Source organism: Coturnix japonica, chromosome 1 (assembly GCF_001577835.2).
Source record: "Coturnix japonica isolate 7356 chromosome 1, Coturnix japonica 2.1, whole genome shotgun sequence".
Lineage (NCBI taxonomy): Eukaryota > Metazoa > Chordata > Aves > Galliformes > Phasianidae > Coturnix > Coturnix japonica.
In genome coordinates, this window is record NC_029516.1 from 49,656,231 (window position 1) to 49,907,089 (window position 250,859).

Genomic DNA, 250,859 nt, shown 5'->3' on the forward strand with positions numbered 1-250,859 from the left:
AATACAGGAAAATTAACTTCATACTATTACTGTTTTATTCACGCAGTGGCTAGTTGTCTATAAATTGGTCAAACAACACAGGCTTGACTGTGTGGGCTATTGAACTTTCCTTTCCTTTGAAACACAGTGTCATAAAGTCATCCAAGTTGGAAGGGACCTATAAGGATCAAGTCCAACTCCTGGCTCCACCAATACAGTTACGTGGCATTTTTCACAGCATTTTCATGCTGTTTGGCAGCTTAGTAGAAACCTTAACAGTGCAAGTAGGAACCATTTTATTTTTTAAAACAGTGAAATGCATCCAGAGAAAACATTGCTTCTATCATATGCAGGCACAGCTTCAGCAAGAGTAGTAGAATTGTAGTTACTTACAGGACAAGGAAGACTTGCTGGATCTGCAGGAATCCAGCTATGCTATGCATTCCTTGTCTGTGGAACATTTAATGCTCAATTCTATGAATATTTAAAATAAAATAAAGTTCTTGCTCAGTTTTTATGGCAGGATTCCCAGAAAAAAAAAATATTTATTATCTGAGACTCACTCTTCACAACTGTGATCCACAAAGATAATGCCAACTTTCTCAAAAGTAGTTTCTAGCTTATTGTATGGAATTTGAGAGAATTCTGATTATATGTACGAGTAAGGCAGCTGAACATGACAATTCTTTCTACTGCTTAAAACAGTCAAATAATTCCGTTTTTGCACCAAATATATGCTCTGTTCTGTTACTCTGGATACACTAAATGTTAAACATGGTTTTAAGGGGTTGTCTAGATGACAGGAAATCTGTATCAGTAGACTGTGAAAGCCTCACTAGAAACCACATGAGTTTCTAGCCTGAGATTAATTTAAGGCTGAAATGGGGGTTAAAAATAAATAAAAGAAAAATTAATTCAAGTTTTGTGTATAAATGTTGCAGAGAGAAAAGAAATAGGAGCTTCCTGTGCTGGTGAGTGGCAAAACAAGAAAAGTTGCTGCTGTACAAAATTTGAGTTGAAACTTGTTGTGCAATTAACATAGTTAAGGAATAACAAGTACAAAGCCTCAATTTATTTTTTTAATCACTTTTAGTGTTTCAAACTGGATGAACTGTAAAGTACTCCTGAGGAATGTGAGTCTGAACTATGACCAAATGTTTCTTCATTATGAAAAGCCCCATCAAGTCTGATTTTCAACTACAGAAAGCCTGTTCAGAGCTAGTTTAGCCAATTACCGAACCCCAGGGTATGATTTTCTAAAGAAAATAAATTCTGGAAGATTGAGCAGCTTCCCAAGCAGCTCAGTACGTGTGTGTACTCAGTGTACTGTGGAACACAGCCTTCCACAGTGGTCTTGCCAATTCTTCATTATGACTTTAAAGACACTCTAAAAACAGAGTAACTTCTGCTTTACAGAAATCATGTTCATCTGGATTCAGTTTATCAGCTGCTCTGTACATACAAACACATTTTGCTTTGTAAGTGTGCTGCTGAACAAACAAGTTTGACTTAGGAATAATATTTGTATATCACATTATGATACACACCGCTCCTTTTTGTGCCCCTTGCTGACATATTTCACAAGAAAAGGAAGGAATGGAAATCAATTGGGTTGGGGGGAAGACCATGCTGAAAATCTTTCTATGGATAGTAGCATTTTTATTTTTTTTCAAAGTTAAATTTTGGCTTTAAGAACCAGGAAGCAGAACTAGAAGAAATCAAGAGAAGAAAACCCAATGTCTAAAATGTGCACCAAATCCACTTCAAAAAAATCAACACTGATATCATCAGAGCTAGGATTCTTCCCTGGATTAACAAGAAATGTTGATAATTTGCAAGCTACTATTGCTCATTCTGAGACAGGACAATGTAGTCATTTTCCAGGTGAGAAAAGAAGTCCTTGCGAATTAGCTATGTCTGTTTATTCTGATCCCTGAAATTCCACATTGTCAATTTACTAAGCCAGTTCTAAAAGCCCTGGTGTTTGAGTTAATCAACTGTGATCACAGGAAAGAAGCAGATGGTTTGCAGATACCATCCCTGCATGTGATTTTACATGTCCTTCTCCCTGTCTTTTCCCTTCCCTCTCTTCATCACTACAAAATCTAAAGTAGGTCTTGAACCCTACCACCCTGCTATTCTTTGTACTGTGATTCTACTGTCAATAGACACCTTCTCCAGTGATTTTTCCTTTTTGTCACTCCACATTTTAATAGTTCGTGGAGTAAAGCCATGGTAAATGGAGATATAGGCTCAGTTGTTTTGGCATTGTGTTTTGGAGACCAAGGTGTGCCAACTAATTAAGGTCCTAGTGTATTCTGCATTAATTGTTGTGTTGTCTATGCTGTGGGGGTGTAAGGAGTAGAGCCGTAAGTCATTACAAATTGCTTATCTTGGAATACAAGGTATTTTGCCATGAGGCTGCATGTCAGCTGCTAAATGCCAGGTGTACAGTATTGTAGTTGGAGAGGATTTTGGATCACAATCCAAGATCTGGAATCTCTTGAACTTTGGCAGTGCTTGAATCCAGTTCTAAACTCTGCAGTATGGGAGTGTTTTTCATGCCAGTGTTTACAGTAGAAGTTCTCTACACTCTGCAGTGGGTGTACCCTAAGAAGAGTATGGGGCCTTGTAATGGAACTCCAGGCATTGCTATCACACTTCTTTTGCAGAAAAGGATAAAAGCAGCAGTGAGGAATGGATACTCATAAGTACTAGGCAAGACTTTTTCAACTGTACATTCTACTGCAACAAGATCTGTGCAGATTATAAATTCAATGGAAGAGTTGCTTTTGACTTCTCCACTGTGGTTCATAAGCTACCCATATGATGACCAACTTCATTTTTTCTTCTTTGTTTTCTTGAGAAGAGCAGAATATATTTCAGTCTTTTATCCACCTCCACTCTTTAATGTTAAATATTGCTGAGGTTTAAGTCTGACCTGAATAGCAGTTGTGCTCATACTTCTGCCATGGTATCTGCTTTTGGTTTGCTGTTCATAGCCATTCTGGGGGCAGTTTCATTTTCCTTGGGATATTTTTTGGCACTCGGAATTATTTATTTTCATTATCTTCATGAAAGTCAGATCTGAGGGTGTTAGTGGATGTGAGCCAGCAGTGTGCATAGGTGGCCAAGCTGGCCAATGGCATCCTGGATTGTTCCATGAAGCAGGAGCAGGGAAGTGATCATTCCCATGTACTCAGTACCGGTGAGGCTGCACTTCGAGGGCTGAGTTCAGTTTTGGGCCCCTCACTACAAGACAGACGGTGAGGCCCTGAGGCATGTCCAGAGAAGGGCAGCAGAGCTGTGAGGGGTCTGGAGCACAAGTGTGATGGGGAGCGGCTGAGGGAACTGGGGTTGTTCAGTCTGGAGAAGAGAAGATCAGGGGAGACCTTATCTCTCTCTAAAAAAACTTGAAAGGAGATTGTGGTGAGGTAGGGGTCAGCCCAGGCCACAGTATTAGGACAAGAGGTAATGGCTTCAAGCTTCACCAGGAGAGGATCAGGTTGGATATTAGGTATCATTTCTTCTCTGAAAGAGTGGTGCTGCAGTGGCCCACACTGCACTTGGGAGGTGGTGGAGTCACCGTCTCTGGTGGTGTTCAAGAACTGTGTGGATGTGGTTAGTGGGCACGGTGGGGGTGGGCTGATGGTAGGACAAGATGATCTTAATGTGTCTTCCAGCCTTAATGATTCTAAGATTGTACCTGTAACAAGAAGTTGTTACTGCTTGAGAACGATACGGACCCCTTCCCGCCCCGCAGGCCTCGTCACGGCGCTGCCCCCGGCTGCTTCCCACTGCTTCCCGGTCAGAGGCGGCAGGTGCGGGTCTGTCCCTCTGCCGCCATGCCGCACCCCGGGCGGGGCCGCGCCGCCGCGGCGGGGCCGCAGGATCTGGCCGGGCGCCATCGGCGCGGGTTGCGTCAGACGAGGCGATCCGCCGGGTCGGTGCGCCGCTCGCCCGACCGCGGTCCGCAAGATGTTGCGGGCAGCCCCGCGCCTGTTGCGGACCTTCTGCACGAGCTCCGCGGTGAGCGGGGCGCTGCGCCGGGCCGAGCCGAGCCGAGGCGGGCGGGCGGGCGGGGGTCGGGGTTGATGCGCGTCCTCACTGCTGGGTGGGATTGTAAGGCGCGTGCGGGCGCTGGGAGGGCGAGAGGTTTCAGGAGGCACCGGAGCAGCATCCTGCCCGGCTCGCAGCCATCAAATGGGCGCCGCAGGGATGCGGCTGGAAGGAGCCGGTTGGACCCGGGCCCGGCCTGAAGGGGGCCTGTGGATGCCGCCTCCCCCCGGGTGTGGAGCTGCCCCCGAGCCCGTGTGGCTCTACCTCACGGCCTAAGCGCCTCCGCGGCCCCTGCCTCAGGTTTTTACAGTTCCGAGCGCTTGTTCCGAGCTGTTCTCTTTTTCCTCACCCAAATATAGACCGTACAAGTGCCCTGAAGTGCTCTGCCCGGTCCACGTTGTCCAGATGCTTGTGTCTGGCAAGCCGAGGCTTGGAGAGGGCTTCTGCGTTCCCGAAGAGCGCTGTGTGTTTTGTGCTTGCACAGTTTAGTACAAGGAAGTCATCCTAAGGGCTGTGTGTGGGAAGATCAGAATATAGGGATTGAACACAAAATGCAGTCTGCGGGGCCAACAGATAGGAATTAATAACTGCCTGTGAGCCCCCAGATGTGTAATGGGAGGGAGGGAGGGAGGCCCTACACACTGGTTCTATTCGGAGGCACTGGAATTCAGCACATGTAGATCCTCAGCAGAAATCTGATGCAGCACTGCTTTTCAAAGGAGGCGCAGTTTGAAATTTATCTATGAATAGATGCAGCATATTGAAATATTTACCAGCTTTACTACATTCTTGTAGAGAAAAAAAATAAAGTATTGCAGTGTTTTTGGTAGCTTTACTGTCAGAGAAGCAGTTATTAAACATTCACCTTCAATAGATTTGATTAGAAATTGATAACTCACTACATGTAAGATCTGTGTATATGCCCACGTATGAGAGGCAGCAACAGAGAATGACTTTGAACTATGAAATAAATATTCTTCTCAGCAAAAGTTTTGTAGCATTAGAAAGTAAAGTAGAATGTGTAACTCTTGGGCTTGACTCCCTTTCTAAGAAGAACAGTTTGACTGAGTAGTCACTAGTGTTTGTTTGTCTGCTTCTCTCTGCAGTGTTGAACTCAAAAACAACATAATTATAGTAGAATGAGCAGCAGCTTATCTTTTGGGAACACTGTCATATTAACCTCATTATCCTGTGATTACTGAACTAACAAGAGAAAGACCAGACCTCTCCAAACTGCCTGTGCTCCATTGTTTCCCAGAAGTAAGAATTGGGCATCCTTGCAGAAATAAAGCAAGAAATGCACTGTGGTTATACATGATATACATGACCATTAATTTTCCCATGATGAGAAAAGTGTCTGTTCATGAATATCATGTACCCACAGTGAGCCAGGCAAACAAAATGCAATGTAACTCCTAACATTCCTGACAGAAACAGTAATAAAAGTTTGTACTTTGGGTGTGCTCCTGTACCCATCCATCACTATTCAATCACATCGTTTTGGTGTTCTTTAAAGACCTCCTTTCTACAGCTTTATGGTGAATGGTACTGATGGTATCATGCCCCAAAGATGCCATTTCCATAAGAAAGAAAACACCAAACCTTTTTATTTCTGTGTAATTTTGTGTAACTTTCCATTTTGATTGGGTGTTTCGTTCATACTAAATTCTTTGAAAAGGATTTCACGAACTCAGGTAAAAATGCTTGAGGAGAGCTTCCAAATTAAGATAGGAGCTGGTCGTTAGATTTTCTGCAGTGAATCAATTGTCATTTTTCAAATAAGATGAAAAACAAAGGACTGAATTTGTGGTCTGAACTTGCGAGGCCTTCTACGTATGGGATTTTTTCCACCCAACCCAACAGACTTGTGAGTTTGGGTCCTGCCTTCTGCTGATGACAGAGCACGTGTTAAGTTGAGACAAGCCAACTGCCACGTCTAAGACAGATGCTAATAACAGTCACACAATGCACACGTACCATTTGTTGGAGAATTAACTGAAGAATCACCAATTGCAAAACCCATCCTGCAATTGAATCCAGTCTCCAGCTGAGTAACTCTGAATGCACATGGGACAGCAGAGTTGATTTCTTGCCAGGCTGATCTTTTTACGCAGTGCCATTAATAAATGGAACTTTCTGAGCCCATCTACAATCTTAGCTCCTCAGTCCTTCATAGAACATAGTCCTCTCTTTATCATCATTTGTTGACTTGTGAATTAAGCAAGTATAACTTAACATAGGGAAAAGATGTTGATTTACAGCAACTCGTGATTTGGAACTGGAACTGGTACACAATTCCATGTAATACGATATTCAGATTTCTTCACAGGGAAACATGAACTAATTTAAGGAATATACTATATGTAACATTTCGTGCATACATGGAGAGAAAGTAACTCTTAAAGTGATGGTAAATTTGGACTGTAAATTTCAAGAAGATTGCCAAGTATCAAAAAAGTAATACAGTACAGCACAGAGTACTTTAAAAATATTTTAGAACGGAGGTTGGATAAATCTGTAAAAGCAATTGCATTACATGATCATTTGTGATGGCAAAGGACTAGATTTTAACTAAGCAGAGCACTTCCAGTCTTGTGTTCTTACTGAGAGGTGTTAACAGACAACAAGAGTAGAAGTAACTCATATCTGGACTATCTTTGATATTTCTTCATTGTACTGGTTGGGTTCCTGCTGTTAATTGGCTCTGTATGGAGATCAGAGAATTTCCTACCATGCCCAACATTGAGTGAGCCAGCACATTTATCTTTCCCCATATATTTCCCCTGGTATACTTAAAATAATTAAACAATTAGGAAAATCTGATGACTGATTTTGATAAGGCAGCAGTGTTTCTGCTGTAAAAGTAAAAATGTTGGTCATAAAACATTGGTTATACAATCCACTTTCATCCACTGGGCCTTGCTAGATAAAGACTGCAAGGTTAGCTTGTCCTCTTTGTAATTCGAACAGGGACTTGTCTTTACTAATGTCACTGAGATAATGGATGTATTTGAGGCATTACTAGCAGCAGGCAGCACTGGTTAGAAACACTAGTATGTTTCTAAGTTTGGCCATGCAGCTTTGTTCTGATGGAAAAAATTGCCTTTGGACAAATAGTTATTGCCTACTGCTTCATTTAAAAATGGTATGCATAAAATAACAAGTTTGCTTCAATGTTCCTGCAGTGGAACCTTCTATTTTGTAGTGCCCTTTCTCTGAGGCCATCTGCAGAACTAAAACAGCTTGAAAACAGCAAGATTCATCCATAGTATTTCAAATGTGAAATGAGTTGTGATGAAATGGACTGTGGTTTTGAGTAATGTGTTTCTCAGGACATTTGTCATATGATCTGATGGATCATATGGACAGTCCAAACCATTTAGTATCCAGTCAATAACACACTTTGTCAAGGTATCCTCATGTCCCAGCCTCCATAAGAAAGGGATGAGAGGAAGGAGAAGAAAAGCATGTAAGTGTCAACGAACAGCACAATGACCAGTGGTTGAAATATTCAGACAGTGCATTGATTCCTATCTGTCCTTCTGAGCTTGAGGCATCAAATGAGTCATTCAGAAAAAAAAATGTCAGTCAAAGTCCATTTGGGAAAGATGAAAGTTAGGGTGAAGGTGAGGATTGGATTTATATTCCACCTTTCAGTCAGGCATCCTGAGGAGTCCGAGTCTTTAATGGTCTGAGTCTTTAGTGGTCTGAGTCTAGGAGCAGTTTCTGTCCAGTTCAGCTTTGGGGAAAGCAAACTTCTTTATTTATTCTATGTGAACCTTTCCTTCCTAGCCATGTCTTTTTGTCTTTTAAAGGTTGAAAAATACAAAGGAAGTGCTTGCAGGGGCAGTCCCATCCTCTACTCATTCTCGCACCTTGCTGGACCTGCACTGGGGCTCATGGTGGTGCAATGAACTAGATCTTTGAGTAGATCTAGTTAAGAATTAGCTGTGTTTTGTCAGGTCAGTGTCCACCTATCTCAGTACCCTCAGGAACACCTGTGCAGGAAGAAAGCAAGGAGGAACATGTGAGGAGGATTGTGGGATTGTGGATGTGGCACTGAGGGACAAAGCTTAGTGATACGACTCAGGTTGATGTTGGATCTGGAAGGTGTTTTCCATCCCAGATGATTCTGTGGATCTACGAGATGTTGGGTTATGTCAAAGAGCATCACAGTGTACATGTAATGTTCACAGTAAAATTCAATTAGCTTTGGAACAGTTTCAAAGTTGAAGTAGATTCACTGAATCTGGGCCACTTCTCTCTGTCTTTTCTGTTCACACAAATACTACATCCTGCCCAGAAAACATATGCTGTGCTCCAGCTGGCATGTATTCCTGTAAGGGAACAAGGGGAAATTAGAGTGTCCTCAAGGCTGATATTCTGCAGAAGACTGCTCTTTAGATTTTGAGGAGTCTAAAGGAGTTAGTACATTTCTCAGGGTCTGAGAGCTTAAATAGAGCAGCAGTAGGTGATTTTATAATATCATAGTAGTGTTGTTATTCTCACTCACCTAAAAATCAAAAGTTGGGGCAGCTGTTGGCATCTGCTCAGTCAGAAGAAGCTTAAAAGCTTTTATCCACTGAATTTAGAAACAAATACAGAAGGCTGGGAAAGTCCAGCGAGGGCACTGCGTATTTAGAAATGTTCCCTTGTAGGAGGATCTAATGAATGATCACTACCTTTAACTTGGTAGGAATAATGTGAGCTTGTCTTCCTTGTGTATCTGTGCTAACCACAAATTATATGCCACCATTTAATTATAGGGGTTTAGAGGGCATGCTCCAGGCACCAACATTATGCCAAGAGAAAATGTTTTATGTACTCATTTCAAAAATATTGTTTCATTTTGTATCATACCTTATGGAGTAAGATAATGATAAATTGTAGCAATCAGTGAGTCTGTCTAATGAAAATTATGGGAAACCAATATACATAAATGCAGTATCTGATGATACTTTTTGCTCAGTGTGGTCTCACGGAACTACACATTGCCTATCGCTTACCTAAAAAACTGATTGCTTTTCCTTCAAACGAAGAAAGATTATTCCACTTTGAATCAAAAATAATGCTGAAAGAGCAAAAAAGAAACGTAAGCAACAACATAAATACTTTATATCCTATAACATGGTTTGTTTTAATTCTTTTGTTCAGGCTTACCAGCATAAGCTAAAGCTAGCCCTTATAGGTCAAAGCATTTTTGGACAAGAGGTTTATAACAAGCTGAGGAAAGAGGGCCATAAAGTTGTGGGAGTTTTCACAGTGCCTGACAAGAATGGACAAGCTGATCCTTTGGGTAAGTGAACTTAATCTAGATGCTGACATTACAAGCATACATAACAAACTTGCCTTGCTGTGAGATGTCTGTATGGGAGTGACTTGCCTATATTGCCTTTGATACACTGGGTTCAGCACAAGAACTACGCTTAAATGAAAACACAAGTCCCAGAGCTGGTTTAACCTTGTTAATTAGTGAGTATTTAAAAATTGTCTCTAGCTATGCAGGGCCATGTGCTATGATATTTTCTTTTCATATAAACTAAACTGAGTACCTTATTTGAATGTCTACCTAGAGGTTCCAATCTGAACTAGATCTGTATCTTAACAATAATCAAAATATGTAAAGCAGGTTTGAGGAACAGTCCGATAGTCTTGGTCCTGACTTAACAAGATGTGTTAGCAAATAGCTGTTGAGCCTGCACTCAAACGCAAATATCTGTCTCATGTTCCATGGTGCTGTCTGGGACACTCAAGGCTTGGAGCCAAGACTATTTATTCTTGGACTTACGCCCTTTCTGGCAAGCTCATATGCAGCAGTATGCCTGCAGAGCCTATTTCTCTTCCAGTTGGACTAAGGAAAACTCACTGGAAAGGGTAGAAGAGGCTTTGCTCTTCCTTTTTGCATTGCCAAGATTTTGCAAACTTTCTAAGCAGTTGCTTTAGAGGTATTCAGAATTGAACTCATACAGAGGAAAACAGCATGGTGCAGAAGCTACTTTGAAGTCATTACCTGAAGTATAACTTTCTCTTTTCAGTGCCACAGCAATGGTGAGTTAATAGGATTAACAAGTGCCAAAAAAGAACTTGCCTTTATGGATTAACAGAAATTAAAACTACGTTCCATGAGCTGCCTTGAATGTGTCCTCTTTTGTGTTCGAGTCCTGACATGTTTTTTATAGAATGAGGGAAAAATCAAAGGTAGATTTTTCTTACGTTGCCTGTGGCACTCCCAATGGCTCTCAAGTTGGTTGCATTCTGTAACCTCACTGAAAGAATTAATCATACACTGGAAGAATTATAGGAGATGTCTATTAGTTTAGAAAAAGACAATGTGTCTGTCCAGCTCTGGAAGCATACCATAATGGTTGCATTATACATTGGTTGCATTATACAAACTGTTATTATACAGTTTTTATACTAGCAGATGTAACTCAACAAATCTTTGTCTGATTTCCATCATGACCATTTTAATTGAGCTGTAGAATGTTTGTTGTTTTCCTAAGACTTCATTGTTTTTTTGCTTTCTGATGATCTAAACAACTTCAGTCACAAGGGAAAATTTCTAATGTTTCTGTATATCTTCAGTCAGCTATGCTTTTTATTTCTGAAAGCAATTCCAGTACATGCTAGCTTCCAGTGCACTGGATGGAATGATACTTCATTAAGTATTTACTTAAGACCTATGTTAATAGGCTAATGATGTTTCAGGTTAAACTCAAAATCCAATTTCAGAAATGAAAAAGAGGACGGAAATCCAAAAAGTGTTTAGAAATAGGAGTTAAATTAAGTAAATTTTCTGTATTCCCTTTTCTTCCTATTACAGATCCAGCTCAACAGCTATAGAGTTTGACTCTACCATCTTTTCTGTGATGGGTTGTTAAGCAGATGTACAGTGGAATTTATCAAACATCTGAAGATTATGTCTGCAATAATGCAGCTGCTTTTTCTCACCCTTGAGCCAAATTCTTGGTGTAGCTGTGTGTCTCACAAATAAATGGGAGCATATCCAGAAAGCATCAGTAAACAGAATATTGAAGAAATGACTGAAGGCTGCTAGCATTTGTAATTATTTGAGTCACATGTTAAATTGCTGCTGACATGAGTGCATAATTGTAATCTCATACAAATGTGAGAGGTAAAACTAAGCTCTGCTAAACCAGTTGCAAGCAAATGTAATGTCCAGACAAGAAATTAAGTGCTATTATTTAATATTCAGTGGCATTCTTCATTCTTACTACCCAAGCCACGAGAGTGAAATTAAAGTTGAGAATGACCCAAACTATAGGAATGAGAATCCATGACATAATTAATCACATTTATCCAAGTATAAAGTTTTATTTAAACAGCATACAGAACAGTACAAAAGGCTATCTGTAATACGTTTAGTGATCTGGGCTGTTGTACAAAACTTCTTTTAGTTTGAATTTTTAACACAGAATGTGAATTAAAGAAAAGTATATTTTTGTTCCTCAGCACTGGCAGCAGAGAAGGACGGCACTCCTGTTTTTAAATTTCCCAGATGGAGAGCTAAAGGCAAGCCAATCCAGGAAGTAATTGCAGCCTACAAGTCAGTTGGAGCAGAGTTAAATGTCCTTCCGTTCTGTACACAGTTCATCCCAATGGATGTCATTGACTGCCCAAAACATGGCTCAATTATTTACCATCCATCCATCCTACCACGCCACCGAGGAGCTTCTGCAATCAACTGGTAAGCTTTTGCCTGTTGTTCAACAAAACTACAGATTCATCCTGCTAGGACATTGGGCCAGATTCATTATTTATGTAAACACTGACACAGTTCTGTTGCCTTGCAACTGCTCTGAAACAATTTCTCTGAAGCAGCTGAATATTTGGATCATGAACTGCTCTTCATACCAGAGACTCCACGTTATTTCCATCATGAGTGCAGCTGTTATTTGTGGAAGACCAGTGATGTGGTCTGTGCATTTGTGTAGTACTCACATAGGTAAATTAGCAGTATGTAGTCTCCATAGGCAGGATGGTACTCTTGCAGCTATCCCCCCTCAAACAATAGGTAAGTGTAACAACAGGGCTTCATGCAGAGTCTAAGATTTCACAGAAGGGAAAGAAAGACATGAAAGAATCCATAAGAAGAAGAACTTCTATCATCCAGTGCAATGCACGAGACTAGATTCAGAATGTTACCATGAAAGAGCTTAACTGCAGTAACGACCACAGTGGACTCTGATGTAGCATTCCTATGTCAAAAGACATGTCTTTATCATTAAGTTTAAATTCAAAGAGAAATTGTCTAAATATATTTTAAAAAATTAAAAAGAATCTTGCAGGCATTATGATGATTACCTAAAAATGTAATGCTGTAAAGTCAAAGCAAAAGCATATTTTGTTCTTTGAATAACAACCCACAGTGAGAAAAAAGATAAGCTGAAGTACTTGAAAAGAATACTTGAAGAGAGTGTAAAGGAGACCACTAGAGATGCCAGGAAAACCTTCAGAAAGTGGCATTTCTGTCCAAATAAGTAAAATCAGGAAGAGCACAAATTTTGGCAAAATAGATGTAAAAGATATAAAGGGCCAACTTTTAAGGCACAAAATTAAATAACAACCATTTTCTTGAGTGTGTTAAAGGTGGGAGGTATGTAGCGTGATATAGGTTTTTGATATAAAAAGGTGCTAAGCAAAAAGAATGGCAAAGCAGGAGGCTTATATTGGTATTCCAGGTGAAGGAGCTTAAGGTGTTACTTCAATACATAAGTGAATAAATTAAGAATCAGAAAACATGAGGTAAAATTTGGAGTTAGAAAAACATAAGGTAATGATATGTAAGGGGGAAAAAGCTGACTGTATGTAAGCAGTAAAATCTAAGTTGTTGTTCGGAAAAGAGACCACGGGAAGGATCTTGGAGCATGAAAGAAGTAGAAATGCCTCAGAAAAATCTTGGTATAGACCAACTTCCACATGATGGTGCAGAAGTCTAGGAGTCTTCAGAGTGGAAAACAGATCACTGGGAAGGAAATACACCAGTTGTGTAAAAAGCCATGAAAGACATGGGGAGGTGAATAAGGAGTGATTGCTTGTTCTTTCTTAATTGAAGTGAGGAGGCAGCCGACAAAGAGATCAGATAGCCCTGTTTTGTATATTCATTCTGTAAGCATCTGCCCTTTTCAGATAAAGGCTGTTGTCCCAAGAGTTTTAAACTATGCATTTCACCTTTACTGATGGCTCATGTGTTTCAGCCTTGAGTCCCTTGCTGTCATTAAGGTTTCTTCCATCTGTTGTGGCCGTAGCCCTTGAGCTGTAGTAGACCCTTCTCCCACACAAACACCACGACTGAGAAAACCAGTGGGATGATGCATGTCTAAGAGGCATTTGTTACAGGCAAAGATCCTGAACCTCTGAGGGTTCTTTCACTCCTTCCTTCACAACCTCTTTCACCTACTGCTACTCTGTTACCAGCAGCCATCTGCAAAGGGAGCTTTGAGGTGGTGCGCAGAGGAAAGAGTTCTCAGGAGTTCTCATCCTGTTGTCTACTCAGCATCAGAGATGTTTTTCCACAGTACTTTCTTCTCTGCCGGAGCAATACCAAGGACATGCTGCATTAGGGTGATAGTTCTGTATTTACAGCTAATGTAAAACAGATGAGATGCTGTTTCAGTTTCTGGAGGATCTGTTATCTGCAAGCTTTCGCTTTTATTTGAACTGCTGACTCCCCCAGCTGTCTTCAGAGTTTGCCCCTCTTTCTGCAGAAATGCATGCTTTTAATAATGTAGTTTTCAGTGTTCATATAGTGAGTTTTCAAATATATAAACCAGATTTCAGATGATCTTCTCACAGCATGGACTGCCAAAGGAATAATTATGTATGCCGTATGTTTTACAAAAATGGTATTGATGTTTGCACACTGACACTTCTGGCTGCTCCCTTAAGCACTTGTATTTGATTTTCCATCATTCTGAGGCACCTGCATCTCCAAGGAAGAAGTGGAAAATCTGTGTGGCTGGAGTTCCCTTCACACTCAGGAACAGATCTTGAGCTGATGTAAATCAGTATAGGTCTGCTGTATAACTAGTATGTGCATGTTCATGCAGACCTGCTGAGAATCTGACTGGACATAAATTCCCCCAGTGTCTTTTCCTTAAGCAGTTGTGTATTAGTACTTTGCTAAATGTCCATCATTTTCCACTGTCAGTTTGGCGCTTTCACCTGTGGGACAACTGTGCTTCCCTTGCTGACCTACAGATAAGCTGTGAAGCTTAGCTAATTACAATAAACAATTCGGAATTATTTAGACTATTCACATGGTTTCATCTTTCAAACACACACAGCTACTGCACACTTTCTGCTCTATATGTTTAAGCCACAGATGATACATTTTAAATAGCACAATGACTGTGATGAGCACTGAAGTCTTTCTTATGTCTCTCTGTGAAAGTACACGTAGTATCAAAGTTCTGGGTGCTTGACTATGAAATAAGCAATGAAACTGGTGATAAAGACAGTTAGGATCTTCTATCTGCATGAAGTAAATGAACGTGTAACACATGGATGGATATCCCTGGCTGCTTTCACGTTTTCTCTATTTACTGTAAGGCTTCTTTTACCTCCAGGACTTTAATTCAAGGAGATAAGAAAGCAGGATTTACAATTTTTTGGGCTGATGATGGTTTGGACACTGGACCGATACTTCTTCAGCGAGAATGCGATGTTGGCCAAAATGATACTGTGGATGATCTGTATAACCGGTTTCTCTTCCCGGAAGGAGTAAAGGCTATGGTATGTTTGCCTGTACTAAATAGCAACATTTTATAAGAAAAGAATAACATCTGCTGGAGTTTGAAAAGAAAAAAAAAAAAAAGAAAAAGGCAGTACTGGCAAGATGCATGCATTTGGGAAGAGAGGTTGTGGTGTTCAGATGAATTTTAAACTTCAGATGAACTCTGTTGCTTTACAACAGCTGAGAAGGTGGCTGACAGGTTGCTGACAGTGGGCAGAGCATATCCTGTTTCTGCAGAAGGCAAGAGGTCAGGTTTGTCTTGAGTGTTCTCAAGAGAGAAAGAGAGAAATATAAATACATATATATTTGCAGAAAGAAAAGGGAAAGAGTTGAATGCAAACATACAGAACCATGTTCTAAACACTGGTCCTGCTTAATTCAGGCAGCTGCTGTATGCATGGTGACTGGGTACTCCCATCATATTCTGAGGCTATTTCTTTTGTCAAAGGAGTTTCTCAAGAATATATGCACGTTAACCAGTGCCACATTGGTCTCCTAGATTTTGGAAAACCTGGGTTTTGAAAATAAGCCATTTCCTCTTGTGGAAGAAAGTCTTCTGTCAGCCACAAACATGACTGAAGACAGAAGGAGAGCCAAGCTAATGTTAAATCTGTTGCTTTTTACTTAGGTGGAAGCTGTACATCTAATTGCTGATGGTAAGGCGCCTCGTATACCTCAGCCGAAAGAAGGGGCAACATACGAAGGGATCCAGAAAAAGGAAAATGCAGAGGTAGTGTTAAATAACACTGTGATACGTGCCAGTCACTAGAAAAAGCTGTTCTAATTCAGATTGCAATAGCAGTGACTTAAAATGAATGTGGGTTTTAACTCAGTTGTTTCCTCATATTTCTGTGACAAATCCATGAAGACTCAGGTTAAGTTTAGATTGCCAGCCAGCAGTTACATATATTTAGAAACTTGATGATCTACTTGGGATCATCTGCACATAGCTAGATGGCAGTTGTGCCTTCTGTGGGTACTTAGGTTACCATACTTTGAAATACAACACTGAATGGAGATAACTGTCCTGGCTTGTTTACCAAGAGTCTGTGCTGTTTTCTTTACCAGAACTAGGTTGGATGTTAGGAAATGGAAACATACACTATTTACATTTATACTGTGCTTATTAGATTTGTTAATCATAATATTATTTATGAATGAATACCTGGTAGTGAGAGTTATGTTATCAGTATATTAGTATGAGAAGGATAATCTGTGGACAGATAAAGACCGCACAGAACACAGAAGTGTTAAGATCATCCCGTATGATAGGAGGTGCATCCCATTTGATAGGTATTTGATATTTAGCCATGTAGGGATCACTGATCTTCCTATATTACATCAGACCATTTCTGTGTTCTTAACAGCTGAAAGAAAGCGAGGGAAAAATTTGTAAACTGGTAAGCATTAATAACTTGATTTGTAACTAAAGAGAGAAGAATTAGCTGATATGTCTTGATTTCCTAGATCTCCTGGGATCAACCTGCAGCAGCTTTGCACAACTGGATCCGAGGGCATGATAAAGTACCTGGAGCATGGGCAAAAATAGATGACCAGGTATGCTCTGTAAATTCCCATTTCTGACTGTTTTCTCTTATGAAAGCTGAAAGTCTCTGCATTACTGCAATTACACTGGAGGAGCTCTCATTTGGTGGCTGTATAAAGATACTTTTTCAAAATTGTAGTTTAATTAAAAGACAAGAACAATATCTAAAAAAACCATGATATGAAGCAGTAAATAACATGGGTAGAACCACAGTCACTTTGGGAAGCAGATATACGTTACAGTGTAATGAAGCCCATATTGAAAGGGCACCATCACCATGTAACAGCAAAATGAAACACTGTGAGTAACAAAAATAGCAAAGGGAGAGATTTTTAAAAGAAATTTGGGTCTGGGAGTACAAAAATCACTTTCAGAAATAAATACGTCTAATTTTTTCCCTGAACAGCTGTTTCCTTTTGATGTTTTAAGACCATTACACATTTGATCCACATTTTACTTGCATAAAATATTTAAAAAATCACATTTCCTGCCTCTGACATCCTAATTTTTTTTACTTAAAAATTAGCCAGCTGTGGGTAGGTTGCTCCAAAAGCCTGGTTCTGTGCTGATGTGCAGGGACTGGTGATGCTTTGAGAGCCTTGAAAGAGCTGAAGAGCCCAAGTGAGAGGCAATGTTCAGCAGTGCCAGCCTGGAGGCAGATCAGGACTCCACCACTTACAGTCAGGCTTCTGCTGGTCTCTCATTTTGTACATGTACCATCGAACTTTGCTTCCTTTTTTGCACTGGTCTAGTCATGCACAATGTTAAAGCTACGCAGCTTTGCAGGTTTAGGCAGCTTGCAAAGTTTTAGGTGTCCTGGGTTATAAAGATACAGATATGATATTGTAACATGGTTTGCATGTGCAGTTACTTATATTTTATTACTTTGTATTGTATTAATGTTTCCAAACAATTTCAATTATTAGGTTTTTAAAGCATGACTAGAATCTATGTACTTTTGATTCCATTTATTTTTAGGTGGTTACTTTTTATGGCTCATCGTTACTTGATGCTTCAGTGCCTGCCGGACAAGAGCTGGCAATAAGAGGTGCTTCAAGACCTGGACTTGTAACCAAGAATGGTCTAGTCATTTTTGGTAATGATGGGAAGATGGTAAGTGCTCCATCTGAAAAACATGAGTATGGATGGAATAGATCAGCAAGAAGTGCAGGTAGTGTGGAATTGTATGCTGCAAATGGTAGCTGGTTTGTTTGATATTTACTGGTTCACTGCCACCCTGTAGGGAAGATATTCATGTTTTGCTTCATGCTCAATACATATTTATTTTCAGTAGTGATTAAAATGTGTTAGTATAGAGGGTAATCTGAAAGATGAGTAGGAATGCCCTGTTTTATATAATATATATCATATCAGCTTTCCTGCAATTTATACTGATGCATAAAAGCTCATATCCCCTCTATTTTCAGGTACTAGTGAGAAATCTGCAGTTTCAGGATGGAAAAATGATCCCTGCTTCTAAATACTTCTCTGCTGATGAAACAACTACCCTGGAACTTACAGAAGAGGAGAAAAAGATGGCAGAAGATATTAAGGTAACTCCATAAACTGCTTTAGCTGGATATTAGTACAGATTAAAACATTACTTCATTCTCACTATAGGCATATCTTTTATTTAACCATGCAGATTGTCTTTGAAGAAATATTTTATGAATCTTTTGTTAGTAAAATGAATTTGAATGGATTTAAGAATTTACTAGAGTATGCTAAAGATTACACATATCCCTATCAAATTTTATTTCATATGCATGTGATACAAAAACAATGATCACAAAGTCAGTTATGGTAATGTATATGAATGATGAAGATGGGAGCGAGGCTACAGTGAGGAGAAACTAAAAGGTCTTTATCTCACAACAATGAGGTTATCTCACACTAGCGAGTCAGCTGAAAACAGCCTTGAACTGTGGTGTCATTCACTTGGATGCTGTCAGAGTGGTTATTGTGGACAAGATCCAGGGATTCTTTAAACAGCAGTCTGAAGGAGAAAAGCAGTGATTTTCTCCCTAAGCCTTTGTTGCCTTAGTGATTAGTAAGCTGCTGGCAGGTTGTTTCAATAGTTTTGTTCTGCCCTTATGTCCAGGGACCAGTGCTAATTTGAGAACCCAGAAAGGGCACGGGGAGCTAGGTGGTAGAGGGACGCAGCAATAGGGCAGCTGGAGCAAAAGATTGCCAAGGTGAGAGAGGCGCCTTGCTGCTCTCTTCTATAATCTGCCCCTCTGTAATGTGTGTCATTTGCTTAACTGAAAGCCATATTGGTCATAATTTAGGCTTTGTGCCAGAGCAACCCAGTCATAGGTGTCTTCCCTTCTGCTAACTCTGCTATAGTCAGTAACTTTTGGCACAAGCCGGGAGGCTTGATGTGCTCATGTTTTAAGCTGCTGCTCCAAGATTACCTTGAACTTGCTTGCCAGCAACTGAAGTACTGCCTGGAGCTATTGACTGACTGAGACAATAGCTAAAAGAAATATAAACTCTTTAGTTCAAGACATGAACTGCTAACTCTGGAACCTAATTATACTTAATAAATATATCACTCTGCCAGTTATTTCAGCTTGCATGCTAGCAGAGATGTCCATTGAATGCATGTAGGTTAAACTACATCTCAACTTTGCCCAGGTGCCAGAAATTCCATCCATCCTGTCCCAACGTTCTCCAGGCTGCTCCCACCTCTGCTGACAGCATATTCCATAATGCAGTGAGAAGTTATTGTTAATATTGTTAATATTGTTTGTAAAGACCTTAAAAATGGGCCTGTACATTTTTAGCATTGTGCCATTTAGGTTCCTTGCCTGATGAGGTGAAATTATCGTGGATGAAATAATCTTTTTTAGTATAGTTATGCTGGAGATTTTATTGGGTAACTTGAGGCCTGCATTTCCAGATCCTCTTAAGATAGTTTTCTGTTTTAGGATCATCTGAAATAATGCATTTATAGTCATGGATATCTTAGAAAATATTGTTTGATAAATACTTCTTTCAATTAGAGGATAGTTCATTATTGCTTCCACAATTTTTATATATTATTAGGCTATCTGGAAAGGAATTTTGAGCAATGTTCCTGTAATAGAAGATTCTACAGACTTCTTCAAATCTGGAGCATCCTCTATGCATGTTGTCAGGTAAAAACTATTCAAAAGAAGGAAATAATGATACAAAAGTTAATGGAAACAGTGTTGTCACAGTGCTTTTAAGTCAGGGTAGATAGTAGGGGTTCTGTTCCCAAAACTGGAAGTTACTGATCTTTCTATTCAAGTGAAGTTCCCCTTAACATCAGGAACAGCAGCCTCACAGGGAAGCATATTGGTGCCTGTACCTGTCTGCATGCAGTGACAGGTATCTCAAGGGGGCTGATTCAGAAGCTGAGCAAAGGACTCCCCAGAGGGAGGGAGGAGCCATTCACAGGAGTAGTTCAACCTGTGCATATAACTGCACAGAGTTTAATGGGTCACCTCAGTTTACTTCTTTTTGCAAGTCAGATATCGTAGGCCATAATATAAAATTAGCATATCATTTTTTTGTTTGTTTCTTTAATTAATGTATTATTGTCCTTCTTAAATACCAGTCCCATAGAGCTCTAAACTGCCTTTGTGTATGGGTGAGGGTCATCTTATATGCAGTTTTGTCAATCAATATATGCTACCTATCATTTATTTACAAATGTTTATCAGAAAGTATTCTCAGAGAAACAGATACACGTATATTCGAATGCATACAAACTGGTGCCCAGTTTTGACCTCTTTCCACCTTCTAATGGTTTGTTTATCCAAATAATTCTTCCATTTGTAATTTAACTTGCTCTTTCCTTAAAATCCTCAGAATGCTAGAAGAGATCAAACAGAAATACAGTGGGCTTCAGCTTCAGAATGAAGATGTGTATATGGCCACTAAATTTGCAGACTTTATTCAAATGGCTGTCAGAAAACTCAGAGGAGAGGATGGAGAAGAAGAGTTGGTTGTCGATTATGTAAGACCTTTCATTTTCCCTTCTTTGGTTATTCTATTTTTGTCGTTTTTTTTTTTTTTTCTTGTTGTTGTTTTTTTTGAGGGGAGAAGGGGTGGAAATAGACACTGGATTGCTTGATGCAATGGGAAAAGCAAATGTTTGGTCATGCAAACTCTCCTCTGTAACTTCTATTTGTGAAGTTTTATATATGTGTTTTATATAAGTTTTATATTGACATTTTGGATTGGAAGTACATATGTAATGTCATTTACAGTGTTCTAGTGTTCTAGAAACTGCGAGATCAAGTATAGAGTAGCTTGCACATGAACGGATATTCCTACTGGTCCTTCACTATCCTACCAGAATTTCTCAATCAGAGTAATTCCAAGCCTTCTGTCCTGAGGCAAAATGTGCCCCATTCACTCCTAAGGAAAGGGAAGATCGTGTGTTTTGTGAAGTCATTAAGCAAGTGAGAATTTCTTGAATTTAAAAGTTACACATCTGTTTCAGTTCCACTGGGACTGGCCTTAACCAGGGTTTAGTATTTGTTTGACCATAGAGATCCAACAATAAAAAATACAGAAATCAGCTTAACTGTCTCGGAGTGTGGGCAGTGGTGTTGATGGAGAATGTTACTTCCATTTAATTTTGCCTTTCTGGTCGTTCCTAACAGTCATATATACATCCTAAAATTTGGCTCAGTGTTGCCTATAAACATATGCATATGTATACATATCAAAACCCTGATAAGCTACATTAAAACCTTAATTGTTAAAAAGGTAAATTAAGTTCTTATTTATTTTGCTCTTAGGTTTCAAAAAATGTGAACAACATGACTGTGAATATGCCGTACCAGTGTTTTATTAATGGTCAGTTTGTTGATGCTGATGATGGAAAAACATACGATACCATAAATCCAACAGATGAATCAGTAAGTAATTTTTAAATACAATCACAGAGTGACAGAATTGCAGAGGCTGGAAGGGACCTCTGGAGATCATCTATTCTCAATTTCAGTGTATCTCAATTACTTTACCTACAAAAAAAATCTAAAGCACCAAATGTCACCATGTTCAAAACCATACATTAAGCAACCTCTCTAAATAATTTTAAATTTAAATTTGGTTCTCAATTTATATGTTCTACATTTTTTGCATTTCAGTTAAGTTGTTCATTAAAAATAACCTAATTCCACTTCAGCTAGTGTGTTAATCTCCATACAGATGAATGTTTTACCCTGTTCTCATTCCTGCTTATCTTTGCAAACAAATGTTGAGTTGCTAAAAAGGTACTTTTTGTTACAATATTGTATGTATTTTCTGTCAGTCATTAACTTCAGCTTTTACTTTACTACCAATCTGTCTCAGGGCAAATGTGACTTTAAAATATCCCATTAAATTCCCAGTTTGAAAAATGAACTTTGAACAGGAAAATACTGTTTCACTTTTTCCTCTCAAAAGTATTACATCTTGATTGAGCATCTCAGAATTATTAATAGAAGTCATTCTGATGCCCATATATGCCTTTTATTTCTGGAGTAACTGAATTCTGCTAAAATCAGTAGCACAGATTTCACTGTCATCAGAAGCCAGAATGTGGCACTTCTCTGTACCTCGTTCTGGAGTGGAATAAAAGTCATAGCAATTCTGTTTTAGGGTTTACATTATATGTTTGTACAGAAGACAATCATAAAATACTACATACATGTCGTGGTAACAGAAACTCAGCTTCTAAGAAATTAAATGTTCAGGACTCGTTTTACCACATTTGGATATTAGATAATAATAATAAGACCTTCAACATCTATAATACCATGCTGATCTTACATATAGAAAGGTGTCTTCCAGCGGGATGAAATCCCTTGCTGTGAAGAAAGATGTAGGAATCAGAGTTCCTACATTGTCTTCCAAGTTCTGCCTCCATCAGCTGTGTATCAACTTCTTGCAGCATGTCTCACCCATGACAGCTGATTGGCTCGATTATATTATTTATTATACTATTATATCAATTCTTTGCTTATACCCAGTTAAGAGTAACACTCTGCATCCAGCCGTTCTGTCTGAGTTAAGGCATTTCTACCTGGTGACAGGTAATTGCCAGTGTATCTTCTGCTTCCTTGGCTGACGTTGACAGAGCAGTGGCAGCAGCAAAAGAGGCATTTGAAGATGGTGAATGGGGAAGAATGAATGCAAGGGAAAGAGGGCGACTCATGTACAAGTATGTAAAGGGCAGTTTGCATGGGTTTTGTTTTGTTTTTAAATCATATTGTTTAGCTCCTCTGAAGAATTGTTGCATATTTTCTGAATATGTTGGATATTTGTACTCCCACTGTCAGAGTCCACCTTAATTCAAACAAGGGTCCTTTTTCCTCTGGGCTATGTTCAGACTAGGCCTTCTGAGTGCCAAACAGGAGAATTTTGTACTGTTGAAACCCCTAGCTCAGCTGCTTTGTCTTAAGGAGTCATTTATAGAAGATATTAGGCATGCACTAAGTGAAACTTTCTCCTTTGTGCTTGACATGCCGTATTTATCCTTTTGCACACTAATGCTGGTGCCTTAGCCATTAACTGCTGCATGCAGTTAGAACAGGTATTGAAGAACATTTTTCCACATCTCTGCAAATTGTTTAAATGAGCAGAATTGACGTAGTGGAAAAAATAATTTACAAACCCAGTTTTAAATACTCTTTATGAAATCTAAAATGCACCTAATTAAACTCTTAAAATCACATGAGAGCATTGATTATACATTTGAGTAACAAAACACAGACAGAAGCTTAAGGAAAACCTTGTCTCATAGTCTCATAGTCTCGTGCGGGTTGAAAGGGACCCTAGAGATCATCGAGTCCAACCCCCGGGATTCGTGCCTCCTGTGTAGCAGGGTGGCACTTCTACAACTTGCGCCACAGGGGATAAGTCTGTATGTATGTACATTTTTACAGATGTATGACTTAAGATCTTGTAAAAATCCATTCGTGCAAACATACCTTTCTGCTGAGCAGGGGACAGCGAAGAGACACTCCTATGGCTACTATTAACAGTTTTTATCACAAACACTTTGACAGTCTTATGCCTCACTGTTGTGCTTCAGAGCTAACTGACAGAGAACTTGAGGCCTAGAAAGACACTAGCCCAGATTTTTTAATGTGCTAAGGCATATAATATTCATTTTGCATTATGTTAGGATCTATATATTTGAACATCAGAGTGCCTTTGAAGTATCCAGCACTGTGTCAGCTGCCCATGCTATTTTAGTTACAGGTCTTTGCCAAATAAAATGCAGTTTTACATGCTTAGTGGTTAGAGGCCACTTCTCTTTGATGTGCATTTGTAATGGTTTGATTACAGGCTTGCAGACCTAATGGAAGAACATCAAGAAGAATTAGCAACTATAGAGTCTATCGATTCAGGAGCTGTCTACACTTTAGCTTTGAAGACCCATATTGGAATGTCTGTACAAACTTTCAGATACTTTGCTGGATGGTGTGACAAAATTCAGGCAAGTGAAAGTGTAAAGAAAGCGATCGATGGTAATGCTTCTCTACACATTTTTTTTTTTTTTCCTTTTGCTGACATGGTGTCCAAGAAATCAAAAAATAAAGTAAAATTAGAATTTTACCTAAAGTGAGCCTTCCAGACCATACAAAAAGCACAGGCTACTGCCAGTTTGAGAATATGGATCTGACTCCAAATATCTAAGAAGTTAGTTGAGATGTCATTGGGTGGTAACTTAATCAGTTCTTGAACATTCATGGAGCAGAATCACTGTGTTACAGTCATGCTGCTAAGTGCGAAGACTCATGCTGTATGTTATGTCCTGATCAATGCCGGTGTGCCTGTTTGGTACCACAGCAAGTGGCACAAGTTCAGCATTTCCTGAAGTACCTTTAAGGTGCGCAACCAAGAATACCATTCAGCTTTCTTTCCATCATTTCCATCATTTTGCTATCTATGCTTCTCTGTTACTCAGATGAAAATCAGGAGTTGGTTACTTGACTCTTAGCAGGAAATGTTATAGTAGAAACATCTCCCTCTTTCCATGATGCATAAATTGCACAAATGCTTCTGATTTTCAAGACTGTTCCGTGGCTTTCTAAAACATTCTTAAATGGAAGTTGTTTTTGTTAAAAAGGTGAATGGTTAAGTGGTACCAGTATTAATCTGTCTTCTTTTTTTTTCAGGGTGCTACAATTCCAATTAACCAGGCCCGGCCAAACCATAATCTAACATTCACCAAGAAAGAGCCAATAGGGTAATTATATATTTCTTCTTAGTGACAGCCTGAGCATATAGAAAAATCATTCTAAAGCTGCAGTCAAAAATATAATTTTTCCCTGTTTTTTTGTTGTTGTTGTTTTTTTTCCCCCAATCTTAAGTGTCTGTGCAATTGTTATCCCTTGGAATTACCCTCTGATGATGCTTGCATGGAAGAGTGCAGCATGCTTGGCTGCAGGCAACACGCTGGTTCTCAAGACAGCTCAGGTAAAAACTAAAAGGAATGTTCAGATGGCTCAGGCTCCCCAGTATTTGTTCAGACAGAATAGTTCATGCATCTAGCAGATTTCATCCATAGCTTAACCTGTCATATATTTTAAAGTGGAGGTATAATTATATAAATTACTGTGATTATACCAGGTACTGACTATCTTAAATTCTGCTTTAATGGTACTCTCATTTTCAAGAACAATTTCTACAAGAAAATGCCATTATTAATTTGTCAGTACTGTGAGGAAGATGATGGATATTGCATCAAAGTGAAGAACTACTGAGTGTAAGAGTTACAACCATGCATTTCATTAAAATAGGGGACCTAACCTAAGTGTTTCTACTTAGGTCACACCTCTGACTGCCTTGAAGTTTGCAGAACTCTCAGCTAAAGCTGGATTTCCTAAGGGTGTTATAAATATACTGCCTGGTTCAGGTAAAAATTTTAACAAATCACTTTTCTATGAAGAGCAGGTCATATTAAAGCTGGTATACTAGCACTGCACCTTTGAAAACCTGTTACATAAGTTCATTTATCTTCGTAGGTAGTAGTCATGCATCTATGTCATACAGTAACGTCACACATTTCCTGAACAGAATTGGACATTTCTGTTTGTCACCTGACTCTGCCTAGTGGTAAGAGCTGTCAGCCCACACCTTTTCCAAGCTCACACAAACAGCATGAAAACTCTGAAAAAGAGAATGTATTACAGAGAAACAAGTTGTACTTGCCTATAAGACTTCATTTTTTTTTTTTCTCCTAATCTTATAATCACTTGGAAGTATTTAAATGTAACTGTGAGACTTAGAGCAAGCTGATAAGATGCTTCTTGGTCACTATAAATTAGCTGTGGTTCACACCACATAGCCTTAGGTCATCATTTTCATCTTTCCCCTGGAAAAGTAAAATGGTAAAGTAACTGTATGAAGCAGACCCTGTTAAAATTATATTATTGCACCTAAGGTGGAAAATTAGGAAAGAAATTCTTAAGAGAGGTGGGAGAATTTGGACTCATCAGTGTGATTTAAGTTAACTAATATGAGATTTTTCATAGTCCTACAAATAAAGCTGTAAATATCAACAAGAATCTAATATTTTACTTGATTGATGTAGCTCTTTCTGTGTATAGTGCTGTTACTGGGATAGTAAAAATCATGTATGTACTGTCCAGTGAAGGTGTTTTCCTCATCCCAGGTGGCTTAGTGGGACAGCACTTATCTAAACATCCAGATGTTCGCAAAGTTGGCTTCACTGGTTCTACCCCAACTGGTAAAGAGATCATGAAGAGGTACTTTTAGCATAAGATTCATGAATAAATACTTCTTAATCCAGTTCTTGAGCACCTTATTAGCAATATTTTTCGTGTAGTCATAGTAGAAAAACATACCTATGTATGCTTGTTTACATTTATCTCAAATTCTGCTAAGTCACTATTGAGAAGCAGAGGTTTATACTGTACATTTTCACTAGATATGGTTGAAAAGAAATGATGCAATTAGCTGTTTAAAAGGTTTTTTCTACTTTTTTCTTTTTCCAGTGCAGCCACTAATCTGAAGAAAGTTTCTCTTGAACTTGGCGGTAAATCACCATTGATCATATTCAATGACTGTGAACTTGACAAAGCTGTAAAAATGGTAACTAGTTCAAAGTAAAATATATTCTAAGCCTTGCTGATACATGCTCACAGTATTGCAGTGCTCTTCCTGAATTGTCAAAAACTGCAGCAGGGAGCCCTTGCATGAAGATTCCTTAAATCTGTTTTAAAAAGATTCATTTTCTATAGGGTATTTCTTTCTGTCAGCATAATTAAGTTATTAATGAAGCACCATAAAGATATGGATTTGTACTACAAGGATACATTAGAAAATACAACAAGGAAGAATTTTCATCAGCCAAGTTAAAATATTAAAAGTGATTTCAGTCAAAATCTATTAGCCAAGAAAAAAAAGCTTCAAAAAGAAAAGCCTGAAAATGAGCTAAAATACACAATGTACTCCCTGTTATCGCATAGTGCTTATTAATTTACCATCAATCACCTTTTTGACTAGCCATAATGTGCTTAAAGTACATGAGTAAAGTGTGCAAATGAGAATTTTAGTAGATTTAAGTTTATTTCTTGCTCAGGTGTTCAAAATGATAACAGACACGGTTTGCTTACTAAGAAGCAAACAAGGGTCTCTCACACTGTGCTTACAGGAAGTGCTAATTCCATTAATTCTCTGAACCAACAAAAGCAGAAAGAAATTATTATAAGCTTCCTACATTTTTTGTTGGCAGGACAAGAGTCTGACTGTCTGCACTCATGTATGGAAAGTGAAAGCTGGAACTTTGCAGTCTGCAAATGAAAGAGAATGAACAAAAGGATGCCTATAAAAATATAAATACGAATGTTTTCTTATTTCCCTGATCAGGGCATGGGAGCAGTATATTTCAACAAAGGAGAAAATTGCATTGCAGCTGGAAGGCTGTTTGTGGAGGAGTCAATACATGATGAATTTGTTAGAAAAGTGGTAAGATAGTTGAAGACTAAAGTTTAAGCAGATGTATTAATATGTCACAAAGCTCTAGATTTGTGCATTTCTTGTTGTTTTTGGTATTGCTTACCGTAGGCTCTGCTACTTCTTGTGAATGTCTTACAGTGTCAAAAGAAAGGCACTGAAGGCAAATATTCTCATCAATAATGCACAGATCAGTGACACTGAAGTAGATGCTGCGTCTTCGGTGATAACTTCATGTTTCACTAGGAAAGTAAGATGAAAACAATGACTTGAACTACAGTTACTGTGACTGAAGATTGCTATGAAATTTTGCATAAGGTGTACTGGAAGAGTAGCTGGTGATAAAAATGCAATAGTTACCCCAGTGAGCCATTGAACAATTCATTTATCTAGCTTAGCCCAGGAGATTACTGTGGTTACTCATTTACTCCTGGTAAAAGCTAACATTTTACTTGCTTTCATAATAGCATAAGAGAATTATTACATGCAAACAGCATCAAAAACTTTCAGAAGTAACTGGAACTTAGCAAACAAGACCACATAAACAGCCTCATTTTAGAAGGGGAATGGCATTCACCTTCTAAGGTTGCATCCCTCTTTTGAACAAAGCTTTGCAACACTAATAACAATGTTCACTGGTCATTTTAACAACTACTTGTTGTTTAACTTTGTTTTGGTTGGGTAACCTGTAGGTGGAAGAAATAAAAAAGATGAAAATTGGTGACCCACTTGATAGATCAACAGATCATGGCCCACAGAATCACAAAGCCCATCTGGAAAAGCTGCTGAAGTATTGTGAAACTGGAGTAAAAGAAGGAGCCACTTTAGTGTATGGAGGAAGACAAGTATGTAGACCAGGTAAGATACTGGTCAAAGGTGTTAGAAGTTCTTATGCTTTAAATAAAAGCCTGTGTGGTTGTTTTAGCTGCTTAATAGAAAGCAGCAAGATCATGGAAAGAATAGAAGGTAAGCCCAAGGAAACACTTGAGGACAGAGTATTTGACTCTCATATTTAATGTGCAAATGAAGTATAATATATGAAAATGCATCAGGATTCCCATCTGTAGCAGTATCTTTCAATCATTTACTTGTATTGCTTATGAGGCATGGAGGCCTTTTTTGCAATATCCTTGAATTGTCAAGAGCTTTAAGTGTAATCATCCATTTTGATGAACAGAATACTTAAGCTGTCTGGAAAGAGTCTGAATTAAATATTGTTATCAAAAGCCTGTTTTGTTATATAAAGATTACATATATCAAGTTTAACAGGAAGGAGTAAAAGCAACATTTTGTCATGGACATCTGTCCTTTATTAGTAATAGGGAAGAAACATTTGCATCAAAATTTTAAAACATATGACTGCATCCCCAAAGAAAATGCAAGTGGAGATTTGTAGCTGTGAGAAGTCAGTGTAACAAAAATAGGAAGAAATAGGTGATCGTACAAAACATTGGAAGCTGACTTTACCCACTCACATTAAAATATACTCACTCATACATGATATTTAACACTGCGACATTTCTTGATTGGCAGTAATGTGAACTAGTTTATAAATGGGTCTTTTGTACCACCTAGAAAGGAACAGTAGCTATGAGGTGAGCTATTCTCTCAGATAAACCTCGATAAATCTTAGGCAAAGTTGCTGCCCCTTGCATGTTTTTTTCTTGTTTTCGGAAGATAAAAATATTTATGTCTGTCTTCTTGTCAGGTAACAAGAAAATTAGTGGTCTCTGACATTATGCAACTCTGCCTTCCTTCCTTCTAGAATGTAGGGTATGCCCCTGAGGAGTGGCCTGGCCTTTTGGCGTGGAGGCCTTGTGCTGGGGACATGACCCACGTTACTGCTCTCATCAAGAAACACCATTCTTTTAACCTTCCTTCTGCTGTTATACACATGCATCACAATTACTTCATATTAATCTTGCTATTTTCTCCTTCAGGCCTCAGTGTATCTATGACCTCAAGCACAGATAGCCTGGATAACACAAACCACAAAACATTTTGTCTTTGCTTAAATGCTGCTTTATCCTCTGTTTAGGTTTCTTCATGGAACCCACTGTATTCACAGATGTTGAAGACCATATGTATATTGCCCAGGAAGAATCCTTTGGTCCTGTGATGGTGATTTCAAAGTTTAAAAATGGGTACGGTCTCCTCATTTTTACCCTGTCTGATGAAATATGTTGGATAGTTCCTTTAATCTTCTAAGATCTAACTGAAACTCTAGGCCCTCTTCCTGCTAAGTTCAGAGCTTCTCTAGTATGAGTGTCCTTCTCCATGTCAGTATAGAATAAAGACTGTTACAAGTGTGCAAGGGGGTAGAAGAGAACCTCAAGCAAGCATCATTCCTTAAATAAAACATGATTTTCAATGAAAGATTTGTACTCAAGTTGATAAAAACAGAGGTTTGATCATATTGTTAAAGTTGTATTTTCTCCAGTGGTCAAAAAAGATCTCATACTTTTGTGCATTGTCTAAGACTGGCTCATTACTCCTGTAAATGAAAATCCCTCTGTATATTTTCTGGACAGCCAGTTTTAATAGCTTTTATTTTACATCACAGCAATTATTTTACAAACAGATAATATAAAAGCCTTATGTAGAAATTTCATACAGCTGTTTGGAGTGGGAACTGACTGCACAGATACTGCTTTACATCTACGAATTATGTATGGAGATATGGGACTGTATTAAGTTTTTGAAGTTTTAACATATGGATTTTTTAAAATGATTTGAGTTGGATGGAAATAGCAATTTGAACACTGCTTGAAAAGATGTGTCACAATGGAGAACTGAGCTTCAGTATTTAATCTCCGTCAACTGACAGACTTCAGCAAACTGATTCATAACATGCTGCCAAGCTCTGCTTTACAAGTCATTTTGTATTCGTCTGATCCTCCAGTTGTTCATTGTAGTTGAGTGAAGTCAGTGTGCATAATGCAACTTTCTTTTGACATTTCCTAGCATAGATCTTAAACACTGAGATGCAAACACATGCTTTACAAGCTTGAAGCAAGTGTATTATTTTCCATAGATGAGACAGATCGACACAGAGAGTAGTCCTTAATAAACTGCATTTTTGTAACAGCTGAGAGAAAAGAAGGAGCATGGGAAAAGATATTTAGACCAAACTGAGGGTCAAAGCTTGCTAGCATTTGCTTATTTTACCTCCTAGCAATTAAATCAATATTTTCTGCTGTAGGGATATTGATGGAGTCCTGCAACGGGCAAACACCACAGAATATGGATTGGCTTCAGGAGTTTTCACAAAGGATATAAGCAAAGCTCTCTATATCAGTGAAAAGCTGGAAGCTGGAACAGTTTTTATTAATACATACAACAAAACTGATGTAGCAGCACCATTTGGTGGATTTAAACAGTCTGGCTTTGGAAAAGATTTAGGTGAGTTGTTCTTTCTTTTCTCAACTGACAGTCCAAATCAATGAAAAAATAACATTACCCAAGAACTGCAGATGCATTTCCTGCATCTCCCACATTCCTCCACCTACAGTGATCTAATTCCTTTCCTGTCCTTGCAATTCCTGCCTCATTCATATATGAAATTACAGGACTGGGCAGATCAAGCCTCATAGCCTCATGGTAAAGAAATGAACATATAGATATATGTGTATGTGTGTGTGTGTATATATATATATATACTCATTTAACGGTAACATAACAGATTTTTGTCTGTGGAATTCCAAGCAAATATCAGCCTTTTTTTCCCCTCATCAAAATTATTATTAATAATAGGGATATATATATATATATATCCCTATTATATATAAAAATAAATAATAGGGAAATATATATATATATTTACATATATAAATATATATATATATATATTTCCCTATTATTAATGTAATATATAATATTATATATATTAATATTATATATATATATATATATATAAAATTTACAGTTTATTTTACCTGGAAACTCAACATAGGCAACCCAATTCTTAAATTCAGCTCTGAGCTCCCAAGGTGCCACCTAGAAGTTGCTGCTGCTTCAGTACTCCCCCCAAGTGGCGGCTTATTGAAATTCAGCTGCAGTTTCTTTCCATACTAGTTGGGTTTGGACTCTTCTTGTTAAACCAGTCCTGTAAATCTTCAGAGGATAAATCTGTTTGTTTCTTATCATGTCTCAAGGACTCAAATGTTCTCTAAAACGTTATGATTTTTTTTTTTTAATGATACGGTTACCTTCTCTGATAGCTTTCTCTCCTTTAGCTGCTATTCTAACTGGTTAATATTGTGCTAATACAGGTGAAGAAGCTCTTCATGAATATCTTAGAACAAAGGCTGTCACTGTGGAATATTAACAGCCTCCCTTGGAAAGTAAACTCTTGGCAGTTTCAATTCTAAAGGTTCCATGAAGCACTTAATACCGTGCCTGGGATGTGCCATCTGCAGTGCTCCAACTAAAGAACAAACACACTCATTCCATAGGTAATTTCTTTAAATCAGGTCCACGTTTTAGTCTCACTGAAAGACAAAAGCATTTGGGAATTAGCCTGACACGGCATCAATGATCCAGCAACTGTAGCAGTGCTTAGCACAAGATAAAAATAATTTAATAGTTTGGCTTATTTTTAAAAAATACAACTGAATATAAACTTCTCACATGCCTATTTCTTTGTGTGACCATATTTGCACCAACATTTTGAACTTAGTTCTTAGGTTTCTTCTAAAATTGAAGGAAAATATGAATATTATTTTTGCTATAAACTGGTTCAAATTTTACAGTAGCAACTTAACATTCTGCTCCGGTGATTCGTCAGCAGTACAGAAAACCTTTGTGCCATAAGTACATCAATGCAAGGAAGTGCACTTACTTTGATCTTTGTATAGTACATACAGAGTTCAACATCCGTGTTAACTATGCATACCAAGCTAAAGTTACTGAAAATATTTTCTATCTCTTTGTTGAAATGGAACGTGTGCTCAGCCTGCAATCCAAAAAGTGGCTACATTAAAAGATTAAAATGACTTTGTGCAGATTGACTGTTATCACTGGTTTACATGGCACGACTATTACATTTCATATTTCTTTTTTAAATCTATGGGAAAATCTCTTGTAAAATGACTGAGTTAAGACTTTGGCTTTCAAACTTCCTTCAGTTTGAAGTTTTCCATACAGATCAAGACCTTATCCAACAAACAGACTGTACTTAAGGCTGCTTGCTCCTCCTACACTGTACCTCCACCTCATGCCTAATCTGATCTCTGGGCTGCCATTACAAACCACAGTCCCCCCACCTCCTGATTCTCATTCTTCCTCTTTCTTAAAATATTCTGTGACTTCATCAGCTGATTCTAATCAACTGTACCCCTCTTCCATTTATAAGAAAGTAAAAGAAAAAAATCCTTTTAATTTATTACCACAAACACTACTGAAATAGGTCTTAAAAAGAAAACTTTAGAATTACGTACTGGGTTTGAAGCAAGTTGTGTAAGTAACTGCAGGTTTCAAGTCATTGTTTTTTAATATTCGAGCAAATAGAAACCAGAAAATATTAATTAATAACATAGAAAGGGCAGAAATGTGATAAAGCAGATGAGAAGCACAGCTTAGCGTAACTGTAACACCACAGAGGTGGGCTTGACCCAAGTACCAGGGGTATTTACACAAACTCTGCAGATAGGAGCTAGCTCAGGGAACAGCAGCAACCTAACTGTAACTCAGTGCAAGCCAAGAAGCATTCGTAACCCTTTGTTGAACTCTTTCAAGTCATGGCTTATTAACATGTTATCCTTATCCCATGCTACCTCATCTTGAAACGGCCTCAGCTGCTGCTTTGGTATTCAGCAGTTACTATCATGAGTGCAACATACACACAAGGTCTGATGTACTTTAAGGTAACGTTTAATATTAAAGACATTGTACATTAACACTTTCCAAGACATAATAAAAAACAGATTTTTCCTTGTCACTTCTTTCCTGCTCTCGATGCAAAACTTTATTCTAAGCAAACTACAAAAATCCTTCCTCAGCAAAGCAAGAGAACAAGAACTTTCCTACTGAGCTGTGCAGTACGGCCTTTTGGCTCAAGTGTCCCAACTTGTAGCTGCGTTCTTAGTCTGACTTCACAAGGAAGCTTGGAATTTCCATGTTGTTTGATGGATAAGACATTACTTAATTCTTCAGAGACGTGGCCTGCTTCAGAGCCACGAGTGGATCTTGAATTCTCCACCATGTAAACAGAAGCATTTCACGGGATCCTGGGGAATCGCACATGGAGAAACAAGGCCATTTAAGGGCTACGTCTTTAAAGTAAGAAAATGTGGTTTGCTTGATATATATTTTTAAGTGTAATAAAAATGGATTCACTCATTCACTTTGCTGTCCAAAATTTCTATTTTGCCCTTTTCTCCCTTTGGTTTGGGAAACTTAATGTTGTCTATTGTCACTTCATCAGTTTTACAGTCATCTTCAGACTCTGAGTCATCTTCTGAGGTTAGATTCTCTTCGTCTGTATCAGAATCACTCAGTTCAATAACAGCCACATTCTGGAATAAAAGGTCTTAATTAACAAACAGTATGTTTCAGTACTGCTTCCATCATTTGAGTAAAACATAAAGCAAACAAATCAATCATCAACTCTACTACCACATGAAAACCACAGTTAGACTTTTGGGTTCTAACATGATTAAGGCAAATATCATAAACAGATTGCCAAATATTTAAATTGTAATTATATAATCCAAAGCAAATACAAGGGCTTTTTTATAGCCATATGAAAAATCTTTTGAAAATCCAACCCATTCCACATCAGTACGTTACAACACATGATTTTTAGGATTCATTTTGTTTTCTGACAACTTACTGCATGTAGGCTGAGTACAATCTAAAAGAAAAGGGAATTGTTTTAAACTGAGACAGGGAGGTTTTGGTTAGATATAAGGAAAAACTTTTTCACACAGAGGGTGGTGGCACACTGGAACAGGTTGCCAAAGGAGGCTGTAGATGCCCCATCCCTGGAGGCATTCAAGGCCAGGCTGGATGTGGCTCTGGGCAGCCTGGTCTGGTGGTTGGTGACTGCACATAGCAGGGGGCTGAAACTGGATGATCACTGTGGTCCTTTTCAACCCAGGCCATTCTATGATTCTATGATCTAATCAACATGCAGGCAGTTGCTCTGAGAGCTTGCAGACCAAACTGCCTGGCTGCCCCATTTCTTGTGGGTTTGCAGACCAGAAGACACTTGTCTGAAACATGCATATAACACATTACTTTCATACTGAAATTCTCCTCCATGAGCATGTGGTCTTATAATATCTGCTAAAAGCAGAATGAAAACATTGATGTGACTATAAATATTAGCTGTAAAAGATCGTAACACAACATTTCTCAACTCAAAGCCTATTATTATATTAAAGCCTTCAGTTATGCCTAACTAGGAATAACATCCAGTTTTGAAATCAAATCTCCTACATTTGAAACTGAATTAGCCCCAGACGGTTTTACTGCTTACCATTTCTATAACTTTCTCTGTGGCACTGTTGAGATTTTCAATATCAAACTGATGTGCTGGTGCTGTTACCATTTTCCTTTTTAGCTCGTCATTTGCATGTGCCATCTGCGGTAAAAAGCTCTGTACTCTGTCCAGAACTGAAATGAAAATAATTACCATCTGCATATGTATATATATACATATACATACATACATATATATATATATATATATATATACACACACACATACATACACACACACACACACCTATGTCGTCACCACTGTTCCAGTAACAACATGATACCTACCATTACTCCTTGGCACTCTAACTGTCTGTAAAGTCGTAGCCTTCTTGCTGCTGGGTTTTGAACTAATCCGTAGCGTTTCTTCCAGCCCTAGAAACAAACAGGTATTTACACGTTTACCACCACATATTCCACATGTTAACTCTGAGGTTTTCCTCCTGCTGCTCCTTCTCCACCCTTCTATGTCAAACCTAAACCTTGCTTCACGACCACACCTTATTCCCGTCGCTTCTTTTTGGCACTGCGTACGCTCGTGTGCAAAACACTTTTCAAGGACATTAAGTCTATCATACACTTTACACGCGGCCCCAGAATGATTCCTCTTCACTCAGCGCAGCCCAAAAGGTGACACATGGTCTACACGGAGCGATGGACAGACCGAAGTAACGTATGGAAAGGCTGCACGAACCAGAGTACCGGTGGGCAGGCAGCCCCCTCAGGCTGCGCTACAGGCCGGCTCCCCTCCCGAAGCCGGTGGCGGCCATCCCGCATTTCTCGCACCCGGGGAACCCCCTCACCTCCGCGGCGCCCCGCGTCCAGCAGCTCCCGCGACGCGACCGGTCCCGCTGCCTGCCCGACCCCCGCCATGCGCCCCGCCGGCCGGAAGTGAGGAGGGTCGCACGCTCGCCCCGCTCCGCCCACCGCGGCGCAGCGCCCCCTGCAGGGCGGGAGGACCGATTCATCAGCCAGATCCGGCGGGCGCCGACTGTCGGCGGCCGAGTGCGGCGGGCGGGTTCCCTCTGCTCGCCCTCAGCTCCGCGGGGCGCCACGTCTCATCCACGGTAGCGACGTGCCGCAGCACACTGTCCCCTTCGGCCTCGCGCTGGCAAACACACGCGTGGTGTTCTGTCCGTTCCCGTATGAGCACTCGTGGGTCCCACCTGCCGACGTTCGCACGCCAGCGAACGCTGGAGGAGATGAGCCCGCTCCTCTTTGTTCCCCCCGCACGAGGAGCGGCCGCCCCCTCGCGCTCCCCTCAGCGCCTCTCAGCGGCGCGGGGCGGCGGCTGCCGTTCGGCTCTCTCCCGCCCGCCGCCGGGTCGGGTCGGGTCGGGTCGGGTCGGCCGGTGGCGGCGGCGCATTACGGCCACATCATCGCGGGGGCCGCTCGCCCTCTCTCTCTCTCTCTCCCCCCCCCCCCCCCCTCTCCCCGGCCACTTCCGCGCCTGCTCAGTGTCGGCAGCGCTCACCTCGCGCCGGAGCTGTCACCGCCGCCGGGTGGCCCCTCCCGCCCGCCGCGATGGAGCAGGACCGCGGGCCGCCGCCGGCATCGCCCTCGCCCAGGTGAGGGGGCGGCGGGGGGCGCCGTGAGGGGAGGGCGGGCGGGCGGGCGGGCGTGGGCGGCGGGCGAGCCGCAGCCTCGGGCCGAGGGAGGCGGGGGGCCGGGAAACTTTCCTCGCCGGCGGCAGAGAGGCGCGCCCGGCCCGCTGCCATCCGCGCAGCTCCGGGCGGGCTCCTGCCTCCTCAGCGCCCTGCCGTTCTGCGTGTGCCCGTCTCTGCTCCCGTCTTTACCCTCGTGGGATACGCCAGAGCGTGCCGCCGTGAAAGCGTGAAACCTTTACCCGATGGAGACCGAGTGGCAGCTGTGACCGCTTTCTTTAATTCCGGTAAAATATTGCCGTGCCCTCACCCTGTGCTGTCCAGGGTGCAGCCGTCGGAATCCTTTGCTTCCGTTTGATCCCAGGTTACGGAGCACGGAACATCAGCCAGGCTCTGGGAAGCACCGCGTATAAAATTATGTTATTGTTTAGTCGGTAATGTGAAAAATAGAGGGAGATGCATCTATCTCTTTTATTTAGAGCCCCACCAGCTGCTAATAGGCATCCTAACAGTTGTGGGTTGGGCACGGTGGGTGCCAGAGGTCTTTTCCAACCCCTACAATTCTGTGTGGTTCTATTTGTGGCTATAAGTGAGATCCTCCCTTGCTGAAGGTAAGAGACGGGACTAGATGGGCTGACCTGTTTTGGCACTGTTCCCTGCATATATTGCCTTAGTGAAGTTCTGAGCCTGGAGCCATAATGCTACAGTATGCCGGATAGGTGTTTCAGAAAGAAGAAAAGATGTGTGTCATTTTCTTTTCAAATACTTCAGGATATTATCCTCCAAAAACAATGTGAGGTCTGTATTCTAGTGCCAGAGTTAATAAGCAGTTCATCCCCCCCTTGTAATCAAGATCCCAGACAGTACAGTTAGGACTCATCCTGTTAGGTACCCGCTGGTTACATAATCTAGAGGAGAGCGTTACCTCTTCTATTTCAGACTGGGTGTGATTTGGCAGGTGGTTTTTGTGCTGGCATTCCATTTGGGTGATGTAGCAACGTGACCACGTTTCACAGCCTGCTGCTTCATTTCTGCCTCTGTTTGGGTTGGTTTTTTTTTTTATTTTTTATTTTTTTTTGCTTTAAATTGAATTGCTTTAGAAGGTCAGGGGCAAACCAAGTCTTTTTTTTTCTGACAGCTGCTTTTCCCTTCCTCGGGGCCAAAATCAAAAGCTGACATGTTCAGGAAGTGAAATGCAGCAGTCTAAAACTTGTCTGAAAATTGAGCCTGAGGCTGGCTGCGCTTTCAGTGTCTTAGTTAAATTCACAAAGGCATTTGGAGGTTGTTTCATCTGTTTCTTTTCCTCACACTATTTTCTCCTTTGTTTCTTTCGCTGTTGACTTAGCCTGCAACTGCCACAAAATAAAAGCTGTATTAAGAAGTCTACTGCATAATGTGTAAAAATGGCATGTACTGCCCATAGTGCTGCTGTGCACGGGACATTTATTGTTTTTCAGCATGTTTAATAACTGTTATAAATAACCATAGCGCAGTGCACTATCCTTGATTCTGGATTCTACAAAAGGGTTAATGATAAAACAGCCTGTTTGCTTACTCCATATATTCAGGTGATCTGATGTAGTTTTCACTTTCTACTTAAGTGTTCACTAGGATACAGCAGTGTCAATGACAGTCATCGTTGTCATAAGGATGTCTGCTTGGCACTGGGAACTTGCATGTACACAGGACATAGCAGTGGAAAAGAGGCTGTGCAAAATGCCTTCCAAACTTCAGAATCTGAGAATTCTTGAGATTGGAAGGGATCTCTGGGCATTGCCTTGTCACCCATGGGCAGGACTTCAAATATTCTGCTACTGAACTACATGAGATTCCTATTGGGATATTCCTCTCTCCTGTCAGGTTCCTCCAAATAGTAGCGCAGCCATGCCATATGACCTGCTTCATGATGTCTGTCTATAGGCATGGCAGTGACCATTACATGGTAATTATCCTTGTGATTCTAGTTCTAAAAGGAACAGATGAAAATGGCCTGTAAAGGGAAATCATGCTAGATGTTCAATAGCTACGAAAGCTGGTTTAGAAAACTTTGAAACACAAGGTCAGCATCTCCTCCATGATCATTAAATATGATGATTTAAATACAATATTCAGAACAGCAGGGTCTCTCCTTATTTAATAATGCCATTTACAAGTGTGTCTAAAATTAGTAAATTCTAACCTCATTTAAATGAATAGCAAAATTCCTGTTGCTGTACATGCCATTGGGTTTTTGTCTGTTCTGAAGAAGGGTGTGTTACAAACTAGTAAGAAAATGAGCAAAGCTGGAGTCTTAAATTATCTCTACAAGTAATTATTAATTGGAAAGACCAATTTTACTGTGTGAAAAACAGTAGAAACAGTAAAAACAGCACATGCAGGCTGTCATCCAAAGAAAGGCTCTTTCTAAGGGTAGCGCTGTTTGTTATGGTAACGTATTGTGTTGAGGGACATGGTTTAGTGGGAGTTATTGGTAATAGGTGAACGGTTGGACTGGATGATCTTTTAGGTCTTTTCCAACCTTGGTGATTCTATGATTCTATATTAAAGCTCAGTGAAAGCTCAACTTTCCTGACTATCCCTTTCTGAGGCTTGTTCATATTCTGAGAGGTGTTTCTCGGTCATGTTTAACCAGTGGTGTTTCATTGTAGATCACCCAGCAGTGCAGGATAGAGAGCATTATTGCTTCAAAAGATTACCTGTAATAGCTGTTGCAGCTTTGAGGAAAAAGGAATTTTGACTACGGTGTGATTAGAAATGGATCCTGCTAAAGCTCAGGATTACTTGGCTGGGTGTTTTCTTTTGCTTTTGTTTGCCAAACTCAGAAAGAAATCAGAAAATTAATTTTCCCAACCTTAGACTTCAGTAAATATTTGTTTTAGCCCGTCATAATGCTGACTCTATTCACAATCTGTTGTTCACTGTTCTTCCTCCTTCTGCTTTCTTTGACTGTATTTAGAAAAGCATGGCTATTGTTTACATGCTTTAAATTAATCCTTATCTGTCCAATGGCTGTGCATCCAAACTTTGAGCCATGATGTCCAGTTCCTTAATCCTTCCAATGGTGGATATGCTTTAAATATACATGGGGACATATGGAAGAAGCACCTCCTGCCTACGTTCTTGAGAACTGAATCAAGACTGTGACTGAAACAATGTTTAAAAGATGAAGCATGTTCCTTCTGCTCCTTCCTAAACAATTATACTTTCCTTCATCTTCCTCAGACAAAACAAGAGCAATCAAATCAATCAAAGCTGAAGGATGGAAAACTGATACTGGTCCAGCTCATTATTTTGCTCATAGGGAGAAAGACAAGGTCTTCTTTCATTTCACATATAACATGCCAGGTGTGATACTTTTGAGGCAATCTTATGGCTTCTCAAAGAATCTTTATCTCTTGGTTTCTGGGTGATTTTTTTCCCCTCATACTTCTCCTTTCTCTGCAACCTAATTATGTTGCAGGAAACCAGACTCACTTATCTCCTGTTTTGGGCTGGTTTTTGAGATTTTTGCCTCCTTTATTTCACATGAGTTATTCTAGTAGCACTTGCTTCTTTACCTGGCTATATCTTTTATAGACAATGCAATAAAATTGCAATAGTTCATGTCAATGATAAAGCTTCACAGGGATTTCTGACCCTCAAGATCATATTGTCCCATTGATGGTTTGCTGCTTTTTGTAGCTGCAAGCAAAAAAGTAAAACTACAGCAGTATTAACATCCAGAACTCAGAATGAAATTACTACATCAGATGACATTTGGAAGAGTGGGTTTTTAGAAATGAATAGTTGAATTCAGAGGGCTGTACAGTTATCCTCTAGCGATGTAATTACTTTTCACTGCAGGTTTATGTACTGTAGTATATTGTTCAGCTTATATTCTCAAGTTCTCCTTTTTTAGCATTTACCATTAGCTCACATTTTGTCATTCCTGACAGTTTGGTAGGAAAAATATAAATGACTGTCATCTAAACTGCTTTAGTACTTTTTTGTTTCAACTGTTGGCCCCCAGTCTCTGTCTGTGTAGCTTTTACAGTGGACTGAATCATTTTTCTGTCTCTTTTTCACACTTACAGTTGCCATTTCTATTTGTTAACACTTCATTGTATTAAATGAAACCGCTGTATCCCCAAGAAGTGCAAACTTAAAGGAGAAAAACCCATATGGTGTAAAGATATGGATAATTAACCCAAATACTTTTAGTCGGAGTTCCTGAGCAATGAATAATTTCCGTGAATCACCAGCTAGCTCTCCAGTGATGTGAGTGGAGAAACAACAGTGACAGCCAAACTCTGCCTTCCTAAAGCTATTGGGAAAATTTCTCTGTATTTCCCTGGGGATGAAATAGAGTCCTTCATTTATGAGCACTCCTAAAAAACAAACAAACAAAAAATCACCACCCCTAAAATACCTCTAATGAGACTGCTGTGGTATAAGCATCTTTTACTACGAACACTTTGCATCTTAGTTTTGTACACCTTTCTTGAATTATTTAATAAAGTTTCTCTTATCTTGATGCTTCTTGTGATCAACTGAAACTCACCTGTCGGAAGTGATCTGAATTTTCCCTTTGCACGTAGCATAGCTACTGTACCACTTTCCATCCTCATAAATCAATTGGCCACCTTCAGCATCCAAGGCCATGGGCTTCCTGCTGCAGTCTTAATTTTCTGCAGTTTCCATGAGATGCTCTTCTCCTGTACTCCTCTTAATCCTTAATTCTACAATAAATGCACCGTTATCTTTTCTTTTACTCAGCTAAAACCTTTGTTCCGGGCAGAAACAAAATTGTTCCCTGTTGTTGCCTTTCTGTAGCACATAACCCAGCACCATTTTGGCTTGTGGTTAGAGCTTCTCTGGGAGAGAACAGAGGTTGTTTTGTTACTCATAATGATGTGTGTGGAAACTAGAATTGAGGCTTAGGAGTTTTTATATGCTTATAATAAAAAGTTCAGCATAGCACAATTTACTACTGGGTAGCAAAGTTATTTCAGGAACCTTGTTTTCTTTGTTGGTCATGTGGAAAAAAAATTTTTTCTCTTGCAAAACTTTTCTTTCTAAATCAAACAATAAACTCCTTTGTTGCTTTTAAAATATTCTTTTCTTGGTCAGAGCTGCCTTGGATAAAGCAATTGGTAGGGGGAAAAGTCTTCATGGTGAGTATGAGTCTTCACGCAGAAAAGCAAACCAAGTGGTTCTGTAAGCAGCAGATCTGAAGTTGACTCGCTGTGGCCGTATGTGGGTGAGTTATCCTTATGTTTGAAGACGCCTTACAGCAAGGGCACAAATGTAAATCACTGGTAAGGCTGATAGCTTTGAACTCTGTATTCCCTGTAAAATTTAGTAGGATTGAAAAATGTTAGATTATTTAAAAACATTGAAATGGAGGGAGTATAGGAATCATAACATAAACATTAATGTATAAGCCCCATCTTCATAGGGAAGGAGATGAAAAATCCTCCTACCTTAAATTTTGTTTCCTGCAGTCTGTAAAAACAGAAGGTTTTTTAGCTTTACATGTTGGAGGGCCTGCAAGGCTGCCATCCTGGTGGGGGTCTGTTACAGACTGCCTAATCAGGATGAAGAGATGGATGAGGTGTTGAACAAGCAGCTGGCAAAAGTTGCGCAGTCAGCAGCCTTGTGCTCATGGGGACTTCAACTTCCCTGATGTATACTGGAAATATAATATAATGCAAATGAAGCAGTCTAGGAATTTTCTAGTCTTCAGGAGGGTGACATCCTGACTGGTAAAAGAGCCTGTGATAGGAGGTGCCCTGCTAGACCTGCTGCTCAAAGAGTAGGGCTGGTGGGAGGTGTGAAGGTCAGGAGCTGTCTTGGGCTGAGTGACTGCAAAATGGCAAAGTTCTCTATTCTTAGTGAAGTCAACAAGAGGGTCAGCAAAACTTCTACCTTGGACATCCGGACAACAGACTTGGATCTGTTCAGGACACTGGTAGGGAAGATCACTTGGGATTCAGTCCTGAAGGGTAAAGGGGTCTTGGAAGGCTGGACATGCTAAAGGCTAGGGGCAGAGTCGCTGGAAGACTGTGTGGAAGAAATGGACCTGAGGGTGTTGGTTGAACTTGACTGAACGTGAGCCAGAATTGCCCAGGTGGCCAAGAAGGCATCCTGGCTTGTATCAGAAATAGGGTAGCCAGAAGGAGCAAGGATGTAATTGTCCCCCTGTACCCAGCTCTGGTGAGGCCATGCCTTGAGTGCTGAGGAGACCTTATCACTCTGTATGATGACTGGAAACGAGGCTGTGGTAGGGTGGGAGTCTGCCTCTTCTCCCATGTTACTAGCAATAGGATGGGAGGGAATGGCCTTGAGTTGCACCAGGCTCAGGTTGGATGTTAGGAACAATTTCTTCTCCAAAAGGGTGGTCAGGTGTTGGAGATGGAGGGAGAAAAGCAAACGACCACACCTGTCATTGACATATGATCAGCTAATCTCATTTATTGCTTGGCTGCGTGTACATTTATAATACAGATAATTAGCTCATACATAGTGCAAAAGCGGAGCTCATCATTGGTTCCCAATTACATACCATCCCCAAGTATCTTTGCAACTTGTTGTTATCGTCCTGATAGTTGCTCCCTTGCTGAGTTCACAAAACCATGGCTAGTTTCTCACCATCACAGGGCATCCTGCTGTTCTTGCTGTCCTTGCACGTGGTATGGCTGCTTGTTTAGCTGCACTGTGTTTACGACACTTCTCAGCTAACCAGCTGTAAATAACACTCTCTACAGTCAGGCAGTGGAACAAGGTGCCAAGGGAGGTGGTGTAGTCACTGTCCCTGGTGGGGAGATATTGGTGGTAGGTAGACAGTTGGACGAGATGATCTTGGAGTTCTTTTTCAACCTGGGAGATTCTGTGACTCTATAGATATATAGTATATTGAGCTTGTGGAATTGTCATTCGGCATCATCTTGGTGTAGTCTGCCCAGATCATGCCAATGGTTTGCATGTCTTCATGGCATCCAGTAATAAAAACAGATCAACAAAACTTCAAGTCAAATAATGTTGTACTTTCAGTAAATTACCATAGCTATTATCACAACATGAAAACTAAAGAAGAGGAAGGTAAAGTGGCTACTAGTGGAGGAAATGTCAAATGACTTGAGACTACCAATATATCATTGTTTAATGTTTGACCGTAACAGCAGTTGGAAAGTAGAAGTAATAGCACAATCACGTTAAACATAAAATATATAATTGTATTTGTGTGACTTGCAGAAAGCAAAACAAAGTGACAGTGGCTGGTGTTAATATTGATCAAATAATTACAGCTTAGTGGCTACTAGACATCAGAAATATTTACATCCTATTCCATATGAAAAATTGAATGAAAATCAGATGTTTAATATCTTATTTCTCTTAACTCAATTTTCTCCCTTAATTTTAATGAAATGTAATGCGCCATATTTATGAGTATAGTACTGTGGATATGTTTTTAAAGCAGACTAATATAAACTATTTTACTGTAACTGGTCTGAATTTCGTTTCTGTCTTCTTTCCTTGATCTTGTATTATTTTAAAAGTCCAGATTTATTACATACGTAGTATTTAATATTATATTTAACTTCATTTATATGTTTGCTTCTGAGCAAGTTCAGTAATATTTTAAATTAGCATGCTTTCAAACTACATGCCTGTATTGGTTTGTCATCTTTTTACAGGGTTAGGAGGCATGGACTATCAGTACATAAAAACAGAACCACCCAGAATATCACTGCAGGCTTAGCACATCAGATAGTGTTTTGAAAGGTGTTTTTTCCCTATTTTTCCCATTTTTTTTTTTCTTTTTTTCTGTGCTCCATGCCAATAACAGAATGTGAGGAACAGTAGCAGCTACAGTGTATCATGTGGGTTCTGTTGTACCACTCCAATGCATTTCCCATGAAGTTTTCTCTGTGGACATGCTGCTATCAAGGCTGCATGAAGTCTGGGGCTACACAGCACTTGCCTAATGGTTTTGACTTCTTGGACTTTAAGAAGACAAAAATTGAATCCTCACCAAGTCAATTGTGGTCCACATTACTTTCTGTTCCTGCCGCTGGACAGTACACTGGTTTGTGAAGCTTTCTCACCCACTAACTTTCCCCTTTTCTCCTCATAATTTCTTTTCCAGTTTGACAGTGGAAGGCTGGGGGAGATTGGCTAGTTCACAGATACTTGTTTTGAAAAAGTACTGTGAGACCTTAACATTTAAACTATTATTCTGTGTCTTCTGTAGAGAGCTGAAATATTTTAAAGATTTAATTTATACTTTTTTTTTTTTTTTCTTTTTTGATCCAGATTTGGGTATGGAATTGTTGAAGATGCGAGATCCATGAAAAAAACTTTTTGCATTCAAGAAAGCGTCATTTAATGTTACCTGTTTTAGAATTATCTAGAGTGGCACTTGATAACTCATCTACAAGATTTCTTCACTGACATCTGAAGAACAAAGTGCTTTTCCAGCCTGTACTTCTGTAGCACTATGACTAACTGTAAAGGCAGATCTACCATCACCAAAACAAACAGCAGAGTTCATGACAGAGAAGGTTTTGTGGACTGGACCATTAGTCTTAGTTCAGTTCAATCCGATAAATTTTTGAATCTGCTTTTGAGTATGGTTCCTGTTGTTTACCAAATAAACCAGGATGAAAGACACAAAAAAGTGAATGGTGTTTGGCAAGATGGATTACAACCAGCAGGACATAATTATAATGTTAAATCTGACCAGCATGCGGAGTATCATCACTTCTCAGAACAAACCTTTCATGGTAGTAATGGACACAGCCCTTCTAGCTGTAGCCCTAAATATGATGATTTTTCCAGTTATAATTACTGTGATGGAATGGACACCTCAGAAACAGATGCAATGTTGCAGGAAGACAGCCTGTCTAGTGACAGTAATGAAGATATTATTGTGGAAGGGAGTAGAAAGCAACCCAAGGAATCTAGTAGTATTATGGCACTGCAGATTCTCGTACCTTTTTTGCTAGCAGGATTTGGAACTGTTTCAGCCGGCATGGTTTTGGATATAGTACAGGTTCGTATTTGCTTTGGGAACAGTATTTTTAACAGGTAATCTGTGAGCTTTATGATTTAACGCATGGTATTGTAGATGCTTACAATAATGAGAAATAATAAAGTGTGTGAATGATTATGCTATTATGAACTGCTTTGCTCCCCAGATTATCTTAAACACCTCAAATATTTTGTTTGGATTTATTCAAGACTTGGTAAATATTGGTAAGTATTCACAGCCACAGTGAACTGGTGAAAAAAAGCTGTTACTTCTGCTTTAACTGAAGATAGAAATATAATAATGAGTATGAATCAGGTCAAAATTCTAGTCAGTAATAAATGTTCCTTTTGTGCTTCAGCTCTCTGCAATTTCTGACATAAAGTATAGATTTGATTAAAGATAATGGTATGAAACCATTCCTGAAGTTCATATGCTACATTAAATTCTTATGCAGTGATTTAGAGCATTTTTAGGTATTCAGGTGTGACTTTTTTATGCAGTGTTAAGTATACTGAACACTTGGAATTACAAGCATTATTGGTGTGAACAAGGCCGGAAAATCACTTTCACCTTGAAATATGATTGTGGTAAGTCCATAGAAGCAGCCTATCTGCTTGTGATTATAGTTATTCAGGGTTAAGATAAAATACAACTTTCTTTGAATTTTAAGAGTTACATACATAACCTTTTTAAAACCTGTTTTGGAGTATTGTATCACTAAGATCCTACTGACACAGAACTTCTGTAGGACCGGTTTTGTAGCTTAACACAGCTGTAGCATTAAAATGAAGTTAAAAGCTAAAGTTGCCTACCAAGTATTTCTTTGTGCAGTGACATTTGAAGAAAATTCTTGAGAAAATAACAGCTAAGGAAGGTTTATTTGATTAGCTGTTACTTTCTTGCTTTCTCTTTGCTTTTTGGAGGCTATATTTACTTTTATTTCCTACCTACTTTTATTTTCTCCCCAAAGTTGAAATTTGTTGTGAGCAAAAAGCTAATAGATTCTGTCTTCAGAAAGAAAAGTAATAATAAATTACTTTTTTTATTTATGGGAATAAAATTATTCAAACAGATTAAATATCCATGCTACTCAAACTGAAAAGGCAGTAGGAAAATTCATCTGCTTCTATTTTGTTTTGTTTTATTCTGTCTTGGGGTTTTCTTTATCTATACTTAAAAAAGTTCTCTTGAAGGCGGAGTAGGAGGTGGGCATTTTTTTTTAACTTTTTATTAGCCCTGAAATGGCAGTTGAACTAAATTCCCTTCCAACAGGAGTTACTCTGCTCTATTCTATTTTTTGTTACTCAAAAACTTGAGAGAGAAAATAAAGCTTGGTCTTAAATCAGTTGCAATGGAAAGACACTTCATGCGTCAAGAAAAAGGAAAATTGTAATTGGCAAGCAAACTTTACTGCCTCCTTACGCTGTTTTGCATCAGCCTTGTACTTTGCTTGTGCCAATCTTTTTCGGATGCTTTGTTCATACATTGTTAATACATGATTTATGTCACGATACAGCTTCATGATCAGCCAAAAGAGGCAGTTGTGCCTACTGCCTCTGTTGGCTTCCAACTCAATGTTTCCCAATGCCTTTCATCTCTGAAAGGGACAGAAGTGTTCTTTGGTTGTTTTTTTTTTAAGTTGTTCTTTGATCTGGATTGAGATAATACTCTATTATGATTATTTTTTTCCTTCTGTATTACTTCCAATCTTCATTGGTTTCCCAACCCAGCAGTGTGCATGAGAGAGAGAGGGCACCCTAAGCTAAGCATGAAACTATAATGTTTGTAAAGCAGGGAAGCATGAAAGAATATGTTGTGAAAACATAAATTTAAGGAAGACGAAGAATTCAAAGCTTTTTTCTTAAAAACCATTTCATAGCTACTCTTTTTCAGTAGTTAATACACAGCTAACTTCATACTTCTCCAATCTTGTTTACATTTGAAAACTGAATCCTTTTTTTAATTAAAATCATATTTACCAACTGCAAATCCCTGACTACAAAGATGATTTATTTACAAGATATATTAAAGTTTTGTTAGGTTAGCTGAAGTTTATGTAATTACAGATTAAATACATGGATTGACAGGCATATAAAGTAGCACAGCTTTTTGATGCTGAAAAGTCAGCACAGAAAAAATATTGGAGAGTTTGTCTTGGTTTGCTTTATAAAGCCTGGGTTTTGTAAGCTTAAGTTCTAGCATCCTGCTAGGATGACTTTGATATAGTAGGAATAGTGCAATTTAAGTGTCCATAATTAACATGCAAACAGAATTTACATGCATGAAACAGATTAAACTGTTTACTCAGAGAGAGTAAAATAAATACTGACAAAACAGGAAGAGTAATTTTATAATGACCTATAATTAATCTCTATTTTAAATATGCAGAGAAAGTGCAGTAGTGGAGACATTAATTTAGGAGATTTTGTATCTCTTGCATTTGGTATTCTAGTCTTTCAAGTTGTGGTGTGCAGGCGCACTTCTATATGAACTAGATAGATAACTCTTGCCTTAAAGGCTTTTGGGTTTGATCTTAAAAGGTTGATTTTTTTTAGAGACTTAAATTATGAGTTACAGATTTTTTTGCACTACTTTTAAGATTGTCTAAAGGGAATTTTTCAATGGATTTTTTTTTTTCTCGCTGTATCCTTTGAATAGCACTGGGATGTATTCAAGAATGTTACTGAAGTTTTTATCTTGGTTCCTGCTCTTCTTGGTCTCAAAGGAAATTTGGAAATGACCTTGGCATCCAGGCTGTCAACTGCAGTAAGTAACTTTCTCTTCTGATAGATGTTCTAAATTCCTGAAAACAAATCTTGGGAGCACTTGTGTTTTATGTTTATGGCTTCATCTGGCTTTTGCGGGAGCTGTTTAATCTGTTATTAAATTGAGTGTTCAAAAGGCGAGCCTCTTCCAGGTACCACACATCAAAATTTTACTTCTCTGGTCTCTTCTAAGCCATCATTCAGAACAGTATATCAGATTATTGAGATTTACGTGTGTATTCTGTAGGGCTGTCTAATGCCTCTGACCTTGGTGGAGTTTCAATATCCTAACACGCACATTTTGCATATTTTGAACATGTTTTTCCATGTACCTTTTTTTTTGTACCTTCATTTTTTTTAGCCCAAACAAGCCAGACTGCTTTAACATATGTATTTTTCTGTGTGTGGGAGTAGCTATTGTGAAGTGTTGTAATTATGTGGCTAAACTATTTCTTGTGCCTGAATTGTATATTTCTGTAAGACACCACCTTTGCAGTACTTCTCCTTTGTGAGATAGGCTTTCCATTTTCCATCAAGGTCACCTTCTCTCTGTCTCTTCCTGCTTGCATGAATCTTTGTAGAAAATGCTTGGTCAAAGGTGTGTATAACTCCAGATGAGACCTCAACATAGCATTGTAAAATAACACCTCCCTATTTCTCTGTATAGTTGCTCTTGAAATTTTCTTGCTTATATCTATGTATTCTCCTAGTAATGTCAAGCTGGGACCGCATAGTTACTTTGCAATCAATTACTGTGTCCTTGTATTTCTTCTTTTGTGTTATTTCCAGTTGTCACTCCCATCTTCTGGCAGAAACATTGTCTATAAGTGCATGACCTTGCACTTGTACTCTTGAATATCATCACTTTTGTTATTATCCTCAAGGTCATCCAGTTTCTGTATAATATTAAAATACTTCGTATTGACAAGGTCTCCCACCATTCTGTCATTAATAAATTTCATTGTCACGTTATATTGAATTACTGCCCAAATGTAGACTGTGATGGACATAACCATAGCAATCCAGTGAAGGTTTCCTTGTATTATGCCTATTCTAGAAGCTGATGAATTTTACCCCATACACCTTCTTTTATAGATAAGAATTGATGTTTTGTTGTAGTCTTTGCTATTCAGTCTTGTTTTCTCTTTGATTTTAATGCTTACTTTTCAGTGTATTCTTACAGTTTCTGAAAAATAATTTGTTTAAACCTTACTGCCTTTATTGTCACATATTAATACATTTATCTTCTACTTTACTCTTTGTTGTGTTGCCCTTTTGCTAAATTTGCTCCTGGCTGCTATACCTCATGGCCTCAGAATTGATAATGTTTATATTGCATAGTGAAAAATGTATCCAGGAAAGTCCATTATCTACCTGTGACTTACAGAAAACTTACAAAGAGATTCAGAGTCAGTTCCACCATTTCTTGTTCAGTTAATGGGATCTTTAATTCTTTGTCTAAGTTACAACCCATGACCTTTGTCAGATGATGATTCCAACACCTATTCTCCAGGCCATTCAGTGCAAGATTTCCCCACCATCATCAGTGCCATTTCTGATCATCATAGCTCTCATCAGACATTTGGAAAAAGGTCACACAGACCCTTTTCCTGTACTGGGAAATCTAACCCCAGTTCATATCATGTATCAGCCATTACTGATCTAACAGGAATTGAGCCTCCTTACATAGGGAAAATTGACACTGGAGTTGAACCATGCAAAACCACACAGGAGTTTAAATTCATGGACAGTTGCATTGGTTTCTCTGCCTTCCCCAGTTTTTGAGAAGAGGTGCAATATTGTACTGTATCATTCCTTCTGAAAAGTTTAATCAAACAGCTTGTTACTGGACCTGCAATTTACATGCCAGTTCTCTCAGGTTATTCTGACTTTTGTACTTTTCACATTGATTGGCACTGACTCTCTTCTGCCGTCCCATCTTTGCTCCCATTATCCTAAGTGAAAACCAAAGGAATATATTAATACTGGGCATATCTAAGCAGTTATTATCAGGCAGTTGTATGATTACTCTTCTCTCTGAAGAGTACTGAAGCCAGCTTCCCACCAGGTAGACCCTAAACACAACCATGTGCCCCTGCGAATAACTTCACTTTGGAGACAGAATTTCTTGCATGATTTCAGTGTTGGAGATAAGTCTTACTCAGCTACCTAATAACTGCAGATGAATTTGTATGTGTCTATGCTTCTGGGGTTGTAAACTATTTTCTCTTACCAGTAGTACCTCTGGTTTCAAGTTTTACCTGATCGCCTACATTCATCTTCTTGCTCAAATTTCTGCTTTAGCTGTTTGTTACTGATCATTCTGGTTTGGAATCAGTCATTTCACTGTCTCAAGACTGTGGTTTCAATCATCCAGGGCATAGCTTGCACTTGTCTTTGGTGTTAATGTGGATGTAAACAGTCTTCTCTTACTCCTTGCAAAGCATATGAGGTATACTTAGGTCAACTGCCTGCTCAAGCATAATTATTTACAGACTACTTACAGGTAGGGGGAAAAAGAACTACACTTTCTGGTAGCAGCTCACTATTGGATTGGATTCGTTTTTTGTAAGATCACTGTTTTAACAGTTTTTTTTTGGATACTTTTAAAATGCTTCTTCAAAGAAAAAAGAAAGTGAAGCTCTCAATTGCTTGTCATTTAATTCATTTAGTGTATATATTTAAGAATAGTACAGAGGTGAATCCTAGAATCCTAGAAACATAGAATTGCATGGGTTGGAAGGGACCTTAAGGATCATGAAGCTCCAAGCCCCCTACCATAGGCAGGGCAACCAGCCTCCGTATCTTATACTAGACCAGGCTGCCCAGAGCCCCATCCAACCTGGCCTAGAACACCTCCAGGGATGGGGCATCCACAGCCTCTCTGGGCAGCCTGTGTCAGCACCTCAGCACTCTCTCTGTAAAGAACTTCTCCTTGATATCCAACCTAAATCTTCCCTCCCTCAGCTTAAAACCATTTCCTTTTGTCCTGCTGTTATCTACCCTTGTAAAGAATCATAGAATGGCCTGGGCTGAAAAGGACCATAATGATCACCTAGTTTCAATCCCCCTGCTATGTGCAGGGTCACCAACCACCAGACCAAGCTGCCCAGAGCCACATCCAGCCTGGGATAGGAGAGTTGACTCCTGTTTGTAGGCTCCCTTGAGCTACTGGAAGGCTACACTGAGGTCACCCTGCAGCCTTCTCTTCTCCAGGTTGAACAAGCTCATCTCCCTCAGCCTGTCTTTGCTGAAGAGGGGGAGGTGCTCCAGCCCTCTGACCATCTTTGTGGCCCTCCTCTGGACCCTCTCCAGCAGCTCCCTGTCTTTCTTGTAATGGGGGCCCCAGACAGTACTCCAGATGGGTCCTCGCAAGGGCAGAGTAGAGAGGGACAGTCACCTCTCTGTGGAGCTTTAACTGTATTTTGAACACCATAATGACAGTGCAGATGGAACGAAATGGAAAAGAAGTAAAACCAATCAGAAATTATCAAAAGAGGAAAAAAATATGCATTAAGATTTATAGAGAAATATAAAGTACTTTAAAAATTAGTTAAATGAAAACTTAGAACTCAGAAGGCAATGAGATGTGGTTTATCATCTTCTCTAATCACTTCCAATGTCTCTATACAAGTAGTTCTATTGCAGTCAATTAATACACTTATATAAGAACGTTTGTGCCCATAGACTGTATTCCTGTGCAGTTTTTGATTGGCTTATAGAATTTAAAGGCTGCAGCAACAAGCTTAGCTTATGGTGACTGAACAGTGAGAACTTTCCCTTTCAGCCACTGATCTAATCACTGGTGGTGCCTGGACATTCCTGGAGCACAAGGCAGCTAGTGTACCTTGTACAATAAGCTAATGTTAAACAAGTTAGCATGTAAAGCTGCACTGAGCTTAGCTACTTTAGGATAGATGGTTTAAATATAATTTTAATGCAACAGGAATGTTTAACTTGAAAAAGCACAATGCAGTTATAACTGATTTCAAAATGTCTCTTATTGCAATGAGAGTTGAACTATTTGTGGGTTTCTGCCTTGTTAATGAATTTTCAAAGTAATATAATTTTAAACCCAAACGTCTGAAATTCTCTTATATTTTGACAGGTAAATATTGGAAAAATGGATTCTCCCATTGAGAAGTGGAACTTAATAATTGGCAATTTGGCCTTAAAACAGGTAAATGTGATCGATTTTTTATTAACTTTCATAAGTGAATGAAGTTATTTAAAAAACTCATCACAAATGTGGACAGGTAGGAGACAGACAATGTTAACAGGAAGCAAATGCTACTATATTGTCTTATACTTAACATGCAGTGCTTTTTGTGACTGATCTTTTATAGTGCTGCGTAGTTCTCTAAAGCAATAGTAGCTTGTATTTATCACAAGAAAAGGTAAAGTATTCTTTGGGCCTGTAGCAAGGATACTTCCTTTTAATTTTTTTGAAAGAACAGTTCTAAGGAATTTGACCTCTGAAATATTTTCCATACTTTATTTTCATTGGATTCGTTGTTTAAAGAAGTATGTGATGGAGCTTTTGGGTAGCAAGCAATATTAAGTGGTAAACTTAAGTAGTTTGTTCATTTGAGGAAAGCAGTGTTTGTTCTCCCAAGAACTATTTCTTAATCTTAAGGACTGTTTCATTTTCTGTGTTTACAAAGCAGCATACTCAAGAATAAGTGAAAAGTTTATGCTGTGACTTCATTGTTTTAAGAGGCTTAGGGAGCTCTTGAAGCATTTCACCTTTTGCTCCTTGTAATTCCTCAGCTCTTTTCCCTAATCTGACTTCTGTTATTCTTCAGTCTGTGAAATGTGGTTAAACCTTTCCTGTTAGCATGGGATTTTTCTTCTTGATCAACCGGAGTCATCATTGTCTTCACAAAGTAGATGAGTGGGGCATGCTCCATTTACAGCTTGCAAATAAATGTGGAGGAAAGAATAACAGACAATGATTCTGCAGTCTTAAGACTATCATTTATTTTAGGAGTCACTCGTCACTAAAAAACAATGGTTTTCCTTCTTTTACTTTTCCAGGTTCAGGCAACAGTAGTTGGTTTTCTGGCAGCAGTGGCAGCAGTTATACTGGGCTGGATTCCAGAAGGCAAATACAGCTTCAGTCATTCAATCCTTCTGTGTTCTAGCAGTGTAGCAACTGCATTCATAGCTTCTCTTTTACAAGGTAAAAGAAGTATATATGTTACTTTTTATAGCTTTTTAATTCTTTGTGCATGCTGAGTGCATATTATGCTGCTGTTCATTAAAAAATTAGGTCCAATAGGGTCTAAAGCATCTGAAACGCAGTTGCAGTTTCCACATAAGCGTGAATGTTACAAACATCTGTCAAGATTTGATTTTCTGACCTCCTCAGCATGTCTAAAACAAAATATGTCTGTTAGATTTTACCTGGTAGGGTATGCATGAGACAGGCGCTTTGGAAATCAGACAGGAACATTTCAGTCCTGTTGAGAATTTCTGGGGATGTGATTCTGGAGGCAGCTTCTCTGGATGTAAGCTCCTAATTTAGCCTGCAGTAAGTCGGTCAAGTGGGAGGGACAAAAGCAAAGACGTAATCACTGGGTTTCCAGTTACCATTATCTTGAAATTTCCTAAGTGATTACAACAGTAGATACCATCACTGTACTTTCTTCTTTCTTATCTAGGAATAATAATGGTTGGAGTTATTGTTGGATCAAAGAAGACTGGTATTAATCCTGACAATGTTGCCACTCCTATAGCAGCAAGCTTTGGAGATCTTATTACTCTAGCCATTCTAGCATGGATAAGTCAGGGTCTTTATTCTTGCCTTGGTGAGTATGTTCCTAGGTTTATGTATCCCTAGAAGCCTCTTTCGTGTGGGGCTGGTGGGGGATAAGGCAGGGAGGGAGAATCCAGGTTTCTTGCATTCCCACACACTGTCAATTATTTGCTTCCCAGAGCCGTGTTGAATTGTCCATTTGCATTGAAGGTGTTGAACTGCCTCGATCATTATGATGCAAATTTGTGCACTTTGTAATTAGTGCGCATTGTACGTATTGCATAACGTTACGACTCCTGCTAACGCGTTGCTACGTAGTTACATAGCCAGGGGAAAGGAATTTCTCGCGGAGGAGCGCGTCCTTCGGGCCGTGCTCCCCGTTCCAGCAGCGGGCGGAGCTGCCGCTAGGGAGCGCTCCAGGCCCGCCCTTGGCGCCTGCTGGGGCCGTCTCGCTCGTCATTTGTGTTCGTGGCTTAAAATAAATGAAGATCAATAAGAGCTTGGTTGGGAACCTTTTATTTTCTCTCCTTCCTCCTTCTTTATTTATTCAGGCTCACAGGCTCAACTTAATTGTTGAGTGTTTTTAGGAGTTATATTTCTCTAGTAGATGTCACGATTTCCATAGTGGAGCCACCAGAACAGACTGAGCAGGATTACATCTGCCACGTGAGCTGAACGTTACAAGGGTATCAAAAGTGGAGATAAATGAGCCCTCTTAGGGCTCGTTAGGGGAGTCAGTTATTCCGTTTCCCTTTCTCCAGCTACTGTAGAATCATTTGTTATTTCTCTGTGGATTGAATACGACTGGGATGTATCTGGAGGTTACTGTCTCCTAAGATTTTGTAGTAAGCTGTTCTACCAGTAGAGTGTCCCATAGCTAAAGGAAAGTCCTACGTGCAGTTTCTGAGAGTTACAATGAGCTGAGTAGTTCCTCTGGTCTTGCTGGGAGCTGTATTCTAGCATGGCTTTTCTTTTCAGAGAGAGGCTTATGATACAGCATTGTAACACTTGGTAGCTTTTATAATCAGGTCTATGTCTATCTCCATTCAAAGGCATCAGGTATAAATTTTTCACTGTATTCTTCTCCATGATAAAATTGATACTTTTGTTCATATTAAAATATATAGAAACACTAAAATGAAGCCAGAAAAAAAAACTCCTCTCACCTGTTGACTCAGAGGAGATTTAAGCTATTGCTGAGTAGTCTTGACAGCCCTCTCTTAATGTGAACTTTAATGTTTTTATGTTGGTAAAAATTTTGTCATAAAACTACAATGGACTACTACTGATGAGCGGGTGAGAGACTTTCAAAAACCAGTGAATAATTAGGATAAGACTCAACACTGCATCTCTGTTCTGCTGCTAAGTGGTTTTTGTTTCCTTGATTGACAACAGAGGGGTCCTACCTTAGAACTATTTTCTCATTCTGACCTTTCAATCAGTTATTGTGGCTCTGGTGTATGGGAATGCCTCAGCTTGGGTACATGTGAGGGGAACAGACATAAAGGGAGAGGAAAGAGGAGAAAAGACTGAGGAAAAGGCACTACAAAGGAAGGAGATGATATATTGTAAAACAGCTAGAAAAGGAATGGAAAATTACTTCTTGTTTGGGCTTTGTCTCTTTCTCATTCTGATAGCTTTCTACTTTAGCTTACACAGTGATAGGAATCTTAGTCTCTTGTGCCAGCTCTGCTGCAGAGGTTGTTACCAGTCAATGCAGAAGGATAGTAACATCTAAAAATACTGCAGTGATTCTCCCTGGAGTAATTTTAGTTGTCCTCCCTCCCTCCCTCCCTCCCTCCCTCCCTCCTTCCCTCCACCATGATAACATCAAAGTAGTAATTGCTTGAATTTGCAAGCTTTGTAATAAGCCATAATGCTTGGGTGGGAATGTTTATATATATACACTAGGTGTTTTTCTTTGTTGAAGAGTTTATGTGTTCTATGTGAATTACTTCAGCCCGTTAACTTAAAATATATTTTACAGTATATTTGTCCAAATTCTGTCAATTTAGACGAAATGTGTTTAATATTAAATACACTGTCACATTTCTCATAAAAGTAATATATGAAAAAGGGAGGTGTTTTTATGAGCAATGTATATATTGGCCTTGAAGATAAATTTTCCACACTGTTGAATTAGGAAGTTCTGGATCACTGTGATGGCTTCTGAGCGGAGGGGACTCTAAGGCTGAACTAAGCTGAAAAATGTATTAATCTTTCCGTGGAGACAGCTCTCTGCATTATTAGTTCTGTTTTATGATGGTACTCAGTTAATGGTATTTGTGTTTGTGTTTCTATGAAATATGATGCAGTTCTGACGGATGGGTGCAGGCAGTGGAATTATGGCTGTGAATTTCCAGTCTTGCAGACAGGTTATAAAGCAACTGAACTACCGATAAGAATGTTTCAATATTACACCTTGTGCTTGCATCATTTTAGATGTGCTGTGCTGGGGAAGATTAGCGTATTATCTGTGCTTTGGCAAGAAGGAGGTTTACACATGAATCTGTATATAATACAAAGTACATTTTCAATATGTTCAGTTCCTTTTTTTGTGTTGTTCTTTCAGTATATGTGTAATAAAATAATGTTTTATATCCCACATCTTTATTGCATTTTTATCATAAAGCATCATACAAAAACGTTCTTCAAAGGTTCCTACTTTGCACAGATAGTTTAGTCCTCGGTGGGATGGATGAAAGTGATCACATATGGCAGATGTTATATCAACCATTTGATGCAGCAGGGGAATGCACAGTGAAAACAGTAGAGATAAAGACTATTAAAATTTCTCAGCTGCTTGATGTAGAATACAACTTGCATTGTGCCTGGAGAGCAAAGCACTTATTTCTCTGTATTATTTTTCAGAAACATATTACTATGTATCTCCTTTGGTTGGTGCCTTTTTTTTGGCTCTGACTCCTATGGGGATTGTCATAGCTGCCAAACACCCAGCTACTAGAACTGTTCTCCATTCAGGATGGGAGCCTGTTATAACTGCCATGGTTATAAGCAGGTAAGTCTATTTGTTGTGGTTTGCCTTGTTGGCTCGCCTCTGTGTCTCCACAAATCCTATTTAGCACCTGATTTTGCTTAAAAGCAACATGTAAGGAGCATCTAGAATATGGGGCTGGAATCATTTTTAATCTTCCAAATTCACACAATGAAGTCCTGGTTTGGAATGAATGGAGAAGGCAGCAATACCCTGCAGAAATGGCTGAGCAGAAGTGTGTCGTATCAATGAAGAAAATGGTGAACTATTCATCTCCTTCAGCTTCTTATCAAAACTGTGATTTAGTCAAATGAAAGCTAGGAATCTTAAAAGATGAGCAGTTGCATGAAATTCTGTTGTCTCTGTTATACAGTCAGTCAATTGTAACATTTAAGTCAGTAGCCATAGCGAGTAAATAAGGTTAAGTAAATAAGGTTAATCAGATAAACTGAGAACTGCAACTTGCAGATATTACAAGGATGAGATTACTAAAGTAGTTAGAAATAATAACTGATGTGTCTGTTTGCCTTTTTCTAAATATTGTCTTTCAGTATTGGTGGCCTTATTCTGGACACAACTGTATCTGACCCAAACTTGGTTGGAATTGTTGTTTATACCCCGGTAATCAATGGTAAGACTATGGCAGGATTGTATAATACAAGACATCAATCGACACACCTTCGTTTGATAAAAGTCTGTTACAGTAAATGTTTGTTATGCAAATTAGGATCTGCTGTATTGCATGTTTTGATTTTGATGTCAACAACTGTTAATTTGAACCCCCAAGGAGAGCGTCTTGATCCTATTTACAACTACTAAAGCATGATAGAGAATGTGAGAAATAGGAAACATTTTGGTGTTGTCACTTTTTTTCCTTGCTGACTGCAAATTCATTTTTACTCTTCAGTTTTTGTGCTCCCTTGCCTGTGTCTGTCTTTTATATTCATTTTAACTTAGAACTATTTGCATCTACTTTTATTATCGTTCCATTTTGATTTCCAGATATCTGAAGAGCAGGGCAACTATGTCAATCTTCAGCTTTTAGTGCTTTACACCTGCAAGTTTTCTCATAATAGTCTTCCTTGGTTACTCCCTAGATAAATTCCATATAGAAGAGGATCCTGTCTTCTTGTTAGTCAGGTGCACTCAAAGCTCTTACCAGTGGTCCCGCTTTCTTAGATGATATCCATCAATTACAAATGCAAACAACTGTCTAGAAATTGTTTTTTAGTGGTTTCCATCAGACTTATATCTGTGCTCCAGTACAGTACTGGAGTTCTGGATTTCCTCCACAGATTTGCTTGTTCTACAGTGAGTGCATAGAGATCCCAAGGATTCAGACCTTTCTTAAGGCCTCATGCTCCTACCAGATGTTGCAGTGATGATATTCTTTTACCTTACAGCAGTTATGGACTGCTGTTGTAAGCAGAAACTGCATGCTCTTCAAGGTTGGCTTCTTTCACATAAATTGGCTGTGAAATCTGAGTTGCCTGAGTGTTTATATTTTACCTTTTTACAGTTTTTGGCTAATGATTAGACTTAAGTAAATCACTTTAACTGCTAGGAGTGACGGCTTACTATAAACATATCTCTAGAGAAAATGTTAAATGTCCCATTTTATTTCTTATTTTCTTTCATAAGTTAATAAATAGAATCAAGGCAACAGTACATGCATTCTTTTGAACTGTCTTGAGAGAAAATGAACTAGCCATGTGCTATACATTGCTCTGGATGATTAGCTGTCAGGTCAAAAGATTCTTGAATTAGGCAGGTGGAAAGAGGGAAAGCTGGGGCTATTGCAGTAGGTTTGTAGCTGTGTCAGTCCCACAGAGATTCTCTGCTGATTGCTGTGATTATTGTACCACCCCTATTCTATGTGCTGAATTTTTATAGATGTCTGAGTTTCAAGGCTGCTCAGCCTTTGACGTTTGCCCTCCTGGACTGCTGCACAGTGCCTGGGAATGTTGTTTTCCAAGCCACAAGAGGTACCTTGTCCCGTGGCTCATTTGGGTTTTTCACACTTGTTACACATAAAGCTGTCTTTTCCCAGATCTCAAGGTTTAAACGTCTTCAGTAACTAGTAATTTCTGGGCCATCAGCTAGTTGTTTATCCTCTTGTGTCCATATATTTGAGGTTCTTTGCTGTTATCCCAGCCTGTAACAAGAGAAACCTAACCCTACAGTTAAAAAAACACATCTGTTGACACTCATTTACTAACCTAAAAGGTGTGCTAGGCCACTTAATAGATGGCCTTTAAAATATTAATGTTGCTGAAAGCTTTCTCTACAAGTGCTTTCCTGTCCTTGGAATTCTTGTTGTAAGCATAAGCAGTGAAAGTTGCCGAAGGGTTTCCCTCTCAAAATGCTTTTGAGGTGCATTTTTCCTTCTCCTTCTTTAGACATTGTCACTCTTATCACACAAGGAAACCTGAAGAAAAAAATTTAACCCATTGGGATTATGGCAGCCAAAATGTGAGGACAATACAAATCTACTGGTGACCTCAAATTGTCACTGGTATTTTCAGTGCCAGTCGTTGGGTATCTTGAAATACTGGACAGTATGCCCTGCACTGCAGGTGTTAGACTTCTTGCATGTGCCATTAAATGACTTTTAACCTGGTCCTGTCCAAGTGGTTTGCATATGCTTAGATGTGGGACAAGTCACTTCTGTCACATATGGTTTGGAATCATGTATCTTTTGGTTTAAGAAATATTAGTCTGGAATTTGAACAAACTCAAAGGCTCCTACTCTTGTTAACAATAACTACAATTTTTTTGCCAAGAATATTAAAGAGTTCTTAAGCAGACAGACATTTTATAGTGAGCTTTACTGCTGCTGGGCAGAAGTATTTTACAACCATTTTTCCATTTTTCCCTTGTTAAACACATTTCTTGAGATGAATAATTATTTTTAATTCTATAGTTGGCTGGGTTAAATTGTAACTCTGCCTTCTAAAAATAAATAGATCATTTTGTGGTTTTAGCCATCACAAAACTTGCAGTCTATTTTAGTTTTAGATGTATGTTTGATGTACTGAAGTTATGAAGAAAATAACTATACCCAGCATGGCTGTGCTTCAGCTTAGATACCGAAAGTCGATCTTCACGTTTTCCAATGGATGAGAAGGTTAAAATTTGCAAATCTTCTCACAGCATCACAGTATGTCAAATTTGGCTGAGCAACTGCAGTTTGCAAGTAACTGAGTTCCTTTTGTGCAGGAAAAAGATAGTACTTTAAACAATTACATGCTTCAGAATAATCAGAAGAAATGAATTAAGGTGCAGTTACTAGATAAAGCCACTTCCCTTCTCATATCCCTTCTATGCTTGGACAAAACATTGTGAGAGTTTCTGCATAATGACAAACAATAGATCTCACCCCATTTTTATGCATTTTGTAGAGTGGAGGTTCTGCAAATTAATTCTGAATATGCCTGAAAATCAGAACCATTTTGTAGGCTCCAAATAGAAAAACTTGCATTTACATATGGATTGAAACAAGTCTCTTTAAGGGTAACACCAAGTGGTTATAATATTTCTGCACTTCGGCTGTGTATATTATAAGAGTATTTGATATGGGGAGGAAATAAATGTAGATCAAGGAATATCAAAAACATGTATGAGAAAATTTTACACAAAACTTACTGAGTGTCAGCATGGAGATGAAAGTTGAGCTTATGCAATATATTCCCCAAATTATACCTTTTTTCAATTGTATAATTAGTAGGAAAATGAAATTACTTTCAGGCTTTTCAGAGATCTTTTCCTGTAAGTTATGAGAATGTGGAAAGAAAACATACAGAAATCACTCCTCCTCAAAAAATAATATGTATTTTTTTAGTAACTTTATGTATTTTGCTCTGTTATCGGATGGTTGTACTCTCAGCTTTCATACAACAAAGAAATACTTTGACTAGACACCAGTCATTGTCTTAGTTGAGTTTCTGAAATATCCTCTGCAAATTACAAAGATATTAGTCTACCTTTATGGTATTAGAGCAAATTGTCTGGGTAGCACATTAGCTTTTCTTTATCTTGAATTGGAAAGCATGTAGGAGTATTACAACACACCTATACTGAATGAGAACTTAATAGTTCAGTTTTTATTTTGCTATGAAAAAGGAGAAGGATTTTGATTCTGCATATTTAATTCTGATTCATTACTGGGTGACAGTTCTACTGCTTTTTAGTTGCCAGTCTGTACAAGCAAATCTTCATAATCTCTACTGTTATAGATGTGAGTTCTTTCTTTTAAGTATTTTTACATTTACATATAATACTTAACTATTAAGTATTATACATTTTTTACAAGATTTCAGTAATGATTACTTTCCACATCACAATTAGCTCCAGAATATTTTCATTTTTTGACAGTCAAGGAACGCTTTTAAAATTATGCCTAGGAAATAAATTATGTATGAGCTGAATCAAACACATACCATTCAGTTTTAAAATGGGATGGTTTGCATGGATAAGGTTGTCTTTTAGGCTTCTCTTAAAGATGGGCCTACGAGTCCCCAGTACTCACCAGTGCTAAGGGGAAACATCACTTCCACCTGGTGATGATGCTGTTCCTAGAGCAGGCCAGAATACTGTTGTCTGCCTTTGCCATGAAGGAGTATTGCTGGGTCAAGGTCAGCTTTTTGTCCTCCATTACCCCCCCCTACCATCAGCCTGGTGTATTACGTAGAGCATTAGATGATCTCAGATTAGGATGCATCAGCAACATTCATCCTGCTTCCTTTTACTTATCTTTTTTTTTTTACCTGTAGAATGCTAATGTGAGTCAAGATAGATGGGTCTTCTTTGATATACTCTTTAAGAGGCATTGATTTCAATGTGGGTTTCAGAATAACACAGGTACTCCTATTAGACAGGCCTTTTTCCACATAATGATTAGTAGAATCATGTCTGGAGGCATAATCACAAATACATGATGTGGTTTTGGCTCTACTTTAAATATGGTTTTGTGTGCTTGTTATACAAAAAAGAACCGTGAAAAAAAAATTCAGAAGTGTTTACTCTTGCTTAGCCCTTGACCAACTCAATAAAATGATGAGGTCTTCAATTTTCTTTTAATGTTGTAAGTCAGCATGACATCCTTCACACTCTGGCAGACAATGTGTTTTCATACGGGCAGAGTAAAGTAGCAGCTTGCATTCAAGCTAAACACGCCGGCTATCCTGAATGCAGGTGAAGGATTTTACTTTGGAAAGCAATTATTTTCCTCTGTGATATAGCTCTCAAGGGAATGAAGAGAAGCTAAGGAAGCTGGTCATGAATTACGTGCTATGATGATTACAGTACTATTTTCCAGAAAACAAATTTTCTCAATTAAATATTCATGGAAACAGTCTATATGTACGTCTGAAAAGATTTTCATCATGTGAGCAGTTACTGTGTATGTTACATGCATTCAGAAGATGCTCAGAAGCCATCAATTGTGTGTGTTGACATTTTGTCAACCTACACAGTTTTATCTGTTTTTGTGCTTCTTGTAGGGATCTTATTAATCTGGTATTGCTGAGATAATTTCACATGCATAGTAACTGCTGCAAGAGGAAAAAAAAAACACCTGAATATCTCTGTATATAGGGAAGTGATTCATTTATGCAAGCACAGCTTTATTCAAGTCATTATTTGATCAGCAGAATAATGAAACCTTATTCCGTGTTGATTTATACTCTGTGTTTTTAGAGCACCTTTCTACCCACGGTGTTCTGTGGCCTCATGTCCTTGCAATACCTATGTCTCACAACACTCTCTCAGTTCTCCCTTTGCTTTTGACATCATCTTCTGTGTCGCTTAACTATTAGCTGAACAAGAGGCATCACGCCTCACTCCAAGCTGTGTGCTGACTGGGCAGCTGGCACGCCTATACTGAGAAATGTACAGCTCATATTACTACCTGGACTCACTGAGGACATGGATTTGAGTCTTTATTTACCTAGGATTAGCCATGGTTTCATTTTGGTTAGCCTTTGTACTTGGAGACAGTTGTTATCTTTAAGAAGTCCTTTGTCAAATGTGGCTGAAATTGGCCCAAAGGTTCACAAATAGTTAGGAGGAAGAATGGTTGGACAGAATTAAAGGATGGTATGACTGCTGCTGACCATCATCATATATTGTTAGTGGCTTGAGACTGAGCAGGGCATATGGATTCTAGAAGCTTTTTATACTGCACTTGCATAAAGCACATAAAGTTATTTGAGAGCTGTCAGTGGTGTATCCTGTGAGGTTCTCTGAGTTTAAAAATATCTACGTCTCTGTTGCTTAGCCAGATATATTACCATTTCAAATGGTTGAATTTCCATTTTCCTTGATTGTTTTCTTTTAGTTTCTTCTTCTATTAATGAGGTAAAGATGTCCAGATAATCCATCACATTTCTGTTTGTCTGAGTTTGTTACAGCAGATAATTATCAGTCACAAGAGGAAATTGCCTATATCCTAGGAAATACTTCAAGCCAGTTTTTGTGCCAACGTCTTATATGGTTTCATTGCTACAAGCCTCAAAACATACCTTGGAAGATATCTCTGCCTTCTTTTATCTTTTATTTCTTCTTATAATGCTTTAAAAGATGAGAATAGCAGGAGAAGAGTAACTAATTGAATATACCAGTTGTTGCAGCGCTAGCTGGCCTACAATTACCTAGATAGCTTTTATCACCTCTTTTAAAAGCAGAAACTGTTTCTTATTTTCTCATCATATGGCATCATCCTGAGCTTTGTAGCTTTATTTAAATGCAGTTTTACATGACAGTTTTTTTGTAGTTTAGTCACAGAAATTATCTGATCCCCATCCAAATGTAGTGCATTGATCCTTCATTTAACTTCTGTCTTCCTTTCCTCAACTTATCCTCATTAGTCAGAAGTATCACAATAATTGTTCTTATTCAAAAGATAGACTTTGGGCTCTACTTAGATCATTTTTTATCTTGTTCAAATCCCTTTATAGTTTATGTGCATCCTTTATTTTACCTCTGTTTCTGTAGTTTGCTGAAAAAAAAGATATCTGTTATTGTAATTTACATAGCAAAAACTGAATCAACATTTTCATAGTTCACAATTTTTCCCTATACCTCCTGGCTGGGAAGAGGAAGGTAGGTTTGATAAACTGTCCTTTCTGCAAACTCCATGACTTCTTCCTAATTCCTTACTTCCTGATTTTTATTGGAAACCCTTTGTTAAGACATTTACTCCTTTGTTAGATTCTACTAAAAATCGTCTTAAAGATGTGGTGAGGCAGAAAATTGTCTTTATGTTCTTAGTATCAGGTCTTTGTCCTAAACACATTATGGTCCCCAAAGAGATTTGGCAGATAGGTTCTTCTGGTGATGACAGACACATGTTCTGTGACCAAAGCCCCAAGCATCAGATATACAAATTAGTTCAACTACAATAACAGAGTCCTTTCTCCTGCTTAACCAGAGACAAGACATGCATGACTTCCACCTAATTATATCTTCTCAGATCTAAAAAGCTTCCGGGGGGGGCGAAGGGAGGGGGGGGAAGGCATATTTTGCAGATATTACTTACTAATAGAAAAAAAAAATTTACCAGTTGGTCTGTTTTGTATTTCCAGTTGGTCTGTTTTGCATTTCAGGTATTGGTGGTAATCTAGTAGCTATTCAAGCTAGCAGAATTTCTACCTACCTCCATTTGCATAGTATTCCTGGAGAGCTGCCAGAAGAAGCCAAGGGTTGCTATTATCCATGCAGAACCTATTACGGTACAGGTATGTATTAGTCACTTCATTGTTAAAACTTGTGTCTTATATTTCCTATTTTCCTCCCTGTATGACTATAACCCCAGTGAGAGACTCCAATGCAATTCAAAGGCAGCAAAGGTCTGGCTAGTTTCCATTGCCTGCACCTATTTACACATAGGAACCACAAGAAACAGCTTGCGGGAGGGGATGCATAGAGAGTATCAGGGAGAAAAGCGCAACTCTGGCTGGAATCAAAGACAGGGACCAATCAGGCAGGACACTGATGATACCCACTTAGAAGAAGTTTCCTTGTTTCCTTTCTAGCCGTTGTTTTTTAACTCCAGAATTCAAATCAGTCTTCAGATCAAACTTTTTATATCATTAATATCCTAGTCCCTGTTTTCCATTCCACATTTGCCATTTTCTTTCTACATGCTTTCTTCAGAGCTTATTTTTGTCTCTGTGCTTCCCCCTTTCCTAATAATCTACTAACTGTAGAGAAACTTGACATTTAATTGCACGTATTACACTGCCATATTTATGAAATGCATTGGGACAGATGTGAAAATAGTGTGGAATTTTTAGACGTATGAGGTACATTTGAAGATGGCTTGAATATGGTATCCAAAACATCCTCTTTCCTAGGAGGGCTCTAGTTTTTTTTTGGAGCACCAAAAAAAAACTAGACAATATTACTTAGGTACAGAACACAAATAGATGAAATGCACCGATTGAAAGCACACAGCTTGCACCTTCTGTTTTATGCATGCTATTCCACAATAGCAAATGCTATAGGCCAAAACTTCTTCCAACATTAAAATCAATAAGAATGTGGTATAGAAATTGAAAAGCTTAACTAAATTTCGTTTATTTATTTATTTATTTATTTATTATTGTTATTATTTTAATTGTAGGAGTAAACAACAAATCAGCCCAAGTTCTGCTTCTTCTGGTGATTCCTGGTCATCTAATTTTCTTGTACACTATCCATTTAATGAAAAGTGGCCATACTTCCCTAACTCCAATCTTCATAGCAGTATATTTGTTTGCAGCTCTGCTACAGGTAAGAAAAAATACAATTTGAAAATGCTCACATAGGTAAAATTAAGTTCTTGAAGAAAACCATATATTATCTGAATGCTGAAATCCCATGAATAAGTGAAAAAGATGTGTTATTACAGGCTTTCAGCACAGTTATGAAGCAACTACTTATCTCCACATGCATATAGCTTGTAGACATGTATCCGTATTGTAAGTGCTTTTCAGAAGATACTTGACTACATTACTTTCCAGTCATCCATTTTGCAGTCTTCTGCATGCTTCTTGGCACCTCTGCATCTAAAACCCCCATCATTTTAATCAACTAGAGGCGAAATGGAGAGATGGAAAAGTAGTATTTATGAATAAAGAATACATTAAGAAAACTCTCAAAGAAATTTCCCACAGTGGTTTCTCAAAATGGTTCAGGATCCTGTTTTAGTTAATGCAGTTAAAAAGGTAATAGGAATGTTATCACTTGGTGAATTTTTAATTAAAGTTAGTGTAACAGGGATCAGTGATCAATGTACGAGAAATTGTAATTGCATCAGTTGTCAAACACTGTTACATTATTTTGTGGGCTACTGCCCACAGTGAGTTGTCCACACCTTAGCAGTAGCAGTTTCTGAAAGATGCCTTCTGAAATATTAATGTCGTAAAATGAAACAATTTGTCCTAGAAGTTCGTAGTATAAAATGAAATGTTTTTACTAAATCCTCAGCCGTTTTTAAGCTAAAACTTGGCTAAATTAACTGGAATGTTTCATTTTACTATAAAAAAGCAACAAGATGCTCACATTACACAATCAAAATATGGTGGAAATATCCGTATGTTCAACATATATATAGTGCTTCTAAAATGTTACCAATGTAGTTTTAAAATACTAACAGCATTATTGCCAAAAAGTCCTTGAGAAAGTCATGATTTTGATGTTCCAAATTGTCTGTCTATTTATTGCTATTCCAATAACTATAGGTCATGAAGTCTGCTATGATTTTAATTTTATATGAGAATTTTATACTCTTTCTGTAGAGCATTACTTCAAAAGTTGCACATTTTGCATGTAAGAATGTCATAGTAAAAATTACAGAACTATTACTTCTCATTTTCTTCTCTGCCATTCCTAGTTTCCAGCCTTACTGCTTGCTTTACACTGCGTTCTCCCAAGGAAGAAATGCCATTCTTTGTCAGGGATATGAAGTCCTTATAAGCTTAATGAAAACAGTTTTGGGGTGAAAGAGTCCCTGTCAGTGCCTTTACTGTAGACTGAAGTGTGATTTCAGCCAATAATAGATTTCAAATGGGAGTCAAGCTCAAGACAAATCCATATGAAATCCCTATAGTCCTCCTGTACTCAGATCTACAGCCACAATACATTCAGGGCTACAAACCTTTTCTTCTGAAGCAAAGATAGAGTAAGGTGAAAGAAATGGGGAAGTTCCAAGTTGAGGCATTAGGGCAGGGCTTTCAGATCACATGGTTGTTCAGGACTGGTACTGGAACAAATACACGTGCAAAGTTCATTTTTGTAAATTAAGGCCTGATCAGAGCATTCCGTTTTAGAGTCACGTATTTCCTTTGAACTCTACAAGGCCACATCTAATTTTCTTAATTTTTCATGTAGAAAAGCAGACATACAGCTTCATTTTTTCCCCCCCCTATTGCTTTAATAGATTATTTTCCCTTCTTTCCCTTCAGTCTTTAGCTACGGCAGGCTATTTGAGATTTGAAACCAAGTAATGGTATTGCACACTATAAATCCTTACGGGTTGTGACAGATTTACAATTTGGAACCCCATGTTTTTTGACACCTTCTGAAAATATTTAGCTAGATTCTTTTCTCTATTTTCATTATTGTAACATTTTTCTAGTAGTGGTTATTGTGGTTCTGCATACCAGCCATTACAGCAGGTTTAACATTTTCACAGAGAGCATTCTTGCATTAACCCTTACATTTGAAACTATTTACCTCTCAGCCTGATGGAGTTGTATGACTGTACATGACCCAGTTCTCAAGGAAAAGGAATATTTGTACTCAGACTTGACACATTTCAAAGTGGACTAAAATAGATTTTTAATCAACTTCAAGATCTGTGTTTTGTTTCTGGTGTTTAAAACGGAGACAAAGAGGGTTGGGAAATGGCAAGAGTAGAAGTAAAGCATTACAGAAAGCTGGAGTAAATTACAGAACATTTAATGTAAATATAAAAGTAATGATGAAAGCTTTTATCTGTTGCTCAGTTTATGTTATTCCACATTGTCTGCAGTAAATTTGTAATGCAAGCATGAATTCTTTGTGGCATTTTAACAAGAGTTTTTCAGGTTGCCTGCAAACTTTGGAATTCTTCCCAAAATGATAAAACTGAATTTATTTGCACTGCTCTATGAAGATTTACAGCAGCAATATTTAGCACTGTCTTCACACTGTTCCCACCTGTACCCAGGTGCTCTGTCCCCTGAATGTCATGTAAATGAAATATTTATGGTAAATAAGTTATTATTATGACATGCAATTAGCAGCAGTATGATTTAGTTATTATTGACCCCAAATAGACTTCGTACTAAAACAAAGGACAGATTCACTGGATATGCAGTTATTTCTAAAAAACTTTAGGGTAGGATATTTTAAATAGTATGAGTAGCCAGGATTATGATCTGCAGCTTCTCTATCTGATTCTGTCCAAACAAAACAGTTCAGGGTTTCTAGATATAAGGAAGCAAAGAAACTGTTTTAGTTTGTTTTTATTTAATTTCCTAACTTGAACAGCACAATTATTTATTTTTATTTTCCCTGTAAGAAATACATATTCTTGAAGTGTTATTGAAATAGATTTATAATTTGGTTCCATTGAAATCCAAGGCAAAAATTTCTTTAATTTCAGTGAGACTTGAGCTTCGTAAGCCGGGGGACAAGTGCACACGTGTATTTGTATTAATCTCATTTGAAATTCTGTGTTTGAGATTTTCATGTTTGGGTCTGGTATGTATTTATGAGTGGCAGCACCAGGAAAAAGAAACAGAAGTATTTTGAGGTAGATTGCCTATGTACAGAATATCCATAGGCACATAGGATTGATTCTTCATGTAATGCAGCATACAATATCTGGGCACGACACTGTGCACTAATGAAACTGGTATATTAATTTTAAATGAGGGTTAAAGTCAGTGAGTGGTGTCTATTTAAGAGGAATACTATTTTCCTGAAAGCTTTACAAAAATACAGCAGTATGCTGCATGAAATTACAATCTGGCTTGGACCAACAAAGATATATTAATTAAGAAAACTGTCCTCCTCCTCTATCTTGCAAGGCCTCAAGTATTTTTTTAATTGCATGAAGCTCTGCACTAAGCAGAATTTCAACTTCTGTCTTGTCAACCTGCAGCAGAATGAGAGCAGCTCTGGAGCTGCCATCAGCCCTGGCACGCTGCTCTGAGCACTGAAAGGCAGCCTCTGTTCTTAATGTTCTCACTGAGCCAGTAAAACGCCCTCTGAGGAATTTTAACACCTCCTAACCAAATCTGAGCACACGGCTACATTAAATACTTGGGGAATAAACAAACAATAGGAGGTTCCCTGAGCTATTACCAAGCAAATTAGTAATTCTAAAATGTGGTTGTCCTTATGCAATAAAGATCAGGTGTCTGTGCCTGAGAAGCAACTTCCACAGTGCCTTAAGAGGTTTTTGGGCAATAGAAAACCAAGAATTCAGCAATGCACATGATGACTTACTGTTCACATTAGAAATGTTTTGGACTTCTTGGTGGCCTGAGGGTTCTTATTTTAGTGCAAGCCTCTTCAATGCATAAAAAAAAAAAAACATGGGGTATTATAATGCTTTAATGTGATGGAAAGTACAGCAATAATAGTGGGGTGGCACAATTCTAGGCTGCAGCAAATGAGAACAAGCCCAAATGCAGCAGCCGTGGACACAGAAACATAGAGGGGGGAAAAAAACAACCAACTAACCAAATGATAAAATATGCTTCCCTTTGGAAGGCCTCCAGAAGTCAGGAACCTCCAGCAAGATACTCTTACCTCCCCTACGAACACCTAAATGTGGTCTGGGAAGGAGTGGATCCTGGCTTTGCATGCACCTGAGATCCCCTGGGTTGGCCCTACCTTCCCACAAGGTGCTCAATCACTGGTTCAGACTACAGAGTATACTGTTCATTATACATAAATAAGGAAGATTGTGTTTATAGAGAAAATGTTGCATTTTAAAAATTACTTTTTCTGATACGAAAGGTTACCTCCAAAGTGTAGAGGATATAACTTCTAGGGATACTTAATGATTCAAGGCAGTATGGAAACTGAAGCCCAAACCTGGACAGTTCTGCCCTTTCAAAGCTTTTTCACTGCAGTGTGAGAAACAGACTTGTCAGATTCATTAGGATCTGAATTTGGACATCACTATCTCTATCACTTCCAGGGGGGTTGCTGCCTGTGGTAGAAGGCTCCTACAAAGTCATCAGCAGGGATATTTCATTTTTGCATCTGTGAGGTTGTGTAGGTAGGATAACACACTGAGTTTTGCTATGGCTACTGTAGGCTGAGCATACCTGAAGGCTTAATGGTCTGGGTTGTACTCCTAATTCAGACTGGCAAACGGCCTGAAGTTAGGACTGCCTTGATCACAGGTTGTCTGACAGATCTACTGAGAAAGCAAGAAGATTGTCTGTGGAATTTGGATTTAAACTGGGAAATAATAATTGAAAAAATAAAAGGTAATTCACAAACAAGTACACTGATACAATTATATTGTTTTAGAAGCACCTTCAGCTAAAATGGTACAGTCTTTATTTACTTAAATGAGACATTAGTCTTACATAAATGCACGTGTCTTAATTGGCTGCATTGGGAATTTCCAAATTTCATTAGCCAAAGTCCTAAATCAGCTTGAAAACTGATTTAAGTTAAATTGGTGAGACTTTTTTGTATAGATGTGCCAAAACTCCTTGCTATATCTGTTTATGTGCTTGGATAGAGTCCAGAAGGACAGAAGGCTAGAGAAGTGCGTTTGTTATTGATGAGTGTTGTTGGAGAAGCAAGATGTTGTGTAACGAGTGGGCTGGATCTTCTGAAAGGTATCTATATTTGCTACCAAAGAAATTAAATCAGTGGTTCCAAACCACAAGATAACTAAAATACCAATAGCAAGAGAGAACTGTGGGGTTTTTTACAGCCAGCCACTGAAGGAAGTGATTGCTTTTTTGGAGAAGATAGATACTGAGTTGTTTCCATGGACATGTTGCCTATGTAGATCCTGCTCAGCCTACAGAATTTTGGCTGTAGTCAATGGAGATTCAGCAAGTAAGTTCAATGTAGATCCACTGAATGCTTAAAAGTTACTCTTAATTTTGAATTAAGGTATCCAAAGCTGTTTAAAATCTGAGAAATGTGTGATTCCATCGTTAACTTGGTGAAGGGTCAAAACCACTAAAAACCTAATCCATAACTCAGATGAGAATGATGTCAATCAGAACACATTTAAAGATCCTTAACTGGAAGTTTACTGTGATAATATATTTCCTACAGGATTTTATATGTTTGTTTGTTTGTTTGTTTTAATTACTTTTCCATACTGATGTCATCTTTGTTTTTTCCCTCAAGAACAGCTGGCTTTCAACTTGAGCTATGAAGGCTTGTTCATAGAATGAGAGCAGAGTAGAAGTAAACTGTGCTTATACTACCATGCTACATGTGTGAATTCGCTGAAATGAGTATAAGTCACTGACAAATCCCAGCAAATGAGAAGTGCTGTGCCACTGAACTCTCTTAACATGTCTGTTATGGAACTTTCCACCCGTGCCTAAGAAACCTTTCCTTTTTATTAGTCTTTGCTCTCCTTTACGCTTCTCCTTTTATTTTACCTGTTAGATCTTTGCAAGTGACTTTTCTTATCGCTTGAAACAAAACAATTGTGTCTTACTTTCAAAAAAAGTCATCAAACTCACAGTAGAGCTTTTGCTTCTTTTTTGTCAAAAATTTGACAAAATTTGTCAATTGATGGCTTTGATTTCCACCTCTTGACACTGTTTGGAAGCAAAATCTCATTAAAGATTTAAATTACATTGACCGACCTCTATCTTTCAACAAAACTACTGTGACTGTATATTTCTGACTGACTACCTACAATTTCCAAAAGCAGACCTGTATAATTCCTAAATGTTAGTGAGCTTCTAGGTGTGCAGATGCTCAATAATAGCATTATTCCTTCCTCAAAATAAAGGCTGGTAGACTGCAGTCTCATAACTTACCCTGTAAGTGCTGTGTCCCAGTCACCGTCATCTACTATGGCAGTTATCAGTTAACACAATGCCATCTTGTAAATTTTTTCCTGTTGCAGAAGACATGTTTGTTGTAACTTGTGTTGTGTGTTACATACCCATAAGCTGATATGCCAAAGGAAATTATATGGGAAAGTTCACAAAAGATAATGTCCAAACTACCTGTTTTTCAGAACAGTCGAGGTCAGGTGTTGTAGGGTCAAAAAGTATAGAGGCAAATGATGAGTTTTCATGTTACTTTCAAAACACAAAAATATACACTGCCATTTAAGTTGGACTGTGTGTGTAATGTCTTAATGATTGTGAAATATGAGTTACTTTTTCAGTGAATGCTCTCATCTTCTAATAGAACACACGATAGCAGAGCTGTTGTAGCTGTGGGGCACTACAGAATATTGCACGCATCCTGTAGGCAATGTTACTATGCAGTATCTTTTATAAACAGACCTCTTTTTGTCTGTGTTAGAAGAAGGAGCTGACTCAAAGAATCTGATAATCTTCCAAAGAAAACATCTGTTTTAAATATATTTGTTTGGATTCCAGTCAGCACACCTAGGACTTGCATAATTAGCTTAGACTACAGAGTTTTTCAGAAGATATGTTTAGATAAATAAGCCATGCATTTTTCATTAAGCAAATATTCTTCCTTCTCCTTCCCCCCCCGGGGACCCCCCCCCCCCCCCCTTTTCTTTTTTTTTGTACTTAGAAATTCGGGTTTGTGTTTTAAAACATACTTCTGCAAAGCAAGGATGGAATATTAAAACTTATTTAAAAGGATTTTTTTCTCTTTTTTGACATTTTTTTACTGTATTTTGTATTAGAGAGAATATCTGGCAAGTATCATTTCAGTATTTCATTAAACAAGTGCACATACATATAAACATGTTTTCAGTTCCAAGAATTGATCATTTATGGAATAAAATGTGAACCTTCTACCTTAAACTATTTTTGTTACTTCTGTATGTATGTTGTAAGACTCTTTGAAATGAATATGGTAATAACTTTTTTAGTTTAACCTTCCTAAAGATCTGATAAACTAAAATAGATAAAAAAGTCTATCTCAGTTTAAGCAGCTCTTTAGAAGACACAAGAAACGGAAGCTCAGTTAGTGGTCTTTTCTCCATTCATCTTTTGCCATGTTGCACCACATGATTCCACATAACCAGAATCTCTTACCATACAGCTGTCTAACATTAAAAGAATTCTTTTATAAGACTGGATTAATAATTATGCATACCTTTGATATCAAAATCAAACCTCTAGAATGTTCAGACATTCATGGTTGGGAATGAATTTTTGTGACAAATTCAGCCTGAAGTGACAGTTTCAGAATATATATTGCACGTGTGCCTCATACAGAAGGGCTGCACGTGACATTGGTATTTCACACATGAAAGTAGTGTCTAAATATTCTGGGTGTTTCAAATAGTCCAGATGGAGTTGTTCTTAATTTGACCCCATATTCTTTATACCATGTCTTATTTCATCTGTGGTTTAGATTTGTGGAAACAAGAGCAATGCCTGTGTTGAGTGCTCTCATCTGGTTAACACCAGTTGGTTGTGTGTGATCTTAAAAGCCCACTTACGTCCTCACTGTACACAGAGTGGTGTCATGTGTAGGAAGTGCAATTGCACTTTGGTTGGTGTTCTTATGATTGTCAGAGATTCTCAAGCATGGACTGGATGAAGAATGCTGTTAACGACGCATTGTGTTCTGGCTCTGTCCCCACTGTTAGGTAGTTTCAACCTAAAATTATTTCACATTAATTGTTTCTATTTTTCAAAAGGATTAATGTACAATATTTCTGAATTCTGGAATGTTGTTGTCTGTTGGCTCTTTTACAGTGTAATTAAAGTGAGAATAATACAGATTTTGGTTGTTGTTCCATAGGTGTTTACTCTGTTATGGATTGCTGACTGGATGGTGCACCACTTCTGGAAAAAGGGAAAGGATCCTGACAGTTTTTCTATCCCTTATCTTACCGCACTGGGAGATCTGCTTGGAACTGCCTTATTAGCCGTAGGTTTTCATTTTCTGTGGCTCATAGGTGACAGAGATGGTGATGTTGGAGACTAATTATTTCAATGGATGCAATGACTTCTCCTGAAGTACCGAGATAAGCAATCATTCCACTTGATGGTCCTCAAAATGGTTGTTTCATTTGGTCTAAGTAAATCAAGTTGACACAGATACAAAACAGCCTTAGTCATTTTGGTTTGGATTGGTAAAGAAGTGATGGATCTAGGAGGAGATCTGAGACCATTAGACTGAAAACAAGGTGGATGGCTGCTAGTTGAAAACATCTGAGTAGACACAGCGAAGGACACATTAATCCTTTACCGAATCCTTTATTTTTAAAAGATATGGTCTTTTAAAAGAACTGTTTCTTATCTGTTAGTGCAAACCAGAACAATCTCTTAATTTCTCACTCAGTGGTGATAAAGAAAAGGGTAAAAAATAGTCAGTGGCTTACCTTGTTTTTCTTCCCTAATACAAAGTGGGTGTGTGTTCTCATCTTCCCACAGAAGTAGGTAGGAGACGAGATGAGTTCTCTTTCATAGACCTGGTTACATGGTACATTCTTATCTTGCAAGTTCAATGCTGTTACTCTGACCACTGCAGACTTGATATCAATAATAACTGTTAGAGTGATTTGTATCCTGGTTGTTAAAATGTTTTGTCACAAGCTTCACGTATACTAATAGAATTATCATCATTTATGAAATCAGACACTTAAAAAGTGTCTGCAGGACTGAGCCCTTTTTCTTTCTGCTAAAAAAAAAAGCAACCTGATTATTTTACAGTTGTAATTTAGTAGAAGAGTGTAGCGAAGAGAGACAACCTGAGACTGACCTCATCAATAATAACGGACTGATTATTAAAATTCCTTGTGCTGGAAAGTGTCTTTTCATTTGGCAACTGAAAAAGATGTTGAAGTAACTAAAATTAACAGTGTTGTGATGGCCAGTGTCCTGACTCAAAGAAAGTATTTCATGGTGTTGATTCAAACACGAACACTTATCCCTGACTAAAACTTGAGGTATAAAAGATTATGTTGCTATTTTAGGCACTAAGGAAGTTACATAAACTTTTGAAATTCCAGAGCTGTCTACGTCATCCACTTCCAAGCAGAAACCTCCATCCTTGCTAACAGGATTTCTGCTTTCATGCTCTAGAAGTAATCTTGTTCATAAGGAATGACTGCTTCTGAATGATTTATCTTATTTTTATACCACAGTAATTCAAATAACACATTGATCATGAAGACTCTGGTTACCACTTAGAAAAAAAAACAAAAAACCACCAATTGCTCTGGTTTATAATCTACTGGAAATTCTCACGGTGTGTGTTTTTTAAAGGCTACTGCATACATCATAAATACATAATTATATAACTCAGATTTTAAATGTTATGATCAAAAGTTTTTAATTTTGAGAATTAAATTAGACAACTAAATCCACATATCAGTGTAAATCGTAAATCTGTAAACATTAGTTCTGCAATTTATGGATATAAATTGTCCCTTTTAATTTGATGGACCTACTCAGATGAATTAATTAAATGCATAAGCGGTAATGGGGCTTCTATAGATGTTGGTCACCTTAAATTCTGTGGAAATTGGAAGTGTAACTCTGAAAATTAAACCAGCTATTCAGTGCCTAGACATGGATTTAGATGCCTGACTTAGCACTCTCATTTTAAAATGTTTATTAGAGCTTTTTCTTAGAGCTATATGATGTAGCTGTTTGAATGAATCATATGTATCATGTCTTCTATTATGTGAAAGACAAAATCTTTCTAACTTCAAGTTCTCCGACTTCTCTTAGTTCCTATTAATGTTATTTAAATTAGTTGTATGTAGCACTGTAGGACATACTCCCATTAAATTGCTTAAAATGGTCTAGATGGTACTTTTTTTTTACATAGATGCACAATTTTTCATTCTGATAGAACTGCCACCTGAATTAACCAAATAGGTATTTCAAATGCTTTTCTCATTAGAATTACTGGACTTTAAAGCCCTTTTAAAACAAATTGCAAGGTTCTTTTGTATTAAAATTTCTTGAGGTACTTGTGATGTGTGCTTATATGATGCACGAGGGCACTGTGATGTTTGACCGTGGCTGGATCCTTACTGTGTTCAATATTTTCATGGTAAATCAGCAGCAGCTGGTGTTACAGCCTGCTGACAAATGGATGAGTGATCGGACTGCAGAATTGGGCAAGAAATGTCAAATGGGACAAATTCAGTGGAATCTGAAAGGCAGAAATACACATCTTGAACGGCAAGGAATAAATAATATGTGATGTGGAAAGGTTTCGATTCCAATGTGGAAGAGACATCTAAAAAACACGCAGTTTCGCTTGCCCTTCTGCACAATATTATAAAGGAGAAAAACCCTTATGACCAAGTTTTGGAGGGTAGATTACCCCATTGCACAAAGATAACCTGAGAGAACTTCTTGTACCATTTCCTCTCTTCTGATGAGAAGGCCAGCCAGAAACTCCAGTTGCTTTGCCTTTGAGCTATCTGTTACCTGATGCTGAGTAATAGCTGGAGTGCTCCTATGGAGTGGCCATTCCCACTGTCTACTCTTCTTTCTTCTGCTTCAGCAATATCCATATGGCAAACAGAAAGTAAGGGCAAGTTCTCTGAAACAGGCATTGCTTAGCATTTTGAAGCATTTTGTGACCATCTCAGTGGTTCTATGAGTGTGCTTGACAGGGGAAAAATTCATTTAATAGAATCACGAGGTTGGAAGGGACCTACAAGATCATCTAGTCCAACAATCCTCCCATTACCGTAGCTACAGAAAACCACTAAACCGTATCTTGCAGCACCTCATCCATTTCTTAAGCTGCAGCTTTTTAGAGTAGCCAGGATAGTTTCACAGCCTTATGCTGTTGAACGCAGGGGAGGGTGTTTCTTCTAACTTATTTAGATCAACATTTAGAGTTTTTTGACATCGCTGTGCATCTTCCATTAATCTAAGAGGTTTAAATTTGTGATCTCCTCTTTCACTCCAGTGTTTAATGCATTAATTTCTCTGGGGCATTTAGAATGTTGATGATGAAAAACTGTTGAGCAGCAAATTAAATGCAATTCTTTTTACCATTTGCCAGCTAAATCAGACTTTTCTTATACAAAGATCAACATAGCATGAGGATTAAGGCCTTATAAATGCCATCTAGTTTGAAGAATAGGGCTTCAAAATACGGCCTGTGATCTTTTTAATGTATTTGCTATTTGACTTCAGTTCTGAGTATCATGCAAGCAATGCAGAATATACACATTAGGAAGCACTGGTGAAATAGAGTGTTTGAAATTCATTATTATAGTGACATTGCTATTGTAAAGTGGGTAGTCTCTTCAGAGAAGCAGGTGATGGCAATAGAATATGCTAATTCAATTATGAACTGCTATGAGAAGAGCACAGTGATGTTCAAAAGCACTACCAAAGATACCAGAAGTCTCCAGTAGGATTTTTCTTTTCTTTTTGGCTAGGCTGCTCTGTGATACAATATATTGTTTTAACTGTGATCTGTAATCCTTTCCTAACCAAGTCAGTCTGCTCCTCTGTCATCTTTTGGATCATCATCTTCCCATCTGTACTCTACATCAGCTTTCAATAGGAGAAATGGCTAGTAGAGGTGTGTTTTATCATTAAAGCATCATTCTCATATTCATAACAGAAAGGGTTTGTCTTGAATTCAATGAATATTTGATCATGTCATGCAAGACACTCTAGAAAATCCTGTATTAACAGATCACAAGTAATAAGTGATTAAAGCTGAGAACAAAAATGTTTAATAAATATGCAAAATTACCATATTTTCTGTGGGTACCCAAGAGCAGTAGTGCATCTCTTAGTCATTCAGCATTACCAGGCTTAGAGGACAGTGAGTTTCTCCAGTGGAAATAAAGCTGTACCCCCATTCTGGATGGGCTTTACTTTCTCTGCAGTTAAAAGTGTAATTTGATTTCAGCCCTGCTAGTTGTTAACATAATATGCAGGAGAGTTCATCTTATGCTCTATTTACACTTCTGTTTCTCAGCTCTAACCATACTTGTTTCTTCCTTCATTTAGCCAGCCTGTTAATGTGATTGAACATTCTTCTAATTTCTCTTTTGAGGGTTTGTTCTCTCCACAGAGCTTTATAAAAGTCTTGAGAGGCCCAGGTAGTGCTTTCCTTCAAAAATTTTAAATCTTTTTACTAGCGAAGGAGGTTACTGAATGAATTGTTTGGTAGACATCTTTGGGAATGATTGACTTCTTAGTAGTGCCTTGAAGTTTAATATCTACAAGTTCTCTGATCTACATTACGAGTTTTACTGTGACCAAGGATTAAGAAAGATTTGTCTGCTTACTCATGTTTTCTGATGTCTCCTGGTTTTGATTAATGAAGTTGTTGCCGTGTTCTGGCTGAAGTAGAACCGCATTCTAGTCATACTGACATTCTAAATGGTTTTCCAAAAATCATGATCAATAACACTTGCACAAAGTCAATTTATAGTTGGAAAGCAATCAGCCAGTAGGCTGCTTTCCTGAGAATCCTGTGGCTGCCCTTACATCATGCATAGCCGTGTTTTCCAATTTCAGTTTGAAGCAAGTGTTCGTCCCTGTGTTGGCACTACTAGGTTTTTTTTCTCTCTCTTGGAGTATCCCAAGTTCTGGAGTAATGTTGAATGTTTCATTTCAATCGTTCTGAGTACTGAGCCAATTTTTACTCAGTAAGGTTTTACTAAGCGAAAATATAGACCTGTCCTATTAATTCTAGTTCTAGAGGGACGGATGGTAGCTTTCGCTTAGAAATCTGTCTCTGGGATTTGTTGATTTTCCAAAATAGAAGTTAGCTCTTTGGAGCTGACCACATTAGTGATCTGAGGACAATTCAGGTATCAAGATTATCTGAATTCATGTACAAAAAGGGTAGATGATTTGGAGATGCAAGTCAACTGTATTTATCTAATGTTTGAAGAACAGCTGACCACTCTTCCCTCTGTTCCCTATTTGAAATCTCAACTACTTAGACTCTTAATGCTTTGAAATTGCTTTTTTGCACTAAGTGTTGTGGAATCTGTGATCCTCGTCTGGAGCAGAAGACACTGAGGCCTTTGAAAGCGAACAAACAAAACCCTGCCAAAAAGCCCTGCATGCCACTTATACAAAATGAATGATTTAAAATGCTGTGAATTCGGATACTGAAAGACACTCATCGCTAGGTTTAATTCCCAGCTGGCCTTTGCTCATAGTTGAAAGCTGATTAAATTTTTGAAGACTTTTTATAAATCACTGTAAGACAACCATGCCCCAAAACATGAAACCTGGCTCATCTAGATTCCATGTCTGGTTATGTACTATGTGCATGAGACTGAAATGATCAGTGGCTGTGTTAGCCTCTTAGGGAGAACTAACTTCCTTGCTTTGCTTTGCTTAGAGCAAAGCCTGATTGTAGAATCTTGGCATGAAACTGAATATGGCACTAGGTAGGACTGGCACTATACTCAGTATGCAATACTTCACCTCTGTTAGCCCCATGGCTGGAAGAGCAGCCACCCAGACAACCACTGTGGTCATGGGATGGTTTTATACTGGTTGCAAGGTAAGACTTTCTGTGAAAAATCAGGCAGGAAAAAAAGCCTGCAGAACAGTTTGTCCAACCATTCGCTCTGCCCCATGCAGGGCATCTCAACCATCTGCTTCCTTTCTGCTTTACCTGGCTGGAAAGGGGCAGTCTGCATATTGTGCTGCACTCCTCAGTTCTTCCTGGAAACGCAGGAAGATGCAGAAATGTCCGTTGGCTCAGAGGAAGTCCAGGTCCACTGGTACAAAGAATTTTAAACATTTATTAAGGCGTGTAAATATTTTAAAGTCCTTCTGATGAGATTATTGCATTACATAAATGTTTAATAGATACAGAATCTGCACTTAAGGCCCTGATTAATGCAAACACACCTCTGGAATGTGTATAGCTTTCAGAACAGCACAGAGAGAGACAAGCCTGAATGTCTGCAGCACTCCTTGCCATAAAACGAAGTAAGGTCCTGTTCCCCTAAGAAGTCTCTCACAACATGCATTCATTTGTCAAACATCGTTAAGCGCTCACCTTTACGACTGGTAGTTCTCACTCAGCAGCATTGCAGCCTTTTTGTGGCAGATGACCAAACTAAGGTGTTCAGCACTCCATTAAACAGGACCCAGCAGTATGCCCTGGCAGTCCAAAGGGCCAAATCCGTGGGGTGTCCCAGGCCCAGCACTGTCACCAGGCAGGGCCAAGGGTTGTCCTGCAGTGCTCTGTCCTGTGTGGCCTCACCTGAGCACTGGGTGCAGGTTTGGAGATACAATATATGGACATAAAACTATAACTGAGTGTCTGAAGAAGGGCTCCAACAGTGGTGAAGGGTTTGGAGGGAAGACACGTGAAGAGCAGCTGAGGGCCCTGGTTTGCTCACCCAGAGCAGAGGAGCTGATGGAGGCCTGATGGCGGCTGCAGCTCCTGACCGGGAGCAGAGGGGCAGCGCTGAGCTCTGCTGTGTGACAGCGACAGGGCCCGAGGGAACGGCATGGAGCTGTGCCAGGGAAGGGGCAGCTGGGGGTCAGGGACAGGGGCTGCACCACAGGGCGGTGGGCATGGAACAGAAGCACACAGTGTCTTAAACCTGAAAGCAGGAGATCATTTCAGAAGTGCTGACCTGAGGCTTTTCCACCTGACATCTTTACGCTCGTGAAAAATGAAGCTGGAATCCCAACACTGCAAACAAAGCATGCAACTCTGCGCTGAGAAACTTTGAGGGAGCCCGCGTGCCATAATTTCCCAGCATGGCAGTGCTCATTCATGTTCTGTATGGGTTATTTGTAGCTTTATATCCACCTCCTGCCAAAGGCTGGCTGGACAGCCCAAGCCACGCTGCCATAAGCCAAGCAGCATTGCTCGCTTTGCTGTAATTGGAATGCTTTCCTTTCATTTAATTCTAAATATCTCAATGAAACTCCCAGGACTTCCATATTACTGAAGGAAATACTTTTAATAAATCCCATATAGCTCCAAACCCAGGAAGGAGGGGAGTGAGACAGGGACACCCACAGCTAGATAAGGGTGCTCAGAGCCCCTCCAGCCTGACCTTGGATGTATCATGGAATGAAATTGTCTCTGTTCATCCCCATGAGAAAGCCTCCATGCTCAGCCCTGACACTGTGCTGGGCCCAGCAGTGCCGTGAGGGGAGCACTGCATCACTTCAGTAGGGAAAATAAAGTTGGTTCTTCTCTTTCTTTCATGAAAAAAGGTTGAGGGAACTGGGCTTGTTTAGCTTGGAAGAGAGAAGGGGAGACCTCATTGTGGCATTCCAGTACTTCAAGGGAGCATGTAAACGGGGGGGGGGGGGGGGGGGGGGGGGGGGGGGGGGAAGGGGCAAAGGCTGTTTATGTGAGTGGGTAGTGATGGGACAAGGGGGAATTGTTTTAAACTGAGACAGGGAGGTTTTGGTTAGATATAAGGAGGAAGTTTTTCACACAGAGGGTGGTGATGCACTGGAACAGGTTGCCTACGGAGGCTGTGGATGCCCCATCCCTGGAGGATTCAAGGCCAGGCTGGATGTGGCTCTGGGCAGCCTGGTCTGGTGGTTGGTGACCCTGCACACAGCAGGGGGGTTGAAACTATGTGACCATTGTTGTCCTTTTCAGCTCAGGCCATTCTATGATTCCATGATTCTTTTAACAACCCTTTTCCTAAAAGCTGATCAGGGAGGTGGCTGTGGGATCTGCTGTCCTTTGGGCAGAATGAAACTAGACTGTCATTTTTCAGAAATTTCAAGCTTTGGCAAAACTGTAAAATGCAACCTGAAAGGTGAGCTATTTCGGTGTGCCACCAGGAGCTTCGTGTGCCATTCTGTGCAGTGCATCCAGAGAGAACAGCCCTACACAACACCCTGGGAAGCAGATGCTCCCGTTTCCATTCTGCCACTTGATTATTTTTTTTTCTCTTTTCCTCGTTTTCCAGAGTTTCGTTTTAGAATTGCAGTAGAATTAAAGGAAATGCTTTTTCATCCATGTGAAATGTTGGGAAGTGATGGCAGAGCTCTTGCGCACGCAGCAGCCAGTACAACTGCAGGGGCTGAACAGGACCTGGCTGTCCCCTTGCATCTCTCTGGGCTACATGACCACCCCCTCTGCCAGCTCCGCTGTCCTGGGTCAGCAGTGGGCATCCATTCCTGTGATGTGGGTATTGCAGAGGCTGTGGATGGTGGCAGCTTCCTTAGCCCTGTGTACTGATGGAATAGGGTTGGGTTGCTCTGAAGCATGTGTGATCACTGCCAAATTACTGGGGGAGGCAGAGCAGTCAGCACAGTGGCTGAGCCAGTCTGAGCCTTTGCTTAGTTTGAGACCTCCTTAATGACCTCCATTGGAACAAAACCACAGTCGAAACAAATAAGCAGTGTTTGGCAGCGTGAAGGTGGTTGTACTTGGAAAGGCTGTGTGCTCAAGAAGCCAGGCTCCACTTCTGCTTGTTATTTAGGGCGTGTGGGAAGCTTTAGTGGTGGAAATGGGCTTGGTCTCCAAAGATGGACGATGCCCAATGTGTGCCATGGCACCTACTGAGCAGATTTCCTATTTTCAGTTTAACACTCTGCCCCATTGTGAATAACAAAGCTCATGGTGCACCCTGTGAAGTGCAGAGCCTGCAGGTCTGTTTGCCATGGGTTGGCCTATACCCAGAATACAGCCAGTTTTAGGGCTGTCCTAATTCAAGGGGTATGCTGAATGGCTGGAGAGGATCTAGCAATGGGCTGTGATGTTTGGAGGCATAAGGCATATAACCTACAAGGGGATAGGTGGGTATCTGGCCTGGCTTAGTTTAGTGGTAGTATGGTGAACTGGGAACCTAATGGCAGCCTACTTGCTGGGGACTTCTACTACTGATAGAGAGCTGATGCAAATTGAGGGCTGAGTCTCAGAGTGACTTGGAAAACATCTCTGCTGGGCAAGACAGTACAGCACTACAACAGGGCACCCATGAGCCCTCTGTCCTTGAAAGCACCTTGACTAGTCAGACCCAGCCTAGTTTTGGTGACCTCGAGCAGCAGGCCCAGGTGAACACCAAGGGCTCTTCCAACAACACAGCCCCACAGTGAGCAGCTATTTCCTTAATGTAGGCTTTTCCTCAGTACGTAATGGTTCTGATTTCCTCACACAAGTTTGCGTTCAAGACTGCAATGCTGCAGTCTTAAATCAACAGCCCTCATCTTTGTCGGCCAGGAACTTGTGGAGGAGGGGATGCCAGTGGCTGACATCAGCTTTCCTGCTCCAAAGCAGTAGACAATTTTAAGTCTTCTGCTGGTCCTACCACAATAATCCTTCGTGAGAAAGTAAAGGCTTGTGGACAAACTCCCAGCCCTGAGAGCACGAGTCAGAAATAAAGCACACAGAGAGGAATTTTCTTTCTTCAATTTAATTGAAGTTACTTAGAAAAATAATCAGGCTTGAATGGCTTTTTAAGGAAAGATTCATGAGCAGTTCACACTTGTGTTGGCAATGTATAATTTAGCTTTTTTTTCTTTATTAACAGTATATTTAGGTATGAGGAGATACTTTTCTACAACAAGCCTTCTACTGCATACAAATAGGTAAAAAAAAAAAAAAATCCAACCCCACATCGATGTTAAATTATTCGTACACATTGTATTGTGCATGCATGTAAGAAAATAACACTCTCTGTAACAAGAGTAATAGTAAGGACAGTCCCTTTTTGTACCTGAAAAGTGCAGCAGACTACAGTGAAACCCTAAGACATCTGGGGTTAATTTCTAAAAGCACTTCAGCTTGTGAATTAGTTCACTTGTCTTATGCAGCGTGTGGTTCAGGCAGTTTGCAAGTTTCTGTGACAATTAAGAGGCTGAAGGATGGGAGAAGTCAGGCTTGGGGGAGATCCATGTCCTGGAGCCACCGCTGTGTTTGGATGGGCTGAACTCAGGTGGACTCCAGGTTAAGGTGTTTGGGGTGAGCGGTGCCAGGGAAGGGGCTGTGGGATGGCTGCTCCTTGGCCCAGGCTCTGAGGGAGCTGGTGGCAGAGGTGGGACTGTCCCTGCTGGTTCCTCTCTTTGTTTACCACTGCTTGACTGCAACTGATCACAGAATCATGGAATTGTTAAGGTTGGAAAAGGCCTCTAAGATCACCTAATCCAATCGCCAACCCTCACTGTGCCCACTGACCACATCCCTCAGTGCCACATCCACACAGTTCTGGAACACCTCCAGGGATGATGACTGCACCACCTCCCTGGGCAGTACCTCCTTCCAAAACAGCATCTCCCTAGCTGGTCCCTAGGACCTCCTGCATACATCTGTGGTTTGCATTTTGTCTGCTCATCTCCTGGGACCAGCTGTGGACACAGCAAAACTGAGCTCCAGAAGGAGGTGGCACTCAGGATCAGACCCTCTGCTCCTCCAGCTGGGAGACCCAGTGAACATAGGGGTTGAAAACAGCCCAGTGCCAGGCTATTCTCTGTAGGAGGTGGCCTCTATCTCACAGTGACAAGGAGGTATAGCCCCGAGCTTCCTCCTACATGGGGACAGGGGAAAAGAGACTAGTTTTGGCTCAGTCAGAATAGCACACCCAGTAGTCTGAAAAAGAAACCTACCCAAGCTAAATTTGTTAACATCTGTGGTCCTCCTTTGACCTGCTGAGGGCTTTGTGTTCAGCAGGCTGGATGCAGTCATACCCAGAGTGCCAGCTCTTCATCTAAATAGGAATCTCCAACCAAATCAGAGCACCCCAGAGCAGATCTACTGTGTTACAGTGACAGACTGTAGCAGTTTGGGACTGGGGGTTTCAAAAAGCATGAAGTTTTTCAGTACCTCCTGGGCACACAGAGGCCATTTCAGGGCCCGTAACCCAGCTTTGTGGGGTGACCAATGCTGGCACCAACAGTGGCAGCCTGGAGCCTTGGAGCTCCTGAACAGGCCTCTTCACCTGCAGATTTCAGAGTGGCCAGATGGTGTTGTTTTCTCCGTGTCTCCAAAGTGGTGAATGCCGAAGAGAATATTTAAGAACAGATAAAAATGTAGTGCAGAGAGCAAAGCAAGTATGATAAGAAGGGGAACAGCACCTCCTCCTTATAACACGTGTACTTTCTAAAGTAACTTTTTTCTTAAACGAAAAGATTTAGATCATATTCTGTTGAAATGGAGTAGATGGCAATTAAGAAAATAGTTCTTTCATTCATCACTGAGATGTACTCAGCGACTTGGTTTTGCAAAAGCAGACAGCCCTGTGTCACTTCTTCAGCTACGTGGTGTCCTGAGGGCTGTGTAACTCAGCAGCCACCATCAGCTGCTGCACACTGCACCTGCCAGGCTCTGGCTCCAGCTGAGTTTACCTAAATCTGCTCTTCTTTTTGGGAGTGTTGGGTCTGATTAAAGAAGACAGACATGCAGACAGAGCAAAGCCCCACTGTAACAACCAACCTTAGAGCAGATTTTAGCTGCGCACAAATGTCTCGACTAAAGCCTGTGCCAGTCACTTCTCTTTTGTTCCCTGAACAAAACCCCCTGCCAACAAAGCCTTGCAAAATCAAACCTGTCCCTTGCCTTTTGGAGAGCTGTAGTTTGCCTGGTGATGTGGACAAGGGCTGCAGCCCTGAGGACTAGCAGCGTGATGCTGGCCTATGTCACTGGAAGAAAGCCTCTGCTTTCTGTCCCAAACAAATGTTGTGTCCAAATCAGATCCCAACCCTGCTCCTACTGCCCTCAGGGCTGCACATCTTATTGGCATTGCATTAAAGCAAGCAAAACAACCACCACAGAGATGTTCGCCTTAGATAAGAAGGTCATGTTCTAACACTAGACCTGATTTAGATGAAATATTGATCAACAGGAGACTAGAAACATTCTTGTCAATGCATCCCTGTCACATTCAGTGACAACTGAAAAAAAGATTCCCCTTTTCCCCATAGGAAAAAGCCATGAAACCAGCATGTCGGAAGCTTGGAGACCTCTTTTATTGCCCTGCATGCTTAGAGATCAACACAAAGATAACCTTCTGGTTTTTAAAATAACGTGCACACATCCCTTCCAGCAACATATCGTGGCTGGTGGTTCCTGAGCACGTTATTCAATTCTAGTTGCCCATCTCAAGATCAAGGAGGAGGCACAACTTCTAGAGGCTGGAGCTCCCCAAATCCCCCATCTTGGATATGAATTAAGTGAAGGGCACCAGTTGCTCTGGCATTCAGATATCCTCACGGTCACATTCAAAGTGCCGATTTTTCAGATGGAGCTATCTGCCAAATCTGCATTCATTTGAGTGGGCAGCCTTCAAACTATGAGACAATGGGACTCATCGTGTTCTTGATAAACCATTAAGTCCAGATTTTTTTTTTTTTTAACAAAAAGCTCATGGTTTCTCTTCCTAAGGACTACATTCACATTTTGTGTAATCAGAGGTTTAGAGATCAGTTTAGAGATCATGTATATATGAAAATTGGTTTTATTTTCCCCTTTCAGACTAGAAAGACAGCTTTGTAGTATGTTTAAGTGCAGTATCACTTTCTAAAGTAATTATTTCCATCATTATTCTCAAGGTGTGTGGTATTAAGAACCACTCCTGTATTTACGTGCATGAAAGGCTAAAGGAAGAATATTATTATCCAGAGAAAAGCTCAACCGAAGACAGAACAAAAACAAATTCCTTTTGTCCAAATGTTATCTCACCTCTGTTGCTACAGGAAAACCTCCCAAGAGACATTTTAAATAAGTATAAATAATATTAATTAGGATTTGAGGAACGCAAGATCAATGAAAGTCACCGGAACACAATTAATGCTTTTTTCAACAGCGAGGCAGTATTATTCATTTCTATGGCTGGATGGTCACAATCCCGTTACCCTGCAAAGAGAGCTGTCCTTTCTTACAGTTGATTTAAATAAATTTGACTGTGCTGCTCGCAGCATCATTCAAAAAAAAAAAAAAAAAAATATTAATTTACAAAATAACCCACTCTCCATATTTATTATGACAAATAAAAATCTTAAATAAAACAGGCTTTCTCTACCCTCTCTCCCCCCAACCTGTCCCTCATTCCAATTTCAGGTAGCTTGGCACTGAGTAATTGAACATTAAAAAATCAAGTTTGTAGACTTCATACAGCTGCGTTTGGTGCTCCGAGCTGATGTTCTGGAAGAACTCTGTGGTCATTTCATCAGTAGTTCTCGTTGACTTTGCATAGGTGGGGAACTTCAGGTAGTTGCTGACTCCTGCAAGCTGAAGAATGTAATTCGAATCCTCTTCGAGTGTTTCGTATTTTCCTATGAGGTCATAGTGAATGTGGCAAGGATGGCAGAGGGAGTACACGGTCTGCCAGTGCTCGTTGAAGGGCTCTTCTCTTTGGGTGTGTGGGTCAATGAGATAGGCCACAAACTCTTCGAACTTCACATCGTCTCCTTTACGCAGAGCTTCCTGGGTCGCATTCTTCCTCTGGCGCCTCACAATTTTGGTGCCGTAGCGCTTGTGGAAGGAAGTATTGTACTTCTGGGTGAACTTGTTCCTGTAGGCTGACACCAGTCTCTCAAAAGGCTCACGAACAAAGAGAAACTTCATGTAGTTTTTCAAGCGGTGGTTGATCTCTGGGATGCTGTACTGGTTGAGGGTCTTCAGGTTTGAGGACACGTGGGCTTCGTTGGCTGGGATTTCCATTGGATCACTGTATTTGCCTCTTCCCGTCAAAACCATCATGACTCTCTTCCAGTTTGTGCAGGCCACTTTAGGGACGTAGCAATAGATCATTTCATGATCTTCATCCACCACCAGGTGTTTGAGATCATTGGGTGTCAGCACACGGCGCTTCCTGCTCAATACGCTATTTGCTCGGCACGTATCTGTCACTTGGTCTCGTCTAATCTGATGGAGGATGGCTGTGTTGGACAACTGCAAGGAAAGCACATGAACCAGTAAGTCAAGCAGACTGGAAACTTCCTGCCTTTTTACTTATTACACAATTTGGAGAGAAGTAGATTAGTGCCTGTAGAAACTTAAGGGAGTGAGGCTGAGGAGAAATGTTCCCACATGAGAAGCTAGAGGAGCCTTTTTTTGCCTCCAAATTTCTGGACAAGAGCTGCTTAAATGTTGTTCACATTGTTCAGGGATTTGCTTTGAAGCCAATGCGAAGGAGCACAGGCACTTACACATCCTGGTGGCAAATGTATTTACACAAAACTCATAGCCTGAGATGTCATCACCGCTGTTCTGAGCCCTGAAGAACCAGTCCCCGGTCCACAATCCCTCTTCCTGCTACAGCAAGCATTCCCTGCCTGACTTCTTGCTGCTGAGATGGGGTTGGATCTACACCAGATATGGAAAGTTTGTAAAAATGAAAACAGTGTGTGGTTTTGTTGCTGGTGTCTTTTATGCTGGAGAATGAATAATCTCAGCTTGTCTGCTGGCCATGACCTTGGCAAAAGACATGAAGCCAATGGAGACTCTGCTGGTCCCCCGGGGGAGTGTTCACACAGACATCATTTCCTGAGGAGCAGGGAGAATATTAACCATAAATCTGCCTCTCTAAAGCCAGACTAACAGAAAGAGTGAGCACGTGGCCTTCTAACACACACACTGCACTGTCTTCACCCACAGCCCTTTATTATTTTGTTAATAGCTCCCTAATTTTCTACTACTACTGCTACTGGATGCTTCAGAGAGGCTGTAATCTATCTTGAGGGGAGCCCACAGGGTCCACTGGGCTGCTGCACAGCAGCCACCAGCTACCACACTCTGTACAGCATGATTTTCTGCTGTAATGAACCCTCTGGGAAACAGGGACTGTTAGCTCAGGCAAAGGACAATGCTGATGCAGGGCTCCTACCTTTGGTTATTCAGAGCTACCTGAGGTGTCCCAGCATGGGCCCATGTTTTGCTGTGCAGACTGCCTTAGCTGCTATAAATGCCTTTCTACATATTCTGAATGAATTTTATCACAACAGCAGGGGAAAGGTTTTGGTAATGGCATTTACGATAACTTAATACTGCTTACCTATGGATTTCAAAGAGCCTTATGCACAGTAATTAGTTTAGCCTCAAAGCCAAGTTTTAAAGCACGTATTGACCTTCCAGACTGATAGGCAAAAGGTCTGAGATGACTCCTTGAGCACTGGAGCTTTCAAGTGTATTCATCGAATGCCTTCTAGGCAGTTCTTCAACATGAATCGCAGAATCCTACAGTGAAGCAGCTGAGACACTGCATCAGCTCGGGGCAGGGGCTGGCCTCTGAGCCAGCGTTAAGCCTTCCTCTCCCCTTTGTAACACCCTGGGCAAATGGCTCAGCACCAGCTTGGGGTCAGATCTCTGCTTTCAATACCAGTAGTCACAGTTCATAGAAGGAAAAAAAGTCAACAAACAGGTTCAAAACACAGTTTAGAGGCAAAAAACAATGCACAACAAGATCCCCCAAAACACCCTAGTGACAGAAAAATGGACCTAAGACAAACATAGGACACCTGAGCTTTGGAATGAAAGAAGACAGAACTGCGACTTTTACCAATAAGCCCTTAAAAGCACAGACTTCGTCCATCCAATGGCAGAAGAAACTTTTCAAAGCTTCAACAGCCAACACTCTCCTCCTCTCTGTGCTGCAGGGGGATGTTCTTGAGGGACATGGCACACCAAAGGCACCTCAGATTTGCACAGGAGAAGTTTTCCTTCAGGCCAGCATGTATGTGTCTATCCCGGGACCTCTATATTTTTCATGCTGCCAACCACCACTTCCCTTGGATTCCTTGAGACCTTCCACATTTCATCTCTTTAGTCCCTTGTTCAGCAAAATGTTGGCTAATGGTTAAAACATGCAGTAGCCCAGTGACTCCTTCTTTCAGCTTGGCTCAGCTTTTGTGCATGTGTGGTATCCCCCTGAACACCTCCCAGGCGCATTTCAAGGGCAGTTTTGTGTCGGAGTCCAAGAGAGAAGACCAGTGTGAAACGCACTTCACGTTTCCTAGGGAAATGAGTGCTCAGGAGTTCCCAAAGTAAGATGTTAGAAAGCTGTTGTCGTGGACCTCACAGATTTTGGGAGAAAACCCCCCTTTTCATTAGGAAAAAAAAAAATAAATCACTATTTCAATCTATGCTACCCTCAGAGAGATATAGAACCAGCAGTCAGCTCTGCACTGGTTCGTTACTAGGGAATAATTTTCAAAGCACTAAACAAAACCCTGTGTGAACACAGACACTTACAAATTCTCTACACACAGATGAAATGCCCAAATCTCTCTTCTCCTATAGATTATTTATCAGCATCATATAGCACAGTACTACTGTTTGCCTCTGGTTCCAGCGTAAAAATAAGAGAAACCTGTAGGTACCACTACCTTACAGTATGTTAATGCACTGTACTTGCTGGTCTTGGGATAAACACAGAATTAAGTGGATGAGATCCCATGACCTGTGTTAGATAGAAGGTCAGACTTGATAATCTAATGGTTGCTTACAACCCTGATCTATGGATGAGTCCTTGTGGAGCTGTGCTTTGCTCCTGATTTCATTCCAGCATCAATAGGCTAAGTACTTCCTCCCCACCCATTAACATTAATGAGATTTTCAAGCATTCGGAATCAGGGGAAGAATGCAGCCTTACCATTTGCAATTGCAAATGAGCTTGCGCTGCAATAAATTCACTTAAAAGACAATGCTTGAGCATTTAGAAGTGGCACTTGCCTCCCACTGTTAACACAGAAGAAACAAGATGAAATGGCACCAAAGTGGTCAGCCACATTCACTAAACATATACCAGCGCCCTGAAAGAAGGCACTGCTCAACAAGGGCCAGGTTCTCTGATAGCAGTGTGGGAGGCGGTGGGAGGGGCAGTGCCCCACTGCCCTCCAGCAGCTCAGTGTGGCCTTCAGCTGGGCCTTGAAGGGCTTGGTAAGGGGCCTGAAAGAAGCAGCTACACTGCCCTGAAAGCACTGAAAGAAACTGAGTTAAATAGGGAAGCAACACAATCAGTGGGAGCCTCCGATGGGAAGCCCTGAGCGTGCCCTGGCAGCCCACCTCCAGTTCCAGCAGGAGGTGAGGCCGTGGCATTTACCTCCATTTAGAGCTGCCCCTCCACAGTGCACTAGAGAACAGGCTGCCAGAGAACACCCATACGTGTGCTGGCTACCTGACAGCCTCCAGCCCCGACACACAGAGGTTATTCCAGGTAAATCACAGTAATGAGAGGGGAGGTATTTCTTTCTGACTGCTTAGGCATAGCAGACTAAAATAATCTTCAATGGCCTTTCCAAGCCAGACGGTCAAACAGCATGTTCAGATTTAAACACAGGACATTTTAAATTATTATTATTACATTTATAAAACCAAGCAGAGTAGTGTACTGCTCCTCAGGAGCAGAGATCAACTGAATTCATGGAACTGCCTGCACTCAAAGCACTTTTTGAATGGAAAAACAGGAACACCGATCTGTCACTCAGAAAATCCAACCCAAAAACCCAACACAAACTTTATAAAATCCATGCTCTCTGTATAAAATGAGAGTGCAAAGAAGTAACCCCTCACAGTGCTAAAAGGCAGGGGTTTATCTACTCCCATTGCTCATCTCCACCAACATCTTAGGAGTTTTTATGCAGAAGGTGAGCAGAGCAGACCCACAATTCACTGAAAGCAAGATCTTAAAGTGGAAAGTGTCAGGCAGATTAGCTACAGGTGGCACTAACAGTCCTGATTATGTGACATCTACAGCAACTACGAACTCACTTGTCTGAAGGCTCTCAAACACCAAGTTCTAAACATCTAGTTCAGTTATATGGTCTGATTTTTTGGTGGTCCAGTGTGTGGAGCCAGGAATTGGACCTGATGATCCTTATGGGTCCTTTCCAACTTGGCATATTCTATCACTCTATGATTCTAGATTGTTTTCTTCAGAACACTCATCATTAGGCAATAAATGGGAAATAACCAGGCTTCACACTTCATAGTCTGAATACAAGCACTTCTAATAAATGACACGTAATTATTAATTACCCTTTATAGATTTATGCAAATGGCAGAAAAGAATAGGCACATCAGTCAAGACAACAAACCCAAAAGAATAAGGACATTTTAGATTAAGAGACTTTAAGCTGACCTGAGCTGAGAAAAAAAGAGAGGTAATAGGTTTGGAATGTTTCACACATTGATTTATTTGGCATTTCATAGTATATTATTCTTGATTTAACTTTTTCATAGAAATCTCAGAACTCAAACAACCCTATCAAAACCTCAACCAATATTTGTTTGGAGCCCAGTAAAGCACAGTAGAGAGTAGACAGTGCCTATGGGAGATGGCAAACACTTAACATCATCCCTGAGAACTTGCAGATGGACAAACTGGAATGCAAATTGTCTATGAAAATGTCTGTAGAGAGTGGATGAATAGTATAAGATAATAAAACTAATATTAACTTAGGAGCATCTGTGCTAAGAAAATGTTAGAGACAAATCGTATCCTCTGAAGAAAAACTCATAAAATATTACAAAGCCGCTTTCTTTTCTCCATTTAATTCACTGAACTTACTGCCCCGCAGAGAAGATAAGGCCAAACATGCATTTACTTCAAGTAATTCTCTGTATTGCAACTCAAGATAACCACGTTATTTTAAATTCCCACTGTACAGAATACAGTGGAGCTACGAAAAAGAAAAAAAAAGGATCAAATATTTTGAGGGAAAACCATTTTACACAGCAGCTGCTGGCATTGTATTGTTGCAAATCCTTAATACCAAATGTAGGTTTGGATTTGGGAAGAAAAGAGTGAGCTTCCTTTAAATGACAATGCCTTCTGTAGCCCTGACCATCTTTGGGAGCCCTTCCATTCCCATTCTATTACAAATTGTTTGGTGTCAGGGCTCGTTCAGCGAGTAGGACTTGGGGCTGACAAGATGAATGTACACACTTATAAAAGGTCTATTTTGAACAGGAAGATGGAAAAGTTGGAAGTGCCGGAAAAGAACAGGTAGAAAGATCGATGGTCTGTCCACATGACTGAACTGTGTGTCCATGGGTGTCTTGCAAACATGAGACAGGCAAAATCGAAGTGACTGAGTTTAAGAGAGGAAAGGAATCACTTGAAAGTACAGGGAAGCAAAAAATCTTAGAGCCAGTGTGTTCCCTGGGACATAATGCATAGAAGACAAGCTTGGAGCCTCTCACTGTATGTACAAAGAACACTTTGCTGTCATCGTCTCAGTGTTTCAAGGCAGCTGTGTGAAGGGAGGGGGCAAGGGGAATTCAGCAGAGAGCCAATCCGTTTTCCTCTCATGGCCAAACAAGCTGATGAGACCCAGGGCTGGCCCCGACCTGCTGTGACAGATGGGTGATGGCGAGGGCCACACTGCCATCCTGCAGCATAGTTCTGCCTGGGGCCCGGCCTTGCCACAGCTTCGACGGGGAGGACAGCACGTGATGGATCTGCTGATGGATCTGCCTGCTCCTGGCTCATTCTTAAGTGCTGCCATAAATCACTGCTCGTATTAAAAAGCTGAAAGTTCTGGATGTCTTATGAATTTCATTTTGAAATGAAAACTTTCCAGCCTTTCCCCTCCAATGCACACACGTGGCTGGAGCCCAGCTCCACCTGTACATGCAGCCTATGAGCTCAGCCACGGTCCTGCTAATCCTCCCCAGTCCCCAGGCACAGAAGTTCTGGGTCAGGGAGGGGGGACCTTGCAGTGGGATTCAGCAGCATGCCATGTCTGAGGGCATGAGGCTGTGCTGGTGTCCTCCCATCTGAGTGGGGGTCCACGGCATCTGGCCTCCCCTTGGAGACCCTTCACTACAAGCCACAGAAGAGGACAACCTGAACCCAGGAAGAGCTCACGCACTGTGAACCTCAAGTCCACCATCTGCTGTACTCTGTTACTGCATGTCTACTCGGGAGCTGCGGATGTGGTTTTCAAGGAGAGGCTTGAGAGCCAGTTAACAACAGGCATGCCTGGTATATCTGCAAGTGGTGCACCAGGAGGAGCACTGGGCTGGGGTACGGAGTCAGCCAGGGTGGAGCTGGGAGTAGTCCTTGAAGAACAGAGCAAGGAACTGCGTCTAAACGTAGCTGGCATCCAGGAGACAACGGAAACACTGACATCTATTTCTCTGTTGCGAAACATTATAGTAGAGGGGTGAGATAAACTGGGTGGAGCAGGGAAACAGGATGAAGTGGATAAGTAAATTCATAAATACGTAAAAAAATCCAGAAGGAGAAAGGGAATAATCCATTCTCTGCATTGACTATGCAGTCATAGAGCTAAACAACAGAAACTCATCCTAGATGTGGGAAAAATCCCAATGGAGAGGATAAGGTACATCTGTGCTGAAGCAGAGTGAGGTATCTCCAGCATGAGAAACCTCCATGAACCTGCTGGGAAGGTGACAGGAGGGGCCATAAGTGACTCTGCCGTGTGCGCAGGTATCACCGCAAGTCCTCCAGATCCTCCCCTCATACCTCTGGGTTAGAGTTTAGGTGTCACACAGTCAAGTAGAAATACTTATTTTCTTCCCAGCAGGATACCTGCTATTTTAACTGAATACAATTTACTCGGTCCCATGCTAAATCAGAGTCATACATTTCCAATTTTTAACTCAGCGTGCGATGCGCCAATATTGCTCCCAAGCTTTACAAACCCAGATAAGAAAAACAGAAGATAGTAGCTGCATAGTTCGTTTCTTTACATATAATTCAAAGCCTTTAGCACCCCATTGGAGGAGAGGGGCACCACACAACGGTGTGTTTAGCTGTGCTGAGCCCACGTTCCCCACTGCTGGGCTGGGTGCTGTGCACGGCAGGAACAAGAGAAGAGAGCTCGTCTTGTATCTTTGTCTCTTTTTCCTCCTGTAATGTCCTGAATGACTTCATCTGGAAACAGATTAGAAAAACACCTAAATCCTCTGGATAGTGGATTTTTTTTTAATCTTTAACTACACTACCACAAATTAACAGTGAATTTCTTTTGCTTTCTTTGGTGAAGCTGTATTTTGCTCACATGAAACCTTGCTGCTCCATGGGTACCTTTTTCTGGCCCGTTTATCCATGCTGCTCACTACTGTTCACAGAAGGTGACTAACCAGGGTTGCTCTTTCTCCACAGCCTTAATTACAGGAGCTCCAAAGTTCTCACCTTTCTGCCACCATTCTGCCTGCTTGAGAAGACAAAAGATCTCTCCTATTAAAACGCCAGCATCTATCTATAATCTTAATTACAATAGGCTTCCCAGGAAACCTTTCTGCCACAGAATGAAAAATGATTCTGAGTTAATAACATGAAAAGCCTGTTTCATCGAGAGCTTCCTAGCTGTGATTCTTCCACCCTGAGACAAACACCAGCAATTGCAGTCCTCAGGGATGCTCAACCCCAGACAAGCCACCTGTATTCACTCCAAATCCAGTGCTACCAGGATCAGGCCCACAGAAGGACCTAAGCTAAAGACCGAAGATGCACTGCAACAAAGGAGAGGGATTTGCTTGCTTCTGTGAGAATTTCTGTCTTTTTCTGCTTTAAATCCTGACAAACCTGACAGGGTCTAACTTGCCACATTAAGCCTTCTTACAATGGAGCACATGGGCAATGTTAAAAGTAACTTTTGCCAGTGGTTAGCACAACAGGAAGGTACAATTATTAGCAAGAAGCCTTGTTATTCTTCCTCATTTCTACAGCTGTGTTTACAGTGATTTCTAGAGATCTCTGTCTCATCTAATAACAGATCCATTTAGCCACTGCTGTAAGTGTTACAATGGAAGAACAAATTCTTAGTCTGCTATTTAAATGCCTGGTATTTTGTTAAACCATTCCCTCAACTGAAAGAAATGGCTCTTAATCTCTTCTTCCCCTTTCTGTTTTTTTACTGTTCAGTCTTGTTTGAACCTCTCAAGCCAGAAAAGAGCAGAAAAGCTGTTGTTTCCAGGGCCCTTCTTGGCTTGGCCAAGCATGATCTCCTTCTCCTACCATGGCTCCTGAGTGTCCCTGTCAGTCTTCTCCCTGTCTGCTGATGGGGCCAGCTCCCTCTTCATTGCCCTTTTACCCTAATTGCATGCCCCTTCGCACATCAAACCCCCACAGTGGATCCTTTCTGACTCTCAGGTAACCACAGAGCTCACTGAGGGGATGGAAAGAGCAGGGGGATCCCCCTGCCCCATCTCTTTCTGCCCACCAACAGAAGGGCCAGGCAAGTGGGAGAGGTGCCAGGCTGTGGCCATGAAGCCCAACTGAGTGAGTTGAAGCATTCAGCTGTGCACACAGTGAGAGGCAAGAGCGTGTGCCTGATGGAAACGTGCCCTTTCCTTTGCAGCAGAGAACAGGGCGGCTTCTGTCCCAGGCACAGGGCTGGTGCTGTTCCTGCTCCTTCATGGGAAAGGGCTGCTTGGAGCCGTAAGCTGCCAGAACAGGTAGCACACAGCATCTTGAAGTTACACTGAAATGCACTTATAAGGAACTGATAGACATTGCAACTTGATGCTGTCCTGGCCCACTGAATGGAGCTTGTCCTTCTCCACAGCTGCCAGGTGACAAGCGCTCAGGGGTGGGGAAAAGCGACAAGTTCATACAGTGCTGGAACAGATGAGATACTACTGACAGGAGAAGCCAATCTAAATTACAGTTTGCAGCTAAGAGAGCTGTCATTTCTGTCTCTATGCAGTTGCTTCCACCCACCAGCTCTGTACAAAGGCAGGGACGATAGTTCCTTGCCTGGCTCACACAGCAGCCCCGAGCACCACTGAGCCTTTCACCCCAGGAGGGCTCCTGTGGCACAAGCATTTCCCATAGACATGCCAGTAATTAACAGCAGATTTTGCCCTTCGAACGTCTCATGCTTTGGGCGCGATGCATCAGCACGGCTGACTTAGAGATTAACAGTGGCTTCCAAATGCTCTGAACCCTTTTAGCTTTGCATTTCAAATATGAAAGTGTTTTTGTAAAAGTCCGCTTAGCCTGTTATTTCTAAATCCCTTCTGGAGGTTAATGGTAGCTGGAGGAGGTCATCATGTGAAGGTCCCATTTGCAAGGACCACATTTAAATGCTTTTGATGTGGCTTTGATCTGCAACTCTACATCCATTCCCATACTTCATCCCCGTGTGTATTTTCCAGCTAGCACAAGCAGGGAAGTCTTACAGAGCCTCTTCTCAACTCCTTCTGTTTTAAGAGATCTTTTCTTCCTGCTCCATGACCTAACTTTATCTCTGGCTTTGTTTTGTTTGAAAACAAGCTTCATTCACAAGGGAAAGCATTACATGGGATTCACTGCTCCCAGGAACACACTGTAATTATATTCAACTCTCCATTGCCTTTCTTTTTGCAAGTGCCAGTGCATATCCCCACATTGAATCTCTTCCCCAGTGCTCTGTGGAAGCAGTCAAGGCCCCCCATATTTAATGTCACTGTGTACTCCCAGCCCCTTGCTAATACTGTACAGATAATCCTAGTTATTTTAAGGTTAGCCTAACTGTTCATTCTGCCTGAATTTCTTTTTCGCTCACGTTTCACATTGCTGCTTCTCACCCTCTTCAGCTGCTCTCTATTTAACCCCCACAGCATCTCTATTGCGAGCTGCACTCGGTGCTACCAGAGCTGGAGCTGAACTTTCAAACCCACACAGGGCTGGGAGCAGAGGCAGGAGATGCAAACATTTTCAAAGGAAGGCATAAATGTTAAACAGGATGAGTTAGGGGCTGCTCCGTAAGACACTTAGTAGTTTGGAGATTAAGATAAAGCAGCTACCACACACTGCTAGTTTATACCTGATGCAGACCATCTGCTCCTGTTTCCCTTTTAATGATTCATGTTCCCTTGTCTGCAGCTCCAGCGAGAGAAGGACCACCTGAGCAGAGAGAAACTGACAGGTTCGCTTACACCGTTTCCAGGAGGAGAAAACACTTGCCAAGTTTAGCTGAGAAAACTGGAACTGCTGAGCAAGCAGCGTGGCTATACAGAGACTGTGCAACAGCCTGGCGACACTTTGAGTTCCCTCTTTATCTACCCTAGCACTGACGGCAGGATCAGGCCCTCTTGTCCTCCCTCCCCTACTTACTTTATCTGGACCAAGTGTGATCACTAAATACAAGGAATTCAACAGCAGCCTGTTGGAATTACCGTGAGATCTCTCTGTTCCCTGCAGTGAGGTGGTGGAGCAGTAGTCCCGAAGGCAGCAGATGTGCACGTTCAATGGGGATAAATGCTAGTTCCCAAACAAACCTCAGACAAACTGCAGAGGAATCTGCAGGTGCTGGCAGGATGAAGAATTCCTCCTGAAGCTGCATCTGGAACTTCTGCTATCGCAAACTGAGGTCTGGGATAAAAATAATACTTATCTGGTCTTATGCTGTCTGCACACTTCAAGGCACACTGCATTATCCCTGCTTTCCAGATGCAAGAACCAAACCACTGAGAACTGGTCCAGACTTACTGCATTTTTCTACCCTTTTCACAGGGTGAGCCTTGTCCTCCCAGGGACCCTGCTGACAACCCTGCCCTGCCCAGGTGCAGTAGGAGCCCACAGGAAGCAGGTAGGTTTGATGCATGGCAATCCATTGCTATCAGCATGTCCTGTTTCCTGTGATTCTGCTGGTATTTTGAGATAAGGATAAGGAGGGAGAATGGAGAGCTGGATCTTTTTCAGTCCTGGTTCCCAGTACTTCTCTTTAAATATTTGTCCTCCCTCAAGTTTCCAGTCCTCTCAGTTACATAAAGGTCAAAGGATTAAAGTCTCAACATTCAGGCTGAGAAATTGTGGCAGTAAAGAATTCTGGTATCAGCAGATCACAAGTATTCAAAATGTTTGATTTAGATTTGCAAGTTCCTCCTTTCTTATGCTTTCCCTAACCAAAAGGGAAAGAGATTCACCATTGGTTCAACGTCTGTATCAAGCTGGATTTTCTGAGAAATTATTATTATTATTATTAATAATTATTATTATTATTAATGCTGCTTGTTGTGAAGACATACAGCAGCAACACACAACAAAGCAACTATTGGATACAACACAGAGATCTGCAATGCCATCAAAGCTCAGCACGATCAGAGCACTCCAAGATGTTGTACCAACTCACAGAAGTCCAAAGAAAGAAAGAATACACACTGATTTGGTTTTTCATTTGATAATATGAATTTGCCATACCCTTGAAAATAGCTGGTATGTTACTGAAAAAAATAGAGCTTGTGGGTATATAAGGGGTAGAAGAAGCTAGTTAGTGGGTACAGCTCCTATACTTGCTGCATTAAAAACAACCCGAAACACGGTAGAGAAGATAAAGGGAGGCCCGAAGGAAGAACAGTGGTTTAAGCCATCCCATGGGGAAAAAAATATCCACTAGAAAAGTCATAGGCTGCCTGGGAGCAGCTCCTTGGGTTTAACTGGCATCTCGTACCTCCGCATTGGCACAGAGAAGAATGACCGCTCTACAGTGTTTGCCTGTGGAAGCCAGTAGCAAAAGTTGGTAGACAGATATTTAAAACATTAAACCCTGCTCCAAGGGAGCAGGAGAATCAGAGTCTGGCTCCGGCAACAGAAAGTGAAGGAGAAATAACACAGAGAAGAAAAAGGCCATCTGCAGCAAAAATACTGCTCCTACTTCTATGGGCTGCAGGGTTGCTTTAGAGAAGCTCTTGCGTTTGATGGCAGAGTATGACATCTCTGTGGAACAAGAAAGGAAAGGAAAACAGAAAAACCTGTGATAGACAAAAGCTACTAAACACAAGAGACTGTCAGGGGAATTAATATTTATGAAATGCAAAAAAGATTGTGGTAAAATATGAGATAACACAAACCAAATAAAAGAGGAGCCGTTCTGGATTAAAGGGAAAATACGGAGCCTGCAATCTGGTTCTGTACTATCAAGAAACAAATTCCCCTCTGTATTCAGGCAATGTCAAAAGAAAAGTACACATACAAAAGACCGATCCAAAAGTCAATGAGGTGAACAGAAATTTTCCCCCTGGATTCCAGAAACTTCTGGTTTGACTCTTTGGGAATTTGTGATCCTGTTATGAACTGGAACCAGTCCCTACAGACATCCCACCGCTCATCCAGAGGCACAGAGAAATGCAGCAGGTCCAAAGGTTCACTGCCAGCAGTTAACAGCTTCTCTGCTCAGAACAATGGAGTATCCCAAGTCCTGTGGGTCACTGGGGGCACGTTACCTGCAGTGCTACGGAGATGATTATATTTGAAACTGCATATGGGAGTTACTCCACTAATGGACTCTTGGAGCCTTTGAAAATCTTTCCCATCACAAGCATGAGAGAAAAGATGCTTTCACTCTGAAACCTTCCTCCTGCCATGCAGTCATGCTATACTATATTCAGTGTGCGCTCTAGCATTCTAATTTTTGAAGCCCGACTGCTTTGGGATAGGAGCATGTTTTATAATCCTTCTGCATCTCTCTCTCCAGAAGCATTTCTTCTGACACCCAGATAAAGTTTACATTTTCTTTTTTTTTCCCTTTCCAATTACATATATTCCTGGCCAGAAGATCATGCATGAGGAAATAGGTCAATTCAAGAGGTCTGAATGAAAACCACTGTGACAACCTCAATTCTGTGCTTGTTTCTCTGTGGGTCAATTGCTTGGATGAGGTTTTCATTTTAGGTAAGGTTGTTTTTTCATTTCCCGGCATGGTTTGCTCTGGTTTATGCCCAAGGACTTGCACTAACAAAGTCCCATGGTTCTGTGAAAGGAGTATAAACACAAATGTTAATCACCTGAAAATTCTGCCCTTTGCACTGTTTTCTTCTTTAATAGAGCTTCTCAGATAAAGGCCTTCAGACGATGTAATCACAACCTGTATCCCCAGGCTCAGAGTTACAGAAACCACATAAAACCACTGCATCCCTTCCTCACAAGTATCACATTGGAGAGAGCATTTGCCATGGCAAAGAGCGAGCGAGCCCTCATCCCAAAGTACTTATGCTGCAAGTGGTGGATGCCACAGAGACCCAAACCACTCAGGTACTACTTGGGGGAGCAGCCCTTGGCAGCCATGAGCTGTCCTGATTTGATGGGGCTGCTGATGCTGAGCAAAGGCAGAGCTGGGTTAAGACTGAGATCCCATGGCTGGGTTATAGACCTGTGCAGGTGACTGCTCCTGGCAGCACAGGAAGAGTTCCAGGGAAGAGAGAGTTAGTCTCTAGAGAGAAACGACAGGTCACAGTTCAATTCCAGTCTATTAATATCATTTAGAAAGAAAAGGAAAATCCACATAGGGGTATTAGTAAAAACCAGGTGTCAGAGTGCAGGGAATGTGAATAAAACACTGCATTAAACTACTGCAGTTTTGCTCTACCTCAGAACATAAAATTTATTGAATGGCTCCCAGAAGAGGAGAAAATGGATTTGGCACTCAGTAATAAAGTCTATAATTGGGTTTTTTTGTGTGTTTTTTTTTTAAATAGAAAATTCACAAACTGTGCTCTATTCCTGACAATTTTTGAGGTGCTGGCTGGGGAACGCTCTCATCCAGCATTGCCACGGGTGGGAGCAGGATGCAATATGCATGGAGGGCTCTGTGATGCCCAGCGCAAGGAGCTCCGCCAGGTGAGGATGTGCAGGCAAGCCCAACTCGTGCTGTGGTGCCATGTTAGCTACAGAAGTGTGGCCACACATCTGTTGTCCCAACCACGGCTACCATGACCACCTGAAAAGCTCCCTAGGATGCAGGTTTGCGATAGTCAATAACATAGCTGTCCCTTTGGCCACCAGACATGAGAACCAGTTGGAGGCTGCTTGGGCTGACAGCTGGGCCAATGGCATCCAGCAGGCCCCAAGCTGTGGGCAGCCATAGTGCCCGGCTCCTTTCAGCTCAAGCATGTAGGAAGAGCCAAATTCTGCACACACCCATGAGAGTGCCCACAGCAAAGCAGGCCTGGGTTTTGGTGACTCACTGACCCTTGAGCATTTCCAACCATCTGGCTTCCCCAGACTTGCCAATGTGGGAGGTTTGCTGCCAAACTGACAAAGTAAACAAAATTCATGGATATGTAAACTCATGGGGATGCAGCTGGGGACATCTGACTTCATAGAGTTTTAAAACAAATCTGAGACCAGACAGGGTGAGTATACAGAGATGGGATCGTTAAAAAGATTCCCTGGCACCATAAGAAAACACTTTCAGAAATTATTTATGCAACAAAATTTTACGTTCGGGGAGTTATTCAATAAGCAACTCAAAGCTATACAGCTACTGCAAAGAATAACAAATGTAGTTTTGGTTGGAAAATTTATGGATGTGTTTTTAGAATGCACATGCTGATACCCTCATTTTGCTTTTTTTTTAGTGGCCCTGCATTCCATGCATTCATGGCCTTCCTGAGCCCTACAGAAAGTTTGAGAGAATGTGTAGATCGGTTCCTCCCATGGGCCTTTAAATAGCAAGAGAATAGAACAAAAAGCAATCTCTAATTATACTGGCAAAACCACTTGACTAGTTATGGCTGTGGTCAGTGGGCATGAAGTAAGCTTGCTCCATCTGTGGCCTAACAAAGTAGACAAACCACAGACTGCTCCCAGACTTGGTTCTTACAGGTCTAAATCTAGACAATGGTAATTTAGATTACAATTAGTCACAGTAGCCTGTCTTTTATATCTAACCTAGAAAGACCTTGAGAAAAAAAAAAGTATTTTCAGTAAAGATTTAAGGTGTGTATTCAACAGTGCTCTCACCAGTGGATACTGAAAAGGTGAATGCCAACAAAACAATGAACAGACTGAACTCTTCTGTCACCCTAACATAAAGTGGAAGCCTTTCATTTGGGACAACAGTTAGATTACAGACAAATAATATCAGAATGCTTCGCCTCTTCATGGCAATAGCTGTTTCATCACAAAGTCAGCTTTCCTTAAAAAGCCTTAATGCTGGTGCACCAGAAGCAGCTTCAGAAAAAAAACTGATACTTTTTAAGAAAACAAATAACAGATCTTCACATGCCCCCCCAAACCTCCTCACTTCACTGGGGCTGCTTGGTTTCATCAGTCACTAATGATGGGAACTGTCCAGAAGTGATCATGAGATTACCCACCTTAGAAAGTTATGAGGGTTTGCGCTGGATGTATTGCACCCTGCTGAGGGCTGAGCAGATGATCCACCAACATAATAGAGATTTATATTATTAAGAGAGCTGCCCACGGGCTTTATTATTAAGTCCCACACCAGAATTTTCACACAGGGGGTGTTGAAAAAAGAACGACAATAGCAAAGATTTTGGTATCCTAAACAAGAGCCCAGTTCAGAAAGCTCAGACGGAGATGTGAACTGAGTGAGGAGTACAAAGGATCTACAAGAATTTGATGTCTAGATCAACAGACCACAGCGCTCTGCAGCTGCCTCCTGTGGTGCTGGGATTTGTTTTAAGCTCTCTTGCTTTGGAGAGCACAGCACAGACATTGAGATTTGGGAAGTTCAAACCTGAAGACATTTTCACAGCCCTGCAGGTTGCTTTTCTGCCTGTGCTATCACTGGGAGTCTAAGAAAAAATGCATGCTCTCAGTAATAATCCAATCTCTGTAACGTGACTTTTGGAACAGAAAGCTCTTGGAGCAAATCCCGTGAGAAGGACACTTCCTCTGAGCCCATTTCCTAATGAATGAATGACCTTCACACTCATCTTTGTCATCAATTGAAAATGCTGAATGTTTGTCGTTCCCTGCTTGCTCGTCTGCCAGTGGTCACCTCCATAGGTGCTGCTATCATGCCTTAGGGTTCCACTGTGCTGGATGTCTTCTAAATTGCAATGGGAGGACAGCACTGCTCTTCTTCAATGGCCAACTTTAGTAGATGTTCCTGTAGATGCTGCAATAAGAGTCATTTCACAGCAGCCAATAAGAGGATTCAGCTCAGTCCTGCTCCTATGGTAAAGCCAGTCTTCAATGAAAGACTGGCTTTTAATAAAAGCAACCCAGTAACTTCCAGCTCATCTGCCTCAGTAGATGGATATATACTTCCTGCTTACTGATATAACTTATGCAATCTGCTGGTAGACAGTCAGTCACTGTTCTGTGCTTCATATACTACAAAATATTTAGTATAACATAGAATTTTGTTAAAACAATTCAGAAGCACTCATATATTTCAAGAAATAGATGTGTTCTTATTGCAGTGCTCTAATTTGTGCCTTGGCAAAATAACCAAACAACAAAAAGTAGATAAAAACAACCACATTGTACTTTGGAATCCAGATGTACTACAGCCTGTCTTAAGAACAGTGTGACTAGTGAGTCCCTGCCATAAGTAAGGGCAATGGCAGCCTTTACTGGAAACTTCCATGATACATAATAATGCAGATTTCTACATGGTGGTAAAACTTATTACAATAAAAAATGTCACCCTGTGCTGCACTCAACGATGCAGGACCCTTTGGACTGGTGCTGAAGGGCTGATCTACAAAGAACCAGAATGAAAAAGCCATTGTTTCTGGCAGAGATTTCTACAGGGTTGAAGCAGTGTCTTTCTTTTTTGTGTGTGTGTGTCTGCATGAGGTCTTGCAGCCTGAGCACAAAATTTCTTCTTTCACATCCATAATGCACAGAGGATCACTTAATGTCAATGGAAATCCCTTCTGGGGATTGAACACAACATGAGAGTGAAAGATTGGAGCAGATCTGAGAGCAGAATTTTTGTCCTGCAGTTTCAAAGGCTGTTTGCTGCAAGATGCTCTGGAAAATGTCTGGTGGATGCCATCAGCAGCGTTTCAGTATACAGCACACTGTGAAAGGACCTTCTGTTTTCCATTGTCATGGATCCCTGTCCACTGGCACCCCCAAGGAGAGCCTCATCACAACCCCAGCATGCACGGTGAAGCACACGGTCTGGCCTTGCACCATCCTTGGCCATTTGCTCTACAGCCCATAGTATTGGGGGAAAAGAAAGTACAGGTACTGCCCTGAATGTGCATTAAGAACAAAAGAAGCTGAATTCACAGGTGGATTTCTCAAGCTAACTCAAGTCTACACTTTACAACACATTGCCAACCTAGCTGTTTTGAAGCTATGGGCATTGGCCAGAATTTTGCTCCCATCAGTGTCAGTTCAATGAGATTAACTCCCCACTTCAGTGGGACATTAATTAATATAATGGTTAGTGTTTCTTTGAAGATGCCACCTATCTCACTTGACAGTTTCTTTTTATTTTTATTTTAGTTATGACATTTCAATTGAGAAGGACGATGCTGGTAGAAATACAGGAATAATAGCAAAGAGATATTGGAGTCATCCCATTATAACTCATTGAGCAACTGCCAAGGCTCATCTGATCACTTATTTTACTTCCTATTTAAATGGGGTCTGTAAATAAGCACGAGCAGATATATAACCCATGTGCTGAATTTTATTTTTGCTATAATAATAATAAAAGCCACACAGAGAGATTGATGATAACATGAATCCTCACTTGACTGCACACAAGCAGCAGCATTCATCACATTCTGATGATGCATTTAGCCTCTGGAGTACAAAGAAAGTTTTATCTCTTTTTTTTGGCAATTTGCATGTGAAGTACAGAGCATTTAGTCTTTGAATTAATCAAAATATCTCTGCCTTCACTGAATAAATATATTTGAATACATGAATAACTAATATCTTGAGTAAAATAATGAAACTCATTTAAAATAAGGTGGTGAATGAGGTCACAGTTTTTATTAAATGTGATATTTTGCACAGTGTTTACATTGCAAGAGATAATGGCCCATATTTTTTAAAACAGCTAACAAACCATCGAAAATCAACTTTAGGTAAATTAAAGTAGCTTAATTTTCAGCAAGCTCTGGGCTTTTAACCTGACTTTCTGAAACAAAGGTTAAGATGATTCAAGATGAAACTCAGGCTTGCGTGCCTAGGATGCCTAGAAATCTTCATTTAACAGTAAAGCAACCACTTAATTGAAAGTCAATCCTAAGCAATGGGGTCCAATCAAAAGGTCAATGTTCTGAAAGCTTTCAGGATCCCTTCCTGAGAATAAAGTACAACTGTTTCCATCCAGTACTTGCATTTCAGCTATACACATGCCATAAATTCAGTATACTGATTATCTTAAACAGAAATGTTTGCACAAGATTCTGTTCTTGGAAACAGGCAGAGAACTCCTATAGACATAAACAGGAAGCAAGCTTGAAAAATTCTGATGAGAGTCCACGAGGCCAGATACAAAATCTATTCACCAGCAGTTGACTTGAGGACAACTTTATTTTACTTGGCTGCCCAAAACCAGACAAATAAGCAAATAAAAATAAGAGTGAAGCAGGTACTAGAAGTGAATTCAGTTAATTTGCACAAAGAAGAAAGCGCATGAATGATGGACACCTTCAACAGCGGAATAGGTGGAACAGATCCTGTCACACTGCCTCTCTCTCACTCCATCCATAACATCCCACCAGTCCACACCTCAGCAGCAGTTAAGTTAGAACTGGTTGCACCAGTGTGTGGCAGCAGCTACGTTGCCAGACTGTTTACATTTCCTTCTGGCCGCTCAGGACTCACATCAATTAGTACAACGTAATCAGTATTTCATTAAAAAGGTAATCAAAGACCTAACTCTATGAGAGATTTAAAATGTTGTCCATTAGAATCACATTTGAGTGCTGTAATTAAACCAGACTTTCGCTACGCTTCACCTCTTGTAGCTGTGGCTCCACATTAGGTCTCATCCATTTAGCAGCTACATTGACTGCCCCTTCGTGGTCTGCTTTTTAGTTACCCATATGCTCTCAGCCAGCTCACGAGATGAGTTTCCTAGATTAAAATAATTCAACAGGGTAGCATGAATTGGGGTGATTGGAAAGGTTCATCCTACTCTCTTCTCTCTTCCAGTGTAATGATGGAAAGGTTACATTGCTACTAATATGCCATATGTTGCACAGTCATGATAAAATGGGTTAAATACTTGAAGCTAACTAATTCAATGCATTGATATGCAAGACTTTTTCAGCTAAAAGTGAGTGATTCAAGCCCACAGACACACTATATATCAGGCTGGTTGGAACCTTCTCTAGGTCTGAGCACTGGCCGGCACTGGTTCAGGCCAGCAGTCAGTGCACTGACAGGCACCACATCGTTCTCTCCCAGATAGTCCCAGAGCATCCGGTTAGTCCAAACATGGTCATTCTGATCTGGTGGGCAACTGGGGGAAGCTGCAGGGAAACTATTTGTGCCACAGGAGTTCATCTCCAGGACTCAGAATAGAGTCTGGTTCTTTTTACTCACTGTAAAATCCCATGCTTTGTTCTCTCTCTGCTCTAAAAAGCTAAATGTTTTGATTCTTACTCAGATATGCTTTTGAGTTTAAAAGTCTTCCTGGTCTTTGGGCTTTCACTACAAAAACAGTTGATGTTGCCCTCCATTTCAAGCTTTTCATCAAAACCTTTATAAATCCTATGCATCCTAATGCACTACATTTTCTAGTATAGAGAGTTATTGGCCCAAAGCAATACTCAAAAAGCATAATGCAGTCAGCACTCTTGGCAAATCATCAGGATTAGTGATGAAACAATCCACAGCACAGCCAGCTCATGCAACCTGCAGAGAAAGAGCTCAAAGATTTTTAGCTGACTGCACAAAAAGCTTTCTAATGTATCTATACAAATATATATATATACATATATTTTAGTCTTACAAAAACTTAAGTTGAAGGTTGCCCTTAGGCTCTGGTAGTCTCTCTCCATCTAGTGAGTTTGCCCAGTTGCCCTGGGAGGACCTATCTGCAGCAGGATTGCCTGAGTGGTTTCCACTGTTATGCTGAAGTATTTCAGCAGCAGGGGAAGTGGGTGGAGAAGGATTTGGGGACATACTATTGGAGGACCGATGAGGATGTGCAAATAGGAACAGTACAACTTACAGATACATGAGTAATCCAGGCTGTAAGTTGGTACCAAGCACCCTGCTATAAATGGTGCTAGGAGGGCCACAGGAGTGAGGTGAGATACTCCTGGCATACCATAGGTTGTAAATTCCAGTTATTTATTATCTGGAATCAATTACCAAGTCTTTGCCTCTAAGAATACTTAGATAAATGAGGTGAACAAAGTACAGCCTCCAATGGAAAAAATAACAGCTTTTTGGACACTTTCCACTAAGCTGGCATTGGATAAAATAGCACTGCTTGAAGGAATGCCTGTCTCCACCAGATCTTTCCATTCATTCTGAAAAACTGGTACCCAGTGACTCCTTTAACTAGCTCTCATTTACTCAGTAACACCAGTAACTTCCTTGTAGTATCTCGTATTTATGGAAGTGGAAGCAACTTAATACAAAAACGTAAGTCTGAAATGTGTGCCCAATACTTCCAACAAGCAGTCCTGCCCCGGAGGAACAACATACCTGAGAACCTACTTGTATCACTACTATCATTACATTATGCCCATTTTTCCTCTGTTGCCTGACATCCCTCTCTCACTCTGATACAGACTGTTCACTATCACCTTTTAGTCTCACAAGCACACACAGGCATGCTGAGGGTACATTAGACAATAATACAAGTACAGTATTGAATTTTTATCAAGATTAGGCACTTCTGGACAACAATGTCCCATTTTTGTTACTGCTGAGAGTCAGCGTTAAGGCCTCTGCACTGTCTGACATGTTGACCCACATGTCCCCATGAAGCTTCTTGAAAGAGGTCTTCACACAGCATTGTCTATAAGGCAAGTTTCTTCCCCATGCTGAAAATGGATGGGGCATGAGACTCACTCTCTAGTACTAAACACTCCCAGTGGGAAAATTATATCTGTTTTTGGGGTGCACCCCAATACTCTTGCTAGAAAAGAAAAGTTTCCATTCCTGATTGCCTCCAATGACAGTAAGAACAGGCATGTGGGATGGCAGATTTCAGGAGAAAACCAGGATTGTAACTGTTCTTGGGAATAATGCCACCTTGACCAACTCCTTTTGCAGCTCATGGTCAAGTACCTTTAAAACTCAGCCACAGTTCTCCCCTTCTGCAAAATGAAGTTGATTCTTACTGCTGTTTGGCAGTGAAATAATACTAAATCTTCTGCGCTACTTGATTTAGTTCTGTTTTTCTTTATACAAATTGCACAAACCTGTGATTCATATCACAATATTGATCCTAAAATTAGTTCAGCACAGGTAAGCTTTCACGCTTGATACAGTTCCACATTTACTTTCTTGGATACCATTGTAAGATTGGGATTTAGATGTTAAACCTTTACAAACAATCCTATTTCATGGTAGTCAAGAGCCTGTTTCCTACTGTGGTAACAGCCTGATGTAATGAAATCTTGTCTGAACCAGATTCTTGTGCAATTTGTACCACCTCCCTCACACACACCCAGCTGGGACACCAACTGTACTTGTTACACTTGTTACCTCAGTGTCTGGCCCCTGTTCCTGGGGAGGATGCATATGGCAGCTGATTCACAGATGAATGATCCATGGGAGCCACTGGCCTGGCTTGCATTGCTCTGTGATCCCTCCTCACTCTAGCAAACATCCCAAGTGGCAGAGGCTCCTCTCTAGCAGTTCATTACACCTTTCTGAATGCCCTGTACAGCCTTGTGTTATCCCTGCCCATCACAGTGCACCTTCCGTTACTGGGCAAAAGGAAATACAGGGCGCAGGCATGGCATGTTTGTGAAGGTACAGTTTACAGAATTTGAAGCTTAGTGAATACCACAAAAATCTGTTAGGCACTGGATCCTTTAAATCCTCCTTCTGAGTAGCAAAACCAGACTTGACCCTGTTGCTCCTCTGTGCTTTGTTGTGAGGGCTTACTCATTATCTGGGCTTAGTTGTGTCCCCTGAGGATGGCTAACTCATCCTTTCACTGAATGGCATCACTCACAAGAGGGTGGAGTCCCAGATACTGTACAAAGCCATTTTGCTGAGCCCTGCCAAGTGACCTCCACCTCCGCCCACTGGGCTGCTGGGTTGACATGACCCATCCTGCTGGCCACAGCACCAGCAGCTTGTCAGCACCCTGAGTGTCTGGGGGAGACCTGTGGAAAGGTGCCTTCTGCCACAGTCTGAGAGCATGGACAGTGAGCCCAGGAATATCCCTCCACCCCTTCAAATCTTTCTGCCAGATCCCCACGGAGCTGGGCTCTGCTCAGTTTTGCACTGTGTATTGTGTCCTTACAGAGAAATTACCAGCCCTAGTAGCATTTACATTATATCAGGTCTAAGGATTTGACAAGCTCTTTCACTGATATCAGCACATTCCCTAAAATTAAAGATTAAGCAGTACACGTTTTACCCCAACCATTACAAGGAGAGCAGCAGCCATGGGGAGATGCAGGCCTTGGCTATACTGGGCTTCCTTTTTAGTCTCATCCCCAGAGCTCAACTGCAGAGTTCCATTTAGTCTTTTCCATAAAGGTAAATTCTTTTCATAACAACTGATTTAGAAGCAAATCAGAGGCACAGCCAGTAACACAGAGCCATTTCAGACATTCATTGCCCTGCAAGCTGAAATAGGCTTCTCCTTTCATTCAGGAGGGAGAAGGGATCCATTTGTATGGATGGACATTACAAGCACTGTCTATTTCAGAGCATGCATCCAAGAAGTGGCATTCAGCTGATTCAGTTAGTGGCTTGAGCAGATCACATACTAAAGTTCTCTCTCTCATGTATCTCTGAAAAAATATCAGACTCCATCTTAGCTCATCATCTTGATGCAGCAATGCACTTCAGTATGCATTTAAGTTTAAGCCTATGCTTAATCATCATGAAAATCATGCAGCTGTTCTGCCGCTTTGCAGAACTGCCTTCTGCTTTTTAAGAAATAACTACAAAGGGTATGTTATTGAATGTTATTTAATCTCCCTTAATGTGCAAGGAATCTTTTAGACCCTTACAAAATCATCATCATCATCATCATCTCTCTACATGACCGCTACAGTTTCTCAACACAGAGGAGTGTAATTATTGTCACATTTTGAGGGTGGATGTGTGATTTCAGAGAATCTTGCCAAGTGCTACTGGAAAGTGTTGCAAGATGTTAGGTAGGAAGCAGGGATGGTAATACACAGCAGTTCATATGAAGGGTCATTTTCCATTAAACTTGGTGAGGTCAGGTATTTCAAGTGCTTTGGCACTTCTGAGGACTAACTAAAAATAGGGATGTCTTTGACCCAAACCACCTTGCTTAATTCTTCATCATACGTAAGTAGTAGCTCCCAAACTACTGTCTTTCCACGTAGATACTATCTCCATTTAAAAGCAGAAGAAACAATCGAGAAAAGCTGTGTTACACAAAGTTTAATCACAAACTGAGGATAGAAACCCAGATACTGTGCTGCACCAGATACAGATTTTTAGCTCTCATCTATCAAAACTAAGCAACAGAGATGGATAATTATATATTGCTGAAGCACACACATTTCTTGAGGAAGTTTTGTGGAAAAGAGTTGCTGATATGTTTGAGAAGGCTTGATTGAGGTTATACACTCAGTGGAATTAATCAGTTAAGTAAGTCAGTGAAAGAGAAGATGTTCAGGTCAACAACCAATGATTCTGGTTTGGTCACCGTCATCAAGGCTTCAGCTTCAGCCTGTGGTGCAGGGGAGTAGGTTTTCCTACACTGCCATATTTACAACCTCCTTTACTCCCATGACCAAGAAGAAAACAGCATCCTGTGATACGGCAGCAATCACGTACTCAGGCAGTAGACCATGCACTAGGCAATAACCCGTGCATTTTATTGTTCCTTTATGGAGGGCTTATTGAACTCCAGATGCAAAGAGTAAGGAGAATCTGTACCACCTGACTAGTTCTGCTCCTGTGCCAAATGTCTCTAGAAGATGACCTGCCATGAGGCATGGCTGGGGGCAGTCACATCACCCACTTCTTCCTCATGCGAGTGCTGTTCCATGGCCACGGGGTGTGACAACAAAGGCAAACCTTCTCATGGCTTCTGTAGGACAAGCATCTTTCACATCCATAATACACAAGCATTAGTCTCAAACAAGTAGACATTTCTGAGGGATTTAAGGCTAGCCAGATTGTCTCCTTAATCTTTTGCTTCAAAGAAAATATGCTGCAAGACTGTGGAAAATAATGCTAGGGACAGACAAGTATGGAACTACCTTTCAGTTACTGAAATAATTAGCAATAGTTGTCCCAGAACGTTAAGCCTGCACTGTGCTTTAATTACTAAAAACCAGGCCTAATTGCCTACCTGGTAGACAAGAAAGCAATTATAATGCCATATGCTGCTTTCTGTGTTTGTTAATGTCTGCAAAAGTGCCTACTGGGAAGAAATCTTCCCTTAAAACCTATCAGGAATGCCATACACATAGTGGCAAATGCTGCCACACATAGACCAATGGCCCAACAGGACTTGTGTAAAGAAAGGATGTTGGGAGCAGCTAGGACAGGAAGCCAAAGCGTGTCCCACTTTGGCTATCTTCCTGAGCTACTTTGGCTCATTAGAAAAGCCCGCAGGTCACATGTAACTGTGTAATTAAAGTCTGTTTTGTATGACCCAGAGGGACTGTGTTAAGGTTACCAGGCATCTTTAATCTTATTCACTCCTAAATTCTGAGAGACTGACTTTTTGACAGCATTCTTGTGTGTAGGCTTGTTAATGATGACCATGACTTTTAACAGCAATGGAACCAAAAGGAATCAAGGGAGCATTTGGGTTACAGAAACAAAAGAGCTTGCAAAGAGAAGCGCACATATTCAGACAAACAAACCGCTGTGAAAATTGTTGTAAATTAAATTGTTTTGAAAAAAAATATAACATGGAAAAGTGTTGCCATAAAGGAGAATGACAAAGATGAAGGAGGCTGTTAATGTCCTAGAAATATTTTTTCTGGCAACTACCAACAATAAACGATCCTTTGCTAATCCCCTTCAGCACTGTATCGACACAAACACATCCAAACACACTTAATTCTTACTGAATACAGAGAGGTTTTCTCTCCCCAAGAACAACAACACAGACTCAAACAATGCGCAATCTTCAGTACATTGACTACGTTTGTCAATTGCTCTACTGGAGACAGGCAGGCCCAGTGTTGCAAGCAACAATCAAGCTCTTATTCTTGGAACCACATGCACTTACTTCCAAAGCTGAACTCATAAAATTGACTCAAAGACCTGTCAGTCAAATCAAGATCAACATGTTCTCAACTAAGCCACTGTAGGAAATGTTACTCCTCAAGGAAGACTTTGATTTGAAGTTCATCTGTGAACTAGGAAACTGTTGTATTTCTTGGAACTCAAGGGAGGGTTGTGAAACCAATCTCAGACCAACAGATGTCTTTACTGATCACAGATTATTGTCAGTTCTGGAACTGAACTGTAACCCATCTGCCATAGGGGCTTTGAACTTTGTAACTATGTTCTCTAAAAGCTTGAATAAGATGAGTTATATTGAGACAGAACAAAAACAAAAGGGTTCCTGGAGAAAGTTGTTTAAATTCTCTGAGAAGTAATAAAGATGGCTGTGTTTAGAAAAGCTACCTCTAATGCTACAGCAACTGTAAAAGAAGAGAGCAGTGATACTCCAACCCAACCAAAGTGGGCAGATGGCCTCTGCTGTTGGTGCAATCAGCTAGAAAAAGACATGTAAACACAGAGGAAAGATCAGAATAAAAACAGTTCTAGCTTGTCCATGAGGGTAAGTGCTTGTGTGCTTAATGAACTGTCAGGACTTCAGGCAGAACATACAATTTACAGAAATTTACGTAAGATTACAAAGCTACAATTGAAAGCCTGATCTATATTTATACTTCAGTGTTCTTACTACACAAAGGCCACATTCAAGGTTAACAAAAGACTCTGCACTGAATTTGATCACCAAAAATAAGCCTCTGCTGCAGACCTGACTCAGGTGCTTGGATGCATCCTTTGGAGCAGCCATCCCACAAAACTCTACTTGGGATAGTACGTCCTCATGGGTGCATCACACAGAGCACCAGACATAGCAGAGGCTTGTAGGGGCTTCTGTAAGCAACACTTTGGTAGTCAACAGAGAGAGGACCTGCTTATCTCCCCAGGAGCAGAGAAAAAAGTAGTTCCTGAGGCTAAAGAAAAGGAATATAATTGCTTGAGAGGAGAATGCTCCTGGCAGGAATACCCTTGTTGCAGGAAGCGCAGGCAAGCATCTGGAAACAAAGTTGCCCCACTTACTAAGAACCACTGTGCCCCAAAGGGCAGGTTTTGTGTGTGGTCAGAGATTCAGACATCATCTGAGTTGATGCTTCAGGAAGATAAAACCTCAATCTGCAGCCCACTTGAAGCTCTCTGTTACGCTTCTTCAGTTGCAGAAACACAAGGCTGATATTTCACACACGCAGGAATTGTCTAGGGCAGAGGCTGGTGCTGTAAAAAGGCTAGTAATTAACATAACAGCATTACTGTCTATCAGAGGTCACTGTTTTTCATGGCAAGGCTGAGGTCATTCTGAAGGACATCTGTTTACATGTCCCTCAACCTCCACTAACCGCAGGATAAGTATAGCACGTCACATGTTCATTCTATGATTCTATTCTATAAGGTCTTTTCCAACCTGAGTGATTCCATGATTCTACGGATATATCGCCGATCAAGACTTTGTGGCAGTGCTTTCAAGTGGGTGAATAAGCTTGGGGTCAACTGGGGAAATGTTTCAGTGGAATATGCATGCAACGGGGCCTTTGCTGTTTGTCCTAGAAATATGACTCCACACTGGGAGTTCTGGGCAAAAACACATATCTGTGTCAGGAATGTTTATACATATGCACATGCTTTTCTAAGGGCTGCAATCACCAAGCCTATGAAATAGGGAAGAACTCTGCAAAGAAGCAGCCTACTAGCAAAGAAGAACTTCTCTGGGTCTTAAAAGGGGACACAGACTATATGCAAGCCTCCCATGGAGAAATGAATTTCACATACCATCTCCTATTTTCCCTTCAAGTGTCTGATCCTGCTTTTATCCTCTGGTCCTGTTTAGAAAAACACTCAACCTGTGAAATCACAGAGTTAACTCTCCAGCATTTTCAGGAAGGGTCTCTGTGGTCCATTTCCTGAAGGCAATCACAGATGAAGCCCTCTATGACTTCCTTTTCCTTCAGCCATACTCATCCAAAGATGAACTTTTCAAGCTCTAAGCTAACATCACAGTAGCTTTTACACATTTTTCAGCAAATGTTGTTTCAAAGCCCTGCAAGGAGAGCTAAGAGGCCATCACAGGGCTGTCATTTGCTAAGCAAACTTACTTATCATCAAAGCAGAAGAGAAAGGAACGATATACGTTGATAAAAGTCAGTAAGTCATTAAGAGAAGAAGGGGAAATACACAGAAGGTTGTTTGACATACTTAGAAGGCATCCCCAAGGGATCTAGCATTACTCAGTTTGTATTCAGACTGACTGCTCAGCCAGAGTTAAAGCAAGCAGATTTTAGATACCTGCACTTCCTTAAGCATGTGCTTTTCCCAGAGTAGAGAGGTCAGATTTACTTGTAGATTTTCTTTCTTTTTCACCTACATACAAATTATTCAGCAACTGTAACCCCCATCAAGACAATGACAATGAGAGACTGCAACTGTTGCCATCTCATATCACCCATACACTGAAAAGACTGATCCTATAAGATGAATTGCAAATGAAGAGCTGTACTGGATAACTCTGCCTGAAGCTGGTTCAGGAGTCTGACTTGGCCAGCACTTAAGTGTTACTTCCCACAGGCACAGCCTCCAGTAGGAACTGTGCTTCCAGTTAGGAAAAAAATATGTCTCCACTGTGGCCTTTCTTTTGGTCAGCAAATATGCAGTTTTAAAATCTCTCCAGCTTCAACACAAAGGATATAGCTTGATCAGCCAGGACAGAAACCTTTACCACTTTGTATAAAAGATCAGCACTTTGAGAATAAACAGCCCTTCTAAATGTTGCTTTTCAGTGCTCAAAACTATTGATCTAATTCCATTTCAGAGCTACAAAGAAGGCTGCAATCAAAGCTAGCACAGCACAGGACAGGGATGGACAGGCTCTCCCCTTGCTCAAAGCAGAGGTTGCACACAGCAGCTTCCAGCAGTGGCTGGGAGAAGCTGCCTCTAATAGAGGTCCAGTGCCACCAGTTCGCTGCATGGCAGCATCCCTCTTTGTGCAAGGTTCCCACTGAATCTCAGACCCTATAGGAAGAAGATACCACCCTGCCCTTGGACAGAATACTGTGGCTCCCAGCTTTTGCATCCCATCTTGGCAGCTGTGCCAAATTTTGCTGTTCCCTGGCATATTGTTTCTCACTGTGCATTGCAAGCAGAAAGATCTGCACCAAATGACATTCAGAAGTGCAAATCCTGCTCTTCAGAACCAACCCTGTGAGCTGTGGCAATCTGTGTCAGAGCATTAGGATGTGTGAGACAGGTCTCGCCTCTGAGCTTCCTGCCTTGTAAGTCTTTTCTGAAGCTTGCTGAAGTCAAAGGAAGTCTTTCATTCTTTCCAGTGAGCACAGATCAGCATCAGTTTAAATCATAATCATACATTAAATCATAATCATGCATTCTAAACAAAGCCTTTCACACCCTGAACACCATGCAAAGCTGAACAAAAGCAATATGCTATATATAAACATGTGGGAAAAAAGCATTATGAAATCCCTTAAAGGTTTCCTATAATGTGCTCTTGTGAACAGAATCCTTTTGCTCAGCTCCTCTTCATGACAAGAACCCATCATTATCTTTCCATGTATAGCAAGAAAAACTAAACCTAACCTCACTTTATTCTACTTTCTTCTTCCTCACTGCTGGAGTACCAGCTACAAAGGGAAATGCTAAACATTCCGACTAGTAAAAATAAATTTGAGTCACTGCTAGAATAGATTATGTAACACAAGAAATTCTTTGATGCCGCCACCTCCTCTGCATTTAGTGCATTTGGAAGCCCAGGAATTGTTCTGGAGCAAAGACAGGGGAAGATTGCTAATTAAATGAAGATCCTTTGCCATCTAAAATCCCGTCCTCCCCCACTGCCAGCTGACCACTCTTAAAATCACCCCCCATAAAATCTAATTCTTAGCTTTAGAGAGCTACAACTCCTCTGAATAATATCATTGTTAAAATCCATGAGACTGACCTTGATCTGTATCTTCTTTAGGTAGGGGCTGGTGACATATAAAAAGGATTTCTTTTTAACACCATTGGTTCTAACCCAACATCAACATGGAAAAAATCACGAGACAGTAGTTCTATATGCACTTAGAAATTGAATGTAATTTCAAGAACACATGGATATATTTTTCTTTCATATTCATCCATACAATATTGTCTACAGTGTAACCAGCACACTGCAGGCTCTCCAATGAAGGCAGAAAATATTACACAGTACCCACTGTGTGCTTTAGTATCACTTCACTTGTCTAAGGAAAAGCCCCACAAATTACAGACAGCATTTGATGGGGAAATTAAAATATCATCTACATTACAACTGGTCCGCTGCCAGCTGTACAGCTCACATTTGCGTTGCAGCTGCTGTGTAAACAGAGCCATTTACCAGTTTTACCTAAGGCAGACGGTTAAGTAGGTTTCAGCTGCCACAGAAAAGATTGTGAAGCTTTCCCTGCCCGCAAATAGAGTCTCTGCAGAGTCACAACTGTTTTGAAGCTGTGTTGCATTCCAAATCCCCCAAATTGGACGTGAATGGGCTGAGTATATCAAAAGGGTATTCGACAGCTTCTCTATTACTGGGATGTATGCTGAAAGAAAAACTCTTTACTGCCGAACTGTGCTTTCTTGAAAGAAATGTAGTGTCAACTTTCTCATCTCTCCTAATCTCCATAAAGCAGGGCAGTGTGCACCTCTTGAGTTATTCCACTGGAACTTGTTGAAACAAAAGGCTCAGGATTGCACCAGCATCACTTCTTTTACTTGCCACAGGGGAAAAGAAAAGCTGTCAACAGCCCCAACAAGCTGCTTTCTTTGGGTCTCATCCCTACTGCCAGCTTTCTGCTCCTGAAGCACGCTGCTCTGAATTCGAGAGATGGCATCAAACTCCACTCGAGACAGAACACAACCAGATTGCACTGAGGTGACCAATAAACTTCACTTCGAGCCCTTCTCTGTTGGTCTTTCACTTGTCTGCATGCCATGCAATAGAACAGAAAAGCATCCAGACAAGGAAAAACTCGCAGTATAATGCAAAATTGGTCTGTAATTGTAATACTAGCAGTTGATTCATGCTATGGCAGGGAAGGGAGCAGTTCTGTGGCTGTCTGATTATCAGCATTTTTTTTCTCCCCAGCGTCACCGTAGCAACAATGTAGTTATTGTCAATGAAGCGCTTTCATTCTAAGGTGCTATTTTTAGACAATTTTACCTTTCCAGAAGAATTACCCTCTGGGCTGCAATTTATCACATTTGTTCCTTGGCCCACAGGTGAATTGTAGCTGGGCCTTTCTTTCATTTTTAAAGCAACACCAACCAGCTCCGCTATTCCTCCCACAGACGTTTCACTCAGCTCTAACAGCCCAGACCTGGCAAGTATCAGTGAGGAACTAAAAACAAAGCACTGCCCTCACTCCTTCAACAGCATGTTGTAAACACGAAAGGTTGTGCAAACAATTTTTCAGCACACAGAGAACCTGGGGCTGAGGACTGGGAAGGAGGAGTGGGGGCTGTTCCTAAAGCTGGGGCTGTTGAAGTGGCCCCAGCACACCATGTCTTGCATTCCGAGGGGTTAAATGTGGTTTTATCCAGGCAATACATAGGACTGAGATCTCTGCACATGCCCTCAGAGTTTCAGTTCAGAAGCACTAAAGGGTCAACACAGAATGATGATGATTCAAGGTCATGTCTGATCAGGCAGCCCACAAGCTGCAGCAGCCTATACTCAAGCAGATATGAGATGCAAATGAGCCCACTGCTCTGACTGCTATGGTTAAATAAATCCTGAACCAGGACTTCAAGCATTAGAATCACAGAATCATAGAATGGCCTGGGTTGAAAAGGACCACAATGATCACCTGGTTTCAACCCCCTGCTCTGTACAGGGTCACCAGCCACCAGACCAGGCTGCCCAGAGCCACATCCAGTCTGGCCTTGAATGCCTCCAGGGATGGGGCAACCACAGCCTCCTTGGACAAACCTGTTCCACACCCTCTGTGTGAAATACATACTCTTAATATCCAACCTAAATCTCCTCTGCCTCAGTTTAAAACCGTTCCCCCTCAGATGCACCTTTTTCTTCCTTATGGAGGAAATAATAAAAAGGATTGGCAAAGAACTTCATTTCACTTACTTCGTAGCCTAAGGAAACAAAAATAAAAAGAACTCATTTGCCACCTATCACTAAGAAACAGTGAAGCTTCACATCAATAGAAATGATGAAATATAATTTTGTGTACATTTTCTGTTAGTAAAACTCTCCAAAACTCAATGAAGGTTGGTGGGTCTTTTTCTTTTCCACATTCCAATATCGGTGTATGTGGAGAATTTGCTTCCAAATTTTTGTTTGCAGGATGAAATATTTCAATTCTTCCATACTTGAAGGCTCAATGGATTTTAAAGAACACTTTCAAGAAAATGCTTTACAGGGACTTCATGCTGAACAGTCAAGTTTCCCTTTGTTATACGTCCAGCCAATGACCTTTAGTGCCCTGTCAAGCTCATACAACCGAAGTGAAAATCCTTCATGCAATTTCAAGAAATGCCTATTGATAACTTTGCTTCAGGCACCTCTGAAGAAGCCTTCAGTAGTAAGACCTAAAACATCAAGCGTGTTTCTTCTGTATACTAATAGTACGATATCCCCTCTTGCTGCCACTCACTGACCTACGGGAACTCAACTTCTGGGTGTTGAGAATCGAGGATTTACATCATCAATATAAAATGGTGATAACCTGTACAAAATCTAAGCATTATAGCAAAGTTTCTAAGCAATGGTTGGGAAGGTGGCATATGATCACACACAGAGAAGCACAGCTCAAAGCACTCCTACAACACTGTAATAAAAGCTACATGATGCCACAGGTTCTTCACACCAAAACCAAATTTACTGACCATAAAGCCAATGCAGTAATCAAAGTAAAGCAAGAAATCCTGCAGTAAAGCAAGAAGCTATAGCATAATGTCACAGTTCCCAAACACTGTCCTACCTGCCACCCATTTGTACTGCTCACCTCTTGCTTCATTTCACTGCCACATTAAATTGAATGCCCTCATTCTCCTGTCAAATTGATAGTGGCAATGAGCAAACATTTCTAGAAATTATCTTTTCCGAGAATTACAGTTACGCACCTGCATGTGCTCTCTACTTCTTTATTCATAGCATGCATGATAACAATTCATTAAAATGTCAGCTTATTACCATATCAACTTTCTGTGTCAGTGATATGGATGTGATGCCTTGCTAAAGTAAAAGGACATTGCATCATTTAATTTAGATTGTTAACCTAAATCAGAATCATAGAATGGCCTGAGTTGAAAGGGACCTCAAGGATCATGAAGCTCCAACCCCCTGCTGCCTGCAGGGCCACCAACCTCCACATTGGATACTAGATCAGGCTGCCCAGAGCCCCATCGAACCTGGCCTTGAACACCTCCAGGGGCATCCACAGCCCCTCTGGGCAGCCTGTGCCAGCACCTCACCACTCTCTTGGTACAGAACTTCTCCCTGATATCTAACCTAAATCTCTGCTTTCTCAACTTAAAACCATTTCCTCTTGTCCTGCCATTATCTACCCTTGTAAAGTGTTGTCTAAACAAATGAGTGCTCAAACTACTGCATGTTCATTGTGTAATATCATAGGATGGAAGTCTTAACAACTCTAAGTTGTTGTTGTATGATGACCTACACAGAATCACAGAATCACTGAGGTTGGAAAGGACCTCTGAAGATCATAGTATCCAACCATTTTCTGTGTGGCAGGTCCAGAAACTCATGTCGGGATCAAGCTCATTCAGCAATGTACATGCTGTAAGGTAAGGGCATCCTAGGTTTCAAGATTTCAAGCAAAAACCTGAGCACAGAAACACACCAAAGCATTCTGCTCGCTGTACTTAAAATAAATCACCCCAATCTTCTCTCTAAGGAAAACAAAGCAAAGGAAGGATATACCTACTATCCAGGGAGGTAGAAAGAACTTCAGAAATGCTACCAAGTAGAGGAAGTTTATAACAGCAAATCTTTTTTCTTAAAAATATACTTCAGTCCATACTAACCTGTCCATAAATTCAAGAAATTATTTAAATCAATAGAAATAAGCTTTTGTGGGTAAGCCAAGATATTTAATCGATTTAAAATAGAATTAAAGAATTAATAGAATTAAAAGACTGGCAAGAAAAGAAAAACTATCATGTAAAAATTACTTTTCTATTCCATAAAAAATAATATACCTTGGGCTGAGGAATAAAAAAAGGCTTAATCCCCCCTCACTTTAGGTTTCATTTCAGTTGGGAAATCCCTTCCTCTTGTTGACCTCAAATAAATTTCTGTTATTTTTTGGGGCTGGCCAACCAGCTGAAGAACTCAATTATTCAGCTCAACTACAAGCAAGCCAGCTATATTTCTACTTTAACTTTTCTGTATGGTAAGTACTTGGTGATGACATGTGCTGGGTTTTACAATAACACAGCCTACATCTTCTGCATACTTGCCAATATTTCAGAAACTATAAATGGGAATCTTTAGAGAAAACAGTAGGGATATACCTAGGGAAATATGTTGGCCAATTTTAAGGTCGAGATGAAATAATCTGCACTTTGTTTAAAAAGGCAGAGAAATGAAAGCTGAGCATTCAAAAGAAAGGTAACTTGTAGCTAACAATTAACAAGGTGGTTTATAACCCCTTCATGGCCAGAATGTTGTCCAATTTTTTATATACACCCATTCACCATTCCATCTCCATTCTGGAGCAGGAGAATTTAACTTCTTTATTATCATCAGACATACTCACATTTGGGATGTCCTCTGTCTCTAGATGACAATCAAGTTATACCCTATGGAGAGCTTCAGCTGAAGCCCATACCACTATTTACATGCCTAGGAACAAGCTTAAATGCCATTTGTCAGCTATGAATTCTGCTGAGGCAGAAACACCTGCAGGGAACTGGAGGGGCTCCTCTGGGCTGAGATTTCCAGTGCAGGGAGGGACTAGGAACTACAGGGACTGAAATCCAGTGATTGTGGATATCCGAATTCAGTTTTAGAAAGGTTGTATCTCTCAGCATGTCTCCATCTCCATGATCTCTAGAGATGCGGTGCCTCTACACAAACCAACACAGTACCTGAAGCCAAAACTGTCAGCCCGGTTTAGTAGGCATAGCGGGAATGGGTTGACTGTTGGACTAGATGAACTTTGTAGTTTTTTCCAACCATAATGATTCTATGAAATGATTGTACTCATGCAAAATCCAATTAAACTTGCTATGGAGCATGTCATGATTTGACTCCCAGGCTTCATTTAGTCCTTCGAGAGCTAGCTTGGATATCTCACGAGATTCATACACTGCTGCTCAGCAAAACCTCAGGGGGCTGAGCTGTGAAGTTTGGCCATTTTCTAATCCGCAGGCAGGGAAGGACTTGATGGTCAACCAACCAAGTTATTCTAAAATCTGTGAAATACTGAAGCAAACCTGTTATCAATGTGATACAGGCTACATACACAGCATTTTGATTTAAAAACATATACTTAAAAATATACTTTAGAAGTATGCTCTCACTGCATGCTTCCCTCCAAAGCTTGCAAATTCAGTTTGCAAGCCTTAAATCATTCATGTATTCGAAAGAATGTGTTAGGTGCTTCCTTTTTTCCCATTTTTACAGGCAAGGAACATCAAGAGAGAATGGCTGGGTTCTGCAAGCCTGCAGCCTTCCTTGTGATCATTTTTTAGTTCTCTGGAGGTGCAGCTACAGCAAGGAGCACAGGAGTTATCAGTGATGCACTGCTCTGGGCTGTGCTGGAAGCCTGGGAAGAACTCCTGCCACACCCCTGCATCTCCATCAGGCTGCCCATAACATGGTTTCTTTGTGCAGATTGAGCAGCTTCAAGCACATACAACTCATAAGAGGGAAACTCCTCACTCTGCATTTATACAGTGCACGTTCTCTTCTTGATTTGGGCACACTAGCTATGTAGTAACACTGATAATACCATCGCTACTTCATTTATGTGCTTATAGTTGTCTTTAAAGCTTTAAAAAATACCACAGCACTGTGTCCTGGGCTGCACAGAGCATACAGCTGTATCATTCTGCACAGACAGGCACTTTGCCTTACCTCCAGAAAGCAATAACACTATTATGCATCTTTTTAGTGCTCTGTTTTGAGCTGCAAACATCCATTACTCCTTTGTCCCCCCTCTGCCCTCCTCTGCATTATAAAATGCAGAAAAATTTTATGCTTAATTCCTAGTGGAAACATTACATTACCTGTGAAAGCCTGATCAAACACTGCTGCCCTTTATGCCCTGTCACTGCTGATACTCACACTGATATATCCTGCCTTTTTCAGTATAAACTCCCTCCCAATAAAGAGACTTAAGCTGAGGTATTAAGAATGAAATTCTGTTCAACACAAGGTCGTGCACCCCTTATCCCCCTCATTTGCGTCTATCACTTGATTCACTGAAAAACTCCTTGTTCCCCACTGTCTCAGATTTATGCCTTTTTTTTTTTTCCCCCTAAAGCAGTTCTGTGTATTTTTTGGTCTGTTTTTTGTAACCACTACATTCCCTACTCCATCTGAAGGACTGATCATTTGTTTAACCCAGCTCTGCTTGAAATGAAAGCTTCATTTGTTGTTCCTTGTTTCATTTACTTTTTAATGGTGGCTAATAAAGACTAAACACATAGCTGCTATATGTTTAAGAAACAACAGCAAATCGGCACAGAGGTGCCATTTTCACTCATTGCTCTGGAGGGGTATGGGACAGGAATAGGACTATTGTCAGCAAGGCCTGGGGGACTTTGGCAGCAGGAGGAAAACCCCTGTGCCTGCCAGCATCCATTCAGGCTGTTCCTGGTCCTGCTGAGTACTTGCTTTTCAAGAGCACTGAAATACCTTCCTCTTTTAAATCCACAAATAAACAAACAAACAAATAAAACCAAGACTGCTTGAAATCCTTCAGGAGCAGGAAGGAGTGATTTCTATGTGTCATTTGTTTCAATTCAAACGACCTGCTTGATGCTGCTCCAGGGAGCAGCGCGGTCATACTCCATGGATTGCTGCAAAACATTATGAAGCCTATTAAAGGCCTGAGAGCTCGACACTGCCTGCATACTCTGCACCTCTTAAGTCTGCAGAGGCTTCTGTTTGTGCTCATAAAACTGTATGATCAAGGTCTGAAAGAGCAAACCCACTGTAGACTTCCCTGTGCATTGGGTACAACCTGCACCGCTTCATTGACTTTATCAACGTTTGCAGATTGTGTTTGGTATCTTAGGAATCAGTGGAACATTCATTCATTGAAGCACATCTCCTTCCTGTAGTCAATCCAGACAAAATAAGAATAAAAGCACCAATAAGAACAATTATTCTTTTTGACTGCACTGGTTTTGTCAAAGTCAGATTGTGCACAAGAGATGTACTGGATATAATTTAGCCTCTAGAGCTGTGTGAATCTCCAGAGGTTCAATTTACAAAAGACCAGTGGTTCTGTCAGATGCAGTTTATACGTGCTCTCTTGATGTCCAAGAAAATTATGTTTTGAATTCATTTGAGCGTTTCAAATATAGGCCACATTTTGAAGACAGTTAGGTCTAGGAATGCCTTGCTGCCAACTGCTTCAAATATATAACAAGCTTCATACCCTGGTTATGGTTTTGCAATTTGGTTGGTGTGGTATTCACATCAGAACACCATGCTTCATAATGGGAGTAAAGGGGACAAGTTTTTTTTCTGTGAACTGCCTTAATGAGCATGTGGGGTGGGGCACCGGAAGGGAAGTGAGGAAGGGACGGGTTTGCTGGACCGGCTCCCTGCGAGGAGACAACGTGGTCAGAGCTTCCTGCCTTCCACAGCTCCATCGGTGAGATTGGGGACTTGGTACTCTCTTTGTTGAAATTCTCTTGTTGTTGTTTAGTGTTATTAGGTTATTAAACTGCCATTCGTTCTCAGATCACCTTTTTTTCTCCCTCATTTTTTGTTAGACCTAATCGCAATCTCCCTTCCCTTCCCCGTCTCCTAACGCACGTGGCCGGGCCGCGCCGGCCGCGCCGCATTGCCGTACCGTGCCGTTAGAGAAAAAGGGGGGGGGCTTTTGTTCCTGCTGCCCCGGGTTTTGTGCCCCTGTCCCGGAGTGAGCTCTAGAGAGAACTCCGTGACATTTTTGGTGGAGAATGCGGGCAGAGCTCAGGGCAATGTTTTGGGCAGTAATTAGGTGGTTTTTTTCAGCAGCCCTGTATGTAGGACTGATAGTCCGTAGGTTCCTGTGGTCCTGGCTTAAGGACTTCCTGATGTTGGGGGTAGGGGTAGATTTATTAAGCCGATGGCTGGCAGGGATAGAGATATCTGCCTGGCTCCCTTCCAGACTAACGAACATCACAGGCACCGTGCTTGAACTGGCTCACGAATGCTCTGAATTCCTTAAGTATGACTGGGGTGTCAATTGGAATACTGTGTTGTTAGTCTCTCTAATTGTAGTAGTTTACTATAAATTGCAGAGAGACTTGCAAAGAATAGTGCAGAGAGACTCAGGAAAAGGGCCAGAAGCATCGGGACCCTCAGTATCAGGTAATCTCACCCCTGAACACCAGAGGGACCTTGGGAAATTAATAGAACCCCTGAGTGAGTGTGGGAGATCAGGGGGATCTCAGATCGAATGGCTTATGAAAAAGATAGAGAGTCTCGAGAATGAGATCCAAACCCTAAGGGGAAGGCAACAAGTCAATCCCAGCCGACCACAGGAAACACAGCATCAGTGTCAGTCGCCCCAGTGGAAGGCCAGAGATGGCAACGTGTGTCCTCACGTCTGGAACGGATGGAGGAAGTAGAGGAAGATCTGGGCGAGGGACCCTCCCCAAAACCACCAAGGAAGGCAACTCAGAAGACTAACAGACATGGAGAAGATAGTGACGATGAAGGCCAGAGATGGGAACGTGTGCCCTCACGTCTGGAACGGATGGAGGAAGTAGAGGAAGATCCTGGTGAGGGACCCTCCCCAAAACCACGAGAAAGGCAACCAGAAGACTAACAGACGCGGAGAAGATAGTGATGATGAGGGAAAGTCACTGCTTCCTCTACTCGTCTAAACCTCTGAAATTACTGAAATCACAAGTGCGAGAAAGGAGTTTGCCCGACTCCCAGGTGACGCCTTGTCACGTGCTGCTCCGGTGTTGGGACAATGGGGCCTCCTGCATGTCTCTAAGCTGCGATGAGGCTCGTCAATTAGGAAACATTGCTCGAGACTCATCTATTGATAGAGGGATCAGCAGATGTCTCGATGGAGTCGCCAATCTCTGGGAGAGGATTCTATCAGCTGTAAAGGCAACCTGTCTTCTCAAAAGTGATTTGGAGCCTGTACTGGAAAAATGGAGCACAGCTGAGGAAGGTATCCCAGTACCTGAGAGAAACGGCTGTGGCAGAAATGCTGTTCGATCCCACGTTTGTCCCTGGGGACCCAGAGGATTACCATGACCCAGAAAAGGTGAGCGGTACTCCGGAAATATGCAAGAAACTCATACGGTCAGCACCAGTGAAGTATTCCAGTGTACTATTAACGAACTCTAACAGGTATGATGAGCTGGATAGGAGACCTGAAATTTTTGAGCTCATCCTTTCACTGCAAAATATCGAATACTCACTACTGCCACACCGTACCACCATCGCAGCCATCTGTAAAATGGTGGATAGAATGGACCAAATGGAGAGAAGACAGGACAACATGCAGAGAAGAGCTGGTCTGCGGCAAGGAACCCACAGTGAACCTGTGGCAGTCTCAGCTGTCAGACGCAAACGCACACCTGTCCGAGTGAAGGACCGCAGTGAGCCTATGTCACGTGGTGCCATGTGGAACTACCTGCGTGACCATGGAGAGGATATGAAGAAGTGGCATGACGAACCCAATTTTGTACTGCGAGCACGGGTAAGAAAATTACAAAAGAGGTCAGCCACTACTGAGGTTGCCTCTACCGCCTCAGACAACCAATAGAGGGGCCCTGCCCTCAGCCAGGGGGGGGAAAGGGATAATAGAGTGTATTGGACTGTGTGGATTCGGTGGCCTGGCACATCAGAACCACAAAAGTATAAAGCACTGGTGGATACTGGTGCCCAGTGCACCCTGATACCCTCAGGTTTCGAAGGGACAGAACGGATACATATACATGGGGTGACTGGGGGTTCGCAGGAACTGTCTGTATTGGAGGCCGAGATAAGCCTCACTGGTAGAGACTGGCAGAAACATCGTATAGTGACTGGCCAGGGGGCTCCTTGCATACCTGGAGGGGTGTTCAGTACACTTGGAATCGTTTGCCCCAGGGGTGGAAACACAGCCCGACCATCTGCCATGGGCTGATCCAAGCCACATTGGAACAGGGCGGTGCTCCAGAGCACCTGCAGTATATAGATGATATCGTTGTGTGGGGTGATACAGCGACGGAGGTTTTTAAAAGGAGAACGGATAATCCAAATCCTCCTGTCTGCTGGTTTCGCTATTAAGCGAGACAAAGTGAAGGGCCCTGCCCAAGAGATCCAGTTTCTAGGGGTGAAATGGCAAGATGGGCGTCGCCATAGAGTGGATCTATCACATCCCCTATCACGCACCAGCCGCTGGTAAGATCGAGCGCCACAATGGTTTGCTGAAAACCACGCTGAAAGCGATGGGTGGTGGAACATATTAAGAACTGGGAGAAACATCTAGCAGAAGCCACCTGGCTGGTAAACACCGAGGATCAGCCAACCGAGACGGCCCTACACAGTCCAACTCCCTTGCGTACCGTGGAGGAGACAAGTGTCCTGTGGTGCATGTAAAGAATATGCTGGGAAAAGCGGTTTGGGTCCTTCCAGCCTCTGGAAAAGGGAGGCCCCTCCGTGGAACTGTCTTTGCACAGGGACCTGGGTGCACCTGGTGGGTGATGGCAGAAGGATGGGATGTTCAGTGTGTGCCACAGGGAAATTTGATGCTGGGGGAGTGCAGCCTGTGATTCCATGTGTGTATATATATATATATATCTGTATGTACATATGTAATGCATGTTAACTAATGTTCTGTTTATATGTTGATAAAAGTTAGGCATGATGTGATGATGTGTAATAAGGGGTGGAATGTTATGGTTTGCAATTTGGTTGGTGTTGGTATTCACATCAGAACACCATGCTTCATAATGGGAGAGTAAAGGGGACAAGTTTTTTTTCTGTGAACTGCCTAATGAGCATGTGGGTGGGGCACGGAGAGGAAGTGAGGAAGGGGACGGGGTTGCTGGACCGGCTCCCTGCGGAGACACACGTTGGTCAGAGACTTCCTGGCCTTCCACAGCTCCATCGGTGAGATTGTTGAGCTTGGTACTCTCTTATGTTGAAACTCTCTTGTTGTGTGTGTTAGTTAGGTTGATTCAAACTGCCATTCGTTCTCAGATCACCATTTTTTTTATCTCCCTCATATTTTTGGTTGAGACCTAATTGCCAATTTCCCTCCTTCCCCGTCTCCCTAAACGCACGTGGCCGGGCCGCGCCGGGCCGCGCCGCATTGCCGTACCGTGCCGTGAGAGAAAAAGGGGGGGGGGGCTTTTGTTCCTGCTGCCCCGGGTTTTGTGCCCCTGTCCCGGAGTGAGCTCTAGAGAGAACTCCGTGACACAACCGTATGTCCTTGCAGCCCTAGTGGCTGGGAGAAGGTATTAGGTTACGGTGAAGACATCCTAGCCTAGATGATACACCTGCTTGGATGACATACCGACCTGGATGGATTTCCTAAATGAGGCTCCCACCTGAGATGGGGGAAAGCCGGATGCTTATTGATGCTTATTGTCACATAGATGTGAAAAGCACATCCCCAGACTCAAAAACTAAACAGGAAATAAAAGCAAACACGTCTTCAGGTGTTTTGTTTTTAAACTATATGATTTCAGGAGACACAACTCATGATTTTTTTTTATTGTTTTTCAGTGGTGGTGGGAAAATGAGGCTCTTGAAGATTGGACTATAAGTTTAAGGGAGAAACACATTTTCCATCACCCTCATAGAGCCTCAGTTGAGGCAAAATTATCTTCTTGTTATCACCTTTTGCAAGATTCCAGTCAGCATAGAGGATACCACACTAGGTAAGGACAGAATCTGTTCCATCCTTCCTCACATCAGGCTAGATCCTGAGGATGGGGTGAGGCCAAGGTTAAATGTGAGGGGAGTGGGTCCGTCCCTCTTAGGGGACAGAAGTCCCATGGGAAGGACATTTCGCTCTAGAAGAACAGGAGACAGTCTTAAGCTTTGACTTCAAGCATCCTTCAAGGCTGAGAGATGTGCCCATAGCACACAAGGGCCAGGTGACACTGTGCTGTGGCTGGCAGCGAAGGGGCTGAAGCTGCATGGGATGGGAAGAAGGTGCAAGGGCTCATCACAGCCCAGCCTCCAGAGTGGAGCTTTTAAGGCTATTTGGATAAATTGGAGCTGACCCTCTGATATAAAAGAACAAGGTTAATGTGTGTCTCAGACAGAAGGAAATAAAGGGCTCGCTTGTGCCAAGCCTGACTCAAGCCAGCTATTAATACAAAACTTGGCTATAAGGAGTGATTCAGTGGTGCTGCAGCAGAGCCTTCTTCCAGACAGCAGGCAAGCACAGGAGCAAAATAAATCTTCCATTGGTTTCACCTCTGGATTTGCTCCCAAGATCTCTCCCCCGTTCCAGACACTTCCAATCCCTATTGTGTTACTGCCGCAATACATCATCATGCCAGGGATGTGACAGCATCTCTCAAGCAACATTTTATAGCAGACATAAAGTTTAAATTGGGGGGGAAGGTAATAAAGGGAGAAATGATGCTTGTTACCATGCCAATTCACATGAAGCCAGAAGGACCAGATTGCTGCACTTTTCCAAAGAGTAGTTTTAAGCATCATTTCTCTTGTATTTAGGTTTTCCCTGTTTAGTGCTGTAAACAGCTTTCAAAGAGGTTTTTAAGAGCAGATAATTGCATTGGGAAGCCCTGTAGGCCACAGCCCCCCCTGGGCAGACTGGCTGTTCCTACCAGAGGCCTCAGCCTCTGAGGGAAGCACTGTGGACAGGATCATCACTAACAAAGTCAGATGTCCAAATCCATTTTTTGAAAAGCCTGTTAGTTTAGTAGTCTGCTTTTTGTCTTCTATGTGTTGCTGGAAATAAGGGCTGGGAGCCGGAAGACATGAGATTTAATAACTGGGTTTGGTGCAAGCTCCTGTGACACTGCACAGCCACTTAGTCCCTTCTGAATCTCCATCTCCCTGCCTCCATCAGTGTAACAATTACCAACTATCTCACGGGCTTTATAAAGTGTTATAAATTAATATTGAGAAGAAAGGAAGAAGAATAAGCTGGGGAATGCTCCCTGCCAGTGCATCCAATGTAGGAGAGAAAGCTCACTTCGAGGCTTAGGTGATGACAATATTTTGCAAACAGACAATTGTTGTTTAGGTCAATAGGGGTCATAAAAGTAACACTTACCTAAACATGTCCATTATTCACCATGCTTTAGAAACATGGCATTTACTGTCCCAGTGCCTCTCTGACTCCAACTTGCACCCTGTACACATTTAATATGTGAGGAAGCCTGGGTGCAGAGGTCACCAGGGTACCCAGACAAGTGGAGATGTGAAGCACCCTAACGTGGGCTGCCAAACACCAATGCTGTGTAATGGGCAAGACCCACCAGTGTGCCTCCCAGCATGGCTGCCAGATGATATGACCATTCAGCCCAAACACACTCCCTGCCCCGGGTGATGCTTTCTTTCTAACAAAGGAGAGGTTTAGGACTACTTGTGTGGCAGTGTACCTCCAGCTATGCTGCTGGCAGAAAAGGAAGGACATGGAGCTTGGGAGAATTCAAATGCTCCCTTGTCAGAGGTCTGCTTAATCAACTACAAGTTGCTGAAACCCCAGAAGAAAGGCAGCAGAGGACGTTTTTGAGCTGCAGCCTCCAGTGGACTTGGGCAGCCTGTCAGAGTCTCATTTGCCAGCAGCAGCTGAAACACCAGTCCCCCTGGAGCAGGAGTCAGTGATAAACAGTTTGAACAAATCCTCTCACAATCTAATGACTTGAGGGCCCCAGTGACATTTCCAGAATGCAGATTTGAAACAGCAACTTCTCAATTTGACAGTCTGAATGAGAAATGGATAGGATGGAAAGCAGATGAAGAGACAGTTGTTATACTTGGTACTGAAAGAAAGGAGAAAAGCCTTTGCAAGACAAAACCAGACACTCATTAATACAAACAAACAATGGTTGGAAATATCAAGTAAGATCATAGTAAAATGATTTTCTTTTCTATCCATCATCACATCCTCCTGTATAATTGTGCAAGTATCAAGCGTGATGTACCCAGACTGGGGCTCAGAGCAAACAGTACACAAAAGGAACAAGGAGGTGGCACCAAGGAGACAACTCTTAGATCTCTCTACAGTTTGGTTATTTGTAGAGCTACCTGATTTTCAAGTGTGGGAGATGCAGGCAATGATTTTCCATTAATGGGGAAATATGTCGATACCTGTGATCACCATAATACTCAAAGCTTCATCAAGGTCTTTGTGAGTCAGGAGCTATGAAAGCACAAGATAAGAGGTAGCCTACGCAACAGACAGACAACTTTAGAAGAATATCTAAAAATACCATAAAGTGACGAACATTCTTTTTCCTTCTGTACACTGGGAATGGATTTTCCGTACGCAAGACTGGCAACATTCCCACTTGAGGGAGAGAGGGGTTGCACGTCTCCAAGGGGACCTGGAGGAAAGCCTCTCTGTTCTGACCATAACTTTATGGAGTGTGCCAGCAATTCAGGATGACAGCAGGCTAGAAAGGCTTGGAGGAATCCCCCGGAGAACAGGCAAAGCAGAGAAGTTAAAGCATGTTTTTAGGTTAATGCGTTTCCCATCACAAATATCTAAGAGTCCTCCAATATGAATTAGTGTCAGTAAAATAAAGTTTTTGTTATTATTAGTTAAGCTTAAGTTAACCCAAAACTTGGGAAGAACTCGGCACCGACTGCCTGCAGACCTCCATAACAAGAGTGGCATCTCCACAGTGTAGTTAAGTCAGAAAAAATACCCATCAACAGTAAAACAGCATTCTCCGTTAGTAATTTACTGAAAGCTATAGGGCTCAATACATAAACTCCATTGAATCCGTGGGAGTCTATGTGATTCACCAAAATGGGCTTTGGACCAGATCCACTGCATGTTTCATTTTATGGAGTATCTTAGAAAAAACATACATTTATTACTCAGACCTAAGAGCACTAACTTCCTGCACTGGGTATGAAAAAGAAAGAAGAGTTATTCCACTGAGGAGCAAAACTTGGCTGCTGTAATATGGTCAGCTCCTCTCTCAACAAGGCGATGATGTTATTTAGGTTTTGTGAGAGTCGCTAGGGGAAGGAGGCAGTGACAGAAGGCACAATAATGCATCTCCCCACTGTTTCCTACCACCACCCCATGGTACTAACCTGGGCTCTGCGCTCAACCAAGCTGGCGAAGCTGCCAGATAGTGCCTAGCTCTACTGAGGCTTTGAGAGGGCAACCAGTATGCCAAACTCACTGCATGCACATCTCCACAAACTCACCAATGACCACCCCAGAGGACTAGCCAGTTCAACCACCACAAGCCTATGCTGAGCTAGGCTGGGAGAGATTCTGGATGACCTTCCCTGGGCACATGTAGTCCTGTACTTTGGAGAATTAAATGTACTTTCTGCACCTCCCAGAACACAGTGTGGCTGGTTCACACTGGGATGCACAGCATCAAGCAGCCATCTGCCTGCTCTCCTCCTGTCCAGCTGCTGTGGGTCTGACTTATCAGAACTTCAGTCCTTGTGGACACCAGAAATGCAGTCACTACGATCTGACATAAGGAAGTGCTGGTATCTCTCTGCTTGTAAAGCCCAGCTCAGTGCTCTGAGCTGACATTACCCTGTCCTCCCCAGCGTATTCTGCACCTTAAAGTCATGGTTCTACTACTACTGCACACTTTCTCTGTATCTAATCCATAGGAAAGAACGCAATCATTATGTTTCCCTTTAGTGCTGATTCCCTTTTCTAAAGAAGCAAATATAAAAAGGAAAGAAATCTAAATGCTATACTTGTATTTTGGAGCTCCAACCTGCAGAGACACTCTCAGACTGGCACAGGACATCAGTATTTTTACTGCATATTTTTACACATCCCGAACTTTGAGAACCACACGTTCAGATGTGGCAAACACACCCATTTCACTTACACAGTCCCATGTTTGTCCTTGTCCCACATCCCAAAAGTGAGGTTAGTTTGCATGCTTGAGTAAACATACAAAAGTAAACAAACTCAGAAATTGGTTTTCCCTGCATTTATCTGACTTGCAAATAAAAGTATAAAAACATACTTTCACACCTTATCAAGTTGTGTAATATTCCAAAAGCATACAGCCAAGTTTTTCAGACCCAACACTAATCCAAACCAGAAGCATCTAATTCTGGGATCAAGAAAGTGTTTGTCATGTAAAAATAGCCTCAAAGGAAAAAAGGATGTACATGAATAACCAAAATGAAGGAAGAAGGGATTCATAAACAAACAAACAATACCCTGCAAATAATACCAAGGAGCTAAAATTATCGAGTTAATTATAAAGATCACACAATGAGCTCTTTCCAACATAAAAACAAGCTCCTGATTGTTGAGGTTGAATACCAAGCCCATTAAAAAATGGAAAATGCAACAGAGGCACAGGAACCTTCAGCACAGCTGGCCTAATGTAAAAACAAAGTATGTAATTGTCGGCGATTAACCAAATTGTGCCTTCAAGAGTTGCTTATTTATCTAAAGCTTGACTCTGAGCAAGGATTGACTGCTTAATGATTTTCATTTTTCCGAAGTCTGCCATGCCACAGAGAAGCTGTTAATAACTTGGTTTCTCAAGCAATTGCTCCAAGGTAAAATTGCTCCCTCGGATGCATCACCTTCTCCCACTTCTCTGCCTACTTCAAGGGCTGTCTGCACCTTTGGCAGAAGGGTGGCACGAAGATTCTGATAAGTGATACAGCATAAATTCAAGTTTCATCTCTGCCTTAGGCAAAGGCCGTCATGCAGGACACCATGAGGGAAACGCTATTTATGGGAGGCTGCTAGAAAGAGCCCAGTCCCACAGAAGCAGCCAATGGTGACACAGCCTGTAAGAGAAGGGCAGGACAGACAGACATGTTTAGTGGAAAATGCCCAGGTCTCTGCAGTCCTGAGTGAAGCCCAGGACACTGTCAAGTGGCTCAGATTATCACAGAAAGCCCAAAGCATCTGGCAATCCCAGCACACTGAAGTGCAAGTGTGGTTGCCAACTGTGAATTACCCGCAACATATAATTTGTTTCTCTTTTGGTATCAAGTTATTTTTATTGTTAGAGCTCTGCAAAAGACCACAATAAGCCTTTCTTGACATAACCCTTCACACACTGCCATGTGCCTTGCTCCACATCACCAGTGTCTGCATGCTGCTGCTGTTCTGCAATACTACTTACCTGCATACGCTTGCCGCTCTCTTCTTGCTGTCCCGGGGCTCTGCCCAGTTGTCAAGGGCAGCACCTATCTCTAGCACAAGATGGGGAGAATCAGATTTCTACACAGACATGGAGAGGGATCATCACAAGGTCCTAGCAGCAATTTCGTAAGAATCTGCTTTAGATCTGCTACATATTCTTGACCACGCAACCCTTTTAACAACCTCTATATTCATGAACTAAAATCAGAGTCCAAACCAGATGATTGCACTGGTCATGTGATTAACGTACAGACATAATTAATTATTCCTTTCCTTCTCAACACTGAGTTTCACCAAAATGCGGACCAAGGAAGATGACATTCAGAGCACACATCTGTGCAATGCTGGTGGAAGGTAAATCACTCCCTAAAGACTGAGAAAATGAAAATCCAGCCAAAACAAGTATCCTTCTCCCAGCTCCTGCAGCTTCATGGGATTAGGAAAGATTACCAGGAGCAATGAGGCTGGGCTACCACGCTGGCCAGAGCACACAGTTTCACAGGCTCAAGCCAAGTTACTTGTCAATGTGAATTTTTAATAGCTTTTTGATTGCAAACATATGCCATAGCTGGGCTTGCTCCAGCACCCAGCTGCAGGTCTGTGTCATGCTTCATTCAGTGTAATTCAGGGTTTCTGCTGGATCAGGTAGTCCCATTTTTCCTTTCCTGCCTGGCATTGCAGTGCTGTGGGTCAGATCAGCTCACTGACAGGACACAAATACTGAGGTGAGGCAACCTAGCTGATCCCATGGCTTCACTGCTGCCAAATGTGGGGCAAAGGGAGATCCTGTGGCTGAGGATAGGGACATATAGTATGAGGACAGGCCTGCCCTAGGAGTTACTACTTGCAAACAAGAGGAAAGAAGATGAGGGGCTTTCAAAGCTCCAAATGTCATCTGCTTCACCCAGGAACAAACACCCACTACTTCTTACTCTGCCAAGTGTAAGCTGTTCCTGATACAGGGCAAAAATATAAGTAATATAAGATACGCACAATTTGTCAGGCACCTGAGCCCAAAATCTGCATGTAAGCAGAATAGTGATGTGTGGCAGTGGCAGTTCTGTGTGTGCACCAAGTCTGAAACAGAGACCCTCGCTTCCAATCCCATAGGAACAAAAGAGATAAAAATAACCAATTAATTCCTTTTGAAACACTACAAATATGAGGTGCCTAACTGCTTCAGATGCCTATGAAAAGCCTGTCTGTAACCTTCCTTTCTTTTGTGGTTATGATAGACCAGAAATAAACACCATGAGACACTGAAATGAAAAGCTGGTCTGAAACAGAACAAACCACACTTCTCCTGATTATCAGGAAAGAAAACACTCTTATTGTTGTTACATTTTTTTCCTCCCTTCCCAGGGAACAATTGATATTTGTGGTAGCTTTGGCTGTAGCTTGTAGAAGCTGTGGTGTAGGTATCATTAAATATATTGGTGGGTTCTGCGTGGTCATTCTGGCACCATTTATATTTTATACAATGCCTTCAGTTTTTCTGTTTAACCTCAATCATTTATCAATCATTCACCAATGCAAATAAATCAAAGTGTCTGGGGACCCTTAAACATAAAAATAAGGAGCTGTAAAAAATATTACTACAGCAATTAAAGACTCAAAAAGTAATAAACCCTACTTGCATTACACCTTTAGAAAGCCCTACTGAAATTAAACAAACATCAAATATCAACAATATGAAAGGGCCTTTTTCTTCCAGTTTATAATAGCTACTGGTTTATCCAGAGCAGAAGAGAATTAGAGTTATTTTTATAGAAAGTATGAACCAAAGGTGAATGTAAAGAATGGGGGAGGAGGGAAAGAAGTAATGAAAACGTAAATTATAGTAATCCTTTTTTCTAGCAAACTGTAAGAGCAGTTGAAAACGGGGCGTTTATCCTTGGAGAGATGATATGCTGGAGCTGTTGTGGCCGTTCAGTCCAGCACTGGCAAGGAGAGGACACATACCACTGTGTTTACTGTGAAAGCCTGATGATTAATTTCCATTAAAAGCTAAACACAGCAATGCCAGGGTGCCCTACAAGGAGCCCAGCCTTGGGTTTTATCCATGCCAGAATCCTGAGGTTTTGTCAAGGTATTCCTGCCTCCCTTTGCAAGAGGAACAGTGTCTAAAATGCAGCGAGTTTTTCCACCACAAAGCCACTGGGGCTGTGCTGTAACACGGGCACTCCCTGTACTGCTGGCAGAGGAGGACTTTCCCCACAGTGTCTTGGCTGGACTCTTTAGCTCCAGGCCAGGACATACTGTGAAGAAGAGCATACTGTTTTTACAGGAATACTGTAAAAACGGATCTTTATGTGGGTCTTTAGTGCTCAAGCAGCCATCTTTATTAAAATTTAACAGTGCTACAGTTATTTACTTCAGCATTTCTTACTAGCCCACCACAACTACCAACATAAAGGGAATAATGACTAGAAGCAAACAGCTTTTATGTCTAATTTTATTCTTTCTTTCTGCTCATTGTGTCTGGAGCTAGTTGACAGGCTTTGTGCTACTGAGCTGGAGGCAGCTGAGAAGCAAGCTGGGGCCTGAGGGACAACAGAGAGCCTGAGTCCTGCCTGCTTCTGCAAAGCCCTTTGGGCTGGTCAGGGCACTGGAGCTGCCATCATAGCAGTACTGAGTAGGGTGCAGAGCAGGAATGGCCTCAGGAAGTGAGGCCTGAGGTAAATATGCCAAGCCTCTCCATGCACAGAAGCCTTTGCAAAAGCCTTTGTCCTGTGGTTGCCACATGGAGGCAGGAAATCAGTCAAGGTGAAGCACGTAAAACTCAGGTCAATGCATCTCTCCTTCCTGTCCCAGTTTTTCTATCTTTCCTCTCTTCTACAAACCTAAGGACCTCAAGTACATAAATCCAGGGATGAAACTCTAAAAGGTACTGCAATCATTTCTCAGAAGCAGAATAATGAAAACTCTGCTTCTAATCCCCTAAATTTATCAATTGCCTCCAAAGTCTTCTGATTGTGAAGAAAATAAATGTCAGAAAGAGCTGCCAGTCTTCTGAAGGAATGATACTGGGGCACTGAACAACCCTGCTGAAGGTCATACCCATTGAGGCTTGTGCACAGCCAGTGGAAATTTCCCTCACTCTTATTTTGCAACAGTATTCTCTTTCAGTAGTTTCCTCTCTGCCACGAAGCGTTACATTATTACCTATGCAGAGCTGGTTCCAGCAATGCAAAGAAGATGGAGCTACCAGGGCATGTGGTACAGCCCAGCAATAAGCAGTGTAGCCATCAAGAGCAAGCATTCAGCAGAGCAATACAGCCTGTGCCAGGTGCTGCAACAGCACTGTGAAAACAGGGCAGTATACCCAAATGCACCCTGCACATCACACTTAGCCTCTCATTGCCCAATGGAAAGGTCTAGTGCTTTTTTTTTTTTTTTTTTTTTTTTCACGACCAAATCATTATCCTTCTCTGCACAGCTTTGACTTTCAGAGTAAAGGCATGCTGCAGATCTACAGGAGGAAGACTGAGGCTCAGCGCATACCTTGGAAAAGATGCCAGATGCAAAGGAGACATTGACAAAGGAGCTTCAGGCTCTGAGGGTGGCTGTGGGAGGCCTGGCAGAAATGCAGACAGCTGCCCCTAGCCCAGCACTCCAGCTGGATATCTGGCTGAGGAGCCTGTACCAAACATGCTGGGCAGCCAGGAGTTCACCAAGTCTTTCAAAAAGCATGGATAAAATAAGTTAAGATAGGATCTAAAGTGATGAATACATACAGACCTTCACACAAAGGTGCAGAAACGGCACAGTTCAAGCCTGACTCATTGTGTCCTTCTTACGTTGCTGGTTGCTTGGAGACTGACAGAAGGCACAGAGCAATGATACCAGCTTGGGAGCTGCTACCTTGCCTTATTTTTCTTTTCCTCACGCACATAATTTTCCTTTAAAGGCCTGCTTCACCTCCACAGATTGCTCTGCCCCTGTGGAAAACTACTGGAGGGGAGGTAGCCTGGTGTCAGGAACAGTGTCAGCGTTGTTCCACCCTCACCTTCCAAATCTGACTCCCCATGCTGGAGAAGGGAAGAAAGCATGCCTTTATTCCACCACTGGCCTGCCCGGATACTAAATTTTACCTTCAGCCAAAGCAGTCACAGATTGCTTATTGAGAGACATTCCCACACGTTTCCAACAGGTCACCCTGAAGTCCTCCAGCTTCCTTAGCCAGGAATAAATATCTGCAAATCCCAAATAGCGGTTGAAATATAATGGGGAACTTGAGTGTGTTCTGTCACTCCACAGGCAGAGCACAAGCAAGCTCTGATTAAGCACTGATTAATGTGGAAATCTTACTTTGCTCTTACCTGACATAAAACTGAGCAGTATAGAGACAATAATTCATAATTTAACAAGAGCTGAAATTTAATGCCCATTGTATCTCAAGTGCTAACAGTATCATGCTTCAAAGTGGGAGCCCCATAGAATACAAGCAGGACTTTTAGGACACTGTTAAATTGCATGGGTTAGAGTCTATGTTAGTATAAAAGTAAGGATTGCGTCTCCACTTTCAACAGCCCTGTATCTCATGTATTCTTAATAGCTGGAAACCAAGCAGTATGTGATGGCATAGGGTAACAAATGACCTCTTACTTCTCTATTTCAACAGGTCTTTATTCCACTCATCAATCTCATTGCTCGCACCAAGGGAATCAGCTAAAAGCTCTTCGAAGATACATAGGTGCACTCAGGGCACATCGTGCAGATTTTTCTAAAAAGATAATGTATGTAAGTAAATGATGAAAATTAAAGCAGGAGTAAAGAGGCTTTTGTGGGAATTGCAACACCTAAAGGTTCCCTCTCTGGGGACAGAAGGGAGAAGAAGAGCCAACCCTAGAGACAGTGGGGTGGTACAAAGCACCAATCGTGGCTTCTAGGCCTTTCCTCTTTGCAGAGAGAAGCTGCTCACTTCAGTTCAAAGCTCACTTCTCTCTCCATCCAAAGGGGCTGTCCCTTAACTTCTGATGGAGAAAGTGAATAATGTAAGAAACAAATCTTAAAAAGTTGCACTGAATAATTTGTAATTTCAGGAAGAAAGGAAAGTTAATGACAGAGAAGGAAAGCATACTGCAGAGTTTATTTACAGCCCACTCAACTCAAATGAAAGAAATCCCCTTCAGTGAGTCCAATTACCTCAAGACTATAAGGATTTGTTGTAGCTGCACACAGGAGCACAGGACAGGAACTGAGGCTGGGGAAGATCTGAGAGGGTCTGAGCCTGTTTCTTCATTTTCTCCCACTGCCCTACAACTGCATCCAGTAACTCAACCCAGGAAGGCTGACATACACTTCGACAGTAGTTAGTTGACTAATCCAAGAGCAGCAGGATGCAAAAATGGCTTAGAGCTATTACAGTCCCGTAGGATCTTCAGAACACACAGCCAACATCACTAGATCATAACAGTCTATCAGCAGTGCTTTGACCAGCAGGGCGCTGTAGAATTCCTGTAGGGTCTGTTCCTGCTTTCTCTGCAGAGACACAATACCTCAAAGTAAGCCAAAATCCATTCCAGAGATGGTTTTCAAAGAGCTGTTGTAATTGTCAACAGCTAAAAACAAAGCTTTCTGCAAGAATTCAAGTGAACTTGAAGTTGATGCTGCTTGTGGTCAATCAAGATTTCTCTTGAATGACCAGATAAACTTTGGCTCAGGGAAAAGACAAAATGAAATGTGAGGCCACTCTTTAACACTCAAATTTGTCCCCACTGTTTAGTCTGAGCGCTCTGTGTCAGTGAAATTCTCAAGCCCTGCCCTGCAGCAAACCCAGTGCCTTGCAGGTAAAAACCAAACAAGCACATCAACAAAAACAAATGCAACTGTGCAGGCCAAAATTACACTGAGGGTGTATGCCAATAAATAAATAAATAAATAGAAGAGGTGGGGAAGGGTAATTTGGCAACCTTCACATCAGTACGTTCTGAAATTTGCAGATTGCTCCCTGTAGTCTCGGTCTACTGCTAAAACTAGTTTTGAATAGGGTCTTTTATTGCATTGCTCTCTGCCAGGAAAACCCAGACAGCTAGCTAGTGTATCCTACAATAAATAAACAAACATCTCCCCTTGTCCCCAAACACATGTAAAAGATGGATTTAAACCATTAGGATTTACTTAGCTCTGAAAGGAAATAATTTTTCACCAGACTAAAGAAAACCCCACTGCAACATAGGGACTATGGCTCAGATTTTCAAAAGAAGAGGAAAGAGTTCAAATTTTCATTTTCTATTGCATTTCAGTGAAGACTGGCCATCTAGTGCCCTCATTCACCATTCCCAAGTCCTTGTTTCATTGACAATTAGACTTCTATTAACTAACCTGAAGTTAAAAGAAGTAACAAAATGATTGTGAAAGGTTACGAGCTATTTTTAAAACAGCAGTTTACTTATGGCCTGCTTTTTCCTCCCCAGGGGCCAAACAGTTACGGCAAGAATAACACAGCTCATAGGGTACTAGGAGCTAAACTCTCCCCCAGATAAAGGCTTGACAGGATTTCCAAGCACCCAGCTGATAATAGCAAGGATTGTTCTTCACAGCTGAAGCTTCCTATCCAAATACTATCAAAGCATTTTATGCACAAGAATGATTGAAGACAGGGAGCACTCCTGAGATACAGGTTCGTTATTTACTTGAAGATCAAATTTGGCAAAGCATGTAAGCACCTCAGGATTGGGGCCATGGCAATATGCCATTATGGCAGCATTGAGCAAAGACTCCCAAGCCTTCCTCAGGTATCCTTTAGGCTCTTCAGGGACTACACACTGGGTAGTCCTTCCTCAGGAGCCAGACATGCTAGGATCTTGTCAAAGGACAAACAAAACCTTGCAATTGTGCAGGCAAGTATGGAATTTATTATGTTCCTCTCCCAGCACAGTAGTGAAGCCACATGCAGTGTCCAGGTGGGCCAGGAAGGCTGGACCTTATATGTTATCTGCAGCTTACGTAGACCTTGATAAAATCACACCTTGGGCCTCAGTAAAAAATTGAGTAGCCCATGTAAATTCAAAGAGGAAAGAGTAGATGTAATTCCATATCCATGCAGATTTCCTACCCCCCTTTCCAGCCGGAAGCCAAAAAAGCAAATGCAAAAGAGGAGATATAAAAGTCATTCAATAAGTTTCTTGACTTTCTTCATGTACGTATCTTCTCTTTGTTTATAACTCTGATTGGTACCTCTGATTCCTGACCTAAAGCACATAATTTAAAAAAAAAAAAGTTAAACAGGCAACATCAAGCACACAGCAGCATTCAGACTGCTAAGATCAAGACTCATAGGGACCTTTACAAAGTGTTTTATTGGTAATTGCTTAAACCATGTACACACCCACGCACCATGGAGGGTACTCACATTTCCATTACATTTTTGCAGAACTGTAGTACCTCATTTCCCTCAATCCATATGTAGGAGGTGCGAGATGCAGGGTGCAAAGCTGCCCTCCCACACCTTATGGCAGATCCAGCTCCAAAAGGCTGCTCCGCACGTCTGGGAGGCACTGCCACTCTTGGAGATGTTTCACACAAACGGAGGACAAGATCAACAAGGCACCTGCAAGAGTAGGCTTCTGCCAGTCTGCACCAACTGAAAAGGCAACTGCTTTCCGGCAGAACAAACCTCCGCTGCCACAGACCTGAGAGGTTCCTTCAACTGAGCTGTGCTGCATCCATCATGAATTGGCCACTGAGAATCTGATCCTAAATGTAGTGCAGCCTTTGCATCAAATTCCCCTTATGTGCTGAACCATAAGCTTGCCAAGCAGTAGGAAAGCTGAAGCCTTAAATAAAGAACATTTTCAGCAGTCAAGGCCAATGTTAAAAGCATAAGCATATGAGGCACTGTTTTCTGCAGTGAATTTATTGTACGGGCAAAGTAATAAACCATTTGCATTTGAAAGATCTATAGCATAACGATGTAGATTAGTAGCGCTTCTGTTGGTTTTTATCTTAGCACAAGGTAACTTACTGTTATCTTTCACAGGGCCCTTCTCGTAGCCTTTCAGCCTCCGTGGCACTCCAGAAAAGGCAGTTCTGTATCACTGCAGTGGTGCACAAGCTCATAGCTAACCCTGCAGAGCACTGAACCACTTCACAAAGCAAAGCTATCCTTTCCTAACTCCCAGCAAGGAAGGAGGGTGGGATAACTTTTAACATTGTTAATTATAAATAATAATTTCTCTAAATAACTGATCTTTAGGCTGGGCTTCAGAGGACTTTGTCCCTTTTTCACATACAGGTGCCCATGGATGCGTAAGTCCCCAATTGCAGCTGTCCACATGTCTGGGGTTCCTCTAGCAATCTCCCAGGCTGGCAAATTAAAGATCTGTCTAAAAAATCTGACACCATTCATGCACTTGAATGCTTTTAAGAATATGGGTTTGATCCAAAAGCCCATTAAGGGAAATGGAAAGACAAATTGATTTTCCACTGACTTTGTATTAGGGCCTAAACACGCAGTGCTGGTCCAAAGATCATCTGTATCTCTCAGCTTCTAAACCCTACACATTCAAAGCCTTAATTTGCAAATGTAGGCAATAATGTAAAATATGCATTAAGTACACCTTGGCGCCAATACATACACCCAGCTGCAGAGATTTCTAAAAAATCCCTGTATGAGTGGCCTCCACAAAACACGCCACCACTTGTGAATATTAAAGAGAGGCAGAACCAGAGGAATGCATGAGAAGACAAAGCTGAGAGATCTCGATTTAATCCCTCTGTATTGCTCTTTCTTTCAAAGCCTGCCTGCCTCAGTGAAAGCGGCTGATGGCTTTCCTGTGAAAGATGACTTGTCATGAGATGGAATTCATTAACAGTCAAGGAAAACATTAAGGTACCCAACAGATGATCAAGAACCTGGGACTGTAGAAGCCAGGAGAGGATTTTAAAATGTTTTGCAAGGTGAAAAATGGTATAACAAGTTACTAAAAGCGTGTGCATTTGAATTAAAGTATGTGAACAGAGCAGCTGCGAAGTTGCTGGTGGTAGAGCAAAGGCCTTCCTACAGTGTAAGGAATGACACAGATACCAATCAGTTAAGGATCATTATGGCAATTGAATTAAAGCATTTACTTGTTCCCCAGAATATTCATGAGAGTTTGAGCCCAAAGACCATTTGCCATGCCACGTTTTCTCTCTGGTAAAAAGTGCTTCAATGGGAACAACTTCAACAGCTGCCTAGAAGGACAGGGAGAGCAAAGGGCTTGGAGAAGTTTTCCTATCTTACAAAACACATAAGGCACATAATTAACATTTACAGTTAATAATGAGCATGAAAACTCTGCCAAAGCCACTGTACATCTTCCTGTAGCCCATTTTAAATACAGAAGAATCAAAACTTCTTGAAAGCTTGTGGCTGCCAAGAAAATGATGCATTTCCAAACTTGAGCAAACAATACTGGGTCAAGAGAGCTTCCCATTCAAACCATTCATGTTTGTCCTCTTGGTGAGAGTAGTCATGGGATTCAAAGAACACTTCATTTATTTGAGAGTGCTGGGGCAGCTCTTCTACATCAGCACATCCCTTAAGACCTTCATGAGGCACTTCCTCCGCAGCTCAGTGCTTATCACCAGGCTCTGCTGTCTGAGGAGGCTGGCGAGCACCACAAGCTCTGAATGAAGCCTTTAGAAGGGGTTCAGAGCAGCAGTGATGGAGACAGACTGCCTGACGAGGGAGCACACAATGCATCCTCTGTGCCAGGAGCTGCGCCTGCCACTTGCCCATATCAAACTGCCTCAGCAGGGGATGGTGAAGTCACATCTTCAAGTGGCACTTTGTGATACATCAGCATCATGCCTATCACCTCGTATTTTTCTGTAGGAAAACACTACAATGACATCTCCACTACTTTTTCAGTATTAAACTTTCCTTAAAACTGCTGCCAATTTCCAATTTGGTACAAGGGGGAAAAAATATCACTCAGAGTAAAACAGGGATCTCAGTCTCTTATCCCTCTCTCCCTTCCTCTCTATTCCACTGGGGGAAATATATATATATTTAAATACTTCTATTGGTGGTGGGAAGTAAGAAGATATATCATCAAGGGCCTTTACCAGGCTGAAATCCCAAAAGATGACAAGTAAATGCTTACATTCTGTTGGCACGCTCCTCTGATAATTCTCATAGCAAGTCACAGAATTCATAAGGAAAACACAGTGCCTGCCATTATGCACAGTTCTCACTATTTGTTAACACATCTATACTAGCGTTTCTTTTTGTAACACACTGAATGACTGAAATACGACAAGAACATTGGGACTTGAAGGCACTAATGTTAATAATTTCCATAGCATCCAGTTGCTTAAACAAACACCATCTCCACAGTCTTCCTTTCGTTTGAAGAACCTCTCTCATATGTCAATGGGACAGCTTTCAAGTCTTTGCATGAGCAATTTCAACATCCAGCACTGATTCTGGAGGTACCCGGCACACTGCTGAAGTTTCTTTGGCAGGATATAACTTTCTCTACCCCACATGCATCACAGTTGTTCTGACAGATCTCAGTGGTGGGTATACCTACAACATGTTCACTGCAACTGGGCAGAAGGAGCTATCATCACTGTCATCATCAGCCTACTACCATCACCCAGATGTGAAGCCGCCACAGTGCTATGATGCACGTATTTTTCCCCACAGGGAAAACACACACCGCCTTTGTTGTTCACTGTCTGGGCTGAGGAATTTTAATTGGCTATTTGTTTTTAATAAAAGCTTCAACATCACTACTGAAAAACTAGTTGAATGTTGCAAAAATGTTTAATCAAAAGATCTTTCTTTTTCTTCAGAATTTAGAAGCAGCTTAGGTGACAGCTTTACAATAGAGAACCATGCGCAGGACTAAATGTCAGACCTGCACTGGTGCACAAGTCACCATTAAAGTGTGCTGCTTCTGGAGAAAACTGGTTTTAAAGGCACAGAAAAAAGGTAAATCTTCCTGCTCATTTGAGCAATTCAGGATGAAAAGAGATTTGGGGTTTAATACACGAGAATTTATGTTCTTTTTTCTTGCTCTGAGACCAACACACCACCCTGTGCCTAACTACTACACATGGCAGTGGGTGGTCTTGCAGGGATCATTAAAATGGTAACTCTGGCTCTGGGGAGCCCTGATGTACTTTAGGCAATTCCCTGAGAATGACTTAATAAATTCACATGAAGGTTTAGCACAGAGGTCTGAACTTCCCAGCTGCTTTGTATTTAGGTGCTCAGCCTGCAGTGATACAAGCATGATGTATGAGAGATGGTTACAGGGCACAGACAAAAACGTGTACTCATTTGCACACCAATCGTCCTTCCCCTTTCGTCCAGACCAGATCTTTCCCCAAGGTTTCTTTCTGAAGATGAGATCACTAGAATTTTCCCTGTCCCCTGCAGAGTTCTAATCACATGTAAAGCAGGAAGGAAAATAATTAGCAGATTTTAGCTGAAATCCACTGCGAGGTTCTTTTCTTTGTCCACTTCAAGAGAGATTATTGGCTACCAAACGTAAGATTATTTTCTTTAAAGCTATTTCAACAATGCAAGTATTTGAATCAACTGAGTATTTTAATCCAATTTGTGATTTTTCATGGAGATTGAATGCATTGCAATGTCCAAAGTTGCTGGAAGATGATGTCAGCAAGACTTCACAACACTGGATCAATAACAAGGGTAAGAAAATAAGACATTGAAACAACAGACTGCAATATTATTTTCTGCAGAACGGTCCAAGAGGTGAAACAGTACCAGCTGGAGACACAGTTTTGAGTACTCTGACAGATCTTCTTAGAGAAAGTAAAATTTTGCCTGCAGCCTTTCAGCTCGCATCAGTCACTCTCTCAAAAAAGGAGGAAATCTCCAGCTGACGTTCCAGCACTTTTGCTGTCAGAGGCAGATAGCCCACGTGTAGAACTGCCTAGTCTGCTTATTTCACATACATTCACACCATTACATCAGGAGCGAAAGGGCAGATCTTAAGTTTACCTTTCAAGTCAATGTGAATGATTTCCATTGACGTTAATGGAGATTTAAATCAAGAACTGCTCCTTATCTACAGCTGTATTTTAACTGATTAATGTTTCAAGCGTCTGGCTTTACAAAATGACAAGAATCTCCAAAGAGTTATAGGGTATCTTAAAGTTTGGCCCTAGTTTTCAGTTTCTCCTGGTTATTCTTAGAAGTCTTGTCCTTTCACTTTCAGACTATGTGAAAATTTGGACTTCCTCCTGTCCATAAGCTCCTTTCAAACACTGGAAGGCCACAACGAGGTCTACCCAGAGCTTTCTCCTTTCCAGGCTGAAGAACCCAGTCTCAACATTTCTTCACAGGAAAGGTGCTACAGCCCTCTGATCATCCTTGTGGCCCTCCTCTGGACCCACTCCAACAGCTCCACACCCAACTTGTGCTGAGGGTCCCAGGCCTGGATACAGCGCTCCAGATAGGACTTAACAGGGGCAGCGCAGAGGGTCCTGAGCTCAGCATCCTTACTGCTGAACAGTGTTTGGGGTGAGATCTTCAGGGGTATGGCAAGAGACAGACTCAGAAGACTAATCCCAGCGCTCCCCACACTGCAAGATGTCTTTCAGATCAATAGGACAGGTCTACCAATTGCAGTTTATCTAGCATTAGTCCTTTAACACACCCCTGCTCGGGCAGACATTGACCATCCCATTCCTCACCATTTTACAGCAAGCTCCACTGCTGCCAGAACACAGCAATACAAAGTGCTATATCCTTCTCTACTGCTGGATGCGGTGGTGTTGTCAGTAACACTGGTTTTGCATCTAGACACAGAAAATCACTAGAAGAGTTTTTAATAAATTAGTAGGGATGTTCACGCTGTAATTAAATAAAATGTTAACTATTGCATTTTCTCACTGTACCGAGTCTTGCCTCCTCCCACCAATTTCTATCTGCTAAGCTACCTTAAGATAAATTTCATTTATTATGCCTTCATACAAATCTCATTACTTGCTCAATAAACAGTTTTGTTTTCCTGTCTGGGCAACTCTCCAAAGAAAGGCTGCTGCACATGCTTTTGCTTTTGTAATTACTGATACACTGTGTAAGAAACTACGACATGTTTCTGACAGACTAATTAAAGGCAAAGAATGCTCTTCCTGAGTCCTTGATTCAGTTGTTTTTCTCCCCTTGGCTCCCTCTGTAATCTCCACCAAGTGATATAACCTCTCTATGTCTCATTTCCCCACCTGTAAAGCAGGAACGGGAACCTCTCATCTGCTTCACCAGGATCCCCGTACAGTACACCATGACTTTAACTGCCTCCTAAGAGATGCTGTAATATATATGCATGCTTTAATACAGACATCAAGCAAAACCAAGCCTGTAGGTCAACACAGTTGTCCTTGTAGGCTCCTCCAGCAGTGACACAGCTCTTGTTCAGCAACTCTGCACATCCACCTCTGTCACACAGGGAACAGCAGACTACAAATACAGTAAGGGAAAGACAGAACTTGAGGAAATAATCCAACTGCTCATTCCCTGAGCTGCAGCCCAGTTTGTTTCACAGGTCTGCATGTCATAGAATCAGGCCATGTAAAAAGCCAGCCTCTGTCTTGTCTATAAGCTCCCTTTACAATACTGAAAGGTTGCAATGAGGTCTCTCTGAAGTCTTTTATTCTCTGTCCCCTCTCCTCTAAGTGGTAACACTCCCTACACATGGCACTGTCCCTCCAGGTCCCACACCATGTCCCTGTCAGGCTGTATGATCAGGATGGCTGCAGGGCCTCATGGTCACTCCTCTCCTCCCCATGGAGGAGAAAACTCATACTCCATTGTCTACCACTCCCTAATCTCCTTTCTGCCACTGGGAACTGCCCCGGTTATTTTTCACATTCCAGTTTATTTAATTACGAAGCTATCTGCAGTTACTCATACTGATCACATTTTTATTCTTATTCCAGAAGATGGTCTCTTCATCTATTGTAACTTAAAACTGGGCTTATGACGAGAAAGACAATGATTAGAGGAGCACGTACATTGTTTTTCCTGGCTTTATCCATCTTTCCAGCTCCTAAACAAGCACTTCAATGCATGAATACAGACCTAAAAGCAGCTTTTTCTTCAAGCACGTGTTTTGGACATCTCTCTCATCAATGCTGTCATCCAGTTTTCTTACAGTGTAACAGTGAAGGGAAATAACTGTTATCCTCACTAGGAGATCGGGGGGAAAAAAAGGGAGGAAACTTTAAAAGTTTATTATGCAAGTTCCTGTGGCTCTTGTAATATCTTGTTGCTTATTAAAACAACTGTCATTTTGAACCAAAAGTCATGTGTTTGGATTCAGTATTTCGTGCAAATATAAAGTGCAGAGGAATATTAAAAGCTGAAATGTCAAAGCAGCCTCCAACACTGCTGCTCTTTGTTCCTGGCTATGGGATTTCATCTCCAACTCATTAGTGCAACACAGAAATTTTCTTGACTAAGCACAATTTTATCCTATTTGCACCTTTTATGCTCTATTGCAAGTGTATAATATTATAACAATAATAATAATGAAAAAGACACTCTGATGGACAGATAAGGCTTCAATTACAGGTTTGGAAGAAAGTATCTTATCTCCATGGAAGCACCAGAATTCAGGCAAACATTAACATAAATGCAGAGAGCATATTCTATATAAATTACCATGGGTAGAAGCACGTGCTACTGTTCACTCCATTTATGTCATCTAAGTATATAACTTCTTTGTTCTTACTACTTTTATCATCCAAATGGAATAGGCTGGCAATGTCTGCCTAATATACTTTGTTTTACAGGAATTGTTCATGCTGGAGAAGGTTTAAAGCACACATACTAGGCTGGGAGGTCTTCATTTCTCTCTTCAAGTAGGAAAGAGATGAAGATTGTTCTTGATGGAGAGCAGGAATAGAAGCAGGATGAGGCAAAAAGAGAATGGTGACATTATGCAGGCAAAACACTGACTGGAAATTTATATATTATGCTAAGCTTTATTAAGAGGCAGACTAAGTCAAGCACCATAAACAGGAGTCCTGAATTCATAGTTACAACTCATTTTTCTGAAATAGATTAGAACAGGAAAAAAGATTCAAAAATAATAATAAAAAGACCTAATAATAAAAATGGTGTGCCTCCGGTGGCGCAGTGGTTAAGGACGCCACTTTGCAACACCGGAGGCCCAGGTTCGAATCCCCTCTGTGGCGCAAGTGGTAGAAGTGCCGCTCTGCTACACAGGAGGCTCGAATCGCGGGGGTTGGACTCGATGATCTCTAAGGTCTCTTCCAACCTGCAAAAGACTGTAATACTGTGTGATACTGTGTGACCTATTTTCCCAGCACCGCACTGTTATTTTTCTCATTTGGATACCAGATCAGCAATGAAACCATAGAGTATGTTATCCAAACAGCACTAATACCAAACAAGCATGAGACTAAATAGAGAGCACGTTTGGAAGAGTATATGCAGCTTTTAATAAGCCAAAAGGGGAACCACACTCTGTAATGGTGTTTCCAAGCAGGACATCCATAATCCTGACAAATGGGAATCCAGAGCCCCTGGAGCAACCCTAAGCTTGCTGCTGTCATCGGTAATGCACTCCAGCCAGGACGAGCTACTGCAGTCAGCCCAGCTTAATAAGCTAGGTTATTTTTTCCTTGAGCTGTCTCTATTTCCCCCTGCACTTGAAGACTAAATAATACCAACCCATGCTGCTTGTCTCTAAGCAGGAATAGCCTCCCCAGGCATAGCCTCCCTGCCTTCAACCACAGATGGAGGCAGGAGCCTTTCCCTCCAACCAAAACAGCTGTTCCAACACTATGTCCAGGCCAGCAACAAAATCAGTCACCCATCCTGAAAACACGTTTTCTAGAAACCAACTTGTTCTTCTCTTCCCTACCTGATATAAGGCAACAGGTTGTGAAGGATACCAATGGAGAGCCAGGAAGAAGTCCCTGTGCCTTCCCAGCCTGGCAGCCTCCTCTTTGCCCTCTGAATTGCATGAGGTATTAACAACATGAACAACGCACTAGTAGAATAACAAGAAATTTATGTCTATAGTCCTAAATTTTGGAGCTGCTATGCATTGATTAATAAAAATAATAATAATAATAATAATAATAATAATAATAATAATAATAATAATAATAATAATAATAATAATAATAATAATAATAAAATCAATTTTGCAGGTACAGCAGCACATTCTATATTAATTCTCCAGCTTCTGAAATAATTGGTATCTTTTACACTTCAGACAAACACATCTTAGTCTACTTGCTCCAGAAGCATGAAACACAAGGGGTCCAATTCTACTTTCCAATAAATGCCTCCATTGACTTCAGGGACATACTGGGGTCATGCAAAGCCAGGATTCTATTTATATTAGAACATATACTCAATGTTTTAAAGAGAGACAATGCGTCTGTACAAAAGGAAGAGTTATATTCCCCCTGGCACTGTCTGCTTTTGCAGCATTTGGAGTTTTTCTTAATAGTTACTTTATTCCACCTTCCTGTTTTTCTCAGTAACAAACGCATGCAAAACCCATGATTGGAAAGGAGAACTACCTGCTACTTTTAGGTTTACCACCAAATTCTATAGGTGTTTCATTCAGAATCCCTTTAGATTACAAATACAGTTACATTAGTGACAAATTCATTTTCCTTTTATTCAAAGAACTGCTTAGAAGAAAGAAAAGCTTGATGTGCAGCTCCTACAGCACTCTCAGTTTCTGTGCTGGAACAGTTTGCTTCTGCTGGCAAGCACTGTGCTCTCAAGGCACAGAACACCAATGAGCTGCTCTGCAGACTTAAGGCAGCACATTTTTATACAGAAGACATTTTGACCTTGGCAGCCCCATCCTTCCACTCCCTTGTATACACAAAATCCATCGGCCCAACAGCATCCAGCTGTCAGCTGTGATGAAAGATGGGGAAAAAGAGCAAGGAGGGAGCAAGCAAAGGGGAGAAAAAAAATGCTCTTATGACACTGAGGTTTCCAGTATGGAAACAGTAGACTTAACTCCAGTTGCCACTGCAAATTCTTTGTGTCATTAAAACTGAGTGGGAAGGAAGTGAAAAACTGAACTACAATAGCTGTGCAGAAGCGTGCTGATAAGAAAATGACTGACATTTGCAGTGAAGATTACTGACATTTTCACCGTGCCCATTTTGTCAATCTAGAAAAGGCTTAGCACGTCCCAGGCACTTAATGAATCACTCAACGCATCACCTCACAAACTGACTACAATCAAGATCAGGCAAATGGGGATGGATGTGACGAATGTGACATCAGATACACCTGACTTAATGAAAGCAAGCGTAGGTTTATGTTTGAGCAACATTTGAACAATTCTGCTAAAGAGCAGTGAGTAGAAGTCCCCTAAAGCCGAGGCTGGAAAGGAAGTCTTCATAAAGGTGGCCAAAACCATCACTGTAACTTCTCTCTAAGTGTTGGCCACACTGACCTTCTGTTGTGGAGTACAACTTCCAGCACTTCAAAACCTGTCATCCAGGAGATATTCTGTGATGCAGAAAACTTACCCATTTGTTGAAGAGATTTCTAAAGGTTAGCTTTCTCTTTATTAGCTGTGAATCTTATCCTAACACTTAGGCACTGCCTAATAAGGCTAGAAAGCTTATCTAATAAGACGTAACTACATTAGATGGATGCTGGGATAACAATCAAAATCCAGAATGAAGGTTTCCAGGAATTTAATTGGCATCACTCGATACTTCTTCTATTTCAGTCTCTTAGATCAAAACTTTTCTACCATGTAACTAACACCCTCTGCTTTATTTTTAATGCTCCAATTATAAATTACAAGCTCCCAAAGCTGTTGAATTATGTGTATTAGGAAGAAACGATTGCCCAGTGCTAAATGTGAAGTCTTCCAGCAAGCCAGGCTTTTTGGTGAATGGTGTGGAAATCTAATAGCCAGGCAAATGAAAGCTGCCAATTTCACTCCAGAGAGCAGTATGTGGGACAATCCATGGTACTGCCATTCTCCTACTCACTCATTCTTGCTTCTTAGCTATTAGGTAACACTTCTGTAGGCTGATTAGTTTCTGTGGTTCGTATTATCATTTCATACATATAGTTAACATTCTTTCCTGTGGAATGGATGCCCTCACACCTTCATCACCATGATAACCTAAACACCAACTATTTATCTTCTGCAGCAGATCAGCAGTCACCCTGGTAATTCTTCTACCAACAGGACTGGGGAGAAGCGGGGAACAATGCCAGATGGAGTTCACACTAGTATCAAAAAGCAAGTCAAGTGAGCATCTCTTCTAATAAACCATCTCTGATGGCCACTGCTGGGCTATGCAGCCCAGAGAGGATTTGCACTGCAGTCATTTACACATTGAGTGGTAGAGTCAGAGAAGGTTTATGTTAAAGTTTTAACAGAAAACTGCCTTTTTCTGGTTTTGCAGTTGCTTTAAAACTTAAGAATTACTAACATTTTCTACTCCTCCAGTCCTTGAATTTTCAGTTTGTGAGATACATAAGTTTCCTTGGATTTTATTACTAAATGGGCTCATAAAGTAAGATGAAACAAATCTAGATTATATTCTAGCTCATGAGTGGAAATTTAAGGTTAGATGGTTACTTTTAGTACACTGGAGTAATGACCTTGAAAATATCATCATCATGGTATCATAGTCTTGTGCGGGTTGGAAGGGACCTTAGAGATCATCGAGTCCAACCCCCGGGATTCGAGCCTCTGTGTAGCAGAGCGGCACTTCTACCACTTGCGCCACAGGCGGGATTTGAACTCCGGGCCCCAGTGTTGCAAGGCAGCATTCCTACCACTGCACCACTGGGGCACACTAAATAGAAGCTGCATGTTCTGTGGCTAGCACAGAGCACACTTGTACACCAGGCACTGTACAGGATTAAAAGTGCCCACAGAAAGGTGAGAAGGTGCTAATTAATTGATGATCATACAGTACTTCCAGATCTTCTGATAGAAGGCAGTAAGAAGCACAGAGAATTATTAACTACAGAAATAGTAGAGATAACTATGAATTTATGAATAATGAAGAAAGCAAAGGAAGAACAACCACACAGCTCAGTTTCCCTAATCACTGCCTCCTCAGCATTCACCCACACAGTCAGATTGGCAGACTGGAACTGCTGCTAATATCTTATGTAAAAAGGATGAGGATTTATTAATATAGCATTCCCTACATAAGCCTCCACTTGCCAACTTACATAAGTTCATTCTTGAAGAGAAGCTCTTGCCTGTGAATGTTGCCACGCACAGGTCTTGGCATCCAGCAGGGCACAAAGCTGAGGGGACACAAGGCAGCAGAGCCCAGCCGTTATAGTCACAGGTGCCATCAACACACTATACTGAGCAACATTTGCATCGTGGTGACAAGTGCAGACTTCTGACACACTGAAGATTACATTAAAATGTGCTCAGTATTGCTAGATGGTAGCAGAGTTTTCTCTGTTTTCACCTGAGCATCCCTTCTATCACAGTGCTTTCTTAGCACAAGTACCTGACCAGCAAGCGACACACATCACCAAGGCTCCTCTCACCTGTTCACCTGTGCTCAGGCTCCTTAAAGAACAGTAATTGCCAGGTGTCTCTCAAGCTGTCAGCTCATCAAAAGAAGGGTCAAAAGAGAGCTCAGGAAGTAGACAGCAGTGACAACATCTGGCAAACCCAATTCAATCTCTATCATGTAAAAAAACAAGACTGAAAATTACTGCATTTCACTATCAGAGGTTTCTTGACATTTGGTGGTAAGACATAACCACAAGGCTTACTTTATTGCTGCAGAGACCATAGTAGAGTCCTGTTCTTTAAAACATTTTATTAATCCCTTTTTTGTCTCACGTTAACGGGCAGGATTTTCATCTCTCTTTCACTTTGAACTGATTTGGTCATAAGGATTTGAGCTATTGCACATTGTTCAAATTTAGGGGTGTATCTTCAAAGTCAATACTTGGAGCAGCAGCTGCAAAAGATGGAAAGCAACTGTACTCCTGTGATACTGGTTGACAGCACAATGCAATCTTCAGGACTTCAGTTTGGGTTTTGGTGGATGTCTGCAATACCAGCAAAAATAACTGGGCAAGAGAAATGGTACCGTGACAGCTTTTTCATTTCAAGGCTTTTGTCAAAAGATAATTATCTATAAAGGATGTGTTTTCCATGTGAGCTTAAATATTAATTCATACAGTTATCTACAGAGATATTATATTTCAGATCAGAGCATCTCAATTGTCAAAGCATTATCTGTTCCAAATTTAGGCAAATCCTGCACTGCTCCAGGTTTAACCTTAAATTGATAATGAAACTTCAGTTTTCTAGTAGTAATCACTGTACACCCAAAACAGTTAGGAAACCACCTTAAGACATTCATGGAGACTAAAAGCAAGCAGCATTTTCCTCCTTCAAAACATACCTTAGCTCCAAAAAGCAAAATGCAAAAACAACACCAGGCAACTCCACAAAACCTGTTATTTATACACAATCCTAAGGAATTACAAATAAATCCCAAGCCACCAACCGCTAAAATTCCTGCAGGATTTTACTATTTTCAGCCCTTCAGAACCAGTCCTAATTTAAAAAAAGGCCAGCTTAACCCTATTTCTCTTGTTCCACCACCAAATAATCCTGCTGAGAGCATTTCAGACTTACACAATTCTCACTGCACCAAAGATAAGAAGTTCAGCAAATTTACTGCATTCATCCTCCTCTAAGATGCTGGCAAAGGGGCAGAGACAGGCCGCAGTGGAAACTCCAGTGACTGCTCCAGCTTCACTGGGGATGTTATTTGGTCTGCTGAACATGCATTACTTACTACAGAAGGGGAAAACAGAAGTGAAAGAGAGAAAAAAATTGCCCAATTTTCAGAGCCTAAATTAAATTTCAAAACAAGAAGACCAAGATGCCCCTCCTGTCATCAGCACACAGTCTTAGAGGCAGCACCAACATGAATGAACCTGCTGTGGGGAATGTGCTTTAGTAGCAAGGAGCTGGACTAGATGATCTCCAAAGGTCCCTTCCACACTCTGCAATTCTGTGAAAATGCAAAGGAGGTATTTTCTGCCGGAGTTATGCTTTCATGTTCTCTGTGGTCCTGTCTGCCTGGACAGTAGGAATCCTAAAAACATATCTCACCTCTGTCATGGGACCACAACAGCTTCAGGCATGAGCCCACAAGGGAAGAGCTCCTTTCACCAATACTACAGTGCAATGCTTCCACTTACATTCTAACTCAGTAGCACATAGCCCTCATCAGACAGCCCAAGGAAGGTCAGGTATGGTTACACAAAGGCAGTAAAAAGCATGGGTATCAGAGATGAGACTGAACGGAGACACAGTCCATTTCTCAAATTTGAAGATTATGGATGCTCAAGTGGTCTTTAAGGACCAAAAGGAAACATTCCATTCAAGCTGTAGAGTCAAAATCTAGTTTCTAGGGTCAACCCTTGCAGCTCTCTATGTAAGATCTGAGGAATTACAAATGATGCATAGATGATGTATGAATATGATATATGAAGGACCTTGCACCGGCAGTAAAATACTTGATGCCAAGTGGCTGCAGAGTAAGGGAAAGAAGACAAGAAGCAGATGAAGGCCTAGTGGGATGATTGAATCTTGCTTCAGGGTTGATCAAGTCACTAGTAACAAAAGCAAATCATTGTTTCTTCATCAACCTTGGCCCCTCAAACCCTGCAGAGAGCAGGAGAAAGCATTGAGAGGAAAAGCCATCGCTCTGGGCTGCCAGCAGCTTCTGATGAACCACAGACTGCCTGCAGCCAGAATACTAGAATCCACCAAGTAACAAAAGCCAAAATGAGAGTTACATTATAAAACACAATCGGAAGAATCTAAACACTGTTCAATGGAATGATGCTCTGTTTTGTGTAATTGCTTGTTTGATAAATAGCAGGCAGGCAGAGCTCACATTTTTAGCCTTGAATTATTGCCAAGCTGAGTTATTTTGTGAGGTAGAACTGAATCAGCAGTTCACTTACAAAAATTAAGCCCTGGAGAACATGCAAGAGTGAAACATTTCTTCTCATTAAAGAAGTTGTTGGTACTGGATAATCAGCACATGAACACAGCACAGAGAAGTGGTAAATTTATGTGCTCCACTCACTTTTCCTGAGATTTGTCTGGTATGCTAATTGTCTACAGCTTGATAATATCTCTTAAATTTATATCCCCTTAAGATTTACACCATGTTCCAACCACTGCTCTGCAGCACAGGGCTCAGATGAAATCCCTGCAGTCAACTTGGGCTCTCTGGGTCACTCCCATGAAGCTCACTTGGAAATCAAGCCACAGATGTACAGGCTATGTTTGGTGGTGTCAAAGATTCTCCTGTGAATTCCTCATGCTCAGAGAATAACACAGATGCACCCTTTCCAAAAGCGTTGGATGGGAATGGGGTTACCTGGAGGGCAGGGAGAGAGCACATGCTCTTAAACACCTTTCGTACTATTTAAATATTCCCATCTGGAGTCACCATCATTACCTCTTAAACTAATTTTCTAATGGGAGCTGTCAGCACTCACATCGCTTTTTTCTGGTGTTGCTATCACTGGTTAAAAGGAAGGAAAAAAGTTCTTGACGATACACTCTGGAGGCTCAGAAGCCCTAAAGACAAGCTATGGGACACACAAAGCTCTCACCTCAAGCCGTCTGTACAGAGCCAAGCTGGTGTTATCACTCAAAGCCATTCAGTGGTGCACAGAAACAAATGCTGCGGTTGCACCACAGACACGTCCTAACCCTCAAGGCACAGTACTACTTGGCAGTCAAGGAACTGATGGCTGAATGCTGCTTTTTTTGCTCTGGTGAATGTGCTTGGGAACAGCAGCAGGAGTCATAACATATCTGATTTGTGGTTAGATCCACAGCTGACATTTCAGCATCCTTCTGAAAATAAAAAAATAATCATGTCCATACATACACACAAATTACTTTTGGAGTGTATATAATAAAATAATTGGGGGCACTTTACATAGAAAATAGTAGAAAGGGTTATTTGCTTCACAACAAGAAAGAATTCGTACCTATTTCCTCCTACAGCGTGAATACATTTCCCACTGGATAATATTAGCATGAGCTGGAATATGTGCAGATTTTCATTCCAAGACAATTACATGTTTTGGAGCCGGCATTTCACAACTCATCAAAAGCAGAAACCAAAGCTTTAGAAGCTTTGGAAGGCAATATCTCATTTTACCAAAGAGAACCACGATGTTCTCTTCTTGCTTTCAGAGATATTGAGCCATCAGACTGATTTTCACTTTTCTCACAGAAGGGAAAAGAAACTGAAGAAATTTGTAAGCATTTCCAATTTCTTTCTTTTTTTAAATTTCTTTCTTGGAGCTTCTGAGGTTACTGGAAAATAGCTCTGCAAGTGGAACAGTATCGATGCATGTCAAGAATGATGCAAAAACCAGCAGGAGAAATGCTAAATCCATGCTGACGAGCCTTCCTGTCACATCTACCTGGCAACTTCACAGCACTTTGGGAAGGATATATCATCAGCTACATGCATGACCATGCCATCATTTGGGGATATATAATGCAGTACTTGGGACTTTAGAACAGAAAGTGATAAAAAATAACAGATTAAGAGGAAAAAGTGCAAGTTAGCAGAGGTGTATTATCCTGGGGAAAAATTTATGAATGTAAGATACATTTATGAATGTAACCCTTCCAGGCTGACAAGAGTCCAGTGGGATCCTTGGGATTATGGCTGTTTCCAGGTACCCTCCTGCCCCCATCCCCACTTACACTGCACATAGCAAAGCCTTAAAGATTGCAGCTGAAGGCGCTTAGAGCCCACATGCACCACAAAGATGCTCCGGATGGTATAACACCTTTGTGGAAATGCCTTTCTGGATGCTACTTTTAATCCATGGTATTAAATGCGCTTACAGATATTCCTTTCCAGCACACTTATTACTTATTTGATTCCCATGAACGTAAATGGTGGGTGCTGGTTAATGTCAAACCACGTGATGAAATTATTTCTGTTCCCATCTAGATTTTCATAGTCTTAAATAAAAAAAAAAAAAAAAAAAAAGACACAGATACACCAATAAGACCAGACCTGAAGCACTCATCCTGATCACCTCCTACCATTCCTACAGAATTCTGTGATTCTACCATGTATTTCAGACAAAGCCTTTGTTCATGGGATAAAGCACATTGTGTTATCCTCTCTATCCTACCTAATGCGTAATGGATAATACTACGCTTACAAATATTAATGAAAAATGACTAATGACAACTAAATGATTCACTTAGCTTGGCTTTCTCTGTAATACTTTCTTCATATGACAGACATTTATCAGTTCACACTGATGACCCAACAGACGCCCCACTATGTGCAGAGAGCCTGTCTACGCATTAAAACTTAATGCGCAATGCAAGAATTATTGATGTTAGCTCTGTTCTAAAAGGGCAGATCAGCAGGATTTTGTTTTATTTTTTTCTGCTGTGGCTTTATTTTCCTTAGCTACTGAATAATCATGGATTTTTAATTTTATCAGAAGCTCATGCTCCAAAACACCAATTAATTTCCCCATCATATTATTTTCTCCAAACCGTTGGATTTTTTTTTCTGTTTTTTTTTGCCTCATGCACCTTTAGAGATGCGCTAAAATAAGTACACATGTGATGCTTCAAGACTAAAAGCCAGCTTGGAAAGCCCAGCGACTGCACACGATGTTCTGTCTGTATGCAAAGAGAAGCAGGGAGCCTTAATGGGGCTCATGTTCTCCACAGAATTTCAGCACTTCTGAGAACAGCCAAATGCTGATAATTACTGGAGCCAAATACTGCAGGGAGATGAATGCTGCCTTGAATACACACACACAACCATCTCTACTGTACTAAAAGGATGTATGCGATGAGTGGGCTGGAGCCAAAAGCTCTGCTTTGCACCGGGCTGATAGAGCACCTCTAATGCTGACAGCACCAGCCTTGCAATTAGGGTTCTTCTCATTCAGGAGCTGCTGGCTGTGTTGGACCATGGACTACTGGATGCAAACCTCTTCTGACACACACCTCTTGGCAGGGCTGCCTTGCAAAAGGCAAACACATAAAGGTATTTGGTAGATCGAGATACATTGCTTGCATCCCTTTGCTGATTCAAGGATGTTCGTAAAGCCTCTACAAAAACGGAAAAAAATAAGCCTCAAAGACAAGCAATTGGAGTTCTCCCTCCATCTTTTTTTCCTCTGAATGCAGATAGACAAGGAAGCGCTTTCCAAAGCGCCTGAATGCCTGGCCTTGAGACTTCACAGCCAGAAACCTGAATGAATCGCTCGCTTTTCTAATTGCCCCAGCCAGACTGGAAATAGATTTCAGCTGAAGACACACAGGCTTATTGGAGCTTTTACCCTACATCTAAATATAATCTCCAGTGGCAGGCTGTACTATACAAAGCAATGCAAATGGCAATTTAAGAGCAGAAATAGTAAGGGGCTATAATCTTTTAGCTATTTTTAAACAAATGAGGGGTCAACAAGCTATTTACTGAAATCTATTCTTAGATTTCACAAAATTATAACGTAAAAAAACAAACTGAGCTTGGCCTTTACTGCCTGGAGAGAATGTCAGAGTGTGCCTAGGTATACTTTTTATTAGAAAGAATTAAACGTGGAAGGAAATTGAATGATCTGTTCAATGGATATATTTGATATAGGACCATTAATGCATTTTTCAGCAATAAAAGCAAAGAATGCAGTTCCAGCCAGACATTTCTTTTCAGTTTTGCTATCCAGACAGTGCTGGATTACAATTTAGGGAAATGAAGTGAAAGAGCAGATGTATCATCTTTCTGATAGGCAGTCAGAGGGGAGGAGCTGGAAGGCAGACCATTCAAAGGATAATTGAAGAATGATATTTAAACAAGTTACATTTATGCCCTCAGGCGTTAAGCATAGGAGACTGCTGTTAATTCTCAGTACTAGAGCATGCCTCACTTCAAAACAATGAACACAATAAATAATTTTGTTTCCAAAGACAAACAGGAGACACCAGTTAGCAGCTGGGAAATCCTCTGCAATAGAAAATACAGCAAGATAGCAACACTTCATCTGAAGTTAGTCTGAGCCAGATGCCAATCAAGCTTAATACTCATCATCATTTGTTATGACACATTATCATGTTTTCAGCCATTTCAGATTAGAGATGTGTTGGGGGGTAACATGCAGCCAGCTGTGATACAGCCCCATATGCAGGTTGTAGTGCAGGGCACAGGCTGGCAGGATGCTGGGGGTACAGAGGATTTCAGCATCACAGAGTACTTTGTTCAAGCCATGTATTTACACCAGACTGCAGAAAGGTAAGAGGAAATTTTCTAAATGTTTCAGCCTTTAAAAACCTGTCTTCTGTGTTCTACAGCAGCGGCGTGGCCTCTCCAAAAGCCCTCAGCTCCCAGCATCTGATGTTTTCAAATCCTGCTTAATAACTAAACAGGCATTAACCCTTTCCAATAAAAAAAAAAACACATATATTAATTAACACACTTCAGCAGAGCGCACATGGCATCCGTGACAATGACACACTAGGGTACCATGAGTAGCATCATGCACTCCATGCCATTGGAATTTCTAGTAATTAGCTACTTAATTCCAAGCTGAAACAATTAGTCTCCCCATCAAGAATTGCTTTTTATTTTTTTTAGCTCAAACCAAGGCAATGAGAACAGAGAGAGAACCAACCATCCCCAGTCATGCAAACAGATTTTGCAGAATCAAAGTTCAGGCTTACAAATATACATTTGGTAAGTATAATAAAGCATTGGGCATACAAAACCAGTGCTTTTTTTTAGACTGGCACAAAACCTGTTGGCAGCACTGGGCACTTTCCTAACTCATAGATTTCAGTGGTAGCTGGGCTGTATGGAGATTCATGCTCACATTTGTACATGAGGAAGGAGTCCACCTGTGGTCTGTAAAGTCCTCCACACAAACATGGGCTCTCCCTGATGTTACTACTGAACGCAGAAGTAACAACTCTGTATATCAGGAAACAGAGTTTAAATTCATTACATTCAATACCAAATACTTGGTATCCTTTCAAGTGTCTGAGGAATTTAAGATGTCTTACAGCAGTTCTGGTAGATGCACTATCTAACTAGGAGCCAGTAATTATACCTATTGTTTTCTATAATCAGAACACTACACAGACAGTGATAACATCACCACACTATCTCTAAGAAGCAGGAAAATGGCATCTCTCCTTTTAGAAAAGTGGAGACATACAAAATGATCTGGTGACAAAGAATGGCAAAACCAGCATTAAAATTTAGGATCTGATAGGATTCAGTATGCATGACTGAGTATCACTGAACAGGCATCAGTTCTGAAGGATCAGTTGCTCAATACAGTATTTATAGCACAATCAGAGTGCAAACAACATGAATGGAATATTTCCCTCAAGCCTCTTCAACTAAGGAACTGACTCTAAGCCAACATAATGAATGAGAATCTTTCTACTGACTTTAGGAGCCTTTGGATGAGACTTCCCTTAGGCAGGATAGAATGGAATGTCCAACTGTGAGAGTCAGCTAAAGGATCTTCACTGATTTTCAAAAGACACCGGACCATAACAACAACCTACAAAGCAGTACAGCATTTAGATTTCTCACTTCACATGAACCTCCAGCTTTACAAGGAAACATACTGCATAGGCCTCTTATTCCAGGTAATTACCAATAGGATGTGAGGTAATGGCCTCAATTTGCACCAGGGTAGGTTCAGGTTGGATATTAGGCAAAATTTCTTCTCGGAAAGAACACTTCTCAGAAAGAACAGTGCTGCAGTGGCACAGGCTGCCCAGGGAGGTGGTGCAGTCACTGTCCCTGGAGGTGTTCCAGAACCATGTGGATGTGGCACTGAGGAACATAGGTTAGCACTATGGTAGTGTTGGGCTGACAGTTGCACTTTCCCAGTCTTAATGAGTCTATAACACTCTAACACTTCAGTGAGGAAATCGAGGCAGGGAGGATGCACAAGGGAGCATATTACTCCAAGACAACCTTGCAGTGACATGTGGATGTGTTACTAACAGTCAGAACCTGCTTCTCAGAATTCATTTTGGAGGATAAAGTAATGGCAACTGTAACACTAATAAATTTTTATCTTTAATTTCTAAATCTTTAGCTTTATCTTTTTTTTGTCTCTGCAATTATCCTCCATTCTCAGTTTGTCCAAAGCAGAATCCATACGAAGGAACAAGAGCTTCATATAGGAGCTGGACAAGCTCAGTCACATCCAGACTGCTTCCTTACCCCATTTTCTTATTCCATCTGATATATCTGATCTTCAAAACAGCAAAAGAAACCACAACAGCAATCACTTTCTGCATCTTGGTGAGTGACCAAAATTAGTGACCTCCACAGCTCTGTGCCAAACCCATAGGAATAGCTGCACTGCCTCACTGCACCAAAATCCATACCCACAGGGAGCAGTGTGCAGCCTCTTCGTACAAATCAAGAACCCAGAGTGTGCATTACTTGAAATCATTTCTATGCATAGCTTCCAGAGACAGTAGCAAGTTTGGCGAAGAAGGAAGGGAGTTTATTTAGGTTATTTGCTGATGCAGATAATGACTGAACACATAGATTTTTATTATTTTTTTTTTGTCATGCTGGTGCTCATACAACGCTGATTTGTTAGCAGCAAGACAGATCTTGAACCTGCATGAGACAGTCTTAAATGGCAGATGGCAGTGCTTTGCCAGTGACTGAAGAGAGAGGTTCAGTGTCTAACAGATGATACCCCCGTCTTACTTCTTCATCCCTGATTTAATTACACTGATAATGTTATGAGAAGCAGAAATCAATTATTCATTGAACCTGCCTAAGAAAATCATTCTTTTATGCCATGTATTTTGTTTCAAGATCATTTACACTTTGATAAAAAGGCAGTTTTCTTCCTTCAGCTTCAATATTTTATATGCTAACTCACTTAACAGCCCAAGTGAAAACTGAAGAGTCTGTCCTGGGCATGGCAGGAAGGTGATGCTCTAAAACTCTCCCAGACTGCCTGCTGCATCCCCATTGCTGTGCAAATCAGCAATCACGAGTAGGATGCACAGAAAGAGATCTGTTACATCCCTCTGGAAAACAAAGCCCTTTGATGCACTCACATCTCAGACTCCCATGGCTTTTTAAGAGGTTGTTGGAGGTGAAGTCACAGATCTTTCACTGCTTGTTTTCAAGCCCTCTCCATTTTTAATAAGCAGAATACTTGGCTTGCCACGATTTCCTTGACACAACAGATTTTCTCCACCATTCCCATTAAAAGTAATACTGCTTTTTACAAACTCAAAAGAAGACAATGAGCTCACATTACCAGCTGACAGACAACATTCTTTTCTTCTGCTTGGCTTGTTTTTGCACTGGTTGGCTGAAAATAATAAAATGAATGACAGTATAATTTTCAGAGGAACAAGTATCTCATCTCTCTCTGCTCTGCCATCAACTGCCCATTTTCATTCTTTGACTAACTATGCTTTCTGATAAAGCCATGACCACAGACCCACACAACACCTCATGCAAAAAATATTCCAGTCTTTATCAGATAAAGGCCAGGTTGGATGGGATCCTGGGCAGACTGAGATGGTGGGTGGCAGCCCTACCCATGGCAGGGGGTTGGAACTGGATGGGCTTTAAGGTCCCTTCCAACATAAATAATTCTAGGATTCAATGATCCGATTAAAAAAATTATGAAAGGGAAAGGGAGAATGAGCAGAGTGGAGGACAGTGGAGGCACTGGAACAGGTTACCCAGAGATGTGATGGATGCCCTGTCCCTGGAGACTTTCAAGGTGAGGCTGGATCAGGCCCTGGGCAGCCTGGTCGAGCTGTGGTATTCCTGCTCACTGCAGGGGAGTTGGACTAGATGGCCTTCAAAGGTTCATTCCAACTCTTAAGGATTCTATGATACTAGACAGAAGAGACTCCAGGGTTGGATGAAATAGGGAGCACAAGGAAAGGCAAGAAGAGATGGTGGCCTTGGCAAGGAGACAACCATGCCTCCTGCACACAGCTGCCACAGTTTACTAATCCATGTTTACATGACAGAAAGCAGCCAGAAGCAGCTTCACAGGGAGAAGCAGATCCTACCCCACCCTATGATCAGGCACTTGACTCTTTGGGGTCAATATCAGAGCACTCCTTATGTGGTGTGAGCGAGTCCATGGCTGCTGGGGATGGGGACACAGGGCAGCTAGGCCTCACATGAGCACAGTCATTTCTGTGGCCTAAAATTTATCCTCAAACACATGAACTCAGACCTTGCCAGAAGCCAAGCGCTGCTTAGGGAAGAAACTGTGTGGAAGCAGAGGGGAGAGTGCCCACAGTGATCCATGTGGCAGGGAGAACGGAGTCTGGACCCCTCACATAACTCGGGGCCAACAGTAAGCCAGGTGAAGAGCACACAGACAGGGTGACAGAAGCCTACAGATATCCACTTAGGGACAGCACATTCTTGACGTGGGAGGATTTGTATCCAGGTTGTAAATATGTAGCATTTAAATGTAAGAAAGTCCATACACATGCTTTTGTAGGTCCAAAGCTATGGGGGAAAAAAAAAAAAAAAAAAAAGAAAAAAAAAAAAAAAAAAAAAAAAAAGGAAAAAGCCCGTGCTGTGCCTACATAAACTGCTCAAAGCAGTAATTCTTGGCTATTATTTTATAGAGTGATGTCATTGGCATAACAATCTCTTAAAGGAAGAAAGAAGTAATTGTGGAAGTACCTTGTACTGCACCTCACCTTCACCACGGGAACCTTCATTCAGTTTGCATTAAATAAGACATTATGCTTTGGAGAAGTTTCAGCAATTTCAGCTTCTCCTTACCAGTTCAATGAAACATTTCTCTTTCAGCTGAGCTTGTTATGAATATTTAATGTATCAGAATGAACTGAAAGCTACCACTGTGCATCTGCTCTCCAGCTTTCCATCTACTGACATCAAGGCTTAGCTTCCAAAATATGACATTAACTCCATTGCTATGTAAATACAACTCCTTCAACCAACATTTCATGAGTCAAATGTATGCACAGCGAAAGCCAAACATGGCTTGAATAGATGAAACTGTCCTCTCACAGCCAGAGATGTCTTTGTTCGTTCAGCTCCCAGGGTCAATTCCCCATGCCAGCTTGTACATTCGTCTTCTGTCCTCTAATTGAATTAATATCCGCTTCCTCTTACTAATCCCCAGACGCTTGTCCAAAAATGATCTAAAAGACACAGCCCACGTTTACAGGAGGAGGGGAAGGATTTATTATTAGGTCATCAGTTTGATACTACAGAGGCTTGCTAACTTACTGCACAGGCAGGCAATCTCCATGCAACTCAACTGCAGGAATACTGTGATTTTTTTTAATGCATGTTTTGCTTTTACCTTTGTGGTCGAACCACACTAAGAATACTGTTCGGACTGATTTAAGACTGAAATGACAGAGACACCCCTTCCTGGGTTTTCCAGGCACTAGAAAGATAGATAAACTTCAGCGTACAGTAAGCTTGCCAACTTTCTTTAGCCACACCAGGATATACAACTATTACAAGTTGTTTTTCTAGATGAGAAAACAACACATGCTTTACAAACACTGTTTTTGCTATATTCATATGCAGTAAAGCATAAAACTCCACTTTTTTCACTTTTACATCTCTCCCACATCATTAAGAAGCAAAGTCTGAAAGTTACTGACTGAAACCAGTCAGAGCATGGCTGGCCCAGGTGATGACTAGTCAAATCATCATTCAGGCAGCACACAGGGTAAGCTTACCTCACCAGAACTTCAGGCAAGTGGAGCAGGCACCATACAGACTTCAGCAAAGGCTCATTAGATAATCCAGGCTGGATTTAACTAGCTACACCTCTGTGCTAAAACTCTACAGCTTGCCTCCCAGCAGTACCAGGAATTTCCTTTCATGCCAGTGTCATAATGCATGGTGGCTTGTGGCCACATCTCTCCAGAGACAGTATTTTAACCTTGCATTGCCTGCAGTACCTAAAGAAGAGCAATTCTGAATCTGTGCACATAACCAGACAAGCAGATTACTGCACTTTGACTGAAAAAAAACTTGGGCAAGGTGCAGCTGGTCACATTACTGAGGTGGATTTACATTTCATACTGTACAGAGCTAAAGAGCATGAACGTTACACATCAGTTCATGGGACCTGAAAAGCTGCATCCGATACAGTTAAGTCTGTAAAAATGGGACTTGGGGAATCTGATCTCTGAAAAATAACTGCCATTTTTATCCCCTGCTCTTCCTTATCTTTAAATCTATATAGCTAATAAGAAATACAAGCACTGTGGACAGTTTTAAAACATCTGTCTTTTCTCATTGTCATAATTATGCCTACTGGGATTCTTTACAGTTCTTTGGGGAGTGAGTGGCTACAGCTGGGCTCCTGGGATTTGCAGAGATTACCTTGCCCTGTGTATGGTTCTGCTGCATGGAGTTAAGAAACCTCTTTGACAACAAAGACTGCGGGGAAAATAGGCAAATGTTTAAACCAACAGTTGCTACTCCACACTGAGTAGAGAAGACTGTCCTGAGAATATCTGCACCAGAAATAAATGAGAGAGGCTACACTGTGAATAACCACAAGGTCCAGACTGAGGTTATTAGAGCAGAGCCACATCTCTCTGCATTCTGAAGTATAATAATACCAGTCTGGTCAAGCTCGTATAAAATCTCAACCTAGGGAAGAAAGAGAGGAACCTAATGTAGAGAAATAGGCAGGTGAGTCGTATGAACATTGCTTGGTTCTGAGAAGCAACACACAGATAAAACTCATTCAAGTCAGCAGTCACAGAAATCCTCATAGACACTGATCAGACCACACAGCCCGGCTCTCCCCTCCATACAGCTGGTGCTGGTCTGGCAGGGAGTGCACATAACACACACAGATGTTCACCTGTGAAAATCATGTTACCCTCTTTCCCCTCCAACGCATAGAATTCTCTTGGTTTTGGCCACGTCTCCTCTATTACTCCTTATTCCCATAATTGTATTCCTCTAGAAAGCCTTTACATTCAAATGCATGAACTCTCAAAATAATAAGACGACTCAGGGACTGAAGCGATTGAAAGAGAGATCTCTGCTGCTTCTTTTTCTAACAGAGAAATCGGAGCTTCTTTTAGTGACAATAGTATTGTTTCATTTCATGCAGCCTTCTATTAAACACAGGTGCCTAAAAATCCATCCCAATGCACTGAAATAACTTGAATGAACTAGTCCTGAGGATAATTCTGGCCCTAACTGCCATTAGTTACTGTACAAACTTGCCTGATTAATTCTTCTTGCCTTACAAAGGCATCCAATATGTTACAAGGAACGATATATGAAGCACAGCGTACCTGAAACCTTCCCCCCCTCCCTACATCATTTCCCCAGCATCTAAAACAGGCTCTTATCATTTGTAATCAGTAATTAATAACAAAGCATTTTCACTAGTGCAGTTTTTCTGCTAAGGTTAATGTAATATTTCATCCCAGGCCAGCTGCTGTTTTACGACTTACAACCACGACAGTAAGTAATGCTTTTGCATACAAAGTCATCCACAGAGTAAATCAATTACTTTCTCTTTCAACAGCAGGCATTTGCTGCAGCAGGGGAGAATAATTAGTAAACAACAATATTGTATCTAACAGCATTATATTCCCAAAGTTTGTCACTATACATTGAATTTTCTTCCCTATGTATCCATTCTGCATTCTTTTCCATTACAATGTTTTTAATCTATGATCAATCACATACTGCAATTAAGAGCTACACTTACCGTGCTACTATTATGCACATGAATGTGCCTGCATAGATCAGTATCTATCACACAGCGTATATTGTCAGTACTGGTACAACTTCTGGGTCACCTCTTGTCCACAGAAGGACAAACATGCACTTATGACTATTCACCCCAAATGCAAGGCATCAATAAATTCTAATGCATTGTTCTTTACATAGGCTGCACTATTTCTTGTACTCCAAAGTTCACATCAGGCTGCCCAAGGAAATGGTAGAGTCACTTTCCCTGGAGATGCTCAAGAACCATGTGGACATGCCACAGTGGCGACGGGCTGATGGTTGGACTGGAAAATCTTTGTGGTCTTTTCCAATCTTAATGACTCTATCAAAGTATCTGCATCACTATCCTTGTGAGAAAATAAAGCAGCCAGAACACACACAAGTGAAAAAGGGAGAAAAGTTAGAGTACAGCACTGATGTAATCTTCCTTTCTTACTGAAACTCCTCTTGATTGCAATAACTGTTTGGCAACTCAGACTCTTCTTGCATGCCTGCTGACACTGACAAAGACACATGCTTGGCTCACGAAGCCTGTGAGCCAGAGGTTGTTGTGTGCTGGCTGAGCATCGTGAGTCATTTATCCTACTGGTAACCTGCCATGATCACCTGCTGTCAGTGACAAACCAGACTTTTCATCTTACTCAGTGACCTGCCCTTTGTTTCTTTTATTTCTGAGAATAAAAAGCTGCTGAACACAGAAATAAGCTGCAGAGCTCCCAGTACCTCAAGATCATCAAGGGCAGAAATACCAGTTTTAAGCATCTGAGCCTCTGATTCCAAGTGCTGTGGACAACACATACACAATGCTCAAACCACAGAGCTCCCCACAAACCTCTGTCCATTAATAGTTGCAGTTGACCAGAGTCATTCTAATGAACGGAAATCAACCTGAAGATAGGAAATACCAACCCAGATAAAAGCTAAGGGATGTGGGCTGAACTGGGTTGATGTTTGCATATGCTATCCAAACAGCTTGAGCCACAAATAACCATGCAGCATCTCTAAAAAAGGAGCACTTGCGGCCTGAAGATGTATAAACACTGTCTGCAAGGCAGTAGCTCACTTTCTTTTCACTTGGCAGGAAGGAAGGGAAGAAAAAAAAAAAAGTGGACATCATAAAAGAAATGGGTCCTTTTGAAATGACTGCTCTGAAACAGTCCAATACAATTTCATAACACAAAGGCAACGTGAGGTCTGCAGCTCTGACTCACCAGGTTTAGCAACTCATGAGGCAACCTGGCTCCCGTTACACCAAAAAGCAGCCACCTAGAAGTGCAGTTCCTCAACAAAAAGAAATGTGTTTGAAAAGGAAAGTAACAAATGACAAACAGTCTGACCTTTGTTTAAACTGTCATGCTGACTCATTAGTTAGTTAGGCAATGTGTCAAACTAGAAATAGAAACAAAGTCATCCTTGGGATGTGGATCCTAATGGATAAAGGACTGTACCTCTGCCATGCTGCTTACACCGGTGGAGCTAGTTAGATCAGACAAAGATTTCCTGGGAATTAGGTGCTAACCTTGACAAGCAGAAGACAAATTCTGACTAAAAGGTGAAGTTACTTCCCTTTCCTTCAATATCAGGAATCTATTCTGGCTTGCAATTTGCTGCAGTTCAGAAGCATTTTCATTGCTTCAAACAAATCCACATCAACCACTCATAGTGCACAATCCTCAAGTATGACATTATCCAACTCTGAACTTCTGGTAACTCCAGCTCAACAACCCGATACACAATTATCTGTTATTTTTGGAGCAATGGGGCTGTACTCAGTCGTGCAAATTACAAGACGCAATTCCATATGTTGTCTTCCAAGAATAAATTTGAAAAATATTTGTTTATCCATGTTCTTAATTTCCTGGAGTTTGATACACAAAAAATCCCAACAACAATATTCAATATGCAATGCAAACCTGTAACTGAACACAGATGAAGAGCCTTGACACATCTAGATTTTCCCTTTCGCAACTATACCACATTACAACTATCTGGCAGAACGGAAATAGTTCTGGTTAATACAGATCCAAGTTGGCTTTTTAACAAGCCCATTAAAGAAATGGTTCATTTCATTCAGCCCTCCAAATTTGCCACTGGTACCTCTGCTCCTTATTAGTAATTTCTAACTGAAAATGAAAGAAAAAATAGGGTCTCAGAAACATGCTGCATGCTGTCTGCGTGTACTCAGGGACCACACTTTCACTTAGTCAGTGTAAATCCAGTTGATTTATATTGACTTTTCTTTCCCTCATGGTATATTAGTGCTCACAAAAAAATCTTGCAGTAAAAGCCTTAGAAAAGAAGCCTTTTGTCCACAGACAAATGCACTCCTCACTTTGTGCCCTATTAAGAAGGAAAAGGAGCAAAAGCATTATTCCTACTTTTACAATACCCAGAAGGCCATGTACTCAACTATGACAGAAATAACACACGGGCTTTGTCATAGACACTTAATTCTAAACTAACTCAGTCCTACCTCCACCCCATTTATTCTCTCCTTCTCTATGAAGCATCTGAACAATTATGATCAGTCCATTGAAAAATCTAACTGCAGTTCTCACAAATTCAGCTCCTGTACACCACTGGTTCAGTCACCCTTAGATCACTGCTACATTTGAATATATTCAAGTCAAAATTTCCTATTCTTTTCTTTTTCCTTCTCACAATCATTCACCAAGCCAAAAAGAATCTCAAAAGACAAGCTGGCATTTGCAAACAACCCAAACAACTCCATAGATGGAAACAAAACAGTGCAGGATCAGAGAGGCTGTGATATGTCAACACAGTAAATACCCACGGTCAAATCCTCAGCTGGTGTAAATCAACCTGTCTCCATCTGCCTTTATGAAGGCAGCACAACCTTAGGCCAAACACACAGTAAAATGCCTTATTCATATTAAAATACGGTATTTTAAATCTGAGAGATTTCTGACCCCATCTAGTACTCCATTTTCAACTGACTATGTTGTAATATTCCCCTTGATATGGAGCAGCCAGGAAGACTCTGCAAGCTAGGATATACGGGCCCTAATATAATCTCAGAGTAGGTAGCCACATGAAGTCCCCTTCTCTACCTACCTCTCCTGGAGATGCTGGAGGCAGCCCAGGAGCAACAGCATAGGAGTTAGATATGGTTGTGTACTGCTGCCTACCTGAGGAAGCCTAAAGCATGTGGAAAGTACTGCATAGTAGAGGATGATGAGCCATAGCTGGGTACTCCTATTACCAGATAAACATGCATGTGGACATAGTAAATATTTAAAGTTTCCTTAAAGTCATCCTTAAAGATTTGCCACTTCATCTAGCTTGTAGCAATCCAAAGCCATATCTGTAGGGCTTCTTGTACTGTGTTCTCAGTTCCAGGAATCCAACAGGTTTTGAACACCAAGAGTTAAAGATCTACTGGATGTTTCAATTAAATGTATCAGCAAGAGAGAGATCTTGATTACAAATTCTTCTGCATAAGTATTTTATTGACTTCTGAGCTGACTTCACAAATGGCCAGTCATGAACTGCAGAAACCGATTAGGGGCCCATTATGACCCGATTAGTCATTTCCAGACTGATGTCTTATGTTGGCCTCTATTTGCTGCCTCCTCTTGTTCCTGCATGCACTTGCTTGCCTGATATATTACTCAGTGTCTGCAGCATGCAAGGCCCCATCTAAAAAGTGAGTAAATACCTACTAAAAACAAAGAAAGAAACAAAACATAAAAGCTTGATGAGAAGGAGTGTCACTGAGCAGATGGAAGCACTTCAGAGTGAAAAATGTCATCTGCTTAGTTCAACACAGGCTGCAAGAAATGCTGTGCTTACTCAAACACTGACTTTTCTGCCTACCTCCTAAGAGAGCCCAGAAAGGCAGGCAAACACTTTACTTGGTCAGGGCATGCAGAAGGGAAGGAGAGGTGAAAATGAAGCTGCCAGCTGCATCCTCTGCTTCAGGAAACAGCTGACTTAGCTTGCCAGAGGCACTGGGATTGTAGCCTTTCGATGGATGGAGATGTTTCTCTCTTATGGGATTGACTTTAACAGTGTTAAAGGGTAAGGAGGTCTTAACTGACACGCTGCATACCCCAAAGAGAACAATTAAATGTACAGCTTCTTCCCTTACCCATCCTTCTTGAGTATCTGCAAAGAGTGTTTAAATATTTAAATTTAGGCAGCAAATTCTAATATTTCTCCTTTGTAGCACCCAATCGTTACTAGTCAGGCCTTTTAACACTTCCCATTTACGCAACACTAACTCCCACAGCAGTCAATAAAGGCCAGTATATTAGTATGATAAGCTCATGCTCCCAGCCATGCACAAAATTCCAACTGAATTAGAAAGTCATCCTATGTTCATGAAAACCATACTATGGAGTTAATGAAGCTTAACTACTTTCTGTATCAGATAGTGCATATCTTTGGGTTGTTGTCAATTCTTCATATAAATATTTTAAATCACTTAGATTTCATTTTGCACACTGCATAGCGAGACTCTTCATAATCAAACAGTATTTAAAAGCATTTACTGGCTTGTTAAATCTAACAAGTTAGATTTATTGAGATAGTCACTTCCCTTAACAGCCAATTTAGTGGAACTCAATGTATTCACTGATGTATAAATATATAATAGGCGGTTGTTAAACCTTAATAAATATGTTTAATAGTCAGCTGGCATTTTCTCTCAATGGCAGCACTTCCCCTCAGTTGCCAACAGGAAATGTTGCTCCTGAATGTGCCAATTCAAGCCGAATATAGGAAATAAATTGATCCAGGAGAACAAATAAGAATACAAATTCCAGATAACTTTCCTGTACTTCACATCACAGGGAAATTGTTGTAGATTCACATCAAGACCATCAGGTGTCAAATAATGCACAGTGTAAGGAAGACCATTAGCTACTGTGCTTTGTCTTGATCTTGTAGAAGAAATGAACCAAGACAGGATGGGCAACTGGCTACTTAAAAACCATAGAAATGATTTTCATATATTACTATTGCAATTTTCCGCCTTCCTCCACTTGCTGATTCAATGTCCAGCACGTCACTTACTCTCACCCCAACCTGGCACTGTGTGTTGACTGGCAGATTAAATCAGGATGCTTCAGCATCTTGCTAGGAGATAAAAAATACTCTCAGGCTTTTAGGTACCTAGGAAAAATACTTTGAGGGCTCTGCATCATTAGGCAACTAAAAACCATCAGAAATTTGGCCCTTAGCTCAAACTGCAGAACTTTATATCTCAACTCTGCAGGTCCCAGGGTCATTTCTCCTAGCAGACAGCAGTTACTGCATATAAATGATTAAAAGAAACAAACAAACAAGCTAAAAAACCCACAGACCTAAACACCTTTAATTTAAGTACACCAGGCAGGGAAGTTTGATCACAGCCACAAGACGCTCACCTGGGTGGGATTATACAGTTCCTGGAGTGGGCTTCTGGATCCTTTCCGGCAGCAAATGTCCATCCCAAATGGATTTCTACGCATTACTGCAAGGGGAAATTGAAATTAATACAGGTTAGCAACACTGATTAGCAGTAATCAATTGCAATACCTACAGCAAGAACAGATTTTCTGATAAATTGGGGATTTCTACAGACAGCATTGTGTACTAATTTTTAATCTGTAAGAATTATCCAAGAGTTAAATCTTTGATCAACTGTGGAAGGTATTAAAACAAAGCTTTCTAATTCTCAATCTTATAAAAGCTGTTACCCCAAAGCTTCCATCTGGAGTGCCCCAGAGTTCAGGCACAAGTACTAAAGCCAAAGTGACCCCATTTTGAGTAGCAGTAGGTACCTGCTTCCCTGATCACTGTGGACCAGTTGGGTAAATTCCTACAACTGGTATCTCCAAGATGCAATATTTGAGCCTCTTTGATCCTAAATATGGAGGCCCACAGGATCTTGATATTAAAACACTTTAAAGTTTCTGGCCTATTGCTTCAGCTTGTCCTGGAACATATGCTCAGCAGTATGAAATACACACACAGCCAATCACTGCTGCACTTTCTCACTCCAAAGTGTATTTAGCTCTATGTATTGCAACTGAATATTTAATTGGTCCAAAAATCAACACAGACTGCTATTCTAGCTCCTCGCGAGCAAATTTTCAAACTGAAGGCTTCATAAGAAGGCTGATCCGGGACCATTTTGGATAGTAAGTCTTTCCACTAGAGATCCTGATCTGAATCCCAACAGGCACACAGATCATCAGTTTCAGGTTAGACCCTCCGTAGGCAGACAAGTTTAAATAAGAAGCTATTTTGCTTCAAGCACCCTCCATGTCTTCCAGTACTTAAGCGGGGCTTATAAACAGAAGGGAAATCAAATTCCCATACAGGTGGATAGTGATAGGACAGAGGGGAAGGCTTTAAATTTAAAGAAGAAACTGAGGTTAGATGTCACGGAAATATTCCACTGAGAGGGCAGCAAGGCACTGGCAAAGGCTGCCCAGAGCACCTTGGGTGCTCCATACCTGGAGAGGCTCGAGAGCAGGTTGGATGGGGCCCTGGGCAGCCTGGTATCACTTGCCAGATTTTGTAATAGGAAACTGCTGAAGTGTCCTGCAGTAATGGCTCTGAATTGCAGTGCTGACAGAAATACTATCACAGGTGTCAGGCCAAGAGTTAGGGAACACTGTCAAGCCATGCTTTAAAACAGAGTGCTTGTACACAATCATAATCAGTATGTCAAGTAGTACGAACACGTGTAAGAGTTTCCACGCAGACAGAATACTGTATGCAGCTCCAGTCTGGAGACATAACAGCCTCCTTCACTCAGACGTATCTATTTTTAAATTGAAGGTAATCACCTCATAATGTACCATGTCTCTTTTTCCCTGAGCAAACAACCATTCGGTGTGTCTTCTAATAGGACTCAGACATGCACGCTTAGTAAGCGAAGAAGCTAAATGTTTTCTTAACAGTTAGAACAGCAGTAAGAGATTACAATATTTATTTGTATTTAAATACCTGATAAGCTTCTGAGCCTTTCTAGACATGCAGCCAAATGTTGCAACTGTTCTGCTGCAGTGGCAATGTGCCTAGTTAAAATTTAACTCTAAAAATGTTTAAAAGCCACTAGAACTTTACAAAATAACTACATAAGCAATGTCAGCTTCTGGGGTCTGGAAGTGACTTAAGGAAGAAAATCCTACAGCCAGGATGTGAGACACCTTCAGTGGCTGTTCACCGTACTTTGATTACAGGGCTCTGGAACACTGATTCTTTGTTCCAAAATGAAGAACTCCAGAGCACTGTTTCCTAATTTCCCTCATACTTCACTTTTTTCATTAAATGCAATCAACAGTAATGTGCATAAATGCATCCCTTCCTGCTTCACTCCACCAGCAGGTATCAACACAGCAACACGTTACATGCAGCAGGAGCAGCCAAAATCACGTTATTTGCACAACATGTAAGATTTGACTCCCAAATATAAACAAGAAAGTAACTGTCTTCCCAGAAAAGCTAAACACTCACATAGAACTTAAGTCATAGAGACCACTGAATCATTGTTATGAATCCCAGTATTACTTAACGGGTGTATTTTTCCATTAAAGCTTTTAGAACATGACTGTGGTGTTAGCACGCCAACCCAGCAGCTCAACACAGAGCTCACTTCCCTACACATCAGCATCTGTGACAGCACATGCTGGTGCAGCTGTAAGCAGCAACTCTGTGTGCACCTGGATAATGCTTACGCCTGGAATGTAACCTCAGCATTGACATAAACGTGAACGTTCCCCTTCCTGAGCAGAAATTCCACTCATAACTAAGGTGAATAGCTACCACAAAGGATTGTACGAAGATCTCAGAATGCTTTCTAGCACATATGTGGACAAACTCACCTCTTGGGGTCCCTGCAAATTGTTCTCTGCTGTCTCAGCTCCCCTGAGGCAGCATTTTATTGTATCCATGACATGATCTCTTTGATTTATAGCAGTCTGCAGTAAGAAAATCATAGTGTGGGTGCAAGCTGCAGTTATACTAATTTCAACAACGCTGTCACTCAGACTCCTTCACACTATTGTGACAGTGAAAATTAGAAATCAAGCCCTTTATCTTCACCAAATCTTCTTATTAAGATAGTAAATATTGAAATTTACATTTTATGGCTTGGGCTGATCTCCATCCATAATTACAGTTAATTATAAACAGGAAGCAGTGCATATGCATGGCTCCAAGGACTGATTAAAAGATCCCGTTGATGCACACCAAGTGGGAGAAGCAGCTGACAACAGTAGATAACGCCTTGAATGATTAAAGGAGTGCTGTTAATACTGCAACTGCAGCAGAATCAGCAATGCCCAGAATTCAGCCAGGACTGGGAGCAACTGAACGAACTGTTAGCTTATCACTTTAATACAAGGGCTGTAAAGAGACAAACTTTCTTCTCTCTTCAGGAATAACTTATTCACAATGAAATTTTGCACAGACTTTAGTAAATAAGACCAATCAGAACTAAGAATGGCACCTTCTCGCAAGTGTCAGAAGAGCAAGTGACACCATTTCTCATAAGCCTGTTGAATCAAGTAGCAAAGGCCACTGCAAAATGAGCCACCCAAAGTAATTGCCACTTCTTTCATCTCTCTGAGAGAAATAAGCGGCATTTGAAATGCTGAGTATACAGTATCAGCTATCTACACCATTCCCATTGTAAACTTAGCAAATGTCAGACACTCCCATTTCCTAGATTTCTGTAGAATAAAAGATTCCTACTTGCTTTCTAGCAACCACTTTGCTATCTGGTAATGTTTAATTTACATTACTTGTAGAACCCTAATTAGTCCCGGCTTGCAAGACAACAAAAAACAAATGCAAAAACACCACCTCCATTCAATGCCTCTTAAATATATTGTCTCATATTATAAACATTTGAGAAAAATTCTGAGGTTGTATTAATATTTAATTTTTCATTACACTGGTCTAAAGTACAAAGACAAAATTCCCTAATACAGCATTGCTGAAAGCTGCTATACATAATTCATTGCATTTATTTGGGAAAGAAGACATCTTGTGAAGGAAAAGAAAGCATAATATGGCATTGGAAGCAGTATGCTGAGACACCTACTGAAGATGTGATCTCATTCTTGTTTTAAAGAAAGAAGCTATTGACAATTCAAATACATTTTCAATCCAGGGTTAATTTTTTCCACAGAACCACATTCAATTGACATCAGTGAGCAGGTAAAAGAGATAGCACCTTATCCTAAAGCCATAAACAGCCACGAAGGGCTAAACGTTCATTAAACATTCTCTACCCAACAAAGACAGAAAAATCAGTGCAATTTGGCCCAACAAGATAGTAGCATCAAAATACTTTCGGTATCTCCAGACATGTTTAACTATGTCACTATCCTCAAGCTTCCCCAGTTCTTAAAGCAAAGTAAGAATGATTTAATTATACTCGATTCTCTTGGGTTGAAGATTTGGATGTGGTTTGTCTTCCAAATGCCAGCACAGACATTTGCAATGACCCCAAGGCAGTGGAGAAAAATACTTCCAAAAGCACCAGCTATGCAAAAACAAACCAAGCACAGCTCAACACATATTTTGCACATGTAAAGCTCTTCAAGCATGAAGATACTAAGTTGAAATAAGGGACCTGAGGAAGCATTCTTCTTCCAGAGTCTGTCAGAGGCTTTTGGACTGAATATGTGGCAATCTGCAAAGCCCTGTACACATAACTCTTGGATTCTTAGCTAAAATCATGCTGAACAAGCTTGTCATTAACAGGATCATTCTGCTTCAGGAAAACAAGCCTTCTGTAATAATTTACAACAATCTGCTCTGCAAGACTTCACTTAAGCAAAGTCCAATTTGCAGACAAAAATCAGAAACTCTGCACAAAAATAAAGACCGGCCTTATTTCAGACTTCATAGAAATTCCTGTGATTGCTTTAACAGACTGATCAGGCTGAAGACACTGAACATATTATTAGGGCTATTTTTTAATCAGCCGCCAGAAGCACAAGGAGGGAATACAAATGCTGGCACACAGCACCAGCTCCAGAGCCTCGGCAGCAATATTTCAGATAGCTACCTGACATTCATTTATGAACATTAGTCCTTCACAAAGACCAACTGATGGACAGTAACATTTTGGCATGTTCAGGTCCTTGCACTGAATTGCACTCAGCAGAAGATTTTAGACTGCGTTACTGGTCCTTGATATGGATACTACAGGTAAAAGGATTTATGACAAAACTCTTGACGGAACTCTTGTTTTATAAGGCAAAACTGCAGCTTTTTTGTTGGATGCTGAGATATCTATTTTTAGAAAGTGAAAGTCAGACAAGGTATTGTACGTGAGCATGCCAAAGTCTTCAATGCAGGGAATGAAGCAATATTTTTTCCCTCTGCATTACTGCAGAACTAGATTTTTGCCTCACACCTTATAGAAACTGAAAACACAGGGTATTGTTCAGCGTAAAAAACAAGTGCAAGAGTGTGACTGGAGCACCTCACCACATTAACACCATCGCGCCTCCCAGACAAACCAGTGACCTCACTAAGCACAATGCTATGTGGACATGGCAAGGATTAAAAAAATTCCCAAAACTCTCAAAGTTTTAGTGCCCCGCCCAAGGAAGGGGGATGACGTTTTAGTTTAGCAGTACTGGTTTGCTGCCTCCACACATTCACTCTACTCTGTCTGGTGTTCCTACACTCACTCACCTACAAGAGTAAGACTGTGGATGGACACAACGACAGTGAAGGTTGAAAAATGAGGTCAACTCCTTAGTGGAACAATTTTGGCTGACACAGGCAGCAATGGCACTTGTTAAGGGACCATGAGCCAGTAAAGTAACATTCCTCAGTTCACAGATTAGAACAAGAGATGCAGAAAGGTTAAAAACATGTCCAAAGCAAATTAGTTGTTTTAGGTCACATTCATTTTAGGAAGTGAAGTGTCTGTTCTAAGGTACTCATTTAAGCTCCCACCACTAACAGGGAGCTGCAGCTATGGATTCATCTGTACACCCATGGAGGTGGTCTCCCTCTTCATTCCACTGACCAGCAAGTCTACACGGGTTGAAATTGCATGAAACAAATCCTGGCAGAGCAAGGATATGAGTCTTGACATTTGTTTCTGAGTTCTAATCACTAATTACAAAAGTCATAAATGCCCCCCAAAGAATAAAGAGATTTAACTACTTCTTGCCTTCAACAGATTTTCAGAAATAGCTTCGTATTTTATCCTGTTTGTTCTCAGATTGGCTTAGGGATGGCTTTAATTGAACACAGTGGGGAAATTAATATCCTTGGTGAAATTACACAGAGACTTAGATCTTGGGGCCACCCTATGGACATTGCATGTGGCATAAATTAACATAACATTTTTCCTGCTAATGAACAATAGTAACTTTTTTCCAGTTATTTTGTTGTTGTTGTTGTTTTTATAATGTTAATGCATGTGGAATTTCTTTAGAAGTCTCATGAAATTATTCACAAACCTAAATCAAGAGACTTTCCCATAGACTTCACTTCCCACACTAGGAGAGCTCTGTTTTGTTTATCTCTGCCCCACACAGGCAAACATTGCTTTTAATGCAGCAGGGAGATTTTGCAGGCGCTAACTATATTAGACTTGGTCAGAACTTTTCTGATACAGCTTTATTTTCACTGGAATGAGACGCAGATTCACTGGCACTGAAATATTTCATGGGTCGATTCTGGATGGGCCACCAACCACGTCAACTATAAGTTAACCAGGCTTTTTGCAAAATGAGGCTGTGATAATCTGGACATTTTCCAACCTTTCCAGTGAAGCTTACAGGTTCCCAGAGGTGTCTCCCACCAATTATTAGATGCTCATTATAACAACACAGGCATATCTACCTTCAGGTTCTTTTTTTAGTGAAGAACTGAATAGTCTGCTCAGCTCTTACCAGCCAAGTTTTCAAGCCTGTAGATAGTAGATCTCCCATCACTCTAATTTCAAATGAAAACTACATAAATGTAAGTCCAGGGGAAGGAAAGAGACAAACCTACATTTACATCATCTTAAAGAACAAGAAGCTAGAACTCTATTTTCTGCAACTCCCACTATTTCCATAATGCTGTCAGTCCCAGTCTATTCAAAGAATATGCTGTATGAGCTTACTAATTAAAAAAGCGAATGAGAGAAAAACCTTTAAAGGAAGAATGCTTCTTTAGAAAGCTGTAATTTTTAAAGCATTTATCTTGAATCGCAGTCCAAATGAGAAAGATGGCTGCTGCAGCTGCAGTCTATTTGAGCCACTACGTCTTTGCTGTTCCTCAACAGATGTGCAGCGAAGACAAAACACAAAATCATGTTTGCTGTGGATATACTAAAAAGCACAGCAAGCCTTCTCACAAGCCAAGCAGAATAGAAAACAAAGCTGCAGCAATCACTTTAGCCCAGAGCAAGGAAATGCTCAGACTTCTAGTCTCAGCTGGAACGTTGGAGGAAACCCTACCTGCATACACACGTGTACACCGCACTTGACACAAGCAGAACGAAAGGGTCGCACACCATCTCTGTTCCACACACTTGTCCACGTGGGCAGGGATTTATCCCCTTTGAAGCAGTGTCCCTGATATTTTTAGTGTGACCATATCCTCTTGATACTTTACTGTGACTTCATGCATGATAACTTTCTTTACAAAAAAAAAAAATTAAAAAAAATGAAGCATTAAAGAATTTGATAAGCAGGGAAGAAAGTATGAAATCCCACAGTAATCACTTCCAGAGCGGTCACTCATAATGTCAAAGAGGATTACAGCTGCAGCTTGTTGGATAAGAAGATGACCTCTTACAAAATAAGGATGTAGCTTCCCTGGCAATGTTAAGGCCAAACGCTGATATTAAGAGTACCACAGACAGTAAAGGCCTGATCCTGTGAGTTGCAAAACATCCAGACTAATTATTAATACACAGCTGTGCTGTCCTGTCAATTCTGTTTAAGACTCCTAAACTCCAAGTAATCCTAGGACACAGAGAAGTAATCAGCTCCACTGTGAGATCCCTTACTTTCCCAGCAGCTGGCTGGGCCCATGTATGCTCAGCGCTGTGGGCCACCTCCAGCCCAACCAGCTCCTCACCTGCACTGCATGGTGGAGGCTGGAAGCCTTCTTCCAGCAGGATCCAAGCATCCATATGAAGAGGCTGCTTTCACATGCTCTACATTCTCTCCCTGTTAGCAACAAGCTGTATATAGATAATATTGCTTTCATATGGAAGAATACTCTCATGGGGCTGTTCTGAAATATTCCAAACCACAGATTCCTCAAAACATTTTACATGTGAATAGGACATTGTCAGCTCCCTTAGACCCGCACTGCACTTCAGCACACAGAAGAGTAAAACACACATTAGCACTATAAAACTTCATCTTGATTTGCATAATCTGTATTATCATGATAGAGCCCAGCTTTGTAACCAACCTTGGGCGATACACAGAAAGCTTCGGATCTCTTTTTCTCTAAGGAGAAATTCCCCAAACACAAGAAAACCATTCAGAGCTGAGCTTGCCTGGAACCTACTAGTTTTCAGCATCTGCTTATCTTTCAGCAGTTCAGCCCCTTTCACTATCTCTTTCATTGCTCCCCTCATTTCAGTACATTCACTTAAAACCTTGTGATGTATTCTGTCTACAGCCAGGAAACACTATCATGTTTCAGACATATCCAAGTAGATAGGCCAAGCAAACCAATTCCACCTCCCAAGAGCATGTTCAAGAGGAAAAACAAGTGAATGAGCAAAGACCATGAAGTGATTTCACTTCTGATGAAAACATCTATAGGAGAAGCAAACCAAGCAGTTACATAAGACATACCCAGTATCACCATCAAAGAGAACGTTGGATATGCTGAACCTTTTAACCTGGTGGAGATTCTTCCTCCAAATATTATGGATATGCTTTGCAGCATAACTTTGTAACAAATGTGAGACCACTAACACAAGTTGTTTTTTTCCCTCAGATTAAACAGGAATGAAGTAAACTGATAACATACTGAGGCACAGTTTCTGAAGATTCAGCATACAAGATAACTACCTAAGCTTCACTGATAATAGTATTCCATAATTGGCATACAAAACAATAACCTTTGGTAGTAGTCACTGACAACCTGCCAAATGCCCCGTGAGATTTCTACTAATGCTGTAACAGGTGATCACCAAGCACCTCAAAATCTAAGATCAGTGACAGTACAGTAGTGAAGGAAACAGACAACAGAACAGATACACAGAACCTTCCAATGTTTTCCAAAGGAAAAAGCCCAAATTCTGTTCTTTCAGTTTGCAAAGTTTCATGTGGAAAGGTACTGAAAGGGCACGAGACAGAGGGAAAAACTGAAAGAATCCTTGAGAACTCTTACGTAGAGTTATTCTTTTTCCCTTGAGAGGGTCCTTAAAGATAACTGAAGGGTGCAAGACTGAGCCAACCCTCTTAGGTATCTCCTCCAGAGAAGTAAAATTGTTACTGACACATACATGTTCTGGCCTCCTCTATGCACAACTGAAAGCACTGATAGAGTCCTGGCCCAACTACAGCACTGCTTGGAAATGTTCTCATTGTGAAAGCTTAAAGGAAACACACATGGAATATAAAAACTAGAGGGGAAGGAAGTAAATTCAATGCTTTCAACCCTAAGGGGAGAGTTCATGCAAGAGCAGTGGCTTATACTGTTTCCAGTTTCATTACTACTGCTTTACACAACTGTAACATAACAGAGTCTCATTTCCTCATCAAATAACCACCAGACTGTACAAATCCAACCCCCCGGATAGCAAAAACCTGTACAGTTACAGTAAGCCTCTCTCTGTGTTACTGCAGTTCTTTAAATACTTCTGTGTCTTAAGACCTTGAGGAACATGGTCTTGCATCATAGCTGACACTCCTGTGGGTACATGGTTGGACTACAGATATCCTGTCAGTTCTTCTAACCTGAACTAGCCTATGATTCTACCTGTCTGCCCTGTTCAGTACCACATTTTATCTTCCCTGCCACAGTTACATACAGTAATATAAATCGAGTCCGCACAACAACAAAACAATTGCAGGCCTGTAGAGTTCAGCCACTAACTATTGCTCACGTTTCTCCTACCCTGCTTACCTCTATATCCACTGAAACCCAAAGTGAAGATCCACTTTCTCCACTGACTAAATTCCAGGGCCACTGAATCAGGATTCCGTAACTGAATCACTGCTGAAATGTACCAACTACAATATCAGAAAGGATGACTTTGAACATCTAGTCTTGATAACCATTACAAATGAGACCAAAGACCATCTCCCTAAAAGAAATGCCCTGTTAAGACAGTCCATCTTTCTGATAGATTAGTCATCTTATTTCTAAGTTTGCCAGGAGTTTGCCTTGATTTGATGTCAAACTCTCCTCTGCATATTTAACTTATTTCTACCTACCTTCCAGCCACTGGATCTTGTTATGTGCCTACCCAGTCTTCACAGCCACAGCTCTGTGCAGAAATCCATACGCTGTGACCTATACATTCTTAACTACCCACCATTCTGAAGCAAGTTTTCTAAGTGCTTCCTCACTTTTCTTGCTATCCTCTGAGCACACTTGAAGTTAACACTGAAACCTTCTAAAATCAAGGCACTCCTACACTATATAGTATCACAGCAAAGGCTCCAGCAAGACACACATGATGAGCAAGTACAACCCTGGCTCTGTATTCCACCCTTCTGTGGGCCAAGGTGGCACCAGCTCTCCTGTTGATCAGGGAGTAGACAAGCCAGCTGGTTAATTGTCATGCTCAAATTGCTTCCAGACCTTCCTTTCAGTAGAAAGAGTCCACTGCTCAGTAAGCATCACCTAGATTTCATTCCTCCATGCACTCATCCTAATTAAATTCACACTATCCACTGCAGCCCAAGTCACTAAGTGTTCACAGCTCTGTATTACTGATTTGTTATTTTCATCCTCTCCATTTACCATTACCCTAAATCTCATGTTCTCTCAAAACACTAAATGACTGCATTTTTCTCTGGGTCATAAAGTAGAACACTGAACTATTATCGGCACCAAATCTGGTCCCCTGAGGATCTCAAGGGAAGCGTGACCTGCTCAGTGATGACTTCCCAGCTACAGCTATTTTTACAAACTGTCAAACATTTTTTGAATGAGTATTATGCATACCAAATATGCATGTACTTTTACTTGCCAACTTAGCTTTTGTTTTATTAATTTCCAAAGTCATCAGTATAGGAGTATCTCCAACATGCAAAAATTCTCATATCACTAAAAGAAAGAGGGCGATCACTTTGTAGAGTGCACTTTAAAACATTTGTTTGCAGGAAATGCTCTAGGTTGGTCATGTATCTTTAACCTTTCTAGTCTATCAAGAAGGTTTCTGTGATGTATTCGAGCATCGCATTGCTCTCAACTCTGCGTGGGTTAACTTTGTCACAAGCCCTTGCATGCTGGAAGAATGAAAGTGCTTTTCAATCAAAAATCATACATTTTCATCTCAAAAATATAAAACATCATAAAAATTATAGTTTAACTGATGCTTTCTAAAGCCAGAGTTGAATGGTAGACAGGAAGGACCTGGAGGGAAAGATCTCAGAATGCTGCTGCTTTTGAGGTAATCCTTACATTTTATGATGAAAATTCCATTTGTCTTGATGAAATATTAATCAGCCATTACCAAGGAGGCACATATAAAAACTCTGTTAAATAATAAAACCCAACAAGTTTAAAAAAGAAAACCAATCTGATTTCATTTCACACTTGCAATAGAGAGTTGCCACATTATCCCTCTCTAAGCTCAGATAAACCATACCAGTTCCACAAACGTGAACAGATATATGCCCCCCCACCCCGCCACGAGCCAGGAATTGCACCTGAACTGCTTAGGGTAAAATGAAGATTCATTGAGATTGACTGCTCAAGTCTCCAGCAGGCAAAGCAGTTATAGCACAGAATTCAGTGGGGAAAGACACCATTTGTGTGCATATGTGCACTTATTCATGCAGGCATGATATGAGCGACTATATTACAACTGCACATGAGTGAATGCACACATGCATTATTGATACTGACAAAGCACACCAGTGTTTTTACACACCACCAGATGCTTGAATTTTTCTATCTTGAAATTACTTCATTTTCAAGAGTTGTAGCATGCTGCATTATGTTTTACTGTTCAAAGACACTTTGTCATCACCTCGGCTTATCTTTGACCTTCTCCATTTTTTATGCCTATTGCATTATAGAGTTTCCAGGCTGAAAGTTTATATAGCATTCAAATAAAATCGCTATGTGAATTTCCCATCCAGTAGCAGTCCCTTATTTAACAACCTATTTTTTCCAGAACAAACTGCTTTTTAATCCTCCTGTTTAATCAATCTCCTTTCCTGTCAAAATTTATTCTATTTTTCTGAAATCTTTATCTGTAATCCCTTAATTTTAGTTCCATCTTTTTCCCCTCTCACCAAATTATTCCCTTCAGCACTGAGCTGCTGTCCCCATGCAGTCCCTCACCAGATTTTCAGGCTCACTCCCACTAATAATTTCTCTTCCCTCATCTTTCCAAGACCACTTCACCACCAAGCTCCCTTCCTCCACCTCCCCCCAAAGCCACAAGCTGAGGAAGACCCCACACGCAGCCTACTCCACAAACAAGGGGAGGGAAACCAGGCCTCCCACTCAGCCCAACACAAGAAGTGATGAAGGGTGATGGGAGGTGGCAATGGTATGGGATCTTGGCTGGGTCTTAGCTTCGGTTATTAAAGAGGAACCAGAAAACAGCCCTCTGACATGTGTGTCACCCTTGAGTTTCCAGGTCTATAACCTGTTCTTGAGCCCAACATCCCACTTCCTCCATTTTAGAATCACAGAATCACTGAAGCTGGGAAAGACCACTAAGATCACCCAGTACAATAACCAAGCAATCCCCACTGACCACATCCCTCAGTGCCACCTGGACCTGGAACACGTTAAGGGATGGTGACTCCACCACCTCCCTGGGCAGTCTGTGCCATTGCAGCACCGCTCTTTTTCAGAAGAAATTTTTTCACTAATATCCTACCTGAACCTCCCCTGAGTGTCTTAGTGCCTGCAGGCCCAGCTCAGCACTCCCTTCATCTGTTGCTAAGAGGCCACATACACACAGAAGCCCTGAACTAAATAAACTACACAGAAAACAACAGAAGGAACAACAGGCTTCAGAGGCAGGAAAATTACAAGGACAGGGCGGCCATGAGGCATGCCTGCTTTTATTTATAGCTTTTACTTGGCGCTTTGTTTTTATTGTAGCTATGCAGTTAAGAAAGATGACAGAGTTCGAGGTCAAGTGTGCTGTTGTGGGTGCATGAAGGCATGATTAGACCAGAGCACAGACGCTGCTGAGTGCTTGCTCTCCATTTTACATGCTCTCTTTCTATGCTATATTACATATGTTTATACAAAACAACCCCCCCTCACAATTAAAGGCAGCGAGTATGAAAAATAGTCCAAGACTTCATACGTTACTTTGTAAGAGAATGCACCAGAAATTTAGATGTCCCACCAAAGATCCCCGCCTGCTAAAATCAATGTCAGGAGAAAACAAAAGCATTTGAGGCAAATACAAACAACCTCAGAATGAAGACAGACTCACTCATACCTCTACTTCAGCTCTGAGCAATTTTCTGATGTGACCAAATGACAAATACAAAAGAAAATGAAAAGACACCAGGATGACAACCCCACTGGCTTTAGTACTGTGGAAACCAGACTTGCTGTATTTGCTGCCAATTATGTACTAATTTCTAATGAAAGCTGAATATGCATATCAAAGAAAAAAATCCAAACCACCAGTATGGGCTAATTTTGCCGTTCAAGATATGAGCTGTGATACTTTTTTTGTTCTTTTTGTTGTCACAGAATAAGGGAGGCTATAAAAGGATGTAGCTAAAGATGGGAGTGAACCTGAAAGAAAAAAGTATATATAAAAAAAAACCTCACAGCTTCTAATCACCCTGAGGTAATTGCAAAGCAAGAAAAGAGTGCAGGGTAACCTGTGATTTATTTAGATCCTCCCACGTGAACAGGATTTATTCTTTGCTCTGCAGATGTTCATTTGTGTCCTCTTTATATTATGGGGAAATTAAAATACAGCGTGTTTTGGTATATACTCTGCTTACAGCATCAGGACAAATTTCTCTGTTTCTGCAGCAGCTCTTCTGCTTCCCTGTGAAAAGAGAGGAGAAGAGACCTAATGCCTACGCCCACCAACAGCCACACCAACCCCAGCACACCCTCAGGATGTCATTTAATTCCTGACTGGCTAAGAAATGTCCTAAGTAGGAGGAAAAAAGATTGTTAAGCAGGCTCTCTTCTCTCTGTGCAGCATCACTGCCATCCTCTTGTCATATGCACAGCGGTGTTCAAACAAACTATCTCAGGCTGAACAAAGTTCAAGCTTTCAGGAATAATACATGGTTGGGGACTTGGGGAGAACTTACTTATAAGCTTACTCTCATGGGCTTCTTCCTAATAGTGATGGCATCACTCAGCTTTCCAAGCGTCTCCCCCACAGCAGCTAGCATCTCTGTCTGGACAGTGCAGAACCACACACTTATTCTAGACACACAGTGCTCCAGAAAGCTGCTGCCAGAGAAGATTCACCTCCACACTCGGGACGCCCTACTTGAAGCAACAAAGGCTCAGATTGCTGGTGCCAGCTCTGCTCAAAGCTTTGTCCTATCAGTTTGCAGAGTATCACAGCCATCTGTCAAACATTTATTTAAATATATTTGCCTTTTACTTTTCTTTTCAAAAAGTAGCTAAGGGTCAAGTCATCCCTATCCTCCAGTCCAACTCCAATTGAAGGGCATAGGGCACAGAGAGGAAAGGGGAAACAAACCCAAAGCACAGCCCGTCCCAAGCAAGTGCAAGGATTTCTTTCATCTGTCTGCTATTCTCACAGCCAAAACACAGTTAAGTTATGCACACGACTATAGGTTTCCAGAATCACGGTTTTCCCAGAGCTATTTGTCTAATCAAAAAGTCAACAAGCTACATCACAGCATTTTGTTGCAAGGACAACACTGAAGGGGGAAAAAAAGCAAAACTTCATTTCCTTTCTCTACTTCTTTCTTCTTTAAAGAATAGCCACTGTTTCAAATAGCATCTGCTTGTTCCCTGCAGACAAAACAAAACACAGACTTCTTTGCTCTCTTCAAAGGTGAGATTAGACACTCAGATAGACTTTAATATTGACAAGTCAGTGATCAAAATGGTTCTACCAAACCCAAACAGCATTTTTCTTCCCAAGTATCCAGACACAACATGGGAAGAGCTCTGCCCCCTTTACCCGGGCTCCGTGAGCTCCTCCACAGGAACAGCTGCCCTCAAAACAGTGCCACTCCTCCATGCAGCAAAGCTTAGCTTAGAAGGGGGAAAAAAGTCTGATAAACAAATGGTTTTTCACTGGCTGAATCAAGCATAACATGCAGATGACAAAAGCCAAGAGATAACTTCCAACTACACAGCAGAACATAGCCATTACAAGCAGTCATCAGAACTCGGCACCATGCTAACTGTGTATTGGGCAAAGGTCAGGCTCACTACCTGGCTCTTGGGAACATCCCTGTCTGTAGATTAATTCCTCAAATGAGTGGCTGTTGTGTAAATCTCACTCTCAAAATCACACAGGAGGGGATAGAAGCAGCACAAACTGTAGATCACGTGCAATGGCTACTAATGATACCATTCATTTCTGACATACATTGCACTGCGGTAAGCAGCACTGCTATTTGGCTGCTGAAGTGTGGAGCAGAGAAAGAACATTTCTGCCTCCCTAAAGCTCCTTTCCTTCCCAAGATGTTCCTTCTCTACAATGCTCTCTGGAAACATCCACCAGTCAGCTCTCAGCCATGGGCTGCTTTTACTGCACATGTCTGCCCATGGGGGAAGACCCAGAGTAGGGCTCAAAACAGTATTATAGTAGAAGACTCTACTAAGGCTTGTATTCATACAGAAGACATAAGCAAAATAAGAAAAACAGTCACCGGCAGACAGGATTTGTTCTCCACGTATCAAATCTGAACACGACTTTGAAGCAAATTTGTTAATTGGAGGCACTTAGGAGGAACTGCTCAGCTGAGCTACAAGGTGAGGTTAGCTTGGGATTGCTTTTAAGCAGATAAAGAGAAGCAGAGAACCATCCCTCTCAAGCTCTGTGTACAGTCTGCTCTTACTCCACACCTGGTCCCTAGGTCACCCACACATGAGGAAAGCCAGACCCTCTCTGTGCTACACGGCTTCATCCAGCCGCACCATGTGGATGCTAGAGATCTTTGGCTAAGGAGTATTTTGTCATAGGGGTTTTTTTTTGTTGGTTTGGTTTTGGTTTTATTACAGCCCAAGAGAGGAAAAAAAACCACAGAAGTGCCCAGTACCAGCAAGAACATCTATTAGCTTTTCAAAGGTATACATCAAACTACATCTCTGTTAACCATAGCTGCTTATCTCTCTCCTTAACTTTCCTCCTTTACAAGTGACAGCAAGGACAACTTATTCTTGGCATGAAGAATTTCAGAGTTACTAAGCTGCAAAACAACCGGTATTTAAAGATAAAAGAACAAGTTGATGATAAAATATACCATGTCTAAAACTGAGCATTCAAGAGCAGCTTTGGCACAGAAACCCTCAGGCTTCAGATTCCTCATGAAAAAAAAAATGTGCACATCAGTACTTGTCTGTATTTAAATGTCACACAGAACAGCTCGTATTTATTTAGCGGGAGCTAACCAATGAAACTTGTGAAGGACCAAATGCAGTTACAGCTTTACTCTGCATCACCACTGCCATCTTCATATACTCCGTGCCCTTTTATTAACTATGAGCACTTGTTTTTCAAAACCAATGGGCTTAGCTTTGGGTTCTACACAGACAGCAAAGACCCCTATGGTTTTTACACTGCACTGGAATTCACATCTGGCCCCAGTACTGGTTCCGTTATAGCCTTCCTATACAACCCTTTGTAATGCTACAACAGGATGGAAAGTACCACAATAATAGCAGGGTAGCAAAGTCTTTGGCTACAGCAAATAAGAACAAGCCCAAATATAGCAGCCAGAAACAAAGGAAAAGGGCTGCTTACCTTTGGAAGGCCTCATTAAGCAAGAATCCCTAGTAAGAAGTGCCCTTGTCCCCTCTGCCAGCCCTTAAATGGGGTCTTGGAAGGGATGGATCCTGGCTTCACCCCTTACTTTCATTCAGGTGCATTGCATGCACCTGAGCTCCTCTGGGTTGGCCCTACCTTCCCACCAGGTGCTCAATCACTGGTTTGGGCCATGACTTTCCATTTCTGCTACACCCTTAGAATATCACTTTAGCCTGAATGTAGCTGTACACCAAAGTACTTGCCATGCATCATACATACAAGTAGAAAGTCAATACAAGTATCTTGCTGAAGTGACATATTCATAACTTGCATAACATAAGGTCAGAAAGCAAACTGATGACAGAGCTGGAAATATAGAAGAGATCTTCTGATCTCAGGATCAATTTCTTTAATCTCCAGGCCACGTTTGCATGAATTAACACGGGAAACAATTCATCTGCAAGTGGTCTGAGTAATTTCAGAGATCAGGTAATGTTTCCCAGTTCTGTTGCTATTAAATTTGTTGGCTCAAAGTAACAACTTCCACCCCCATGCCACTAGCCCAATAATTTCTGTCCTTAGGAAAAAGTAATTGAGTATGATAAGGATGACAATCATAATTAGCTTAAAATACAGGCCTGTTGGCAAGCATTGAGAGCACATTTTAATATAAAGAGCTAATAAGGGAATAAGACTAAGGAATAGAATTTTTAGATTAATTGAATATGGAAGTCCAAATGCAAATTATGAGAAATGATCATTTTAGGAATCAGTAGGAATTCCCCTTACATAAATTACTCATTTAAATACTTAAGATCACACTTGAACCTCAGCAGAAACGAATGCTTAATTTCTGTACTTCTGTAACCTGAGAAAAACATTTGTAAAATGCGTGCAGCCAAATTAGTCCTACTTTGGTCTCAAAATATGGACAGGAAGAAGTGGACAAAGATCAAACAAGGCACAAGACCATCTGATTTCAGTCACTGACCTCTCATGAGCTACCTGTCATAAAACACAACGCTCGCCAGAGGAAAAAGAAGGACAGAGTTGAAAATGACTGTAACATCAACGAGCTATGATTTAAATCACACTAGCACCACCTCTGTGTTATAGACAAATGTATTGGAAAAAGAAAATCTCTGTCTTCTGCCATTTTTCAGTTACGCAACTACTGGTCAGCTGGAAGGATGCCAGCTGTCAGTATTCCTGTCAAACTGACACTTGTCACATGTCTGCAAGTCCACATTTCTGATGATGAATTCTAATCAAGTCCTTACTGTGTGTGCGTGACCGGATAATTTACTGCCAGTGATATCTGCACCACTTGTCCACGGGTCAGAGGGCTTCCTACAAAGGGAGACTGGCAAGGTGAAAGGCACTGTCACAGGAAGACGACTGACAAATTTGGGGATTTGGAAAAAGAATTGTGTTTGCTTGCTTTAGCTAATAAACTACCACAAGCACTATGCCCATCGTGTTGGTAACATGCATGCTGCTAGGTAAGCACAGCTATGGTAAAGGTCCTTTGCATTTGCCAGGAGAGAAACCACCCTGCCATGCTCATTAAACCTCTCAGAGAAGCTGTTACAAGGCAACAAGCCCCAGCAAAGCAAGTCTTTTGGAGAGGTTCAAACATACTCACTTGTCAGGTCTATAAACACTGAGATGAATGCTGCACTGGTACAGCACAGGAGATGAATAAACACAATAGGCAGTATGCTATATTTACCATAGCTACGTGTGTCAGGTATGTGTGTCTGCTGAATAAGTCCACCACAGAAAAAGACTCTTAACTCACCTCAAGCAATGTCCATTCCAGCCCTAGTCAGACCAGAAACATAGCACATAGTAGTAAATCCTGATGGGTTTCCACTCCTTTGCTCTTCTCACTAAATTTCTCACTGGGCAAGGAGTAAAGACAGTGTGGAGTCAGCAAACTGGTGAGCATTGCAGACTTAATGCATTAATCTCTTCCTGCACAGAGCTCAACTAACTAAACTACATAAGCATCCTCCCCTTCCAGAGAGGTATTTTGCCAACTCTCTCCTGACCAACTCATTAAATAGAGCAATGAAGGACCACCTTGGGAGGGTGATTAAACTTTTCGCTGGAGGAAGCAAGGCATGATCTGAGATCACTTGATGTGCACACATGCTACTACTTAGAGCCAACAAGTAGAGGTTTCTCTTTGGCTGAAAAGAGAAGTGCTGGTATCTGTGGGGAAGTAACTTTTAAAAAATTAAAAAAGAAAAAAAAAAGAGGTTTTTTTCCTGTTCTTTTTAATGATTTCCATTGCTATCAAAAGATGCAGAGCCACATCTACAGCTGGTACAAATCTTAGTAAATCCACTGACTTTGACAGCACCACACAAATTTAAAGCTACTGAGATTTTGGTTCCAAAGTATAACAAGGTAACAAAGCAGTTAAAGCAAAAGAAAAATAAAGAGATATTTTCCTCAATGTTGTCACTTACAGGATCACTAACACAGGACAGCAGTGTTCTATTAACAGCAGGCAAAAAATGTAGCAACTTTTGTAAGTCCGTAAGTGAATGAAACTTGAAAGACTACAAAACCACAATTGGAGGAAATACATGTGACACAAAAAGAAGATAACAGGTTTTCTTGGAAATCCCACAGATTGCTGAAACATCCAGTTAATTTCAAAAGTAGAATACCCACAGTAAATGAAAAGCCGCTGAAAATATCACAAAGACCCCCAGAATAGTACAAAAATCCTGGCAGAAGTGAAACTGATTAGGAATGTGCTGCAAAATGTCTAACTGCAGCTCCCCTAGATAGCAAAGCCACACATACACTACATACATCAACATAGATGAGGTCTGAAATGAAAGCAACTATACCTTGACACAAAGATAGCACTTAAAATAAACTCAATGGGAGAAGTTCTGTAGCCTCTTCTGATTCAGGGCATAACTAAAGAAAAAAGCTGACATTGCTTAAATATGTGACACTGCTTTAAATATTTTAAATAAATAAATAGGTAAAACAGCACAAAACATAAGAGTAGATCTGGGATATTTAAATGACTTATCTACCTTCTAAACCTAAATTAAGAAAGCTACACTGATTAAAATACACCATTTTTTCTAGCTTAATTTGCCTTATTAACCTGCTGATGGAATAATACAAGCTGTGAAATGGAAAGATATAGGATTCTGCCTCTAGCACATGAACTGAATTGGTTTAAGCTAGTCTAAAGTGACAGCCTAAGGAAATAGGAGAAACATCAGGGTGTGGATCATGAAAGATGAGAAGTATCAATGACAAAATTAGCAGCCTCAACAGTAGCTTTAAAAAACAAAACAGAACAAAACAAAAACAACTACAGCACTGAAATACTGCAGTTTGCAAATGTGGACTTCTTAGCTACAAGTTCTACATGACAGTGTGTGACAGGAAGCAGGAGAGATGAGACAAGAGATCCTTTCCTCGCCTGGAACAGTCAGACTCAAGCACAGCAGAGGACAGGCAGTGAAAACAAGGAGGGAAAGCCACTTCTGTAACTGGTGAAGCAAAATGAAGGACACAAACTGAAATCCAACACAGAAAAGGCAGGTAAGGACACTTCCAGAGTGATCAGAGGGATCAAAGAAAGGGCAAGTGCTTCCATGCTGTCTGAGCAGAGCCAGAAGTAAAAAGAAACATGAGAAAATGCAGCCGTCATTATGGAGGAATGGCACGGCATGTTGGGACTAAACACCAGAGGAAGCACAGGCCTGATGCACTGATGAAAAGAAGACAGCAGCCAACACACACGGAGCCATGCTGCTAGAGTACAAAGCCCAGGGAGCCTGGGAAAGCTGATAGCATGGATCAGGGTTTAAAGGAGAAATAAAGGTGAAAGCTTTCACAGTCCAAAAGGCCTTTCAAAGTAAGATTTCCAAGAAGGAAAAGATTAAGTGGAAGATGTGGATCTATTTGTCAGCAAAGTATCATAACCTGGGCAGGAGAGTTACACAAAAACAGAAAATTTGCAACCCTTTGGATAGGAATATGAAGTTTGCTGTAGAGCATGACTTGCACATTTAGCTGAGTAGCTGTCAGCTTGCTGTTGTCTGTCTCTATGTACAGTGAAAGTATCTCATTTAACATCTGCTGTTGGGCTAAACACAAAAAAGAAAGTTATTTCCTAACAGCCTCCATGGTCTTTCAAGTGATGATCTTCAGCTAGTGCTGTTATCTCTGTCTGCACCAATGCTGTGTTACTAACGACTGTGTCATTACCATAACCAATCTACTGTCTGGATATTCAACGTGGGAATTTACTGCAAGGAGCAAGATGACACTTTTGACTTCAAATAACTTCTCTTACACAGCATTATCATTTTACTTTAACAGAAGAAAGACTGTGACTGGTCAGACTGAAGAACAGGTTATTTATTTTCTCCTTTTAATCAAGATCTCTCTGCTTTTCTACAAACAGGATAGAAGTACCCTGCACTCCATGTACATGCTAATTCCTTACACTAAGTCATATATTCGGGATGTATGCATCTCACCAGAACTGCAGTGCTTACTAATGCAACCAACTCACTGCCACCAGCAAACAAATCAAGCTGTATCAGCTCAGCCTTGACTTAGCCACCTACACTAACACAGTTAGCATCTGGAGAAGCCATTCTCTGCTCAGGCTGGCTCTCCGTTCTACTACAATACCAATTCCTAATTTCTATCCAAATTGCCTTCATCCCTGTGGTTATTTATTTTACAGAACAGCTTATTTTCAGGGACACTTCAATTCTGAACAGCCAAATTAGCTACAGTCTCTAGGTCAGCTTTATTTACTGTTTTATTAGCTTTTCCAGATTATTCTTTGCAGACTGAAGACGTGTTTGCAGAACCTGGCTGACCAGAGCTGCTCACACCCTTCAGACACTTGCACAAAGCAGGGCCATACCTTAGCTCTAAAGAGGAGAACATACAAACAAACATTCACAGTTTTTAAAATAGTACAATATTTTGTCTACAAAAAAAGATGCAGTAAGTAAGGAAACAGCTTTTACTTTTCATGCATTTCCATAATGAACCCAAAGCATACCCTTCTTACTTCACTGCAAAAGCCCAACTCTCCCTCCTGGAGTGTTCCTGTAGCCTTCACATCATTCCAGATCCTGCCACTTTTTATCTTCTTCCAATTCCTTATGGCAAGTTTTTCTGTACTTCTGATCTCTCTAACACTGGCTACTACTTCTTATCCAATAAACATATTAAGAGGCAAGGAACCTCCACCGCAGAGCTGGAGACATCACACCAAGGAGAGCACTCAATTTCTCCCTACTCCCTCCAGCTGGGGATGAGTGGGACCTGCAGCCCAGAGGGACACCCCAAGACCAACGTCCCACCCGAGGCAGGTAAGCACCAAGGATGAGGAACACGCCACATCCCTTCTGAGAGAGGGCAGCTGATGAGGCCCATGTCAGGACCACAGGCAGCAAGCAACACACTGGTGTTGGGAAAGGCTGAGGTAAATACTGAGGCAAGGCATATCTGAAGGAGTTACATCTGGCGGATGAGATGGAGTCTATTAATGGATTAAACCTCGTCCTGAAGATTATCAAGGCTTAGCCTCCTGTTTTGTTTATCTTAGTAAGTAACACTGTTATACATTTGGGCAAACCTGTTTGAAATATCCCTCAGCCACTTCCACACACAGGGGGAAGAGGAAGGACAGCATGCCTCCTGCAGAAGGATCGCCATGTTGAACATCATTTCCATCAGTTTCAAACAGTATACATCGTAGGATGATAAAGAACAATAAATGTGAACTACCATTAGATGTCTTCTGCTTACCATACTTAAAGGACTGCAAACCATGTCCCTTCATCTTAAACAGCTGCTCCAATTGCAGCAAATTGTTAGAAACTAATCATGTCTACAAGATACCAATTCATTACGCTGGCTAAAATACAAGCACAAATCCCCAGTGGCTATCTGGCAAGAATGTAAACTTCATTAACTTCATGTTTTGCCTAGGGCTTGCATAAAATTAAATATTGATTGTCTTGCTGCTTAATACAATGTAAAGATGATACGTGTGTGTTGGAGAAGCATATAAATATTTATTACAGAAGTAATTAAATGCCAAGCAAAGCCAGACTAATCGCTTTTTTTAGGTTGCTTTTGTTTTTTTCTCAGAGAACCAAAGCACTCAGGGCATGTTAAATAAGAGGAATAACACAGGTGTTACATGCACGCACATTTATTTCACATTTGTTTTGTTTTTCAAGCAAGGGATACTCATTAGTCTGTAATTTTTAGGAAACGGATGACAATAGGCTATGGTTCTGCACTGAAAGTATGACTGCAGGATACAGACGCTGTCTGCATAAGGAAAAGGAAAACATAACATGGGAAGGATTTAATTTCTCGAGGAGATTTTCTCAGAGCTTTGTACATGCTTCCACAATTCAACCCTCACCATCTGGTTCAAGCAATTTCCCAAGCTCTGTTAACCTTACTTATAGGGTGAAAGGAAGTGACAGTGATTATTGCTCAGTGCACTAGCTCCATTTCTGCAGTAGATGTTTTCTTGTTTGTGGCATAAGGAAGCAGAAAAAAAGTAAGCAAATTGTTCTGTGTTCTGTGAAGCAGCGTCAATCTTGGCAATCTTATCCAAACAGACTCAGAAGCCTGTTCTATTCTCTGGGAGGCACAGGAACTTGCCTTTATTCCATCGTGCCTGCCAATTCACATACTGCACTTGCTGATACAAAATTAAAAGAATATTCTAGTTAATTAGGACAATTATAATGATTTTGAAAACATCACTTACCAAGGAGGCTGAACACACTTTCACTCAAGGGATTTGCTACTTCTCTGCAAGAATCTGCAGTTTCCAAACTTCCCATACATGGCTCTTTGCAAATGCAAAGTGCTGCAACTGAGACCTGGAGGATGTAAGGACACCACACAACACGTTCTCAAGTAAAATCCTCTCTTTCCTGTTACTTATCTATCTTTGTGATAAGAGGATTGCTGGAAAATTAAAGTTGCTTTGTTCTGGCTTTTTGCTAAGGTTTGATATAAGACAAATATAATTTTTACTATCAACAACTCAAGATAATTCAAATAACAAAATAAGGTTTTCTTTTCCCTTGGTCTGCAGTTAAAGATAAGAGAGAAAGCAAAATTTCCTGAAACTGTTGGTTACAAAAGGCAGAATTACTGTCAGATTTCTCAAAGTAAATCACTTTGCTCTACTGAACTCTTTGCATACTGCAGAGCTACGGTCTCAATCTGCACTATTATTTGAGGGTATATTTTGATCACACAAATAGCACCTGTTCTTGAATGTCCACACTGATGTGCCCTCTCCCCCAGAGAAGTCATTTCTAGGCTAAATAAGAGATGTCATCTCCAAGAAAAGGAAAACAAAATGTTAAGGCACACTGATGAAGCCAGGAAATTTGCAATGCATTTGCAATTACTCTCATACACTCGCTTCTGGAGAGACATTTTGCCACCATCTCAAAGCCAGTGAATGCATTGGGAGCATGTGGATTTCAGACAACACTAATCTGAAGAAAATGTCTTCATTCTGACCTTTTTTTCCCTTCAAATACAGATAACAAATGTATGCTGCTTCAACACTGGATAGTCCATGCCCCAGTGGAACAACCTGATGAAAACAAAGCATATGCACATCTATCCCTCCATCCTAATGCACATCCAACGCCAGATGGGTTTCCTCAGGATTTCACTTGGCCATTCACTTGTCATGTATTTTGTAACTCTGTAATTCAACCACTATCTCAGGTAGTTTCGGAGCCTTGTTTTCTCAAAATGCTCCCTAATGTGACATATAAGGCGTTGTTTTACCAAATAGCAGAACTGAACCTCATTCCCCCAAAATCTTAACATTAAAAAGCTAGGAAGCCTCTGACATCAGTGTTCTGTCACACACAGTTTCCTCAGGTATAATACAATTTACATTAGAAAGAGGAAGTGCATCCTAAACTTTGTAATGGATATGTGTTCTTGCAAGAAGTTTGTTCTGCTGCTACCTTTGGCAGGTAGCAAAGTTACCCTGCAGTTGTCTGGAAGCAAATGAAGAGGCTTCCCCAGGCTCCTAAATCAGGGCATAGAGTGCAACTGGAAAGAATGGGCTAACCTGCAATAGGTGCTTCTACTGCAAACTACAGAATGAGCTGTGTAAGCCAGAAGGCATATTGCTTAAGCAGCGTGCACACACACAAAAGGAAACTGATAATTATCCATAAGATCCACTTAAGGTAATTGAGTGTTTATCCAACATATTCCAGAAGCATTCTGTTTTGTATTTTTTGTTTTCAAATTTTACATATTGATATGCTCTTAAGTATGCCCATTTCCTGACATTAACTCTTCAGGTTTGAAGGCTGCTCTAGAACTAAACACATAACATTAAAGAGAACTGTGAGAAGATCTTCCTTTTTCCTCTTCCAATATAATAAAGTACCAAGTGTCTTCATAATCACATTCATTTCCATGAGACAAATCCTTCCAGTTTCTCTGAATTAGTTTATACAAAAGCCTTCCACTGCTCATTGCAGAAGAACAGATTAGTAAGAAAGAAGAAGCAACAGTCACAGTACTTTTCCTTCCCTGCATTTCCAAAGGGTCCATCCTAATTATCCAGCTCTGACAAATCTAGAGCTCCTGCAGGAAATGCCCAAACCCATTTCTTCTGCACAGAACACTGACAAATACCTAATGTGCATAACATGTATTAAAAAGCCTGGGATTGTTTTGATTGCTGAGATATGTCATTAAGTGCTACTGAGGAGGGTATGAAACATTTCTCTGTGCCACGGTGCCAACAACCCACCGTGTTACCTCTGCCAAGAGCTGCCAGCATCACCATCACTCACACTGCACTATAAATGCATGCCGCACCTCACAAATCCACCCACAGCTGCCAGGTTGCACTTCTCCACAAAACAGTCTACAGCCTTCAGCAGGGTATTTTTCATTGGAAGTGCTAAGAAATGGAAGCATGACTATAAAACTCACTCTGCACCATCCGGTTTCTCAGCAACACCAGCACAGATACCCAGATGTCCAACAGCACCTTATTCAGAGCTCCCCAAACACTCTGCTCCTCCCTGGGGAGATAAATGCTCTTTCCACTTTGTTGCTGAAAAATTCACCCAATACATCTCAGGACTTGATTCAGCTCTGGTCCTGCTGCCTCCAGCTGGATAACAGGTGCTCCATTTTAGCCATAGAACTACATGTTCCACAAAAGCATGGCTACAAAGACAGCAATGCAAATGAGGGCATCTAGCAAACAAGGCTGGAAGAAATCATTTTTTTTCTGAATGCAATGACTGAATGGCCTGGTGATTACATGGACTGTTAATGCTCACAAGCGATGAGATACACTTCGATCAGTGTAATCGAACCATCCAGATACATTTTCCTCTACATTCCCTTAGCCACTGCTTCTCTTAGAATCTCAGATGAAAGAAAGCTTAGCATTTTCACTACCAGATGACAGAGTGCACCCTCAGCACTTTGGCACTTCTAACATCCCACCTCAGGGTTCAGCTGGAGAAAAAAAGAACCATTAGGTAGCACTAGTAAGGAAAACCAACCAGCCTGAAGAAAAACGCTACCTTCCGAGAGGTAAAGATGGAGAGGCTAACATCAGAAAGGAACCCCAAGCTGCTCTCAAGACCGCAGTAAGATATAGAGAACACTGAATTGTCATTAGACTGAGGCTTTCACAAACTATACACACACACAGATTTTTATCAGATAAAGTTTGTTGCTTTTTCACTTGGTTTCTCCTCACTGACTTTCTGAGATCATTCTCTTCGATACCATCCCAAAAAACTCCCATGCATCTGCCAGTATCTCATCAGAAGGTCTGAAAGAAAGATTTCAATGATGAGCTGCAGAGAAAACAGCTTACTGAAGGCAATGAACACCATGCTTGTCTTTGCACATGCAGTCCTGTGACTGGCTACTTAAGTGATTCTACATGAGCATGAACCAATATCTGCCTCTAGGAATTAAAAAAAAAAAAGAAAAAAGAAGTAAAAATGTACAAGGTTTTAATGTATTTGTACCCAACAGGATATGAGGACAAAGGTGCCAGCAGACAGCTCTCAAGAACACATCACATAGTCTGTGGGACCTCCTCATCCAACAAAATCCACTGCAGATCGCGACTGCGTTGGACTCTGTTGGAGAAGATCCTGCCTGTTAAATGAGGAACATATGTACAAATACACAACTTTGGTAAAGCAATACCCAGAACACTGTCAAGGTAAGGCTAAAGAACAATATCCCTGTTGTGTCAATCCAGTTTTCATCTTGGCCAATGTAGCCTCCAAACCTCTAGCTCAGCAGGCACTATTTTCTTTATCATACAGTGCACAAGGGGAGGGAAAAAATTTAAACAGAAAGAAGAGTGATCCTTTAGGTTGCCAATTTGTTCCACATTTCCCATAGCCCGCAAGAAGATTTTTGTGTGCACACATACCTCGAACTGAATTCCACAGATCCAACATCCCAAAGAGCTGGAGGGCAAGAGGGAAATGAAAAAGGGAGATATTTTCCCAGAGCAGAGCTGGGAACTCACAAGAACAAAATGATGCACAATAACAGGGTGCAGTACATTGCACATATTCTGGTTTTCTGCTCAGCGGCACAGCACTGCCTCCTTCACATAGCAAGGATCCAACTCAGATTTCTAAGCTGAAATTAGTGAGTAAATGCACAACAAAACAAGCATAGTTTTCAGTTAAAGCCTCAGAGAAAATGTTCATAGGGAAAACTCGATTCAAAAATTACTCACTAAACTTTGGATGCTACACCAGAATAAATATTTTCAAGTTCCTCTAGAGGACATTTTTTTCTGAGACGCACTCTCCAACCTGTGCGAACAAGGGAGCTATTTCAATGCACCACATCTGCCCGGGAAATAGTCAAGAATTCGGGTGAGGTTTTAAAAGGCCTACAGTACTTCATCAGGCTGGGTGCGGCTCTGGGCAGCCTGGTCTGGTGGTTGGCGACCCTGTACATAGCAGGGGGATTGAAACTAGGTGACCATCGTGGTCCTTCTCAACACAGGCCATTCTATCATTCCATTCCATGATCTTTCATGATGGTTTACGTGCTGAAGTCTCTAAAGCCCCATCTGTATGTGAAAAAAACACTGTTTAAATTATGTTTTTGAAACTAGTGTACAAGACTGAAGATATTAAATAAAGAGGGCATAAAATGAGTCACAAATCACTTGTATGACTTATACTAATTAAAAGCTAAAAAACTAACTTGTGAAAAATATTCAAAAGTGACAATGTAACTAAACTGACAAAAGTGTCTGTCTGAATCAAAAGTTCACCAAGTCATAATCTGTAGATCTTACACATCTGCAGGCCTAAGCAGTCAGCTTTAAAGCAGGTCCACTAAGGGGACGGTAAGGAATATGCATCTTTGTTAGGAGATGAACATATTAAAAGGCTGTGATTCTTTACTTCACTTTTATAGCACCATTATTCAAAAATTGCCCATTCAAACAATTATATTGAAAATGTCAGGCAGATTCTTTTCCCCTACTTTCTTTTTTAAATAGTAGATTCAAAAGGTGAGATAGAAGTTCCACTAAATGTCAATACAGACAGAGTGCAACCATCGTACATTATTACCCTGATAAAGGTTATGTGAAAGTGTTAGCATAGCACTAGAACAGATTTTGCTGCTGTTAAAGGTCATAGATATTTTCTCTAATAGCTTCCAGTGGAATGAGATCGGGCCGTTTTGGTTCTGCAACAGCAAAAAAGGTAGAACTGTTGACTGCATAAAAAGTAGAGGTATAAAAACAGCCAACTGTGTCTTCTCTAACTGGGTTAACATTTTGTGCAATCACTGATTCATATTTACACCACTAATAAATCATATCTATAATGGTTACAAAGCTACAAGGATTAGTGATTAAAATCAATTCTACAGCTACCTATCTCTATAAATATTAATGTTCTGCACTAAACTACTTCATCTGCCACGGAGAATCAAAATCACTTCATCAAACAATTTAGTTTTCACCTAGAATTTCCATGACAATTATCTTGCCCCATGTCTGAAAGGAATTGGCAAAGTCTCACTTGTGTAAATCACACAAATATGATCAGAAGACACTAGCCTTTCCCTCCCTCTCTCTCCATTTATAGATTGCTTTTATTTTTATGGAAAGCAGGAAATAACATTTGTTCAATCTCAAATAGGCAAATTTTGCTTTGCTCAATGCGGAGAGGGCAGGGGAGGGAGATAGTTTACTGCATAACCCTTTCTACAGCATCGTTAACTGCAATCCCAGTGAAGCACCAGGTTCCTGCTGTGCTGGATTGCTGCACATCCACACACACCAAGCACTGAGAGAAGACCCCTGGGGAAGTCATCCTGGAGCACCACCAAGCAACTCATCCCCCACATCCTTCCAGGGTGCTGCAAAGCCCTTCGCTGCTGCTCTGAGAAAGCAGGTGATGTAGGGTGAGATGAAGGCTGAGTCTTCAGTGGGTTGCCACTGATCCCAAGGAGATGTAGGTACCTGATTTTGAGGACCCAGGTAACCAGAGTATGCTGCAGAACTGCTGCTCAAATTTGCATCGAAGACACAGTGACAGAATCATTCCTGCTCTGGCCTTGTGATGCAAAACTCCCAATACTCTCGCTAATTAATACTGTGCCTCTTGCAAACGTAGAATAAATTAAGATGTGGTACAAATCTCCATCTGTGACGCTAGCCACAAGTCGCTCCACAGAGGCTAGAAGCTTTTCCGCATGCTTTCAGGGAACGATAACCTGGTTGCTCTCAGCTGAACATTGACCTCACTGCTAAAAACACTTCAAACAAACAAGCCAGTTGGTTTTTTTTTTGGGGGGGAGGGGGATTTTGGTTTTTTTGTTTGTTTGGTTGGTTGTTTTTTTTTGCCTTTGGTGCCAAACGTATTACAAGTAGCTAAGAAGCCACAAGTCTTCCAAACCCCTAAGATCATATTTAGCTGTCAGCTATGAAACAAAAATAGAACCAAATCACAGTGGTCTCATATAGTCCACTGAAGCTTCAATCAAACATGAGTTGCAGCCTTTGCAGATTTCGGTTGTTTGAGATTTTTGGAAGTAGGGATTTTGCCATCTTGCTTCATGAACACATCGCAGAATTGTATTCCTCCCTTGTTACATTTTATGGATTGATGATTAAAAACGTTTATTTTTTTTAATGTTCTGTACATACATCCAAATCCAAGAAGTCCATTAACTAAATATTTCAGTCTATTTCAGTTTGCATCAGAAATAAAATAGCTTGACAGCTGCATAAAAAGCAATCCTCCATTTTAACAACTTCCCTCTCTCAATAACCTTCAGCTAACATACAGCATGTTATTTAGAATCCTATCCAATTTAAATAAACACTCCATGAAGCTGAGGATTTATCACATCACTGATAATCACGGTCACTAATTCACTGCATTCTCTGTTAAAATATGCTTTTTCCCCTCCTTAACAGAGTTCTGCTGACTAACTTGGAACCACAGGAAGAGAAGAACCCCCAGGACCAGAGACGTTTTCCTTGTGTAGGCAGTTATACTCCCCATCCAAATGTTTTCTTTCTTCATAAAGGAGCCAATCTGTTTAGTTTAAGTTCTCATTACAGAAACGTGTTTTCTTAAATTCTCTGGAGTTAATTCCCATACAGAGTGGTCTACAGATTTTCTTCTTAATCAAACAATGCTTTTCTTGTACTTTTCATGCTTTCCTAATCATCTTTTTCCCTTTCCTTTTTTTTTTTTTCTTTAAAATGAATTGCTTTGATGTGTGAAGCAAAGTCAACAATGTAGTCAGAACATTTTATATAAGCTCTCTCCCTTCCCAAACATTAACCATCAATATTAGCATCTGGATCTGAAATTTTTATTCCAGACAAGAAAAAAGGAAAATAATAAGAAAGCCTTGAGATGAAAGTAACACTGTTAATTAGATATGAAAGAGTAAATTACTTTTTTTGTGATAACTTTTCCAACTATGACAGTTACAACATTACAACAAAGCAATCCTTTCATCACTAGTAGTTACTTAATATCTGCATGAAGCAACAGATGAACCCGCAGCTCTTCAGACAGGCAGCTCCCAGAATAAAAGCAGCAGAGACTTCATCCAGCACTGCAGATGGTAGATGCAGACAACCCAAGGTCTTCAGACTGCAATGAGAGCGTCCTATTGAAAAGGGCACCTGCACACCTAGAATCACAGACCCATAGAATGGCTGAGGTTGGAAAGGACCTCAGGAGCCATCTGGTTCAACCCCAGCTATGCTGGCCCACCTACAGCAGGGTACCTTGGATTATTTTCAGTTGCTCACCAAGTGTTAAGACAATTTTTATCCAGAAGTTGCACAGCCATCTTATATCACAATAACCACCACAGCAGGACCTGCCTGCAGCATGAGCCCATGCGCTGGGTTCAACTCCACAGGCCTAACGTCTACCAGAAAAGCCAAGCAAGTCTCCTTTGAAAACCACCAAAAGATGAGGAATGTACCACAGTGTGCCCTTCCTCCCCATACCCTCAACAGGACTTTCTGTTGGTCTGCCTGTTGTTAAGGAAGGGTTGTACATCTGCCTGACTAATTCCAGAAGATAACGTGATCTCTGCATAATCCACACTTCAACACATGTTCCAGGCAGGCTTTTTTCCTCCTTCACCACGTACATGTGCTCTTTTCACTACACATTTAGATATTGAGTTTCCTGCTAGAGGCTGACTCTGGACGTGTCTGCATTAATTCTTTGACCTGAGGCTGTGAAATGCCTCCCCAGCTGGGGATTTGGCTAATGCCTACCAGAGCGCCCACAAAGCTGGGAAACAAAACTAATGTTTGCACAGGAACCAGAAATATTTCATCAGTACTAAAATAGAAACAAGGGCCTAGACGGCACATACGTGAGAGCCCCAGGCACCAGTAATTACCCTCTTTCACAGATCATGGCTCAGCTACAGAGCCATTAATACTACACGGGAATACCACATACAGAAATAGAAGGTAACTGCAGCAGGAGAGCATCCTCTCTAGCTTTGCTTTTCACACCAACAAAACAACAACAAGAAAAATCTGTGAATGTTTCAAAAACCTGACAAATCACTGCAGCACCATACACAGAGATATCCACTGTACACTGCAGGATTTCAATACAGAATAATACCTCAAGAATCCTTTTCTGTTTGTTTGTTAACTGTATAAGTTAAAAGTAGCTTAATTTTTTCAGGACACTGAGTACCTGCTGCTGTTGCTGATAATGGCAGCAATAATGCTCCAGCAGCAATGCAGGAGGGAACCCTATTCCTGCACACCACTGTACCAGATTACCAGCAGGTGCCTAACTTTATGGGTCTGTAGTTGAGCACACTGGCGCAGCTTTCTGGAGATGGCCCAGAAAAAATAGCTCTGTGGTTTTTCTTCAATAATGGTTTTCATAATATTCCTGGAAACTGAATGAATGTAGAAATATTTATATATATTTACATATAAATATATATATATGTGTGTGTGTGTGTGTATGTGTGTATATATATATATATGCATGCAGAATAACCCTTCATCTTCAAACTAACTTTGGAACCTCAATTCTAAGTGCACTGGACAGGATGGGACAAACTTCTTTCCATTTTTTATTATTATTTTTTTTAAGTGACAACACTAACCAGTGTTTAAGCAGGATTTATCATTCAGAGAAAACACAGGCTCAATCTCACAGTCCTCATGGCAAAACCCACTACTGAGGACAGAGGTTGGGATAACAAGGAGGCAAGTTTACCTCAATGTTCTTGTTTTCTGAGAGCTATGCCCTTTTTCTAGGCTCCTGTTTTACACTCACTCACATGCATCCTTATTTTCAGCTGTATCAACTATTTCACTACAAGCATCAGAAACTAAATACAGAGAACACATAGAATGTCTGTGTTTTGAGGGTTTTCTGGGGGGGAGGTTAAGCTACATTTCATTCTTATGCCTAATAAGGATTAAAACAGACAATTACTAAAATTAAGACAGACGATCTTTACCCCTCACCTGCTCCGGGGGAACCATTTCTAAAATCAGTATCAGCACTGAAGCAACTGGAACTACTGGGGATTCATACAGGAATTAACAAGGGAACATATTGCCTCAAAGCAAAGATAACTCTAGCCTGAACCCCTGCAGCTTGCTATTGGGCTGAGAGTTAATAAATAAGCACCTATCAATAAGAAAAAGAGCTCCTTCTGTTCCCCAACATGTGCTCCACAGAGCAATTCTTCTCTTCCCTAGCAGCTTGATCACCAGGGAATAAAATAAAAAAAAAAAAAAAAAAAAAAAGAGAGAACCTTTTCGTTTTAGTCTTACAGCTGAAGTGGGGGCAAGTACTTGATGAAAAGCCATTTGTTCAAAACGGCAGGAACTTTTTTTAAAGATCTCCAAAGAATGTTAAAATATTGTGGCTAAACCGTCTAGACCAAATATGAACTGTAAAATATTCCATTTAGCAAAGAAAACGTACCCAGAAGTTATCCCTAACAGGATAGTTTTCCAGCCTGCGGGCACAAGTCTTACTTGTCTCTTTCTGTTAGTTGTTGTGACTTCTATTTGCAATTTCCATAAGATCATCCATAAAACTTCTGTTCTGCAACAGAATTGCTGCTGAAGTCCTCATCACAGATGACAGTGTACTGGCTCAATTTTTGTCCCTGTTTCCTGTCCCTTTTCTCCTGCTCCTTTTTCACTAGAATATACAGTTTTCCAGGGTCCTCACTGGCTTCCACGCATGGTATTTCTATCACCTATTAGTGTGGGTCAGGCTGCTAGCAGACAGCTTCCTCTCAGAAACTTCTCCTAATTTAATTTACTGGTCCAGGTAATTAGAGAACCACGAATACTGGTTTTCAAATTGCAGAGAACTCTTCTTTCCCTATATATGCAACCTAGGCTCAAAGCCTTGGGTCTCAGATCTTCCAGGCATCAGATGGACTACTTGCAGAGACATTGGTAGCATACGTCAAGGCAACCGACATAATGCTCACAGTCTCTGGTTTCTAGTTCACATTGCACACTCTCAAGTTTTTCCATTGAAAGTTCTATGTTTTCAAGTGGAACAGAAATTTCCAGTTCTTGTTAACTCCAGATATACAAATTGCAAAAAAAAAAATAGCCTCTAATCCATAAGCTTATTTTGCTCCAATCATCAAAGAATATTTCTGTACCCTCACTCTGCATGTGTTTCTCTTTCCATTAAGCGTATGGCAATTCTGCTACAAACCTGATATAAGAAACTCCAGTTCTCAGAAGTCCGGGAAACATAAGCAGCAGATGAGAGAAATTATCAGTGTCCCTTCATAAGGAAAAAGTTGCTGCATGTCCCAGCTCTCATTATACAACCAAGACTTAACATCTCCCATCCTTGGAGGTGTTCAAGACCAGGTTGGACGGGGCCCTGGGCAACCTGATCTAGTAAATGTGTATGTTTGGTGGCCCTGCTAGGCAGGGGGGTTGGAACTACATGATCCTTGAGGTCCCTTCCAACCCGGGTAATTCTGTGATTCTGTGATTCTGAAATGACTTTTTGAATTATCCAGTCTGAGCTAAGTCAGTTTAGTGGTGAGGATTTCTGTATTTCACAGTACAAATGTTACTGAAATAACTTGTACCAATAGGCAGTGCAGAGAGGGGAAAAAAAGAGATTTAAAAATAACATTTGCAAGTATCAGTAAATTACATTATAATTCTAGAGCTTATACCGAAGGGTCAAACTGGCATTTTTTGTTTATTTTTGAAGAAGAGTTTAATTCTGAAATCTTTTGCTTTAATTGTAGAAACTGCTATTTTATTCAGAAGGACCTACAGGCTGAAAGGTATACAAACTCACCAGTAATGAGAAAATATTTAATAATAATATAAATAAATAAATAAGAAAATGAAGATGAAAAGTTAGGGGAGTGGAGTGATTTATTTAAAACAGAAAATGACAGTAAGTAGCTGAGTTTTGCTATTAATGGCAGACTTGGTGATGGGTGAGTGTACAGGTGGTGGAAGATTGTGCTCATGAAGCAAAGAATTAATTAGCTTAATAAGAAAAGTAATGGGATGAAGTCAAGTAGGAATTTAGGTGATATGTACCAGAAAAACTTCTTGACACTGAGATCTTTGAAGCTAATAACGTCCCAGTGAAGTATGGGATGTTTTTCTGTCGAAATATTTAAAACATTACCTGAAGAAAAGTATTAGACATACAGCATGCTTCTGCAGACAAAATATAAGAGGTTTCTTCCACAAATAGATTCAGTGATTCTGTGAATCTCAGTGTTTATTGTTACCAGGTCTTAATAGGTAAGCACATTTGAACCTTGCTAAAACGTGCACTCCAATGAAATTTCATGCTCCTGCAGGACATTTCTTCCTCAGAATCAGTAGGTGGAAGTAGCTTTCCAAAGTAGTGTTTAATTACAACAATCAGGACTACCATCACAATCATATCCGACATCTTGAGTAAGATATGAGTGTCATCTAATGGGATTTGGCATGTCTGTTTTATTTCCTCACTGAACAGAGAAATCTTACTGTGTTTTGGGAAAACATAAGGAATATTTCCATTCTAGTTTCTTCCCCTAGACCTTTTAGCTCTGCTTGTGACAGAAGGGTAGCAAAATAAAAAAGAAAAGAAAAAAAAAAAGAAAAGAAAAAAAATTATAAAACTTAGTTGTTTCCTTCAGCATTCTTGGGTAAGTAGGAGTAATCCTTGTTCCAAAGAGTTGGATTTTATATTTGTAGGTATAAGAAAATTTGAGAAGAAGAGGGAAAGAAATAATTTAGCTTGAAATGATTTCCTTTACGTGCTTTTGCTGTTACATTGTTCAGTTTGGGGCACCTCAATTCAGAGAGGACATGAAGGTGCTGGAGCAGGTCCAAAGAAGGGCAACAAGGCTTGTGAAGGGCTTGGAGAATCTACCCTACAAGGAGAGACTAAAGGAACTGGGGCTGTTCAGTCTGGGGAAAAGGAGGCTGGAAGGAGTCCTTATTGCTCTCTTCAAATACCTGAAAGATGATTGCAGTGATAGCGGGGGTCTCACTGCTGACAAGTGACAGGATGAGGGATGGATATCAGGAAAAACTTCTGTACAGGAAGAGTTGTTAAGCACTAGAATAGACTCTGCAGGGAGGTGGTTGAGTCACCATCCCTGAATGTGTTTAAAAATCATCTGGATATGGTGCTCAGGGACATGATTTAGTGGGATGTTGCTAGATTAGTATGGTTGGATGCAGTTGGATTTGATGATCTTGAAGGTCTTTTCCAACAAAGCAATTCTACCAATTCTACCAACATCGCACTGGAAGAGATGCTGGCAGCAAGGATATTAAGAGACATGTTAAGAGACGGTGCTCCTGCAACAAAATACTTGCCTACATCAACTAGCTTCTCCACAACCCTGCTGGTAAAGGGATCTGATCTGACCATGAACTGAGTAGTCCAGAGTAGGAACTGTAACATCTAAGGGTTTTAGACTCCATATAACAAAGATTTTAAATACTCACCTGCCCGCACGCATCAACATCAACATTGAAAGGAGACCTTCCATATGCTGTTCTTAGATGCCAGTGACTATGGAGGCTTGCCAAAAAACAGGCCTATTGTTCAGTGTCTTGTAGGATGCTCAGACGACAGATGTCTTAGCATAAGTAGCAGCGACCTCTTTGAAACAGAGAATAACCTCATGGAGAAGTGCAGCTTTCTATATTCATTAAATTACCTCTAAATGCATCTACACACAGTGTGGCAGAACTATTTATTTATATATTTTTTAAAATAAAGATATTTGTCTGAGCCTTGCAGGAGATATCAGTGCTGTATGCTAGTAGTATAAAAACGTAAGTGTAACAAATAATTCAGTCTCAGGCCAGGACGGAGCTGCCAAGGGGAGCAGAACCAGTGGTGCACAACTTACTCCAGCTTACAGGTGCCAGCTCAGGAGGGGATGGGGCATTAGGCACTCACAGTCAACAATGCCACTGGGAGACTGATAAAAAAAAATAGTGCAAGTGCAGAACCTGGGCTTTTAGCTGCATTTGTGGGCTAGTTACAATCAATGGCCTGTGTGATAACTTACTTCTATCACTGTCCCCATAATGGAGAAAACACTTACTTTTGTAAAACTGAGCAGGGCAGAAAAAAAAAAAAAAAAAAGCATGCCTAGCTGTGACTTCCTCTGGTCCTGTGAAATAAACTGGGTTAGAGATCAAATCCAAGTCAGTCACATAGCACAATCAGACAAATCATAGTTGACTAAACAAGGGTGACTGCTTGACAGAGAGGGGCACAAGGAGTCAAGCAGAAGTAGTGATCATACAGACCCCATCTGCTGCAACAGCTGATGAGCTGTGCCCTACTGGCACTGCCTAATATCCTTCACTACAAGTAGCTTTACTGCAGCTGATAGGACTGCCTGCAGAGAAAGGTGCTACCTACTGTGAATAGCAGTCTTATATCTGGGTCATGAAGGACTCTCTGTCATTTATATACACAATAGACATTTGCGCAGAGGGGAGGAGGTAATAACAGACTGCTGAGTCAATCTGCTTTCTGCCTCAATGCCAATCATGCATTCGATCTACAATGTGTTTATGTTTCTTACTATGTTTTTTCCCCTCCTTCCTCACGCTTCTCTGTCCACACTCCAAGAAAAGTTGTTTGGAAAGTACTGGACAAAATTCTGACAAGATTCCTACTTGAGATCTACAAGTTCTCTACTCTTACGTAAACCAACAGTGGGCTGGAGCCAACTGTGCTCTGTATTTTGCTTTGTAAATGCAAGCAAATTAAGGTTAGTGATCCAGAAAGGCATTTCCCTTACAGCCATTAAAATGGCAATGCATTAAACACGTGGGAAGTCACAATATAGCTTCCTGTAAGTCCTTGTGAGAAAGCCTGTAATATGTCAAATAACTCAACAGTGAACTCCACGAGGAAATCAAAACAAGTATTAGCTCTTAAAAGAACCAAGCTCAGCAAGAGGCTTAGAAAACAGCAGCAAAAGCTAATTAATAGGTTTTTGAGGGAAAGCGCAAAAACCTGGGATCTGTAACAGCTTAGTGTTCACTGTCTGCACCCCCAATGGCTGTGATTTGTTGCAACCAAGTCCCAGCATAGGGAAATGCCCAGCCCTGAGGTCAGCATGTGGGTAAAGCAATAGCTGGGCCCAGAACCTGCCCTATAATTTGTCTCTAGCTTGATCATCTTCCATACCTGAGGCCAGTTAAACTAATCACAGTCCTTCCACACCTTCTTCCCAGTGCCCTGGGGTTCAGGCCATAGCAGTATCACATAAATCTCCCCTCTGTCCCTGTGGCTGGACACTGCTGTCCCACCCCCTGCTTCCCCTCCTGTGGGACTGCTTCAGCTCCAGCACGAGGCCTTCAGAGATGGGTGTTTTGGCCCAAACAAGGATTTTCCACAGGGCAACTAAAGAGATTCAGGTGTCCGGATGCCTCAGTAGGAAGGGAAAAAAAAAAAAAGAAAAAAAAAGAGCATGACTTAGTCTTAAATATAATGTTTTTCCCCTTCTTCCATCTCACCCACTGACAAACAGAAATGAAATGGTTGACTGGCATCTGAAGGCCCCTCTGTCCATTGCCACCACAGGACTGTTGGTGCTGGAGGCAGACACAACATAGTGATATACACCTTGGCCTTCCTCTGAGCTAAGCAACTAAAGAGCAAAATTCAAAAAGCAGACCCCAGAAAAAAAAAAAACGCAATAATACAGAAATGCCAGATTTATCATTAACTGGGATTTTAACTTCTGCTTTGGTTCTTCAGGAATCTCCAAAACAACAAAAGCATCTTATTTCTATCCTGACCATACTACACACTCCTGTAACATCCATACCAAGGAGCTTGCTGAAAGATTTGCCCAAAACAAAACTGATGCTTTGTCATCCTTTGCTTCTTGCAGGACAGATTAAGAAATATATATATAAACTTCATTCCAACACACGCTGAGTGAATGTTTTTCTCAACAGTTACAATACGCATCAGTGAGTCTAGGGATTATCCTCAGCTTTTTACCACTTACTTTGTCTGTAAAGAAGCGATGCACTTTTCTTCTCTGCAACTCCCCTGGTTCGCCACAGCAATACAGTACACGCTACTTATCAAAATCAAAACACATTAACATGCTCAGAAATCCCCTAGGACCGTTCTAAAAATTGCTGAGAACCAGGATTTGGAGCAGTTTCTTTAAGCACCAACAACTTGGATTTACAGAAAAAACAAAGTAAAACCAAAAAAAGCTCACTACGACATAGTTTTTTCTCAGAAATCTTTCTTAGCAATGTAAATCAAAACTAGGCATTTAAGAAAGAGGAAAAGAAAGGAAGAAGAGAATCTCAAATCTGGAGCTAAAATTCTAAAATAAAGAATGGACAACAAAACCTTTCTTAAAAGCGGATCCTTTACACATCTCATTTCCCTACTTGGTACGTGGGAAAAGCTGCTCAGATGTGGAAGCCTTGTCTACTATTCTGTACAGAACAGGGCCTTGAATCATTCTTTGCATTTGTCTCACTTCTGAACAACATTTTAAAATCAATTTGTAAGAAGTGCCACAGAAACGAGCAGCTTCTCACATTAATGTAGGCTTAAGAAATTTGGAGTTGCAAAAAATCCTTTACGTGGGTTTTGTGGGCTGACAGTTGCTAGTAGCTTTCAAAAAGACTTTGTAAAATAAAGGAAGGCTTAATGTAAGAAAATTCACAACTTGAAATGGTAAATCTGGTGAGGGTTAGTCTCAAGTTCAATAAATTATGCACTTATTAAAGAATTGAGAAGTGAATAATGGATTGTAAACCTCAGATAAATCAGCTGTTGAAGATGATTCAGGTTGGACAAAGCAAATAAAATTGCACATGAAAATCATCAGTGTTTATTCCACGGATACTTGTATGTGTGAAGGTCACATATGTACAGGGGAGAAGAGCTGCTCGCATTACAGAAAAGCTGGTCAACTGGAGAATAGTTTGAAGCACTTCACTCTAAATACAGGAGCCCCTCAAGCGAGTTCCAAGCAAGGAAAAAATCATCTTTGCAAAACAATGTCATGGCTCAGACAGACTTTTGTTTCTGCTCCTGATCAGAACACATCATCCTTCACAGGCTAAATCCAGTCTTCTTTCAGTGTTTTACCTCAGCTCATTCCAATGAAACTGTGAACCCTGAATGTGATATCTTGACTAGGCAGTGAGAATATGAATTGCGTTTGTATTATGCATTCCTCTTCAGAACACTTTCTACTCTGAAGTAAAACGTTTAGCCTCTGCCTCACTAAACACCTCCCTTACTTAAGATATTTCATTTGACTTGAGGGGGGAATGTGTTGAAAGCAGACAGATGCAAGAGAAGTTTTCTCTCATGCTGCCTCTGCTCAGATGCAGAACTACTATGAAAATTCTGTGAATCGTGGAAAAGAAGGTTCAGGATAAAACCATACCTACACTGAGCTGTTGAGTTTCCAAGTGTAGAGCTGAGGAACCACAGAATCACAGAATTGTAGGGGTTGGAAGGGACCTCCAGAGATCATCGAGTCCAACCCCCCTGCCAAAGCAGGCTCCCTACACCACATCATACAGGTAGGCGTCCAGGCGGGTCTTAAATATCTCCAGAGGAGACTCCACCACCTCCCTGAGCAGCCTGATCCAGTGCTCCATCACCCTCACTGTAAAGAAGTTCTTCCGCACATTTGTGCAGAACTTCCTATGCTGTACTTTCATCCCATTACCCCCAGTCCTATCCCCACGCACTACTGAAAAGAGACCAGACTCACCACTATGGCTCCCACACCTCAGGTATTTATAAACCTGGATCAAGTCCCCTCTCAGCCTTCTTTTCTCAAGGCTAAACAGACCCAGTTCCCTAAGTCTCTCCTCATAGGGGAGATGCTCCAGGCCCTTCACCATCTTAGTGGCCTCCGCTGGACTCTTTCCAAGAGATTCCTGTCTTTTTTGTACTGGGGAGCCCAGAACTGGACACAATATTCCAAGATGAGGTCTCACCAGGGAAAACGTAATCATCTAAATATTAACCAGATAGGGCTGCATCTTCCCTGAGCCCAAGCTAGACCCACAGCACAGCCTGACTACAAATGGGGACAAGCACAAAAGCTACTTATGAAAAAAATTACTGTCTCTTATTTAAAGCAGGCAAGTAAACAGGAGAAACAGGGACAGAAAGAGGCTCTTCAGGCCATCAGAGATGAAAAACAAGTAAAACTATCAAATACAGTTAACACGGAGAGAAATCCATTTATTCTGACATACTAAATTAAAAACATTCAGCTGAAACACCCCAGAGAAGTGTGGCAAATGACAAGATGACCAGAGACAAATCAGGGCAGATGTACTGCCTACATGACTCTACACCAAATCCCAAAATGACTGTGAGCAAGTTGCTTTATTTCTGTGCCCAGCTATCCTTCTCCAGTCTTGCCTGTTGAAACACTTACATGTTTTGACTCAGTTCTTGCCTGAAACCACATAAACATACATTTCCTAGGACTCCTGTAATAAAAAGACTTCTAAATATGCATTTGCCTTTTACTGATAGAAGCTGGTACGTATGGTCAGGATCTCACTTAGCATTCCCGTTAGATATAGTTATTTTTCCATCTAGGAGAAAGAAAACATATAGGGAGTCATAGGAAGTAGATAAATCAGTCTGCCTCAGATGCTGTAGACTCATGAGGATACATGACAAGGTATACCCCAGAGATCTGTGATTTGGCTAACGAAAGCCATTAGAATCAGCACCATGGACTTCTGCTGTAATCTTGTGGCATTTTAGACTTTTGTAGTGAGCAAAATTGCTACAGCAGTCAAAAAATAAATAAATACAGCATTGTATCAGAGACTCAAGAAAAGGAACAGCCATCACTCATTCATGTGTTACATATTTTGTGGCCTACAGATCTGTGACATGACTTCCTTCATGGTATGGAGCTGAACTATCAACAAAAGAGAAACAAAATTCAGTGTTATCTTTCAAAGTACTACCCCTGCATTTGCTAGGGTGGAAGAATGCAATCATGAATCTCTTAGGGTTTGTTCTTTTTCTCGGAGGCATGACTCACAGGTTACTCACCCTAGGGAGTTCTTTCCTGGATAGATCATCACTTCTTGCTGCTGCAGATAGACATACTGAATGACATCATTTAAAAAATAAACAAGCACCAACCATTAAAATGTTTTTTTTCCCCTCCTTCTTCGCCAAAGTTTTTCTGCTGGTTCTAAATTCTGTACTCATACCAGTGTACATATATTTGTGATGTCCATTCTTCTTAATCCAAATCACCCCTTCTCTTTCTGTGCTGTTGTTGTTGGCATGCTTGCAGAAGTCTCATCTGCTGCAGAGTGCACTTGCAGCTGGTGCTGAAGGAAAGGCCTGGGAACTCCACACCAAGGAGCTGTTTTTTCAAACAAAGGCAGAAGTGGAAGCAGCTATGATCAAGTCTTCTTGCTTGAAGACCCATAAAGCACTACACCTCACATAAGGCTTTTGACCTAAGAAAGACAATGCCGCAGTTTCTTCTTGCAGACAGATTCCAAGCAATGGAAACCACAAGCCACCCCCCACCCCAAACTGATTGTATGTATTGAAGGTTTGGTATTTCAGGCCTCCATTCCCAAATGAAGTACTCTTTCAGAGCAAACAACATGTGCAAGTTTTGAATATTGTTAAGAACCAACTTTCTTTAAGCCATTTAAGCCATGGTATTTGATTTCCATCAACAGTTTTCAGCTGCAAGCTGAGAACTGGAAACAAGGACAGCATTAAGCAGACTCAGCAATTTGCAGGTATTTTGACTGAAATTCCTCCTTTGTTTTCTACCACCTAACAGAAGGGACAAAGGAACTGTTAGGGCAGTCAATAATTAGCTACCAAGGAAAAAATGAAATTTTTTTTTTGTTATGCTTCACTACACCTTGGTCTTTGCTCAATTACTGGTCAATGAATTACTTGCAGAAACAGATCGGAACCAAAATATCTTTTACATCCTATTTTCAGGGCACTGATTCACCTACGCATTTATTTACAAAAAGGCACACAACAGACCTGAAAGAATAAGCTCTACTTGACAAACAGGTCTCTGTTAACCACTTCCTTGAGCCTTCATTCATTTTAATGGTGCATGCTTCATCTTGAAACACAGCCTTGGAGATATTAGTTATTATCTGCACTTTACTGTGCTTGGGGAGGTTCAAGGATGAACCCTGATGAAACCTGCTATGTGCTTTACTATTGACTGCAACACTTACCACAAGCTGGGTTGGTTTTGTGGGTAGCTGTTTATATTAACCATGCAGTAGCCTTAGGATGCATTGCCTCCTTGACACACCATTGCATTTACCTGAAACAATCTTCCTCTTCCCACCTACACAACTTAATCTAACCACTTGGTTTTGTCAAACTCACACAGCCAACGACCGCCTGTCGCTGCAAACCTCCTAATTCTCCTTGGTAAGTCAGTTTTTACTGCATGGTTCTTCCCTGCAGGAGACAACATTACAGGCTCCACATCTGCCTCCAGCATCTGTCACTGAAAAACTGCAAGCACCCCTGGCCAGCTATCCCTGCTCCATGCTGTGATGCCTGTCTTCATCTACTCCCAACAAGCGCTCTGGCCAGTATAAACTTCACAACTTGCAACACACTTCAGGACCTCTCTCAGCAACTACTGTTTGGGGATATTACGATCCTATTTTCTTTCTCTCCTCCCACACTGTTACCAATTGTGTTTTATTCAAATCTTCTGCTGCCTTGGTTTTTTTGTGTTTTTTTTTTCCTTCTCTGGAGATATTTAAAGGAGGTCTGTTTAGTTCAGCTAGTTTTCCAAAGACAATTGCCTTCCTTATTTTAGTGCAGTTACATCTTATTGCTCACAAGTCAAACTTCCAATGCTTTTTCTTTAGAGAGTATTCTCTTGATTTCTACCAAGAATCATTGGTTCTTTTGAGGCACAGTCAATCAGATTGGCTTTCAGTCTGGTAGAAGGGTATTATCTGTTTCTGAGCAAGAAAGGCCATATGACACATGCAACAAGGTGACCTGGGACAACAACCTGTTAAGACTAGGGCTCAAAACACAGCCATGATTCTTAAGAGCAAAAGTTTCATAAATAGGCTCTGCCTTCAGAAGTCCTTCCATTCACCATCCCTGCTTACACACCTAACACTACTAGAAAATTTGTAACTAGGAAAAAAAACAATTGGGGAAAGCTCAAGTTCCTTCCTTTAGTAGACTGTTGCCCCTGCAGCATGGAGAAAAGGATCAAGTGTGCTAAAACCCATGCTTCTCTGGTTTTCCATATTCATTCCTTCACATTTTCCAGTGAACATACAGCCTCTTCAGAAGCTTCAGAGTTGGTCAAATAGCACAAGGAATCTTGCTTTCTTTAGATCGCTTTGTTGGCTCTTTCAAAGCTGCCCTGGAGCTCCAGGGAACAATGAATGAAAATCTGGAAACCACTGCACACAAGCAGCTATTACCAGACACTGCTGTAGATCTTGCATGGTGGTCGCACATTTGTCAACTGAACTTGAATATTGCTAAATTACATCAAAAACAAAATCATAGAACAGAAACTTGAGGGATAAAAACAATGAGCTGCAAGTGGTCACTGATCTCAGAGAAAGGGCTGGAGAATGAAAAGAATTTCATAAATATAACACAGGCAATACAAATTAAGCTTCTAGCTCACTGCATTAGAGCTAACCTATATTCAAACGACCTTCTAAACTTCATCTTAACAGTCAGACCTACTGGACCTACCATTCAACAATGCAGATGAGGTCCAGACACCAAAACAAACACTTCTCTAATGATTTGATCCCAAATTCCATTATCTCTGCAAAAACACATACTAGGAAGCATCTCACACCAAAACTGGTTGGCTTACAGAGAAGTTCTCAATTCAAGTTTGCATGTTTTTTTCATTTTTCTAGAGATTGGGCTTTAATCAGGCTCCACTTTGCTTGCAAATGTCCTATTGCACAGAGATCCTAATATAACCTCAGTTATACTCACCAGCACAAAGTAAAAGCAGCAAAGGATGCAAGTAAGTGGGTGGATCAACGTGCACCCTGCATTGGCCAGGATGCTTCCATGGATGGTCTTTCAAGATTCTTCAAGACACACATAGCTAGATGAGTAAACAGATGTGCCTGGTTGTCACCCCAGAAGGGCAGACCATGATAAATAACATACATGACTGACATTTGATTAGAGGTCTAAGAAATCATTAGCATCTGTAAATATTTTATGTATGAAATCATCCAGTATCTCAGCCAATGGGCCACATTCCAATCTCAGAGGAGTCTGAAAAGTGTAATCAAACTAGTACAATGACCATAAGCATGGACATCAAGGAACAGCCCAAAACCAAGCTGCCCAGCACCCAACTGGCTAATTCAGGTGCTGAAGTTCAGCCACCAGATAACAACCATACAAAGCCATGCAATAAACCCCAAGGGACTGTTTTAATTCTGTGGCAAAACCAAGAGAAATATGTCTTTGATTTGTTTTTTCAATCAAAAGTTTCTTAGAATCCCCCCCAACAAAAAAAGTTTGTTTTTTTACCCCCCTCTCTTTCAATGTGCTGATCTTTTTTTTCTAACATGAAGTAGCTGTGAAAATAAACTATGAAACTGATTGTGGAAAGTGATTAAAAACACTGGAGGGAAATGGCACAACCAGCAGGACAGAAAGTCACCTTCACTGACCCTCTTGGACAAGAATGTCTTTGCAAGGTGGAGAGGACATCAATCCCAACAACCACACAGCCCAGTGACTAAGAAGGCCTTGAATCTCAGAAGAGGGGACTTAATCTCAGTTCCTTTCTTGCTGGGAACCAGCTGAGGAATAACATTTCCTCATTTAAGTTGGATAAAAACTGACAGGGCTCACTGCTTCAGTTTCCTTAAGCAAGAAAACTACTTTGTGGGTTGTCAGAGAGCATGGCTTATAAACCTAACCTGGTGAGAAGGCTGTTTGCAAGTATGTTTTCAAAACTGATTCTACGTTTGTTAGCAAAATAAAAGTACTAACTGAAGTTGGAACCAGTTTGCAGGGAACCCAATGCTGCCTTTGACAGTTTCAGGAAGGAACAGGTCTCCGAGAATGAAAAGTTGAGTAAAACAGAAAAAGTTGGTTAAACAGTTTTTAATGGGAACTCTCAACGCTAACCAAGCAAGCTGAATGGGAATACTGCAGTGCTTTAGATTGAGAAATAGCCTACTGATTAAATAAAACAAAACACCAAAGGCAAAGGATTTGGCTCACTGCAGTCATGCCTGACCTAAAATATTTAATTAGGACTCTGGGGCTGGTTGAAAGCCATCGGGGACAGTTTCCACACAAACCCCCCAAGTATCCTTAGAACCACCAAAAATGATGAGCTGTGAGGGCTATGCTAGAAGGTGCAGAGAGCTTACACTGTTTGGACTAAAAATAAATAAAATGAATGTTTTCTGTTTCATCTGTGTCCACATGGCAAAGCATTGCCCAGAAGCCTCTGACAGCACAACCTAATGCAGCTCTGACTGACAGCAATCCTCTTGGCTTTCAGTGCTCACTGTGTCCAAGGCGCATGTAGAGGTGACCTAGAACCTGCACAATTTCAGCTTTAAATCTCTGCCTTCATAATAAAGGGTAAAGCTTGGATTTATGCAATTACAGCCTCTCATCCTTACCAAAAGAGCTTACGAAACTCAGGAGCAGTGATAAAATTTGGATCGCTGATGAAGATAAAATGCTTTCTGAGCTATTTGGATCCTGCCAAGAAAGAGACATCAGTTATTGCCAAATGTTTAATTCCTTGCAATCTCTAAACAGACTTGCCTCTTCACTGTACCATCTTCAACTGGCTCTGTTACAACCTACTCAAGACTAACTTACTGGAAGGGGAAAAGAAAACCCTTTCAGGAGACAGTGAAATGCTTCTTTCTGAAAGAAAGACTGATGGAATCAAGGTAGAAGTGCCACTGTCACGTATCCATGTCAGCAGGTTATCAGGAAGTAGATGTAGATGGGATTGCACACAGGCAGTGATGGCCCCGTAGCCTGCTCGTGCCCCCACCTCCCCAGCAGCACACACCTTGCTCTATTCTCCTTGGACCTGCAGGCTCTGGACCTGAGACTCACTAGGAGCTTGCCAGGGCACACAGGGGTGAACAGACTGCCTACTGCTCTACACTCAGTTCTTCCTGCAGCATTTCCCTGTGCCCCCACTGGTGGCCTTCTCAGTCTGCCCTCACTCCTGGTTGAGACATTGTACCACAGGACTGCATCCTACAGGTGAGGCAGGGTAAGAAGTTGATGTGTGGTAAATATTTTTCCCCATGCCAAAGTAGGACAGAAGACTCATAACCCTCTTCCAGCTTTGCCAGCCTGTTTTCAAAGCTGTGTCTGTAGGGGCCTATCGATCAGGGGGTGGCTAACAATACAGAAGTCAGCTCTATGCATTGACGCAGCAGTAGCTCAGAATGAGAGTATCTTACCAAAGTTGCTCTGCTCTTGAGGCTACCAGATTCTCCCTCCCTGAGAGGAGACAGCACATACTCACTCACTAGTGCTACCACTTCAAACACTGGCAGAGCTGCTGCCTTCAAGCATTTCTCTCTCAGCTCCATTGCAGTGTTTCTCTTTTGCCAGGGTTCTCTGTGCCACTTATATTTTTTTATTCTTACTGAAGCCTCTTCATATAATGCTTACAAGAACACAAACAGCTTCACCTTCATCTTCAATGAGTCTTTTAAGCCTGAAAGACTGGAAATTTTCAGTACAATGGTTTATTTTGCACTTGAAATTGGAGTAATGCAACAAAAGAAACTCAACACTTTAAAATGAGAACCTTCAGTTTGCCCCTCAAGCTTGAGATGAAGTGAAGCTTAGGCTTCGATCCTCAATTCACACTCACAATAAAGCTTTGGAACTGAATCTAAAGCAATCAAGACCAATCTGCAAATCAATTTCAGACATGACCCAAATTGTCAGCCTTAAATTAAGATCATCTCTGCAGAGATTTAACACTGTATAAATTGACATATATTTAAATTCTCTTTCTTGGTGTGTAATTTTGTTTTTACAGCCAGATCACCTGTCAAGCTTTTCACTTAAGCCCAGTTAAGTTTTGGCTTAACTACAATTCCAAGCTCCACGCTAAAGTCTTTGATGCCATAAAAATCAGTCTCTTTCAGAATAATAAATGAGGAGAATCTTTTTGATATTTCATGGAGATAAAGAAAGCAGCATTTGTTTTGCACATCAGTGGTTTCTCTATTTTCTCTTCTGTTCATGAAAACAGAACTGGCAAGCCTGGTAGCCTGCAGCTTACTTCTAGCACTGTTAACAGTCACTAACAAAGTGAAGCAGCAATGCTGTAAAAATCAAAATATAAAACAAATTTCCCTTTTCAGTCAGTTTTGGTACAACAACTCCTAAGAAATGTTCCCGTCTCCCAAGTCTTTATGGCTGTCCTGTCTTAAGGTACAAACCCAACTTCAGCTGGGACTGTATTCTGCATTGGTCTGTTATATCGCTACAGATCTGTGCACCATCACAGCCCAGGAAAAGCAGACATGGTTTTTGCAGAAGTAGCGCCAGTTCCAGTGCTTGTCCAACAGCAGCTGAAAATTCACAATGAATGCAAGTAATTACTTATGCTTCCCAGCCCAATGCACAGGTGGAAGTGTCTCCCATTAAGATATTGCCCCCGAATAACATTTCAGTAGAAAGGAGAAAAGCAGTCAAGCATAGGACAAAAATTATAGCCAAGAGCAACCACTGGTGAACCACAAACAATAACAATATTAATGAATAACATGACATAAAATGCACTTAGTAGCAACATGAAGTGGCAGACTCAAATGCTCTTAAGACAAGCTTAATAAATTCCTGTCATAACAGCACTGAGCGTGATACGCAATTGAAAATTAGAACTTGTCCTTACTGCTGCAGATAAATTGCTCTCACTTTTCACAGTTAGACCCAGGAAAGCACGTCAGCAGCTGCAGCCCCTCACATACATCACTGACGTAACCTTTTGAAGTCAGTGACAGGAACACTGACCCTAAAGCTGCACAGCTCCATCAGTGTCCTTTTCCCACGACTGTGAGAACAGTGCTCCCGCCTTTATGTCAAGCTGCAGTGCACCCACAGGTGTGCACTCTGCCCGCTGCTCTCATATGTGTTCTTCACTCCAGAACGCCATTTCTGTTAATACTATTGTGTTCGGTAAGCTCTTTCTAATTATATTTAAATTCTGACTCAAAAATTCACCCAGCCACGTTTTCCCCTCAGTACTAATGCCCATTCATGGGAGTATTTGAAAATCCAATTAGGTACGTGCTTTCATCAGGTGTTGCCTGCTTCACCACCAGGTACAGCTCAGGAAGCAAAGATGTGCATGCTGCTGTGTCCCGCATGCCAGCACCACCACAGCTAAGAAACCAGAAGGTAGTGGGTTCATGGCTGCAGATGAGGAAGCAACAAAAGCCATGACATTCCACACATACACACATAATCAGCTAACGCTAAAAAGCAAAGGTTAATCACAATTCCCTACATCTCCACAAAAGATTAAACCCTTACACTGATGCTGATGGTACAGCAAATTCTCCTTGTCAAGCACTTATCTCCAGGCTCCTATGCAACATACTCAGCCCTGACATTAGCGGCATCATGATGCCCTATGCTGACCTTAAAACTCTAATAAATTAGGATGAGAAAAGTACAGGGGAAATATCTTATCTTACAGAGATACAACACTTCAGTTTATAAAGCTGCTAGTCATTGGGTGTGCATACAAAAAGGAGGACTGCCCACGTGAACCTTGATCAATGCTTAAGATTTCATGACATGCCAGAACTACAAGTTCTGCTAGTCAGCTCCTGTTTTCATTAATAACTTGCTTTCCTGTTCTACTGGAACTACTCACCACTTATGCTAGGCTGTGTGGCTTCCAAGCAGCTGTTACACACATCAGGGTCACCACAACACGTTCAGCACATCAGAAAACTGCAAATTTGCAGGTGAAATGTGGGGTCTTTGCAACCTCTCTGCAAGATGAAGCACCTAAGCAGGAAGCCTCAGCCATGCTTTCGCTGTGAATTTATAACACACTGTTTTCAGATCATGTTCATTTGTAGCACAAACCTCTGGCTGCTACATCACTTACATATCAGAAAGCGAGACACACTAGGGTTGTAAGTGCTTAACTTGCAGTTTTGGCCTCTCGACCTTGTATTGTAGTGGCAGAATATTGGCAGCCCACAAAGACAAAGCTTCCCCGCTTTTTGGGGTCAACTTATTCTCCCTAAGGATCATCTCCTAACAAAGAAAGCAGCAAGCAAAGTAAAATCAGTCATTCTCTAAACTTGACAATGTCTTTGTTAGGAAAAAAAAGAAAAAAAGGCAAACCCATTTGCCAAAGGGCACAAACAGATGGGGTCTGAAAGGGCTACTACATAAATTAAACATGTAAACACTGGTTGTCTGCTCAAAAATCAGGTCCTTTAATTTCCACAGGTGTGGTACTTAGTGGGCCCATAGCATTATTCATGTTTTTCCACTTTACTACATTTCTAGTGCTTAAAACTGCTTCCAGCTAGAAAATATGACAGAAGTGACATGACTCTGTCATTTCCAGAAAGGAAATAAGATGTGGGGATGCCCCATCCCTGGAGGCATTCAAGGCCAGGCTGGATGTGGCTCTGGGCAGCCTGCTCTGGTGGTTGAAACTTGACGATCACTGTGGTCCTTTTCAACCCATGCCATTCTGTGATTCTATTAAAAAAAGGCTCCATATATTTTAGGCTGTACATGAAATTCTACAGTAGCCTTTATCCTACATATTTGAATTCAGATGTAGTGTGCTAGCAATCTAGTAGCACACATAATTTGTGATGGAGCAATGTTTTCTAATAACTCAATGCAAAATTAACCTCCAAAAGACAAGCAAGAAGCAAACTTCAGAATGCCACACACTGGTACATTTTTGGCTATCCTTGTTCAAGCATGAAGGAGGACATGGACTTGCAAAGCAGCACAGGAGGGGAAATATGTGCAGGAAAGGACTCAAGCTGTCTTGCAGAGCTATCAAAAGGTCTACCTGTTCAAAGTTCCTTGCTGCAGTTCATCAACTACAGCATCGAGTCCTGCGTACACACACTTGTGAGGGAAACAGACATATTTACTTGAAAGATTAGAAGATTTTTGTGTATGCTTGAAAGACTGAAGTAGAAAAATCCTTTCAATTCCAGCATGTTTAGCAGCGGCCACTAAGAACAATTTCCCCACCTAGAACATTACACAACATTACCTCTAATACCTCACACTTACAAACAAAGCAACTGAAAAAGATGCTAGGATCCAACTCAAGGCCTTCCTGGGAAGCAGCAAACACATTCACGGAATATTATACCAAAAGAGATTAAAAAAAAAAAAAACAAAAACAAAACAAAACCCAAAAAAAAACAAAAAAAAAACAAAAAACAAAAAAAAACCAAACACCACTATATTTGACAAAGAACACAGAACAGATATGGTTTCGCTGTATCTGTTCTCTACTTACCCTTTTTCTGTGTCTTTGTTTCAACTTGGATTTCCTGGCAAGACCTCCAGTCAAGTTGCACACAAAGGCAAACCCAAACCACAAGGGATGAGGTAGGGCTTTTGGTCACCAGTGTTTATCATCAAGCAAATAAATCCTTTCTAGGTAAAAGCTGTCCAGGGACAATACATCTAGAGTATAAATGGGTTTGCAAGTCTAGAAAAGAGATTTCCAAGCATGGCCTCCATCTGCATCACAACATGGAAACTTAGTAGATGTTGCAGAAAGGAACCAGGTTGAGACTCAAACTCGTGGGTACTCCAGGGTTGATTTTATTAACAAGCTCAGTGCTCAGTGCAACATGCATACAGAGCTTGGGTCACTCCTAGTGAATGACAATCAAGCTTTACAAAGGTCCTATATTTATATGTTCAGGAAAACAATACATCACTTATGTTATTCATTCTTGTGATTAATCAGTCTATCTTCAGTTGTTTCCCAAAACGCTGTGTTCCATCTCAGGCCCAGACTTCATGCTTCACGTGTTATTCTTCTTTTGAACTTGTCCAAAAATTCATTATCTTCTTTCATCCGAGCCATCCGAGCTAGACCAGTCCATTCCATCTGTCTTATGATTTTAACTTATTAACTACTAAATAGTAATGTCAGCACTATTATTGTCTAACTCTGCTGTTTTATAGTCTAACACCCCTACATGGGTCATGGTTCAGGGCTATACAGGGGATACATGAGTAGCATACTGGTTGAGAACTTTACCATTTTCCCTATCAGTAGACATCTGTATAATGACAGTGCTGTGACACCTTCACCAAGGTAACCACTGCTCTGTGTTCAACATTAAGAGTAACCTTTCTGCTGAAGAAAAGAGAGCCTGTTGCTTAGGTAGCAAAAAGAAGCATAGGCCTACTCCATGGAATGTTTTTAAGTATTACTGCTAAAGAAGTAGACTTGGACCCAAAGTCTCAAAGATTCCTAGAAACAAAAGATTCCCCTCACAGCTGGAAGGGGAGTATGAAATAAACCCCACGTGGTCTCCCTTTGACATCACACCTCAGTGAATGTAGAAATAAGCAAAGGGTCTAGAAAATTAAGGAAAAAAGTCATCATGAAGTCTGGCAATAGGAAACAACCCACACTAGTTTGGACGTGCAGGAATTACGGCCTGCTTCCCTGGTGCCCAACCACACAGGAGGGAACGAGACATTTCTAGCTGCACAAAGAGTTCTCACAGCAACGTGTTACCACACTGGTCACAGCATTCTTAAGATAGATGTGGCTCTAAGTCACTGACATTATACTGATGTATAGACTTGGCACATTACTAATCCCTCGGATACAATAACGCCATGTATATTTTTGTTTTGCTAGCTATCCCGACATCCTCTGCAAAATCCTTCTTTCTTCTCTCTGAAGCATTTAAAGAGAAGTGTTGAGGAAAAGTCAAGGTAGCATGGAAAGACTCATGAGAAAAACTGATGTGTGTGCTAGAAAAAAAAGCAAGCTGTATCAAGACAGCTGGTCATGAACACAATTTCAATTCAATTCTTTGCCTTCTGTTATCCACTTTAGCTCATTGAGCATCTCAAAACGGTTTCATCTCAAAACAGTTAACAGCTCCTGCAGTCCCAGCTTTTTCTCTTGTTGTTATTTTGATGCAGTTATATTTCTGCTGCTGCATCAGAAATATTCATAACTTCTCTACCCCATGCAGAAAATGCTCGAAGAATCATTAAGGCTGAAAAAGACCTCTAAGATCACTAGTCTAACCACCTTCCTACCATCAATACTGCCCACTAAACCACATCCTTTATTACCACATCTACGCATTTCTTGAACACCTCCAAGGACAGTGACTCCACTGCCTCCCTAGGCAGCCTGTGCCAGCATCCAATCACTCTTTCAGAGAAGAAATGTTCCCTAATATTCAACCCGAACCTCCCCTTGACTGAACTTGAACTCCCCTTCAACCTGAACTTGAGGCCATTACCTCTCTTCTTATTGCAAGTTACCTTGGAGAAGAGCCTGACTCCCATCTCACCACAGCCTCCTTTCAGGTCATTGCAGAGAGCAGTAAGGTCTCCCCTAAGCCTCCTCTTCAATCCCAGTTCCCTCAGACACCTCTCATAAGACTTGTGCTCCAGTTCCCTTGAGGATGACCAGAAAACTTTGACAACTTTGATGGTCTGCATGCTAATGGTTGTGTAAATAACCTGTCAGTGTCACTCCCACCAAAACCTGACAGAAACAGACAGTACCTTCATCCAATACTTCCAGCACGTACATCTGTGGAAGAAAAAAAAGCTATTTCCTTGAATGCAGAAGTACTCTGTGAAGGTCAAATAAGCTGAAAAGCAAAGCTGTTGTGCTGTTGTATATTGCTGCGGGAGGGACAAAATCTGCCATTTATTATAGTAGCTTTGATCCAGAATTAATATAATCAATTCAATTGAGTAAAACCAAAATTTACAGTTCAGAGCTCCACCCAGGCCTGCAATCCTACATTCCTACCACCACAGGGGATGTATGCCCTTCATGCAATTCAGAAAGCCTCCATTCTGGCACAGTAGCCCTGACCCACCACTCACTAAAAATCAACAGAAAGGCAACCACTGACTCCTCCAGGCAGTCATGCAGAACTCATGCAGTCAATCCACCAGCATATTCAAACCATTCATCACTGTGCTTCTTTCAGAAAAAGAAATCATAAAATCTTATGGCTTGCCCAGAACAAAACCCCAAGCCCAACAGCCCAGCAAGCAGCTGCATTCATCCCATTTGAGTTTCCCCAGGCTTGCTGCAGAGGACCACCATGTCTGGTGTGGGAAGAGAAGGAGGAAAGCAAAGAGGAAGAGATCAGCAGGCATGGTCCGTATGTCTGTCAAAGCAATACAAGCAAGAGCTCTGCTCATAGTGTCCACCCAACTGATCCTGCTCCCTGTAACAATCAAGAAGAACATAGGAAACAGCAATGCTTGGGAGCAGAGCATGCATGGTAGTAGTCAACATTCAATATGTGCAGCCGATTCAGTAGCGGATTTGTCCTACTTAATTAGCAGTTACATCAACTTCATAATTACGTGCACAAATACACACATTTAACCTCAAAGACATGGGATTTATTTCCATCTGGGAGCTCAAATATGTTTTAGAAGCTAATCAAGTCCAAAACTCATAACTAAGATCAACTTCTTCAGTTTTAGACTTATGATCATCACAACTGACACATTTTTATTAATCACCAAGTGCTTAAAAAGTGTTACTTCCCTCCCCCTCACTTACTATAAATTCTCCACTCTCACTTGCAACACAGGCTGTAAAAACACAGCTTACCCGAAGGACACATTCAGCTCCTGGTGCCCACCACCATGGGTGCAGAATGTGCTATTCCACAGCAGGTCACTTCAGATAGCACAGTCGGTTTTGTCCTGGCAGCACTCCAACCAACTTTAAAGCATAATAACCCAGATAGTCTTTAAAAGGATTTTAACTACCAAAGGCTCTTCCTTGTAAGATAAGGTATTACAGGAGAGATCATCTACAAGATCCAATTAAAATCACCCTCTTAATTAAAAGTCTACCTTTCCTAATCCAAAAAATCCCTGTAAGTTACCCACTTGAAACTTTTTTACCTGCTTATGTAATCATCTATTAGCCAAAAAGGAATGAAAATAGTTAGCTATGAAGTATGCTGCCTGTTAAGTGAACTCAGAAGGCACTACTCTCCAAGGGTCCTGCAAACCACAGATCTTACTGCTTGCAAAATATCTCTTGGATTCTGTGAACACTCTAAAAAATAGACATGAATAGAAAGCGTTGGCTTCTAAAATAAAACAAACCAGAAGAAAGAGGGAAAAAAAAAAAAAAAAAAGTTTTCTGCTTCACGCACAGCTCGATGTGTCTGTTGAAGCTCAGAGCCTTTTGTTCCTTGTATGGATTCTGCAACTAAAAACCGTCGTGTTCCACCACCCAGACAACTGGCATCAAGAGACAGGATCTTTCAATGACAAGACTGCCAAGAACAGCATCTTCCAGCCTGCATACAGCAGCAGATCCTCTGCAAGCAAGCATGGCTGAGAATGAGCACAGCCTTCTCTCTTTCACCTACTAGAGGGGAGACTGAGGTCACTCATCCAGCAGAACCGTATGTGGATCACTTTGCTCAAATCCTTGACATTAAGGATGCAGAAAACTAAGAGCAGATGCCCATGGGACATAATCACTTCACACCAGCTTCTCCATTTTACCTGCATGCCATTTGTTGGGTTTAACTACTATCCCTCAAGCCCCTGGAATCACATTGCCATGAGAAATCTTGCTGGATTGCATTTTCTGTTCCTTCCAGGACTTTCTTTTAAGTTCTTTCATAAGAACGTGAAGCCACTGAAGCAGCAGTTGATAACAAAGGATGCAAAGTCATCCCTCATCATCTACAACCTGGCATTAATCACACGAAGGCTGCCTTAAAAAGCCACTCTTACTGTTCAGGCTGATACCCCCATGGAAACTCACGCTCCTCCACAGCTTAGAAAGAATTCATAAAAAGGTTATTCCTCCCAAGCTTCCACATACTGAATAAGTTGAGAAAGGAAAAACGCAACCAAGAACCCACACTGGATGCATGTTTCAATCATTAAAAATAACAAAGGCACCTACATAAAGCCCTCAGCCCTTCTGGGATTTCCTCTAATGACAAAGAACTCCATGCTCCTTACATCAGTTATCTTCAGGGGAAAGTGCATGCACTGCATCAATCCACAGTTACCTGGGTTGCCACTGCAGCCAATTACGGCTTGAACCAAGGGAAGACATGTGGGTGGGCATGTATATGCACATCCACTTGCGTGCAGCCCTCTGTTTTAAAGCTACTATTTCTTAAGTGCTCATGCACAGCTTTCTTAAACCGGGGATTTAAATATTTAAAGTATTTCCTTTCCCCTTCCTTGGGGGATGAGATTACAAATCCAACTTCAGTGTCACTCAGTACACGCCAATGACTTTCTACACCAAAGTTTCCAGTGGCAGCTATCTAGCTTTATTTCTTTTAAATAACATTCCTTCCTGATGCTTTACAAGCCAGACATTAATGCCTCATTTAGGACCTCTTTTTCTAACGTGCCAAATTAATAAGGTTAAAAGCAAAGCTGTGCTCTACTTTCATTGCAAACACTGGGCAAGGTGCACAGAACAGCCAAAAAGAATTCTTTTGTCTAAAATAAAAGCTAGCTGAATATTTAATTGTGAAATGCATAATGCAGGGAAACTTCTTTAAAGCAGGAAAATCTCCCTGACTCATACAGATACCAAATTCACTTGCTGCAAAAGAATACGCATGCTGCACCTACTTAAAGCACACTGTGCAGTCCAGGTCCTGTTGTTTGACACAGAAAGGAGGATGCCATCATCTGTTATGGTTCACAGCTTTTCACGCTAAGTAAGTTCACAGAGTGAAGCGTGACAAGCAAATCAACCCCGTGGAATCCTACCTGCAGCTCATATGCCCAACATCAGGGGTTCACCAACACCCCATAAACAGTGAACAGGCTGCTGCAGAGAGGCCAGAGCAGGAGACATACATGCAGGTAGGACAGCCCCAACACTGAAGAATTTACTGCTTGTACAGAAGCAGGCATCACTCGTGCACTGGGCCACCCTTCGTCACATCCCTCCCTGATGCTACAGCTATGTGACAACCCCACCAGGCAGTAGGTAGGGAGCTGAAATTAACACGTGCCATTCAAGGGGAAGACCTGTGATTGCAGCTTAATGGGAGGGAATTATCTCCCCTTGAAAACATCACCCACCTAACTTCTTACTAGCCCTGCTCATTGATCAGGCATTAAATGGAAAAAAAGGATAACAGCATTATGCAAAAGTGACACAGAGTCCAAACGTACATACAGTGGAACTGTGAATTATTCATGAACCCTTAGTTTCAGGTGCCAAACAATTACATGAAAGGGGAACACGCTGCACCCTCTGCTGATTACATTCACAAAATTGGAATCCCAGAAAATCCCTCTGTCTGGAGGCATGAGCCAGAGATAATTAGGAGCTGCATTCTCCCGTCGATTTGCTGCAGTCTCTGGTGGTCTCATCTCCTACTCATAGCATAAGGCTGGTGCCAGAAACAGCACTTTGTCACACACCAGCATTTTGCCCACGACAAAAGGATGATATCTACGACTTGGATACTGAAACACAAATAAGAAGGAATTAACTGAACTCTACAGTTTGAATTGCTACTTTAAGGACAAATACCTACTTCATCCACAAAGATCTCACATGAATGGGCTCCACAGGGAGCAGGAGCATCCAACAGAAATGGGAACGTGCTTTGAAGCATTATCCTCATAGTATGTGGTTACTGAATCTAAATGACCTGCCACAGACATTATCTGTCTTCATCCCAGACATGTTGAATATAAACAAAGTTCTTGAATTTACTTTTGTTTCCTCAATGTGAAAGGAAGAAGAGCCTTTTCCCTCTGTCGATTTGAGCACAACCCTTCAACCGCACCACCACACTTGATTTTATGTCTGATGACACTTCGACAAGTCACACACAGAATTCAAACACCTGCCTCGAACAACACGAACCATCTGCAGGAAAAACCCATCATGCCGAAACCCTCCTGTCCCCAGCTCCCTTGGGATCACCCTGGAGTTGATACATAATCCATATGCATGAGCCCAAAAGGCTAGAGATGGAAAGGAAAAAAAAAACCCACAAAAAAACTGTTCTACAATGACATTCACACAAGGACAACCGAAGCAGCTTTGTCAGCCAGGATTTAATGCAGTATGCCTGGCAACAGATGCTGGTGCTGGGAAGAGCAATGTGGACCTCACTTCTTCCAGTCTCCAAACCACTTCTAGACCTGTCGCGTGGTACAGTGTAAGATAAATGACCTGAGATTCCAAAAACAATGGAAACTATTTAAGAACTCACAAATATACTCTCCCTTTGCAGAGAGGAAAGTGACGTGCTAGTTGTACCCCATCAACTGTGTAACTCATTTCTAAGAATCACAGAATGGTTTGGGTTGGAAGAGACCATTCACACCATGTAGTTCCAACCCCCTGCTATAGGCAGGGACACCTCCCTCTAGACCAGGACGCTCAAAGCCCCATCCAGCCTAGCCTAGAGCATTTAAATTACCTAATATTGTTTTATTCCTATTTCAAGAGGAAAATGAGTTCACACTCACATCAACTCTTCATCTCTGAGAAATTCCGACTTCAGCCAAGTCAGTTTTACATCTGTAAATGTGGAGTTTTAGTGCTATGAAAATCAGCACGTGGCTCCCCCAGCATTAATTAGTAGTACTAAAAAAAGAACAACAACACTGAAAGCTTATGAAAATCTACACAGTAAGAATGGTAACTGCAGAGCAATAAGCATTCTGATCAACTACTGTTTCCTAAGACATGCTTGTGGCGTCAGGTCGTCACGGCTTGGAAACATTCAGAAATAAAAACCTATTTCCTAAGGTCAGTGAATAGTTGTTGCAGAAAAACTGTATGCAGATGTACCGAGACAGAAGAAGCTGCCTTTCTGCTAAGTCTCACAGTCACTAGAAAGGCTTGCAGAAGACACAGAACAGCTTAACTCTGAGCACTTCCAGACTACCTGTACCACTGAGAGCAAAGACCTGAGCAGCTCCATGCACCCTGGGCATGTGGACCCATGGAAGTCAGCACAAAGCTGCCAGGGATAGCAACAGCAATCACAGCAGGGCTCCAGGGAATGAATTTCACTGCACACCATTAAATGAGGGCCAGATCCTTGTGGCTGTCAGCTGAGCTCCATCTCAGCATCCCAAATGGAATAACTTAAAGCCAGTGTACGGGGGCCATCAAAGCAGTGCCACACACCCACTGCTCTGCAAGTCTCCTTCCCCTTTTAGAAGTAGGGAAGGAAGCGTGGATCACTTTGTGAGACGGCAGAATGCTGCATTGATTTTCAAACAGAATCTTCCATCAAAACCAAACATAAGCTCATCTTCAGACAAAGAGGGGGAAAAAAAATCCTCGCATCATCTGAGTTGTTCTGCCATGGGAACAAAGGTAGGCATCAGCCCTCCACCAGGAAGGCACAGTGGTCTGTCAGGCAGTGCCACGTGAGGAACTGCTCAGAGGACTGCAGACCAGAGTTCATCGGAAGACCTGGCCTGCAAGGAGCAGCAGCACACCAAAAAAGGAGCTGAGAAAGGGAGCAAAAAAACTCCAGTCTGCAGGAGGGAACCCAATGTGCCCAGCCTGACCCCAGCCCAGCAGCTCTGCACACACCCTGGCACCATCCCACTGGATGCCAGGACATGCAGGTGCACCAGGAACTGCAGTGGGCCATCGTAACAGCCCAGGGCTGACCTTCCATATGCAAACAAGACCCAGGAGCACAAAGCAATTAATCATTCCACAGTCAGCAAGTGGCAAAAGAGCAAAGAGAAAAATCCTGAGCAAGAACCCAGAAAAATCCCCATGCAGCTAAAGCAAGTACTGAAGAATTTTTTGTTCCACTGGGTGGTTTTTGTCTTTTTTTTTCTTTCCCCTCCCCAAAAGGGGTTAGATGGACAACAGGAAAACACACAGTCACCAGTGCCATTTCCTCCCTCAGGAACAAACAGTGAGCTGGCCTCCCCCAGATCCCCAAACAGGACCCATGGGCTGGGATTAGCTCCTGACTTTGCTCTACAGTTTATCCTAAGAACGCCTTCCATTGGCTGTCATTTTTCCCCCAGGGAACAATCTGCCAGCAGGGACTTTTGCTGGAGTACTTGTTGGGTTTGCTGTGTAGTCACCATCCCTGGAGGCATTCAAGAGCCGTGTGGATGTGGCACTGAGGGATGAGGTCAGTGGGCAAGGTGGGGACGGGCTGACAGTAGGACTAGGTGATCTCACAGTGCTCTTTTCCAACCTTAATGATTCTATGATTTTACTTTAAACCTTCTAGCAATGACCTACATTCAGACCTTCTCAAATGGGAAGTGTCCCCCTAACACTATGGAGTCATCCTGCCCCTGAGCACAGCTCATTCAGCAGCTTTCCAACACCTTCACCTTTTGCGCTGCACCTAAATGGTTCGGAAAGCTCTGCAGGCAGAGAGCAGCTTTCCTAAAGCTCACCAAGAGCACTGAGGGAGTGAAGAAACAGCCAGATCTTGAATAAGGAGCTTATACTCCTCACAAAGAACTTCATCAAACACCTACCTTATTTCCCATCCACAAGGGCAGGTAGAAACTCTTCAACTATTTCTGACAGCAAGACACTTGTCTTACAGAGCACTGCAAGTGACTGCTGGCAACCCAGGGTCTGAGGCAGCTCCCTCCTGCAGCCCTCCAAAGGCACACACTGCTGTGCCAACCTCGGGCCAAAACACCAAACCTCCTCCTCTACAAGAAGGATACCAGCCGAGACCTGGAAAAGTTTTAATACATCACCAGCCTTGCACTTAGCTCAGAGTCCAGCCCCACTGAGTTGAATGATACAACAGGAAGGGTTATAAGGAAATCCTATTATCACAAAAGGGTGCAACTGGAAGCAAGGTTTCTGTATCCCAGACAGCCAACGCACAACCACATAGCAGATACCTGACTAAAAGAGCTGCCAGAGATTGGCAAAACACATTCAAACTGAACGGCCAGACCGTATCTCAACCTAGATTAGTGTCTGGTTTCTACAGAAACAACCACCTCCATTTAGGAGGAAAAAAAAGCACAGAATGTGCTGGTAATGTTCGAGAAGATACAACAGAGATAAAAATGGGTTTGGATCTCATTTATTTCCATGCATGCTAACAACCCAAATATGCGTTAAATGCAAGACGGGTGCAGCTCATCCTCCCCGTGCTTTCACAGCACCACACTCACGCCTCAGCTTCGGGTAAATGCTCTGAACGGCACCGAATCTCAGCCCGCTTACAGCCCCACATCAGCACGAACACAAAGCCGTGATCTTCAGCGGTTAACTACGGAATGCACTGAGAATCCTTTTGAAGGTGATTCAGGTACGTTCAGAACCACGCAGTTAAGTGTTTTGTGTCGATCTCCCCCGTAGCGCACGCTGACTTTTTGTTCCGGCAGCACCATTCACCCAAAACTTGGGGAAAGGCAACTCTTGGCCACCAATTACCTGCGCACACACTCGGACTACAGTACGTGCAGAAGGCAATCAATGAATGGAAAAAGAGTTCAATTCGCGGAGCTCTATTGCAGCTAGCAGCCGCGTGCGGTGACCTGAAGCGCACCGGTAAAGCCATCCCCGGGTCCGATGGAAGCGGTGTGGACGCAGCGGGTACGAAGACACCCACCGCTTTCCCCAGGAGCCGGCACAGATGGGAGCCGAGAGAGAACGCATCCATCAAACCAACGGCACCAACTTCGTGGGAGCAGACGGCTGACGGAGCCCCGCTCCGTAGAGATGTAAGTGCGCTGCCTCCCGGCTGCAGCACGGGGCCCTGCAGCGCCGCACGCCACCAAAAAAACTTCAGGGCAGGCGATTTTTAATCCTCTGCGTCTCAGCGGCCGCCAGCTGGGAAGCGAAGAGCCGAGCTCCGACCTTCCTGCCCTGTACCCATCTCCGCTTCGCTTCTCGGCTACCGGTCCCGCCGCACGACGCCGGGCACGCACCGACCGAACCCCAACAAAGTTTCCACCCGCCCCGCGCACCCCGGGGCGGCCGCCACCTGCGGCGGGGAGAGCTGAGCAGCAGAGCCCTACCTGGGAGCAACATACTTTGGAAATAGAAGATGACGAGGATGAAGGAGCCCACGGAAGTGACCAGGACCATCCTGCACACCCGGTTCATCCTCATTACTTCCAGCACCGCCGGCTTCATGGCGCTGCCCAGCAGCGCACCGCCCGGCTCAGGCTCAGCAGCCGCTCCGCGCTACCGCCGAGGGAGGAGCCGGAGCCGCCGCTGCGCCTGAGGATGCCCGGGCGCCCGCGCCCTGTACCGGGGGGCGCTAATGCCTGCGCTGGGCGTGACCACGGCGCTCGGCAGGCGGAGGGGCGCTCGTTGCGGCGCGGGGGGAGGCGGGCCGGGCGGGGAGCCGGGGGGAGGAGCGCCGCCCCCCCCCTCGCCAGGGGGAGAGATGGTCCCGCCCGGCGGCGGCGGCGGCGGCGGGCGGGGACGCGCGGAGCTGCCTCGAGGGGCCGCCGCCGCCGCCGCCGCGGGGGGAGGGGCGGGTCGTAGCCGGCGCCGCAGCGATGTGCTGCTGCTGCTGCTCGCCCTGAACTTGGCCGCTGTGGCCTCAGCCGGTTGTGCCCCCGCGATCCGACCGTGGGGAAACGTGCCCTGCCCTCGTGGCGCGAGTGGCTCCGTTCATCCTAAGGCGTCCTCTCGCTCGTCATTATGTAAGGCACGGCTCTGTCGCCGTCCCCGTCGTACCGTCGCTGCGCTGTCCCGACAGGTAGCTGTGAATATCTGTAACCGCAGCCTTTCGGGAGCACTGAATCATCTCCAGCGCTCACTCTGCTACCTGGCACGGCAGAAATGGCTCGGGGTTTAAGTCCGTGCCTTCTGTCCGGCGAACCAACTCGCTGCTCGGTTCCACGTGGAGAAATAAAAAGCCCTCGGGTGGTCCGTACGAGATGGACACGGAGCGGTGACACGCAGCAGAACTAAACGGACCTGCCTCCACCGAGGCCTGTGCTGCGCTTCCCACCGTTACCTCACGCAGTGCTCCCACGGTGGGACGGTCCGCCTGCTCAGAACAGGACAGGTGCTGCAAAGCGTGTTTGAGAATGAGACTGGCGCGTCAACGTCATCCTTGTGCAGTCTTAAGCATTCCGCCTGTTCCCCTGCTGTGCCCAAGTACTGCTCTGCTGCTGCTTTCCTTTTCGCTAAAGCAAAAACCATCTTGCTGAAGCCAACACCATCAAGTGGGGGTGGCTTGGAAATTAAAGAGGGGAGATTTGGATTAGATGTTAGCAGATCTTTCACTCAGAGTGGTGAGGCACTGGCACAGCTGCCGAGAGAAGCTGTGGTGCCCCATCCCTGGAGGTGCTCAAGGCCAGGTTGGATGGGACCCTGGGCAGCTGAGCTGAGGGGTGACGGCCCTGCCCATGGCACAGGGTAGGACAGGATGATCCCTAAGGTCCTTCCAACCAAAGCCATTCTATGACTCCATGATATACAAGACTTTCATTTTCTTTCCCAGCTTTCTGTCTAGTCTTCCAAGGTGGGTCAAAGGGGAGAGGTCTTTAAACTGAAAATAGCCCCAAACAGATCCCAGCCCAAAGCTGGCGGCTGGAAAGCAGGTAGGATAAAAAAGCACATTTTAAGCCAGAAAAGAAACAAAACCAAAAGAAGAAAGGCGAGTATTCCTTCCTGGGTAATTGTGACAAAACCATGCAAAGTTATTGGGGTTTCCCATTCAGACAATTAAAATTTACCTAAAGGATGAACCATTTGTCTCAGCATTTGTAACAGTGGATCATATGGGCTTGGCCTGAAGCTGCTTTCATTAGGAAATATCCATTCTGTAACACATCTAAAGTGGCCATTCCTAAAGGCAAAGGCAAAGGACCAAAGTCAACCAGAAGTATAGGCTGTCATTTCAGTACACATCCATCAGTATACAGACTGCAGCACAATGAGCAACTGCAGCGTTTTAACGTGGAGAGCTGGACTGTGTCCAGGAATGTGGCTATGACACCAAGGGATGAAGGCAGAAGCTGAAAACTCAACACTCAGGCAAGAAATGTGAGGAGAGTAAGGCTTCATGCTGCTGGAGGAAGTGGATGGTTGCTCAGTGCAGCCTAAAGGTGGTCACTCTATTTTCTGGACATTATCCTCTGATGGAATGATGTAGCATTTTTAACATGCAGCAGGAAAAAGAAGCAACAGCTGTGTTGCCATTCGCTATTAACAGCACATCATAAAGGCAATACCTTCATCGCATACACTGGCAATTACAAGCTTAGCATTCATGCTCATGCTTGCAGCATCTATGCAAATTTCAAGCCTTGCATCCTTTCTAGCGACTGATGAATTAGGACAATTAAATACAGCAGCTCAGCAGCCTTTATTTATTTATTCATTCATTCATTCATTGAGGTTAAGACACCTGTGCTTTGGTTTTCCTACAGAAAAGAGCATAAAAGGGAATACAAGCAAATGCTGTTGTCTTTGCAGACGGCTGCCAAGTTTTCTAACAGATTACAGAGGCACAGCTCAGGCACTTCTAAAGCATATCTCTGAGTGGAAGGTTGAGCAGCTGCAGAGCAGCAGGGAGACCTTGGACTGTGCTGTAGGTGTGATCACCTACCATTCCCATGACAATAGCCTGCGTTCGGTACTTCTGAACAAAAATAGGCTCAGCGTCAAGAGATTTATGGAAAGAAAGACTTAAGAGCTTAAGAACAGATGCTGGTGACATCAGAAGGAGTCCAGACAGTGTTTTGGAGATTGTTTTGTATAACAGAAAAGCTTTAAAGAAAACAAACAAACAAAACCACCCACATCGCTATTGATAAAGCTCTAAAAATAACAAAACCGCAGCTAAATAGCAGCACTGACAGAAGTCACTGCTACACTGCAGTGTGTAGCCACCTCGTAGTGAAATTTATGAAGAAATGGCAAGCACGCTAATGCTAAGGAGCACATTGAAATGTGAACCAGAAAGCTGTGAGAAAATAGAGGAGGCAATGAGACACCTGCAAGTGTTGGTGCAACTCTGTTAGTTTGTTTAAACTGATAAACTTCATCCTCATAAAAACAAAGGATGACGCATGAAGGAAATATCATAGAATGCTTAGCGTTGGAAGGGACCTCTGAAGGCCATCTAGTCCAACTCCTCTGTAGTGAACAGGGACGCCACAGCTAGAGCAGACCATAGGGCCTGGTCCAGCCTTGCCTTGAAAGTCTCCAGGGATGGGGCGACAGCTACATCACTAGGCAGCCTGTTCCAGTGCCTCACCACCCTCACTGCAAAAGATTTTTTCCTTATATCCAACTTAAATCTCCCCTCTTTGAGCTTGAAATCATTTCCCCTTGTTCTGTCACCACAGACCCCAATAAAGAATCTGTCCCCTCCTATTCTGGAGCTCCCCTTTAGATACTGAAAGAAAAATCTTCGGGATGGGTTTGGGCAACTGATATTATTGAGGGAATATGCACAAGCTTTTAGGCACACAAGCTCTTCTTTAGATCTGCAACAGAAAGAGCAAATTTCAGACTCTGCCTTGTATCCCTGCACTGTTACAAAGCCAGTCCCATCACAATACTTAACTCCATGGGGTTTACGCACAGGTTGTACTTGACAGTGTTTCCTATTTCCTATGCTGTCCTATGAATGCTGTCAATCTTAGGAAATACAGGATTTACAAATAATATAATACAGGAAACACAGGAAATACAGATTCAGGACACTGCCACCTCATGGGAAATCAGAGCATTTTCAACCACTCAAGAAGTAACAGATGCAGGGATGTATCTTGGCCTCACTAGAGTGAGTGGTTGTTTATTGCTAAGCACTAACAGATTAATTTGAATCATAGACTAATTGGTTCTAGGCAGAAATCTCACCTGTGGGGTTTTCTTTTCAGCTTTACCTTTGTCAGGTTATGCCTTAATGCCTCTATAACCAGAGCAACCTGAAGTATGTAGTTAGAAAAGGCAAGCTGAAATTCTTGCAGTATCTCTTGTTTCCCAGTAGATCTCCAGTGTCACAGAATCACAGAATGACCTGGGTTGGAAGGGACCTCAAGGATCATGAAGTTCCAACTCCCCTGCCTGGCAGGGCCACCAAACTTCCACAATTACTAGATCAGGTTGCCCAGGGCTCCATCCAACCTGGCCTTGAACACCTCCAAGAATGGGGCATCCACAACCTCCCTAGGCAACCTGTTCCAGGACCAGGACCTGTCCTTCCCCAGGAATATAATGATTACCATTTTCCAGTTTAAAATACATTGTACTAGATGTCACTCCATTCTCCACAGAGAGTTCAACCTGAGAAGCAGAAGTTTTTCCAGGTCTAAACACCGAGCTACTCTCACCTCTGAAACACATGTGCTACCTTTATCGTTATCTGCTATTAGTCTTAATTATAGCCCATTTATTCCTATTATCCTCAGTAGTAGAAAAGCATCTTGGCAAGCTTTAGGAAGCTCCCCTCTAGTAGGGTTCCTTGCAAGGAACATCTTTGCCAGCGTGGCACATATGTGGTCTGCAAGTACACTAAGATGTGCTGCTGGAAACAGTTCACTGGTGAGATGAGATGAATATCCTCATGTCTGTTAAAAACAAGAACAATGCCATACATTTACATGTCTTCACAATGCTGTCTCTGTTGCAGAACTTCCTTGATTTAAATATGGAAGAACACAGGATCACTGTTAAGTCAAACAAGATAAGTGAAAGGACAAACATACAGTTGACTTAACAAAATTCTTAAGAAGAAGCAATTAGAAGAAGCAATGTAGGATTTCTCTGAAGATTAAAGTAATACCTACAAGGGAATCCAGAGGTTGATAGTTGCAAGACCACTGTATATTAATTGCAAGACCATTAGTTAGACCTGGGGGAGTTAAGCACAGAAGTAAGTTTTTAATCTTTGCTTTGGAGTTTACAGTTCTCAGACATGATGGATATTTATACCTCTGCCCAATGTGATCAACAGCTGCACTGGGGTGCACCCAGAGGTGCAGCACAGCTCAGGACAATGTCACTTCAGAGGAAGCATCAGTAAGATCTATATCAGGTAGCAGCGGTTAGGTCTGACAAAAGGCTGACATTTTCTTTCTAGAGCTTGGCTTTTGTCCTGCCATGCAAATGGATACACTTGGGGAGCACCCCCCACCCCTCCCCCAAACTCAAATCCAAGGGAAATTCCAGTGCATCCCATCACCACAGTTACAACTACAGAAGCCAACACAAGTGCTCAGGCAGAGCAGACACTGTAATATTTGCCAAGTTCCATTCAAGTAGGTGCTTTTTTTTCTTCATTCTATGTGCAGTTGCTTCACATTTTTTCCTATTGCCAGTTAAGGACACTCATTATGAAGACGTGAAACTATTGGAGTAGAGCTTAACAAATGTACGAGATGAGGTGTCTGCAAGGCAATCTGGTCTGTCCATGCAAGTTCCCCTTGTACTGAGTTAGTTGCATTTGTTAAAAGGACTTTTTAAATGGTCAAGTATTTTGCTCAGCAAAAGGGCAACCTTAAATCGTGCTTAAGCTGATACCTCTTTTTCTGCTGACCTTAGAGCACCAGCTTCATCAGAAGTGTGACTCAGAGAATGAAGAGGCTGAAATAAGGAGGAATTACTGACTTTTCATAGGGTTGCTTAACTTAATTCTATTCTCAGACACTCATGCTCCTCTGAGCATAATGATGTTAGCTTGCTATACTGTTCACTGGACATGAGGGTTCACATAGTAGCCATGAAGGCAGGATGCAAGTAGCAGCTGGCACCATGACCCCAGAGCAGTACAAACTACATAGACTCTACAAGACATAAGTGTGCTTGTTCCATTCACCCCACAGCACTTGCTCAGCTAAAATCCAAGCAAGCTGCTTCTAGGAGCAAATTGATTTGTTTCCAGGCAATGGAATGGTTTATATGTTACTCTGAGGGGGAAAAAGTCCAGCCAAGTTGGAACAAGCACACACATACTTAAAAATGACAAAAATCCCATTTGAAGAAGAAATAAAGAGAGTCATTGGATATTAGTAAGGAGGAAAAAAAAAGGAAGAGGGAAAATACCCACCACACCCAAACGAAAAAGGATTACTTAGATTGCCCCTTTTCTACTTTTCTGATCAAAGGATAAAGAAATCCCCTGTATGTGGGGAATGCAGAAGTGCCTTAAGATGATTGTTTAACTTTCCTGAAATGCTCTGTAATTATTTCTGATTATGTAAATAAGTTGCTGGCATTTTCTGCTGTGTTTCTTTCAAAATGATCATTACTGTCGCTTCTGGGGTAGATCCATCTCGCCAAGTGTGTATTTCCATCCAGCTGGTCTCCAGGCAGACGCATGTTGGCTCAAGGTTAAATTCGCAGGAAGGAATACACATTTACATGACACCATTCACTTGGCCTGTTTTAGGCATCTAAAGTGCAGTGTGATGAATCATGCCCTAAAAGCACCCAAAGACTGAGCTCCTGGATGTCTTGCTCTGCTGCAGACACTTACATTGCACACAGGGAAGGTTAAGTGAAATAAATCCCAATCCAGGTCTCTCAATCCCTTTTTGCTTTGAAAGAAAACTCATATTTTTTGTATTCTGGTGCTCAGCATTATGTTCTGTTTTCACATCACCTACCTTAGAAAATACTTTGCAGTCAGAAATGAGAGCCACATTCTCCACTGCTCCTTAAGCACATGCATTTCAGTAGAGTTCATTTTAGGCCACTTCTGTGTTCTCTCTTTTTCCACATTCTTCTTCTGCACAAAAAAAAAAATAAAAAAATAAAAAAAATTAAAAAAAAATCTATCACAGGACAAACATAAAACATTTTCCATTTCAATACCATTGTATGAGATTTTAGATTATCATAACTGCCATAAGATCTTTTCTGTTTGTTTATTTGCTTCTTCTAACTAGGCTAAAACTGAAGTTAAATATACATGCTCTTTATCTGGAGCTTCATCCAAAGGCCATTTTGAGGTCAGGATGTACTGGGAAAATCATGTTTGTGAAACAAATTCTGTGCACACACAACTGATTTAAACGTATATTTGAAGCCCTTACATCCAGTGAAGCATTTTCAAAGTCAACAAGTCAACATGGTCTGAAATAGAAAGGCACATAGCTCTCATTGTCACACTTTTCTTATGTTTCATTCCTCTGATGTTTGCCCTAGGAGAAAAAAATCCACTGAAGCCAGTATAAGCACAGGTGTGAAAAACAGGCTTGCAGCTGAAGTGGGGTTTCTTGTGCCTAATGGACAGCAGCACTGCTGAAAATCTGCAGACAGCAAGAGAAGCAGCAATTCATACTCATAACCAAAACTTCTCTCACTGTCTACACCTCCGTGACCTTAGGCCTGAGAAGTGCTATGAGAAGTTTAACTGAAAAACACTGCAGGATTATAGAGAACTGTTTAAAAGCACATCTAAAGGAAAAGGTTTTTCTAGTGCTAATTAAATTCCTTTTTTTTTACCTTACCTCTTTCACCATCCATCTTCAATTAAAAGGTGTGACTTCAGGGCATCTTTCTATTTAAAGGATGTCTAGGTGATATTACAGGAGAGGGAGCAGAGATGATAAATCACACTGAAGCTGTTGAAATAATACTAAGCAACCCATAACTTTGTTTTTCCAAATCACTTCACACATTCACCACTTCACTAATATTGCATCTATGTAACTAGTAGCTCCTTATGTTTCCACTCTGATGTGGCTCCCCATTCTTATGAATGACCTGCAGTGGGGTTGTGATTCCAACTCTGCTATGAATTCTCTGCACAAGAGAACATGATGCAGATCCAGCAATGAGAATCTGTAAAAACCATTGACAGCTGACTATGGAAAATCATGGTTTAAATGAAGTATATAATGACCTCCTATTCAACACCTTTATCAATGATCTTGATAAGGGGATTAAGTGTACCCTCAGTAAGTTTGCAGATGACACCAAGTTGGAAGGGATCATTGATATGCTGGAGGATAGAAACGCATTACATAGGGATCTGGAAAGTCTGAATCGATGGGCCAAGGTAAACTGTAAACTGTATGAGATTCAATAGGGCCAAGTGTCAGATCCTGCATTTTGTTTGCCCCAGGCAACCCTACAGACTTGGGGAGGTGTGTCTGTAAAGCTGCCTGACTAAAAGGGACCTTGGTGTGCTGATGGACAGTTGGCTGAATATGAGCCAGCAATGTGCCCAGGTGGCCAAGAGGGCCAATGGCATCCCGGCTTGTATCAGGAATGGTGTGGTGAGCAGGACTAGGGAAGTCATCCTGCCCCTGTACTCAGCACTGGTGAGGCCTCACCTCGAGTACTGTGTTCAGTTTTGGGCACCTCAGCACAGGAAAGACATGGAGGTACTGGAGCAGGACCAAAGAAGGGCAACAAGGCTTGTGAAGGGCTTGGAGAATGTGCCCTGTGAGGAGAGGCTGAGGGAGCTGGGGCAGAGGAGGCTCTTCCCTGGGGAAGAGGAGGCTGAGGGGAGACTTTATCGCCCTCTTCCAGTACCTGAAAGGTGCTCACAGAGAAAGCAGGGCTGGTCTCTTTACACTGGCGACAGCTGACAGGATAAGGGGAAATGGCCTCAAGTTGCACCAGGGTAAGTTTAATTTGGATATCAGGAAACACTTCTTTACAGAAAGGATTGTTAAGGACTGGAATAGGCTCCCCAGGAAGGTGGTTGAGTCACCATCCCTGGATGTGTTTAAGAGCCATTTGGATGTGGTGCTCAGGGACATGATTTAGCGGAGGGTTGTTAGGGCAGTATGGTTAGGTCATGGTTGGACTCGATGATCTTAAGGTCTTTTCCAACCTGAGCAATTCCATGATTCCATGGAATAAAAAAGGTTGGTGTTTAACCATATTAAGAAAAAATGGCAAAATTAGAAAGGCAACCCTGTTCTAGTAACTCAATAAGTTTTCCTTCAGTAGTTTAGAAGGCAAAAAGAAACACTTATGTCACCTTTCTTCTGAACAACAAGTGAAGAACTTCTTGCAAAGTGACATCAGCAACTACAGCACATTTTCACGATCCTCTCTGTTGTGGTTTCAGATCTTTCTGATGAACCATGAGCCATAAGTCTATCAGCATGTATATCCTCCTGGAGATGGCTCAGAATAACACACTCATATTTACTCTGCAACATCTGTCAAAAGTTGATGAGGAAAGCATACCATTAAGATGTCCGTGTAACCCTGCAAAATGAAGAACAGCCATTTGCTGTGCACAATTCATTAACCAAAAATAAATAAATAAATAAATTTAGAAGTGCTTCCTATAGGTTACATGCTGCATCATTACTTTCTTGTAGTTGATATTTAAATAATGCTCAAAAATCATTCAGACTGCAGAATTTTCCATCTTCAGTGTACTTTAAACCTGCATTAATTGCCTTTTTGCTGGACTTAGCATCAAACAATATCGCAGATGAATACTGGAGGACTCATTGTTTTTCCTCCAAAAAACACATAACTAACCCTAAGAAGAAAGTTTTCTGCCAATGCACCAGTCCTTTCCAGTGATGAAAAATGGATTTCCTACCATTTTATAAGTAAAAGCTACTGCTTCTATTTCCTTTTGAGTGAGAGAACTTTAAACCCAGGCTACTGTAAAACTATCTGCTTCTGTTGACAGAGTGTCATCCTTTCAGCAAATGATGCAATAAAGCTGAGTCGTCACCTGACATAAAAGGAGGGGGGGTTTTCTTGGAGAAGGTCAACCACTGGAAGAAGAAATTGCTGTCAGTTCAGGAGATCAGTTCAGGGAAGTTTGCACCTCTACATGGTGCTGGCTGTTAACTCTCACCAAAACTAGAGATTGAAATTACCTTTGTGTGTGGCTGTGCTGCATCTGAGTCAGGGAGGTTGACCTTGGCTGGTTGACAGGGGGGAGAAAATAAGATGGGAAAGCTTGTGAGTTGACACAAGGACAGGAAAGTCACTTACCAATGATAATCATAGTCAAAATGGACTTAACTTGGGAAAGACCAATCCACTGCCAATTAAAAACAGCAGGTTGGTGAGAAACAAAGAACTAAAAGAATGTATTTTTAAACAAATCTTCTCCCTGCATTCAGTCTCATTCCTTCATTCTTGACTCTACTACCTCCCTCTATCACAGATAAGTCCCGTAGGGAAGAAAGGGAATAGGGCTTGTGGTTTTAACAGTTCTTCTCTACTACTCCATGTCCTTCATCTTTTCCCCTGCCCCAGCTTCGGTTCCCTCCCACAGGATACAGCCCTTCATGAACTGTTCCATCATGGGACCTTCCCACAGACTGCAATTCTTCTACAATTGTTTCAGCAATAGGCCCACACCACTGAGTGCAGACCTGCAGGAAAAGACTGCTCCAGTACGGATCCTCCGCATGTGGCAAGGCCTGCTCCAGCATCAGTTCTTCAGGGCAGCAGCTTCCTTTCAGTAACCCACTGGCTGCAGTGTTGGGGTCCTCCATGGGCTGCAATGTGGGTGTCAGCTCAGAACAATCCTCCATGGGCTGTAGGGGCACAAACTGCTTCACCGTGGTCTTCCTCAGGGGTTGCAGAAGAATCTGTACTCAAGTACCCCTCCTTCTTCACTGATCATTATGCCTGCAGGGTTGTTTCTCTTATATTCTCTCACTCCTCTCTCTCTCAGCTGCCATACAACAGTTTTTGCCCTTTCTTAGATATGTTTTTACAGGGGCACATTCAGCTTTACTGATAAGCTCAGCTTTGACCAGCAGGGAAGCTGTTTCTAACACAGGGGCAATCTCTGGCATCTTTTCACTCTGTCAGCCACCTCTGCAGCTCCCCTGCTGCCCAAGCTTGGACACATAAACCTAATACACTGAGGAAGTTGACATGACCATGCTTTGGGTGCTTGGACTATAAACCTTCCCCCCTCCTCCTCCTCACACTATCTTCTCCTCACATTATCACCAGTTTGTTTGAGGAGTGAAAAATTAAACAGACCCAGTTCAAACCACAGTCTGCTAGCCCACCATGTAACTAATGGGATTTAAGGGAAAAAAAAAAAAAAGAAATACATCTGTGAGTCATTCTAAGGAGAATGTAAACCATGACCAGAAAACACTTTAGGGAAGTGGATTTCGTCAGTGTGTGCACAGCTTTGGATATGGGTGGCACAACTCCCACCGTAGCAAGATCTGAGGCTTTACAAAATCTAAGCAGCAGCAGCGGTAATCTGTACCACTGGCACAAATCCTTCATAAGGCTGAGAACTACACCTTCCCCTATTCCAGAACAGTCCAGAAGCACTGGTTACGACTGTTAAGCCCTTCTGGGCTAGCTGCTTCCCTGCAAAGCTAGTCCCTTTGGAGGCCAACCACAGGGTTAGCTATGAAGGCAGAGTCTCCCTAGAGGACTGATGAGATGTCACCCTGAACCTTCTCTTCTCTATGCTGAACAGCCCCAGCTCTCTAAGCTTCTCCACACAGATGTGCTTTAGTCCCTTCACTACCTTTGTGGCCCCTTGCTGGACTCTTCCCAGTATATCCATGTCTCTGGTACTGAAGAGTCCAGAACTGGACCCAGGATCCAGTTGTGGCCTCACCAGTGCTGAGCAGAACAGAAGTTTCACCTCTCTTTGCCTGCTGGTGATACTTAATCTGTTAACACAGCAATGAATACTGTTGGCTTTCTTACCTGAAGAAGCAGTATGAGTCATTGTGGTAAAACTCTCACAGATACTCAAGTATGGTCAGCCATCCTCATGGATGTTGGTCCTCATTGGGAAGGAAATGCTCTAGATCACCTTTTCTCTTCTTGTAGCAGATGAAAGGAAAGCAACAAGTGAAGGCCTATGGCAGCACTACCAGGGACAGTTAGGAAAGCTCCCCTAGAAAAGGGTGCCCTCTTCATTCCACACTGAATATTTCCCTAAAACACCTGGTTGTTTCAGTTTGACATTATACTCAGTAATTTCAGACTCACCATAAGGTATAGGGCTGAAAGAAAAATAGGTCATTTATTTAATAACCTCTTGGCATGCCTTGCCTTTAGCTGAACCTTAGGGGTTTTGCGTGTGATGACTTTATTTACAAGGTTATGTTAATTTTGGTGACTGCCTTTAGCCATTACAGTGCTACCAGTAGGGTGTCAAATCTATGTATACTAAATGAGATATCAAGTAGCTTTGCATTTAGGGCAGGAAAAAAAATATTAAATGGAATTCTCTCTCCAGGGACTCAATCAACCTGCCAGTCTAAGTTGTAACACACACCTGATGAAATGATTGTGCCTCAAATTAAGCTTTTTAATTTGTATATATAAAACTAGGTCACAAAGATTATTTCCCCTTGCCCCCCTTTACAGCTCCTCTACGTGTCAGTGCACTATGTCACAGAGAGGAAGAATGATGCTGAAGGGCAGAGCTTTGTGGATGGCCCTTCAGCATATGTATGATGCGTTTTACAAGTACAGATTACAGCCAGCTTCTGAGGCAGCATGCTGAATCAAAACAAACTGTGTTTTACCATGATGCTCTTTGAGTCCATCATCATTATGCTGCTAATGCTATCAGCACAGTAGTCTTAGCCTTTTTTTCATATATAATCCCCTTCTGATTTGTGTCACCAGCAACACAAAATCTGCTATTTGCCAAGTGTTTCTCAGTCCCTTGAGTCATGCAGGCAGTTGCCAGATTTGAGTGTGCAAGTGAACTAGATTGTTGTTACTCGTTTGCAAAGCGTCAATTACAATTATGCAGCAGTCACAGAGGATTTGTCTCTTTCTCATCTAGATGCTGGTTTAAAAAGAAAAAAAAAAAAAGAAAGAAAAGAAAAAGGTTTTTTTCTAAAGTTAGTTATAAAGTAATCTGTACTTGCTCAGAAGAGTTATGGTACAGTAAACTGAGGGATAAAACATTTGTCATGCAGAGACACAAAGCTCCGCAGCCAAAGTCTCTTATCACTCATCCATCCAGACCAACAACCCCCCAGCAGATGTTCCAGCTACTCAGGTTAGTAAAATACCCATTTCCATCTCTGCCCGACAGCAGTAGGCACAGGCTCTTGGCACCAGGAACAAAAGGTCAAACCATAGTCTAGACAGAAGCTGTAAACTGGGATGCTCGAAAGCCTGATAGACTGCAACAAGGAGCCCGGCAGAATTTTTGCAGCAGATTATGTGCAGAATAGGTACTTTATCAAACATACTTCCCTCCCACTAAATGAAGGATGAACACAAGCCAGATTCTTGGCCCATACTACATTCTGTATAATCTTGTAGTTCGTATGCATTTCAGTTTATCTCCTTCTCTCTCAGTACTCAATTACTTTGCTAGGAAGGAAGATCCAAAGGCACAAGTCAGACAAGGTGTGCCTTGATGTAGGCAGGATCCACTGAAGTTACTTCAAGAGCTCCAGGGACTAATTTAATCCTAGGGTCAAATTCAGTCTTCTGGCTGACAACAGCAGATCAACAAGCCATGGCAAACCAAGTTAAGCAACTCTTATGCATCTATTCTTTTTCTCTCCAAGCCTGTCACAACACTGCTGCTGTCATCCCAAATCAAGTAGTATAGGTATCCCAGTCAGATCTCTTAGTCTATTTTACTTGACCTCCTCGAGGGCCCAGATTTCACCCCATCTGTTTTACGCCTTGCAAGTGGAATAACAACATGAAGGTGAGGAATGAGAAAAGCAGCAAAACATTCAGGATTTTCGCTCAGCTAATGCCTCACCATGCTTCCAATTGCTAAGATCTGCAGTGGTGTCAAGGAACAGGGCTGAACACCCTCTGCATTTGGCTACACAGTTCTAATATGCATGCAACTCCTGTGCACCCTGCCTATTTTGATTACTCCTGCTTTTCACAATTAACACCAGGAGATTAACAATTGGCTCCTGGACAACTGACTCTGGAGGCAATTAGCCTCTTACAGGCACCTTACTGGTTGCCAGCTTCAGAGAGGTGAGGGGGCGGGGGCTATTAATGAAATGCATCAGGAAGAAATAACTGAACAGTCAGTTAGCCTTGGGTCTCATCCATAATTCTGCTTAAGAACAAATGCTGTAATTGCACATCCCATGTGAATTGCAGAAGGCAAAGTGAAATACTTTTACAAGGACTGCTTCCCTTTGCTACAAATAAGGCATTTGTGGAATGTTCCCATTATGGTAACATCCTTTTAAAATTGTCCCTGATTTATACAAATTAGGTGATAGCGAAGTGAAATGACAAAGACATGGCTGTGCCAATTTAAAGTCATGCCATCCCTGTCTGACTTCCAAAGCACAGAGTGGACACATCTCTCTTCCAAACTGGTGCTGTATATATAGACATATCTTCACAGCTGAGTGCTGCTTGGAACACTGTGGTCAGTTCATAACCAAATGCAAAAACACGTGAGCTGCTCCAGAAGCAGATTGTCTACTTGAGCCATTTAAGCAGCAACAAATACCTATATATGTATTCCCTATTGGTGAGCAGTGAGCTCAATTCAAAAAACCTTAATAATTTGAAACCTTACTTATATTGGTAAGGGTCACGTGGGCATGCGTTCTTAGAGAATAAAGAAGATGGCTTCCAACTTCTTACTGGTAATTCTGGTGCTGGAAAAGCAATTAATGTACATACAACGCAGTGCTACCTCAGCTCTATACCAGGAGATTCTGGGGAGAAAATCTGTGAGAGGAATTAGGTATTTTATTCCCACAAGAGAATCCTCACACTCTGAGGACAAGGTATGTGTTCAAGATTGGGAAGAAATAGTGCACTAAGCAGTTTTCAGAGGTTACTGCAGGGGATGTGGTACCTTCTTGCCTCTTTCCATGATCTCATTTCATGGCTGTGTCCACCTGGGATTCACAGCCTGCAGTTAGGTACATTGTCTGATAATAGTGTAAGTATTGCACTCTTAACAACCCCTGCAGCTGGGACTGGAATTCAGAAGTATTATCAGCTCTAAGCACCAGGCTTGAAACTCTCAAGACTTTCTTCAGTTTGTTTATGAGGATAAACAATAAGAAACAGTGTCATAGACCTTATTAAATTAAAGATAAAATATTCACTGCTCTCCCCTCATTCACCAAGCCAGTCTCACCATACAAGGCTGCTGATGCAAGCAGCCTGTCCCTGAGGGGTAAGAGGGTATTAGCTGAAGAATTAGCGGGACTCATTGATAGGTCTTTAAACTAGGAACGAAGGGGGAAGGGGGCAAAATAAGGGCTACCGGGGTTGAACGGTGCATTCAAGGGATTGTACCAAACTC

At 41.4% G+C, this 250,859-nt stretch overlaps 4 protein-coding genes across 9 annotated transcripts; 2 read left to right on the forward strand and 2 right to left on the reverse strand.

The window, feature by feature from the left end:
• Positions 1–3,764: 3,764 nt before the first annotated feature.
• Positions 3,765–33,630, forward strand: ALDH1L2 (aldehyde dehydrogenase 1 family member L2). Of its 2 annotated transcripts, XM_015864546.2 has the most exons (23): positions 3,876–4,008; positions 9,193–9,334; positions 11,512–11,746; positions 14,628–14,793; positions 15,423–15,524; positions 16,262–16,351; positions 17,319–17,453; positions 17,768–17,893; positions 19,389–19,480; positions 20,178–20,325; positions 21,116–21,235; positions 22,394–22,521; positions 23,652–23,802; positions 24,485–24,555; positions 24,680–24,785; positions 25,137–25,224; positions 25,984–26,077; positions 26,327–26,423; positions 27,201–27,299; positions 27,980–28,145; positions 29,326–29,431; positions 30,490–30,689; positions 31,559–33,630. In XM_015864546.2, exons 1-23 carry the CDS (start codon positions 3,958–3,960, stop codon positions 31,612–31,614), a joined length of 2,769 nt encoding a protein of 922 aa, XP_015720032.2. In that variant the 5' UTR covers positions 3,876–3,957; the 3' UTR covers positions 31,615–33,630. The 2 variants fall into 2 exon arrangements, with proteins under 2 accessions (XP_015720040.2, XP_015720032.2); XM_015864554.2 differs by lacking the exons at positions 27,201–27,299; positions 27,980–28,145; positions 29,326–29,431; positions 30,490–30,689; positions 31,559–33,630 and adding an exon at positions 27,067–27,189 and having other exon boundaries at positions 3,765–4,008.
• On the reverse strand, positions 33,138–36,176 carry C1H12orf45 (chromosome 1 C12orf45 homolog). Its single transcript, XM_015864593.2, has 4 exons — positions 35,573–36,176; positions 35,058–35,144; positions 34,768–34,904; positions 33,138–33,802 (listed from the first exon to the last, which is right to left on the reverse strand). The coding sequence occupies exons 1-4, from the start codon at positions 35,640–35,642 to the stop codon at positions 33,620–33,622; spliced, it is 477 nt and encodes a 158-aa protein (XP_015720079.1). The 5' UTR covers positions 35,643–36,176; the 3' UTR covers positions 33,138–33,619.
• Positions 36,177–36,203: 27 nt separating this feature from the next.
• Positions 36,204–76,011, forward strand: SLC41A2 (solute carrier family 41 member 2). Of its 4 annotated transcripts, XM_015864576.2 has the most exons (13): positions 36,243–36,337; positions 41,483–41,612; positions 44,202–44,441; positions 44,669–45,407; positions 48,045–48,152; positions 52,260–52,331; positions 53,189–53,333; positions 53,815–53,961; positions 56,781–56,928; positions 57,456–57,535; positions 64,509–64,640; positions 65,528–65,676; positions 73,831–76,011. In XM_015864576.2, exons 4-13 carry the CDS (start codon positions 44,853–44,855, stop codon positions 74,014–74,016), a joined length of 1,722 nt encoding a protein of 573 aa, XP_015720062.1. In that variant the 5' UTR covers positions 36,243–36,337; positions 41,483–41,612; positions 44,202–44,441; positions 44,669–44,852; the 3' UTR covers positions 74,017–76,011. The 4 variants fall into 4 exon arrangements, with proteins under 4 accessions (XP_015720054.1, XP_015720066.1, XP_015720062.1 ...); XM_015864580.2 differs by lacking the exon at positions 41,483–41,612 and having other exon boundaries at positions 36,234–36,337; XM_032445170.1 differs by lacking the exon at positions 44,202–44,441.
• Positions 76,012–83,371: 7,360 nt separating this feature from the next.
• On the reverse strand, positions 83,372–235,982 carry CHST11 (carbohydrate sulfotransferase 11). 2 transcript variants are annotated; one of them, XM_015864533.2, is made up of 3 exons: positions 235,735–235,982; positions 173,661–173,746; positions 83,372–87,861 (listed from the first exon to the last, which is right to left on the reverse strand). In XM_015864533.2, the coding sequence occupies exons 1-3, from the start codon at positions 235,835–235,837 to the stop codon at positions 87,013–87,015; spliced, it is 1,038 nt and encodes a 345-aa protein (XP_015720019.1). In that variant the 5' UTR covers positions 235,838–235,982; the 3' UTR covers positions 83,372–87,012. The 2 variants fall into 2 exon arrangements, with proteins under 2 accessions (XP_015720019.1, XP_015720010.1); XM_015864524.2 differs by having other exon boundaries at positions 235,720–235,982.
• Between the last annotated feature and the right edge of the window lie 14,877 nt (positions 235,983–250,859).

Coding starts and splice junctions, on each gene's coding strand:
- SLC41A2 (XM_015864568.1), top strand. CDS start 44,853: ATGACTAACTGTAAAGGCAGATCTACCATCACCAAAACAAACAGCAGA. Junction 56,929..57,455: donor ACTGCCATGGTTATAAGCAG/GTAAGTCTATTT, acceptor ATTGTCTTTCAG/TATTGGTGGCCTTATTCTGG. Junction 65,677..73,830: donor TGTTTGCAGCTCTGCTACAG/GTAAGAAAAAAT, acceptor GTTGTTCCATAG/GTGTTTACTCTGTTATGGAT.
- ALDH1L2 (XM_015864546.2), top strand. CDS start 3,958: ATGTTGCGGGCAGCCCCGCGCCTGTTGCGGACCTTCTGCACGAGCTCC. Junction 11,747..14,627: donor GGAGCTTCTGCAATCAACTG/GTAAGCTTTTGC, acceptor TTTTACCTCCAG/GACTTTAATTCAAGGAGATA. Junction 14,794..15,422: donor CGGAAGGAGTAAAGGCTATG/GTATGTTTGCCT, acceptor CTTTTTACTTAG/GTGGAAGCTGTACATCTAAT.
- C1H12orf45 (XM_015864593.2), bottom strand. CDS start 35,642: ATGGCGGGGGTCGGGCAGGCAGCGGGACCGGTCGCGTCGCGGGAGCTG. Junction 35,145..35,572: donor GGACGCGGGGCGCCGCGGAG/GTGAGGGGGTTC, acceptor GTTTGTTTCTAG/GGCTGGAAGAAACGCTACGG. Junction 34,905..35,057: donor TAGAGTGCCAAGGAGTAATG/GTAGGTATCATG, acceptor TTTTCATTTCAG/TTCTGGACAGAGTACAGAGC.
- CHST11 (XM_015864524.2), bottom strand. CDS start 235,837: ATGAAGCCGGCGGTGCTGGAAGTAATGAGGATGAACCGGGTGTGCAGG. Junction 173,747..235,719: donor CCAAAGTATGTTGCTCCCAG/GTAGGGCTCTGC, acceptor TTCCCCTTGCAG/TAATGCGTAGAAATCCATTT. Junction 87,862..173,660: donor AACTGTATAATCCCACCCAG/GTGAGCGTCTTG, acceptor CTTTCCTTGCAG/TTGTCCAACACAGCCATCCT.